Consider the following 253,030-nt stretch of genomic DNA (forward strand, 5'->3'; position numbering starts at 1 on the left):
TCACAGTTAGAATTTGAAATAAGAGTAGGCCGCGGTGCTGTTGTTCGGGCAAAATTTTACTCATAGCACACTTATGGCATATGCCCGTCTTCATAAGCCCAGTCGATGCAGAACAATAGGACGTTAAACCCCATCTCATTTCATCACCATTCTCAGAATGGAATAGGGGTTTAATTAGATAACAAACCTAATCACTCAACCCTCGGTGTTTCGACACAATAGATGGTACAATTAGTATTACTACAATATAGATCCAACTGGCAAACCCCAATGCTAATTACATAGGGATTCAAATAAGCAAAATTAACAATTTTTTCTTCAAAACAACGATTGATTATTGTTATTTATAACATTTCCGCCACAACCAACTACAGTTAAGCATATAATCCTACCTGACACGGGTACGGTCCCTTCTTTTAAATCGAAGCGATAATAGACATCTTTACCTTATGAAGGCAGGGTCTCGTGTACAACAGCCAATCAAAGTACTATCCTAATCTGAGTGGCGCAGGACTGATAGCCTACACCGTAATTACCAATTTTGATAAAAACAACGCTTGACAATATTTGCTGATAAACGAAAGTTGTTTCACTAGATTGGGCTGCGTACAAATAACGGGGGAAAAAAACACTCTACCCAATATATGATGTAAAATTTTGGCAACCTTCAAAAAAACTTAAATATTGTACATCAGCATGGAAGTCCCTTCTTTGGGAAAATATTTTGACAAGGTTATTATTCAAAATAAAATCTGAAGGCCTATATAATATATATAAATTATGTGTTCAAAATGTCCATTCCGTTAGATGGTAAAACTATATAAAACTTCTCATTCTCTCAACTGCTTTTAAAATTGAAAGGTCAGTAAAAATTACAATGCTTTTCAATTAGCCATCCAATAGAGCTGAATAAAATGTCCTATAAAGTAAAGAAAAAATAGAAATCAAATATTGTTTCTGTCAAAATTTTGAGAACAATTTGTCTTTTCAGTTAATGCTTCGTTAGCAAGTTAATCATATGCCCCATTATCAAGTATGTCACTATTAAATCAATTCAAAGACAGGGTTATGGTCAAGCAGGAAAATCCCACTATAATAGAAAGAAACACAAGGTACAATTTTATGGATACACAATTACTGAGGTTAATACTAAACGACGTTTCGACGAGGATACTCTCGTCTTTATCAAGCAAATGATACAGGTATGTGAATAGTAGGCAAATATATACAGAATATGCAACAAAGATTAGAATCAAATACAATTAAAGCTTAACACCTTTGATTATCAGCGTCGAAACGTCGCTTAGTATTAAACTCAGTAATTGAGTATCCATAAAATTGTACCTTGTGTTACTATGTTCAATTACTAAATGCCAATCAAAGAAGATAGAAAGGGACAGTTTATAGAAAGGAAAATCCAAACAATTAAGTTGACCACACATATGGTTGTCGCACTGTCCTGATGGAGAGGTTTTCACTCAGAAAACCAGGGAATAAGGTTCTCAAAGCACTATGTTAATATCATGCAATGTGAATGACTTCAAACAGTCAATTTGTTTTGTTTTTATAAAGTTCTGCCCCATGCTAACGTTTTGTATAAAACTTTTAATATCATGGATTTAGCTGTTCAAGACATAAAAATTCATTGAAAATCAATATACTTGTTCGTCTCAAGATCTTAAACTCTGTGTATCAATCTGAAGTCAATCGGATGATAACTTTAGCCTTTAGTGCGTCACAAAGTGATCAAGGGACATAACTTTGGCAGTAATTATCGGAAATTGTTGAAAATCAATAGGATTCTTCGTCTCGTGACCTTAAACACCGTGTATAAATATAAAGTCAATCGGATATTAACTTTGGCCTCTAGAGCGTCCACAAGATTTTTCAAAGTGATCAAGGGCCATAACTCTGGTAATAATTATCGGAAATCGCTGAAAATCAATAGGCTTCTTTTTCTTCTCAAGACCTTAAACACTGTGTATAAATTTAAAGTCAATATACGACCACATTTCAATGTGGGCGTATAACAAAAGGTATTTTGTTCAAATTATAATCCGTCATTGCTTTTTTTATATTCTTTCTAATGGTATTCAAACATTTATTTCGACAACTGGAGTCAAATTAATGATTTGAATTTTTGTATTTTCCGTTATGTCCTTACTGTTTACATGGTCTTTTACATGGTAATACCGGTAACTGAAAAGACATTTTTACAAATTTGATTTTGTTACATTAAATTTTTTGTTATTTGTGAGAGTCCACCTTGGCTATTGCATATACTTCCTCTTGAGTAATAAACCTAAAGAATACAGTGAAACTTTCCTACAAAAAATTCATGATTACTTTTCAAAATTTGTCTTTACCATTATTTGTACGTTTTTTTTTTTGTAGAAATGGCCCATATACCAATATGCCATAGAGTTGTTGTTTAGGTTATTTCAGTGTCAGGCAAAAAGAGAAAATGAAATGAAATGAAATGGGGTTTAAGGTCCTACTCTTCTGCACCTAACCTGGGCTAATTGAAGACGGGCATACGCCATACAGTGTGCTATGAGGGAAATTTTGCCCGGGCAGCGGCGCTACGGCCTACTCTTATATCGAATTCCAACTGCCAAGGGATCTTTTACGTGCACGCCAATGTGTACACGGGACCTCGGTTTTTCGTCCCATCCGAACGACTAGACAGCTGTCCTTGTCAGGCCCTCCGTTCTGCATCACTGACAAGGGGAAACCACGCCGGAAAATCGAGATGAACTTTCTCGGCCAATGCAGGGATCGAACAGGCAAAAAGAGAGTGAATTATCATTTCATTAGTAAGTAAGATGTTATAAGTAAAATAGTGATCTAATAGATATAGTATAAACATGATAATAGTGTAAAATAATTTAATAAACACGGCGGGAAGATGTCGAACACTCGAAGTCGAAGCTTGAGGCTGAAAACCGGGTGGATCCATTCGCTAAATTTGTATTGTATTACAGAACTACCCTTTCCATCACCTGCAATGGTGTGGTTAAAGGTGGTAGATAAAACCTGCGTTGTTCGGGGCAATAAATTTTTTGATTGAGAACAAGAGAACGAGTTTTAAATAAGTTTATATATTCCACAAATCACACGATACAGTTTTATATTATATTGAAAAGATGAATTAAACCGCGCAAATGCGGAATATGATGCTGGTTAATCTATACCATAATATCTACCATAACCATTAAACAACACTTAAGGCATTACACATAACTATAAACACAAAACATATTTTATGCTTGGCCCTGAAAATACAAAGTTGTCATTCATATTATGTTCTTAACCAGTCCAATAGTTCTATTAGCTATACATCTTACAATTTTACATTACAGTATTACATCTATAATCATATTTCAAACACATGTAAAAATATTCTCACACTCCGCTTTCAAAGTCAGCCTTATCTATTAAATGAAGTATAAAATGTTTAGCTTACCCATTTGTGGAAAAGAGCCGATGTATGACCTTATCTGCTAATCTGTAACATGTGGTAAAGATGCATGCATAAATAAAATAAAACCAAGTACGAACAATCCAAACCATTAGACAAAATTCGAAGTCCTAAAAAAAGGTTTTAGTTTTATCCCAGCTACACCTACGAATAACCAACCTGGACAAATAATCTCAGATCACCTCTTAAACAACATTTTCAGAAAGAGACCAACTTCCGAACTGAAAGATTCCAAAAAGTTATCCTTTCAACTATATCAAAAATATTAAAACTAAACCCATATAAAAAAACTAAAACAGTTCAACCACTAAAATAAAACACCATAATCCGGAAAATACAATGATGTCTTACGTCTTGCTCCAGCTACAGTTAGTGGATCGTTCTAAGGACTTCCTTTGAGCTCGTTTTGAAGTCATTTAACTACAAAACCATGGCTATAACTCCCTTAAATGGGGCATTATGGGAGATTAGATAAAGAGCTGGCAGTTCTCGCTATAATAGTTAAATACTAGATAATGTAAAGGGAATTTTGATGAAAATTTCAGTCAAATTGATCCACTCTGAACCGGGGCCTTAACTTTTGAATTTTGGGCCTAGCCTCGATCATCATTGCTAAAGTCGGTACGATAAAGAAAAAAACCACCCTAAAAAACATGGTCATGATTATCTTATAGGCAGACTAAGCTCTTGCATAATGTATATTTAATTTCCAATTGTAGCCTACTAAACCCCTAGTCATTCGACTACAAAAAGGTTAGCTATGGCCTATAATTCTCTTAAATGCGGCATTATGGGAGATTAGATCGAACTGGCAGTTCTCACTATATAATAGTTAAAAACTAGATAATGTAAAGGGAATTTTGCTGAAAATTTCAGTCAAATTGATCCACTCTGAACCGAGGTCTTAGCTTTTGAATTTTAGGTCTAGCCTCGATCATCATTGCTAAAGTCGGTACGATAAAAAAAACCCAAACAAAACGTGGTCTTGATTATGCAATGCCTATTGCCAATAGGCAAATTTAGCTCTTGCATAATGTATGTTTAATTTCCAATTGCACTGACCCCTAAACTGTACCGCACATAACTTAACATTTAATAAACCAATTCTTATTGAAATAAAGGTGAAATTTTACCACATAATTTCATAAATTTAATCAAACCCAACGGCTCGTGATATTTCTGTTGTTTTTAAAATGGCCGCCGAACCAGAATTAGAACACGCGCGTGATTTAACGTCACCTCGAAAATATAGAAAACCTGTTCGGTAAGATAATATTAAGATTTCAGAGTTTCATTACTCTTCACTATCTGTAACACAATTACTTATTTCCATGTAAACTGTACAATTATTGTGATTAATGTGGCCAAGATAGAACCGCTACAAATTATATTGCAGCTATATTGTATTAAATTTCAGCGATCTTGAAAAAAAAACGGCCATCTCGTGGCTAACGGAAGCCACCCGTGGAATCAGGGCCGGATGGAGCTTGCATGAGGCCCTTGCACCAACAGTGAAAAATGGACATATTCTGTAGGTTGGGCGCGATTGGTTTTTAGTATCTCTGAATTTTGTTGAAACTATATAGAGAAGGGCAGTACAAAAAGAGGACACAATGTTGTCATTAGGGCATTTCCTTTGGCTGTTTGAGGCAACTCTATCGAAATTCGAGTACACTTTTTCAGAAGAAGATTCGGGCGTTATCAACCATTTCCAGTTTCTTTTGTTTTTGACTTTCCGCCCAGCATGTCTCTGATTGTTTACACCCTCACCCCCCCCCCCCCCGCTCCAACCTTTACTAAAAGTCAATTTTGATTTACGGAGTTACTGGTTAATTAAATAGACAGAATTTTGAGATGAAAAAAGGTATCGAAATAAACTATATTACCGGTATAATTATTATTATTCGGTTTTCCAGATAAATAAGTGGTAATTGCAAAACAAAGTAGACCTACGGCCATATACAATGAATAATATTGCACCTACATTATACAAGCAGCTTGTATCCACAAAATATGGGGTAGCTGCAATATTTGTAGCGGTGATAATATGGTCTTATTCACCTCTACTTGATACACTCTTTGTCGAGGCTTTGCTCAAGTAAAAATAGCTTCAATTGCAAAATTTTCAACACATATCACAGTTTGCATGGAAATTAGGTAAGATAAGATAAGATTTTATTGTATCATAACACCCATTTCAGGCCACACACAATTCATATACATGACATAAGGAACATAAGATGAATAGCAATATACATATATATTTAGAAGAATACGAAACATAAAATACACAGGTTCATGTTAAAAGTGAAAATATATATCAGAAACATTATTTCAAAAATGTATACAGGGGCGGATCTAGGAATTCTGAAAAGTGGGGGGGGGGGGGCCTCAAAATGAGGGCACTGACCGCGGAGACGGGGCACGCCCCAAGAAAATTATCCGTCATTTCCTTGCATCTGTAGCCATTCCAAGAGCTATTTGGCTGATATTTTCGTCTAAGTAAACGTTCGGAAATCGTTCAAAAAGAGCCTTAAAATCGAGCAAAAAAGCAAGTTGAACATGCGACTCGAAAATTGTCAAGGCGAGCGAGGCATTATGATGGGAAAAAAGACGAATCTATTCCCTAGCCACTTCACTATTTAAGCCTTGTAACTTGTACTTTGTACTGTTCACACATGAAACAATGCTACATCAAGTTGCACTCATGCGCGTCGGTGATGGACATTAGTGTTACGCCGCCTATTCCACAAGATGTCTGTCTATACTCACTCTATAGGAGATCAAAAGGTGAAATTTACCGTTTTTGCACTAGGAAGATTTAAAGCAATAAAATGTCAACGTAAAATATAAAAACTAAAGCGAAACCTGTTCTAATTAATAATAGAAAAATTTAAAATTTATCTTAAGGGGGTCTTTGCACCGAACTTTTACTTTGGAACGTCGAAAATGATCTTGCATAACAGAACCAACACACTTTGAAACCAGTTTCAAAAAGACGTAAAAACTGTCAAATCGAAATCTCTCCGATTTATTTTCACAACGATTGTTATACATAATGATACTTGTTATCTGAAAAACAATTGAATAGTTTCAGAGTTGGACTCCAGTCTGAAGGCCTCGTGGATTTCCGAGAATCCCAGTCTAGGAAAAGCGACGTTAATCTGTGACGGGAAAACACGTATGAGTTTTTATGAATTCGCCGGAACATGGACGCAGATAAAACCGACGAATGCATTATACATAGTAGTTCACAGGTATGTCGTATTGGTAAATGTTAGCGGGGAAAATTTTGGCAGGCTTTGTGACGCGGCCTGCAGGCTGGAGTCCAGCCATGAAACTATTCAATTGTTTTTTTTTTCACACAACTAGTATCATTATGTAGCATAGCATTCGTTGTAAAACTAATTCGGAGAGATTTTGATTTAACAGTTTTTACGTATTTTTGAAACAGGTTCCGAGGCGTTTTTGGTCTGTTATGCAAGATCATTTTCGACGTTCCAAAGTAAAAGTTCGGTGCTAAGACCACCTAAAGATACATTTTAAATGTTCCTAGTATTAATTAGAACAGGTTTCGCTTTAGTTTTATTACTTTAAATCTTCCAAGTGCTAAAACGGAAAAATGTGACCTTTTGACATCTGGGGTCACAAAGAACAAAGGTGAATTTAGTAAGTTTACATTTTTATTGAAAGTGTGATTACTTTCGATCATTTTCAGCTTATTTTCATGATACAAGAATGACTTCGCATTCACTTTCAGTGCCAATGAACCCATTTGACCTTTGACCCCGAATATCTCGAAAACGCCCCAACGGCGGACTGATTAGCCTACCACTCGGCATCGTATTCTACGCAAAATTTTACTCTAGAAAAGATGGGTCTGGTTTTGTGCCCATTTTATCCCCCCCCCCCCCGCACTGATCGAGCCCCCAGACTAGTAATTATGTTACAAATAGTGAAGAGTGGAACACTAAAATCTTAATCGTATCTTACCAAACAGTTTTTCTATATTTTCGAGATGACGTGAAATCACGTGCGTGTTCGAATTCTGGTTCGGCGGCCGTTTTAAAAATGGAACTAAAAATTTCGTGTAGCAGTTTGGCTAAATCAAATCATATAATTGTGCCTTAAGGTTACCTTTATTTCAATGGAAATATAAGTTTATTATATGTTAAGCTATGTTCAGCGCAGTTTGCTGTCGGTTTAATTGGAAATTAAGGGAGTTATAATTAAGCCAGTAACTTTTTCGTCATCGTATGACCAAACCTGCTCAAAGGAACTCCTTAGACGATCCACTACTGTGGCTGGAGCAAGACGAAAGAAATCAGCAGTGGAACGATTTCTAGGGTATGGGGGTGAAAGATTCGAGCGCCAACGTATAACCTAGACTTATGTTGTGATGTAAATCCCCTGGAAATATATACCGGTACTAATAATAAATAGTCTTTCTTTAAATATAGGCCTAGAGGTGGAAGTTGGGAGAAACGTCCAATAAAAATGCATGAACTTCATTATAAACTTTATAAGTTATCGAATCTAGGCCTATGATAAACAACTAAATTTAACCAATTTACTCCATCGATCCACATTATTTCTATCCTATTCCTATCGATTTCTAGTGCACGTTACCGTTGTACATCGATGGTCGGTCGGGTTTAGTCTGGATAACCTGGCCCAAGGGGTGTAGACTAGCTTATCCAGAATACAGCATGCGTGATGAAATGTGCTACGCATGCGTCATCGGAGAGCCCCGCCCCAAATCACTTAGTCCAAATTTCTAGTCGGAAATAGTGCGAAACGCATTTATTAAAAGTAAAATGTTTGTAACCTTTATTTGCCGACAACAATGCTTTTGTTTGTAAAACTATGAAGTAAATTATTTTATATGATCCAGATAAGTTTATTACGACCGTTATCAAATGTGTGGGTTTTTTTTATTCTTTTCAATTCGTTTTAGATTATACTTCAGTTCCGTAAAAAAAGCAACCTGGATATATTTAGGACTCAATTGAATCTTGTAAAGATTGGCCACCTCACAAAATAAAGTAGCTTTTATTTTTTTTATTGGAGCTGGGGTACACATTACAACATGAACTTTGAATATGTATCTGAAGTGGACAGGAAATTCCTTGCAAATAATCTGCTCACGAAGGAAGACTGGGGTGAGTTGTTGGCGTCTGCGACCAAAAAGATTTGCATGACATGCTTATTAATATCATTATTGTGGACGGACTAGGGCCTAGTCTTCATTTTATGTCCGGGATTTAGATCAGTGATTGAAATTTGAAAATACACAAGAAATGTTTTCATTTTCCTGTGGTCTCCCATAGTTCTAGGCCTTATTGTTACCTACAACAATCTCACCAACAATCCCGTGTCCTATCCTATTCCTAACCTTATTTACGTCTTATTTACATACTATTTAGTATTTATTATAAAAAAATATATATTATACTATCGCCATCGGTGAACACTGGAATAATCAGACAGTAAAGATTCTGGCATATTTCGCCGAATATAACTGATTCAAAATTAGAGTAAAAACGGAAAGGATTGAATGTAAATCAGTTTATATACATTCATATTACATTATTATATGCTTTGCGACCCATTTGTGTCAATTTCTATGCCCTAAATATTAGCGATTTAGCTCGTTTAAATATTGAATTGTGTGAATGAATGACATCCTGGACTTGGTGTGGACTCTCCAAAGACCAATCGGACCAAGAGCAGTCGGACCAGTTGATAGAACACTCAGTCCGATTGGTCTTCTAATCTTTGTCCGAGTGTTCTTCTAGCTGTCTTGGCCGAATTTGTCTTCTGTTGGTCCACGTGGTATTTTTTGGTTTGAGTTGTCTGTTTACCAATTGTGTGAACTGCTGCTGTGATTCAGCTGGTATTGGTAGTAGTTGAACTGATCTTTTTTGATTTCTGAACTCCACAGAGAAAAACATTTTCCAGTCTCAGTTTGCATCAACACCTGTGATATGATATGTCTTTGTTGTACCTGCTTGACTTCATGTTCACATATAAACTCTACATTTTTTCCATATACCTGCATAGGTAGTATAGTTACTGTACTGGTACTCAAAAAGAGAACACAGCCTTTATTTTCAACATGTATGCCAGTTTGTAATCATGCTGTGTAGATATCACAGTTATACATTGTACATAAAATCCATTACACAAACATATTTTCTTGTAAATGTAAAATATTATCTTTTCAAAAACCAAAACAGGAGCCATGCTGGTAATGGTAATGCAATGTACTTATCACAATGCAGGCTGTCATGCCTCAAATCATTTATTTCACAAACGTAACAAAAAACAATAAAGTTGGAGTTCAATACATCAATGTTAGTAAAACTAGGAATTTTCAGAATCTGTGAAATTTGTAGAATTTTTTAGGTTTGTCAAATATAACGATAGTATGTATTGGCAGTGTATATATCATGTTTGCACTGTGGAGGCATACTTGTCACTTGTGTAAAAGTTGTTGATGAGAATGTGGTCTTGTGTTGCCTTAATAAAGTGGGTTGGTTATTTATTTGGGTTTCAGAATTTGACTGATTTAAGTGTGCTACAAGAAAAAAGCGGTATGCATTGGTTACAGGGGGGTTGGATGGCCGAATCATACGGTCTGTCATTGAGTCAACTGGCGGGGTTTCGTTTCCCCGGTTGTACGTGACAAGGAGTAGGGTCGCCTGTCCAACCTCGTGGGTTTTCTCCGGGTCCTCCGGTTTCCTCCCACTGCTAAAGACCCTTACGTGCATGCGAATTATTGAAATAAAAAAATTAAACCACGTTAGTCCCGAAATGACCTAGTTGGTGTCGAGTGGACGTTAAACCCCATTTCTCTCTTTCTCTCGCATTGGTTACATGAGTTTGGTGAATGAACTTCTTACCCAACTGAGAACAGTGATTATAATGAAAAGATTTAGTGTTGACTTTTGGAAAACCTCTTCCACCAGTAGCTTAAGTGACAAGACTGTGGAGCTTGCTATTATTCATCTATGCCGAGACTCTGTATAATATTTTTATAATTTTTTTCTAGAGCCAGAAATGGATGCTGTAGGAGATCTTTCTGATTTTCTTGACATACAGAATGAAATGAGATCACTAACTGATGAATTACCCGATGAATTGGTTAGTTTTATTACCAGTAGCCTATTGAATGTATTGCTTTGTTAGTTTCTAATATTAAAGATGTCCATAAAACTCAGTATAGAAATTTAAGACAAAAATATTCTCTACTACATGTTTATAGAAGTGAACTATTTTCTTTGATGTCTCAGATGACAACAGTAGTTCTGTTTCGTAGATATATTGTTTGGAAGCATATTGATACATGGTTTTGGGAAGACCATTTGCCTGAATGTTTTTGTGACAATCTATCAGGATTGATCAATCATGCCCAGAAGTATTACATGTATCTCAGATGGGCCCATTGTATACATTATAATTATTTATTTATTTATTTTTTTTTTTTTGCAAATTAACCATACTTCATCTATACTATGATTTTTTTAGATAGCGTTCCAAGATAATTCCCCACCATTGGCAGATGCTATATTAGATGATTATTGGAAGGAATTAAGTGATAGTGCAGACAGTGCTGACAGTGGACTTTTTGGTAAGCATTGATTTCTGTAAAAACAAAGAATCGATTTTATTATATCTATATGTGGTTGTTTGAGTGGGCGAATGGTCTAACATGCATACTTTAGATCATAAGGTCTGTCATCAAGTCATGTAGAGGGACAAGGAGTAGAGTCGCTTGGCCAACCTAGTAGATTTTCTCTTGATATTCTGGTTTCCTCCCACTTTTGAAGACTCGTACGAGCAATCAAAAGCTTAAAATAAAATTGTACCGAAATGACCTAGTTTTGGATCTAAATGGAAATACCAATGCTAGCTGGGTCATGGTCAATTTATTAAATGAGTACAGACATTTAAATTAATAATTTTTAAATAAGGATGCCAGTGTATGAATGTAATGAGATAAAATTTTACTACTTGTAATTCTTCAAGGAATGGCTGATGCATTAAAGAAGGAAGAAATCCTTAAATGGCATGCTACTTACTTATTTTCCATCTCTTAGCTTAAAAATGATTATTCCGTCTATCTAAAAACACTGATAATGGAGATATTTTCAATTTATTTTTCAGGTGTTGAAGTTAAAAAAGAACCACTTTCACCCCTGTCTTCAAACTGTTCTGAAACAGGATCTGAAGGATATGGCTCTGTAGGTTTATATTTATTTCATTCAATCAGACACATTTTAAATCTCCCTCGAGATTTCCATTTTAATAATCCATCCTATTGTTTGGATTAAAAAGTATGTCCTTAATCAAATAAAATATTGTCCTGTTTCCATTTGTAGTAACGTAAGCAATGAATTTCTGTCTGAATTGTTGAAAAGACAATTCCATCGATCATTATGTGGACGAATGTACATGCATTCGAGGTGATGTGTTCAATATGTTTGTTAATTTTACAAATTTTTAAATTTCTTCAATTAGAAATGCTGAAATATTATGATCTCACAATCTTTTTTTTTGGGGGGGGGGGGGGGCGGGGGGGGTCAATCCTCCTTAAGATCTAAAGGAGAGCATTCTAAACAGTCCCCCTAAACTTGACTAGGTGAGTGATTTTTGAACCACCTGCATTTTTATCAAACGTCATTCCCTGGAATATCATAAACAAGTAGTAATATTATTTTATTATAAATTGTTTTAGGCGTCTGACATGAGTTCCTGTGTTCAACAGACGATTACAGAATTTAAGATGGAAGACACATTGACGAATGTTCTATCACCATCATGTCCACCTGTCTCATCAAATAACAGTATCTTTCAAATCCTGCCTAAACAAGAAGATAACACCCAAACCCTTATTTTAAACAATATTAATGGAAATTCAGTAGGTGTGTTGACTCCAGTAACTGGTGGAGCTATTAAATTAAATAACATTATGAATTCCAAGATAAAAATACAGCCTAAACCATCTGATGGTACACCCATTAAAATATCACCACCCACCACACAAACAGGTACTGTAGGATATATTTTACAGATCTTGAGAATCATTTAATACACCTGTTTGAAACTTTGTATGTTCCATAATATAACATAAGTTGTGCATGTTTTAGGAAAAGAATATTGAATTTTTGGTAAATGTTTATGTCTCTCTAGTAGTACAAATGGTGGAGATGCCTAGCTGAAATAGTATTTGTCAATTAAAGTGTGGGCCTCTATTTAAAAATTAAAAATAGTGTTCAACATGTATTACTCCTGTACATACATACAGTGGCCTCTTGTCACTTCCGAAATCGTACGGGATCGATACAATATGCCAGATTATAACAGAATACCAGAAGTATTATTGTACCTCAAATCCCGGAAGTATTATTTTAATGCATCTTCGAATACCAAGAACTTAAAATATGATACACCTTTCCATACATTCAAAATTTTATTACATGAAATTATTACATTTTTTTACTATATGCGAGTACAAACAACTTGTGCATCTTTCTGTTGATGTCTTCAAAATTAGAGTTCGAGTAAAATTGTTTCTTACTGTTTCTTATATCACGATATTCATATGATGCAAAATAAAGATAAAATCAAGTTAACAGTGTTGTGTACCCGTGCATAATGTTTGACGTGGATAATTAAGAGTGACAGGTTGAAGTAAGAAATGGTGCCATTTTGTAATTTAGTACACCAGATATAATTGGAGTGACAAATAAGACGTATGTTTCAGCCATTGAAAAAATTGATTCCTAGAGGGTACAGTGCGATAGGCCCTGCCTATTATGATATGGTTTCTTATATTTTTTTAGAGGTTTTGAACAAGTTTTTGTTTTGCTTTTAAAAGGTAATAAAGTGCTATATAAATTGAACAATAATAATTTGTGTTGTATGGTGCTGCACTAATACAGAGACAGTGTACATAGTTACCGCAAGTTGCCATACAAAGTGGTGATTGCGCAAAGAAATATGGGTATTTCCTGTCTACATGGAACCAGCTATTGGTTCTGTATAGGTCGTGGAACTTTCTCAAAATGTGCTTTTTGACGTCCAATGTCAAATCCGTACGGCACATTTTGAAGGACAATAACACATTATGAACACAATATTATAATGAGAAACTCAAATGAAATAACCACATGCTCTCTTACAAGATCGACACATGTTTTAAGCTCACCGATAATTAATCGGTGATTGCTTGTCAGTAAACAACCACTGATTACTGATTAAAGGCCAGATTATTCAGTGTTAATTCAATGCAAATTGTGTGACAGGACAGCTGATTGATGTCGTAATTCAGAATATTCAGAATACTGATTTTTTAAAACTTTTTTTTTTGAAGTAATAAGAAAATAAATCGGGACATGAAAATGATGACGGATTTCACAGAATGCCTTAGTATTCAGATGTCGGAAGTGACAGAGTGCACTGTACATATGTAATTCCATATATTTTTCCTTAAACATTATTTGATTAATTTTTTTCTCATCATTCTTAAAGGAACTCAACCCAAACCACTAGTCCTCACACCTGAAGAATTTTCCAAATTAACTTCATCAGGATCTCTATGTTTTCAACCACCCCAAAATACTACTGTTGCCATGGATACTAGTGAAATGGCTGTGTCTATAAGTTCACCAGCTTTAATGGAGTCAGCTGATGTAAGTTATTCATTTTTTACATGTTTATTCTTGTTTTCTGGGTATGTTTGGATGAGTATTTAGATTTTAAAGGACAACAAGTGTAACACTATCTTATTCTCAGTGATAACAGAGATCGGTTTAGTAAATATATTATTTATTTACATCAGGAACAGGAACGTACATACACAGGAACATAACTCAAACAGGAAATAATATTAAACAGAAACTAAACTACATCAAGAACATAAACAATAACATCAACATGGTACATTAATATAGTGTATGACTATATTTCAACCATTTCTGCCTCGGCAGCGGCTGAACTCGCATGAGCCCATTCACCGGTCTCCGCTCTCCTCTGCTGCTCTCTGCTCATCTCCTGCCCCTCTTCTAACTATAGGAAGAACAGGGTCTTATATATCTTTGTATAGCTAACTGTGCAAATTCTATCAAGAAAATTGTCACTACATGTGGGAATTATTACGTCCGTAAATAAATATGTATATGTAGTGGACAGTATATCGTATATTGTAGATCAATAACGTATGAGGTTCAATGAGTTCGCACATGTGGAGTTCAGATTGGTTCTATGCATTTAAATAAATACTTTACATGTATACAATATAATCTTAATATGATACCAACCCATGTTGAATTGCAATGAATAATAGGATGAAATGCCTCAATCCGGATAAACCCTTTTCCATTAGCTTTGTGGATGTTTCAACTGCTGTTCAAAGCATATTATGATAAAAAAAAAATAGAATCAAAAAGTGTATACGGCTTTTGAGATTATGATGGTGATTGGTGATGTATAATCTAAATCATTTCAAGCATTCAAATAATGATCATCTGTTTTACTTGCAGATGAAAAATGTCAAGCGTCAGCAACGAATGATTAAAAATAGAGAATCAGCAAGTTTATCAAGAAAACGTAAAAAAGAGGTAATTTTCTCGACTATAAAATCGGTCAAAATCTATTCTGAACAGATTTGAATAAGAAAGGTTCGGGTAGATTATTTTGTAATTTTTATATATCTTATATCATCCAGTTGATTTTTCATACAGCAAATACTTGGCCTTTAATAGATTTTAGAATAGTCATAGCTAAATGATGTGTCCAATCACTTGTATTAAAGTCTTAGTTTCACATTACCTAGTCTGCGTAATTGTACTGTATATTAGTAATGTATCATTTTAATTTAAAGTTATTAGATAAACATTGCCATACTAACAACTGAAAAATTTGTGCAATATTACATTTTATAGAATTGACCAGAATTTGATTTCTACTGCTCTGATCCATTCTATGAAATCAATATAAAAACAGATTCACTTCATCGATAGATTGGAACCAAGTCTAATTGGTACCACATGATTATTTATTATTGTATATATTTTTAGTATCTAACAACACTTGAAGCTCAAATCAATGGTTATAATACTGAAAACAAAAAGCTCAAACAAGAAAATGATAGCCTTAAAAAGAAAGTGTGTGCCTTACAAAATGAGGTAGGTTATAGTAAAGGTATCAAATCTTTGTCAATAAATAAATTGACAACTGGATCAACATTAAATATAATAGTTATTGTATAATTAAACATGCATGTTTTGATGCAAAATTTCCTGCTTTCTCTAACAATGGTGATGGCTTGTCACAGATCAACAAGAGCATGTCAGATTTAACTTTTACAAAGTCAAAGAGGTGCACCACTAGATTTATTTCGTAAGTAGTTAGTCTTTCTAGGATTGACTATTGACTTTACATGAAATTTAAACATTATTTTGTAGAATGAGAGATTAAAACGACTAAATGGAATAACATCTAATAAAAAAACAACCACCTGTTTATTAGCTATTCTTGTAATGCTGAGTGTCAATTTGGCACCGTGGAGGTAAGCTTAGTCCATGTACATATACCTAGCTTTATAGAGACAAAATAATAAGAAAACTTTTCCATATACAAATTAAAAACTAAGGTCTTAAAATTGTTATTTAGATGGTAATTTAGAAGATTTAAACCAAAATGTAAGTTTATCTTGACGTGGAGGTTGACATTGTTGAAATATATTCCAAAACATTAAAGTCAAATCAAGTTTGAAGTGAAAAATAAATCGAAACCATGCTAAACTTCATATAACCTTAACTCATGCTTGAGGTTTTCAATTTGAATTATTTTTGGACAAATATTTTTTTTTTTGGTAGGAGTACATAATCATTATTGACCTTCAGTTCATATTGTTACCATTTCAATTATTAATGCAGTGACTCAGTAAGGGCCTCGCCAGCTAACCAGGAGGTCTCGGGTTTGTTGCCGTGTTGGCTGAGTAAGTTCCTCAATATTTTCTGGTGTGGTTTCCCCTTGTCATTTGTACCTGACAGAGGTCTTGACAAGGACAGTGTCTAGTCTTCCGTATAGGATGAAAAAACGAGGTCCTGTGTACACATTGGCATGCGCATAAAAGAACCATTGACACTGACAGTTGGAATTTGTAATAATTGAAGGCCGAAGCGCTGCTGTTGGAGCCAAATTTCCCCCATAGCAACCTGCATGGAGTATTGTAGTACTATCCAACTACACATCTTAGTTTTTGGCCTGATCTAATGGGGGGTTGGTTGGCTCTGGACTGCTACTGTTATATCTTTCTTCTTTAAGGACTTCACCATTGTGTTTTCTCACGATACCGACTCAAATAAGTAACAGGAACAACGATAGTGTTTTTACTAAACATTTTATGTCACAACACTTACACAGTAGTCTACATTACAATATTTAAAATTAACATCTCTTTCTCTCCAACCCCAGTCCTGTAAAAATCTAGCCAGCATGGCTAGACCCAGGGAAACACTACCGCATGAATAGTTGTCTAAAGAATCCACATGATCTCTCCCAATTATTCTAGCCCCGCTCTTTTATATAGGTGCATATTCTTTTGTCTCTGTTTATTCTTTTGTCTCTTGTTATTTACGTAAACAACTGATAACAGCTAAATTCCAAATATGGAATGGACATTCACCCCAAACCTGTATATCGACAGGGATAGTTTCCTAATTTAGTCAACAAATGTGATATATGTTTTATAACAAAGAAAAATGTAAACGACCAACATGTTCATTAATCTATAGCTTAGTTAACGTATCAAAATAACCAGCATATGCTTTCTATATTTATGGTTATGAAGTTAGAATCAATAATATGAAAGATAACGTTATTGTTCCAGCCATCATATTTCCACATTCTTGTCTTTAGACCCCATGTCTTGTTATTGTCACAATATTCATAAACATTTTTAATTTGCGTTTCAGAATTAACTTATACCATAGCTAATATTTTGCCAATGGAGAATAATTAATCAAAACTCTAATATTATTTTACATAGATGTTTCAAAGCACAAATTCTTTCCCTCCATATTACTACAGTATGCCCATCTTCATTAGCCTGGTCAGTGTAGAAAAGTAGGATGTCCCATTTCATTTCTCTACAACTGTTAATTGTTGTATTGATTTATTATCTGAAGTACACTGTTTGATTTAAACAAAATCTAAATTATGGATTATCGTGGATACCTTATTAAACTTGAAACAAAACAAAAATTCTTCAAAGCAGCAGTTTCATTAAAATGTCTTTTGACAAAATTGATGTACTTATTTTCTTGATTGTAGTCTGTTTGGAGAAGACAGATTCGCCATGAGAAATGTGATTTCAGTTCACAAAGGAAGACAACTGTTATCTTTATCAGAGAAACAGGCAGAGAAAGTTGAATATAAGAAGGCAGAGGATTGGTCACAACCAGCTGATAGATTAATGAGGCAATTACACAGATTAACTGAGGAAATGAATAGTGGAGGAATAGGTGTCAATCAATCAGATACTAATCCTCTCATGTGTCCTTCCTATTTTAATAAAACTGAATCTATCTTGTAAGTAACATATTTTTTTTATTGACCACATATTTAATCAGTTTTGTGTCACTGGATTTGGAAATCAAAATATACTGTATGTCCTTTTATTCTTATCCTGTGGCGAACAAAATTAAGGGAATGATATTAAAATGGAGTCTGTTTGTCCTGTCTAGGTTTTGTTTCCAGAGCTTATGGGGAACCACTCAGAATATATTTATATTTACAAAACTTTGTATATCTTCCATAACATGACTGAATCATTATTTGTTTCTGTGCTTTCCAAATAAGCCCAACATGTAGATTTCTTATGTTTGTTTCATTATTTCACTAGGATGGCTGAGCAATTAGCTGGCTGGATGATTAGACACGAAGAACAGAAACAGAAAACAGAACAAAAAAAGAAAGATAGAGTAAAAAAGAAAGTAAAAACATTGCAAGCTGCATTGAGGGGAGATGTTTCTTCATTTCAGCTTAGTAACAGGAGGTTTGTTATTTCTTACATAATTATTTTAAAACTGGTTTGAATATCATTAGAGATATAACTTTAAAACTATAGCAATAACACTTGTTTCAATTTAACTGTAACTATAACAATAACACTATTTTTAATTTAAATAATAACTTTCCATTTTAAAGTAGCTAAGTCTCTAGTGTGATCTTACTGGCAAAATATGGGCTTCTGATATCCAATATTTAAGACAAAATAGACATTTTACTATTGGTACGCGAATCGTAACAAGGGACTCAAAGAAGGAGGCTAGACATATTCCACAAGTCATGTCAAACACTGACACCATATTATTATCTGGAGAGCATATGCAATAAATACTATCGGTGTAGACTTGGATAACTGGACACTAGAGATTGCCATTCGATTGAGACTTATGGCGTATTTCGCCTTACATAACTGATTAGAAATTACAGTAAAAACAGAAAAGATTGAATGTAAATCAGTTCATATACATTTATATTACATTATTATATGATTTGCGACCTATTTGTGTCAATTTCTAGGTCCTAAATATTAGCGATTTAGCTCCTTTAAATAGAACTTCACTATAATACAATAATAGTATACACTTTTTATCTATATGTTTGTAAAGATGAGATTATTTTGTATTATATTATAGAGTTGAAGAAAGTGGTTATCATGTTCGGGTATTTAATGGAGCTGATGATAATGAAGATTTTCTTAATGCCATACATCGTAGAAATGATACTTTTTATGTACTGTCATTCCATCAGGTCAGTAATATAAACATATTGATAACTATATCTAGGTCTAATGTCGGTACATTTAGTACAATCTTAAGTCATATTTCAAAGTTTCTTAAATAATGAATTAATTATCAACCAACTAAGGATACATGAATTTGGAATTTGGGAAGGAGGGTGGTTGTGGCTTTAGATCTGGGGGTGCAATACATTAAAAAAAAAAAAAGTTCAGTACTAAACAAAGTTATTTTTATATGTCCACATTCATAATGTGGATATATTATATGCCTCGCTCCTGTCTGTGTGAGTGTGTGTCTGTGGGTAGCATACAGGGCGCAATTCTTAATGGATTGTCCTGAAACTCTGCATACTTATTCCTTATAGCCTAAGGATGATGTCTAGTGTTTTTGGTGCATTTCCTACCCCCAGGGGCAGAGCCACACCTATTTTTGTATTTGTTTGTCATCTACACTACGCATTTCTTAATGGATCATCTTGAAACTGTGCATACTTATTCCTTATGCCTTAAGGATTGCCCCCAGGGGCAGTCACACCCATTTTCTCTTTGTGTGTCGCCTACAATTCTTAATGGATCATCTTAAAAATTTTCACACTGATTCCTTATACCCTAAGGATGACCTCTATTATTTTTGGTGCATGCCCGACCCCCTGGGACAGAGCCACGCCTAATTTTGTGTGTCTTTGTGTCGGCTAAATATAGGCCACAATTCTTAACAGCTTGGTGCATGTCTCAGTCTGTAAATACTCTACAGGGTGCAAATTCAACCAGCATACCAATCATTTCAATAACAGGGTGGTACCTATTTATATTGTTTCATATCCAACCCCCAGGGGCAGAGCCATGCCCAATTTTTGTATTTATCGTCTATAGGCTGCTATTCTGAATGGATCATCTTGGAACTTTGCATATTTATTCCTTATACCGTAAAGACAGCAATTATTTATTTTGGTGCATGCTCCGACCCCCTGGGGTGGTGTCACACCCACTTTTTTGTTAATATTTAGTCTTTAAATTAGGCAAAAACAAACCCAACGCCTAGCCTGCTTTGCCTCTTGTCATATTACAGTCATTGCAGCCATTTCATATTTCATTCTCTTCATTTTAAGAAGTACCATATCAATCAAAGCAGGAACGTGGTCGTATATTGCAGTAGTCGTATATTGCAGCGTTAGCGATGCTCTTGTTGCTTTTGATCATGTGATCTTGTTTCAATACTAATAGAAATATATTCTGATTTTTATTTTACTGTTAATTGTTTTCTATATGTTATTCAGGATTATTTTCTTGTTCCTGCTACAGCACATAATAAAACTATGAGACCAAGAATGTCACTAGTTATGCCAGCTATGGCCTTAAATGGTAAGGGTTTTTTTTATAGAACAACAGATTTTGAAAGCTAAATATCTCCTACAGATAGATTTATTTCAGGCAGTTTGTTTGGTAGTATACTTGCCATTGGTTTAGATCCTATTATTGTAACCTATATATATATATTTGAATTGTTTATGTTACAGGAACTATGCAGCCACCAGCTGGTAGTATTGGTATGATGCAGATTGATTGTGAAGTTGTTAATACACAGTTAATACATGTACAGAAATCAGTTATACCACCAAATCTGAAACGTAACTCAACATACCACAAACATCCAAATCACAGAGATTTCACTTAGTTGTATATACATATATACATAATATTATAAGATCTCTTGATAAACTATTCAATATATTAAATCTTATTTACACATGTAACATCAAAAATAATGGGCTTTTCTTGAAGTGCCAATATCTGCCTTTTTTTTAATTAAGGAGAAAATATATTGAATGGTTTTCTACCAACGAAGATACTTCTTTAAGAAGTAAATAGAATCTGATATTTTTTCATTTCTAATTCTCAATGTCTCAAGGTTTAGATTTTCTTAAAACCATAAGAAATTGTTATTTTTATCATCATTGGAATAGTTGTACAAGAATTGTTCTGGAACCCAATTCATTTATTGCAATTTTTTTCTGTGTTCTTTCATTTTTGTCTCAAGTACATTTTGAAACAAGTAACAGTTATGGATTTTTTTTTTCTATATATGGCATCAATAATCAAAAAATCACTATGGTAATAAACAGAACAAAAATTTGAAATAATATCAAAGAGTCTTTACAAAATTTTTTAATTTACATCTATTATTGATTATTCTTGCCTAATTTTATTGAAATTCTTTTTAATGTTATTAATATATTCCATGGTTGTTATTGTTAGAGCATATTCACTCCCAAACCCAATCTGCTTTATTGCATAATACTTGATCTCTGGTCCTGCATTTTTTCTACAAATGCAATTGTGTGTCTTGCATTTTATGATATGGTCAATCAAGTCAAGAATTTATTTGGAATTCAATATGAATGGCCTAAAGACAATGTTTTGTAGTATTTGTAGTGATTTTGGTATCTTCACAGAAGCAAGGAATGGGTGAATTTCTGGGTAGAGAGTATATTGTGGTTGTATTAGGTTATGGGAATTGTAATGTAATATATGTGAAATCTGAAGGATTGTTTATTAACAATTTTTCTTCTTCTTTAACTTCTCATAGACCCAATTCACCTTAAGTTTTCAACAGGCTCATGGTTTACCTTACAGTATTATTCAACAAATGATATTGACTCTTTGTCTTAGAATATCGTATATATTGACTCTTTGTCTTAGAATATGGTATATACTAAACCCAAATCATTTTTATACGCCCATATTGAAATGTGGTTGTATGTTGTCGTCGCCCCCGTCTGTCCGTCTGGCGTCCACAATTGCTTGTGGAGGCTCTAGAGGCTAATGTTAATATTCGATTGACTTTCAATTTATACACAGTGTTTAAGGTCATGAGACGAAGAAGCCTAGTGATTTTCAAGGATTGCCGATAATTACTGCCAGAGTTATGGCTCTAGATCACTTTGAAATATCTTGTGGGTAAAGGCTAAAGTTAATATCCGATTGACTTTAAATTAATACACAGTGTTTGAGGTCATGAGACGAAGAATCCTATTGATTTTCAACGATTTCCGATAATTACTGCCAAAGTTATGGCCCTTGATCACTTTGAAAAATCTTGTGACACTCTAGAGGCTAAAGTTATCATCCGATTGACTTCAGATTGATACACAGAGTTTAAGGTCTTGAGACGAACAAGTATATTGATTTTTAATGAATTTTTATAACTTGAACAGCTAAATCCATGATATTTAAAAGTCTGTATCCTAAACGTTAGCATGGGGCAGAACTTTATAAAAACCAAACGAATTCTAATGGTTTTCTGATAATTACTTAATGAGTTGTTACTCTTAATCAGATTGTAGTGTATTATAAATGTTTCATTACCGCACCTCTTGTTGACTAATCAGACGATATAGCTGCTGTGGGCGTATGCTTCGTTGCCTGGCAACCTATCTTTTCAATGTTCATGAATTCATTTTTACATTCCAGTTAAAATATACTATTTTGAATTGAATGAGATGTAGTGGTAGTCTTTTATTCAAAGAGTCTTTACATTCTCTAAAATTAGTGCTTTATTTTTTATTGAGCTTTATATTGACAATCTGTAAGATAACTAAAAGGATTTGACTGTTTGATGCAGATATTGTGTTTACTTTACTATGACAATGCATTTTAATACATTTCCCTACACAAACTGTTGCAGGACTCTCGTTTCTGTCAAATTGGCTGACTAGAGAACTTACCTGTCAGTCAATGTAAAATTAAAAATTCAAGTTAAATTTAGAGTTTTTATGTGTAAAAACATTAAAAATGGGAATAATGCTAAACTTTTCATATTCTTTACGAAGAAATAACTTGTTAATTTAAAGTACACAAAATACGTCTAAATTGATTGTCTGGAAAAATCTTGGCAAAACACTTAACAGATACCATTTTCCAGCAATGATTTCACATCACATTATTGTAGTGTATATATTGTATAAATGCATTCCTTTATTTTGACATTTATTATATGTTAACAGAGATGTTTGTTGACTTTATTTAATGAATTATGTGCAATGTTATAGATCTACAGTCTACACACAGGAGATCGGTAGAAAACTACTGATTTTATTGACTGAATTAAGCATTTGTTAATTTAAATTTCAATCTTAAGTCAATTATTTTAGCCAAGATTTCTTGTGTAGAAAGCTGTAGAAATTTTTGTGACTAGCAACTAGGAATTTTTTTTAGGGGGGGTCCTTTTTTTATTGTTAATTTTTTATTAACAATATTTCGTTCAGGGTAACTGAATGGGAAAAGGGAAGAGGCTTAGCCTATGTCAATTTGTATGTTTCATCGAATATCATTAGTATGACAATGTTAGATTAGTGCTATAGTTTTGTTAATGTAGTTAGTGATGTTTCTCTTGTTTTTCATTCATTCATTGACTTCATTTGATGTATTTTACAGCAGTAATATCCTTGGTCCCCGAAGTCCAAACTGAGAAAATTTTCTTATCTGCAAAAATGTAATATAGCAACTTTGAAATATTAGTTCCCCCCTCCCCCCCAGTTTTGTCTATGTCTTTGACTACTTCAAAACTCAAATTAAACATGCATTATGCAAGAGCAAAATCTGCTTATTACAAGTCTTTCTTTAGGCCTGAAATGTTATCTAAATTATCAATTATACATTAATTAACCTATCCAGACCATAATCAACTCAAGATGGCATCGCTAGCCTTCGATCTTAAGTGGATTGTGAGCAGATTTACTGCATGACTTTCCTTCTCCATTAAATGATTAAATGGATAATCGAGACTATGCTGTTTATCGTACTGACTATAGTAATGATGACCAAGGCTAGGCAGAAATTTGATTCGCTTAGTTCTCGGTTCATAGTGGATCAATTTGAATGAAATTTTCAGCAAATTGCCTTTTTATTATCTAGTTTTAAATTATTATAGTGAGAACTGCCAACTCGTTATCAAATCTCCCATAATGTATCTTTAAGTTTTATCATGATTAGCAAATCTTTTTAATGGTTTTAGGCATATACTTTTCTAAAAGTAATGAAAAGCACATTTATTTTAAAGATTCTTTGGTGAACTTTATGTCTGCAGAAAGGTATAATTTATAATGTTTCACTTCACTATTCCCCCATCACATACATGTCTTGGTGATATTTCATTCTCTAAAACAACAGTTCTATTTTACTTAACACATCCAGGGATTGTTTGTAAAGCTCTATTTTTTATGTGGTCATTTGTCATTGTGTCATTGGTGTTATTGCATTGTCATTGTTTAAATTTAGTCATAATATAACACCACATCCATCTGTATCACAACCAAAACGGTGATTTAACTTAAAAATCTTGTTAGTGCTTTATTTACTTAGTTTATTTGCCAAAGTAATTCACAAGATATGGCCTATTTTGCTGGAAGCTGCACCATTAAACTAAATCTATCTAATTATGTAAGAAAGGGGAATCTTAAAAGATCTATTTACATTATTGAAAGTATATTTTTTGTTTGAGCTTCATTTTAATAGCCATAGTCCTGTTTTACAATATTTGAGTATAGTATAATTGCAGTACTTACTATTGACATAATACACTTGAGAGCTAGAAGCTAAAATATTATTGAATAATCTTTTTTACAAATTAAAAGGCTTGGATGATTTTTATACGCCCACATTTTCGTGTGGGCATATTATGCCGTCACCCCTGTCCGTCCGTCCATAATTTGTTTGTGGACTCTCAAAATATAGGTCTATCTCCCAAAGATCTTGGTTCCTTTCGATATTGGCATGTATCGGACCATAACTCCATGGATTATGGCCCCTGATTGTACGAAAAATCAAGTTTTTAGCTTGTTGACACTCTTAAGAGGTCACAATTTTAATGAAACTTGAAATGCATGTTTATATCCCAAAGATCTTGGTTCCTTTTGGTCTTCATGCAGATCAGATTGTAACTTCCTGAATTATGGCCCATGATTGTACGAAAAATCACGTTTTTAGCTTGTGGTCCCTCTAGAGGTCACAATTATTATCCAATTTAAAAAAATGTTTGAATATATCACTGTTACACCATAATGTCGGTTGAATTCGAATTTCGTGAATATCAGACAAAAACTGCAGGACAAAATGACCAACCCCCTCCTACGCAAATAGTGTAAATATATGGTATCAATTTTTATCCCATTTAGATGAAACTTTAAATTTATGTTTATCACAATGATCTTGGTTCTTTTTGATAATCGTGCATCTCCGAATGTACCTTTCTGGATTATGGTCCCTGATTGTTCGATAATCGCAATTTTGGCTTTTGGACGCTAGAAATCACAATTTGTATTTAATTTTAAAAACCATTTAAATATATCACCGTTACACATCAATGAAGGTTGAGTTTGAATCTGACCGAAACTGCCAGAGAAAATGGCTGCTCCTTGTACGCAAATAGTGTAAAAGTATGTAATACCAGGGTTGTGGACACTCTAGAAGTCACAATTTTTATCAGATTTTGATGAAACTTAAAATGTATGTTTTTAATCCAAAGATCGTGGTTTCTTGTGATATTTGCACATATCGGACCGTAACTTCCTGGATTAAGGCCCCTGATTGTACGAAAAATCAGGTTTTGTTTTTAGTTTGTTCTCTATCCATCCCTTGCAAAATGTGTGTGTATCTTGCCTGGCAACCACTGGTTTTAAACAGATGCATTTCAAATGTTATTATTGTCTTAATAGTCCGATCCCAGCACCTTCAGCAATTTTCTACGCACTCAGTTAAAAATTGATAGTTTGGTTTTTGGCATTTGGAACGGAAAACAGATTCCAATTTCAGTTGATCAACATTATATTAGTTGATAGAGATGAAAAGTGACATGTAATTTAATATATAATTATATTCTTATCAATTTCTTTTATATAGTTTATGTAGATTTGTTCCTTTTTTTTTTAGTAGATACATTCAATTATTGTATATTGTATTTTGTGTAGATTAATTTATATATTTAAAATAATATATTATCATGCATAAATTCATAGTTGTTTCACAGATAAATATTTTTATTGCTATTCATTTCTAACTAATATAAAAGATTATTTATTTTCAAGTCATTTCTATCTTATGCAATTTGAAATGTAATTGTGCCTTTAGTATTTTTATTATTGATAAAACAGTTGGTTTATGATTGATTATAGTGTATGGATTAACTAGAGTGAATGTACAGTAGAATGATCTATTAGGACGTAAAAATCTCCTGCTAAATATCATCATCTATAAAAATAATATTAACAAGGCAAGACCTTTTAAAATTACAGCGATTCTTTAGTCTTAATGACCTTAAATTAAAAAGGCATTATGGAGATATGATCAAAATTTGTTGCTTCTATCCAAATGAAATCCTCAAATTTTATATATAAAAAAAGAAAATATTAAAAATAGTTTAGTTTGTCCCATATTTTCTTTTTAAGGATGTTCTTCAAATTTTAAATCTGTTTCTCTTTGAGAATTAAATATGATGCAAAAAACATAAATTTAAAAAATAATAATCTATTGTTCATTATTTACTGTTTTATGTATTTGTGAAAGTGAATGTTTTTAATCATTGTTTGATATACTTTATATCTATGGTACGGTACCTATTGTTGTTAGTTTTATTACATGGGAACTGATAAATAAATATAAAAAATAAACATGTATTTGAAGATTTTTTTTAATATCCACTGCAGGTATACTCATCCCTTGTTCAGATTCATTGATAAATGTAGAAAGAGGGGACTATGCAATATTGATAACACTAAATATTACTTTATTTTAAAGTTATGTATTGTTCTGCTTTTTGAATTGTTTTGGGGGGCAACAGTAGTTGTTTTAAGATAGGTACCTAAAATCCAATATCACAAAATCATAATAATTTCTCTGGAGAAATCTCCATATTATTTGTCTGTTCTTAGGGTCATGCCACATTATTACCTACATTTGCATAGGTACCAAAAATCAATAAGAATCGTCTAAAATCTACAAAATTTGGTTGGAATCCATCGAGGACAAAAAAGCAAAAAGTAACTGTCTAAATTTGCCCCTTAAAGGTGTCCATCTTGAAAGCACATAGGCTTTATGGGGATGGGCAAATTTATTTACCTATTGTACTAGTCAATTTACATGCCAAAAAATTAGGTATTTAAATTTTGATCCTTTGCAAATTTATTTACCTATTGTACTAGTCAATTTACATGCCAAAAAATTAGGTATTTAAATTTTAATCCTTTGTTAATGTTAATGCCATGTTCGATCCCTGTTTTGGCTGAGAAAGTTTCTCCGGTTCTCCTGGCGTGGTTCCCCGTTTTCAGTGATGCAAGATGGGGGCCCCGGCAAGGGATAACGTATAGTCGTTTGGTGTGCCGATGCCCTGGAAAAATTTCCTCAGAGCTAACCGTATGGTGTATGCCCGTCTTCATTAGCCAAATGGGAGCAGAACAGTAGGATGTTAAACCCCATTGCATTTCTTTTTTAAAAAATCATTGTTTGGTTTGGTCAAGAAGGACAATTAGGGGGTGGGGGGGCTGCTCCAATAATTATATTTCAACACTTACATATACCTCATCAAATATATACTTCTCCAACACATTATTTGATATTTCACTTCTTATGTTGCATCGCCCGTTCCCATAATAGTGTTGTCCCCCACCTTTCGAAGAAAGCAGGGGACTATTAAAATGGGTTCCTCTGTCTGTCGGTAACACTTTTTGGGACACAATAATTGAGCTAGAATGTTCAAACTTGGTGTAGGTTTTTATTAGGTCAATGCCTTGATGGAGTTCGAAGATGAGCATTTTCTGCGTAAGGTAAGCAGAGATAAGCAATTTGACTGGTTGATGCCTTGGGACACGATAACCTTGGTTTTAATTAAGTGAGAGTGATAAAATTTGGTGTATAGTTTTATTACATCAATACCTTGACTAAGTTTGATAATGCGCATGGTCTGCTCAGGGTAAGCAGAGCGATAAGCAATTTGATTGGTCGAGACTGGAACACAATAACTCTCATTCTAATTGAGCTAGAATGTTCACGCATGGTGTAGGTGTTTAAAAGATGAATGCCTTGTTGGAGTTGGAAGATAAGAATTTTCTGCTTAGGGTAAGCAGAGATAAGCAATTTGATTAGTTGATGCTTTGGGACACGATAACTTTAGTTCTAATTTAGTGAGAGTGAGAACACTTGGTGTATAGTTTTATCACATACCTTGGCTGTTCGATAATGAGCACCTTCTGCTCAAACTTGGTGATCTAGTTCGATGATAAACATTGCTTACGGTAAACAGAGATAAGCAACCTGATTGGTTGATGCTTTGGGGCACGATAACTTTGGTTATAATTATGTGAGAGTGATGAAACTCCGAGTCGCCTATAGATTCATTATATCATTACCTTGATTAAATTCGATGATGAGAATTTTCTGCTTAGGCTAAGGAGAAATAAGCAATTTGATTGGACGAGACTTTAGAACATAAAAACACTGCTTTTAATTGAGGTAGAATGTTTAAATTTGATGGAGATGTTCATTAGGTGAATGTCTTGACTGAGTTCAATGATTAACATTTCGAGGCGGAGCTAAGCGATTTCATTGGTCAGTGCTTTAGGACAAGATTACTTTGATTCTATCTGATAGAGAGTGATGAAACTTAGTGTATAGTTGAAAATCACTTTGATTGCTTGATACTTTTGAAAAAAATCAATGTGCGATAAATTAAAATGTGTCATCTGTTTATTTTGGGATTTCGGCGGGGGACACCCACCTCACCGTTGGCTTGTTTTAACAGTAGTGGATTCAAATGGCAATATTCAAGAGACTAAAATTGCCAACACACCCACTGCTCCCTCCACTCCCAAGAGCTTCGGGAAGAAACACGCACGTTTTTATACGTCTACATTGCAGTTTGGGCGTATTATGTCAGGTTTCCTGAAGGCGTCAATATTTAAGTTTTCCTTTAGAGAGAGAAATGGGGTTTAACTTCCACTCGACACTAACTAGGTCATTTTGGGACTAACATGGTTCAATTTAATTTCAATAATTCCTTTGCGCATAGAAGTGGGAGGAAACATGAGGACCGGAGAAAGCCCATGAGGTTGGACAGGCGACCCTAATCCTTGTCACGTACAACTAGGGACTCGAAACCACGCCAGATGACTCATTGACAGACTTTGTGATACAACGCGCACGCGCTAACCATTCGGCCATCCAACCCCCCAAGTTTTCCTTTAGGATAAGCTGATGTCTTTTTTTTTTTTAATGCAGTATGGTATGAAAGAAATTTTGCGCGGCCGCAGCGTTTCACCTTCTATAGTGTCTTCTTCGAATTCATTGTGTACACGGAACCATGCTTTCTATCCCATCAGAAAGGCTATACGCTGTGCTTTGTCGTGACCCTGAACCCTGTATCACTCACACGGGAGAGAGAGAGAAATGGGGTTTAACGTCCACTCGACACAAACTAGGTCATTTCGGGACAAACATGGTTTAATTTTATTTCAATAATTCGCTTGCGCGTAGGGGTCTTTAGCAGTGGGAGGAAACCGGAGGACTCGGAGAAAACCCACGAAGTTGGACAGGCGACCCTACTCCTTGTCACGTACAAACCGGGGGTTCGAAACCACGCCAGTCTACTCAATGACAGGCCTTATGATACAGCACGCACGTGCTAACCATTCGGCCATCCCCCCCCCCCCCCAAACTCACACGGGGAAACCACACGTGAAAATCCCGAGACCGGGTTTGAGTCAGCGCCGAGTAAAAAAGCGTCACACTGTTTGATTTATTTGACGCAAGTCCAACATCTGTATAAAAATCATGCCCTGATCTCCAATTGAAATGTTTTATTGTGATTAAGTATCTGCTCTGTAATGATAAGTCATATAAATTTTCTGTAGTATGAATTAATAACAATCAATCAATCAGCAAACAAACTACCTGAGATCATATTGGAAAAAGTGCAGAAAACAATACCCTTGTTTTAATAATAAATAAGGTATCTTCTCAAAACATAAAAGAAATGGATATTTGGTTGTTATAATATCAATAGTTATAATATTTAATTTCTTTTGCCCTTTTTAGCTTTTCGTTTTTTGGGTTTGATCTTTGTTCGTAATATATCTTGACCCTTTTTTTTACAATCTTCTCTAGAAATATATTCATCATTATCTTGATCAGGATCAAAATGAAAGTCCTCACTCTCACTTATATTCTCCACATCTAATTTAACTCGCATATTTTGAGCTGGTAATTTTGTCTCGAGAAACTCTTGAAGCTGTCAATAGAAATCGTTTATAAACCTTAATAAACAATTAAAGAGGCATTACGTCACGGCTAAACTTGCCTATTGCTGGATGTGTTTCTGGCTTCAAATCTTATATACGTTATTATTTAGATATTTATTGACATGACAAGTCCGTAATCAACTCTCTTGGCCATCGGATGGCTTAGATATTTAGTGGATTAGACAATGTCCGCAATATCTGCTAAACGCTAATATGGCTGGGGACTGTCTATGAAAGGACTGACAATCGAGCCTTCGTTGATTATCATGCGGAGTTTCCATCGTAAGGCCATTTCTTGTCAAAACTTTAATTATTCACCCAGAATAAAGTTATTTCAATATATTCATATTTCATTATCTATTTTTTAAAACTAATATAACAAGAACGGCCAGCTCTTTCTCTAAGTCTCGCCTAATGTATCTTTAATAATAACCCCATAATTTAGCGTGTTTTAATAATGTCATTTAATTTAATATAAATATCTCGTGGTATTATTGAAATAGAGCTAAAGTATTTTAGTATTTACCTTCTTGTTATTGGCGTTTTTCAATGTTACACCGACACTCTTCTCAAAATTAATCTGTTCAGTAAGGCACTCTAACTTTCTTTCACAGTTGCTTAAATCATTCACTAGATCTCCAGTACTAAAATTATGATACGGCTGAAATGGAAACAAATTGCATAATAACAATAACGAAGATAGCTTGAAAATAAATTGATTATAATTAACTCATCACAATACCCACCGGTTTTAATTTGATTTCTTTCAATTTATCAAATAATGTTGATATTCCATTCCGTAAATCTACTACTAACTTTTCCTGTTTTGACATTTCGGATAATGCAATATCGAGTTGTTTTTCTTCCGTAAGGGCCAATTCCTCCATATTATCAACTAACTGACGAGATCTGGAATAAACGCAACATGTGTAATTTGAATCATCCGTATAAAACATCTCAAAATAAGTAAGCTTTGCCAACGGTTTGCCTAGTGTTGTATACATATTGTGTACAAGAAAGACAAAAAGTGCCCAAGACCTGCATTCTCTAAACATAGCAGAGGGTTGCCACACCTGCTAGCTATAAAATGAATGTCAACAAATTCCTCTGGGCTCCTAGTGACACACTGCCCATGCATCTGACACATTCTGGGGGACGAAATAAGTAGACTTTTAAAAAAATATCCTTCACAAAGGCGGAAGAGAGTTAGGTTTATAAATTGGTTTATTTGTCTTTCAGACGACAAAGTTAAACTGGTTTAACAACCGCCAGCGTTTTAAAACTGATTTATTTGCCTTTCAGGCGACAAATGTAAGCTGGTTTAATAACCGCCGGCGTTTTTTAAACTGATTTAACTTAAGCGTCTGAACAACATATTAGTATGGACCAAGAAATAGCGTGACGACGTCACGACAGTGCATCATTCATGGCAGGGAGATTAAACTGTTAAAATATTTATACTTCACAGCTTGTCTTTGGCTTGTAAATTTGAGTTCCTCAAAATTTTTTTTCAATTTATCCAACTCCTCTTCAAGTTTAGCTCTTTGGGCGAGTTTATCGTCCTTCTGCTGTATTAACCTGTCTGTTGTATTGTCCTGATTACTGACTCTGAAAACGACATCCTGTAATAAATAGATAGAATTATTCAAATAAACAAATAAAATATATAAAGTCTTTATTTAAGTTAAGCCTTCTTCAAGGATACGATCGATTTCTTAACATTAGCTTAATATTTAACTTACTATAATATTCAATATTTACAGAAATCAATAAAAACAACATTAATGTTTAGCCCGTGAGAAAATTGTTACACACGTTTATATCAGACACGTTGATGGCTTGTTTTATCTTCTCAAAGGCATTCTCTAAGGTTAATATCTTTTCAAGTTTAGCTGCCTTCATGGCTTGCTGTTTACCAGTTCGAACTGTCAATAGAAACTACTTGTTATTTACCCGATATATTGATGTCAATAGAAAGAACTTACCATTAAAAACAGTATCTAAGGTTACCAAGTAAGTATTATGTCTTATAAAATATATCTACTTTCTAAACGTTCCTATATGTAAGGGGCTAATATCAAATATGAAATTTATTAACAGCTTGTAAAAAATGCATAAATTAACAACCTACCATTGCTTTCAGAGAGAGTCGTCACCTTAGACTGAAATATAAATTTGGTTCATTGTAAGGTAGTAAAGTATTATTTAATACAACCAGCGGTTGCCAGGCAAGATACGCCCACATTTGCAAGAGTTAGGACCTGTTGCGGTTGATTTTTATATTGTATAGTTTAATAACTTAATGTATGGTTTAATAACTTAATGTATAATTTAATAACTTGATGTATTAATTAATAACTTATTGCATAATTTAATAACTTACTCTTTTTTCTGGTCTTTCTACTAGTTCTTTGCGCCTTTCCACTTCCCTCTTTGTTTCATTTAGTTGTTGATCACGAGCCCTTCTGGCTTGATACATTTCTCTTTCCATGTTCATGAGATCTTTCTACAAATATAATGTAAATTAAAGCTGATATTATCTGGCGTTGAACATTTATTCTATTCAAATATTCTACTTATGAGTTATTGCAAATGGTGCTTTCTACAGTATATCCTCACATTTCTAGTTTAAGCAAAATTTTAGCTGTGGCAATCTTACCAGTTTATCAAAAAAAGAAAAGAAAAGACGTATAAATTCAAGAATAAAAAAGGCCCCCAAACTACGTTAGAACATTAACTTCTTTAGGGGGCCTCTGAACCATTCTCACAGGCAGCCTCCCTCTCAGTCCACCCCTAATAATAATAATATACACATTTCAAAACTTATAGTGGAGTAACTGGAGTTATAGTTTGATTGTTGATATTTACAATGAATCATTTATTGACGTGACCTGTTGATTCAAGCCAGTCACAAAAAAGTATTTTTTTTTATCAGCAACGACTTGCAATAGCAACAGTGGGTCGCATCCTGTCATGAACAATACAAATCAATCAATGGAACAATGTCGACCCATCACTACACGGAAGGCATGGTCCTTGTCGTAGAACCATAAAAGAAAGGAAAACTGATATAATCCAACTTAAAGACTCAAAGAGAACAATAGGGGGCATTGTATCTGTAGAATCGTGAAGCATAGATTCAATTCCTATAGAAAATCAACAACTTTACTGGCACGTAACTAGCGCGGGGGTTCGAGTGGGGCAAGCTTTCCATTGGACGCAATACGAAGCCAACGACCAACTTGCCCATATCAGATTGGCGGAGCGCCCAACCAATTTCACTTGGTTTTATGTGCACCTCGCCGATCATGGCGTTATATATGAGCCCCCACCCCCCTCCCCCGCAAATGGCGAGGCGCATCATAATGAATCTACGATTCACACCACAACTTGATTGATGGGGCGCCCAAAACGGCGTGCCTTATCCCGGAGGGGCGCCTATAATGACATGATTAATGGGGCGTCAGATCTACGCACCTTTGATTCTTCATTGCTTGCTGTCGCTTTTTTGTTCATTCTTCTTAATTCGGCATGTTCCTTTCTAGCATCAACGGCCATCTGTTCCATAAGATCAAGCTTACTTGGATAAAGGTGACATTCCTGAAAATGATACATGCTTTTCATGAAAATCAACATACAATTTTCTCATTGTTTTGTTTACAAATGGGATTTTTTGTTTGTTTTACTTTCAACGACATGGAACCGTGCAACATACTATCTGTGGTATCGGAGGTTGGATGACCGAATGCTTAACGCGTGTGCGTTGGATCATACAGTCTGTCATTGAGTCAATAGGATCGCCTGTCCAACCTCGTGGGTTTTCTCCAGGTATTCCAGTTTCCTCTCACTTCTAAAGACCCCTACGCACAGGCTAATTATTGAAATAAAGTTGAGCCATGTATTAGTCCTGAAATAACCTAGTATGTGTCAAGTAGACGTTAACCCCCCCCCCCTCTCTCTCTCTATTTGTGGTATCACGTTTCATACCTCCAACATAAACTGTAAAACCTCTTCATATCTTCTGGTAATATTTTTAGCTGCATCATATTTAATTCTAGATTTATCCTGATCATTCTGTAGGCGCCTAAACTCCTGAAAACAACATACACGTATATATTAAAAGTAACGTAATGATCGACGATAATAATTCATACATTTCATGCTGAGGTAGGGGGTTTATTAGAAATGGAGTGTAAGTTACATTATGTTCGCAGTTCGTGGTTTCAAATACGATATTGTGTCGTATTCCTCGCCAATTTTGTTGCCGAGAGAAATTGGTCGTGAATACTGAGTATTTCCAGTTCCCTGAAGCGTAATTTGCGACCTGTCCCAATACGACTGGTCATAACTTATGATAATATATAGGCTATACTTTTAGGAAACTACAATCAGAAGAATACTATTTGCCGTTTCAAAAAGTGCTGGATTCAACATGATAACGATAGAAGTTTGTTTATCATTTTATAATGCTGCTAGTTTATTATATAGAACTTACTCTTTCATGTGCCAAGTCCACATCGCCAGTATTATTTTGTAACATTTCTCCAAGTATCATTTGTTGTTGTTCCAGATAACTCTCTTTCTGTGATCGTTGATACTTTAACTCATTCAATACTTTAATAGCTTCACATGTTTTCTGATCCATTTCCGTTATAGCTTTCTGGATGAATATAAAACAACCAATATGAATAGTCTTCCACATAGCATTAGACAATACACATACAATTATACTTGCTCTATAGTGATATACAAAGAGCATAATTAGGGACGAAAGTCGGCCCCGTCATTATATGAGGATTACACATTGCTCTATATTTGCCCCTAAAGAAAAAACATAAAATGTGAGGTCATATTTTATTTATTTCTGATACCCAAGTAGTGTTTTTTGCAGAGTTACGCGCGAAACCCTAATTAGAAAACCTGGGCCCCGTTTCTCGAAATCTTAACTAAAGATAAAATCCAAATTTTAGTAGATACTTCAGTTTTGATTGGCAAAGCACTTAAATCAATCTAATATTATCCAATCAAATAACTAAAATTTGGATTTTATCTTAGTTAAAATTTCGTGAAACAGGCCCCAGACCCTACCGGATGCCGTCACTCCTCCGCGCATTTTGGTTGGTTTTTATTGGCATATAATTGTGGTTGAATAAACTTACCTCAGCTGTGCAACGTTGCATTGATAACAGTTCTTCTTTTCTACTTTGAAATACTGACTTAATCACATGTTTGTCTGCCTGGTTAAATAATATAGTTTTGTTAATTTGATCAGTTATATTACAAGCGCCTTGAGGGTCACATTTCAATTTGGATTAGGGATAACGTGGCTAAGTGGGTAAGACGCTGGCTCGCTAGCCTGGAGGTCGGGTGTTCGATCTCTGCATTGGCCGAGAAAGATCATCCAGATTTTCCGGCGTTGTTCCCTCTTGTCAGTGATGCAGGACGGAGGGCCTGACAAGGACAGCTGTCTAGTCGTTCGGGTGGGACGAAAAACCGAGGTCCCGTGTACACATTGGCGTGCATGTAAAAGATCCCTTGACAATTGGAATTCGATATAAGAGTAGGCCGTAGTGCCACTGTCCGGGCAAAAATTTCCCCCATAGCACACTGTATGGCGTATGCCCGTCTTCATTAGCCCAGTTCGGAGCAGAACAGTAGGACGTTAAACCCCATTTCATTTTATTTCCATTTTGCATTCAACTGGGTCTAATACTTCTTCAGAATAAAATGATATGTTTGCTGAATAAATTTGAAAAGTATCAACGAAAACTAGAAATTAAAGGGGCAATATTCCAGTATGAAAGTTAAATAGAAAGACTGAGGCCGCTAACGAATGCCTTGTTGGAAGACATATATAGGCCTACTCAAAACGTTATTTAAATCTATCAATTTAAACATATGTTATGATCATTTGAAGTTTACATTAATTTCATGCAGACAATGAAATTATGGTAATTACTACCTGAATGCTATGTGTCATCGCCAATCTTTTATATTTGTTTTCAGCTCGTAATTTAACAATAAGAGCTTCGTTGGAAGTTTTCAAGGCTTCAGAACCTTCATAATATGCTTTGCCGTCTCTTTCTGTTGAAACAATCGAAGATAAAATTTACAATGAGAAATGAGAACCTATTGTATATAATATAAACAAAATAACCACTAATATCTATAATGAGAATATCAGAGGCAGATCCAGAGGTGGGGGTGGGGTCGGGGTCATAGGTTGGTGGGTGTATCTCAGCAACCTGGCAAACCCCCTCCTGCAAAAATGCCTGGATCCACCTCTAATATACTATTATCATCATTCTATTTTTATATAGAAAAGAAATAACCAATAATATTTTCAGTGTAAATATAATATAATACATGACAAAATTCTACAGTGGACTAGGGATAAATAGTGAATAATTCATTTTGGTCAGTGATTTTTATATAACTATTATTACACTATTGAGCTATAGATGTAGGCTAATTTCGTACTGAAATAGCTCTAACTAACTCGGTCTAACATTACGTTGGATTAAAATACCAACCTTTAAGATGTAGTTTTCCCCGCAATTCATCCACTTGATCCGATACGTTTGATGCGAGGTCATTCGCTATTCCTGTGTTTAATTTGTTGACAGGCATATTGACTAGAATGGAAAATAACAGGAACTATGACAGGCACAAAAACTTGGTCACCAACCAAGGTATTGAAATAAATACAACACAGGTCTCGGTGAACAATAAACCTTAATAGAAATTGTTCAGAATTTTGATAGATTTAACTACTTTCGTAACTTTGAAGGACGAAAAATTGAAGCGAAAAACTTGACTTTATTAAGTTTATTAACTAAGTTAAATTAGCGGCAAAAACTGTGTGCATAAGTGTTTATAATGAAATATACCTTTTTTTTCGTTTACGCTTCTACAGTAAGTTCTTTTGAAAGTCTCCTAATGCCGTCACCAATGACAATAAACGATATAAACCAACGTCATAGTATATTTAAATGCTGATGTCATAGTATATTTTTTTTTATCATTCTCAGCATCTTGGCATTGTTGTCGCGGATTGAACCGTTGCCCGTTTTAAGCTACATTAGCCTTGACATGATAGGCAAACAAAATTTACAAAATAGTATTCAATGAAAAAAAAAAAATATATATATATATATATACCGTTACTAATAATAAAGGGGTGGGTTGTAGGCCTATTAGAGCTCTATGTCAGAATGTTTTATAAAGACTGTTATATTTCTTATAAAAAAAACATTTATTATTACCTGAAGTAATGTTATTGTAGGCCTACGCGCTGGAAAAAAAAATAACAACTAAATTCACTTTTCTCATTGGAATTTGACTGATAAACTAATCGTAAAACAAATTTAACAACTAAATTCACTTTTCTCTTTGGAATTTGACTGATAAACTAATTGTAAAACAAAACAGATAAAATTTATGGTAACACAATTAAAATTAAAAAATCATTGGCGTAGGCCTATGTCACAATTAAATTCTATAATTTTAATCGATTTATACAGATATTATTTATTATTATTATTACAGCAAATTTAGAGTGCGCCCTTTCATAGGGGCACTTTACAAAGTGACAATGTTAATATTATAATAATAAAAAAACCCAAGATTATGGACGTTAACAGCTGTTGTAGACTATACGGAGTCATTTAAAGCTTGTTTTTTTTAAGTTTATTACAGTGAATAGGACGTTGGCCCGCTAACCTGGGGCCTGTTTCACGAAATTTTAACTAAGATAAAATCCAAATTTTAGTAATTTGATTGGATAATATTAGATTGATTTTAGTGCTTGGCCAATCAAAATTGAAGTATCTACTAAAATTTGGATTTTATCTTTAGTTAAAATTTCGTGAAACAGGGCCCTGGAGGTCCCGTGTTCGATTTCTGCGTTGGCCGAGAAAGTTCATCGAGATATTCAGACGTGGCTCCCCCTTGTCGGTGGTGTAGGGCGGAGGGGTCTGGCAAGGGACAATGTATAGTCGTTTGGATGGGGCGGAAAACCGAGGTCCCGTGTACACATTGGCATGCACATAAAAGAACCATTGACAGTTGGAATTCGAGATAAGAGTAGGTCGAAACTCGAAGCAGGCAAAATTTCCCTCATAAGACACTGCATGGCGTATGCCCGTCTTCATTAGCCCAGTCGGAGCAGAACTGTAGGACGTTAAATCCCATTTCATTTAAGTTTAAATGAAAACTAAAAGAGCGCTGACCATAAGAGACTAGTTGAACAGTTTCGGGCTTTAATATAATCTAGGGTGAAATAAATAAAGTCACTCGTGGGAATGTCGCAATTAAAGGACATTTCGTAAACCTGACCGTATGATAATAATTATGCACAATACTGGATCTTCAATGAGTTACTTTCTATTTTTCACTCGGCAACCGGCTGCAGATTTCACTCGGCCAACTTCGGTTACTCCTCTACACCAAACCATGTTTCCAAACAGAGTTATCTTTCCGTGACCCGCAAATTATATTTTTAACAATGAGTTGAATTCTATAGGAGGTGTTGGAACTCCCGCAAACAGTGCCGGTGGTGCAAGTAAGTTATAAAAATAAATACAACTGACAAAAGGTTAAGGACCACCTTAAAGTAAAACAAGACAGGAATATTTGGTCATTTAAGTAATAGATATTTTTTAATTGACCATTTCGAAAAATATAGGAGTCCATTAGATGATCTGGTCAGGAAAAGGATGAGGATTACAGACAAGAGTAGTGATAACCATCGTCATGTGGATCCCTCTCTCACTTGGAGAGAGATAGAGAAATGGGGTTTAACGTCCACTCGACTAACATATGGTTCAATTTTATTTCCATAAATCGCTTGCGCGTAGGGATCTTTAGCTGTGGGAGGAAACCGGAGGACCCGGAGGAAACCCACAAGGTTGGACAGGCGACCCTACTCCTTGTCACGTACAACCGATGATTCGAAACCACGCCAGTTGACTCAATGACAGACTTTATGATACAGCTAACCATTCAGCCATCCAACCCCCCCCCCCCTCTCTCACTTGGATCACGTCCTCAACACCTACCAAAGGAACCTGACACTATTCTTCTTGGAGTGGCAAGACTTATGCTGGAAGTATTTTGTGATGGATATTACATGGTTCCAAATAAAAACCATCTGAATTTATTGTTGATGGTTAAATATCAAACAGACCTCATTTTAAACGGTGGTGCTTATCTTTTTGACACACATAATTTTTACCGTACTACTGCTCAAAAGCTTTTAATTTTGTTTTAAAATTCTGTTAATTCGTTGATAAATCACGTTATTCTATTCTCTAGTCATGGTAGTCAGTTAAACTTGAAACCTGTATGTTTAAGTTGTAACCACTGTAAAAAGGATGGCTGTAGAAGAATCATGTTCGTTCTGAATCTAAATGTAAAACCTATTCCCCCCCCCCCCCCTCCCCAGCCGCTGATCAACAGAAATGAGCAAAGTGAACCTGGGCGCTAAACAATATTCAGAATACAAGTTATTTAGAAGTTTATTTTGTTTGTGGCTTGATAAATACAAGAGAACACTTTTCAAGACGTCGTCAGAAATGAACTGTGAAAAAACTTGTATTTAATACACCGGTATATTAGTCATGGTTTATTCAATACAGTTACTAAATGCAGCTTTAACAAACTACATTTTTTAATGGTTTATTTACAGAGAAGAAATGGGAAACATTACCAGGCTGCCAGACACGCCCCATTGATAACAAAGGTCTGCCTGCTGCCGCTGTACACAAAACACCCAACCCAGAACCAATCGATGCCACAAAATTGCCGCTAGCAGAAAAAATTCGACGACTTTCAATGTTTTTACGAAGTGAAAAAAAAGTAATCAATGAAATTATGGTGAGGTTTTATTTATTAAAGATACATTATGGGAGATGGAGATAAGATAACGAGTTAGCAGTTCTCACTATAATAGTTAAAAACTACATAATGTAAAGGGAATTTGCTGAAAATGTCAGTCAAATTGGTCCACTATGAACCGAAAACTAAGCGGATGAAAGTTTCGCCTAGCCTCGAAACTAATAGTCTCGATTGTCTATTGTTGTGATTTAATTATCAATGAGCGATAGCAGCATATAGAATTGTAATCCAGTCGACATCGAAGGCTAGCCTTGACATCGGGAGTTTATTATGGTCTGGATAAGTTAATTAATGTCTAATTAATAATTTAGATAAGATTTCAGGCCTAAAGAAAGACCTGAAATTGACAGGTTTAGCTCTTGCATAATGCATGTTTAATATTTTTCACAATAATCTCATTAAAAACACAGATTCTGCTTTATTTTTATTTTTATTTTTATTCAAGCATGTATTACGTATAAAATTCTTTTATTTGCCCATCTACATAAGACCAGTTGGGCGAGTTTGGGTGGTCGAAGCGTTAATGCGTCATTACCCGCTTGTACGTGACAAGGAGTAGGGTCGTCTGTTCAACCTCGTGCGTTTTCTCCATGTCCTCAGGGTTTCCTTCCACTGCTAAAGACCCCTAATGAAATAAAATGAACTATATGTTAGTCCCGAAATGACCTAGTGTCGAGTGAACAATAAAGCCCATTTTCCTCTCTTTCCCATTAAATCCTATTTTATTTCATTTTAGTTGTTTGAGAATTCTCTGATGAGTTGTAAAGTTGGAATTTGACCAGATTTTTTGATCGATGGCATGGTACAAGGAAAGAACGGATCCTTTTTCACTGGACGACTTAATCTGGGTGGTGTGTTCCTAGCCAGAGCTATCGGCATCAACAAGAAAGAAATCAAACTGTCATGTTTCAAGAAGGCGGTGGAACTTTATCGTACCCTTCCTGTCACTGAAATTTTGAACCAGGATGATATGACCCCAAAAGTTATCAAGGAGAAACTGGAGAATTTTAACTCGACCGTTGCTAAGATGGAGAAAGAAACAATTGCAGAGTTACCCCCACCATCTATTTTGAAACAGATCCAAGATATTCTAACCAATCCTAAATATGCTTCAACCAATTCAGTCAGCAAAATGGAGTTGGCGGCCTCTGTGGCTAAATGTCGAGTCCGTTGTCGATATGATGTAGAGAGTTGTAAAGCTGAATCAGGGAAAGTTTATCATAAGGGAATGTACTTTATTGACAACATACTACAAGGTGCAGGTGTTTCAGTTTCCAAAAAAACTGCTAAGTCATTGTGTTATAATATGGTGGTTGAACGACTGACCACCATGAATGTTGAACATGGCAACATCTTAGATGGTGTCGAACAGTCTGTCATAACAGAAGCAGAAGCACAGGTTCAGAGCACTTTGGTAAAGGCAGCACCAAATCCTAGGGCATTTGATCTCCGTGAACAGTTTGTCAAAATGAACGAACTTAGCAGTGCCACGCATCCTGCATCCATCATTACTGTCTTGGATGGAATTTTCAACGATGTAAAATTGACGCCCATTTGTCTATACCGTCGTAGCATGAACACAGAAATAGAAAAGGAGAAAATTTTCTGTAACCTCTATCTAGCTGGTCATCTCATCATGATTGGTGAAGCAGAGAACCGAACAGATACCCAAGCAGACGCTTACTCTAAAGCCCGATAGGTTTCACGAACTGTGACCCCGAGTTCATCCTCCCCCAACACAGTAAACTTCAACCACACGACCAAGCAGCAACAGATGTTATCGACTTTCGTGTCAAGGGCAACTGCATTTTGGAAGATAACTGTTCGAATCTTCATCGCTTACAATGGACCCGAAAACCTATATCAACACTACCAGCCAAGGATATCGCTGTCTTTGAGGACGTCAGTTGGATAGTAGATCGTAAAGTTCAAGGTTTCTATATTTTACAACATTCATGTTTTGTCAACAATATGTTGTTGGAATGGGAGTTTTTTGACAATGATGATCGTGTATTCAGGTAAGTTGCCTTAAGGCCTAGTCTGGTCTCCCGGCCATAATCTTAAGGCCTAGTCTTGTGTCTTCCGGTCTCAACTGTAAGGCTTAGTCTTGTATCTTCTGGCCTCAACTGTAAGGCCTAGTCTTGTGTCTCTTAAGACCTAGTCTTGAATCTCTTAAGACCTACTGTAGTCTTGCGTCTTCCGGCCTTAACTGTAAGACTTAGGCTGTGTTTCCTGGCCTTAGCCTTCAAGCCAGAATTTCATATTTTCTATGAAAGTCAAAACATAATTATTTCTATGTCTTTTGCTCAATAGGTTATCAACTCACTATTATACGACTATGGGCATTATTTCCCACCCTTAAAAATCATTGACACAGGAAATAATAACACAATTACCTCCCTTGTTTTCCTATTGCCTCCATGCATTAGCTATCTTCAAATGTTGGAATTCGAAAATGATAATTTTGCCAATTTGGCAGCTGGCAATAGTGAATTATAGGATTAATAGGATTATTCTTTAACAAGGTAGGACTGTGTATGGATACCATCTATTTTAAGGCTTTATTTTAATAAATTTTAAAAATATAACTTAACAAATATGAAATTGTAGCTTTAAGATCTAGTCTTGTCCCATTGATCAAAATTTTGAAATGTTCAGTTTGCTTGTTACTCTTCTTTTGTTTTTAGGGGTGGTTGAGTGGTCCAAGCTCATAAGATCGTTCATTGAGTCAAACCTCCTGGGTGTCAGTCCAAAAATGTTGGTTTGTTTTGTGTGAGTGTTAATCCCCATTTCTCTCTTTTTTTACTTTAAGATGTCAGATGAAGATACAGAAGGAAGATGTTGGAACCGAACCTGCAGTGTCTCTTAGTAAGATAGGCTCTAGAAATTTTGCAGCAGCTGATATCTTGTTTAAGCTCTACGAAACACAACCAGTCATAGAGGTAAGTTATTCTATTGAATACTTGAATTAGCTTTAGGGCTATGGATTCCTGAGCTAAATAGGGCCTACATTATATAAAGATAGGTTGCCAGGCAACTAAACATACGCCCACAGCAGCTAAATCGTCCGAGCGGTCGACAAGAGTTGTCGTATATTTGTTCTTTTGTAGGTAATTAGGGGGCATTTAATAGACAACTTCATACAGATGACATTATAATTTTCGTCGTTTGAGGGTTCACAAGGTTCTAAAAACTAAAATAAGGGCTGTAACTCAGGAAGTAATCTACAGAAATTATTGAAATTCGACAGACTTTTTCGTTTTACTAATTCAAATAATACATATCAATTTCATACAGATCGGATGATAACTTTTGTCGTTCGAACGTTCACAAGATTCAACAAAGTAGAACAAGGGCCATAACTCTAGAAGTAATTGACAGAAATTGCTGACATTCAATAGGCTTCTTCATTTCACTAATTTAAATGATGCATATGAATTTCATACAGATTGGGTGATAACTTTTGTCGTTCAAGCGTTCACAAGATTCAACAATGTGAAACAAGGGCCATAACTCTAGATGTAATTAACGGAAATTTGCTGAAACTCAATAGGCTTGTTCGTTTTACTAATTTAAACGATACCTTTAAATTTCATACAGATCGTATAATAACTTTTGTCGTTAAAGCAACCACAAGGTACAACAAAGTGAAACAAGGGCATTAACTCATGGCGTAATTAAAGGAAATTGCTGAACTTCAATAGGATTCTTCGTTTCACTAATTTAAATCATGCATATCAATTTCAAACAGATCGGATGATAACTGTTGTCATTAGAGCATTCACAAGATTCAACAAAGTGAAACAAGGGCCATAACTCTAGATGATTAACGGAAATTGCTGAAATTCAATAGGCTTCTTTGTTTTACTAATTTAAATGATGCATATAAATTTCATACAGATCGGTTGATAACTTTTCTCGTTTGAGCGTTCACAAGGTTCAATAACATGAAACAAGGGCCATAACTCTAGACGTAATAAACGGAAATTGCTGAAATTCAATAGGCGTCTTCGTTTCACTAATTTAAATAATGCATGTAAATTTCAGAAAGATCGGATGATAACTTTTGGAGTTAGAGCGTTCACAAGGTTCAATAAAGTGAAACAAGGGCCATAACTCTAGACGTAATAAACAGAAATTGTTGAAATTCAATAGGCTTCTTCGTTTCACTAACATAAATATTGCATATAAATTTCACAAAGATCGTATGTTAACTTTTGGCATTAGAGCGTTCACAAGGTTCAACAAAGTGAAACAAGGGCCATAACTCTAGACGTAATAAACAGAAGTTATTGAAATTAAATAGGCTTCTTCATCTCACTAATGAAAACAACATATATCAATTTTAAAACAATTGGATGATAACTTTTGGCGTTAGAGCGTTCACAAGAAATTGTGGACGATGGACGGACGGACCGACGGACGTACCGACAGACGGACGGACGGGGGCGACGGCAATATACGTCCACATTTCAGTGTGGGCGTATAAAAACCAATTTAGCCAAGCATTGCATTTCTACACCCTTTCACTGAAGCAACGTTCCTGTCCCTTGAGCAGGGTTATCCTGTGACAACACCAGAAGATTGATATATGGGTGGGCTGGTCTAGTGGTCTAATGCATGCCCTTTAGATCATAAGATATGTCCTTGAATCAATTTGAGCCAAGCTTGTATGTGACAAGGAGTAGAATCTCATGTCCAGTATCGTGCATTTTTTTCCCGTTCCGTCAACATGCTGCCAATGGCTATACAAGGGACCTTTTTTCTTGTCCAGTCCATCTTGCCCTTGCAACAAGACGAAAAAAGGCTGGAAAAACCTGAGGAACTTCATTGGCCAGATTAAAAACAGATTCTTATCAATGAGCCAGTGTCCTACACACCGAGTCAGAACCCACCGAGCCAGCGGTTTACCCACAGAGGTGGGTCTTTACCCACTGAGACATTGTCTTACCAACTGAGCTGGTGGCTTAACCCCTGAGCCGATGGCTTATCCACAGAGCTGGCACCTCATGTACTGAGCCACCTTGGTTTTCGTTCTGCTCTTGTATTGCACATAAAAATGCCTTCCTGGCTAGGCACAGATTTGACCTTTAATTGATGAATGCCATTATTTAAAGTTAACCTAGATATCATGTCTTAGTAAATCGTTTTTCATTCCAGGTTTCTGCTTACACTAAACCTGATCAAGCGATAGAATCTGTCAGTTTTGATACGTTGCTTAAAGAAGCGGAGGTGTTGAAGAAAGCTGCCGAGGATGCAGGAGAAAACGTTACAGCTACTACAGCTGAGGGAACTGATTCAGAAACTGAGACCAGTGACACAGATGTTGAAATGAAGGAAGAAGTAACAGATTCACAGGCTAAGAAGAAATATCCTAGAAAACCACATTACCGTCATGCTGATAGATTTATTTTAAAAGCTGCCCAGGCACGACTAGACGAATTCATAAAAGTTAAAATGCTAAAAGATCTACTGTTTGGACCTGCTTTCCCTCATCATATCACACGCCAGATTAACGGCTTACTGTATAACCTCCCCGTTCCAGTTCGCTTTATAAATCATTCCACTAGAAATCAGATGTACACCATTGTAACGCAAAGTATGTCACCGATCAAAATTGTCGCATTTCTCAAAGCCAACGGTGGACAGTCTGGTCGCTTTCGTTTAGTCGACAAATCAGAACTTCCGACACATAAGGACATTTTACCAGAACTTAAAAGTAGGGAAATTTTAACTAAGATCAAATCCAAATTTTAGTAGAAATTTCAATTTTGATTGGCTAAGCACTAAAACCAATCAAATTGTTGGCTTTTTTTTGCTAATAAATATAAGTGCTAGTCTAATGTCTTGTCTCAATTACATCTTCAACAGTATGGTTTTGTTTCTAATTTAAAATCCAAATATTTGTCTAAAGTCTTTACCAGTTGTGTGGTTGAGTGGTCTGATGTATGCTTTAGATCATAAGGTCTGTCATTGATTCAAGTGCCATGGTTTGTTTTGAAGGTACTTCCAACCTTATTTGTCTTATTTTCGCCAGTCATGTTTGGCCGTTTTGACTGACTTGCAGTGAAATTGACCAACTGGAGAATACTAGTAGATCATAAGGTCTGTCTAAAGTTTAGACAAATATTTGGATTTTAAACTAGATTTATAAGGGGCATTTTAAAGGGGCATTGGCGCCATTGGGTAAGATTAGATAAGAGCTGACAGTTCTCGCTATAATAGTTCAACAATAAATAATAGAAACAGAAAATGCTGAAATTTCAGTCAGATTGCTTTGCTCTGAACCGAGATATAGGTGATTCAGTTTTAGGCTACAGAGCCAATTTTCTGAAAGGTAACCTTTTCTGTGGTTCAAGTATCTGATGTGAGAATCTGGGCCCTGTTTCTCGAAATCTTAACAGTGGGAATGCAGTCGACCCTACTCTTGGAAACGAAGCTAAGCCTCTTCACTAAATGACAGACCTTATTATCCAACACGAATGCATTATCATTTGACTCCACCCCCTCCCCTGCAGTGACACATGAATGTTGTGACCAATAACCACTTTCCTGTCTTAAGGCCTTTGAAAACAGTATTCCTCATTATTAATTTGTCCCAACTAATCATGGTTCATGAATGCGTGTTCTCGATATGTTGACACTTCTACGATGGTGGGTGACTACGAGTCATGAGTGAAATAATCTTATTTCGTTTAATCTGTTATACTAATATAGAGAAAATACAATTTACATTTTATGGATATAACTTTTATGGATATAACTGTTACAACAAATAACACATCTACACAAATTTTTAAGTTGACCTCATTTCAATCAAAGTAAATACATGTACCCGTAAGTATTGTTTATATTCGCGTTACGTTTGGTAGTGGAACAGTGACACTGACATATTGTACATCGTTGACTTCAGGGTTAGGCTTGTTGTCTACCAAAGTTAGGTTAACATCTTCCACTACACTGCAAAGTCAGTAACATCATCAAGCTAACCTTTGCTAAAAGGTTAATGTTAATAACATCCACCAATTAGTCTATACACTAAACACAAGACCTGCAGCATTCAATCTCTGTGATCTGTAAATAATTAATAAAAAAACATATGAACTTACTTCAAATTTACACACTATAACTTATTACATAAACTTTATGTAGATAGAAAGTGAATTTTGAGATGCACTCCAATGACAAGTAGTTGATTTACATAAAAATTTACAAAAATAAGAACTGTTAATGAAAATAATAAACTGATTTACCTCAAGATAGATAATTGGAAATATTTTCTATACTTTTCTTCTGAAAAATGAAAGGGCGTAGTTTTATTATAAAACAAGGAACATGTACTACAAAAACATATAATTATTAATGTACCCCCTCGCCAACACGTACATTTGGAATTCATTTAATATAGTTAACTAAAAAAAATGTTAAAATCACAATTAATTATGATACCACAATTACAGGCTGGTAAAATCAACACAAAGTTCATACATTAGATTATAATAACCAGAATCGACTTTAAACTGATGTCTCTCACATATCAATGCCATAACTCTTGCAGTAATCATCAGATCTCGCTGAAAATCAATAGGCGTCTTGTCTCATGACCTTAAACACTGTGTATAAATTTAAAGTCAATTGGATTTTAACTTTAGCCTCTAGAGTGTTCACAAGATTTTTCAAAGTGATCAAGGGCCATAACTCTGGTAGTAATTATCGGATATCGCTGAAAATCATTAGGCTTCTTCGTCTCATGACCTTACACACTGTGTAACAATTTGGAGTCCATTGGATATTAACTTTAGCCTCTAGAGCGTTCACAAGATTTATCAAAGTGATCAAGGGCTATAACTCTGGCAGTAAATATCAGATATTAACTTTAGTCTCTAGAGCGTTCACAAGAAATTGTGGACGACGGACGTATAAAAATAAAAACAAAGTTTACAAGAATCAACTTAATTAACAAAAACAATAATTAAACAATCAAAAACTAAACAGATAAATCAAATTCAAACGGAACAAATAAAGCAAAGAAAAGGAAAAAAGCAGTTCATTACCATTCTACATTAAAAAAATAAAGGAAATCAACTTGCGAAAAAAACTTTCATAAAATAAGAGTAAAGTAACACTAATGTTAATACTTTTTTAACGACACTACTTGGGCTCCCGGCACCCCTACACCCAAGCCTATCCACACCACAACAAAGGTCCATTTCATTGATTTTTTTCAATTTAATGGTCAAAGCCATCAAAAAAAAACCCCAACCCATTTAAAACACTGAGAAAATAATTTCAAATTCTACCTTTATAATCAAGAAATATAAACTTTAAATATGTAATATGTAATTCAGATCTAATTTTCCATCAAAATCAATGTAAATGGACCTTTGTTGACCAGATAAGCAAATTACATTGATACTAACTTCAGACTTTACAATTTTGTATAGAATTCGAACATTAAATGATCATGCGACCGAACCTCCAGCATGAGGTCCCTAACAATATCTATTTAAGAATAACAGAAACCATAAATTAAAGGCGTTTTTAGGACCTGAGCTTCGACCATATTAGATAGTAAAAGCTTAATTGATTCTATTAGTTAAGTATAATATTTGAAATTAGATCTATAATATATAATTATGATTTTAATAAATCTTAGCTGACAATAACGTGCGGATTTCATTCAGTTTTAAAATTGGTACTATATAGAGCCTAGCCAGTATAGCGATTCTGAAGGGAAAATACCGCTTATGACTCATGACGTCACTCAAATATGACAGAAAAGCACTTATTTTGGTGCCATCCCACGCATTGACTGGTATATAGAGCGTTTTGATCATTTGAAACTTTGAGTTTGACCTGAAACCCTATTAATTAATAAATAGGTAATATTAATAAAACAATACTACTAGGCCTATTTATTAGTATTTAGAATATATATCATATGTAGGCCTACATACACTGTCATACAGTGCCTTTATTTACAAGTTACATCTGATTTATTAACTGATTATCAGACTTATCTATTTGTGTGTATCTCATTGATCATTCTCAGGCTCAAGTTATACTCCTGACAAGTCCACGAGTCACGATACTGTGACCCCCTGTTGGTTGCTGTTGTACTTACTTGTAGTTAAACTGTCACTACTACAACTTAAGGGGTATAAATAAAATGCTTGAAATGAAGTCGGACTAGGTAGATATCTAGGCCTAATTATAATGTAGACTTGTTTTCATATCGATTACCCGACGCCAAGACCACTTCTACTGTACTAGCACTAATTTCAATGTAGGCTACTTAGTAGTCTTACCCCAAAAGTTAGAAAAGACTTCGTCAGCAAAAAAAATTATTTACAATCGGTACATCTATGATTAAGATTTGATTTATGCAGTTTTAGTCAAATACTAGCCTACTATAAAGTAACAAACTTCATTTACATTACCCAGGTCAGAAAATCTCCTCAGAAAATAAAAGACAACTGTTTAGTGTTTGTAGCCCAATAAATATAAGAAGCTGACGCCGTTAAAAACAGTGTTAGCCTAAACATCAGAATATTGCGCCAAAAGCAAACCAGTTAAAAATATAATTTGCGGGTCACGGAAAGATAATTCTGTTTGGAAACATGGTTTGGTGTAGAGGAGTAACCGAAGTTGGCCGAGTGAAATCTGCAGCCGGTTGCCGAGTGAAAAATAGAAAGTAACTCATTGAAGATCCAGTATTGTGCAATAATTATAGTGCTGAGCCGGATTGGTCATCATTTCGATTCATGGTGCACGATAGCGGAGACAAACTTAGAGGTTTTAATCAAGAGTGTCTGGCAATCAAAAGCTACTCTAAAAATGGGAGAGTTACGTCCCCTTTGAATCCATTTCGCAATAATCATAACAATATTTATGTTATAAGAAGAAGACTGCGAAAGATCTATTATTGATTGCATACACTTGTTATAAAACAGAATTAAATAAAGTGTGAGTATAGAATTATTCCTATAACGTCATACTTATCTATTACCATACCTGTCAGTGTTTGAAATATATAATAAGTACGGTTTTACACTTTCTTACTCTTACTCTTAGTCTGACTTAGTCAGTAAAATAGAAAAACTGATGAGTGATGATGTGATACTAGCCTAGGCCTAGATAAGAAACCTCATCTTTTGACCCTACGTGTCTCGAGATAAGAGATGGTACTATATAGTTCCATCTGGCAAAGTATGACAAAATGCAAAAGTGAAAATTGTTTCTTAAAAACAACGATTGATTATTGTTATTTATTTATTACATTTCTGCCACATCCAACTACAATTATTAAGTACCGTATATACTATATAATCGTATCAGAAATGGGTACAAATCATCTCTTTCAAATCGAGGGGTTAAAAGCTGGGTTTGCCACACATTTTAAAACGGGACAGGTTTGACGTCTGAATGTCATGGAGGCAGGGCTAAACATAGGTCATGTACCAGCCAATCAATCGATGCGGGACATAAAACCACTAACTCCAAATATTCGCGTTTAAATTAATGAAGCGTTGTTTTTATCCGACATACACAGCCATACATCTCCCGTTTAAAAATATCGTCCCTAATAACGACTTAAATATGATTTTAAATATGATTTATACCCGTTTCATGTAGGATTATATGCTTAATTGTAGTTGGATGTGGCAGAAATATTATAAATAACAATAATCAATCTGTGTTTTGATGAAAAATATTGTCAATTTTGCTTACTGAGGCCTGATGTGATATGTGTTGTGATTTGCTACGTGGAACTATATAGCACCATCTCTTATCTCGAAACATGGAGGGTTGAGAGATGAGGTTTGTTATCTATAAAACCACAAGCAGAGAACCTTTATTCACGCATGACTAATGCACCAATGACCTATCTGATTTTGTTAAAAACTCCGCTTGATTAACTTTACTGACAATATTTGCATGTAAACGAAAGTTGTGGAAATCTTGAGTTGAAATTTCTGAAGATTTCAGTATCTGTTTGCTCAGTGCATTCAGTTATCTGTTGCTATGGTATATTTATCAAACCAGTGTAGAATCTATGATTTCTGGAAGGGTTAATACTATAGGAGGCCGATAGTAGGAGAGCAGTTTTAAAATGAAAGAAGATATAATTTGAAAGCCCATTCTGTGGGTTAAAAATATCATGTAATTCTAATGTAGTTGCGAGAGGTAAAAAAAAATCCTGTGTATTCCAAATTGCCAAAATGCTTTTTCACACCTCTGTTGAAAATCATGTTGAGTTCGTCCATGACGTAGCCTACATAATCACTAATTGGTTTATATTGCCTTTCACAGATTTCAGTGTGAGAAGCAGCCACATTCCTAAGACAGATCATCTTATTTAGATTTAGATTTTCTTTTATGAAAAAGATTTATGACACATAATTTGTTGTTAACATTATGTTACAAATATCAATCAAAGTGTACAGGTATTGATCATAGCCAAGCAAGACTAGTCTAATAGGGTTAGACTAGTCTAATAGGGTTAGACTAGAGATCACCAATCATCATGAACTCCTCCTGTCCTGGGAACTCAAAATTTCAGGACTAGCCCATAATCGATAAATGATATTTATTTTAGGTTTTAAGACATAGTACAGTATGATGTTGGTTCTGTCTTGTAAAACAGCGAGATGCCATTCAGTTTAAAGAAAAAGAAAGACGGTACAAAGAGTAAGACGACAATGCATCTCTTCAGATCACAAAGTGATGAAGCCAAAAAGAGATTACAGCACCAACTATATTTGGTAGGAAAACAAATATATTTGTTTAGTTCCAAAAATTAAGATATTTGATGATAATTGCTTTTTGGAATTTATTTTGGTCAGAAAAGATAATCTGGGTCAAATTTGAAGAGCAAAATTTTTTTGACTTTGTCATTAACCAATAAAAATTGTTTTGAATCTGTTGATTATTGAAATCACGTGAAATGAACTTTACGTTCTGAAAAACTGTTACAGTAAGTTCGTTTAGAGAAAAACTTCTCTGCAAATGTTATTATCATTAATAGTTTTCAGGATGTTCTCTCTTTTTTTTTAAAAGCAAACGTACTGTACAACTGTGTACGAAATCATCATTATTATTTCGTTTTTTCAGGCACAAGAGAACCCTGAACCATATATTGATATATCAGCATGTCAGATATCATCGGTAAATAATATCTTTTTATGTCAAAATTCACAATCTCTACCTACCTAAAAGATTTTAATTTCATGAAAATGTAAAGAACTCTACTGAACCCAAGGTTAATGCTGCTAGTTAAGTTATTATGGTTTGTGTAGAGTTTCGTTCTTGGTTTAGTTGGGTTTGTTTCTGTTGCTAAGGGTTAATGATGTCACAAGAAAACAACATTAAACAGGCATTTTGAAAGAGATAAGTCTGCCTATTGCAGATCTTTCTTTGTACCTTAAGTGTTATCTAAATTATTAATTAGACATTTATTAACATGACGATCATAATAAAGTCTTGATACCATCGGATGGCTCTGATTTTAAGTAGATTAGAATGGTTCGACCATTTAATGATTTAACTTAAAGTTAAAAATGGAGAAGTAAGGCTAAGACTCAATTGACCTGTACGGTGGTTACTATCATCAATACACACATCTATTCAAAACTACAACCATTGATAAATTCGCTCAAAATAAAGTAATTTAAATGAAATTTTCAATATATTCATTTTGCATTATCTATTTTGAAATATTGTTGCAAGAATGGCCAGTTCTTTATCTAAATATTACATAATGCCCATTTAAATTTGAATGAAGTTAGATGTGCTCGACCTAATGTCAAGTAATTTGGACTTCTTGGGTTAAATCAGGACAGAGATAAGTGTAGGAAAGTCTGCACAGTTTGCCTTTGTGGAATGAACCTTAGTGTTTATTTGACTAGGCCTGATATTTAGTGATATACTTGTTTGTAATATATAATCATATTATGGTCATTGATGATAAATGCTTTTCAAATGGAGGAGTTTAGCCGTTACCGCCATTGTTATTATGACCATAATAACTTATAGTAATTATAAATAATTTCCTATTTTGAATACCGGTAAATTAAATGAAGATAATTAGATTTACATTAAAACATATGTAATTTAGTATTTTTTCATTGATAAATTGATATTATAAAATATATGTAATTTGATATTATTATATTTCAGATTCCATCAACTGTTTATTCAACTTGTCGAGTATTAAACAAAGAGGTAATAATTTCAAACATGGACTCAATTCATTTCTTCTCAAACTATCCAAATCAACGTAAATTTGATCACCTTGATCAAACTTAAAATCGATGGATTAATAAACTGAAAGATTACAGAGTTTTCAAGTTCTTGCTAAAAAACAAAATAAAACAAAATTATGCGAAACAAAATGAGATTGCAATGTGTTTTAACGTCCTACTTTCCTGCACCGACTGAACTAATGAAGATGGGGATAATAAACAAAGAAATAGTGAGAGGTTTATATAATATGTATGATTATAATTATATCTTTTATTAGGTATTACTTCTACATGATAACTGGATATCAACATTAGAGGAAACAGGAAAACTCACAGATCTCATCTCACTACGAGTATGTACATTTACCTGATTTTAAACTCATTTTCAATGGAAAATTTAACAAATAGGTTTCTGACTAAGAATAAGATATCTGACTAGGCCACAGATATTTGAAGTGGGTGGGTCCCTCTGTATCTGTAATGTATGAAATAGGCCAATCATCCATTGGTTTCAGCCTTGTGGTTATCATTTTTAAATGTTAAATAATTTTAAAATCCTTTAGTACATGGACCTCCTGAAATGACTAGTAACTAGCACTCTTAAGACAGCCCCAAACCACCCAAATCAAGAAACTGTGGTAATCAATATTTACATTTACCATGGACCTTATAATACAGTGTTATAAAAGTTTAATTTTGAAATTTTAAAAATATTAGTGGTAGATTATCTCTCAGCATGGATTCAGTCCGATTAAATGGAGGCTGTTCCAAATATTTTATCTAACACTATCTTTTATCTAATGCATGCAGAACATGCTGAATTTTGTGAGATTTTCAATTCATCTTATCATTGTTAATACTGAAATAAATTGCACCATCTTTGGACTGATATTCTTTTTAGATATTCAACTTGGATGATAATGTAGTTTGCATGTGATTCAAAAACCCTCAGTGACTTTAATATAGGGTTTTTCACATCTTTTGAAATCTTTATAGACTTAAAACATACAAATGTTCCATGTTGCTGGTACACATAATATTAGGGCTTTATAAGCACCTATGCCAGATAAATATCGCTTAGACAGAAAGCTGAATGGTTTAGATAAATTTCATGATATATATGATGAATTGTGTTTATTTAAAGGTATTGGATCTGCACAATAATGACATAAAAAGTTTACCAGAAAATATTAAACATCTGGAGAATCTACAGGTAAAATGTTCCTTTCTTTTAAAGTAGAACAATTCATCAGCCATGATGATTGGTTGAGATGCATTGTCTCCTGATATCTTCCTGTTCAAGGGATGAGGAGAATTAAATTCTAGAACATTTAATAAAGTATCACCAATACTATAATTCTGTTATCCCTTATGAACATTTCTTTTTATAGGTTTTAAATCTTGAAGGGAACAAACTGAAAAAATTACCAGAAGAAATTGGTGATCTTCACAATCTGCAAACCCTCAATGTTAAAAGTAAGATTGTTATTATTTCCTCTTCTTTCTTTATATCTGTATATTTATGTAAATTGATATATTTTATAAATACACATTGTATTAATTGAATGAATTTTTTCAATGTCTGTTTTTGGGGTATACCACTGTTATGTAAGATATTTATACCCCTGCTAGGATGTAGTCAGGGAAGTAAATATCAGTTGATTTGTCTGTCTGTCACAATGTGTTTTTAGGGCGTAACTTGGTTTCCTTTTGATATAATTGCATGGAAAATTGTACATACATTAAACAACTACCGAGTTGTAATTTTTGCTATTTCAGAATTCTTTTCTGGAAATTTTTCCTTTTTTTTAAACTGTGGGTATTTGAGATAATTATGTGAAACTTTGTACTGGAGTTGTGCCTTTTGCTATTATTTGATTATGTGAGCTTTGCATTACATGTTTATCTTTGAAACATTATTCTTTCCAGATAATAAAATACAAGAATTACCTAAATGTATTAGTGGTTTATGTCGATTAAGAACCTTAGATATTTCCAATAATGAAATCTCCAAGTTACCGGTTGACCTGTGTATGATTCGTACATTAGAAACATTGACCCTTGATAGTGATCACATGAAACATCCATCTACAAGTGAGTTTATCATGTAATGTAATAATTTAACCATTGTCTTCTTGGGAATTGAGTGGCTATTTGTATATCAAGACCCAAGTACCTCCTGTAACCCAAAAATTAAATTGTTCGGTCATTAATGAAGTCCAGTATAGAAATTTTTATGTACACCAGACCACACTGACAAAGTTGTATAGACAAGTGAATTCATGATACCATACCATAGATATAAACATGAAAAATGAATGTAATTTGCAAGGTTTCTGTTTATTATCAAAAATGACCGATAGTCAAAATTTTGAAGAGAAAGCCCTGCATTATAGATATCCTTTCCAAATTCTATAGTTAAAGAAATTTATAGATATTGATTTTTTTTATATGTATATTATATATTGGTATTCATTTTCTATTCAGCTGTGTTAAAATTCCATTTTCATTTAGAAAATTATAGGTAAAATAGTCTGTACATTCTTTCATATAAACAGTCCAACATTAATTATTTTACCCAAGATTACTTTTATATATATTATTTAATACTTTATTTCCAGATATTTGTGAAAAGGGAACTGAAGAAATAATGAAAACTTTATGTAACGGTAATTATATGTCTATGATAAGATTTGTCACTTTGAAATATAAATTTATAGCAGAAATGTTTTCTTGTGTTTGGAAAACGCTCTTATGTTGATGATATTCGATACCCATGATCAGTTGACTCAGAAAATGACAAACTCAGAAATTTGTCAATTATGCTGGTTTAATCACTGGTTAAGAAAAAAGATATCTCGGGTGGAAATGAATGTATTTTGATTCGAGGACTCTGATGTTGTACACTAATTATAATTTGTACTATTTCAGAATATGGTATAGAATATCAAGCGCCATCTAATTTTCTACTCAATGTATTAGATACACCTAAACCTATGAGTAGTTCTTGGAGTAATAACTCTTTTAAAGTTCGAAAAGAAGAAGTTAAACTATTGGTATGTAATATCCATCTGTAAAACATTACATTGTCATTTAAAATTGTTTTTGCATGGATAATATGCACAATAAAGAGGTGCTTATTAAAGATTTTGTGTTTTTCTGTGATTACAAGAGTAGAGATATTGTTTTATTGTTTTATTTCGTGTTCCAAATGTCATCTTATGCAAATAGTTGAGTCTTTTCATTGATATCATGAACTCTGTGTTAACAATACTTAATTATCAAGAAAGAAGCGGTTTTTTTATAAGTTATGAGTAATCAGGATTTATATGTAACCTTTTTTCTACCTTGTTGTCACTTTAATTTTATGTGATATATGAAATGATAAATTTTGTAGGAAACAGTTGAACAGTATCAGAATTTAGCGGTAAGCATTAACAGAGTTTTTACTGTTTAAACTGAATAGTAGTTATTAATTAAAACCTCAGTACACCAGATGGCCAATTCTTATTAAATTTGAACAAAAATAATGTCTTAAAAGTGTTCTTTAGATAGTAATATAAACCATTAAAACAAAAAACCTGGTTTAGATGCCACCTTGAGCTTGATGTTTGTGGATAGAAATAGAATATCATTCAAGCGTTGGCTAACAATTTAAGAAGAAAACAAGATGGTGTCATAAAATTGTTAAAAACAATAGCTGCTCATAACTTCAGTTAGGATTAATCGATTTGAATAATTTTTGAACCAATATACTTTTTAGCTGCTGTATATTGTCTTTTAAGACATATTTGTTCATCAATCTGGAATATTGTATCTTTAATACCGAAAACATGTAATATGTTGTAGGCTTCAGTCAGTGATATATTAAATACATGTACCGCAAAAGTATTCTCACCTGATGCCAATTCCTGTTTATAACTTTAATGGAATTATTAATTTCTTTGGCAAAGTCATATATCCTAAATATTTGTTATTCATTTATGTATATGTTCTGGTTTTGTAAATAACAAACCATTGTAAAGAAAAATCAAATTATGCACAATCAACATGATTCTGTACAGCTTTTGTTTTTATTTATTAGGATCAAAAACATAAGGAGAGAGTTGAGTTAGAGAAACAGATGTGTGATGAACAAATTGCTCAAGCTAACTTAGCTAATGCTGTAGGACATAATAAACAACATTTAGTTGACAGTATTACTAAGGTATGATGTAATAAACCACATTTAGTTGACATTATTACTAAGGTATGATGTAATAAATAACCTATAGTTGACAGTATTACTAAGGTATGATGTAATAAACAGCATTTAATTGACAGTATTACTAAGGTATGATGTAATAAACCACATTTAGTTGACATTATTACTAAGGTATGATGTAATAAATAACCTATAGTTGACAGTATTACTAAGGTGTGATGTAATAAACAACAATTAGTTGACAGTGTTACTAAGGTATGATGTAATAAACCACATTTAGTTGACATTATTACTAAGGTATGATGTAATAAATAACCTTTAGTTGACAGTATTACTAAGGTATGATGTAATAAACAACAATTAGTTGACAGTGTTACTAAGAATTACTAAGATATGATATAATAAATAACATTTACCTGACAGTAATACTAAGGTGTGATTTAGTGAATAACGATTAGTTGACAGTATTGCAAAGGTATGCTATAGTAAACAACAATTAGTTGACAGCACTACTAAGGTATGATGCAATAAACAACAATTAGTTGACAGTATTACTAAGTTATGATGCAATAAACAACATTTAGTTGGCAGTATTAGTACTAAGGTGTGATGGAATGAAACTGAAATGTCAGTTTAATGTTCTACTTTTCTGCACAGACTTGGCTAATGAAGATATGCATACACCATTCAGTGTGCTATGAGGTAAAATTTGTCTGGACAGTGGCTCTACGGTATACTCTTATTTCACATTCCATATAGAAAGGGTTCTTTCAGGTGCACACCAATGTGTAAATGGGATTTCAGTTTTTCGCACCATCTGAAAAACTGTGCATTGTCCCTTGCCAGGCCCTCCCTCAAACACCACTGACAAGGGGGAATCACACCCTTTGGTTTGATATAACGTTTAGTTGACAGATTATATGTATAATTTAAAGTATCATTCAAATGTGATATTCTGAATAGTATTTCAATGAAGTTTCACATTTGTATGATACAACGAACAAAACTTATTTTGTAGAGTAAACTTCTGATGTTTGACTAAATTACTGATGTTTGATGTAGTTGACTTATCAAATAGAATCTGAATTGTTGTAGTGATGAATAAATTGTTGTATTTATATTTAGGATCAAGAGAAAATAGAACAGGAGTTATCCGAGATATCAACTCGTAAAGAAGCAGATAGGCTGAAATTATTTGCTGAACTTGTAGCAGGTATTTTGATTTAACATATTTCAAGGTGGATTTACATCCTTTATTGTGATTGACAGCTAGGAAAAAAACACCACTAGATTTGAAATATTCTTTGTGGAAAAGCTCTTCTTTAAATGTTAAAAAGTGCTTTTCTGTATTTCATTTGTTGGTGTTTACCTTTTAAACTGAATACCCAAAATATTTTTATAATAATGAATGTAAACCTAGTAACCACCAATTTATATAAACAGCAAACTTTTCAAACTTTTATCAAACACAGTACTTTGACAGGACTCGCATTTCGGATTGGTTATCTTCACCTGTGTTATGTTCCATATTTGACTTTGTCCAGAAATGAAATGAAATGGGGTTTAACATCCTACTGTTCTGTTCCTATACGGGACTAATTAAGACAGGCATATGCCATAGAGTGTGCTATGAGGGAAATTTGTCCATGCAGCGGCACTATGGTCTAATCTTATATCAAATTCCAACTGCCAAGGGATCTTTTACGTGCATGCCAATGTATACATGGGACCTCGGTTTTTTGTCCCATCTGAATGACTAGACAGATGTCATTGTCAGGCCCTCCGTTCTGCACCACTGACAAGGGGAAACCACGTCGGAAAATCCTGATGAACTTTCTCAGCCAGTACAGAGATCAAACACCCAACCTCCAGACTAGCGAGCCAGCGTCTTACCCACTTAGCCACCATGGTTCCTGTCTAGAAATGAGTTACAGGGTTATATTCACTGCATATGTAGAATCACCTTGTAATTTCTCACTAATGCAGCTTGAATATGAGTGAACTAGCATTAGTAAAAGTAAAACCATTAGGTTTAACATTAGTAATTAACACTAGAGGATGTATTGTCTATTCTCATTAGTTCTCACGTAGATAAATTAGAACATTACGTGATGAGGTGACATGGTGATGTAGTTTCATATATCAGCTACCAATAGAGGTCGCAAGTAAAAATACTAAATTTAACAGGAAGAAACCAAAGGGCAGGGGGTATTAGGTTTAATTGACAGTGTCCTTACTGCCTCATCCCAGTTGATTTGTGGCTCTATTATAGATAATAAAACAAGTCATCTTTCCATGCCTCATTTCTTTCCATGTTACACGAGGCAACACCAAACAAACCAACACTTGGTGTCATATGCTTATGGACGTGACATGGATTTGTTCCTTTCATGCACCTAAACAAGCAGTTCTAGTTTATATTTGCTTTCTGATATGGCAATCATCTGATCAATGTATTTAATTTTGGCATTTGCAATAGTTAACGATCTGATCAGTGTATTTAATTTTATCATTTACAGTGGAGAAAAGTGCTGATCTATTAATAAGCCAATTACTAGATATCAATGAAAAAGCTAAGAAAACGGAACATATGTTGGAGATTGTTGAAAAAGAAAGGTATGTTGTCAAACTTTAATCGATTTATTTCATGGTATCATTTCATTTTGTTTTTTGTAAGTTATAGTTAATTTATGATCAAAGATCAAATCCTTCTAAAACAGATCTGTAATTTACGTTATACTATATAATCTGTTCTAATATAGGAGAGAAAAAGATGATTGGTTTGTTGTTCGCTGGGAAGAAGTACAAAATCTTCGTAAAAGAGATGTTTTAGGTAAGATGTTTTCATATGTACTTATCTTGTTTTCTCATCAAAAATGAATGATTTGTTTCATGACTCACTAATACTTTGTTTTGAGTAAGAAACTTCATAGTAAAGTTTGAACATGCATTTTGGGCAGCTCTTAGAAATAAAATAAAATCATAATAATAATTTTCTAGTCAAATAAATTTTGCAATTGAAGATGAATCTTTTGTTAGAAGTGTAGGTATTCAAAAAAGATATTAATTATTTGTTTCATTAGAATTGTATTCTGTGATTGTTATTTGTTAATGAAAGTTAAACATTTGTCTCACTATTAGTTGCCATGGAAAAAATGTTAAAAGAATCTGATGAATCAGAAATATTACGACAGACGTTTACATCAGATAGAGAATACAATGCTAGAAGATATTTAGCCGAGTAAGTATATATATATCTACCTGTTTATATATGGGGAGCTGTAGAGGCTCAGTGTGTAAGATGCTGGCTCTCCTACCTCAAGGTCTCAGGTTTTCTCTTGTGTAATACAATTTGGTAAATTTATGCGGGATTGCATTAGTCGAATATAAGTGCACCAGAGGATATGATTCATAATTTGATAAATACATATTAAGGTCTAAGACCAAGGATAAATTCTATTGTCTATTACACTCATGTGAGGAATATCCCATTCCATATTTGGCTTAGTCATGTGGTCATTCGTAACCAATCATCATAATTAATTAAGTAATATTTGACCAATTAAATAATAGATAACAAAAGTTAAGGCATATAAAAACACTTGAGATGTGCACGATATTAGACATAATGTAGATTTGAGAGGGCACACATCATGTTGTTAGCTCTTTGTTCCTCCTGTAACATTTTGTTGATTGGACTTAACAAGGTTTTAGAATGACACCGACGATATGCTGTGGGCCTTCCGAGAGTTCCGTCTGACCACTGAATTCTTGTCAACCCGCCAGTCTGCTGGGATCACTTTGGTCAGTGGCTGTGGTGTGTTGGCACCATTACCACCCCGATCTCATTAGCCCTGACGTAATGTGAATCAGCTGATCGAAGTGTGTCACTATTATACTGTCATGTTTTATCTACCTGTAATTTAAATGCTGCCGTATATTATGCTTATCCATGAAAAAAAAATGTTTATTTGATGATCAATGATTTTTAAATGATCATGCATATAACATGAAGCATTACCCAAACTGTCATATGAAAATAGACAATTGAAGATCTGTGCTTCAGCACAAAGATCTATGCTTCAGAATGTTAACACAAATACTTCCTCAATTTTCTATTCTTAATAATACATGAAAAATAATTCAGTGAAAAAGAGAGGGTGGATTTAATGCATATGTTTATAGAATGATTACTGGTATGTTAAAAGAGTGTATTATATATTTATAGAGAACAATCAACATCAGATAAACAGTTAAAAGATATTTTACATTCTAGAGATGTTGGTCAAAAAGTACTTATTCATACACTAGCTCAACAAGTAAGTTAATTATATCTTAGATCAGATCTTGTTTTTTTAACTCTGCTAAAATTCCAGTACAGTATCGAACATGTCTTGATCAGGTGCTGTCATATACCTGAAGCAGTGGCCCGAGAAATCCCTCTCTAGCCATTGTAATACTTAGACTGAAAACTTGAGTTTTTGGCTGAGTGTGTCCAATCAAATCTCTCTCGAGTACAGTAAAGTAAAGGGAATTTTCATAACTGCCGCTTAATGGGGGTGACCTCTTAAAAAATGAAAAAAATCCCAGTGTTTGTAAGTGCTGATTTCAAGAAAATTTTTACCCTGGTCTTGGATGCACCAGAAGCAAACATCGATACTCGCTTCAGTAAATTTGGCCGTCGTTAAAACTCACTATTGGAATGAAAATTCTTTGACTCTAAAAAGGGCCTGTCTGTATATTACTGCCTACCTTTAATATTTATCCATTTTTGTGAAGAAAGTCCATGAATTATTTATTTTATCAAAAATGCACATGTGGTATTTCTATCCAGTTTGGTGGAACACAATACGTAACATGACAGCCCTTCTCTTTGACAGTTGAAAAAATGTATTAAAAGATGGTGAAAATATTGTTTGTCTTGTGTGCTCCAAGAGATGATAAAAAGTTCCCAGGTGCGCGGTGATTACCAACTGTTTACATTGTAGCTATTTTGGATAGCCTTGTTTATCACACAATATTCTGTTATACACTAGTTAATTGAGCGTGATTCATTTCGTGCGTTATGACGTAATGTAGCCACGATTGTCACCAGACACTTTACGGTAACATATTTAGAGTTGGTTAATCCCGATTGATTTTGTTTTGTACCAATATATTGGTTGTTGACCGGACTGTTGAACCAATCATTATTTGGGACAGAAATTTGCGGCGAGTATGGCAGTGCTCGAGTGGCATTAGATCTAATCAACCGATACACTGCGAGGAGTATGAAGTCCAGTATACATTGGAATTTTAAACTCTAGTCACTATTTTACACCATGTTGAGATAATTTGTATGTAATGTATAATAATGGGCTTTTCAGAACATTAGTATTATATTATCATTATTTGTTTCCATAGAAACACAAAAAAATGATAAAATCTGAGGAATTACTGATTAGCAAAAGACACAACTACTGTAACAGGTTAATTTGTTCCCCAAGTTTATGATAAATGCTCTGGAAACAAAACAGAGGTGAAACGATTCAGTATGGGACGCTAAAAAAAACCACTAGGATAATAACTTGTACCGGTAATTAAATCCAATATATTTTGTAATAATAGGATGAATTACAGAAACAAGCCTTTGAAGTTTTACAACTACAGAAAGATGCTAAACATCAGCGTATTACCAGTGAAATAGAACTTATAGAACATGAATTAGCAGAACTTTCTAGAATAGAAAGAGACAGAAGAGACTTACGTGCTGAAACTGAAATGGTAAATATATCGTATTCACTTATACCATATAATGCACCACTCATACATATTTTCTGAATGATATTTTATCTTCTTAAGCCTCATCTTGAGTTATTAAGGAGCGTTTAAGACGATTTATATGGGTGACTTTTAAAGCATCAGTACATCAGGGTTTAGTGAGATATGATGGGTTTCTTAAAATCTCACATACCTTACACTATTTTATTTTTTTACATTATATCTGAGTTTTTGAGATTTATAGTGATAGGATAGCTCATTTATGCAAATCAACTGATGACAGATGAATAATTCATCTATACATTTAGTGAATCTCAAAGAAATTATATTTTTTATGCAGAGAGAGATGATTCCCCCTTTAATGTTTTTTTTACACAATAAGGCTTTAACTGTTCCTGTAACCTTTTTTGGTGATATTTGTAGAATTTATTATGTGAAAAGAGAATTGCCTTATGCTCTATGTTGAGTCAACTTATGAGTGAACAAGAAAAACGCCAGAAAGAACTTAGTAAAAGACTGGTAAGCTCATATTATTTTTGATTCATATTGATTAATGTCATATACATACATACATACATACATACATACATATATATATATATATATTTTCTTCCAATAACATACCTTGATTAATAGGTTAAGTTTTGAAGTTTTGGGTATAGGTAGAAAGATTTGTAATTAATTTGTATCATAAGGCCTGTCATTGAGTCAACTGGCGTGGTTTCGAATCCCCGGTTGTACGTGACAAGGAGTAGGATTGCCTGTCCAACCTCGTGGATTTTCTCCAGGTCCTCCGGTTTCCTCCCACTGCTAAAGACCCCTATGCGCAAGCGAATTATTGAAATAAAATTGAAACCATATGTTAGTCCTGAAATGACCTAGTCTGTGTCGACTGGACGTTAAACTCCATTTCTCTCTCTCTCTTTGTAATTAATTCTATAACCAGTCTTATGTACTGTTGTCAAAATATGATTCCCATGTATATCCATCCAACCTCGATTTAAAGAGCTAAACTAACAAGAGCTTTGAACATACATGCTTCAAAATCAACAGCCCTTAGCACTGTAGGCAAATTTCTATTTTGATCATGTGTACTGTATGTAACCCTGAAACATGTAAATATTAACTATCCCAGTTTACTGAACAAGTTAGAGAAAAAGTGATCATTTTTCCATTGAGTTGTGCAGCTCATTTTTGAAACTGACCAAAACTACTGCTCTCTAGACTGCATAAAACTACCTCTGTCCCAGTACAAATACCGGTATACAGTCCTTAAATAGTTAACAGCTATTTATGTGACTCATTAAGTTAAATTATTATGATCTTCTTTATAAATTTCTATGTTTCATATTACAGTTAGAAATGGAAGAACAGAGATTAGATGGTCAGACTGATTATTGGATGGTTCAATATCAACGTTTAATGGACTCGAAACCACAACAACTTATAGATCAGGTATATGCAGCAAATATTCTCATGGTTAAATAAATACAGGATAAGGTTTCAGTTTATATTCTACATATTTAGATCATAAATTTCTTGATAACTTAATCAAGATTACTTAATAAGAAAATAATAATCTAATTGTCAGTTCTGTGATCACTTTTACATCGGCAAACTTCCTAAAATATTGTTCATTGTTAAACTAAAGAAATGATCTGATTGTAATGTCCTTTATTGCCGTAAACCGTGTTGGACAGCCATCCTCAGTTCTCTGTGGAAACTAAAGACTTATTTGAAATACATGTTACATTGGTAAGAAGAAAATTCCTATTTCTGATAATTGCTTTCGGGTTTATTGCCCTTGATCATTTTGAAGAATCTTGTGAAATTTAAATACATTTATTAGATCGAGAGAAAATGTAGGCCGTTGACTTCATTTGCATTGTTTACATTTTTAAGGTGGAAGAGTGGCTGTATTTCAACTATTTGTTGATTTTGAATTAAAGCACTTTTAGTCAGCTGGTTATAGTCAGCTGGTTAAGAATGAGATTTTTAAAAAAAAACTTTTACAATGGTTTTATAAAATCATTAGGGCTTGCCATAGCCTGTCAACCTATCATTGTGCTTTATTCTAGGAACGAAATCTCGAAATAGCAGTGGTTAAAATTCTACAGAAATCTGCAGCAGAAGATTATATACCGGTTTTTGCTCGACATCGTATGACCATTGAAACAATGTTACAATTATCAGAAGATGATATGAAACAGGTAAAATATATTAGTGTGGAGCTTCACTTGACATGAAGTCAGGCTTAACGACCACTTTCACCTAGACTGATATCAATTGATATTGATTGATATTTACTATTGTAATGTTTGGATTAAGAATTTGTGTTTCCATGGAGATACATGTCTGTACATGGTAGATATGCACAAGAAATGTGAACTGTCTTAACATTAATTATGCATCTCTTTGTGTAAAATCAATAATTCTACTATACTCATTTTATATATATGAGGGCATGAGGCTTTGGTAACCAAACTATGCATAAAAACAAAAACAACACCAGGGAATTATCAGCATTAAAGAATTAATATTGTGATACATTTTAAACTATTATTCTTAGTTTGCTATTTAGATTTTACTAGAAGATATATTCTATTATTTTCTAGATTGGTGTATTTAAATTCAAATAAGTGCAAACATATCTTTTAATTTATGAGTTAGCTGTAAGAAGATCTATTAATTATTAAGTTATTTTTTGAGATAGGTGTATTTGAATATAAGCGGTGATTATGTATAAAAAAAAAGATGTATTATTTTAGATATGTATGTATGAGCCAGCTGTAAAAAGATCTATTAATTTATTTGTTTGAATATATAGATAGAACTCAATGACCATTGAATACCGCTCGGGTTATTCAATGGTTCAAGAGAGTGTATCCCTGCGCAAGTATTCCACGAGCGATAGCGATATTCTATAACTACATGCAAATCTTAAAATACACTGTACTATCTAGATTATCATAAAAAATCATCACCACTAACGTTAAAATTCATCATAGGTTCCGCCCTTTTTTCTTTCTTTTTTACAAAAATTGTGGTTGCCTAGTTGTGACGTCATTACAGTTTGACGTAGTTCTGTAAGTGATGTCATTATGGACAAAAGTAGAACGTTTTCAAGCCATTGAAAACAACTATAGGTTATTTAATGGCCATTGAATACAACTATAGGTTATTCAATAGCCGTATTCAATGATATTTGCTTGTATTTGCATGTAGTTATAGAATAAAAATAGGTATAAAAGATGTATTATTTATTTTTTAGATGGGTATATATGAGTTAGGTGTAAGAAGATCTATATTAAATAATATTGATGATTATAGAAGACACAATAAAACAACAGATAAAGAGCAACAGGTATGCCTACTACTTGAATCGTATAAAAAAATCTCATTCTACTACAATTTTAATAAAAAAGGGAAATTGTGTTAAAAAAATACAAATAAACTTTCAGGGAATCTTGAACCTCCCCAAATGTTAATTGTAAATTGATAACTCATTTGTTATAGCTCATTCATGTCCCAGGATTGAATCGCAACTTGAGACAATAATGATGTCCACACAAAGATGTCTTACTTTGTTCACAATGAACCTCTTTTCATATATGTTATATTCTTTGTAGTTTGCCAGCTCTTCCGATCATACACCTTCTGCTCCTCCAGCAACACCTAAGAATGTTAGTCCTGATGAAGGTTTGTCGGCCTTACGTAGACAGAAATCAGTCACTGCTCGAGGTCTACATTCAGAATGTGCCATATGTTTAGATCAAGAGGTAATTAGTTTTTATAGATAATTCTTAAATTCAAATGGATTAAGAAGAGTCCCATCCAAAGATTTTATGAAACAGTTGTAGTTGATGCTGTCTGTGTTTATATTGTCTGCAGGTAATGCTAAATGTTAACAAGTTTTCAGTTCATCATGTCTTTATGAATACTGTATTACTATATAATGTTCATTGTTCCCTAAGTGTAGTGACTGTAGTCTCTGTTAAAACATGAAAGGTAAAAATTTCTATTTTCTGTTTCAGTCACAAGTGTTATTCCTGAATTGTGGTCATGTTTGTTGTTGCTCAGAGTGTTCTACTCCATTAACAGAGTGTCCATTGTGTCGAGCAGCCATTGTGCAAAGAATAAGACTCAATCTTGTCTAAACATAACTTACACAAATCAACAATTATTCTCCATGTATGTTAAACTCAGTTGAAATATTCCAAATCAAACTACTTAATTCTCGGTGATTTGAAACAAATGTGTTGTCGTTATCTAATGATAACAAAAAACAAGATGAGGTAATATAACAAAGAGGAAAAAAAATAAAGTGCAGATCACTAGGCATTGATGCTACTTGCTCAGCAATATTCAACCATGGAGAAAAAAAAAACAGTAAAAAAGTTAGCATATATGTTTCGTATCATCTTGACTTTCTTAAAATGTGAATATATATATGTAAATACTGATCAATATACTCATCTGTTATTAGCATTATATGTCAACTTGTTACAGATATTCTAATTACTGGTAATACATCAGATTCACTGATTGTTAAATGTAATGTGGCAATATAAAGATGTTACTAGATTAGTTCAGGCCTAATAGTTTATATCATATAATAAGTGTTCCCAGCTAGATTAAATATTTAAAAACACTAGTAAAATATTAGTATTTATCTATGATGCATGCTCAGTTGGTATATATAAGTGTCAAATGAGAAACCCCTTGGATAATAAAATAATGGGAAAATGTTGTTTTTGATTCAACTGTATTTCAAGTAAAACATCTGATCGAATCAAACCTGTTCATCTTCATGCATTTAAATTTAATTGAATCTTCCCCTTGATATATTATTTGGGTCTCCAATTTCCCAGTATGAATTTTTTATAAACCCACAAGGAAATGTGGGTGAATATTGTTGTCACCACTGTCTGTCTGAATGACATCCACAAATGCTTGTAGACGGTCTAGAGGCTTAAATTATCATCTGAAAAATCCAATGGTTTTCAATGCTGTTGGAGTTATCACCCTTAATCAATATGACAAATCTTGTGGACGCTGTAGAAGCTAAAGTTATCATGTGATTGATTTGAAATTTATCCTCCAGTGTTTATATTCATAAGATGAAGAAGTCTATGGATTTATTAAAGTTATTATCTGATTACTGGTACATGTTTCGTATAATAAATGTTAGCACTAGGAAGAACTAGAAGGCAATCAAATTTTAATTATTTTTGATAATTACTTTTTGGATTGTTACTCTTGATCAGTTTTTAGCTGCTTTGGGTATGTTTTATTGGCTGGCAACGTATTTTCAATTTAGCAGAAGACACAAAATGACATTGTAGCAGACTAAAATTCAGGGTCAGTAATTGAACACCAATTTTGTTATCCTAGGGGGCGACCTTAGAACAATTTGTAGCATTAATATTTGTATAATAAAGTAACTGTCTATATCTTGATTACTATATATGGTATTATAATTAAGAAATTACTATAAACGGTTGTTATTTAGTAGATATTATTTATTTTTAAGAAATTACTATATAAGCCATTAATTGTTATTTTAGTAATTATTTCCTATATTAAGAAATGACAATACTAAAACAATGATTGTTATTTTGTACCTATTAGTTCTTTTATTTTAGAGTCTCATACTTGATTGTGATTATATACACGTTCTTTATATTGTAAATACATTTTTATGATTTGTTTTTTTAATTTAATGTCTGTTGTTATATATATAAAACTTTTATAATAAGGTATCCATGCTTCAGTGGACACATTAGCCGAATCATTCGGCGCCAAATTTTATTTTGTCAGAATGGGTGGACACAGGCGAATGCATCACCTCACAAATCACATAATTTAACATGGCGGCGTCTATATCTTCAAACAATCACGTGACTTCTCGATAGGAATGAATGGTGATTGGCTAATGGTTATAAAGCAGTGGACACATTAGGTGAATATAATTTGGCTGAATATTATATCAAACAATTTTTATTCGGGTGAATCATTCGGCGGAATGACAGTGAACACACTAGGCTGATTTTGGCCGAATCATTCGGCTAGGGTGTTCACTGCTTTAGATATTATAGTCCCTACATTTGTTATAATATAATCTCTACTGTTGTTACTTCTATACTTGTCGGTGAGCTCTGTACATTTCAAATTGAAGAGATGTTCCCCACTGAGTAATAGTATTTCATGTATTCACAAAACAAACACAATTTGTATTGTTCAGGTTAATACTGGTAGTCATGGTCACTATAGTTATAGATGAGATTCATTTAGTTCGGCATTAAACTAATATCTATCTACCCAATGTGGAAATATTGTTAGAATATAGCAAAACAATTATATGTGACCAATGCAATTAAAAACAAGAGGCATTATCACTTTGACAAAAAAAACATGCTTATCGAAGTATTGAAAATACCATTACCGACATCCTTATGGCTGTTTTCCATGTAAGCATTTCCGTCAGTTACATGTAAATAGTCCCATTACATTTGCATTAGACCAACTTTTTGTTAGAGAAAATGTGTACCTGGAAAACAAGCCTTAAATTAAGTCTGTGAACACCACAATAAATTATGTACGATTTAAAAGTTATCTTGGCAGTGGTTTTGCAGATTTGTCCTTAATCTGATTACCGAAGTGACAGTGCCTCTTTACACTTAGTCTTCCCGCTTGATGTGTATTAAATACTTGCCTACATTGTTACAAGTATTATAATGTATCTTTGTTGATTGTAACTTGTAAGGCTTAGTTATTTTTATACGCCCACATTTTCATGTGGACGTATATTGTCGTCGCCCCTGTCTGTCCGGATGTCCGTCCACAAATGTTTGTGAACACTCTACAGTTCACAATTTTTATCCGATTTCAATAAAACTTGAAATATAGGTTTATCACCCTAAGATTTTGGTTCCTTTCGATATTGGCATGTATTGGACTGTAACTTCATGGATTATGGCCCCTGATTGTACGAAAAATCACGTGTTTAGCTTGTGAACACTTTTATCCGATTTGGTTTAAACTTGAAATGTATGTTTTGTAACCCACAGATCTCGGTTCCTTTCGATATTCATGCATATCGGACCATAACTTCCTGAATTATGGCCCCTGATTGTACGAAAAATCTTCTATTTAGCTTGTGGACCCCATATAGGTCACAATTTTTATCCGATTTAAAAAAAATGTGTATATTTATTTATTTTACACCCTAAGGATGGTTGAGTTTGAATTTCGTAAAAATCGGACCGAAACTGACGGACAAAATGGCCACCCCTCGTTCGCAAATAGTGTCAAAATATTGCTTATCAGGGTTGTGGACCCTCTGGAGGTCACAATTTTCATCTGATTTTGATGAAACTTGAAATGCATGTTTATAACCCACAGATCTCGGTTCCTTTCGATTTTCGCGCATATAGGACCATAACTTCGTGAATTATGGTCCCTGATTGTACGAAAAATCGCATTTTTAGCCTGTGGACCCCATAGAGGTCACAATTTTTATCCTGATTATTACCCCTGATTGTACAAAAAAATCGCTTTTGTTTTTAGCTTGTTCTCTATCGATCTATTGCAAAATGTGGGCGTATCCTACCTGGCAGTCGCTGGTTTAAACAGAAACCACTATTTGATAGTATTATTTTAAAAAAAAAAACAAAAAAAAACGGGTTCAGTTGCATTTAATCTTATGGACATTGAAGGATTTTTAATGTGATTCAGTGTGCAAAATTAAACACTAAGAAATGGTCTACTACTGACAAGAACCTAGTACACAGAATTAATCAGTTTTATTTACTGAAATATATACGAAAATTCATCATTAATAATAATATTTAGGTAATCCACACTTCAACTTGTAGGTGAAACACATCTTATTGTAGTTAATGAAATACAGGGAAATATATTTACATACAGATATTACCACAAACAGGTAATTAAGCGTGGTGGATTTATTAAAAACAGACTAAAAGACTAAAAATCACAATCTCTATGCTTCTTCTTTTTAGCAGTTAAAAAGAATTCATACATAAATAGTAATTATTGTTTTTAAAGTCTGTAAATTTCTAATATAACAGTATGATAATTCAAATGGAATCTCACAGCACATAAAATCAGGTTAGTCGCAGATGATGAAGATTGATTTATTGGGAGATCTGAAAAATATATCCACTTCAATCCCAATTGAAGATATGGATTAAAGATGCATTATGTAAGATTTAGATACAGAAGATATATTTTGAAAATTTCAGTCAAATTTCTTTATTCTGAGCGAAGTTATGAATGTTTGAAGCTTTGACAGGTAAATAGTCTTGATTATGTCATTGTAAAAAAAAAATGTCTTAAATAATAATTTATATAACATTTGAAGTCAAAATAAAAACCTGCTCTAAGCAGATTTATATCTTACATAATGCATCTTTAATGATCTATTTGTAAAGGTTTAAAAGAGAAATAGCGCTCAATATGATTTCAAGTGTCTGTGATATTAAATTTCAAGGGTTATTGCTGGTTTCTTTTCTACTGTGTTTAATGTAAATATTCATGTATTGTTAATTTATATATAAACTTGCCATTAATGTTAGTCCTATTACATTTCATTTCTGTGATTTTCTAAAAATAAACTCTGCTAAAATAAATATTGATTGGAAAATATGTTATATGTTACTTCAGGCTAGGCACAGTTTAATAATACATATTTGATGTACAAATAGGTTAAAACAATATGTAAATAACTTGTTTAACTTTTTGTGGGTTTATTATGTATTTTGAGCCTTTAATTCTATTTTTACTGGTCATTTGAGACTGACAACACCATTTTGGGGCAAAATAGGTCATTTGGGGACTAACATAGAGTATGTCTTTACAGACAACCCTAATCCTGGTAACATACAAAGCTGAGAATCTTGAATTGATGACAGACCTTATGATCTAAAGTACATGTATGCTTTATTCCAACCCATCATAAAGTACAGCCCTACATACCAATACAAACAACTTGATTAATCAGCAAGATCAAGGTCTTGATAGAAAGTACCAAACGTGAATGTAATATAACAAAAACAGATCACAATTGAGATTTATCTAATTTTAATCACATTGTCATATTTCCTTGATATATTATTTTATGTAATTTCACAATCTCTCAAATGATATCACATGATTTTCAATCCTTTAAATATAAGTAACAGTGCACAATATACTGTATTGAAAAAAATAAACTTTCTTTTAGATTCAAACAAGCCAACAGTGAGGCTGATGTCCCCCGCCGAAATCCATAAATATATAGATAACACATATTGATTAATGGGGGGTTGGATGGCCGAATGGTTAGCACGTGTACCCTGTATCATAAGGTCTGTCATCGAGTCAACTGATGTGGTTTCGATTCCCCACCTGTCCAACCTCATGGGTTTTCTCCGGGTCCTCCGGTAGCCTCCCACTGCTAAAGATCCCCACGTGCAAGCGAATTATTGAAATAAAATTTGACCATATGTTAGTCCTGAAATGACCTAGTTTGTATGGAGTGGACATTAAACCCCCTCTCTCGCTCTCTCTCTCTCATTGAACTCAGTCAAGACATTCACTTAATGAACATCTACATCAAGTTTAAAGATACATTATGGGAGATTAGATAACAAGTTGGCAATTCTCACTATAATAGTTACAAACTATATAATGTAAAGGCAATTTGCTGAAAATTTCAGTCAAATTGATCCACTATAAACCGAGAATTAAGCGATTGAAATTTCCACCTAGCCTCGATCATCATTACTAAAGTCAGTACAATAAAAAGCATAGTCTCGATTATACATTTATTGATTTAATCGTGAAGGGAAGTTATGCAGTAAATCGGGTCATAATCCACTCAAGATCGCAGGCTAGGGATGCCATCGAGAGTTGATTATGGTACGGATAAGTTAATTAATGTCTAATTGATAACTTAGATAACATTTCAAACCTAAAGATATACCTGCAATAGGCAGATTTAGCTCTTGCAAAATGTATGTTTAATCATTCTACCTCAATTAAAAGCAGTGTTGTTATTTAAGTTCCAAAGTCTTGACCAATCAAATTGCTTATTGCTACATAGCATAAGCAGGAAATGTTCAGTATCGAACTTAGTCAAGGTATTGATGTAATGAAACTATACAAGTTTCATCACTCTCACTTAATTAGTACTAAAGTTATCTTGTACCAAAGCATCAACCAATCAAATGGCTTATCTCTGCTTACCCTAAGCAGAAAATGCTCATCTTCAAACTCCATCAAGGCATTGACCTAATAAACACCTACACCAAGTTTGAACATTCTGGCTCAATTAGAAGGAAAGTTATTGTGTCCCAAAAAGTGTGACTGACGGACAGACCCATTTTAATAGTCCCCTGCTTTCTTCAAAAGGTGGGGGACAATAATATCAGTTACATATAACAACAAACTTAACAATATGTGGTCAAACACTAACATCACATTGATGACTTCCATTGTCTGAGTATTTTGGATGCTTTTTCTAATGTTTCATCTTCCTGTAAAATATAACATATATTGGGGTTAGGATGTTATAATGAAGTAGTATGAATATGAAAGCTTACAGTCACTGAAATAGTAATTGCATTGTATTTATTTTAATATATAAATTGAATGTACCATAACAGTTATTGCTAATACAAAAAATTAAACAGCGGCTGCCAGGCAAGATATACCCACATTTTGCAAGAGATGGATAGAGAACAAGTTAATAAAAGCCCTGTGAATTTTTGTACAATCACTTGAATCAGGGCCCATAATCCAGGAATTCATGTGAATATCAAAAGTGACAAGATCTTTAGGATATAAAGATATATTTTAGGTTTCATCAAATCGGACAAAAATTGTGACCTCTAGCGTGTCCACAACCTTCATATTACATACATTTATACTATTTGCGTTAAAGGAGCAGTCATTTTGTCAGGCACTTTTGGTTCGATTTTTACAAAATTCAAGCTCAGTCATCATCAGTGTGTAATGGTAATATATGGAAACAATTTTTAAAATCGGATAAAAATTGTGACTTCTAGAGGGTCCACAAGCTAAAAACGTGATTTTTCGTACAATCAGGGGCCATAATCCAGGAAGTTACTGCACGAATATCGAAAGAAACTGAGATTGTTGAGTTATAAGCATTTATTTCAAGTTTCATCAAAATCGGATAACAATTATGACCTCTAGAGTGTCCACAAACTAAAAACGTGATTTTTCGTACAATCAGGGGCCATCATACTATCAAACTAACGTTTGAAATATGGTGAAAAAAACATACAACCAAACTCCACATCCCCCCAAAAATTGGTTAATTTTACTACGATTTTATTCTTCAGTGGTTGTCATGTTTGTACAAATCTGTGTTCTTACCTTTATAAAACATAATCTAACATAGTTCTCTCCAACAGATTGGTGTTCTTTACAATAAAATGCTGATGGTGGAATAGCTGTTAGTTTCTGTAAGAGAATAAGTCTATTTGAATCAAGGTATCTCTTCTATCAGTTTGGATGTTGAAAAAGAAATTTTGTACTTTTCAGTCCGGAATCTCCCGAATTCACAGAACTGCAATCAAGTGATCTAGAATTAATTTTTGTCACAGTTCTGCCGCAGAGGTGTTGGGAGTAGAATCATAACTTGGAGATACATTCTTATGCAGTCAGTGCATGCATTGTAGCCGAAACAAAATCCCCCTTTTCACTCGACTGCCATTTTGAACACAGCAGAGGGCAAAGTCCTCCATACAATTTTTTATAATCTAGTTGTTCATTAAACTATATAGGAAACCTCTGTGATACAGGACATAAAGGATTTTCTTAACAATTAAGGGGTCTGACAAGTTATTATAATTTTTCCAAAGGATATATGTATACTCAATTTGTAAATACTAATCAAACATACATACCTTATTTTTAGTCATCCACTTTACAAACTGGAAATCTTTAGGTTCATCTGCTGCCTCTTGAGATAGATCTATATCTAATATAACAAGACAATATTTTAACTTTATATAAGCAGAAGGCAATATGACTCAAATTGAGTAGAGAGAGAGAGAGAGAGAGAGAAATGGGGTTTAACGTCCACTCGACACAAACTAGGTCATTTCGGGACTAACATATGGTTTAATTTTTTATTTATTTCAATAAGTCGCTTGCGCGTAGAAGTCTTTAGCCGTTGGGGGAAATCGGAGGACCCAGAGAAAACCCACGAGGTTGGACAGGCGACCTTACTCCTTGTCACGTACAACCGGAGATTCGAAATCACGCCAGTTGACTCAATGATAGGCCTTATGATACAGTGCGCATGTGCTAACCATTCGGCCATCCAACCCCCCGATTCAAATTGAGTGAATATAGTGAAAATGAAAATTAATTTGGAAATCCCAAATAAATCGTATTTTGATTTACAGATGTGAAAAATCAATTTATAGTTTGTATTTAGAGTGAAAACAAGCTTTAAAGATACGTCAACATATTACAAGAGTTGGTCGGAAAACATTTTGACCTCTAGAGGGTCCACACGCTTTTCGTACAATCAGGGGCAATAATCCTGGAGATATGGTCTGATATGTTCCGAATTCAAACCGATTCTAGATCTTTGGGATATAAACATATGTTTTAAATTGTGATCCACAGAGTGTCCACAAATGTGAACAGCATAATCCGTCTGCATAAGAATGGGGGTGTATAAAAAGCATAGAAAGTTTGGTACACTTACTTAATCCTGTTATATCAGCTAGTAAAAAATATCCTCCTTGTGGTATTACAGGCCACATTCCCATCTCTGTCATTAAATTAATTAATTTATCTCGTTTTGGTTCTAACTCTTTCGGTAACTGTGAGAAATAACATTCTGGTGTTCCCATTCTCTTTAACTCGTGTTCAAATCCTACTGCTGTAGCTTCCTACAAAATTTACAGAGAGTTCTTTACTTTGCTTCTAGTATTTAGAAGATGCATGTGGGAGGAATTTTGTTTTTTTGCCACAAGGAATAATATCTATAACATGATCACCTATAGATATTGGATTTCAAAGACAAATTTGTTTACTCTTTATCAATCAGTGTCACACTCATACATGTTGATTTTTACCCCCAAATCTTTGTTTCTGTCGCCAATAACAAAACAATTATTGATACATGTACATCATATTTATTTGTAAATGGCTTCACCATTCACATCATATTGACCTCAAGTTAACTAAATGCCATTGAGCTTGATAGATGTAGGTTACTTGTCAAAATATTGTGCTTGTGTAATAAACCAGTGATAATTTACCATAAAAACTGTGTTTTGTTAATCGTTTCTTAATTACCTAATGTCACTTTAAAGATTACAAAGTTACAATAATATTAGCATGTATTATTTTACCTGTAGTATTGTTGGACATGTATAATTACAGTTCTGATGCATAGTTTTAGCACCAACTAATATATCACTTGGTCCTATAGTCCATCCTAACTTCCAACCAGTAGCACTAAATGTTTTACCAGCACTGCCTATTGTTAATGTTCTCTCCCACATACCAGGTAATGTAGCTAGAGATAATATAAACAATAGCCAAGACATTAATTTCACCAACTTCATGTTTTACTTTATCTTGATGTATACATGATTTAATTATTTAGTAGATGTTCAAGTTAAATAGATTTAAATCTGGTTATTGAGATAATCATGATACCTGATCTAATCAAATGAGACTGATGTCACTCGTCTCAATCCTAACATACATACAGTACAATCATTAATTACTTGCAGATTTATCTGTTTTTATAAACCTATAATGGTAAATCTCTTTGATCTTTAGGGTATATTCTATGTCCGGAATAACTTGCGGTCTGAAAGTCGGGGTGACTTTGAATATATACAGGGGAATTTGGGGTTATTCTTCTGAAAGTTTTTCTTTAAACCTGCAACAGGTTATTCTTCTAGGGTAGGGTTTTTTTTCATAAGAAACGATATAAGGTTTTTCTGGGATATTCTCATTTTATGTACATAAAGTCCTTGACTTCGGTTATGCTAGAGAAGAAAGACTTCAGAAAAAACCCTTGAAAGAAAAACCTCAGCCTGTCGGCCTCGGTTTTTCTTTTTGTCTGGTTATTTTCTTCAGTCTTTCTTTCCCCAGCATAACCTTAGTCTCATGCTTTATTATACACATAAAGCATGAAGGAACCAAATTGCTTACCACCCACCTTAACCAGAGAACAAAATGCTTATCATCAAACTTAGTCAAGGTAATTGATGTAAGAAACTATGAACCAAGTTTTAAAACTCTTAAAATCAGAGTCATAGTTTTCCAAAGCATCGACAAATCAAACTGCTTTTTGCTGCTAAGTTTAAGCAGAAAATGTTCACCATCAATTTCAGTCACCCTAAAGAACATCAACAACATGTGTGAAAATTCTAGCTCAATTAGAAGCACAGACCACCATCAAACTCAGTCAACCTAATGAATATAAACAACAAGAGTGAGCATTCCAGCTCAATTAGAAGCACAGACAGCAGGAAGAGTTAATAGTTCTTTGAAAGCTGGGGGTAAAAAAAACCATTATACAACAACTATTTACTCCCTGTCTTACCTATTTTAATATGTTTATTATCGTCAAAAACCAACCATTCGTAAACTTCATCAGATATACATATAACATCATATTTAATACATAATCTTGCTATTACATCTAATTCTTCTCTTGAAAATACCTATAATATACATAAAATACAGGTAAAGCCATACTAAAATGTAACAATTTCTGTAGGAAATAAGACCATTTTTTAAAAATATATCACAAATTTAAGTTGCCTCATAATATACAGTAGCAAGTGTTAAGGGTATGTGGTTAAAAAATATATGAAGTACCGATTTACTTTGGACATTCTCCACTGACATTGTAACAGTGCAAGTTTTAAAAAAAAAATCAACTAAAAATCCTGTTCCAAGCTTCAATAATAAAAATATGAACAGAAAGACAACGCTACAAAATATTAAAGATATTTTTTTAAAATTTCAATTGGTTCTTCCTTATGCTGCAATGAATAACCACACCCAGTTTCTTGTATTACGTTCACTAGTGAAGTGGGAGATTACTCCAGGGTTTACAATCAAATACTTTTGAATTTCGATATTCAAATGACCAAATCAATAATCCCAAGAAAAATGTCAAAAATCTTCCAGAGCTTTGACCTGCATAATGTTTACAACAAATTGTTGACATATTACGGATGAAGACAGAGACAATATATCTCCAAATAAAGTGCATCAAAATTGAATACCTAAGCTTTATTCATTTGGACGGACGTAAGTGTTGAAATTTTGTGCTGGTCCCTAAAATACCTTATTGCCCAGGTTGTACACCTAGGTTCAAACTCCAGGAGAGTCTAGTGCCCCTCTCGCCCACCCTTGTCTAATTAGAAACATTACAAACACTACATATGGGTAACAGGAATACTTCTTATTGTTTACCTTGCCTAGAGGATTATTTGGTGTATTAATAATAATTGCTTTTGTCTTTTCATTAAATTTACTTTCAAGCTCTTTTTCATCCAATTTCCAATCAGCACTAGATGTAGCCATGGATACACCAGTTTTAGTCTGAAATTATGGTATGGTATAATAATTGTTATTGATTTAAGCCTGAAATAAATATGTTTTATGATTATTACCTATCATTCAGTGAACTTGTACAAGAATGGCTAATCATCACAGGGTGAATGACGCCTTAAATATGCAACAAGAATAACCTCCAACCCATCATCTATCAGGTATATGCAAAAGAATCCGATTTAGTTAAAACTCAAATGATTTAACAGTGTAAACAAAGTTTATGGAACACACTTAATATTACTAATAATAGCAGTCCCCCTCGCCCCATTTTCCTAGATATATATATACAGTAATAATTACTTACTGGACGTAATGGAACAAATACTGGTACACCACCTGCTACTTTCACCATTGGGTCATAACAGTCAAAAAATGGTTCTATTATAATCACCTGTAAATATAACATCCATTAAAGCAGGAAATTTCCACATACGCATATATCAAATGAAGAAATTAGTTTTATTCAGGGAAATATATGTTAAAGAGGCATTATGTAAGAATTGGATAAAGAGCTGACCATTCTTGCTATAATAGTTAAAATAGATAATGAAAAATAAATATATTGAAAATTTCCGTCGCATTACTTTATTCTGATCAAAGTTATGAATGTTAGAAATTTTGACAAGAAATATACTAAATAGTCTTGATTGACAAGTACCATTACTACAATAATAATCAAAGTCTCAATTTTCCTGAGGTCTACAGAGTTGATTTTGAGCTTGTCAGGTGAATAAATGTCTAAATAATAATTTATTTAATATTTGAAGCTAGAAAAAAGACTTGTGATTGGCAGATTTAGCTTTTGCATAATACATCTTTATTAAATATAACTTTAAAAACATGGGAATTATAAATTATTTAATACATTAAACTTAAACTTTAGAAACATTACCTCATCTCCATCATTAATCATTCCTTGTAACGAACAAAACAAGGAACCATAAGCACCAACCGATATCAATATTTCTGACATAGGGTCTATCTTTCTTTCCATAATTGGAGAATATACATCGGCTATTGCATTCACTAATCGAGGATGTCCCTATAATTAATTAACAAATATACATTGATTCAACTAATTAATTTAATAGTCCATTATCTTTCACTAATCAAGAGTGTTGCTATAATCCATCAATATACACATCAAATCAATTAAAGCTACGTTCCCAGGAAAGTATTTATCAGGTGGTTATTTCCAATAAAAGTATGGTAATTTTGGTATATATGGAAAGTAGAAATATCCAATCTTACTAGAAAAATACTGGATTCGGCGAAAAACACTCCTGGAGCGCATATAGGACAAAAATGTAAGGGTTTCCCTAATCCTCAGCCGGACAATTAGGAGTGTCTGCACGCGGAGATTGAACGCTTGATGTACATTTTGATAAACTTTATGAAGAATTAGACTACAACACTTTCTAAGATAAAAATAATGGAAAAGACGCAGGCAGTGGATAATTCGAAAATTTAATTAGGCTTCGATATTTGTAATAAATAGTCAGCGATTAAAGACAACATCGTCTTGTGTATGCAATGAATTTTCCTCTGACTTGCTTGCGTTGCTAGGTACCGAGAGAGGTAAGTCACGTGACACAAACATGACCTCTTTTGATCGATTTTTTATTCACCGACAATTGCAATGTATTGAGAAGGATTTGAAGCAAAATTATGATAAATTAATTAGTTTGAATATGTTTTGAGTACAAATATATCATCAAATCACCCAATTTGTACCCGGGAATGTTTCTTTAATTAAATATTCCATTATCTTTCGATGTCCCAATGATTAATCAACATATTCTTCAAATCAATTAATTAATTAATTATTTAAATGTTCCATTTTCATTCACTAACCGAGGATGTCTCTGTACACCAAACCAATTTTAATATTCTATTATCTTCCACTAATCAAGAACGTCAATATATATAATCAACAAAAACATCAAATCAATTAATATTCCACTATCCTTTATTTCTCAAATGCTTCTGAAGTATATCTGGTAAGATATCTAACAACTATGACAAGAGCATCGCTAACGCTGCAATATACGTCCACATTCCAGCTTTGATTGATATGGTACTTTTTAAAATGAAGAGAATGAAATATGAAATGGCTGTAATATGATCAGAGGCAAAGAAGGCTAGGCGTCTGGTTTGTTTTGCCAAATTTACAGAAATGAAATGAAATGGGGTTTAACGTCCTACTGTTCTGCTCCTATACTGGGCTAATGAAGACGGGCATACGCCATACAGTGTGCTATGAGGGAAATTTTGCCCGGGCAGCGGCACTATCGCCTACTCTTATATCGAATTCCAACTGCCAAGGGATCTTTTACGTGCATTCTAATGTATACACGGGACCTCGGTTTTTCGTCTCATCCGAAGGACTGGACAGCTGTCCTTGTCAGGCCCTCCGTTCTGCACCACTGACAAGGGGAAACCACGTCGGAAAATCCAGATGAACTTTCTCGGCCAATGCAGGGATCGAACACCCGACCTCCAGGCTAGCGAGCCAGCGTCTTAACCACCCAGCCACCCCAAATTTACAGACAAAATACTAACAATAAAGTGGGTGTGACACTGCCCCAAGAGGTCGGGGCAAGTATCAAAATAAATAGTTGCTGTCTTTATGGTATAAGGAATAAATATGCAAAGTTCCAAGATGATCCATTCAGAATTGCAGCCTGTAGACGATAAATACAAAAATTGGGCATGGCTCTGCCCATGGGGGTTGGATATGGAAACAATATAAATAGTTGCCGTCCTTAGGGTATAAGGAATAAGTACTCCAAGTTCCAAGATAATCCATTCAGAATTGTGGCCTTTGGGCGTTAAAGGGAAAATTGGGCGTTGCTCTGCCCCTGGGCATTGGGGCATTCACCAAAATCAATAGTTGATGCCCTTAGGCTATAAGGAATACATATGCCAAATACCAAGTTGATCCATCCAGAATTTGGGCCTGTAAACGATAAACATAAAAATTGGGCATGGCTCTGCCCCTGGGGGTCGTGACATGCAGTTGTCGTCCTTAGGCTATAAGGAAAACATATCCCAAGTTCAAAGAAATCCATTAAGAATCGTGGCCTGTAGGCAACTCACAGAGACACAAAGAAAAAATGGGTGTGGCTCTGCCCCTGGGGGTTGGGCAATCACCAAAAAAATAGAGGTCAGCCTTAGGGTATAACGTATAAGTATAAAAAAGTTTTCAAGATGATCGATTAAGCATTGCAGGCTGTAAGTGACATACAGACACACAAAAAGAAAATGGGTGTGGCTCTGTCCCTGGGCATTCACCACAAACAATAGGGATGTTCCTTAGGATAGAAGGAGTATGCATGCAAAGTTTCAAGGTGATACGTTATGAAATGTGGTCTGTAGATAACAAACAATGAATACAAGAAATGGGCGTGGCTCTGCCACTGGGGGTCGGGCATGCACCAAAAACAATAGGATCATCCTTAGGGTATAAGGAATTCATATGAAATTTTTTCAAGACGATCGATTAAGAATTGTGGCCTGTAGGCGACAGACACACAAAAAGAAAATGGGCTTGGCTCTGCCCCTGGGGGTTGGGCATGCACCCCAAACGATAGGGGTGTTCCTTAGGGTACAAAGAATAAGTATGCAAAGTTTCAATATGATGCGTTAAGAAATGCGGCCTGTAGACGACAAACAAACAAATACAAGAAATGGGCGTGGCTCTGCCCCTGGGGATCGGGCATGCACCAAAAACAATAGGGATCATCCTTAGGGTATAAGGAATAAGTATGTAAAGATTCAAGATGATAACTTAAGAATTGTGGCCTGTAGGCGACACACAGACACACAAAAAGAAAATGGGCGTGGCTCTGCCCCTGGGGGTTGGGCATGTACCCCAAACGATAGGGATGTTCCTTAGGGTACAAAGAATGTGTATGCAAGATTATAAGTTAAGAAATGTGGCCTGTAGACGACAAACAAACAAATACTAGAAATGGGCGTGGCTCTGCCCCTGGGGGTCGGGCATGCACCAAAAACAATAGGGATCTTCCTTGGGGTATAAGGAATAAGTATACCAAGTTTGAAGAAAATCCAGTAAGAATTGCGCCCTGTAGGCGACACAAAGACACACGAAAAGAAAATGGGCGTGGCTCTGCCCCTGGGGGTTGGGCATGCACCCCAAACGATAGGGATGTTCCTTAGGGTACAAAGAATGTGTATGCAAAGTTTCAAGATTATTAGTTAAGAAATGTGGCCTGTAGACGACAAACAAACAAATACTAGAAATGGGCGTGGCTCTGCCCCGGGGGGTCGGGCATGCACCAAAAACAATAGGGATCTTCCTTGGGGTATAAGGAATAAGTATACCAAGTTTGAAGAAAATCCATGAAGAATTGCGCCCTGTAGGCGAACCACAGACACACACACACACACACACACACACATACATACATACACACACACACACACACAGACAGGGGCGACGGCATAATACGTTCACATTATGAATGTGGACGTATAAAAATCAATCAATTCCACAAGAAAACCTATCTACCGTAATAACCAAAACCGTATGGGTTCTTGTTTTTTTCCAGAATGAGACTAATTGTGTTATATTAAAATACAATTCTAACGCATAAGTTGATGGTGGCAATCTGTGTTTATATATTCACAGCATTTGAAATATGTGGATTTAAAGTATGTTTTAAAAACAATCCTGTTTTAGTTAAAGCAAGTAAATATCTTTGCTTATAACAAGTTACTAAAGCAACTTGTGACTATTCCGAACAGTTTTCATAATCATAACTGAAGGAGCAGTAATTCACCAGTTCAGAGAATTTAAAATTTATGTCGGGTTTCCGGGTTTTACCCAATAAATCTATTAAATATAAAGTATACTTACATAACCTCTAGTATACTGATTCATCAGATAATTGCCATTCGCTGCAGCATCTTTTAGGGCATCTAATAAAAACTGAGGAGGCTGAAAGTCTGGAAAGCCCTGCAAATCAAAAATAGAAAGAACTGAAGACTGGTCAAAATGTAATCGGGTTAAAACACCAGTGCAATCAAAACAGCAAGCAACATTAAACAAGCCCTGACATGGAATCCCCAAAACAAGGAAAGCTGAGGCCATCGGCAGAATGCCGTGCATGAGGATCTGACATCAGAGAGACAGAAAGTAATTGAAGAATAAGACCCAGGATGGAATAATTACATATTTCGGACACCTAATTGTATAAAAGCATTCCATATTTATGTTTCATAATGTGCAAAATTTAGAAACACGTTAAAAATTACCTGTCCCAAGTTTAAGGCATTATGTTCAAGAGCCAATTTAGAAAACTCCACCCTTAAACAGAAACAATTGAAATCATTACTACATATAGATGTAAGTGCATTGCAGTATAATACATAATACAATAACATATTACCAGTATTTTCACAAGTTCAAAACAAATGATTGCTGGTCATCAGTACCATATGCAATAATTGAGGAAGTTTCATAATGGATGTTTCAAAACACATACTCGAATCATTTGAATATAGGCATATGAGGTTGTTTGACTTTGAGGGGGCACAGGTTTGGCTAGTTACTTTAGTATCGGTGTCTGATAGAGGCTAGCCTCTAACCTCTATCAGAAAAAGAGAGAGGGAGAGAGAAATGGGGTTTAACGTCCGCTCGACACAAACTAGGGCATTTCTGGACTAACATATGGTTTATTTTTATTTCAATAATTTGCTTGTGCATAGGGGTCTTTAGCAGTGAGAGGAAACCGGAGGACCCGGAGAAAACCCACGAGGTTGGACAGGCAACCCTACTCCTTGTCACGTACAACCTGGAATTCGAAACCACGCCAGTTGACTCAATGACAGGCCTTATGATACAGCACGCACGTGATAACCATTCAGTCATCCAACCCCCCAACCTTCATCAGACATTGTTACTAAAGTAACCTTACTTACAGTGTTTCGTTTGATTAGACATAATCCCACTCAAAGAGGGATTTCTCGGGCCATTGCTTCAGGAATATGCATGTTTGGGTGTCTGAATTTCTTTATTTTTGCCCGAATACATCAATAAGTTTCATTGAAAGAGATAATTATTGATAATTTTAGTGAGAGTCTTTTTTATTACCATAGATAGGAATATTAGTCTTAAACTGAATTTGACATGACCCCGCCCCCAACGTTCAAAAAGAGTGGAATAGACAAAGGGCAATGATACTGCCCCCTTCACCCCTCCAGTCCAGAATTTTAAACATTATAATGATGCTAATTACCATAAACTCTTTTGTGATTCTAATAAACGCCTAGATATACCATGTTTACTGGATGCCATTCTCTAAAATCAACAATAAACAAAATTATGTCATAATAAACATTTCAACCTCATTAACATACAAATAATGGTAGCTTTTTCTGTCTATTTTCAGATTTCAGAAATTGATTATCTTCAAAGCAGTACCATATATAATGTTCCTTTATTTACGAATTTTAGTCTATTTCAATAGCTAATATTATTGATTTCCTTGAGACAAAATTACATTTGTTTTAATTAACATAATAATGCACCAAAATATCTGTTAAAATATCCATGAAGAATTATTTGAATTTGAATACTTATGAAAGTACTATTAGAGACAGATACTCAGACTAAATTATCTTTTATAAGACTCAAGGACAGACACTGATGTAAACTAATGACAATAACACAAAATTATTGTGTGGGCAGATTTTAAAAAGTATTGAAAACACAAAATATGAAAATAACTGCCTTCAGATATAACGATACATTAGTTAAGAATTTAATAAAGAGTTAGCCATTCTTGCTATAACAGTTCAAAAATAGATGATGAAAAAAGAAAATATTGAAAATTTCAGTCAAATTACTTTATTCTGAAGAACGTTATTACTATTGGTAGTTTTGACTAGAAATAGGCATCAACTGTCTCTGCACTTTCTCCGAGAATTGCCGATCGTTTGATTGACAGACGATAACTCAACCCACATATTATCGATTATCAAGTAACATTTTCAATGGTTACAGTACCCTCGATTGTCGGTCCTTTTCTTCGGCAGTCTCCACGAATGAGTGACATCAGTGATTAACAGTAAATGTTAGTTTTGTTAGCCATTCATTGATTTAATTATTAAATGGACAACTGTTCAAATCCAAATTATAATCTGTATCCAAGACGTCCGAGGGTCTGCAGCATTGATTTTGAGCTTGTCATGTAAATAAAGGTCTAATAAATAATTTCTGTAACATTTGAAGCCTAAAGTAAGATTTGCAAGAGGCAGATTTAGCTATCAACTAATGTATCTTTAAGATTTCGTTTTGAAGCAAAATTCTGACATTTGGCTAATATATCGGTGTACTTATATTATATTAAACAAGTATATAGTTAGTCTATAACAAAAAATTGAATATTTATTAAACAGTTTTAATAATTAATTAGAATTAGTTAGAGAAAGGAAAGACGTTACGTTTTTTATTACTCAGTTATACACATCTCTCTGTATAAATACCAATGTTCATGTATACTCATTTTCTAGTAATTTTGAACAGATCAAAATCTGTTCAAAATTACTAGAAAATGAGTTTAATAAAAGTTCTTGACCCAAATTTGATCAAATTTATATTGTTGCATCATGCCTGATGATGTGTCACATGTAATATTTGGATTTTGGCTTTACAACAAAAAAGTCAAGTTCTCTGCCAGTTGCTAACTGTTCTTGCTCATCTTATAACAGCTGATTTTAAATAACAATATTTTTTAAAAGGATTTATGTATTTTTTAAATGGAAGCTATTTAGATTCATTAAAGTCTCTGAAAATCATTTGAGGGATTCTCAGTCCATTTTGAAAGTTTTAACTCTAAAGGAACATCAAAAAATCCCTTTTGCTATTTACAAAGACATGATGAATTGAAAATTTTGTAACACGCGGCATCCTGTACAGACAATATAATCTGGATATGATCAAAACAGACATATCGGTAACCAAAACAGTCAAAATTCACATCAGTCAAAACAACCTACAATGTGGTATGTCCAATTTCACACAATTATTGACCTGCTATGGTCTAACACATATCACAGACCTTATAATAGCCTATATAAAGAAGTCACCACCATCTGTAAGTTTTGGTGAGCCTCTTTTTAATTTGATTCAATCCATGCCCGGGAAATATCTTCTACTGCCGATATTTTGTTTTTGATGCCTTAATTAAATGTTACATAATCAATGAGTACATTTTAGCATTCAGTTGTCGAATATTTGATATTTCCCAAAAATTGCAAATCATGGCTTAAAAAATGTCTTGTTACTTACAATAACCTTTACACAAGATTACCACAACCAAGCTAATTCCAGTCTTATATGAAATGGACACTAATCAACATAAAGTATATATTCACCAACAAGATCTGGCCTACTTAAAATATTGCAAACCATCTGTTGCAATCATAGATGGAGTCAATTTTAAATATGATTTAAAACATCAATAAACTTTAAACAAACATAGTTTGCCAGTTAAAAGGTATAATGACAATTACCTATTCCAAGAATAGTCATGGTAATACTGGGAAGGTAAAGATGTATAATTCCTTGTTCATGAATTGTTCTATGATTATTAAAAACTTGAAAACCTGTAAGCTTTCCATTATGCATTACTTTGAAATTTGATATTGAGTTCTACCTGTGTAAGGGTTTGAATATTGCTCTACGTGTAATTAATACAAAATACTGATTACAATTTACATGAGATAAACTTTATCATATACTGGTATAGTAATGTAAACTAAGATGACCAACAGTTTCTTACTGTACTAATACTACCAAATATTTTGTAAGGCTTTATAAAAAAACAACCTAATATATTTGTCATATTGAGACTAACATAAAGTGTATTTCTATGGTTATGTGCGAGGAGATTTTGACTGGACAGCAGCATTTTTCCTATTCTTCTTTGAATATTTAATACCAATTTGTAATGTACATGGAATCTTGTTTTTTTACCATCTGGCATGACTAAGACACACTATTGAACCATTGACATTCTAGCAGGGAGTCTATTGACTCTGTTATCCCAATCTGCCTAGTAATATTTCAATCCCCATCTGTCCTATTCAATATATTTTGTACTTATTACTTAGGAAGGCATCTAGGTGAAGTTATAATAACAAGAACATAAATGAACAATTTTACAGGTTATAATTATTTAGAAAAATACCTTTAAAACTAGAACTACAATACCAAATGGAATCAATATGTTAATATTTGAAATCCTTTGGTCATATACCTCCAAGACAAGAACCTATGTAGAGCATACAGTCTTCAAGATGAGATACTGTATGTAGTATAATTTACTATAAGTATGAAGTAACATGTACTACCTATGATAAATTGTATGATAAAAATAGATTAAACTTTAAACTGTTATTCTGATTAAGAGACAAGTTTATATTAATTTAAAGTAATTTCTTGTATAGTTATTCGGCACTACATAAGGTAATGAATCAGCTATGATGTCACATTCATGTTTGAACCAATGTTATGAAATTTTTATAATGAAAAGAATTTGGTGCTGTAAGATAAATTGTGCAATTATTATAGTAATTAATGAACTGAAAATCGAACCATATATTATATATATATATTCAAAAGTTTGTCACCATCTGTGTCCATCCACCCAAACAAATTATAATCCTATTTTAATGAAACCTAGCATGTAGCTTTGTATCCGCAGGCCAAGTTGGTGCAGAAAAGTAATATGTTAAACCTAATGTTATTTCTATCCACGAGCTATCTGATAAGTGAAAAGTTCAACAAGATTTGTTAATTTTCTGCGGAATTATTTCCCATAACTAAGTCAAAAATTTTGAGTCAACATTTTTGATGAGATTTTAATAAAAATTGATGAATGGCTACAAGACTTCCATTTGAGAAGATTCTGTAAAGTTAGAATCTGGGGTAATTGGTCAATTATATGCCTGAACTTGAAAATTGAAGAATGGAAAAGTCTGATTTCTCAATTTTGTCCTTGAAAATACTGGAAATGAAATCGATATGATGACACAACACAATCTACAGTTATTATCCCATTTTGATTAAATTGCAATTTTTGTGTTAACAGATGTGCCTTCAATAAGAAATGGAATGTTATGGAGTTTAACATATCATCACAATATTTCAGTCATTTTGAGAGTAACAGATGTTTATTTTGTGCCAAGGGGGGCATCAAATGGACACAAAACCAGAACCAACTTTTCTATAGTATAATTTTGCATAGAATGCGATGCTGAGGGGAGTCCAGCCATGAAACTATTCAATTGTTTTTTTGCACAACTAGTTTCATTATGTATAGCAAACGTTAAAACTAAATTGGAGAGATTTTGATTTGACAGTTTTTCCATATTTTTGAAATAGGTTTCAAAGTGTTTTGGTTCTGTTATGCAAGATCTTTTTCGATGTTCCAAAGTAAAGATCGGTGCTAAGACCACCTAAAGATAAATTTTAAATATTCCTATTATTAATTAGAACAGGTTTCGCTTTAGTTTTTATATTTTACGTTGACATTTTATTGTTTCAAATCTTCCTAGTGCAAAAACGGAAAACTTGACCTTTTGACACCCCCCGCTGCACTGAGCCAGACTAATAGGAAATAGTCCTATAAATCGTAAACTGTACATGGATTAAATTATTATAATTAACACACACTAGATTATCCCATTCCTATTAGATAAGACTACTTATTAAGAGAACTATGCTCCAAGATGTCATATCAATATTATGGTAAACCATAATTAATTAAACCATAGAAAGGTAATAAGATCTTGACAGACCATAGTGACAATCCAATGCCCAGAATGTCTTTACCTCCACTACTGAAGTCCCACTGGCATTTTCATCAGATAAGTAAGCTTATGTTAAATTAGGAACACACAAAGCAAAGATAGGTTGCCAGGCAACGAAACATACGCCCACAGCAGCTAAATCGTCCGGGCAGTCAACAAGTGTTGTCGCATATTTTTACTTCTTTCGGTAATGAAACATTTATAATACACTAAAATCTGATTAAGAGTAACAACTCATGAAGTAATTATCAGAAAACCATTAGAATTTGTTTGGTTTTTATAAAGTTCTGCCCCATGCTAACGTTTAGTATACAAAAACTTTTAATATCATGGATTTAGCTGTTTAAGTCATAAAAATTCATTGAAAATCATATACTTGTTCGTCTCAAGCTCTTAAACTCTGTGTATCAATCTGAAGTCAACTCTGGCAGTAATTATCGGAAATCGCTGAAAATCAATAGGCTTCTTCATTTCATGACCTTAAACACTGTGTATAAATTTAAAGTCCATCGGATATTAACTTTGGCCTTTAGAGCGTCCACAAGATTTTTTGAAGTGATCAAGGGCCATAACTCTGGCAGTAATTAACGAAAATCGCTGAAAATGAATAGACTTCTTTTGTCTCATGACCTTAAACACTGTGTATAAATTTAAAGTCAATCGGATATTAACTTTAGCCTCTAGAGTGTCCACAAGATTTTTCAAAGTGATCAAGGGCCATAACTCTGGCAGTAATTATCGGACATCGCTGAAAATCAATAGGCTTCTTCGTTTCATGGCCTTAAACACTGTATATAAATTTAAAGTCAATCTGATATTAACTTTAGCCTCTAGAGCGTCCACAAGCAATAAATTGTGGACGCCAGATCGCCGGACGGGGGCGATGACAACATACAACCACATTTCAATGTGGGCGTATAAAAACCATGTAACTAAAACCACAAAACTTCCCACTATTCAAATTAACCCTTTTCTAAAGAACATTAAACTATCTTTCATGCAATAGACTGATTAATCAATCAGCGAAAATAAAGATAAAAGCAAAAACTACTAGACACAAATCAAATTTTAATGGTTTAAACTTACTTTTTGACAAATCTGTGGTTTACATGAAATTATGACAGAAGCAGAAACAGGCAAGATTGTTGTTTGGAGGCTTGAAAGATTTTTGTTTGTTTGTAACAAAATTCTTCTAAACATTCTGTCAAACTACAATTTTATAATAAAATATAAATCTTAGTATTAATGCAGAATAACAAAAGAAAATACTGCAGAGAGAAATGGATTGTTTCATCCACTAGGTCATTTTGGGACTAACATATGGTTTTAATCGCTTGCACGTAGGGTCTCGCGGTGGGAGGAAACCTAATCACCTATGAGGTTGAACAGGTGACCCTACTCTTCCTCACGTATAAGTGGAGAATCGAAACAGCGCCACTTAATTCAATGACAGGCCTTAACCCTTGCCGGTGCACGTGGGGTCTCTGTGGACCCCATGCACATGTTTTATAGTGTTTTGTAATAACTACTGGGCATTGCTTTCTGAAATTTAGTGACTTTGTCTCCTATACATTTTTACACGTAGCGAAGAGTTCGGTATTCATCTGCTTCCCACATGCAGAGTTCTGTTAGAGAGAAATGGGGTTGGTCACTTCAAGACAAAATATGGTTCAATTTTATTTCCAAAATTTGCTTGCACATAGCAGTCTTTAGCAGTGGGGGAAACTGGAGTACCTGGAGAAAATCTGCAGGGTTGGACAGGCGACCCTCTCCTTGTCACGTAGCCTACAAGCTGGAGTGGAATCGAAATCACACCACTTGACTTTATGACAGAAATTAAACACTAGACCATCCAACCGATTCCACCACCCTTCCCCAACTATTCTTTTAGTCAGTCAATTATTCTACTTAATTAATTTGGACAATGAATGTCATATCATATGTCCTTGTACTTAAAGTTTAAGTTGCATCAAGTTACTTAACACATGTAGGTCTACATGTTTCATGCACCTATTTCTTGTGACCCATTCAGTATCTAAATACTATCCATAAATTGACAACCTCCATGATTTTGGTTGCTGATCATGGACTAAGAATACGATATTTGTTGGTTTATACTCTGAACTCCAAGGAATCGCGGAGTAGGTAAGATTACTTTAAAGGAGCTAAAAAAAAAAAATAATCGCTAGTATTTGGGAACTAGAAATTGACAGAAAAGGGTCGCACACATATATAATAATGTACTGTAATATGAATGTATATAAACTGATTTACATTCAATCGTTTCTGTTTTTACTGTAATTTCTAATCAGTTATGTTCGGCAAAATCCACCAGAAGTCTCAATCGAATGGTAATCTCTGACGTCTACACCGATAGTATTTATTGTGCATGCTCTCCAGATAAAAATATGGCGTCATAGTTTGACATGACTTGTGGAATATGTCTAGCCTCGTTCTTTGAGTTCCTTGTTACAAATGGCGCTGAAACGCATTATGATTAACATGATGCCTTTATCATGTACACGATTTGTGTAGGCACTGTAGGCCCTACAAGTAGCCTACCAATGGTAAAATGTTTATTTTGTTTTAAATATTGATATCAGAAGCCCATCTTTTCCCATCACAACATCAATGTTGATTTAAATTGACAAATAATTCGTGTTTTCAATGTCGAAGACTTTGGATGATACTGAGTTAGAGACTTAGCTACTTTAAATTTAGGCTACAGTAAAGTTGGCAACTGAGTTGGGCAACAGAACAGGCACTGGTCCAATCTGTTACACATAGAATTACGAGTAGTAATATCTCTGTCAAAGATGACTGCCTTAACACGTGCCGTCACAGCACGCAGGGTCAATCATTGGCTGAATGGCATGTGCATTGTTTACATAAGACGTTACTGCTTCGGGCGGAATGCTGCCTTTTAGTCATTTTAATACCCATTTACACTAAATAGGAAATAATTTTTACCTACAAATACGTCAAACGCCTTTATTTATTTTCCCAATACATAAAAAAAATGTTTTAGAATTTAATTTGTCGCAGGAAAAAAGTTAATATTTCTGGCTCATTAATTAACACGCATCTTTTTCTGTACTATAGGGGCAATGTGAATATGGTACCCTAATAAAAACAAGTCCACAAAAAATTAGTATGGACTGACTTTTTTTTTTCAAATTAGTGCTGAGGTGGAAGTTGACCACCCACTTTATCAGACAGGGTCAAAATTAGAAGGTTGCTATTAAACCATAGAATGCAATCTGTGCTTAAAAAGGGTGATAAAATAATACGTGAAAACCACAATTTCACCCATAAAATGACTATTTCCAGTACAGTCCTTTTTAGCGACATCAGTTTGTAACCACTTCAGCGTGTCACTTCTTGCCCCTAGGGGGTGTCATACCATAAGTTTGATCAAAAACTTCTGTCCGCCCCTCGCCCTCCCATCATCTTACTCTTAGTACTTTTTGCGATTTTTGCCTGGTCTTCTTGGGGATACACTCTTAACACAAAGTTTGTATACCATTACGAAACGTTGTACACCCTGCCATTTGTTATTTCTAAGACTTTTTTGGGCGTTTGTTTATGTTTAAAGGAGCTAAGTCGCTAATATTTGGGAGCTAGAAATTGACACAAATGGGTCGCAACGCACACAATAATGTAATATGAATGTATATAAATTGATTTACATTCAATCGTTTTTGTTTTTACTGTAATTTCTAATCAGTTAGGTTCGGCGAAATACGCCAGTATTCTCAATCGAATTTCAATCTCTAGCGTCTGGTTTTTCCAGTCTACGCCGATAGTATTTATTGGGCATGCTCTCCAGATAAGAATATAGCGTCACCGTTTGACATGACTTGTGGAATATGCCCAGCCTCGTTTTTTGAGTCTCTTATTACAAATAGCGCAATACCAATTGTAAAATGTTTATTTTGTCTTAAATATTGGATATCAGAAGGCCATCTTTTCCCGGTAAGATTACAACATCAATGTTGAATTAAAGCGAGAAATATTTCTGGCTCATTAAGTCGCATCGATGTCATCCTTATCGATCGATCAGTGATTGTAGTGGCCTAGCGAAAATTCACTGCTGATCGGTGTGCACGCAACAGTTTTGACAATAATAATAATATTTATAAGAATTTTAGCATGTTTTGTAAATATACCGTGCGCTGGGAACAAGCTATAATTCGTATCGAAATGTCTGATAGTATTTACCTTACTGTTGACCTATTCTTTTTCTGTAATTTAAAAAGTTTAATAATGGAATGTAATTTTAAAGACGTGTATCCTAAAATGACCTTTGACCTTGACCTTCATCAAACAACATCGTAGACTCGTCGTAACAGGGTACAGATCACAATTTCACTATATCATCTCCTCGTCCGGTTTTGCCTTCATCCCAAAATTTAGGTTTAATGCTTTCTACCACAGATGGAGCAAACGGGCAAGTCTTCCACAAAAAAAACACATACACGATTCACCACGGTTATGTCGTTGAGATAGCTTACGCAAACTGAAAGTAGCAGGCTTATTTTTAAACGTGATACTGATAGAAGGTACTACCATCAGATAATTCATTCAATCATCGATAGATAACTCAATTCAATAATAGCAAGGAAACCCCATATTATTACTTTGCTCTGTTCGCCCCCCCCCCCTCCACCATATCTATTTATTTGTTTTGTTCTTTTCTATAAACATTATTTTATTTAATTTTAGAATTGGGAACAGGCAAATAAATACTTGATAGTTCTTAATATCTTCACCAGAAACAACGCCTAACTCGTGATTAAACGAAGTCTAATTTATGCATGGTTGAATCGGAAGATAATAATAATAATAGAGTCAAATATTTCTAAAATAGTAAAAGCTACTGGTGCGGCTCTGGAGATCTGCTCCGAACATCACACTTCTCACAGATTAAAACCGCTCTTATTTTAAAGTAGCTAAGTCTCTAACTCAATATCATCCAAAATCTTCGACATTGAAAACACGATTTATTTCTCGCTTTAATTCAACATTGATGTTGTGATCTTACCGGGAAAAGATGGCCTTCTGATATCCAATATTTAAGACAAAATAAACATTTTACAATTGATATTGCGCTATTTGTAATAAGAGACTCGAAAAACGAGGCTGGGCATATCCACAAGTCATGTCAAACGGTGACGCTATATTCTTATCTGGAGAGCATGCCCAATAAATACTATCGGCGTAGACTGGAAAAACCAGACGCTAGAGATTGAAATTCGATTGAGAATACTGGCGTATTTCGCCGAACCTAACTGATTAGAAATTACAGTAAAAACAAAAACGATTGAATGTAAATCAATTTATATACATTCATTTTACATTATTGTGTGCGTTGCGACCCATTTGTGTCAATTTCTAGCTCCCAAATATTAGCGACTTAGCTCCTTTAAACATAAACAAACGCCCAAAAAAGTCTTAGAAATAACAAATGGCAGCATGGGTGTACAACGTTTCGTAATCGTATACAAACTTTGTGTTAAGAGTGTATCCCCGAGAAGACCAGGCAAAAATCGCAAAAAGTACTAAGAGTAAGATGATGGGAGGGCGAGGGGCGGACGGAAGTTTTTGATCAAACTTATGGTATGACACCCCCTAGGGGCAAGAAGTGACACGCTGCAAGTGGTTACAAACTGATGTCGCTAAAAAGGACTGTACTGGAAATAGTCATTTTATGGGTGAAATTGTGGTTTTCACGTATTATTTTATCACCCTTTTTAAGCACAGATTGCATTCTATGGTTTAATAGCAACCTTCTAATTTTGACCCTGTCTGATAAAGCGGGTGGTCAACTTCCACCTCAGCACTAATTTGAAAAAAAAAAGTCAGTCCATACTAATTTTTTGTGGACTTGTTTTAGGGTACCATATTCACATTGCCCCTATAGCACAGAAAAAGATGCGTGTTAATGAGCCATAAATATTAACTTTTTTCCTGCGACAAATTAAATTCTAAAACATTTTTTTTATGAATTGGAAAAATAAATAAAGGCGTTTGACGTATTTGTAGGTAAAAATTATTTCCTATTTAGTGTAAATGGGTATTAAAATGACTAAAAGGCAGCACTCTGGCCGAAGCAGTAACGTCTTATGTAAACAATGCACGCGCCATTCAGCCATTCAGCTGTGACGGCACGTGTTAAGGCAGTCATCTTTGACAGAGATATTACTAGACTCGTAATTCTCTGTGAAACAGATTGACTTAAAATATACAGCTTATTTACAAGTCCTACTGTTCTGCTCCGACTGGGCTAATGAAGACGGGCATGCATACAGTGTTCTATGAGAGGAATTTTGCCCGGGCAGTGGCACTATGGCCTACTCTTATATCGAATTCCAACTGCCAAGGGATCTTTTACGTGTATGCCAATGTATACACGGAAGCTCCTTTTTTTGTCCCATCCGAACGACGGCAGCTGTCCTTGCCAGACCCTCCGTCCTGCACCACTGATAAGGGGAAAGCACGTCGGAAAATTCCGATGAACTTTCTCGGCCATAAGCGATCTCCAGGCTAGCGAGCCAGCGTCTTACCCACCTAAGGCTTCAGGACCTGATAATATTAGTGGTAAACTTTTAAAAACAATTTCAGCACCGATTTCTAATCCACTCTATTATATTTCCAGTCTATATCTCAAAAGCCTTAAATTTCCCTCAATATTGAAAATTGCAAATGTTTCAGAGATTCACAAAAAAAGGAAATAAGGAAATAAATCTGAATGTTGTAATTATCGACCTATTTCGTGGCTATGTAGTTTATCAAAAATCTTTCGGGAAAACGCAAACTAACAAAGTTTCAAAGCGGCTTTATGCGTGGAGATTCAACTATCCATCAACTGATTGACATCACTTCTTTCTTTCAGCAATTGATAAAGGCGGCCATACAAGAATGCTGTTCTGTGACATCAGTACAGTTTTTGACAGAGTCTGGCACGCTGGACTATGTCAGAAGCTTGGCGCCTCTGGTTTCAGAGGTGACCTACTCCACTGGTTTTTTAGAAGCTATCTATATGCAACAGACAACAAATGGTGGTACTGAGTAGTGTTCACAGGGCTTCGTTCTTGGACCTTTACTCTTTTTAATATACATAAACGATATTATCAAAAACATAGTCAATTAATATAAAACTATTTGATGACGATACGTCACTTTATATATCAATCGAAGATCCAACCGAATGCGCGAGTATTTTAAATTCAGATATTGAGAGAATAAATGAATGGTCAAAGAAATGGTTGGTATCTTTTTATCCCCTTAAAACGGAAACTCTCACAATTAACCTCACCATGTTATAGTGTCGGTACAAATTAAAGAAGTAAACGAACATAAACATCTTGGTCTTTTCTTCCAGTCTAACGGCAAATGGGATTCGCATGTAAATTCAATCAGTAAAAAAGTATATAAACTATTGCCGAACTTCTCTCTTCTATTATTCGTTCTTTCCCTCTGCAGTCAGGCTCTGAAATTATTTATCCGATGTTGTTAAACATGTACCTTCTCTTAGTTTTTTCAAAAAACATCTTTCTAAATCTGATACTTTACTTCCAACCTTTTGAACTCTAGAAAACATCAAATAATTCATTCAAAACTCCGCCTTAATAAGAGCGATTTAAACGGTCACAAATTTCTCAGACTCATCAAAATCCTTCTTGTAATTGTGGGCATCCATTTGAAGACAGATATCATACTTGTTAATTTGCCCCTTGTATTTGGATGAATGGCGGATAACAATTAATACTCTGGATCTTCCGAACTTAGGCTACTAATGCTACCAACTACTCAATATTTTCAATAATTCATAGTTTCATAGAAATTACAAAACGATTTTAATTGGTTTAAATTATTATTTTATTTATTTATCCCCCCCCCCCTTAAATTTCACTATTATTATTATTGCTATTATTATTAGCCCACTTTGAATGCATGTGCAATTGATTGATTGATTGAATGTACATGTAGTTGTATTATATTGTAAATATACAAATGTACATATTTCTGTGTACATGTGAAAAGGGATTATATAGGCTTTGCCCGTTCCCAAATCCTAAAACTGAATAGTCCGATTGGCTGACTAAACAATGGGGGGGGGATTATCTAGTGGTTTTACGCTTGCGCGTGAAATCACAATTTCTATCATTGAGTCAATTATCGTGATTTCGATTTCCAGCTTGTACGTGACAAGGAAAGGGTAGTCTAACCAACCCCGTGGGTTTTCTCCGGGTACTCTGGTTTCGACCCCACTGCTAAAGACCCTTTCGCGCAAGCGAATTTTTGAAGTAAACTTGAACCATATGCCTTTCGCGGCTGTAAGCTTAATTCACTGGTAACATGTGTAATTTCAATGGACATCACTAGGCATTTCCCCTCCCCCCCCCCCCCCCCGCTGGCTACGCCTGGGCGGGGGCGCCAGATATCGACATTTTGGAGGTTCAATGGACAACTTGAACATGAAACAAAATGAGTTAAACTGTACCAGGCAGTTGTTTGGACTTGGTTTCACCCATTTTAACTTTACGGAATCGCATTAAATCCCTTACCTAAATTTCAGTTTTTGTCTTTCTTGGCTGGTTCCGCGAAGTCAGTTCAGGAAGATGGAATACCTTCCAGGGCGTATAATGGCTAATATATCTGGTCAATGCACTAGCAACAAAATCAAATTGGATTGTTGCGATACTTTTTTCTCTGCAAATATAGCTACCACGGGTTTCCCATTTTCAATTATATTTTTAACTTCCAAAATGTCATTATATAAACGATATTGGTCATATTTAACTTCCAAAATGTCAATTAAGAACGCATCCACGAGGGGACTAGAAATTGTTGTTTTGGGGCAAAATTTGACATATTTCGACCAATTTTTTTAACCCAATTTCAACACGCTCCTATACCCGAAATGTTGTGTCTCTAAATTTTTATACGACCACATTTTCATGTGGACGTATATTGTCGTCGCCCACAATTGTTTGTGGACACTCTACAGGTCACAATTCTTATCCGATTTCAACAAAACTTGAAATATAGGTTTATCTCCCTACGAATTCGGTTCCTTTCAATATCCGCACATATCGGACCGTAACTTCCTAAATTATGGCCCCTGATTGAACGGAAAATCACGTTTTAAGGTTGTGGACCCTATAGAGGTTATAATTTTTATCCGATTTCAAAAACAGTTTGAATATATCACCGTTACACCCTAGGGATGATTGAATTCGAATTTCGTAAAAATCGGACCAAAACTGACAGACAAAATGGCCGCCCATCGTACTCAAATAGCGTAAAAATATGATATATGAAGGTTGTGGACTCTCTAGAGGTCACAATTTTCTTCTGATTTTGATGAAACTTGAAATGTAAGTTTATAACCCAAAGATCTTGGTTCCTTTCGATATTTGGGCATACGGATCGTAACTTCCTGAATTATGGCCCCTGATTGTATGAAAAATCGCGTTTTTAGCTTGAGGTCCCTCTAGAGGTCACAATTATTATCCGATTTAAGAAAACGTTTGAATCACCTTTACACCCTAAGGATGGTTGAGTTCGAATTTCGTAAAAATCAGACCAAAACTGACAGACCAAATTGCCGCCCTTCGTACTCAAATAGCGTAAAAATATGGTATTTGAATGTTGTGGACCCTCTAGAGGTCACAATTTTCTTATGATCTTGATGAAACTTGAAATGTAAGTTTAAAACCCAAAGATCTTGGTTCCTTTCGATATTCGCTCATATCGGATCGTAACTTCCTGACCTGATTGTACAAAAAATCGCGTTTTTAGCTTCAGTTCTCTCTAGAGGTCACAATTTTATTCCGATTTAAAAAAAACCGTTTGAATATATCACCGTTAGGCCTACATCTTAATGACGGTTGAGTTTGAATTTCGTGAAAATCGGACCAAAACTGCAGGAAAAAATGGCCGCCCCTCAAGCGCAAACAGTATAAAAATATGGTATATCAAGGTTGTGAACCCTCTAGAGCTCACAATTTTGATCCAATTTTGATGAAACTTGAAGTTCATTTTTATAAGCCAAAGATCTTGGTTGCTGTTGATATTGGGGCATATCGGATCATAACTTCCTGAATTATGGCCCCTGATAGTACAAAAAATCGCTTTTTGTTTAGCTTGTTCTCTATATATCTCTTGAAAATGTGGTCGTATCCTGCCTGGTAGCTGCTGGCTAATATTGGTAGGGTATGGTAGGTCTAGTTGTCGTCTTAAAATCCTGCAGTCGTGTACAGTTTTAAAAACTATGAAATCCTAAAACGTATGTAAATCTGCTTCTTTGCAGTGGTTGTGGAGGGCATTTCTCAAAGTAAATGGCAGAAGTAAAAAAACAAGAACAAAAAAAACCAGACCGTAACGCAACCCACTAAAGCACTGCAATATTCTGAAAATGTGTAAATTCCTCTTTTCACGGATAACCGACTACTACCTTCAAGAGTTCAAATGACCGTTGATTATCAACATTAGTATCATATTTTGTTACCTGGATGTTGTGCCAAATATGCTATCTTGGTTAAAAATCATGAAGTTTTTGTGACAAAATCGGACGTTAGCCGTCATCGTAGGAAGGAGCGTAACTGGTATATAATTTTGCCGGATCAAGCAACGATTATTCTCATCTGTGTTCAGTAGTTAGTAGCACGGAAGTGCATAAATGTATGAGTTGGCATTGCAAGCATTTATATTAGTACAATTTAACCAAAGCAGCGCCTTTTCAGCACATAAATGTCTGGGCTGGCATGGCAAGCTTTCATATTAGCACAATGTAACCAAAGCAGCGCCTTTTCAGCAGTGACCAATGATTATCTTCAAAAGACTATTGATCATCACCATTACTTCTAATATTTCGTTATTTGAACGTGCCTCGTGTCAAATAGATCATTTTTTTTAAAATCATAATATTTTGTGACAAAAGTGACTTTCACGCTCGCTTGATAGCCATGGGGAAGGGTCATAAGTCATGTATAATTTTGCAGGTATCAGACCACGGTTATTACGACCTTTATTCAGGAGCAGATCATCGTATAGATTTATTAAGTGTTCAAGTAGGGACATTTAATGTCTGGTATTGAAATCTCTGAAGGGGAAGATGACATAGATCACAACAGGATTTATGGCACTCCAGGATAATGTTGACCGCATCTGCCAACCTCCTATGCATATACCTACGTTCGAGCAGAAGTGCGTAGCCTACTTAGATTCCTATGTTCGAGTGTAAATGCTCTCCGGCATTCCTTCAAGTTTTTGGACCCCAGAGTACTGTTTTATTTTGTAATACTGTTTTTGGCCTATGCCCTCTTCTCCTTCTGGGATTGAAATATTAAATTATCATAGCCTCCCGATTACCAAAGCCTCTCCATGAAAACTTCCAAATGTTTCTATATTAAATGATCGGCTTCTTAATACAGATGGGAATAAGCTAGTCTAATTCCTAAAATATTTTTGATCTAAATAACCTATTTGGCACCAGTAACGGTGGTAGAAAAGGTGTTACCCAGCGGGTGACTGGGGACATGAACCCACTAATCCTATATATGCTTCTTGTGTAGTCATCTTGCTGTTCGTGTGACTATGACTTGATGGCATTGGATCATCTACAATCACCTCGTCCTTAAAACCTGTTACAAGAGCGAACATGTACATCCCTCAGAAACACTTCAAGTCTTCAAGCCACGGGCGACTAACAGTTTGTGATCACGGACTTAGCTGATATGGTTCTCTACCACAATCGTGTATCATATTTCACCTTTGATTTATTCTGTGTAAATTGCATTAGACATTCATTCACTTGTCCCTGGTCTAACACATATGCTTTAGATCATAAGGTATGTCATTGAGTTAATTAGTGGTGTGATAGCATGCAGGTGACATGGTGTGGTGTTGTTTGTCCAACCTCATGGATTTTCTCTTTTCGCACAAGCGTATTATTGAAGTAAAATTGTACCCATTTCCCTCTCTTAATTCAAAATCACCCTAGTTATAAAAATATAACGACTGAATGGAATATATTAACTTTGTAATGATTTCCAAAGATATGCATTACCATAATTATGTTAGTCTCAAAATGACCTAGTTTGTGCCCAGTCGACTCTAAATCTCATTTTACTCTGTTCCTCTCATGTCTAAATCATCCTTGCTAATTATTAAATGGAATATATTAAATTTGTAAAGATGTCCCTACATATACTTCATCAGGGGTATTGATAAACGGAACATTTTATCCTACTTTTTGGTGTTTTTAATTTATTTCTCCTGTTTTATTATGCCTGTTCCGGTCATTTTTATTTTTTATTTTGTTAGTAGGAAGGTTGCTGGTTGTGGTAACATTCAACTTTGGTCCCTGCAAAGAACGAGCTATAACATCTCAAACATTGGTTTTCATTAAATTCAATTTTTAGAGAGAGTTAATACGGCCAGTACCAAAGTGCAATTAGCAGTAGAAACTTTAAACTCGGTGTGTAGGAGGAACCTGGGTGGCCCTATTAATGCCCAAAATTTTGTCTGTCCAAATCAATTATTGCCGAGTAGCAGATCATGCAAATTTGGTTCCAAAATTGCCTATTTTTCTATTTAAAAATATTTTTCCAATTTTCCGGGTCAATCTTATATTTTGTGGGGATGTATCTGGGTACTAACCCATCTCACAGAAAAAATTTGGTCCAAATCCCTGAAGTGAGCCATGGGTTAAAAAATCACCCCCGTATGGTGCTCTCGCAGGAAACGTACTATTATTAAGTCGGAATCTGACTGAACAAAGCTACAAATCATCTATAAAATATACTTCTCATTGCAATCAATGCAGAAAAGTTTGTTTGACAAGAGAAATGGATCAAAGGGGACCAGTCCACTTTCTTAACAACAACAGTGTTCAGCTATAAGGACGAATCCATTAGATGGGTAGCATTCATCGATTAACTGGGTTACAACTTCACCTTCTTAGCGTAGTATATTCGCTTCACTGTTGTAGCCCCGTAATGCTAATTTTGGCAACAAACAAATTCAACCAATAGCTAGTTGGTGACGCTTTTGGCATTCCCTGGGTTGATTTTATAAGGCGGGTGTCCATTGGTCATATGCAAGGATATATTTATTAGCAGCGTTGTGATTGGATAGTTTTGTGCGACGTACATGTAATTTATTTACCGCTATTTGGTATCGCGTCGGTTAGCGTCCTTTATCGTACAAAGTTGCTGATCTGCAAAGAAAGGAGAAACACAGGGTGAGTTGTAGTATTACGTAACTCCTCTTTGTTTACTTTACTTAGTTTAAATCACCTGTATGGACATGCGTTCCTTCAAAAATTTGCATTCACCTGGATACATATTTTGATTTGTGGATAAAAAAAAAAATAAATTTCGGGTTGTTCACAATGAACTCCACTTGCGCCCGCCATTTTCTTCACTGTTACACGATTTTGGAATTAACATAAACTGCACAAACTTGAGATTATTCCAACCCTTCCAATATGCAATTAATTACAGTACTTAGTAGCGCATAATGTTACGTAATTGTTGACTGATATTACGCGGAATTGGTGGTCAGTCAGTGTACATAGCAGGGATATAATTTCGCAAACGGACTATATAATCAATCTGTCACAAGCACTATCGTAATCTAAATTTCCTGTTGTCAAATTGGTAAACTAAATGTTCAAAATTCCCGGTATATATATATTAACACATATTTTACATGAAGTATCCGTATATTCTGTAGATGAATACGTTATCTATGTAACGATATAAACCATGGTTATTAGATGATACATACACACCCAGTGACTATAGCTAATATGTCGTGTATGTCATACGACTCACTCATAGACATTCCCGATTTGATATACAACACCGTTACATTTTAGAGCGTGTTATTTCAATAAAGTTGCCAATAATTCACACTTTTTAAAACTGTATGTCTGTAGTTGACTTTCTTTTTAAAATATTAATGTTTTTGAAGATGTCTGTTGAAAACAACCTAAGGTTACATACATGTATTTGATTCATTAACACATTGAGTCATTGAGATGCCCTCTTATTAAATTATAAAGCTATAACAATAAATACTGTGCACACACTTTCTTTGTAAACAATAATCATAACTACCTCCAATAAGATTAAGTAAGGTCTTCCAATTGCCACCATATACTACCTTATTATGATAACAAAAAATAATGACAGAATATCTGACTAAAGTATAAATTAAAATGTGGAATTCTGTCTCTTTTTTGTTGTTTGAGGGGTATTTAGGTGGAATGTATAGACATTCAGTGCTCAATACACTAGACATTTTACGCAGGGTATTGGTGTTTATTTTTTCACCTGTATGTGCTTGAACAGGGAATAGCAAATTAATAAAAAAAAAATTTTTTCAGATTTATTTTCATTATGGCAGCTAAACGAAAGACCAAGACAGAGAAGCCCTCAGCTGATAGTGCTGATGCTGCTGCTGCCCCTGCCCCTTCAGCAAGTAAGTTATCAATAATCTTAAAATACCACTAACCCTATATATTTTCCTTCTATCTTCATATGGATGTAATTAACTGGCATAACAACAATTTCCCAGAGGTGCTGAACAGATATATTTAGTAATGATGGTTATTATTTTTTAAAAGTCTAATAAATTATTCACAAATAAAAGCTAAGTGCACAGGATTCTATGGTTATGATTGAATTTCAAGGAACAAATCTCCCATAAATTGTAGTTGTGTAAACAATGTTTAGTACTTCCATGTAATGTGAACCTTTTAAAGAGTCTTTACAAACTGTTTTACTTTGCTAGGCAAACCCAAAGCCAAAAAGGCTCCCAAAAGGAAAGGTGTTAAAAAAGGTAAGTAGTATATACATGTAATTAGTGTTTTGGAGGGGGTAACCAAAAAGATTTCTAGGGTGATTAAAACTACTCTATTTATTTTTTGTTGTGTCTGATAATATACATGTTATATAGGTACGTTGTATTTAACAGATACAGGTCCACTATTGCTGCATATATTGTAGTCTTTAACCCACATTGGCAGTGCTTGACTACCACAGTTATTGTTCTGGATGAAATATCTCAAATTTTGTTCATGTATAAGCACCGACAGTGTGGTTGTTCTGTAAAAATGCACATATTATGAATAATGAACAATATTGTCTTGATCCATCAGTTCACAATCCATTATTAACCCTCCGATGCTAGATGATGGTCATTTTTTGTTTGTTCTTACAACCATTCTTGAGACTGATAAGGCATTCCCTTTCTTGTGTATATGGTACTGTACACGATTACTGCTTTTCTGTATTGGATAATTATTCACTGTAAAATATGAATTTTTTGTAAATACACCAAAATAGTTTACAATCTATTGATTTATCAAAAATTCTTTGTTTCTATTTTTAGGAGGAGTTAAAAAAGCCAAGAAAGGAGGTGCTAAAAAAAAGAAATAGACTTAATAGGTTTTAACTCGGGGAGCAATACGCAACTCAGGCCGTATGGAATCTCTACCATATATAGTGTTAATTATAGAGACAATTTAAATATTTACTCATCAATGTGGTTTTTTTTAAAAATCTGATCTATATTTTAAGTCACCACGAACATCATTTGTATTTTATTTATTGAACATCTTTTAAATGATTTAAATACATCATGTTTACTTATTTATTTTAATATTAAACTATCATATTACTGATGTTCATTGCACCCTCTTTTCTTCTAGAATATAGATTATATGTTTTATATTTATCGTGTAGAAAAAAAAATCACAATCATTTTTTTTGTACTAAAAAATAAAACAGCTCTAAAAAAATAATTTCTTTTTAACTTTTACCTTAATATGGATGTATATTGCAACCTATGTCTGTCAATCTGTCCAAATTTTCTTGTGAAATGAAATGGCGTTGAACAGTCAAATTTTCTATTGAAGATGCCCCAAAGTCATTGTGTCCGAAGCAGGCCCCTTTTGGAATTTAGAATATATGGTTCAAAATACTCTTTTCTAAAATAATTATCACATTACATGTAATTAACAACACTGATTAGCCTACAGTATAATTACATACACTGTTTATTTCAAGTCCAACAAAACCATTGATTTATGTGGTAAAGATGATGCAGTACTTTATTTTGTTATATTGAAATTAATATGACTGGTAACATTTTGCATCTTGTTGATTTATTGGATATTGTGAAAACCCTGAAATTCTGTTATAAATGTATAAGGTTTTGCTGCATGCGACTGAAGCTGCAGACGTTTTACCTTTTCAGCCTTTGGTCTTATTTACTGTTACCAGAGATAGGGCTGTGTATTGCTATCAGCCCCATCCATCGTTGTTGACAGTTTCATGTAAAACTCCACATTTATCATGTGATATTTTTAATGTATACTGTAGTGAGTAGCCTTTTGAATTTCAACAATTTGTTAATTTGGGGTGGTCGAAAATGAAATGAAATGGGGGTTAATGTCCTCCTGTTCTTCACCGACTGACATTTTAGGGAACAAGGAATAGTCAATATTATGTACTCAGTGCTAAAATAACAAGACAACAGTGACGATTGATGTCCCCCGCCGAAATCCCAAAATAAACAGATGACACATTAATTAATTGCACATTTATTTTCTTCAAAAGTATCGAGCAATCAAACTGGTTATCTATGCTTAGTCTAAGCATAAAATGTTCATGATCAAACTCAGTCAAGGTTTTGAAGTACCTGGTAGTGAAACTATACACTAAGTTTCATCTTTCTCCATCTGTTGGAATCAAAGTTATCTTGTCCCAAAGCATCGACCAATAAAAATTGCTTAGATTTAGAGGGAAATAGTAATCATTGAACTTGGTCAAGACATTCGCCTAATGAACATCTATCTATACCTCAGTTGTTATGTTCCAAAGTCTTGACCATCAAATTGCTAATCGCTACTTAGCCTAAGCAGAAATTTCTCATCACCGAACTTAGTAAATATATCGATATAATGAATGTATACTCAGAGTTTCATCAGTCTCAGCCAATTAGAACCATATGTTATCGTGTTCAAAAATCTCAACCAATCGAAATGCTTATCAATGCTTCGCCTTTGTGAAAAATGTGCATGATCAAGGCATTCATCTAACAGACACCTACACCAATTTTGAACATTCTACCTCATTTAGTAGAGTTTTTGTGTTCCAAAGTTTCAACCAATGAGATTGAAGTCTTTACTTTGCCTAAGCAGAAAATGCTTAGCATCAAACTTTATGGTATTGATGTAATGAATTAGAACTAAAGTTACTGCATAAACATTGTGACGTCTCGAGTGTCCACAAGCTAAAAACGTGGTTTTACATACAATCCAAAAAGTTACGGTCTGGTACATGCCAGTATTGAAAGGAACCAAGATCTTTGGGATATAAACCCATATTTCAAGCTTCATCAAAATGCCTATGGGATAAAAATATTGATTGGACGGACAGGGGCGACAACAATATACATCCACATGAAAATGTTGGCTATAAAAAATTAGTGCATACATCTCAATAATAACCTAATTGACTTAAATGTATAGTCTCCATTTGTTTATATAATTTTAAGCAACATAATCAAAGGGCTGGGAGTATGCAGTCTATGCATTCTTTTATTAGAAATTTTCTAGCCGATAATCTGTTTGCATTTTACGGAATAATCGACTTCAGTGATACAGAAATGAAATGAAATGGGGTTTAACGTCCTACTCCGACTGGGCTAATGAAGACGGGCATACACCATACAGTTTTCTATGAGGAAAATTTTGCCCGGGACCTCGGTTTTTCGTACCATCTGAACAACTAGACAGCTGTCCTTTTCATACCCTCTGTCCTGCATCACGGACAAGGGGAAACCACGCCGGAAAATCTGGACAACTTTCTCGGCCAATGCAGGGATCAAACACCCTGACAAGGGGAAACCACGTCGGAAAATCATGATGAACTTTCTTGGCCAATGCAGGGAATGAACATGTGACTTCCAGACTAGTGAGTCAGCATCTTACCTACTTAGCCACCGTGCTCCCCCCGGTGATACATAAAGACTTCGGTCCATCTGTGACTTCACAATCCGGTCCCCACCGACTATATATAGGCTACAGCCTACTCTTATATCGAATTCCAATGTCAGAAAATCTGGATGAAGTTTCTCGGCCAATGCAGGGATCGAACACCCGACCTCCAGGCTAGCGAGCCAGCGTCTTACCCACAACCATATTCTGAATTAGATTGAATAAGAACAAAACTAGTAGCTTACTGGAAGGGAGGAATCTGGGAAGGTTGTTCGCAACTGTTGAAAATAAGAAAGGTATGAAATTTATTTTAAAATGTATCTGTGTTCCACCCTTAGCGACAACTTTTGTGGACTGCACAGGGACTAAACTGATGTGGGCTAATGTTTTGTTGCATAGCAAGTTGCCATTGGCAACCTATATTTGGTATAAATTGCAAATGTTTTGCATCAAAAACCCATTAATATTTAATACAATTCAACATACTGCTCTGTTAGTAAGTTACAATGTTAATATCTAGTAATAATGTAATCTTTCCATTCAGTTTTGATCCTCAAAGTCACACACAGATTTTCAATCTACCAGATCCAAATCATATTTTTCATAAAGATCCTGGCACCTTACTCCTTCTAGATTGGCTGTAAACAGAAAATATTAATATTCTAGATAAATCTTCAAAGTTGAACTAGATCTATATATGTTCCTACTGGTCAGTGGTTCCCAACCTTTGTTGGATGCAACCCTATTCCAGAAACCATCATCTGATGACAACCCCTCCAAGAACTAAGTCCCTATTTACTATGAAACATCATTATTACTTACAGATCAAAATGATGCAATGAATGACTTTAGAAAACAAATTGTGGGCATGAGAGAGGAAAGACGATTCGCAATGTGACAAGAGGTGTATAGACGGGACCTTAGTATTTCATCCCATACGGACAACTAGATGCTGTTTCTTGCTAGGCCCTCCATCCTGCACAACTGACCAGGTGAAACCACTCTAGAAAATCATGAGGATCAAACCCAGGAACTCCATTTTAGCAAGTCACCACCTTACCCACTGAGCCCCTGTGGCTCCCCTCAAATAAATGGTCAGCCATTATTTAGAACAAAATGTCTTTAATATTATTTACATGTCATGAAAACCTAAACGATCATAAGCAGGCACAGATTTAAGGTGGGAGGGAGTTTGGGATTGTGAATGGCACCCTAGATTTGGAACAGCCCCCCCCCCCCCTATTCACAGCATCTAGATCTGTTACTCATATGATAAGCTTACCTATTCTTCCTAATATCATCTGTCCTACATCTTTAATCTCATTGTATTCATGTAATTTATCTATGTGAAGTTTTAATTCTTCTTCACTACATCCTCTAAAATATAGATTGAAATAAAATTATTCAAGATTTATATCTGATATCATTTAAAACTTGAATAAATAAATTATGGCGATCTTTTTTCAGCAATTATAACAATACTTACAAATTGTTCTGTTGTATGATTGTATACTGATAATTAGTACTGGACAATGGGTAACTCCTTAAATGAGTATTGTGACTAGGGCTGGCAATCGATACCTATTTTGAATATCGATATCGGCAACCATTTCGGCGATATCGATATCTATAAATTGAAGTTGAAAGAAATAACTGTTTGCATGCTAATAATGCATTTAAATGTGTTATTGATCAAATAAAAAAACAAACTATGATCCTCAAACTATGTTTTCTTAATGTTTGTTTCGTTGACAGCTTATCAGAAGTATTATGAACAAAATAGTAATCGGGCCACTAAGAAAATACGAAAAACCATGTGATCCCAATTGAGTATTCACAGGTGTCTACTAAGAAGTTTATAGCTGTGTATTTCCTTATTTAGTTCGAGTCATTCGATGTGTCTATGACTAGTCTCTGTCTATGGCTGTATGCCGTCTGACTTACCATGTTTTTATACTGCAAAATTCAAATATTTTTCATATATATTTAGCCAGGTGTGCCGCTATTTTTTCTTGTGTTCCAAGGTGTGCCGTTGGCAAAAAAGGTTGAGAACCACTGGTCTAGTGTGCCTGTTTTTAGTTTTAGCGTGTTTTGAATGATGATATGACGGCGATTATTTGACACAAAACATTCTGTTATTTCATTTTATTGAAGCTCCTTTATTTTTTATACGAGTATCGATATCAAGAACTAAATATCGATATCGATATTTTTCCGTAGTCGCCAACGATTATCGGCTATATCGATATTTTTCACAAGCCCTAATTGTGAACTTGTTAGGCAAATGTAGCGAGCACTTCCAAATGGCTCAATATACAGAACTGATAGTTCTGTATATTTGGGCTATATTTCATCAAAGGGTACTTTTTGAAATGTGATACTGTACCATTAACATTCAGGATGTCACAATAATTTGCCATTTTATGCTGACATCTGTTAGATTAGGTGTATATTTTGTGCTTTTTTTGATAAAGATGGACTATCATCCGAAAATAATATAAACCTAATTGCTACTTACTCAGCTTTGTGTAAGTTTATTTGATGATTGACCCCTGTCAATTTCTCTTTTAATTCTTTTATATTTTCTGTGATATTTTCTGCTGATGACGCTGACTTTTTGTCACATTTTCCCTGTGTATAGAAGAGATCGAGAATATAAATAAATTGGAGTGGATCAAATAACACACTATTTATGGATAACAATTACTGTGGTTTATTTCACTGCGACGTTTCAACAAGATTTCACAAGTCGTTATCAAGCATATAACACAAATAAATAAAATGAAAACAAAATAGCTATATATATATACACGAGCAGTGCGAACCCTCCAATGGGATGCAAAATCAGCAAGCATGAAATGAGGTCACTGTCCCTACATCTCATTAAAAAGGTAACACTGTTGCATGTACGTATATACTTATCTTCACACTTACATATTTGGTTAATAAGGTTGACAGCCACATCTCCATATTGATGTCTAATATATTCTTTAAATGGCATTTAGTAATTGGAACATAATCAAATAACACACTATTTATGGATAACAATTACTGTGGTTTATTTCACTGCGACGTTTCAACAAGATTTCACAAGTCGTTAAAGAATAAATTGGAGTGGAATCGTCTGTGATGTAATACCTTGTTGAGACATTTCTTAGGTAATTTTGAGACTAACAAAAAGCAATATCTTGGTTTTCAGTGGTGCAATGCAAGGGCAGCATTTCAGGTACTATTTTTCAATTTGAATCTGTCAAAATTTTGGGTGCTAAATTTCCAGAATAAACATGGTTATTGTCACAAAATCGTATACACATGTGTCACCAGACCCCGAACCAAGCAAAATGTGGTAGCCCTCAATTAAATGCCTTTAAAATACTGACCTGTACTGGGGATTTAAAATTCCCACAAGGTGATTTAAAATTGTTCATGTCTTCATACCAAAAGGTCTCAATTCTATTTTACAGGCTGTCTGTAATATAATAAAAGAAGTTATAGAAAACAAAATTGGACTTCATGACATACTAAATATATATGTCAACTATGATTTTATAATGTATATTACAACTAATAAATAGCACATTCCATAAATATGATTATTCTGTCTAATGATATTTATAAGTTTGTGTGATCAAATAACTACATGTATTTAATAAACAGAACAGTCACCATGACACACTGAGCAGCAGTGAATATTCACTAGGTGACTACAATCACTGATCGAGAGGGATAACATCATGGTGGGTTAATTAGCTCGCCATAATATTAACTTTTTTCCATCTGCAAATTAAATTCTAGAACATTTTTTTTTAACTTTTAAGTATTAATAAAATAAATAAAGGTGTTTGAAGTATATTGAGAGAGAGAGAGAGAGAGAGAGAGAGAAATTGGGTTTAACGTTCACTCGACACAAACTAGGTCATTTCGGGACTAACACATGGTTCAATTTTATTTCAATAATTCGCTTGCGCGTAGGGGTCTTAATACTCTTTAGCAGTGGGAGGAAACAGGAGGACCCAGGGGAAAAACCATAAGGTTGGACAGACAACCCTACCGGGGAATCAAAACCACGCCAGTTGACTCAATGACAGACAGTATGATACAGCGCGCACGTTCTAACCATTCGGACATTCAATCCCCCGTATATCTAAATAAACAAACCAACAGTGAGGCTGATGTCCCCCATTGAAATCCTAAAATAAATAGATGACACATTAATTAATTGCACATTTATTTTTTTTCCAAAAGTATAAGCAATCAAACTGATGATCAACTATACACTAAGTTTCATCGACCAATGAAATTGCTTATCTCTGCTTAGCTTTAGCTCTAAATGTTAATTATTGAACTCAGTCATGCAATTCACCTAATGAACAACTACATCAAGTTTAAACGTTCTACCGGTACCTCAATTAAAAGCAGAGTTGTTATGTTCCAAGGTCTTGACCAATCAAATTGCTTATAGCTCCTTAGCCTAAGCAGAAAATTCTCATCATCGAACTTAGTCAAGGTAATGATATAATGAATCTATACTCGGTAGTTTCATCACTCTCAATTAGAACTAAAGTTATCGTGTCCCAAGGCATCAACCAATCAAATTGCTTATCTCGCCTTACCCTAAGCAGAAAATGTTCATCTTCGAACTCCATCAAGGCATTGACCTAATAAACACCTATTCCAAGTTTGAACATTCTAGCTCAATTAGAAGGAGAGTTATTGTGTCCCAAAAAGTGTGTCGGACAGACAGGTGGACGGACAGACACACGGACGAACCCATTTTAATAGTCCCCCCAATAATACAAATATTAATTTGATTAGCAGAAAGTTATCAAATTTAAGGGAATCTGCGAATCAAGTTTCCTGTCCTAAATTAAATATACAAGCTTGATAATTATTCACAAAACAATAATTTTTATCTGTAACCATTTCCCTTGTAAGAATTGACCACGTGTTCCCCTCTGCCAACCTATTTGCCATCACACAACATTTTAATCATTTTCCATTCACTGAACAATAATACGAAAAATGTATCCAGTCGAATCCCGCACTGTTATTAGCTATACACATCAGTTTAATTTGTATTCGTTTTAACAAACTACTATTATTAATATTATTAATGTTATCATATTCTGTAAATTTCATGGATATCGGTTGATAATTGCGGTCTGCAGTCGTGCCACATAAAATATGTGGTAACGGTAACCTGATATCTCAAAAATTGCTAACCAGAAATGACCGAAAGTTTGCCTACTCTGAGATATTATAAATGTTATTATAATCTGCAAGTTTCATCGAAATCAGTTGGTAATTGCTGCCTGCAGTCGTGCCATATGTAATGTGTGGCAATCAGATGTCTCGGAAACTGCAATCCCGGAAGTGGTCGAAATTTTGGCTTCTCTGAGATATTATTAATGTTATCGTGATTTGTAAGTTTCATTGAAATTGATTGATAATTGCGGTACAGAGACTTACCACATGTGGCAAATAGTCCCTGAATGTGGCAAATCCCAGCCTATAAAAAAAAACGAACGTAATTTCTAAAGTTAAATATTACTGCTATTCAGAATCGTCAACAATAGATTTTTTTACGGCTGTAATGGGCTATTTAAAAGATGTGTTGGGAATTTCACCAGACCCGCCCAGTTTGCTGGCTGCGGAGGGGCAGTGAAGTTTTTAGGTAGGGGACAGTCTGTATACAGTAGGTATTTTAGAGCTATGGTCGGCAATTACTATTAGAATTTATACTTATAGACTCATAGTCATAGAATCTTGCCAGAAATCACTTCGAAGACAAGTCACTGAAGCGTGCACATTCGCCGTGTGGAGCTCAACTTTAATTTCAGTAGGGAAATCTTAGCAAAATTAACGGTAGAAAAAAGGCGGGAAAGTCATAGATAATTCCTGCAACTTACACTTACAGTAGCCTACACACTAGTTATGTTATGAGGATGGCTATGACTTCAAACCCAACCTCAACAATTATTATCAGTGGTTTTTGTATATCATATTTCTGGTTAGTTTGCCTTGACCCGACTAATTTGAACCTGGTTCAAGATAAAACAACTGATATTGATATTTTATCCGGCATCTTCTTTCGCCACTTCGAAAAGAGTGCGGAGGTATCAAATACCAAGGGAGACAACATGAATTTACTAAAACTTCAGACTCGTTGATCGAGATGTTGGCTGTGTTGGGATCATACTATTTATAACTCTATGGTTGGGTTCAAAGGGTAAACTTTTTTTTTTGTTGTCACATGACAATTAAGACTAACGTTATATAATTAATGATATTATATATCATAATATAGTATACAGTCCTCTGGCTACATAACAATAAGATGGTTGACGGTCGAATGAAGTAGAATATCTTGTTCTTTGGTAACATTATAACAAAACCACATCAGATTTCTTTCTACGTACTTAGTACTTAGTAGTTATACTTCTATTTTTATAACTAAGAAGGTACTACTACACTAGGCTGCAGATTTTCGCACAGCTTCCTGGAATCTTGGAAGAGCATAGATGATAGAGAGAGACGGAAACTGTATGTAAAGATCCGAGATAAGAAAACTATTAAAATCGTTTTAGGTAGGTTAAATTATTTTCCGCTTACATAAATTTAGATAAGTGATATATCTATAGCCCCAACCATTTAACTGGAAATTAGATTCAGAATAGTAGATTGTTTTGTGGCCCAGAAAAATATTGAAATTGGTTAAGACAGTGGTTATAATACCTTTTTTGTCAAGAAAAACAATTAAAAGCTATTATAAATTGTATGATCATATTATATTCGTGTCTGATACATGTTTTTAAGAAAAACAAAATAAAATATGTGCATTTTACCTGATAACGCTTGATCAACAAAGCTGTAGACGAAATGACATTCACTTCTAATTAACACAATCATAATCAAATTATAAATACAAGTTATAATCAATACACAATAATTTTTTCAATACAAAGAAATACAAATTACAATATTATACAATAATTGTGAATACAAAGAAATTGAAATTAAATTGTTTATAATGATCCTATAGAAAGAGTTTTAAACCTAGTGTAACCTACAAAAAGTACTTCTTATCTGAAAGAGAAGCCTAATATTTTGTGGCAGTACTCCTTTTTTGCCAAGTATATTGCAAATCAATGTATTCTGCATTCCCATCGGAGTGAAATTCATACTGAGGACACTGTCAGCATAGCGTACCAAAACGGACACAATTTTTAACTAATGAAATTTGTATGTTCCTTCTAACAGTGCTCATTCGGTTTTATTTTGGGTAGGGGGTTGGATGGCTGAATGGTTAGCATGCGCGTGCGCTGTATCATAAAGTCTGTCATTGAGTCGACTGGCGTGGTTTCGAATCCCCGGTTGTACGTGACAAGGAGTAGGGTCGCCTGTCCAACCTCGTGGGTTTACTCCGGGTCCTCCGGTTTCCTCCCACTGCTAAAGACCCCTACGTGCAAGCGAATTATTGATATAAAATTAAACCATATGTTAGTCCCGAAATGACCTAGTTTGTGTCAAGTGGACGTTAAACCCCATTTCTCTCTCTCTCTCTTTATTTTGGGTTAGATTGTAGGTCTGTCTGTGACTTTTGGAGATTGATGAAACATGGTGTATATAGTTTAATTACATCAATATCTGGACTAAAGTAAATTCGATAATGTGAATTTTCTGTTTAAAGTGATAAACGATTCAATTGCTAGATGCAATATAAAAAAATAAATGTGCAAGAAGGTAATGAGTGTCATCTATTTGTTATTATGGTTGGCAGTGGAGGGGGGGGGGGCATCAGTTGCACTGTTTGGCTTGTTTTGTAATGGAAATGTTATCTGATGGTCTTCTTCTTCTATTAGTGTTTAACATCCGTTACCACCAAGGATGATATCACAGACAAGTTTTCTTTTCTGTGGGAGGAAATCTGAGTAACCTGAGAACCTGGAGTTAACCCACAAGGTTGAGAAGGCTCGAAGTGAACACGCTTGACAACCAGGCCATCCCAACGCCCCATCTGACGGTCAGAGCAATGGTCAATTTATGTAGAGTATATTTTATGCTATGCAATACACATATCGTCGCTGCGCTTCCAAAACCTCGTATTTCGGATTTAGCCAAAAACCTTTTTGGGGCTTATTACATTCACATTTCATTTATACATGTCCTTTCAAAACCTCGGACCTCTAAACCAATTAGAAATGCTTATTTTTAGCTTGTGACTAATTGTCGTATTTCGATTGGACAAAAAATATTTTCGTCAAAACCTGGTATCTCAAGACCACGTTGAAACGACGTCAATAGAAGCCTGCATTTGTTTAATACGGTAAGTTTTTGTGATATTTAAACTCTATAAATCAACATCAAGAAATAACATTAATATTTTATATATAATTAAGTTACCTAGATGTGATTTAGTAGCAATTGGAGTTAATTTTAGGTATGTAATGTAGATATTTTGTCAGCTCAGCTAATATTGCCTAGAAAATTAGTCATTTTATTCCCACATTGACAAATAAACAACAACGTAGTACATTAAGGCCTTTTATATTTTAATTAAACTATTACAGTGTCTATTGTATTCGCCAACACTTCCAAATTTGAGATACGACATTTTGGAATAAAACATTTGGAAAAATATTTTACGACATACAATATTTTTACGTAATTTAATATTTACATTTAAGAATAAAAAGAAGATTTTAGAGATGTCTCAACGGCCTTTACTACCATTTTCTCGGGGGAAAATGATTCTTAAACTTGCTAATGCCAATTCCAACAACATAGGTTCGTCTTTAGAAAGACCACGAATAGCTAATAAATCACATGCAGGTAATATAAACAGAAATGGTAAACAACAGAACATAATCAACAACCACAACAAACCAGCCCATTTACTAAGTTCAAATTTAGATGAAAATTCTGGATCAAACATTATTGAAAATTCTTTCAAAACATCACCTCTGGTAACCGATGATAATGCTCAAACCATTGTTAGTTTAGAAGATATTGAGGTCGAAGAGGATATTGGTGAAATTAGTATATCTGATATAGGAGATATTGGTATAGACTCAATTATAACCAGCATAATTGAAGCACCGCCTGAAAACGTAACCGCAACCATAGAGTTAGATTATTCTGCAAATGATAAAGTTGTCTCCAAACCGAGTACTAGTACATGTAGTACACAAAATATTAAACAATGCCACAAGAGCAATCCTGCAACTGATCTTACTGATGTGTATATTGAGCCGGATATAATTATTAAACAACCAATGGTAAACAGGGGTGGACTAATAGAAGAAATGGATCTTGATGACTCCGTGAAAGATCCGGATTGGCAACCTAACTCTGGCACAGAAGAGGATGAAGATGGAAACAGTGATGATATACATGTAAGAACTGGCGAGAAGTGACGTACTTCAGATGATAAGAGTTTTTACTGGAAGAAAAAGGTTAACAAGCGTTTAAGGATGGAAGAAAGAAGTATAAAGGATAAACTGAAGTAGATGGGCGAGAAACTTGGACGGAAAGGTAATGAAATAAGTGAAGAATTAAGAGAGGGGTTTTTCAAGGGTTTTTGGAATGATATGAATTGGGAAGAGAAAAGGGTCTATGTATGTGGATTGGTTGAAAGGGGAGAGGTAAAGGAAAGAAAGACCGAGGGGGAGAGCCGACGACAAAGTTCATTTAAATATTATTTGAAATATAATAATCAACGATATCAAGTGTGCAAATCCATGTTTTTGAGCACACTCTGTCTTGGAGAAAAGACTGTTTACCAGTGGAAGGCGGACTGTAATGAGTATGGAATACCAGCCAAATTTCCAGACAACGCAATTTCAAAACCAGCACGTTCTACACTAAAGCCAAAGGGTGATACTGCCAGAGATTTTCTCAAGGACATCCCTAAACTACCGTCCCATTACTGTAGATCAACAAGCACCAAACTTTATTTGGAACCCACATTTTCAACAAGAGCCGATATATATAAGGTGTATAGAACCTATTGTGAATCCAATAACAAAACAGTTTGTGGCCGTAAATTATTCTTTCAGGTTTTTGACGAAATGAATTTGTCATTATATGTACCCAAGAAAGATCAGTGTGATACATGTATTGCTTATCAAACCAAGAACATAAGCGAAGAGGAGTATAATTTGCACATTGAGAAGAAAGAAGCTGCTAGAGAGGAAAAGGGTTGAGATAAAGAAAGAGCCTTAGAAGATAAATCGTTATTAATGTTAACATTGGATTTACAGGCTTTACTCATGTGTCCAAAGTTAGAGGCTAGTACACTCTACTATAAAACTAAGTTAGGGTGTCACAATTACACTATTTTCAATGTAGCCACTCGTCAAGTTAAATGTTACTTCTGGTTTGAGTCAGAGGAAACCCTTACTGCCAACTCATTCACTTCCTTTTTGTCTGATTATCTAGAAGTGGCCATTGATGATTCAATCACGGAAGTTATTATATACACAGATGGCTGCACATATCAAAACAAAAATCTAATTGTATCTCAGGCTCTTCTACTGCTTTCTTGAAAAAAAAAAATTGTTATTACTCAGAAGATTCTTGAAAGGGGTCACACACAAATGGAATGTGACACCATTCACAGTGTCATTGAAAGAGCAATAAAACGAAAGCTGATCTATTCACCTCAGAACTGTGTGACTAAAATCTGCGAAGCTAGACCCAAACAGCCCTATGAAGTGGAATTTCTCACTCACAAGTTTTTTAAGGAGTACTCCAAGCTAAAATACTATAACTCAATAAGGCCAGGAACAAGGACAGGAGAACCAGTAGTCACTGATTTACGAGTTATCTATACTAATATTTGTGACTGTCATTTGTCTGTCTGTTCGGGGTTGGCGCCTACACTAGGTCTGCCCCGAGTCTGAAATTTGGGGTATAGGGGTAGCTTGGACCGGGGAGTAACATAGGCCAGGTGGCGTTAGTCTACCACTTATGATCCCCGAGCGAATCCGGGCATTCTTCTAATAAGATATAATCCAGATGGAGTTATTGAGTATAAATTAAATTATGGTTATGAGTTTTCCCCCTTACGGAGGAGAGCCAAGATAGGAGAACCCTCGCCACTTGATGAGTACCTCAACTTCACGAAGATTCTCTACCAATCAATAAGAAAAAGTATGGCCACTTGCAGGAACTTAAGCTTGTCATCCCCAAAGACTACCATACATTTTATGATAATTTACCACATGAAAACTGATTTGGTTTAATTACATGTTTAACAATAACACAATTGTGTTACAAGTTTTAGTTTGTGTTGGTTTTAATGTATTATTATAATAATAAATATATTAAACAACATACTCTCCGTTTTTTTTCTGTCTGAATTAAAAACCAACAGAGACTGGGGAAACAATAAGGTTTGTGTTCTATTAATGGAAACGTAAATTTTGACTTAATACCCACTTTGATACCTGCCTTGTATCCCTAAATATGCACTCATGTACACACTCATTCGCTGACCCACCGACATCCCAAATTACTTATAACTAACCTATATCAATAAACTCACCCATGAACTCACCCATCCGCTCAGAAACTCATCCATTCGCTTTGTAACTCACAAACCCACTCATAAACTCACTAACCTGCTTTGTAACTCACCCACCCACTCATAAACTCACTAACCCACTTTGTAACTCACCCACCCACTCAGAAACTCACTAACCCACTGTGTAACTCATCCACCCACTCAGAAACTCACTAACCCGCTTTGTAACACACCCACCCTCTCAGAAACTCACTAAATCACTTTGTAACTCACCCACCCATCCACCCACTAACTCACCGCGCAGTATTTGATCAATTTATCCAGTATCACGCCCATCAGTTCACAAATCCACCCACTCAGTAACTCATCCACTCTCCCAGATTCGTGATTGTGCTTTATTAAAATAATCTTTTATTGGCCTAACAACTTTCAGAAACTCATATCTTGTAATAGAGTAGAGATACGAATATCGTATCTCATTCATTTTGGAGGAAAAAAATTCTTTAAAATATCGTATCTCGTTTTTTTAATTTGGTGTTATAGGTACATGCTACACACTCATACACCCTTGAAGGTAGTCTTATTTAGCATGTATTATATCGAAGGAACCATTCAATCCGCCAGTAATTATTAGATCTGTAAAGATTTTTGTGTCTCCTGAAAAGTAGCAAAATTCATGATACGAGATTTTGGAAGAGCAGCGACGATATAACCACAGCTTGCAGTATACAATGTTTAGAGGTAACAAGTATAAAACCAAAATATTGATACTTCTACAGAATAGTTCAAGTAATATACAACATAACAACAACTCAAAGTGAATATACATAATAACCCTTAATATATGATACTCAGTGAATATACATATTAATCACACCCTGTAATAAATAATAACACTCGGTGAATATACATATACTGGTAAATCACACCCTGTGATAAACAATAACACTCAGTGAATATACATATACTGTAAATCACACCTTGTAATAAAATAATAACACTCAGTGAATATACATATTCCAGTAAATCACAACTTGTAATAAACAATAACACCCAGTGTATATACATGGAACATGGTTTAAAATACACAGTGTTTAAGTTAAGTTTAGTGGGTTCCCGAAGGGCTGCTACTTACATATTAAATAACAGTACAATACATAAAATATAACAGCATGGACTCTCGAGCATGCCTCATTATCTATTAAATGACTTGAGTAAAGGGTCTTCATAGTTTAAAATACTCAGGTTGTCAATTAAATACCAGCTGGCTTCAGACTTTGTCCAGGGGGGGTGGGATGGCCTGGTGGTCTATAGTGCCGCGCTTCGACCTCTAGCTGGTCGGTCACCTCTGGCTTGCGGCTGTGGTTTCGATCCCTGGTGTGAGCGTATGTGGCTTGGAGATAGGGGTGCCTTCTCATCCTCGTGGGTTTACTTCGGGTACTCTGGTTTCCTCCCACAGGAAAGACCGTTGCGCGTGCGCTAAGATAATAAAAATAAAAAAAAAAGACTTGTCTGCGATAACACCTTCGGTGGATGCGGACGTTAAACACTAAGAACAACAACACAGACTTTGCCCTTTAATGTAGTTTTGTAGACGTCTTGTCTTTTATGCTGCTGTGATGTGAATTGTGTTGTGAATCACTGTAACATTCTGTATTGTTTGTATTCTGTATTTTTGTTTGGCTGTTAGGGCTGTAATATACTGCAATATCTATTATCAACCTGAAAAGGAAATATGACCTGTATTCTGACATTTTTCATACAGAAAAGATTTCACTATATTTAAAATACAGATGTGACGTCATCTTTTGATGTTGACGTACCATTATTTCCAATAATGTACGGGCAACTTGCCAATCGTACATTATCTATACTAGATGAAATATTGGACTCGCGTGACGTATTTCATTGATAGTGTCTGTATTTTAAGTCGTTTAATGGTCTAGAGCTAAAGACATTGTGTAATATATTGAAACAACACTCAGCTAACGCCTCGTGTAGTATCAATATATTACTTAATGTCTCGCTCTCGACCGTTAAACCATACATAATACTCATAGAATTATTTTATTTTAGCAACAAACATGGATAACTAGAGTTGTATGAGCTGAAAGACTCTACTTTCTGCAATCTCATGGTGATTGGATTTATATAAAGGAGAACAGATTAGCATTGTATTTGTAGTATATTTATTAAATAAGGAGACAAATTAATATAGGCCTTTGGCTTGTTTTTGAATCCATACCTTTTGACAGTGTATGTATACAACATCTATCTTATTTGAATAAATGTTTCTGGTGTTATTTAATTTCATTGATTTTAATTTGAGAGAATTGGAATCCCTTGCAAACTACAGCATTGTATTATGAAAGCTGAATTTCTTGAAGGTATATCAGTGTTTACAAAGATAGCATAAATTGAAAATTGTACAGTATTTGGGGCATCCTCTGCCGATGACATACATCTGATTGAATCCAAAACAGGAGATTATTTTATGTAGATATCTTAGTTTTGTTTTCTTAATTAAATGTTAGATAATCTGAGTATGGATTGAGCAGTGAAAATATAAATATTGTCTAAATAATGCATATTTGCGATCGAAAACTGTAAGTTTCAAGTAAATAATAGATGGTAATGAATGCATAATGTTGATTTTTTTTGTTTAGGAATACACAGCTGTTGTTAACTATTTTGCATAAAAAAATGTTAATATAAGAGATAAGGTGGCAAAAAATATGTTAGTTTTTGTTTCATCAATTTGTAACAATGAATAATTATGTATGGTTTGATACTGCACGAGGCGTTATTTATTATTACATTATGACAGGTTTGGTGGTTTTAATAGCTTTTGTCTGCTTAACATCCACAGCTTCCAGTTAATAATACATTATAAATAATTTGATACATTAAAAACTTTTTTCAAAAAAGTGATAAAATACATGACATGTTGGGGTGTGTGCATGTTGGGGGGTGTGTGTGTGTGTTTTGGTGGGGGGGGGGACAGACAATTTTCTATGAAAATATTAAAGACAAGTTTACTAACTTCACACCAATTCAGCTTTACTAACATCCCATCCATACATCTTTACTGACATCACATCAATACAGCTTTACTGACATCTCATCAATCCATCTTTACTGACATCACATCAATCCAGCTTTACTTACATCAATACATCTTTACTGACATCACATCAATTTACTGACATGATGTCAGTGACATCACATCAGTACATCTTTACTGACATCACATCAGTACATCTTTACTGACATCCCATCAGTACATCTTTACTGACATCCCATCAGTACATCTTTACAGACATCACTTCAATCCACCTTTACTGACATCACATCCATCCACCTTTACTAACATCACATCAGTACATCTTATTTTATCAATTATAATACATTTTTACTAACTTCACATCAATACATGGTTATTAACACATCACATCACTGTTGCATTACTAACATAAGATATACAGTTGTTATAAAATAGTCACTGCCATCCTGTCTTTCAGGTCATCGAGGGACTTAAAATCCCTGTAACTATAAGCCCCAAAACTTCATTTGTCTACAGCCATTTAGTTTATACAATATTGTAAAAGAGTTGCAAAAAACATGTTGGTGTGTCTTAGATGGCAGAGGTCAGCAACTGAGCACAGATTAACTTGAGAATATAGTCATTGTTTAGTTGTTAAGATAACAGTTATATAAACCATGTTAAGTTTAATGTGATATTAAACTCTTATTATCTGTTTGAATAAAGCTGTGTCATATGTTTGATGTAGGTTCATCACTGAACATTGACCCCGATTAACCACATGCCTATCATACTAAAATCACAAGATTTTTTTATTATTTTTTTGCACATGTCTGGGTGAACTTTTAAACATTCACCATTTGTTAAGTTTAAGCTAAAGTTATAAGCTTAAAGTTTTAAAGTAGGCATTTTGTGGTAAGATACATATATAAGCCTTCTGTCTTTTAGTCCTTTGTTGTTGCTTTTGTTTTGCTATTGTTTGAAATAGGCATCATTTTGAGCTATTATATAAAAAATACACTGGTTTTAATTTGATTTTTCTCAAATTTGGATTGAACCTCACTTGAATGTTTATCTAAAAACTGGTCAAACAATATTTTGACATTTCAAAAACTTGTCTGAGGTGTAAGATATTACTGATTTTTTGTTTGTTTTTGTCAATTCAAAATTTCTTTTGAACACTATATGGGTTTGTATTCTTGACACATTTTCTTTCAAATTTGTAGTGATTGTTCGTTTGGTCCCTTGTCTATGTTTGAATGACAGCGGAAGCCCAAACATTTTATGATAGTTCCAATCTTATTTGATCAAGCTTGCAGGAAAATATTTGTATCATCACGATGATTTGTCAAAATTTTGGCCTATTTGATGTTTTTGATTAAATACCGATTCTTATTTACTATCATAATTCATCGTTATCTTCCAATATACATGTAAATTGTACATAACAGTATTGCTTGGTTACATTGTCTATAGTAATTTATATCAGTTAGATAAAAATCTATTTGATTAGAACTATAAAGACCTTTAGTCTTCAATCATCTTATTAGTTTAACTGGACGTACGACTCAATAGAAAGTAGGTCTGAATTGAAAAACTCACCATGTCCAGGTATGTTCTCTTATATTGTTAACTGATCCATTGGTATTCAGATTGATTGACTGAGAACTTTATCTAACGATCGATTTACTTATCATATATAACTCCATGAATATCATTAAATAAGCTGAGTAGTGATGAAATATGCTGCTCAAACTCAGATTATTTTGTTTCTCAAACGGTTTGTGTAGAGCAAAGAATGGTAATCAAAGAAAAAGATTAGATTTACAATAAGCATTTTTTTCTTATTGAATATGGTAAAAATTTCTGAAACTGCTAATCAAAATTCCTCTCAAAGAGAAGTCACAGTCTTCACTGGTTTAAATAAAAGAAAGTTCGTTTAGGTAATGAAATCAGACGGCAAAATATGAAAAGACAGTTTATTTAACTTGTCCCAGTGAGACATGAGGACAACTTTTATACTTTATCGGCATTAAATGACTCTTTTTGAGAGCTGTGCTCCAATTTTACATTGATTGGTCTGATAAACTTGTAAATAAATTAATGACATTGGTAAACTTTGACAACAGGTAATAAAATATCCAATAATTATATATCAGATTTCTCATTTAAATTTCGCCCAAAAGTTTCTTCTGAATCTGTATGTATAACAAAAAAAAAAATGGGTTTTTACATTTTCTTAAAAAAAAATACCTCATCTGTTGGATGTTCACAGAGTGATGTACGCAAAAAACTGATTTAAAAAATATTTTAAATTTAAAGCCATTTAGTGATTCACACACATCAAATATCTCTTTTCCAAGGCAGTTAGATTTTGATCCATTCATATGAATCAAGTGCTCGATTGTTTTGATGACTGTGGAGACCCTAATCAAAACCATAAAATCAAACTAAGTCTTAGTTGTTTGGCTGGATAAGGGTTTAATTGTAAAAGGGAATCAAAAATCTTGTTTTATTTGGGTTAAATTTTTCTTGCCATTTTGTTTGCTCACATTGATATTGAATTAGCATTGTTTATAGGTGTTAAGTTAATTTCTACAGTTATAAATGAATGAGTGCTATTATATGGTGTAATACTGCATATTTAGAAATAAGATTCCTTTTTATTTGTAATAAATAGACCTATGCATTTACGCTGCTGTTTAAAGCTTAACTTATTATATCATAAAATGAGTCCCAAAAAGAAATTGACATATTTGGTGAATGATATAGACTTGGAATTACTAATATTTCTAATCATTTTGGCACATCATTTCTTATGGGAAAATAAACGTTACATTTTATGAATATTATTATGCCACCATAAGTGTACATAAGTGTGCTAACCTGGTGAGGAGACTCTAGTATCAGAAATAGAATGATCCAGGTGTGACACAATTATACATATAATATCATAATTACTTAAGTCGATTGTTGCTAATTTGGTAGTATACTACATACATTGTTATAAACGATTGATATTTTTAATTTTTTTTATTGTCTGGTCCTGGGTTTAATTCAATACATTCCCATAATAATAATGTCTTAATTGGAAGTAATGATATATCACATCCACATGTTAATATGTTTACCGGGTATACTATGGCATGTGTCAGATTGTCCTGTTGATTTAATTGTATGTAGCAGAGACTATGCGACAGGATACTTGGACACATTACATAGTTTATATAATTTATAATTAATAACATTTCCACACATATAGTAATTATTCGAGCATAAATGCATGAGCTGATTAACAGCAAAAAGATATTTACATTGGTTTGCAGCATTAACATGACACATGGAGTGTCGGAATTGAGGATGGAATCCCCAGAGAGGTTTTAATTCCATTTTGATTTGTATATTTGGTTTTTATAACAAGGAGTCAACTGATTTGAATGAAAGCTCAATTTGCATATCACTTGATTTGATATTTGTTGATTATTTCTTGTAATGTCTATCAGCAGGATTGTCTTGTTGGCTTTGTTTTGTGTGTAGTGCGGTCCCCCTGCGCTTGCTATACACCATTATAATATTAAAGTATAAATATCTTGGACTGTGTGTTTAATTAACCAAGAGCCAGTCACATACATTAAATCAATCTGATTAAAACACAGATCCTATTTCGTTTCGTTTTTATAGTTCAAAATTTCGTTTTACTTGTCTTTACTACACGAGGATGAAACGGTCTGTTATGGCGAGTTTTGGGCGTGAATTGCATAGAACTGTGGGTAACCCACGCTGATTGGTTAATCAAATGTCTAATGTCTTAGGGTCAAAAGCCACTTGTATGACCTCTGACGCTACCTCCTAGTACAACCAGTCTGATCTTCATGTAGAAGCGGCAAACGAAAGTATAATGTATAGATTTGTATTTCATTCAGATTGACATTAAATTTAACTGGTTATATCAGAGAAACTGTTTTTATTTTATAGTACACAAAAGCCAGTGGTACTGGTATCTATTGTAACTGGTGATACTATACCTAATGACCTAAAACCTGACAAGATGACTTTAGAAGAAGAAGAACCTATTATACCACCCAAACGTAAGTATTGAGTAATATTAACATTGTGAATACGATTTCGCTAGACTACAAATTGAACATCTGAAACCAATTTTGATCATTAATAAAGCCACACCAATTTTAATTTCTATTCTTAGAGAACACCTTTTAAAAATTCTGCCTCCAATTTCTTCAGCAAGTTGGCTAATCTAAAAACAAAAAGTTCTTAGCTATCTTTTCAAAAGCTTAATGTTCCAAATATTTAAGTATTGAAATTCTAAGACAACGTCACACACAGTAATTGAATAGGTTGTTTATTGATCAACCCAGGAATGGGCACTCCGCATGGAGCCATGTTCAGAGGTTGCTGCCCTCTTTTCCATGGGCGTGGATTTAGGTGGGGGACGGGGGAGGCGTCCCCCCCTTAGTATCTGAAGGGAGGGGGGACGAAAAGGTCTGTCCCCCCCCATGATTTTGATCGCCAGGACAGATTTTCAGTTTTATATCCACATGATGGTGAGCTTGTTTCTACGTATCTGGAACTGAATCAGGACTTGGAACAAGAATTGACATTCTTCAAACGCCAGTTTTCGGCCAAATCTATTTCACTTGTGCATGAAGCGTTCCTCTTTATGCCACCTGGAGTGAGGCAGATGTTCCCTTCTGTCGAAGTTCTTCTCTACTCACACTGCTGAACCCTGCTAGTTCCTGCCCAGCCGAGCAATCCTTCAGCACTATGCGCCATATCAAAACTAACTCCATGACGCAAAACCGACTGAACCACTTGAGGGCGTGTGTGATGCATAATGCCCCCCTTCATGTCACCAGTCCAGATCGTACAAACACTCATTATTTTCAAAGTCACCATTGATCTTTATGTTGATTAATACTTGTTTTATTATAGAAAATATACCATGGTACAAAGAAGTAAAATGTTACAGTGTGTATGTATTACTGATATTATTACTGACATACCTACTCAATCAACTAGATCGTTATATGTTAGCTATAACAGTTAAACCTATGGCACAGGAAATTCATTTTGGAGATCTGGGCTGCATGGTGAACGAGACATATCCATCAGATGTTACCAAAGGAGCAAGTTGTAAAGCTAATACTACTGAAAAGTAAGTGGCATCAATAACAATCTTATGAATAACAGGCACTTACTTGTTATACTAACCATCAACAATATCATTATAATGACCTTGAATATCCCGTGATGCAGGATGGAGGGCCTGACCAGAACAGCTATCTATGCGTTTGGATGGGACGAAAAAACGAGGTCCCATGTACACATTGGCATGCACATAAAAGATCCCTTGACAGATGGAATTCGATATAAGAGTAGGCGTAGTGCTGCTGTCCGGGCAAAATTTCCCTCATAGCACACTGTATTGCGTATGCCTGTCGTCGTTAGCCCAATCGGACGTTAAACCCCATTTTATTTCATTTCATTCTTAAATATCCCTTTGTCAGCAATGTCCATGGCCTAGTTTCTCATGGCTAGGAATTCTCATTTGAATAATTTTTGTGTTTATAACATTTGAATATTTTTTGTGTTTATAACATTTGACTTAGTTTTTGCTATGCAATTATTATTCTGGAGCAGATATCAGTAACCATTTAAGATTATCTTTATGAAATTTTGTTTTCAAACTTGCATCATTCTTACATTTAGAACTGAATATGTAACTTTACAGCCTTTTGATACTTTGTGTAATTCTAAAAAATAAATCTGGTGGAAATTTGTATTTAATCTCAATTTATGTCCACTATAACTTTACAGCCTTTTAAAATACTTTGTGTAATTTGTGTAATTCTATAAAAGAAAACATTGGGGTAGTTTATAATTGAATTCATTTCTGTCTTCTATAACCAGGTAGCATATACTATTTGTTAAATAGCATGTAAACTACAGTATTTGCTTGTTGATTACCAAGAACATCGAGATTGTCTATGTTCAATGGCATGTTGATGACCGAGTTCTCTTGTTTTAACGGCCTCAATGTTAAAGTTTTACATGGAGGAGAATTCAAGGTATCAAAGTAAACAATGGAATAGATTTTGTTATTATGTGGAATAGAGAAAGTGAGAAAAGCTTTAATTTTGAGTATTTTATATTTTCAGTTGTGCTCTTATCACTAATAATGGTAGTATAGAACATGTATGTAAATGGGATTATTTGGGATCAGGTTTCCAGTATCAACTTGTAGCAGGACCAATATTCATTGTTATTTATACATTTATGGGAATATTTATTGGATTTTTAGCAGACAGATATAACCGTAAAGTGTTGTTGGCGATATGTCTCATGTTTTGGTCAGCCATGACACTTCTGACTGGTTTTATTGGTGACTATTGGCAGTTGGTAGTCTTACGACTTGGACTTGGAGCTGGGTACGTCTTTATAGCTGTATTAAAATATGATCAATTTTTGTTCAGATGCAGAATGATACTCCTGTAGTTTGTTTGATTTGATTGTTTAATCAAAAATAAAAAGAAAGGCTATCTTCTATAATTTATGGTGTGGAACTAGACCTTCTGAAATAGAGTCTTATATAAATGATCATGAACTGTTTGTTATATTCATATTAATCATATTGAAAATTCAGAAGGTCTAATTTATTGGCTGTAGTCTTGAACTCATTATCAAAATGAGTAAATAATTGACATAGTCAGATCATAAGATCTGTCAAGTGGTGTTGTTTTTATCCCAAACTTGAAGATTACAATAAGTATAGTTGTCCATCAACACTTCCTCTGGCTCCTCCCACTGCCCAAGACCTCTACACACAAGCGAATTATTGAAATAAAGTTAGTTCAAAAGTGACCTGGATTGTGTTGAGTGAATGATAAATCCTGTTTCTCTTTGTATAATTTTCAAATTACTGTACACAAGAAGTTAGCAAAAACATTTTGTAGCCCTGTCTGTCATTAATAGCCCGATCTATATGAAGATAATTCAAGCAACCGATTATCATTTGAGGTATTTTAAATGTCTTACAAACTACAATTGAGAAATTTGAATCACAAAAAGGAACAGCAGTCTAAAAATGATGCAGTTCCATTCTGTTGAAATTTTTCTACCATTGATTTTTTTTAATTCTGAATTGAATGGTAAATATTCAAATTCAGAATATCTTATGTACGTGAAGTAAGTTGTGAAAAATTATATATTGTCTGAAAAATGCATGTGCATCTTGCTTAAGATTTGAAGTTGAAATTTGTATGTTGTATTTTTACAGAGAAGCTGGTTGTACACCATTTGCTGCATCTATCATATCCGATTATTTTTCTGAGAATTTACGTGGATCAGCTTTAGGTATTTATAACTGGGGTATATATACTGGATATAGTATGTCATATGCTATAGGTAACTTTATTACCTTAGCCAACATTAATAATCAGGTTAGTTCTATATAGATAATAATCATAAAATATGTCCAAACATCATTCTTTGCTCTTGCACAGATATTTACCATAGTTTTTAGAGTTGCTTTAAAAGCATTGAATGTTCCATTTTCCGAATGTGTCTATGAAAACAATTCCTGATTTTTGAACCATGAACTAGTAGTAAATGTTTCCCATTGTGTTTAGTTTGTTATATTTTAAGATATCTTTAATATAATGACAAGACTTCTTTAGCCAGATATCTTTAGTCAGATATTTCCTGATATATTAAATTGTTATTGTGGTGACAGTGAGGTTGATTTGTATTAACATGCTGTTAAAGAATACATATATGTGATCTATTGATAATTACATTACATGTACTAGTAATTTTTTACATCTCTCTGTTCTAAAACAAAATGAAAAGTATTGAAGCTGTAAATGATAAATCAGTTGTATGGTTTTAATATGATTCAATTTAAGACAATAGAATATTCGAAGATGATGTAATTAGATTGACTGATAATAATGTATCTTATATAGTCTCGGTTTTCTCTGGGTCTAGAAAAAAAAGTTCATTTAAGTACCAGGGGTATGTAACCCTATTAGAGTACTCCCTCCAGTTTTTCATGTGACCCAATAAATATGAGTGGACAGGTTTATCCTGGCAAAATCAAGCACACTGGTATTTCTTTGAAAAAGTGTTACAGATAGTTGTTTGAGTCTAAATTAAAGGGTTATAAGATCCTTCCACAGAGAATTACTGGTAACGATATAATTAATGTTGTATTGGGCATATTATTTTATTTTAGGGATGGCGATGGACATTTTATATAGCTGGTATTCCTGGCTTAGTGCTTGGTATTGTAATGTTAATAACTGTAAAAGAACCAGTTCGAGGTAACATGCGAGCTACAGCATCAGATAAACAGACAGCTGTCACAGAAAATGTATCGACTGGTACTAAAATATTAAATGTAGCTAGACCCTTCTTCAGACCATCATTATTGTTATTATGTATAGCTGGTTCAGTCAGAAATTCAGGTAATTTGATATTATTAACCCTTAGCCTCAAACTGCCTTAGTCACGAAAATAGCTGTGAACTATTTAATGACTGTAACTTAGTTGTTTGACTCAGATGTTTTGATGTGGATCAGAGAGCAGTATGTTGGGTAGTTTGAAATAAGAACTGGTAATCTCACTGTTAAACACATGACTTTTCTCCCCAAAAAATTCTGGAAAATGAGGTAGCCAATTTTTGCAAAAGGATAACAAATGTTTTCAGACACAACTTTTTGGATTGCAGAATATTTAACGTTCCCCACACATATCATTCATTCATAGTTGTAGTAAACATTCTACATTTGTTTTTCATGCACAATTTTTGCCTTTGCCTTTGTCTTTTAAACTTAAAATAAAATAAAGACAAAAGTTTTTATCTTAACATAATGCTTCTGTCACTTACATCATTTAATGCTTCTGCTTCCCTTCAGCTACCTTTTATTTCATGAACAACATAACAAGCAAGACTGTTACTGATAGTAAGGTATAATGTAATAATGGTTACCAATGATTTCATTGATTATGTTTGTTTATTTCAGGGGGTTATGTATGGGCCTATAATACACAACCATATTTTAATGCGTTGGGTACTTCTCTGGGTAAAACTAGTGATGAAACAAGTGAAATGGTAGGATCCTATATGTCCTGGATACCGCTAGTAGGAGGTAGTATAGGTGTATTTGTTGGTGGTTTTATATCAGATAGAGTTGTTAAAAAGAGAGGACTATATGCACGTATAATAGTATTAGTTGCCAGTCAGGTATGTATATCAATTATACAGTTTACACGCAACATTCAGCTTTCATTCAGAACAAGTATCTATATATATTTGTGACTGTCCTTTGTTTGGTTGGCTTTGATGTCTTCAATAGGGCTGAAATTTAGCATAGAAGGCAAGTTCTTGCCAGAGAATGATGTAAACTTTGTGGCAGAACACTACTACTTCAGTTTTTCACAAAACTTCTTCAGTTTTTCACAAAACTTCTTCAGTTTTTCACAAAACTTCTATAAGGAGTCATCACAGTTAGGCTCTATATATATAAACAACAGATCAATTATTACACACGTCTTGTCCGCAGGTTTATTTTGTAGATTTTGTTTTGCATGTAGTACGGTCCTCCTGCACTTACCATTAAGTACATGGTATAGAGTTTCCTGTTTTTCATAAATGCCAAAAATAACTCTTTTTATTTATTTTTTTATTATATATATTATTTTCTAAAAGTTCTCTTTTTACGCAAATGGAAAGAATTATTTGTTTTATTTTTTTAAGAAATTATTGTTTACTCTACATGGAAAATGTGTTAGTTGTGTTATTAATCTTGTTTTTGTTGTTTTCAGGTTTTAGCTGCTCCTTTTGCAGCTGGTACATTATATTTTAATCCACCATGGGCCTTTATTTGTCAAATACCTACTTATATCATAGGTAATATATCATGTCTGTTTAATTATTTACCCATTTATATTTTCCTTACCTGTATGCATTGTCTGGTTTCTTGTGACATTTCTTATCAGGAGCATGTGGAAAAAATGATTGGGGTTGGGGGGGGGGGGAGAGCTTGAAATCCATTGAAATGATTAAAATCCCGAAGAATCAATCACTCGGACATTGTTTTGTAAATGACCCCCAAAATTACCTTCAAAAAATTAAATATGCGACAACCCTTGTTGACCGACCAGAGGATTTAGCTGCTGTAGGTGTATGTTTCGTTGCCTTGCAACCTATCTATGAAATCTTGTGACATATACTCAAGGAGTGTCTTCCCTATTTAATAAATGAAGTAAAGCTAGTTATATCAATTTTTATTTTTTGACGAATGTATCTTATAGACAGACTACTTTTTGCACAGTTTTTACCAAACAAACAAACACAAATATGCATTTAAAGGAGATGTCTCAAGTATTAATATGTATTTTAGTGAATAAAATATATTTAAATTGTGTGTGGACTCTAACAAAACTTGGTGCCAATTCTTCTTCATGTAGAGTTAGACTCTGCCTATTAAAGAACATCTCATGTTTACTATCTAGTATGTTCTTTTATTTCAGGTGAAATGTGGGTTGGAGTCACATTAGCAGTAGTTATTGAATTAGTACCTATCAATGCTCGAACAACAGCTGTAGCAGTTTATCTATTTATTATTAGTAATGTGGGAGGAAATGTGCCATTAATAGTACCACCATTAAAACAAGCATTTTCTGATCTTGGTTATAGTAGTATCGCTTCACTTCGAGGTAATAATAATTACATTTTATTGCATGTCTTGTCCATATTTGTTTATGTATGTTGGGAACTATAATGCTGTGGTCTTCCAATTTCCTCCTGCTGTTAAAGACCCCTATGGGCAAGTGAATTATTGAAATGAAATTGAACCATATTGACATGGTCGACACAACTTCCAGTGCGAGTCAATGTTTATTGTCCCTCACCTTTACAAGAAAGCAGGGGACTATTAAAATTGGCATGTCTGTCTGTCCATCCATCACATAGTCCCAAAATTAACCAGTTGTTGTTGAGCACATGTTAAACGCCATCTATCTCTCTTCAATTGTGAATTGAAATTAATTTGAAATGATTTTATCTAGGTAGCCTATTATAGACTCCCTATTATAATATACTTTTATTCTATTTTTCAGCTGCGTTATATATATTATATCCAGGTACATATGTAGGTGGCTCAGCTTTATTTTTACTAACTATGTTTGTTGTCAAGTGGGATCAGGAAAATGCCCAGAAATATAACGCCATGGATCAAACAGGTAGCGTAAACAAAGCAAAATAATTCAACGTTTGGCAACTTAATACTGGCTTCATTTGTGTTATTTAATGGTTTAACCAACTTTTTTTTACTTAATTTTATACACAGCAAGTTGTTTTCACAATTTGATTTTGATGGTAACACATGGAACCAATTATCAAGACATGTATAAATTAAGTTGAAAACTAGAAATGTTATGTACATTACTCATTAATCAATACATTGCAAAATGTTATGTACATTACTCATTAATCAATACATTGCAAAATATTATGTACATTACTAATTAATCAATACAGTGCATTACTAACACAGTGCATTACTAATTAATCAATACATTGCAAAATGTCATGTGTATTACTAATTAATCAATACATTGCAAAATAGGTACATTACTAATTAACCAATACATTACTAATTAATCAATACATTGCAAAATATTATGTACATTACTAATTAATCAATACAGTGCATTACTAACACAGTGCATTACTAATTAATCAATACATTGCAAAATGTCATGTGCATTACTAATTAATCAATACATTGCAAAATAGGTACATTACTAATTAACCAATACATTGTACATTACTAATTAATTAATGAATTGCAAAATGTCATGTTTATTACTAATTGATCAATGCATTGCAAAATGTTATGTACATTACTAATTAGTGCATTTCAAAATGTTATGTATATTACTAATTAATAAGTGCAGTGCAAAGTGTTATGTACATTACTAGTTAATCAGTGTGTTTCAAAATATTTATAAACTAACATTTATTCTTGACTAAAGAAAATGGACATATTATGAATTAATGTTGTAGATATTTTAATGTGAAATGAACATACTGGGTAAATTTGTATTCTTTTATTGCATTATATCTTTAACCAGTAAATCATCTATTTGATAATATCATTGCAAAACATTATTTGGACATCCTCAACAGGTACATTGGTACAGTAACATCAAACATTGTTAAAGTTGCAATTTCATATTTTTAAGTTATATTTTTAAAATTTATTAATATAAAGCCTTAAAATAGATGGAATCTATAAACAGTTCTACCTTGTTAAAGAATAATCCTATTAATCCTATAATTCACTATTGCCAGTTGAGAAATTGGTAAAAATATCATTTTCAACTTAAAATTCAAACATTTGAAGATAGCTATTCCATGGGGGGGAATAGAAAAACAAGGGAGGTAATTGTGTTATTATTTCCGGGGTCAAAGGATTTTTAAGTGGGAGAATAATACCTATGATCGTATAATAGTGAGTCGACAACCTATTGAGCAAAAGACAGAAATAATTATGTTTTAACTTTCTTAGAAAATATGAAATTATCGCTTTAAGAAAATATTTAGACAGGGCTGTATTACGAAACCCGGGCGGGTTCTCTCAACTGGCCTTGAAACTTTTGAGAAATACGTGGTCTCCATGATCATTTTGGTGTATATCTGGGGTGACCAGAGGTCACTTTGACAAAACACAGTAACTGGGATTTTACATAAAAAATACTAAATACATATACATACTACGCAACGTTTTAGTTTTATTGATATGCAATAAAATCAGTTATTCACAATTTTGACACAACACTTTAAGCACGCAAAATAGAAAAACAAAAACCGACCGTGACTGTGTCAAACACCAAAATATCAATAAAATTCATCACATAAACTATTCGTTTGTTTTTTTCTAATACGCCGGCGCACATATAACTGGACAAGAGCCTAAAATAGAGTTTTGCACAATTATTAGAACTCCAAATATAATGGAGAGAATAAGCGGTGTGGATGTTTTTTGATGAACCGTTCTATAATGTCATCAAAATCTAGCTTGTCAGAGAACCATCCGTCATAGTAGAACCATCTGGTGATAAAGCACACGACTGTATTACTTTTCTCATAAAAAGTGTTGTTTTACAATTTTTTTATGTGGAGGGGGAGGGGGGTTGTTCCCACTGTGTATTTTATTTAGTAGAAGCCAAGGCTAAATAAAATCTGTTGATTCAAATCCTCATAAACAAAATACTGTTTATACAAAATACTGTTCATACAATGGGTACCTCATAATTTGAATTCTTTTAGCACAGATTTTAAAGATTTCATTTTAGTAGACCGGTGTAAATAACATATTTCATTGTATAGCAACTAGAAATTCTTTTTAATTAGGAGAAAATGTTTGTACATACATCGATAAATACATGTGATATTATTTAAAAAGTATCATAGTTATTTATAATAATTTGATATACTGTATATTTTTTAATATTTCTTTTTAATAAAAACATTTATATTATTGGACTTAATTGTGTTGATTTATTAAATTGACTATAGATCAAGTATTTTACAAAATTATGTTCACTCAAGTTCAATAAAGCTGAACAGTTCGGTGTTAGGTTTTTTTTGGCTCGCATAGAAATTTATGTGCAATGTTTCGGTAGTGTATTTTGCGGGGCGTCCATTTTATTTTCTACCAGACATGCCCAAGTAATGCTTTTTTGGGAGTATTTAACTTCCAAATCAAGCATTGATCAATTTATAGAAGAAATTTAAAAGATTTGCCACCCTACTCTAACTTTAGGTAATCATAAAAACACCACTGAAATGTGAAAAAGATTTTCATTATTGAGACGAAGAAACCTATCAAATTTTAATTGTGGATATTAAGCTGTTCAGAGTAATATTGATATATATATAGCATGTTTTTTTTTATCTTAATGATCAGTCATTACATTAACTAGTTTAGCGAGTAGTTTATTCCTTAAATATTGACTTTATGTTGTACATCTTGCAGAACACGTGACAGAGTGTTCTGATCAATATTATTGTTCTGGTCTTGATAAACTCAAGACTGGGGTCAACATAGGCATTTTCATATGTGACTTTCTCATGTGGTCAGTTCACAAGGTATCCAGACAAACACAATTATTAATTTATTATTGGTCCGAGTAGTCATATTAAAACAAACACAATTATTAATTTATTAGAACAACACTTTATTTTTGGTCCAAGTGGTCTTTTTGTATGGTTGGAGCAGTTTTTTGGATGGTCCGAGTAGTCTATCAGTTGGTCTGATTGGTCTTGGTGCAAGTAGTTATGGATTATTCATTCACAAGATGTGGTCGATTTTTTTTACAGAAACAGACTGCAGATTTTTGATGCCCAAAAGAAATATATATGTATTTTGTCATGTCTACACTTTGGATTAAAATGGGGATTAACACCTTACATTTCTAAACCAACTGGGCTAATGAGGAAAATTTTGCCTTGACAGTCACACTACAGCCTACTCTTTATTTCAATTTCCGATGGTCAGAGGATCCATAATGTGCTACCAATAGTATACAATGGACCTCAGGTTTTTTTAGTCGTCCAAAAGACTAGTTGCTTATCTTTGCCAGGCCTTTCGATAGTTGCTGCCAGGTCTATGAAGAAGCAGTATGGAAGTTACTGCACATTAATAAATTTTTTACTATGTAAGTCAAATATATGGTAGGTAGTCAAAAGTATATTGTCTCGATAAAAATATGTCTCAATAAGCATGGAAAATAAAATTTAACATACTAATACATAATTCTGGGTCAATTATTGACTGTTTCTAAAGTCAAATCTTTCATATAAATACCAGAATAATCACATTTGGGAGAATACAATTAATAATTGGTATCGCCCTTGACACAGTATTTGGTGTGACTAAGTTCATGGTGAACAGTGAAACTGCATATTAATAGATATGCCTAAATAGTTCATCAGGTTTATGCAGCATGCTTCCCCATTGTTAGTGGTGCAGTACAGAGTATCTGGCAAGGGACAACATATAGTGGTTTGGATAGAACAAAAAAAACTGAGGTCCTGTGTACACATTGGAGTGCATGTAAAAGAACCCATAACAGTAGGAATTCGATATAGCACACTGTATGGCATATGCCTGCCTCCCTTAGTTCAGTTGGTGCCGAACAGTAAGAAGTTAACCCTATTTCATTTAATTTCTATTAGCTTACATGGAAAATGTCTAGGGAAAGGTTCCAATTTTAAAACTGAAAACTAAGGTACCGAGCCAAACCACAACATCGATATCCAGAATGTAATAACCAAGACAAATGATTACTGGTAGTCCAGGTAAAGAAATAAGTATACTCTAGAAAACTCTTTACTTAAAAAATCTTTTAATTCAGAATCTATACATAACAAATATTCATGTAGGTCATTTATATTCTGTTATAAGAATACAATCTTCTACAAGCTCTATATCTAGACAGTCAATGCTATATTTAAGATCTTCCGAACTATATTTTTTCCTCATCCATAATTGCTTTCAACAGAGCGTCATACTTTGTATTCTTTGTGTTATATCACACAAGTTCTCTTAAATATAGTAATTTGGTAACAAGCACAGCTCTTATACCCATAGGCGTACGGGGAATTTTTTGACTGGGGGGGGGGGGGGGCCGGTGGTGGTTGGTGCCCCAAAAATGTTGTTAGGTTCTTAGTATGTTACATAATAATCATAATATCTCTTTTGCGATGAATAAGTTCTTAATTTCTAAATCATCAATAAAAGAGAACTAAATTTTATTTACTTGTAATATACACAACTAAAAACAGTTGTTTATGTAACTGTAATTCGTGGCTTACTGTACTCAAAACAATAGAGGGTTTGAGTCTTAAGATTTCTATTTAATTGCCTAACTATAGACACTCTGAATTTAAATTCGCTGTTAAATTGGATGCATTCAAGAACACAATATTTTTTTATACAACTTTTACAAAGTACAATTGTGTGCCCAAATTTTCCCAGCATTTGGTGCCCAAAATGGGGGGGGGGGGCAGCCCCCCCCCCCCCCCAGATAGTACGCCTATGCTTATACCTATACTGATATATTATTAAATAACTGACTGACAGACTATATGTTGTTTAACATCGGCTTCTACAGATATGAATCAAGTTAAATAGTGGCATATAATTGGTTAAGCCCTCAAAAATCTGTTAATGCAGTCATGGTATTGGACAAATGTCAGCGCTTTGAACATGCTTATGGACATTTATTATTATTATTATTAATACACTGACATTGTGAGATTAACTGAATTATGTTAAATGCTGAGTAAACATTTGATTCCCAACCTTACATTACCAAAATAGTGTAAAACATTATTAATAAACTAATAAAATAATGACAATAATGTACAAATTTACATACAATATATAAAACAAACAACCCAACAGTAAGGCTGATGTCCCCCGCCGAAATTCCAAAATATTTAGGAGAGTTATTATGTCCCCAAATGTGTGACAGACCCATTTTAATAGTCCCATGCTTTCTTCAAAAGGCAGGGAATAATAAATAATCCCTCTTGTTCTAACTCTTAAATTAACTATTATTTATGGTTTAAGATCCTCTTCAACACAAGGTGATATCACAGACAAATCAGTTTTCCAAAACAAGTTCCAAATCAGTAAAAACATGATTATCTATAATTCTATTTCAAAAACAGATTATTCATGATTCCATATTTAATTTATGATTCTATCAAACTAGTAAAAGAATGATTATTCATTATTCTATATCAACAGTAAAAGAATGATTATTCATGATTCTATAACATAACATTAAACTAAGAGTTTGTAACTCATTCAATAAATAATTGAGATCTGTGATGTTTATATAAAATCAATATTCCACAGTTAAACAAAATACATTAAATTACAAACAAAACATTCACACAAACTATTAGTTAATTTATTTATAATTCTACACTAAAACTATCTATTTCAATTTGTGTGTGTTGATTCGAGTACTCTTTCATGTGATTAAACTCTAACAAATACATAAACTTTTTTTTTCTGCACCAAACAGGTTCTCTAAAATTATTACTTTTTTCTCTTGAATATACAGGGTTATATGCAATTTAAATTAATTTCATTTGATTTTAATTCATTGATGATATAAAACTTTTTAAACAAAACAACAGTCATTAGATAGAAACTTATTTTTTAAAATGAAAACACCTGTGGAATATAATCATAGTAATTATAATTGGCTATGTGTCCATGGTGTACGGAAGTATAATGGTGGCAATGGTGTGCAATGTGTTGAATCAAAATCCTGCATGTATTTTGATGCCTGTAACAAAACAAATACAAAAATAAAAATCTACTCCTTTAACAAAAACATGTATAACACATCAAACTGTAAAGACAAGTTTAAAATTAGAAATTATATATAACAACTCTTAATCGTAGATTTTATATTAGTTAAAAGTCACAAAATACAAGACCCCGCTGCATTCTGTTACCCTAGTGTGACAGATGTATAGTGTGAAATACAGTCAGTGCCCACTGGCCTGTACAATTTCGGAAAGTGCATGGAATCCAGAAAATATGGACATACGATCAGGGGCGTACATAACGATTTTGTTTGGGGGGGTGTTTAGCCAAAATGCGAATGACTGATGCCCATACCCCTAGTACGAGTAACACAGTCAGGAGCCGAGCACCACAGGTGCGAGTTTTGTAGGGGCCATGTGCAGTAGCGGATCTAGATAGGGGTGGGGGGTGGGGTCCAAATCTAGGGCGCCACCCCAGCCACAATTCCACCCCACAATGAATGTCAACAAAATACTGGCTATAACATTAAACGTCCCGGTAGAACATAGGTGGTATTGTATAATTATATAGTTGTTTGCCGATCGTTGTCTCGCTGGGAAGCAGTTTTATTTAAGTTGACATAAAGTTTATGTCATATATGATTGTGCCTATAACACTGAGCAACCTGAGAAAATTTTGAAAAATTGAGTCAATATCTTGGCATTTGAGGTCATTGCTGGGAGAAATTCTTGTGGACGAGAGGACCAGAAATGTGAGTCAATTAGACAAAATCTCGAGATCTGCCCCTGTCAATTCCGCCTGTTTTGCAATAGTTGACAGAACTTTTGTATAGTCTGACGCCCCACGACCCACACAACAGTGCCAGTGGTACTACTAACATAACTAGGCAATTCAGTACAACCGTGAATATGATAGTGCTGAGACAGTATAAGACAACAGAGGAGTGAAAGAATGATGTTATAATGGAATCGAGCGCCGCAGGGGCGAAAAAATTTCAGATGTGTAACCGAGCCTTTAATTTTTGGGACTGGGCCTGACAATTTTATTCAATGTCATGGCAAATGGGTCCAAATTCTCGTTAACGAGAGGATAAGAAATGGGACAGAATCTTGAGGCCTATCTGTCAATGTCGCCTGTTTTGTGAGAGTAGAACTAACAATTCTACAGTCTTTTGACCCAAGACTCACTCACTAGTGGTACTACTAACTGGGCGATTCACTGTAACTGTGAATATGATAGTGATGAGATAGTATAAGACAGAGAAGGAGTTCAAGAATGACGGCATAATGGAATTAAGCGCCAATATGTAACTGAGCTTTTAATTTTTGAGGATGGGCCTGAGGGCACTTTACCTCAATGGGGCGGTTACTTGGTCTCTGAAATGCCCTGGACTTTGTGGAGAGATTTTGCAGAATTCTGATGGTCAGAAAACACCCCATTAATTCATTTAGTCTGAGACCGACTGGGTTGAGCACTTTTTTTGAGACCGACTATTTTTTTGCCATGGGGTGAAAAACATTTTTTTCAAACATAAGTTGACAAGGTTATTTTATACTAAAGTTTTGCGTGAGTAGAGTGATGTGTGCAGTGAGCACTTATTTTGATACCGACTGCTCATATCTTACGACCGACTGCACTGATTTTGCGACCGACTAGTATTTGGGATCTATTCTGGCATTATTTGTTTACCTCATTAATTCATTAAGACGGCGATGCATTATATTGAGACCGACTGCAGTGACTGCACTTATTTTGAGACCGACTATTTTTCTCCCTGGCGGAAATTTTGTTCTTAGACCTACATACTCACAACAGAATAAGAGTGAAACACATCATTTTTTCAAACATGATAAGTTGACAAGGTTATTTTATACTAAAGTTTTGCGTGAGTAGCGTGACGTGTGCAGTGAGCACTTATTTTGACACCGACTGCTCTTATTTTGCGACCGACTGCACTGACTTTGCGACCGACCCCCACCCCACATTTACGCCCCTGCATACGATGAAAAATTTACCAACAACAATAAGGGAATGCTATCCCAAAGAAAATTTTGGAACTTCACTTACCAGATACAACACTAACTGGTTTTTCTGATCTTGATTTAAATTCTCTCCTAAATAAATAATTATATCATTATTCTTACTATTCAATTTAGAAATATCTCAATAAGTATTTTAAATGTTGGAACTAGTCACTACCACCATAGCATAGTTAAAGATACATTATGTAAGATTTAGATAAAGAACTAGCCATTCTTGCTATAATAGTTCGAAAGCAGATGATGTAAAATGAATAATTTGAAAATTTCATTCAAATTACTCTATTGCAAGCGACGATATTAGCCTTTGAAGGTTTGACAGACGTGTGCAATAATTTCAACCACCGTACTGGTTGATCGAAGCTAAGTCTCGGTGCTCCATATTTGATTAAATCAAAGTATTGCTGAACCTTTCTAATCTATTTAATATCGGAGAAATCTGATGCCATCGAGAGTTGATTAAGGCCTGGATCAGTAAATTAATGTCTAATTAATATATTAGAAAACATTTCAGGCCTAAAGAAAGACCTGCAATAGGCAGATTTAGCTCTTGCATAATGCATGTTTAATAAAGGCAGAACTTGTGACAGAAGCAGAAACATATTGTATTGTTAAATTTCACTTTTTTTATTATTATTATTTGCACAAAACGATCTTCTAAAAAGCTTTTCAACAACCCAACAGTTTATTATAAGTATAAATATGTGACTTAGCATTGCATTTCTTTTATTTATCCACATTTTTTTTTCACCTATTATTAATATTTATTTAGCTTTTTTCAATGGTGCATTGTTATTCAACTTGCATTATGCAAGAGCTAATTTTGCCTATAGCAGGTCTTTCTTTAGGCATGAAATGTTATCTTAAATTATTAACTTATTTAGACCATAATTAACTCTCGATGCCATTGTTAGCCTTCACAATATTAAATGGATTTGAATACATTTTGGGATGGATAATTTTACGTAAAAATAGATAATCGAGACTTTGTTTGTAATCGTACCAACCTCAATAATGATGATCGAGGTTAGCGTAAAATTGAATCGCTAATATCTCGGTTCGGATGGGACGAAAAAACGAGGTCCCATCAACGTAAGAGTAGACCGTAGTGCCACTGTTCGGGCAAAATTTCCCTTATAGCACACTGTATTGCATATGCCGATCTTCAATAGCCCATTATATTTCATTTTATAAGTTCAGATGAATGTCCGCTTTACAGGGAAAGAGATAAAATTGTTTATTATTGCATGAAATAAAATTTTCTGCATGTGAATTTACTTCCTGTTATTCCAGTTGTAACAGATATAAATACCTAAACAATTCAAAATCACCAGTGTCCTTTCCTGAGAGTTTGACTAGAATTTCCCATAGGATGATAAAGGAGGTTAACTAAAAAGACTTACCTATATTAATAGGATAGGTAGACGAATACTGTTCTAAAACACTTTTACAATAATTACTATCAACCTTATGTGTCATAAACATTATCTCTGTAATATAAAATATACACAGATAGTACTACACCTTTACTTACATAAACCAATTCTAATAATTGATAGGCATCAGCTCTTGCTTTGTGTTGTAACTACTTACTCACACACTACCCCGAATAATCATTCAGTACTCATGTAAATTTGCTTCTTGTAAACTTTTTTCAGATCCTGCTTTTATGGACAAGGTGGCCTAGATGTAACTTTGGCATGATTACGGTTCTTATGAACTGAAGTTCTACATATGTAACAATTTATGAAACAGGAACTGATTTCATACATTGTAAACGTGTTCTTTAGCAATCCTCTTTAAATAAAAGTGTTAGCTTCCACCAATTTGAGTACAATCCACATGAAACTGGGCATCCTTGTTCTTTGGACAATAGTGAACTGACTGAAGGAAGTCAATATTCCAAGATAGCTGGTTCCTGGTTCATAGAATGCTCGTATTTACTTAGAATGACACGACAGATGGACATGCTAATGGGTGTATAAAAATATCAAACCTTGATGGGAACTTTCTCCAGCCAGCCATTCATCTAATAAAGTTGATGCTGCTTCATTTACCAAATTAGGATATCTGGTGAGAAAAACACATACATCGATTACTAAAACACAGTCCCTTGTAACATGCTTAAAACAATTATTTTTATTATTTCTATTTGTATAACAACTATTCTTACCGTTTTTTCAACAAGTTCTGTAACAAGAAGTTTCCTCTGTTAGTACTAATATTTGGTGGATATCCTGGTGTAACACTGAAATACACAAATATTAGTTTACTCAATTTAATACAATTGCAACACATTATGCTATATTTTATATATAAACAGTTTAAATACCTTAAAACAAAATGATTCATATAAAGAATTAAACTAAGATTTTACTTACTCTGTAGTTATGATTTCATCTTTAGATCTACGTATTATCAGTATTGGTCCAAGATACCTATAAGTATATTAATTTTATGTACCCTGGTATATATATATAGCAACGATTACATACACAGACAATATATTTTCACATTCTGGCATAACATTTCTATTTTAATAGGTCAACAGTGGGGCTGATAACAACTGACTAAATTACTTACACATTTTATCATTTATCAAGAATTCAAATGACTTATCTCTGTTTACTCAAAGTCTAAACAGAAAATGTTCATCATCAAGAAATTCCTATTATTGAACATTCTACCTCAAATAGAAGCAAGAGTTATTGTGTTCCATAAAGTGTGACAGATAGAGAGAAAGATTAGAGCATATCAATAGTTTCCAGCTATATTACATATGAAAACTTCTGTAGGAGGGGGTGGAGATCAATAAGTCCAATATAAAAAACAATAAGTCCAATATAAAAAAACAATGTCAAATATTAAAGTAATCAGTATTAAAATGATGGTAAAGGTAAAATTAATCTGAGGATGTAACTCTAATATGTACTCGACCTTACTAAAAATCTCATTAAACATATTTCATTTTAAAAGCAATCATTAAAGTAAGTGCAGGAGGACCGCACTACACGCACAACAAAACCAACAAGATAAACCAGCGGACAAGACAAACTACATAGACGTTGCAAGAAATAAACAACAAATATCAAATCAAATGAATTTATCCGGGGGCCAGTCGTAAGAATATTGTATACATCAAAACATACTTACTCATTTAACAGTTCTGAAACATTTAGATTCATATACTTTCGTAATGTGAAGCTCACCAAATTCTCTGGAACAGAAATATTTTTACCAAGATTATTCACTGCATAATCTTATAATCTGTATTCTACTTATGAGATTTCACTTCAAAATTTTACATGACGGTCAATTCTTGACATACCAGTAGTTCATTCACTTTTTTTTCGAATTAGCAAGATATTTTTTTCAAAGAGAATGGAATATTTTAGTAATATCCCAGTTATCAAAATCATTTTGCTAAATTCATTACCAAAATTTTCAGCATTACGCTAGCTCTCCTCCTTGGGCCCTACTCAAAAACTCCTCAATAGATTTAAAAGACATTAAAAGTTGATAGTTAACCAGAAAGATAACTCTGTAAAATGCATTTTGAAATTTACAATTCGAAAGTAGTGAAATATGATAGGGTTCTTATAAACAATCTCAACAAGTTTTACAAAATTTTCAGTTGGATTCTTCCTGACAACACAATGAACAATCACTGCAAATTTGTAAAACATCTTAAGAACTCAGACCTTTAGGAGCGTTCACAAAAAATGTTGCCCTTACAATAATACAAGTAAATATTAAATGTGGTGTCTAAAAACTCACTCCATGCCCCTGGCATCTTGGATGTTGCTAATGGAACTATATCATCAAAGGTAGCATCTAAAATCTACAACATCATAATATATTTGAAGTATTAGGCTCAAAGAAAAAACATTTTTTTAAACTAAAATAACCGACAATCACTGTATATAAAAAAAAATCTTCAAACAAAAACAAATGAACTATTTGAACTAATGTCTTGTATACATTGTTGATTTAAAATAAATGTTTATTTTTTTTTTAGTAAATGTATCAATCAAAGAAAGAACTTACTACTTGTTTGACATCTGGATATTGCATTGCTGCCCAGGATGCACTGTAGCCTCCAATAGACCAGGCAAATAAACAGATGTTTTCTGGTATAAATCCTAGTTTGTGTATAGCATATTGCATAACTGTGTCAACAGCATTTTGTTCTTGATCTGGAAATGGTACTCCCTGTAAATTCAATTAGGTTACAATATAAATGTATTTGTTTTAAAGATACATTAGTTAAGACCTAATTATGCCTATTGCAAGTCTTTCTATAGGCTTCAAATTATTAATCAGACATTTATTTACATAAGCCCAAAATCAACTTTGTAGACCAGTGGTTCTCAACCTTTTTTTGGCAACGGCCCCCCTTAGAACACATGAAAAAATAGTGGCACACCTGGTAAATATATATGAAAAATATTTGAATTTTGCAAAATAAACACTCGGCAAGTCATAGATGGCATACAACTGTTGACACAGACTAGTCATAGACACATTGAATGACTCAAACTAAATAAAGAAAAACACAGCTATGAACGTACCAGTAGACACCAGTGAATACTCAATTGGGATTACATAGTTTTTCGCATTTTCTTAGTGTGCTGTTCATTTAATAATTAAATCATTAAATGGCTGACCAAACTAACGTTTACCGTTAATCACTAATGCAGGGTTCCCGCGGCTTCGTCAAACATTTTTTCAAGGATAATCAAGGATAAATATACGTCAAATTCAAGGATTTTCAAGGACATTTTTTAGCCTAAAGTTACAATTTTTCATCTTAAAAATAACCAAAACATTACCAACTATCGTTATAATCTCATATTTAAAAGGAATTGAAGACATTTGAAACAAAATTAAGGATCTCAACTGAAATTCAAGGATATTTTCCTATTTCCGCGAAATTCAAGGATATTCAAGACCTTGAAAATGAAATTTTAAATTTAAGGATATTCAAGGATTTTCAAGGACCGCGGGAACCCTGTAATGTCACTACCGGAGACTGTCGATGAAAGAACTGACCGTCTAGGGTACCATAGGCATTGAGGATGTTACTTCATAATCGAGAATGTGTGGGTGGAGTTATTGTCTGTCAATCAAATGATCGGCAATTCTCAGAGGCGGTACAAAGACAGTTGATGCCTATTTCTAGTCCAAATTTCCAACAATGGTAATTTCGTTCAGAATAAAGCAATTTGACTGAAATTTTCAATATTTTCTTTTTTTATCATCTATTTTTGAATTGACCAACTCTTTATCAAAAGCTTAACTAATGTATCTTTAATATTTGTACTTTTTCTATAAATTTCATAATAATGAGAAATTTGTGAATTTTATTCTAAATTCTAAGCCAACAAAATCTAATGGTGACTTTACACCAGGTCAAGCTCTTGTTCTATTTTCAAATTCTTCGGGATTGGTAATGAGTAAATGCATGTATTTTTTTTAAAATGCATGTCATGAATTTCTGATAAAACAAATTTGAACCATCTCAAAGCAAAATCTGGTGATTTTATTCAAGTATTTGCATGAATATACATGTTGATTAAAGTGTATTGCCATGATATGATAACAAGCCAACAGTGAGGCTGATGTCCCCTGCCAAAATTCCGAAATAAATAGATATTAATTAATTGCATGTTTATGTTTTTCAAAAGTATCGAGCAATCAAACTGATTATCAACTTTACACCAAGTTTCATCACAATCTGTCAGAATCAAAGTGAAATAAATTGCTTAGCTCTGCTTGGCTTTAGCTGGAAATGTTAATCATTGAACTCAAGTCATGACATTCACCTAATGAACATCAACATCAAGTTTAAACATTCTACCTCAATTAAAAGCAGAGTTGTTATGTTCCAAAGTCTTGACCAATCAAATTGCTTATCACTCCTTAGCTAAGCAGAAAATTCTCATCAAACTTAGTCAAGGTAATGATATAATGAATCTATACTCAGAGTTTCATAGCTCTCGCTTAATTATAACCAAAGTTATCGTGCCCAAAAGCATCAACCAATCAAGTTGCTTATCTCTGCTTACTGTAAGCAGACAATGTTCATCATAGAACTCCATTGAGGCATGGACCCAATAAACACCTACACCAAGGTCGAACATTCTAGCTCAATTAGGAGAGTTATGGTGTCCCACAAAGTGTGACGGATGGACAGACAGACAGGCATTCACCTAGTGAACACCTACACCAAGTTTGAACATTCTACCTCAGGAGAGTAATGGTGTTTCAAAGTCTCAACCAATCAAATTGCTTATTGCTCAGCAGACAATGTTCATTATCGAAATTAGTCAAGGTACTGATGTAATGAAACTATTCACCAAGTTTGATGACTCTCACTTAACCAGAACTAAAGTTATTGTGTCGCAAAGCATCAACCAATCAAATTGCTTATCTCGGCTTACCCTAAGCAGAAAATGCTCAACTTCAAACTCCATCAAGGCATGGACCTAATAAACACCTACACCAAATTTGAACATTTGATTTCAATTAGAAGGAGAGTTAACGTGTCCCAAAAAGTGTGACGGACAGACAGACAGAAAGACGAACCCATTTTAATAGTCCCCTGCTTTCTTCAAAAGGTGGGGGACAAGTATATTTGCATCCATATCAAGGCTCAATTAACAGTAAGGATAACCTACCGTACTTTCCCCATAGCCAGGATGATTCCAACCTAATACAGAAAAGCCTAATTCTGTGGGTGTACCAATACAACCTATTTCATAAAAACCAGCATTTCCTTCAAAACAAACTACCTGTAAAATAAAATACAGCCATCTTATTGTTTATACTTAATACTCATTACATAAAACTTATAGTAAGTACAGTAAATATTATTATGATCTGTTTTGTACCATAAAACCTGTTGACAGACAATGTAATACATAGAAAACAGTGTTCATTTGAAATGGAATGTGGTTTGAAACCTCTGTCACACACTACCTCGATCACTAATGAACTAAAAATGACATAATTCTTATTTATTAATACTGTGCTAATTTTTACAAAACAGGGTAGAAGAATTTGACATTTCTATATCTCTAATACATGTAAAATATTGTAATAGTTAAAAGATGTATTATTACTTACCAATGTTTTACCATTGCCACCATTTTGTCTTCTATCTAGAAACATACTATCAATAATATTATCATCTTCTGTTAGTAGCTTAGCTCTTTCACCATTTTTCTGATAATGTCAATACAAACATATTAAATTATATTAATAACCATTTGTCAATTTACAAGAGCTTTTGTGTTTCTGGTTAGTAATCTTCCACTGGATCAAGGCCTATCTATATCTCTAAGAACAGTGTCAAAGTACACTGAAAATGTACGACTTGATACACATGCATCAATATTTCAGCTCACAATTTCTCTGATACTACGGCACAGATAAGAATGATTTATACATTTCTAGATTCTATATAACCACCTATACTCTTCATATAGTTCTCCTCTCCCTGGTAAGTATTAACTAGGCATTAAAATACCCAAGGTGTTTTCCCTTTTGCTATATTCTAGTCATGTGTCCAATTCTATATCCACAACTACCATGACACTTTAATAATATGACAGCTTGTTACTAATATTTTACTTACTTCTTCTACTAATTTAGCTCTAGCTTGTTTTATGGTATCACCTATAAAATATATGATAATAGACAACTATACATTTGATGAAAATAAGTCAGTTCAATGAATGTATTTAGCTTGATTATGTTGGGAGAATTCTCTTTGAAACATAGCCCAAATAAATGAGTAGCTGTTTTTCCATAAGTACGTATTAGAGTTTATTTAGTTTCTATTATCTGGATGATTTTATTCAAATACTACTAAACCAATACCCTGTTTTCAAAAATCTATTACAGCATAAACTTCAGTTGGTTGTGAGACTAAATTCCATAAACAACGACTCTGTGTGCCTTAAAATATCTGTTCCTAATAAATTATTTTATTCCACTCAATGAGTTTTATGTCATGTAGAAAGAATCCAACTGGCCTGGTTTGATGTCTAAATTTAGATTAAACCACCTTTAAAGTCATTCATCAATTTTATTAGGTTCACATAAGACAGAGAGAGAGACATGGGGTTTAACAACTGCTCAAATCAAACTAGGTCATTTTGGGACTAACATGGTTTAATCTTATTTCAGGAATTCGCTTGGGGAGGACCCATGCAGCTGGATAGACGACCATACTCCTTGTCACGTACAAGTGGGGAATCGAAACCATGCCACTTGACTCAATGACAGACTATATGATCTAACGTGCATACTCCTTGTCACGTACAAGTGGGGAATCGAAAAGGCACCACTTGACTCAATGACAGACCATATGATCTACCATGCACACGTTACACCATTTGGCCACCAAACTCCTTTACATAAGACAGATGAGGGGTAATGATTAACTGAGACTATATATGTATAAACAAACATGCAATGAATTATCTTACCAACTAATGTCGACATAAGTGCTGTAGTTCCAGGATAAACCATTCTTCTACCAAATGTATGAATGGCAATGTAACTGAAAAATAAAAGAAAATATGATTTAATCAGAAGACAATATTTTTCAGCAATAATACATTTACTTTAGCTTTTGATTATAATTATAGGTTATCCCTATAGCTATGATCACTAGAATGTAATTAGGATGGGGTATACATATGAATATTCATAATTGAACCAGCTTTTAATGATAGGATGTTTCTGACAACAAATATAACAATTTCAACTGCACAGGCACATGTCATTCGGATAAAAGCTGAAATTCTGACATGTGGCAGTGTCAGTAGTTATGTGTCAGAAGACAAAAAGTGAAACGAAATGGGTTTAACGTTCTACTGTTCTGCTCCGACTGGGCTAATGAAGATGGACATACACCACACGGTCTGCTATGAGAGAAATTTTGCCTGGACAGTGGTGCTATGATCTGCTTTTGTATTGAATTCCAAATGCCAAGGGATACGTCAATGTGTAAACGGGACCCTCAGTTTTTTGTTCCATCCAAACGATTAGACAGCTGTCCTTGTCAGGCCCTCCGTCCTGCACCACTGACATGGGGAAACCACGCCAGAAAATTCTGATGAACATTCTCGGCCAACACTGGGAGCGAACCCGCGACCTCCACGCTACCGCATCCTGGCTCCCCTTGTCAGAAGACAATGTGGAGAAGTTTGTGAAATAAAGCCTACCTGAGTATGTGATAAGGTATGGTTTTAAAGGTAAATGGAGTGTGTGGAACTTGTATTTTACTTCCAGTAGTTTTCTTCTTTTCATCTCTATAACAGAACAATATTCATTAACAATCTCACATGACACATTTTATAGTCTATATCACAAGTCAAATCTACACATTAAAAACGGGTTCATTTATATAAATATCAACAAAATACATCAGTCATTTTGAGACTAACATAAAAACTATTTCCTTTTCCGATCATGTTTCTATAAACGCGAAGTTTGATCAAACAGCCAAATTTCCACAAATAGTTCATTGAATTTCAGGTGGATCTGGCTTTCCATACCATTCCCGACAACTTCACAACTAGGTGCAATCATCACTGACAAGTTGGACCCAAGCTTTAAAAATCCCAATGTTTTTCCCCATTCATTTAACTGCTGAATTTAGTAGCAGTGATAATAAAGGATAAGATATTTTACTCAAAATGAATTTACCTTGAACTGCCATCATCCCATCTAAAATCAACTGGCCAAGCTGACAATTCACAATCATATCTACGTAATAACTTCTGTTAAAAAAAACCACAAATATTTATAGAATTAATATTGAAAATTGGTCTACATGTATAAAATAAGACTACAGTAAGTCATCATTTTAGGCCATTTTGAGATTTATTGTAATAATAAGCAGCAAGAATTCTGTCTGAATCTTGAAATCAAAAAGAGGTCTGACGAAGAATTTTATTGTTAAGTGTTTTAAACAGAACCTGGCTCTATGAATCATCCAAACAATTGTATATATTTTCTCCCTAGCGCTGTATGACCTAACCTAATTGATTCTTAGTTCTTTGAGGTCTTGATTTGTTTATTAATATGCCAAAGAACTGAAAATAATTTTTTTTGCTAGTTACGCAAGTCCAAACCAAATTAAGTCCCTGACTAACTGTGAACAATTCTTTTGTTTTTGAATTATTTTTTCCTCAAGAAATAAGAAGCAAATTTTAATAGATGTTCCTGAAGAACAATTGTTCAAACTGGTGTGACCCAAGTGTTAACCGGTGTTTAATATTGCTCTCCCTGACAATATTGCTTGATACAAAACTGAAAATATCAGACAAATTAAATAGCTAATAGACAATGAATAGGGTGACCACAAATTGTACTGAAAGGTATGCAATTGCATATAAATTTATATCAACTGATCAATGTTTACAACTGAATAAATATAAGCAAAATATTAATTAGATTAAAAACATACCTTATTTTCTTGTGATAATGATCTTTGAGCTTCAGTTAGAATACTTATAAACCTGGCATAATCACCATTAGTAAATCTACCAATACCTATTGACAAACAACACAATCAAATTCATAGAAAACATTTAAAAATTAAAATCAAATGTTTCTTCTATCCTCAATGGTTCTTTACTTTGTAGAAAATATGCTTAATTTCTTGTCTTTTGTAAGTTCTCTAGGACAATGTGGCTAATATTCTTCAAATGTTTACATTTGTAAAGACAGAATTACCTCTAACAAAATATGCGGTAACATAAAACAGTGACAATGACAGCATAAACTTAGATGCTGTTGTTAATCCAACCACGGTAAATAAACCTGAAATGATAAGTATTATTTTCTTCATTATAAACTGTATGTGACAACTTTGAAATTAACGGAAACTTTTCATTTCATTGCTTGTGGCAAAATTTGAAATATTGAAAAGTAATAACAGAAAAAGTAAGCTCATGATATTTATAGACACCAACCTAATAGCGGTTAGCTTACCTTTTCTGTAGAGGATTGGAAGAAGTATTGGAGAAAACCAGCAAGACAATGAAGAGCAAAACTGTAGCTAAAATTAGAAAACATGAGTTACCAGACAATGAAACAAGCATATATATAAGCAGCTAAGTCACCAGAGTAGTTTAAAGAGCTTTTAAAAAGACTACCTGGTAGTCATAATTGAAGCTTCCATTGGGACATACATGTATTAGATTCCTAATAAAGGGAATAACTCTCGAACTTATTAAGAAGCGGTTGCCATGCTTTTCTTAAAGGGACTATCCCGATTAAAACAGAGTCTCAAAAACTAAAGTCCGAGTACATATGAAATTTAAGCACCAAAATATATAGGAATGGTGTATTGACCTTGTCTCAAAATTTCAGCTCAAAATATTGAGTCGTTTGGACATGAACGTCAAAACTGCTTATCCGGACAGGTAACCCTTTTAAGATTTCAGGTCAATTTTTTTTGTTGGGTGACCTTATAATCGATTCCCGTTTCTTGAGAGGTATATGCAGTGAATGACCCATGTGCTGTACTTGATAACGGACGGTAAATTTCACCTACACATTATTTTTATGAAAAAAGGTCTGGTTTTATCCAGACACTGTATAATACACTTTGGGACACTAGACTCCATTTCCAGATGAAGACTGGCGGGTTTAAGTTGTTTGCAAACGTATCACAAATATTGAGTTACTTGCTCGCCAGTAGGTAGAGGGTGTTAAGACATTTTAACACAAAATTAAGCAGTTTTTTCTCCCAAAAATTATCGGGATTGGCCCTTTAAGTACAACGGACTCTGTCAATTCTACTGTTTGAATCTTCTTTTCGCTTTAAAATGTTGGATACTGTAGTATGGCCAATTGAATATTTTTAACGCTTAATAAGTTAATTCCTTCAGTGTAAGTCGTGGAACTTTCTCAAAATCTGCTATAATTTGCTGCTTGACATCCAATGTCAAATCTGTATGGGTACACTTTGCAGCACAATCACACATTATGAACACAATATTATAATGATAGTGATTCTTTATCTTGGTAATTTATGTAATGTCGCTGTATTTGACGTGAAAAACTCAAATCAAATACCAAGAGATTATGAAATTATCAAGGTCATCAACAAAGACTGACACGTTTTATGCTCACAGATAATTGATTGATTATTGTTTGTTGGTTAACACCCACTGATTAAAGGCTGGATGATCCTATGTTAATTGTACGCAAATCGTGTGACGGGATAACCGATTGATGTTGTAATTCAGAATATTCAGAATCAGGATTACCCAAACCTTTTTTGGTTGAAGTAATAAGGAAATAAATCGGGACATGAAAATGATGGCAGATTGCACAGAATACCGTAGTGTTCAGATATTGGAAGTGACAGAGTCCATTGTAGTCATTAGTTTTCAGTAATCACAATTTGATATTTGTTATTTGTAATTGTTATCTATTCCACATTCAAAGAAAAATCAATTTGTTACTTACCACTTTTAGACATCGATCAGACCCTGATTCTATCACATTAGCTATATACTGCTGTCCCTTTAAACAAAAATTATATTACCGTTACATTACAAATAATGCATGTACTTTTACAGGTTTTTTTTCAAACTACATAAAAGTTACAGTCACCTAAAAATAATCAGTTTGGAAAATAATTTCAAAATACTTATTTATTACTATCAAGGCCACATGATATCAGTTGAATGATTGTACATGTAGCTACAAGAAATAGATTTATTAAGTACGTTTCAACTTGACTGGCATTCAATTTGACTTAATCAAAACTTATTTGTTTGTTCACATTTGATAACAACTTTGTTCTATTTCTAAAAAATTCTTTCATTTTCATGGCAGATCAAACTTGATCAAATATAGCTTGGTACGGTAGGTGATGGGCTCTTTTTTCCCCCCACATTTGGCGGCCTTTCCTAGTGTTGTGGCAACTGTTTTTGGTGAAGATATTTTGGTCCAATCTGATATCCTCCTTTCATGGTGGCCTAATTTTACTAATCCTTGTATTCTGTTCAAGATTTATAATAAGAGAGTTGAAAGTCAACTGTACATGCAAACCTATTAACATTTGCTACGTATTTGTGTCACTGCATCTGGAAGGAACTTTACTTTCATTTTAATCTTGGATTTTTAACAGGACTGGGGCCATTACATTGCCATTGTAATTTTTATTACGTTACCATTACTTTTTTTAAATGTATTGATTAAAATTACTTTCTCATTTTTAGCAATGTAATTAATTACCATTACATGTACATTGAAAGTAATTAATCACCATTACCCATCATCACTTTATGACTATATAAATAAAAAACATTTTTCATAGAAATTAAAACGACAACTATATTAAGTAACCATAAAATGATGAGATACAAGAACTCTTGAAAGCTACTGTTTAAAGATTAAAGTGTAGAAGTTAAGACTATTGTCTTTTAATCTAACTGATTATTGATTGACAGGGTGACTGCCTGTAAATTAGCACTAATCTTTGATTACAATATACATCTTTTCGGTGTATTCCCATGACGGCGCCGTTACAGAGCGTGACCAAAATTAATCCTTCCCACGAAGGCGCAGATATTGACTTTTCGGCTTTCGATTGAAGAGATTTTATGAATTTATGTTCACTCTGAATTTTAATCACCAATTGTCAACTAATGATGAATATCATCATATCATCCAAGTAGTGTTCACTACTGAATTGGCCGACAACGTAACAAACCAATGTGCGAGGGTGAATATGCTACTCATCAGTGGAACCACTACCACACAAGGGAACACAGAACCAACAACATTCTGGAAGGATGGCATTCAAGGATCAAGAAGCTAGTTGTTAAAGCTCATCCGTTTTTTATTTCTTAAAGTCATATGCTAAACATGTTAAAATGTTAGTTAATTAGTTACATTGGGGATTATAAAAGTGTAAATTCTTATCATAACAATCTATAACTCCATTGTTACATTTTTAATCCATTTTAATCCCCGAAAGCTGGATTCCCACGAAGGCGTCGAAAAAGACCTTTTTTAATCCGTTACAGTCAATAACTGCGCCTTCGTGGGAATAAACAATCTTTTCAGAAATCCACTTTTTAGGTTACATGTCTAAAAAAGGGTCTTATAATAAGTTATATAAAAAGTAATAAAAGAAAATGTTTAATGCCTTCTTATTCTTATTATAATTGTTAAAATTAGATTTAAATCTTATTTTCAAAATTATCATGAATTGGATTTGTGTCAGATATACTTAATTTACTTCTTTGGCGCTTGAGGGGTTGGATGGCAGAATGGTTAGCGTGTGCGCACTGTATCGTAAGGTCTGTCATTTAGTCAACTGGCGTGATTTCGATTCCCCAGTAGTAAATGACAAGGAGTAGGGTCGCCTGTCCAACTTCGTGGGTTTTCTCTGGGTCCTCTGGTTTCCTCCTACTGCTAAAGACCCCTATGTCACACTATGTGCAAGCGAAATTATTGAAATAAAATTGAACATATATTAGTCCAGAAATGACCTAGTTTGTGTTGAGTGGATGTTAAACACCATTTCTCTCTCTCCCTCTCTCTCTTTGGTGCTATAACATTTTAGCTTGTTATATTGGAAATATTTATATGTGCCATAAAATGTAATTGAAAAGTAATTGAAATGCAATTGACCATTATATGATTTTTGGAATGTAATTAATTACATTTCCACTACTCATAAAATGTAATTAATTACATTTCCATTACTCATTACCAGGTACTTTTGAAATCTTCCATTACTCATTACATGGCCATTACGTTACTTAAAAAATACTGATTACATTCCATTACCATTACCCCAGCCTTGATTTTGGAATCTGTTAACCTTTTCTATTAGATACATAAAATTGGTGGATGACATTGAAGAGATGTCAATATTCCTGCTAGAACTAACGAGAAGGTTATTAATGCACATTGCATGTAAGACGTTTTCGTTGACATAAATTGCTTAAAAAAAAAACGGGAGTGTTATCATAGTCTATTACTCTCTTGATGTAGAGTCTATGTCAAAAAAAACCCCAACAAAACAAAATGGTCCCATAATATCAATTAATATAAAATAATCAATTGGTAAAGCTAGGAAAAACTTGAATAATATACATGTATCAAAGTTTTATTTTGTAAACATTAATATAAACACCCCAAAAACCAAACCCTATAAAAACAATACCGATACCTGTACAATACTGGAATAAAAAGTACTGTCGTGATGGCAAAGTTTAGTTGATCCCAACTATATATAACAGGTACAAAGTCCCCCTTTAATAAGTTTTAATAGCCTTGACTTCTGACATGCTAAATTGTTATATAAATGTATATCCATGATTATCAGCCATTTTGATTGTTTCGATGTTTGGTTCGCTTTCAATACCATTAAGTTTACGGTATTTCTTTAGTTAAATCTAGAACAAAATGTTATATCGGTAGCCCGTAGAAGGATTTGAAATTAAAATGCTTGCAACAAAAAACAGTTACCTCAACTCCATCCTGTCTATGGATACGATAGAGACGAGGTCCTACTAAACACCGGTAAGCGTTCTCCATGTTGGATCAACAAACAAATCCAATAAGTAGACTTGGATCATAGAGAATAGAAAATCTATACAAAATGTGGATGTGGAGCACACACAGGGGTTTCGCCGTAAAAACGAAAATATTTTAAATTGACCTACAATGAAGTGTTGTTATACATATTATAATGTTTGGATATTGATATTTGGTCTTTTTGAATTAACACTTTACATCCCTTAACAAATATCACAGCTAGAAACAAGATGACTAAGTCATCAACATTTCGGCGCCCAGTTTGTAATGTAATGTGCAGGGGCCTAGCTGTTTCACGAAATTTTAACTAAGATATAAAATCCAAATTTTAGTAATTTGATTGATTTTAGTACTTAGCCAAACAAAATTGAAGTATTTACTAAGATTTGGATTTTATCTTTAGTTAAGATTTCGAGAAACAGGGCCAGGGCCACGACGGCCTCCGGATTACTGATAAATGGAAATCAACACCATGGCATATATAAGACACCACGCTTCCGGGTTTTTAGTAGACATAAATTACCAACTACTACCGTCTACTCAAGTTTTTTTTTTAAGAATTACACTTTCATTCGCACAACTTGTTTCATTATGTATAGCAATCGTTGTGAAACTAAATCCGAGAGATTTCGATTTTACAGTTTTTGCGTAGTTTTGAAATAGGTTTCAAAGTGTTTTGGTTCTGTTATGCAAGATCTATTTCGACGTTCCAAAGTAAACGTACGGTGCTTAGACCACCTAAAGATAAATTTTAAATGTTCCTATTATTAATTAGAACAGGTTTGGCTTTAGTTTTTATATTTTACGCTGACATTTATTGCTTTAAATCTGCCTGGTGCAAAAACTAAAAATTTGACCTTATGACCTCCGGGGTCTCAAAGAACAACCGTGAAATTAGGAAGTTTAAATTTTTATTGAAAGAGTGATTACATTCGATCATTTTCAGCATGTTTTGTGATACAAGAATGGCGGCGCCTTAACTTTCAGTGTAAATGACCTCATTTGACCTTTGAACCCGAATAGCTCGAAAACGCCCCACCCCGCACTGAGCCCCCGGTCTATTCATATCTAAAAGGAGTGAACTCGGCGATAAAATTATCTCGAAATCTGATTTTGGTTGAAGACTGTAAATAATAATTATTTCATCAGCGTTGATTAAACATGCATTGTGCAAGGACTAAATCTGCCTATTATTAATTGCAGGTCTTTCTTTAGGCCTGAAATATTATCTAAATTATTTAGACATTATTCAGACCATAATCAACTCTCAATGTCAACGCTAGCCTGCGATATTTACTGGATTATGATCCGATTTGCTGCTCAACTTTCATTCATGATTTAATCATGAAATGAATAATCGAGACTGTTTTTTTTTTTAATCGTACCTACTTTAGTAATGATGATCGAGGCTAATATAAGTCGAAAATTCAATCGCTAAAATCTCGGTTCAGAGGATCAATTGGACTGAAATTTTCAGCATATTCCCTTGACATTATCTAGCTTTTAACTATTATAGTGAGAACTGACATAAAAGCGAATATTCTGAATTCAACGAATTAAGTGAATGAAAGACCTGTCAGCACAATAGCACATGGCATTTCTTTGTTTCGTAGTGAATTTTCCAGTAGTTCTAATTTTTACAGCAGAATAAAAAGTACGCGGGATATAAAGGAATTCTGATTAAGTCACATTATAGGGGGTTGGGATGGCCTAGTGGTCTAGAGTGCCGCGGTTCGACCTCTAGCTGGCCGGTCACCTCTGGCTTGCGGCTGTGGTTTCGATCCCTGGTGGGAGTGTATGTGGCTCGGGGATAGGGGCGCCTTCTCAACCTTGTGGGTTTACTCCGGTTTCCACCCACAGGAAAGACCCCTGCGCTAAGATAATGAAAAATAAGATTTGTCTGCGATATCACCTTAAACACTGAGAATAACATAGTCGCATTATCTCTTTATATTTTGGTGTTCGCCACTCGCCGTTATGGGAGAATCATGACACCGTAAATGAAATGGTGTTTATAAAGTCCTACTTTTACAATTTATAAAACCCACAGGTAAGACCTTTGCGCTAAGATAATGAAAAATAAGATTTGTCTGCAATATCACCTTTGGTGGAAGCGGACGTTAAACATAGTCGCATATATTATCTCTTTAATTTTTGGTGTTCGCCACTCGCCGTTTCAGGAGAATCATGACACCGTAAATGAAATGGGGTTTATAAAGTCTTACTTTTACAATTTATAAAACCCACTGGCAAGAATTAATGTGTGATAAATAGATGTCATGTAATTCATGAAAAAAAAACCTATCAGTTCAACTGAGTGAAAATGAAAGATACACGGGTAAACAAGGACCAAGATACGAAATAAATTTAAAGACAAAAATAAATAAATGAGAGATCTGTATATGCTACTTGTCATATTACGTTTGGATAAATATTTAAATGCAGATATTTCGAATTAAAAACTGCTCGCACTATGAAATCTATGCAGCCGTCTTGATTCCAAGATTTTTGTGTATTAAGGTCAGTGGCGTGAAATGTTGGAAATGTATCGTAGTCATTTTTGGCGGGAATATACCCACTAGATATCTACTCATGATATTTACATGGCTGTGCAAGTTATATGCGTTCATTGCTGCAGACAACTCACATAGCTCTTTTTTGAAGAATGCAAAATTAACTATAAACCCCCAGAAAAGGGGGCGATATAGGCTATCCCTGTTCACCCATTTAAAAAAAAAATATATAGTTTACACCCCCACCTCCACCACAAACATAACATACCCTATGTCGTCGACCTATAAAAAATCCAACTAGGTTTCCGCACCATTGAGTAATTAGACGGGTGTTGGTGACCTACTGGTGTATTCCCGCGAAGGCGCAGTTACAGAACGTGACCAAAATTAATCCTTCCCGCGAAGGCGCAGATATCGACGTGTCGGCTTTCGTTTGAAGAGAGACATGTTGTTATTAGGACCTAATTAACGGTGTTAAAAGATTTTATGAATTTATGTTCACTCTGAATTTTATTCACCAATTGACAACTAATATGAATATCATCAAATCAACCAAGTAGTGTTCACCTATTCGCTCACTCACACAATCAGTGTCATTTTTAAAGATATAAAATCCCGTTACACTATCCGAAATTCAAATAATATTCTACAATGGCAAACGCACAACTTGAATTCAGCTTTGTACCTACAAATCGCGGAGGGTCAAGAAGCTAGTTGGAAAAGCCCACCCTAATCTTTTTGAATTGATCACATTTTTGCAACAAGAACAAAATATTAATGAGATAAGAATCCTCCAATATGCTGGGGGACAGGAACCACCAAAGAAAAGATATAAATATGCTCAAATTCAAAGCCAGCTCGAAGAATTGAAACGAAGACACCAGCAAAATGAATTGACATTAGTCGAGTATTTAGACAGGGTGTCTTATTTAGCGAAATTGAACTAATTTTTGTTATATTATAGTTGTTTTTATTGGCGAAGTTAAATTAATTTTTGTTATAGTATAGTTATGTTTTTTTATTTATTTGACGAAATTAAATTAATTTTTGTAATATTATAGTATAGTTATGTTTTTTATTTCTTATCTGATGCTAAAATGTTGGTTAATTAGTTACAGTGGGGATTATGAAAGTGTAAATTCTTATCATAACAATCTATAACACCATTGTTACGTTTTTAATCCATTTTAATCCTTAGGGCTGGATTCCCGCGAAGTCGTCGAAAACGACCTTTTTTAATCCGTTACGGTCAATAACTGCGCCTTCGCGGGAACAAACCGACCTACTAAATGACACATGTAGTGCCAATATATCACACATCGAATGATCTGGGTAATAATAATAATATAATTAATTTATATAGCGCGGACAATTCAACGAGCTACTCTCAGGCGCTTTACCTAAGTAATGGGTAACCATTAAAAGGATTAATTTAAACTTCTAAATCAATCTAATTACAATTAACCGTGGGTATTATAAATACTTTATCCAGTGTAAGCTAAAGTTCCTGATTGTTGATATTACGTGGTTGTGGTCAACATTTCAATTATCCACAATTTTGTCAATTTCTTTAGGAAATCATTTAAATTCTGGATATGTTATATATGAATAATCAAACTTAGTTGACACAACTTCCGATTTTGAGTTGATGTATATTTCCCCTCACCTGTTGAAGAAAGCAGGGGACTATTAAAATGTGTTCATTTGTCTGTCTCCCCATCACAGTGCCAAAATGATCTAGGTTCTTATTCTAATTAAAGTAAGCTGTTCATTAGGTGAATACAAGTTCGAGAAGGAGCATTTTCTGCTTCCTCTAAGCTGATAAGCAATTTCATTTTTCCAGACTTTGGGACATTATGGACCTGATTATTATTGAGCTTTGGGGGTGGGGTTGGGGTGGTGGTAGTTGAGTGGTCTAATGGTCTGAGTCAAGTGGCCTGATTTTTAATGTAAGTTTGTACATGACAAGGAGTATAGTGTTGCTTGCCCCAAATCATAGGTTTTCACCAGTTTCCGCAGTTGAATGTTCTCCCACTTATAAAGACCCATATACCCACCAATTAAAATATGTCATTCACAACTAATGACATAAGAATCATTCTTGATATTATTATGCAGCTCTTTTTATTATCAGCAGATGAATTCCATATTTTGTATTTTATTTAATTAACTACACATGATTAATAATCCTTTGAGAACATTCATAAAGTTGTTTTATTTGCTTTATACACAATTCTATGGATAACATCTACAAGACTTTAGCGACCATTCCATTGCAATGATCCATTATTTAGATAAAATGTACACTTGACATATCTCATAACGACTTCCTATAAATGTCTTTCATGGGATTGTGACTTAAAAAGGCTAATAGTAGGCCTACAAACAATTATGTGTTTGTAATAATAAGAAAATAAATTATACAGAGATTTTCACAATAACCAACTTTATTCAAGAGCAAACCTGAGATCTTCTGGTTGGCGAGCCGGTGCCTTTCTCACTGAGTAATATAACGCTTATATGCGAAGATATTTGAAGTAAGTAATTCGACCAAGCACAGAACATGAGGTACAGAGAATGACATGGAATAGTTTCCACAAAACAGACTATTCAAGATACTTATACAGTGCAATGTTTTCTCTCAGTTAATTGTCTTGAATTAGAAGCACTAACATGGCACAGAAGTAGAGTCCACCTAAAGATACTGGCCTAACAAAATGTTGGTAATTTCACCTTGGAACATTAGTCACATTGTCTAAAGGAATCTTTGCATTTGAATAGCCTGAAAGTATAAAATCCATAATTCAATATAAAAGCCACAATGTTCCAGAAGTGAAATAAATATTATCCTTATTTATATTTAACAAAATAATGACTTACATTTAGATAGTAATTTAAACAAAAAACCTAAAACCTTCTTGAGAAAGATGTCCATGGATAGAATACGGCTGACGAGTCATTGACAATAAAGATTGCATCATGAGATCAAAAGACAATAATGTAAACTTTAGATGGTTGTAACTTTCGTTTGGATGACAGTACATTAGTATGGTATACTAACACTATGCCAGTAGTCTCCTGTCACCCATCTTGAGTGATGTTATTGTAGCACTTGCAACTTATGGCACAAAATGTTCAAAGCGTTCGAAAACATTCCTCTGTACTTGATTGTGGAATACATGTATTTTTAAAATAGCAGGAGATAATCCAAAGAGTATTTTAAAATAAAAGAAATTCGTAAACTTTACCTTTTTCACTCAGTCGACATGATTCTACAGTTTTACCATCTGTAATTTCTTTTCTCATTTTACTACAAAAGACAAAATGGAACCATGAAGGTTTATATTTAAAATGTAAGAGTAACAGTTAATGGTAATCAATGGTTGCTTTCCATAGAGGCTCATTAATTCATAAATCAAATGAATATATCATCGGTTCAAAAAAATCTACTAAGACAAGAATTTGTTGTTGTTGTGATTGTTTAAATTCTAGTTTGTGTTTTGTGTGCAAACCAATCAACAGTAATTCTATGATGAAAATGCAGATGGTCAAGGAGGTGCACAGTAGTTTGTAGATTCTGTACACCTATGGCAATGGCTGAAAAATTTATATTGATTGCAATAAAATCATGGTGTAATCATGTTTTCAGTTATTTTCCTTGGTAAATGATGTATGAAACATCAGGTTGTTATGCGCATTATTCTGTTTAATCTGTGAGATGCGGAGGTATGTGAGCCAATACACCCGGAAAACTCAAATAACAAGCCAACAGTAATGCCGACGTGACCCGCCCAAATCCCAAAATAAATAGATGACACATTAATTAATTGCAGTTTATCTTTGTCAAAAGTATTGAGCAATCAAACTGATTATCTATATTTAGTCAAGGTTTTGAAGTACCTGCTAGTGAAACTATACACTACCTTTCATTACTGTCCATCAGTTACAATCATAGTTAACTTGTCCCAAAGCATCAACCAATGAAATTGCTTAGCTCTGCTTAACTTTAGTGGGAAATGTTAATCATTGAAGTCGGTCAAGACATTCAGCTAATAAACATCTACATCTTGAAAGTTAAAACATTCTACCTCACTTAAAAGCAAAGTTGTTTATGTTCCACATTCTTGACCAATCAAATTGCTTATCGCTACATGTCCTTAGCCTAACAGAAAATTCTCAACATCGAACTTAGTCAAGGTATATTGAAATAATGAATCTATAGTTTCGTGGCTCTCACCCAATTAGAACCAAGGTTATGGAGTTCCAAAGTCTCAACCAATCAAATTGCTCATCTCTGCTTAGCCTTAGTGTAAAATGCACATGATCAAACTCTGTCAAGGCTTTCACCTGAGAGACACCTATACCAAGTTTAACCATTCTGCCTCAATAAGAAGAGTTATTGTGTTCCAAAGTATCAACCAATCAGATTGAAGTCTTTACTTTGCCTAAGCAGAAAATGCTCAGCATCAAACTTTAAGGTATTGATGTAATGAAACTATACACCAAGTTTCACCACTATCACGCAATTAGAATCAAAGTTGTTGAACACCAAAGTCTTGACCAATCAAAGTGCTTATTGCTCTACTTACCCTGAGCTGAAAAGGCTCATTATCGAACTTAGTCAAGGTATCAATGTGATGAAACTATACACCAAGTTTCATCATTCTCATTTAATCTGAACCAAAATTATCCTGTCCCAAAGCATCAACCAATCAAATTGCTTATCTAAATCAGAAAATGCTCATCTTCAAACTCAATTAAGGCATTCACCTAATGCACGCCTACACCTACATTCTAGCTCAATTAGGAGAGTTATTGTGTCCCAAAATGTCTGATGGACAGTCAGACAGACTGATGGACAGACAGATCCATTTTAATAGTCCTCTGCTTTCTTCAAAAGGAGGGGGACAATAACACCATAAAATCCCTTATATCAACTTACATATTAATTGGTCTTTCTTTATAAGATATAGGTTCTTTAGTTCTTCTTGATCTTTTAAATCTAAAAAAAATCAAATAATGCAAATGTTGATCAGCAGCTTTACGATTTTCTTAATTATAACTTTAAATAATCAATTTAGTTACATTTTAGCCTGAATTATGCTGCGAAAAATTAGATATTGTGCCCCAAAAAGGTAAGATTGGTGATTAATGGCTCTAATGAAAAATATTCTTGTAATAAAAATATATATTAATGTATTAGTACATGTATTACATACTGATGGTCACTATCATCTTGATCAACATCTTCTTCATTTCTAGCTGGTGAATCAATAGATTTCTTAGACTTTTTACAAGAGTCTGGAATACACAATATCTCATCATCTCCATTTGTAGATATTTTCCTTGTAGGTATGATTTCTTTAATGCCCTCATTACTATATCTTACAGAAGTTCTTTTACCGAGTATGGGTGATTCTTCATTACTACTACTATCAGAAACCAATTTATGTGATTCATGTTTCAGATTAGATGATTTTTTCGATTTGGATTTTAGAGAAAGTTTTTTGACCTCGTCCAAAACGTCCTCAGAATTTCCATCACTGAAACAGAACTTTCTCCTACTTTTTTCTCCATGCGATACTGGTTTAGGAAACAGTTTCTCATCAGGTAAGTGAGTATCAAGATTGTTAACTGGAGTATTGGGTACAATCGTAGCAGTATCTGATTTCTTCTCATCTCCAGATCTACGACTTTTCTTACTTCTTGTATTTCCTCTTACAGGAAGTGTGTTATCTTTAGATATAATGTCAACATTAGAATTGCACGCTGTAGGACTTGGTACAGCTGTTGTAACTGCAGTGGTATCTGCTTTCTTCACATTATCAGATCTACATCTTGTCTTACTCCTTGAATTTCCTTTACTTTTATTTTCTACTGGTGATTTATTTTTATCCTCCTTTGATTCACCTACTATTATATCTATATCTTTTGTATTTACTTTACTATTTGTCAAATGAACATCAACATTTATACATGGTTCAGACACCTCTTCTTCAAGTTCATCATTTCCTACCACAGTTATTGTTTTTTTTTTGTGTTTAGATCTTCCTGTTTTTGATCTGGGTTTAGGCAGGGGACTTTCCCGTTTTAGTGGTATATTAAATATCTCACAAGGCTCGTCACTGAATAAACTGGGCTCCATATCAACAGAGTCTTCTGTCTTTTTACTCTTTGATCGACATCTACTTTTTGAGCGTGAAAGAGTTTTACTCTCAGAGTTATCTCCCCTCAGAATATCTTCCTCTGATTCTACCACCAATCTATCATATTTATCCTGTTTAGAGATAACTTTTGTATCAGGATGTTTGAAACTTGATTTTACTTTATTATCTGGAGTCTGGAACTCAAATCCAAATAAATTTTCAGGTCCAAATTTGTCTTTTTGCTTTGGTCTAAGTGAAACAAGGAAATCTTCTGTCGACGCTTTTGATTCTGGTTTCTTGAAAGTGGAGTTTGAATTGTTTTTATTCTCTAAATTTATGGGGCCTTCAATAACTGCTGTCATTTCCATATCGGTATTTAAATATATAGTTTCATCAACAACTATTTCTTCATCTTCCGATGGCTTCTGTAGTTTCAATCTTGAAACTTGTTGTTGTGGGGATAATGGTTGTTTGGTTGTTTTATCTTCTACAGTGACGTCTGCTTCTTGTGCATTAGCAACAGGTGAAACATCTTCAGTTTTACTCAACTCATAATCTTCTTCCATCTCACTAAAAACAAGATTTCGATTTTGAAAAGTATCTGAAAGTATTTCTGGTGTGTCTTTCGAATCACATGGAATTCTCTGAGGTAAACCAACATCACAAGGATTATGATTGAATCTATTACTTGCTTTCATTTCTTCATCTTAAAAAAAACCAAAAACATGATGGTTTATTAGAATACCCTAAAATTACAGATTAATAAAACATAATTGTTAAATATAGACAATCAGAACCTGTCAATCAGATTTATTGTGAGGGTTCAAGATATGCTTTCAGTAAATACCAAGATATAATTTTTGAAGATAATTAGCTGCATTTAAATAACAATGTCTCATTAATGCATTCATCATAATTTGGCTACGTTTTTAAAGGAACAGAAAGAGGGAGAGAAATGGGGTTTAAATCAGCATTCCCAGAAATATTTTAGTGGTTAACATTGATAAATTTTTCTCCATAAGTTGAAATGTGAATACGTTATTACGTACAATCTCAATATATAATCAGATCTTTTTCTCAATATAAGTGAACATGAGATGAGAGTAATTGAATACTTACCAACAGATGTATCACCACAAACATTATCATCTATTATCTCTTCATCAGCTGATTTAATCATATGATTTAATGCTGTTTCTAATCTAAAACATATAATCATATTATTTAATATCGTTTCTAATAATCTAAAACATATAATCATATTCTATATCATTTTGTAGGGTTCAAATACATTCATGTTTTCCTATACAACACTGATAGATACAATTCAATAACAACAGAGAGAGAGAGAAATAGGGTTTAATGTCCACTGAACACAAACTAGGTCATTTTGGGACTAACATATGGTTTAATTTTATTTCAAATATTTGCTTGCACATAGGGGTCTTTAGCGGGGGCACGGGACTGGATGGTCCAGAGAAATGTCACGAGGTTGGACAGGTGACCCTACTCTTTGTCACGTAGGACTGGGGAATCGAAACCACACCAGATGACTCAATGACTGACCTTACAATGCCATCCAACTCCCCGATTATGCATACAAATATAAAAGTATTTTGATTGGCCAAACAATAGTGAAGCAGTTTCAGACTTCATATTTGATAATCAAAACTTTAAGTATGGCAATAAAGGGAATCACCATTTTGATAATCATGTGATGGATTTGGCATTCACATAGATCATAAAATGTTGAGTATATGAGTGCTCTGATAAGGTACCGTAGCACAGTCCATGCTATCATTGTGCACCATTTAGTTCCAGTCCTGTTCAATTTCAGTATTGTTTAATTGACATGAATGTTGTGCCTTCTTCCAATTTTAATTAGAATGGCAGTATTTTTTGACTACCAAATAAGGTCAGGATATTACCTGTCTGTATAAGATAAGTGATCTTCAATATTAACGTCATCTGTATTAACATTGTCTGTAGGGATGTCCATCACCTTTTCTGCATCATTTAATATAAACCTTAGAAATTTGTAGGATTTCAGAGCATTATTAACATCTTTCATTGTTTCCAACACTAAATTGGTTAATCCAGTCACATGAACCTGAAAATAAATCGGAGTATATGTAAGGATGGTTTAGGGTATTCTTACTTTTAGAACATTAAAAACAATCTGACTATTGTGACTTATTTCTACATCAATTTGACCCCAAAATTCACTTAGTTCAACCATCGAATGTACTTTTTTTTTTTTTATCTTTGGCCAACATATAATAATGGACATGAAACCCAGGTTTCCATATTGGATGAAATTTTTTACAACCCGAGCTTGGCTTTTTTCATTAATTAGATATAAGACTCAAAAACTCAGATATTCACCAGAGAAATTGTCACAGTATTTAACTTTATTATTAGATACGAACACTTTATTTCTCAGTAAACAAAGTAAATAAACATATAAATACAGACATCAATTTCAAAATGTTATTTATAGCAATTTCATAAACACTCATATTTAAAAACTAAATGATTGGTATGTTGATCAAAGATAGGTTGCCAGGCAATGAAACATACGCCCAAAGTAGCTTAATCATCTGATTATAATTTTCGTTGTTTGCGGATTCACACGGTTCTACAAAATGAAACAAGGGTCTCTTAACTCTGGAAGCAATGTACAGAAACTGTTAAAATTCGACTGGCTTTTTCATTTGACTAAAACTGCTGAAATTTAATAAGCTTCTTCGTTTCACTAATTTAAATGAAGCATATAAATTTCATACAGATTGGATGATAACTTTTGTCTTTAGAGTGTTCACAAAGTGCAACAAAGTGAAACAAGGGCCATATCTACTGTAAAAATTAATGGAAATCATTGAAATTAAATAGGCTTCTTCATCTCAGCGATATATAAGAATCAGATGATAATTTAGTATGGATGGGAGCGACGGCAATATATGATCACATTTCCATGTAGGAATATAATAATCGATATAACATTGAAAATTATATATTCAGCGGATAACGTCTGTGTAAATAGGCTATACAAATACAGACTTCTGATTGGCCAGTCTTTATTCCAGGGTATTATAGTGTCTGTGCTCTTCAAGGCTATAATATTCCAAATTATCCAGTGTAGTCTTGATTATCAAAATGACAAAAATTATCTTTGCATGAATGTAAATCCTTTAAAGAATTGTTTTATCAACATCAAACCTATAATTACAAATTAGAAAGTTAATGAGCAGCCAGAACCTGAATATTTTTTTAACCCACCTTTTCTTTTACTTCTATAACAGCTTGACATTTTTCTTCTGTATTTGTTAAGCTAGCCACTCGAACTAACATTTCAATTTCTGAATCAAGATTATCATTTTCTTCCTTTAAAAGATGACACTTTGTCTTCATAATTTGAATCTCATTTTGAATTTTTAACTGTTCTGTTGAAAGAGCTCTATTGTTTAAATTGAGAGCCTCTCGAACAATCTTGGTACTATTGACTGAAAAACAAAAGATATAATTTTATCCTAAAGATTGTTCCCTGGCTATAGTATGAAAAAATTTCAGCAATTATTCGCTGACAGCATTATGGCCCTTGAATCTAAAATCTGGTGGGTAGACTTTCATTGATAAGAAATTCTCTTTCCCAACAAAAGTTGAAAATCAGGAGTACCCAGAGTTTTTCTACTCCTACTATTAGCAACCAGAAAATCAGGATCTGCTCAAAACAATGAAAAATCAATTGAATGCGTGGAAAATGAAGCCTTATGTTGCCATATATTGTGTTTTTTGACAAGTACTCAGGACGAATTATAATAATACATCTGTTACGTTTCCGGTACATAAAATCTCATTATATAACTTACGACTGGTATTAAGTTTATTGTAAAGTGTTCTACTCCTTTTTTTCCCACTAGCTTTTCCTTTCATTTGACTTCTCTTTAGTCTCAAAATACCAGAAGAGATTCCTGGTGTTGACATCATCTTTTTTCTGTTTTCCTTATTCTCTTGTGGTTGATATACTGAAAAATAAATCATTTCTTACTGTTAGTTAAACATGCTTTATGCAAGAACTAAATCTGCCTATTGCAGGTATTTCTTTAGGCCTTAAATTATTAAGCTTTCATATTTTATATGAGAAAGCTTATTGCATTTGTTTTTGTTATTATTATTTTTTTGGTAGGTGTTTTTCCTGCCAAGCTTATATCTCACAATCTAACAATAGGATCTTTCTGAAACTTTTAACTACCCCACCCCCAGGAATGGGTGTTGGAATATACTTTCAAAACGTTTTACGAATCCAAAATCATCGAATTTAACAATGAAAAACTTGACCAACATAGCTGTAACTGTAACTATTTGACCTATTTTACTAATTCTTTTTTCTTTGGGTACCTTGAAAAAAACCCAAACCCATTTTCACCTGCCATTTCCGATTTTCGAAAATTCGTCGCTGTGATTTCGTCCTTAAAGTTGAGAGGAATTTGACAACTTCTTTAATATTTGGACCATTTTCATGAAATTTGTAATTTAAGTAAATCTGACTAATGCGACTTGAACGATATGATCATTAGAAATTTTCTAACTTATCTCCCCTTGGAAAAATTAAGGATCAAAGTTTTAAAAAAACAACGTAAAGATAGGTTGCCAGGCAACAAAACATACACCCACAGCAGCTAAATTGTCCGAACGGTTGACAAGAGTTGTCGTATATTTATTCTTTTGTAGGTAATTAGGGGCATTTAATAGACAATTTCATACAGATGACATTATAATTTTCATCGTTTGAGGGTTCACAAGGCTCTAAAAACTAGAACAAGGGCTGTAACTCTGGAAGTAATCTACAGAAATTGTTACAATTCGACAGGCTTTTTCGTTTTACTAATTCAAATAATGCATATCAATTTCATACAGATCGGATGATAACTTTTGTTGTACGATAAAGTAAAATAAGGGCCATAACTCTAGAAATAATTAACGGAAATTGCTGAAATTCAATAGGATTCTTCTTTTCACTAATTTAAAGGATGCATATCAATTTCAAACAGATTGAATGATAACTGTTGTCATTAGAGCGTTCACAAGATTCAACAAAGTGAAACAAGGGCCATAACTCATGATGTAATTAACAGAAATTGCTGAAATTCAATAGGCTTCTTTGTTTTACTAGTTTAAATAATGCATATAAATTTCATACAGATTGGATAATAACTTTTGTCGTTAGAGCATTCACAAGGTACAACAAAGTGAAACAAGGGCCATAACTCACTGTGTAATTAACGGAAATTGTTGAAATTCAATAAGCTTCTCATTTCACAAATTTAAATGATGCATATCCATTTCAAACAGATCGGATGTTAACTGTTGTCATTAGAGCGTTCACAACATTCAACAAAGTGAAACAAGGGCCTAACTCTAGATGTTATTAACGGAAATTGATGAAATTCAACAGGCTTCTTTGTTTTACTGATTTAAATGAGGCATATAAATTTCATACAGATCGGTTGATAACTTTTGTCGTTAGAGCCTGCACAAGGTGCAACAAAGTGAAACAAGGGCCATAACTCCAGAAGAAATTAACGAAAGTTATTGAAATTAAATAGGCTTCTTCATCTCACTAATGCAAACAACATATATCAATTTCAAAACAATCAGATGATAAATGTAGTCTGTAGAGTGTTCACAAGAAATTGTGATTGATGGACGGACCGACAGACAGATGCACGGGGGCAACGGCAATATACGACCACATTTCCATGTGGGAGAATAAAAAAGTAGGTCAGATTGCCTTGATTTATTTTTTTCTGTACTACTAGCGAGGAAACTACTGATGAGTACACAAAATATAGAGTTTGTAGATCGAACCGGAAGTGCCAGCATCTTGAATTGTGAAAAATCCCTAAGAGAGAGAGAGAGAGAGAGAGAGAAATGTGGTTTAACATCCACTCACCACAAACTAGGTCATTTCGGGACTAACACATGGTTCAGTTTTATTTTAATAATTTGCTTGTGCGTAGAGTTCTTTAGCAGTGGGGGAAACTGGAGAAAACCCACGAGGTTGGACGGGCGACCCTACTCCTTGTTACGTACGACCGGAAATTGAACCAGTACGCAATGACAGACCTTATGATTCAACGCACACTTGCAAACCATTCTGCCATCCAATTCCAACCCCGCGAAAAATCCCTAAGGCTTTTGCGATATTTTTCTTACACTTAAGACATGGGAGTTATATTTTCTGAATCCTTTAATGAATTCCTAAAACACTATCGGAGCAGAATTTTGATTTTGGTCAACTGCTTGTCACCATTTTGAATTGAATATGAAAAATAGTGAAAAATAAACACAATAGGCCCTAGTTTGAAGAATTCATCTCCTATTTCCGAAATGAATACATTTCTGGATAGCCTGGATCAGTGTTGAATTTTTGGTATTTGAAAATTTCACAATTTTGAATTTGACCCTTTTTTGTTCCAACAAAGATGTTTACAAGACAATTTATTTCTTTAATTTTTAAAATTTACAAATTTGACCTAAATATTCGATAAGCAGAGGTCAATCCAATTCCAAAAATATAAGTTCCATTCAAAGTTATCTTGTTTTATTTTTTCGATATTTTCTCGATATTTTTTAGTTCTTTCCCGCCATTTTCATTTGAACATTTTCTGAAACTTCTCGAACGTCATTGACATCTCATTCCGGAAGTAAAAACCAGCTTGACGACTTCTTTAATTTTAGTATGATTTTCAATAATTTTCATGAAATTTGGAATGTAAGTAGATCTCATTGATTCAACTTCAATGATATCATTAGAAATTTCCTAACTTATATAAATCTCCCCTTGGAGAAATTAAGGAACAAAATTTTTAAAGATAGATTGCCAGGCAACGAAACATGCACCCACAGTAGCTAAGTCGTCCGGGCATTCAACAAGTCTTGTCGAATATTTTTTTCTTTTGTCAGTGACTCAGTAATGAGAACATTTACAACACATGAAAATCTGATTACCAGTAATTACCACTACCAGTGATAACTCTGGCAGTCATTATCGAAAATCGTTGAAAATCAATAGGTTTCTGCGTCTCATGACCTTAACAGTGTGTATAAATCTAAAGTCAATCAGATATTAACTTTAGCTTCTACAAGATTTTTCTAAGAGGTCAAGGGCCATAACTCTGGCAGTATTAATTGGAAATAGTTGAAAATCAATAGGATTCTTCGTCTCATGACCTGAAACAGTGTGTATAAAATTAAAGGCAACCGGATATTAACTTAAGCCTCTAGAGTGTTCACAAGATATTTCAAAGCGATCAAGGGCCATAACTCTGGCAGTAATTATCGAAAATCGTTGAAAATCAAAAGGCTTCTACGTCTCATGACCTTGAACAATGTGTATAAATTTAAAGTCAATCGGATATTGACTTTTCCCTCCAGAGCATCCACAAGATATTTCAAAGTGATTAAGGGCCATTTTAACTCTGGCAGTAATAATCGGAAATCGTTGAAAATCAGTAGGCTTCTTCATCTCATGACCTTAATTAAACACTGTGTATATTAACATTAGCCTGTAGAGCGTCCACAAGATTTTTCAACGTGATCAAGGGCCATAACAGTGTGTATAAATTTAAAGTCATTTGGATATTAACTTTAGGTTCTAGAGCGTCCATGAGCAATTGGGGATACACGACCGACAGATGGGGATGACGACAATATACGACAACTTTTCAATGTGGCCATATAAAAATGGATAACTGAGACTTTGTTTATTATAGTAACAATGGTAGCAATGAAAATCAAGACTACCTGTTCTTCTATCATCAGCAATAATTTTGCTCTGAATAAAGTAATTTGACTGAAATTTTCAACATATTCCCTTTTCATTATCCTTTTTAAAATATTATTAGCAAGAACTTACATAATGCACCTTTAAAGCAACTGTTCTTCATTTGAGGGGATATTGAATGACATCAATATTGTGGAAGTTGAATGGTTAATTTCCATTCTGTATTTACACAGGAAAAATTAACTAAAATAAAAAATATAGCAACATTTAGCATCCTGAGAACGAGATATTACCAAGTCAGTAAGAGTTGGGTAAATCTTTTAATTTAATTTCAAAGAGCTAAATCGCTAATATTTGGGACCTAGAAATTGACACAAGTGGGTCGCAACTCATATAATACTGTAATATGAATGTATATAAACTGATTTACATTCAATCGTTTCCGTTTTTACTCTAATTTCAAATCAGTTATGTTCCTTGAAATAAGCCAGCAGTCTCAATCGAATGCAAATTCCTAGCGTCTGGTTATTCCAGTCTACATACGCCGTTTGGTTTGGTGCAATATGTCTAGCCTCGTTCCTCTAGTCTCTTGCTAGAACTAGGGCTGAAACACATTATGGTACACGATTCGTGTACCAATGGTAAAATATTTATTTTGTCTTAAATATTGGATATCAGAAGACCACCTTTTTCTGGTTAGATCACAGCATCAATGTTGTTTTAAATTGACAAATAATTTGTGTTTTAAATGTTGAAGATTTTGGATGATATTGAGTTAGAGACTTAGCTCCTTTAATATGATTGAAAACACAAATTATTTGTCAATTTAAATAAACATTGGTATTGTGATCTTGCCAGAAAAAGATGGGCTTCTGATATCCAATATTTAAGACAAAATAAACAACCATTGGTAGTGGAATCATGTACCATGTCATAATGCGTTTCAGCACCATTTCTAACAAAACAAGGGACTCGAAGAACGAGGCTAGACATATTCCACAAGTCATGTCAAACAGTGACGACATATTCTTATCTGGAGAGCATGCGCAACAAATACTATCGGTGTAGACTGGAAAAACCAGACGCTAGCGGTTACCATTTGATTGAGAATTCTGGCACATTTTGTCGAACATTGATAACTCAACTGATTTGAAATTAATAGTAAAAATGGAAATGATTGAATGTAAATCAGTTTATATGCATCCAATATCACATTATTATATGCGTTGCAACCAATTAGTGTCCATTTCTAGGTCCCAAATATCGATTCAGCTCCTCCTTATATTGATATGGATTAGGATCCGATTTTCTAAATTCTAGGTCACTATATTACAATATTATTATATACTATTCAAAAAAAGTAGGGGATATTTGATTTTTAAGTGTTATTAAAGTCACCTAATGAAACTGACGAAGAAACAAATGACAAAATGAAATGAAGTTCACATTCATCGATTTATTCCAAATGATCGTTAGACTAAGTAAGGCACAGACTGACCATTATAAGGGTAAAATGATACCCGGGGTCAAACAGCAAAGTTACCACAGCATCACAACCAAGTCAGTAACGGGTAAATCCTCCTCTGTTTGCCAAACAAGCATTGATCCGACGTGGCATACTCCTAATGAGACGTCTAAGGTCATTTTGGTCCAGATTGTCCCATTCCTGTTGCAACGCAGCAGCAAGTTCTTGGACATTGGCAGACGTTGTTGACGTTGACGTAACCTCTGTCCAAGCATGTCCCAGACATGCTCGATGGGGGAGAGGTCGGGACTCAGTGCTGGCCAAGGTAATGTGGTGATGTTCTGTTGTTGGAGGTAACCTGTAACGATCCTGGCCCTGTGACATCTTGCGTTGTCATCCTGGAAGATGAAACGGCGGCCATGACGTCGTGCGAACGGCACAACATGGACTGCCAAGATGTTGTCCCGGTAGTACTGGCCTGTAACACGCCCTGCAACAACATGTAAAGCCGTTCTTCCAGCAACAGTGATGCCTCCCCACACCATAACAGAACCACCCCCAAATCGATCATGTCTGATGACGTTAACGTCTTGGGAGCGCTCGTTTCGACGACGCCACACCCTCCTACGTCTGTCCAAAAAATCAACAGTGAACCTTGACTCATCTGAAAACATCACATTGCTCCAGCGTCGATTATCCCAGTGTTGACGATCCCTACACCAACGACGTCTTGCCTGAATGTGATGATCTCTCAAACAAGGGATCACGCGAGGACGTCGGGCGCGAAGGTGACCCCTATGCAGTCGATTCCGAATCGTCTGGCCACTCACTCTCACAACAGTGTCTGTTTGAAGACGAGCGCTGATCTGATTTGCTGTGATGACACGATTTCTCAAGGCCAAGGTACGGATAAATCGATCCTGGGCTTGAGTTGTCGCCCTTGGTCGACCTGAGCGTGGTCTGTCCTGTACAGATTGTGTATCACGGTATCTGGACCATAGCCTGCTTATGACAGACTGAGAAACATTCATCGTCCGCACCACAACCGCCTGTGTTGTGCCGATCTGTAGCATGCCGAGGGCACGTAACCTTTCATTTTGGGTAAGCCGACGCATATCAAAATTTGTTTTCTGGTCACTAAAACAATTAAACTGATGTTTCCACCCTGGAATTCAATGCCACAATGACTGTAACATTCAAAGTCAGAGTCGTGCAAATCTTGGGTTGGACCCCCATGATGACCCCAAGCATCACCTGCATTCCATGCGGTAGCTATTGGTGCGTTTGGGCGTCACATGTAACTGGAAATGTTTCTTCTGTTAGGTTCTATAGTGACTTTTTTCGTAGTCATTTGCATATTTTAGTATTATGCCCCCAAAATCAAATATCCCCTACTTTTTTTGAATAGTATAATATATAGAACCAATATCTATTTGTAATTCGTGTTTTTAATTATGGACAATATTGAAATATTAAAGAATACTATTTAGTTAAAGAGGTTTATAGCTCAATAATAAGTAGGCCTATCGCAGAACATCATTCATTTGACAGAACAACCATTTCATATGACACAATACAACAATGACAATGTCAATTGTTTACAATTGTGTAAATACTACTACTAGGCCTAATTAGTAATATTTAACAACAATAGCCACAGACAGTTTGCCCCTTCAATGATACAGGAAGACATTAAATGTAATTATTTATGTTTGCAATAATGATACTAACAGCTGTATCGTTTGGATGTAGATCAAAATCCGTATCACCGATATCATTTTCAGCCATTTTCAAAAAGCCCGCTCATCAGGAATGGAGTTGCGTAGTCTCTTTCGACCAGGCAGAAGCCATCACTACGTAACTGGGCACTTCGGCCTTACTAAAGTCAATTCGGCCAAACATTGCAGGCGACAACGTTCATTTCCACACGATCCGATAAAGACTATTTAATCGATGATAATTAATACCCTATTTTATTGGGATTGTTCTTTTTTGTTCTTTTTAAGAAGTAACTAGCATTGTCTTGTAGGATATGTTTTCTTTGTTCGTTGCAAATGGCGCCGGGAACTATCTTATCTATGGAATATATATACGACTCGTGTACTAATTATGTATTGTTTAATGGTCTAGAGCGAGACATTAAGTAATATATTGTAACAACTAGAGGGCCGCGAGGCCCGAGTGTTTTTACAATAATATATTACGCAATGTCTTAAGCTGGAGACCATTAAACAACTTAAAATACAGAAACTTGCACGTGCTTTGCAATGAAATACGTCATTCCTCACTCGGGTTCAATATTTTAACTAGTTACACTTGGCACATTGCCCATACGATTATTTGAAATAATGGTACGCCAACATCAAAGGATGACGTCACATCTGTATTTTAAAAAATGTTAATTGCGTTAAACATCAGATATTAGGATCCCATTATATTATGTTCATCGCAAGATAACAAGATCAATATTGATTGAAGTGGACCAATACTGAATTCTAATTCGTGTTTTTAATTTTGAATATTATGGAAAATGATGAGGTTTTGATTTCTCCCAAACAAATAAACCAGGAAGAATTAGTTGGTGGTTTCGGCGATTCTAGCGACGTGCGAATGTGAGTTGCTGAAGAACGTTGTCCACTGTCATTGATGTGCGTTTTTATTACTGATTACCGTTAAAACTTGCCCTTTTCCCTACTTTTCACTAATTTATTGTTCCGCGAGGAAGGAATGTTCTCAGTGTCTTACTTCTGAAATGTATATGTCACAGTTACGTTACATTGGGTGTGTTTTTTGTTTTAGTTGTATCAGTTAGACATTATATTTTTTAACCAATCAGGTTTGCAGAGTTGTGTTTTGTGGTGAATAATTGGAAACAGATTTCGATAAGGTCCCCCCGCCCCCACCCACCTCTGTAAGCTTGTAATAAAAACTATGACCCGTAGAGATGGTTTACAAGGCAGTAAAACTGTGGAAATTAATGTGCAACCCTGAATTTCAAAAGGGTCCCACCTTATGCCTAGACCAACAATCCATACCCATTTGAAAAGTTTTTATAGGGTTTTGGTGACAAGGGCACTAACTCTAAAAAATCAATGCATAATCTGATAAGAGTTCCTCCTTAGTACTAATTGGACCAATCCCCGCAAAATTGAAAACAAATCTCAACAAGCGTTGCCGTGCAAGATACGCCCACATTTTACAAGAGATGGACAGAGAATAAGCTAAAACGCGTTTTTTTCGTACAACCAGGGGCCATAATCCAGGAAGTTATGGTCGAAATAAACCGAGATCTTTTGGATATAAACATATATTTTAAGTTTCATCATTATCGGATAAAAATTGTGACTTCTAGAGGGTTCACAAACTTGGTATTACAGACTTTTACACTATTTGAGTACAAGTAGAAGCCATTATGTCGGGCAGTTTCGGTCTGATTTTCATGAAATTCGAACTCAGACATCATTAGGGTGTAACGGTGATATATTATTTAAACGGTTTTTTAAATCTGATAAATTTTGGGATCTCTAGAGGTTCCACAAGCTAAAAAATGCGATTTTTCGTACAATCAGGGGCCATAATCCAGGAAGTTACAGTCCCATTAGCTACGAGAACGTAGCTAAAAACGTTGAGATATATTGATGTGTTTCTTTTTAGCTACGATTGGATGCCTTTAGTTCCAAGTGGCAAACTCAATTTCTTTATTAATGCATGTAACATCTTTAAAATAAGATAAGTTTAGGCTATTATGATTAATTAAACTTACAGAGGCCAATGTAGTGGCACAACTGTCGCCTAACTCCAAATATTCGCGTTTAAATTAATGAAGCGTTGTTTTTGTCTGACATTTCACCGCCATCGAAATCCATTCATCGTTACTGTGCTTTAGATTGCCCTTATAAAAGCCTTTAGCCCCGCCTTCATGGTGACAGCGTATCGTTTAAAAAGATGGCGGTCTTAGTAACGGATTAACGCCTCGATTTTAAAAACGACGATTTGTACCCGTTTCAGGTAGGATTATATGCTTAATTGTAGTTGTGTGTGGTAGAAATATTATAAATAATAATAATCAATCGTTCTTTTGATTAAAACTATTGTCAATTTTGTTTAAAAATGCCGGGTGCGAATCGCTCCCGCATGTGCTACGTTGAAGGCAATGGCCTCATCTCTTATCTCGAAACACGGAGGGTTGAGAGATTAAGGTTTGTTATCTACAGTCCCATATGCGCGAATATCGAAAGGGACCGATATTGTTATAAACATGCATTTCAAGTTTCATTAAAATCGAACAAAAATTGTGACTTCTAGAGGTCCACAACCTTGGTATTACATACTTTTACACTATTTTGTCCGGCAGTTTCAGTCGGGTGTAACGGTGATATATTGATACGGTTTTTAAAATTGAATACAAATTGTGACTTCTAGAGGGTCAATGTACTTTGACTTGAGTCGGCATTAAAAAAATACATGTGCTTTATGGCGGAGTATCGAGTTCAAATTGCAATCCAGAGTAAACAGTAGGAAGTCAAAAGTAAAAAGTAGAAAATTTGAAGTAAACGGGAAACTTCTTATCTTAAAAAGTATTTTTATGGTAAAAACCTATAACTTAATCTGCAAAAAACATCAAGCGTTTCAACTTTTAATCGTCATAATTCTACTTTCATGGACAGAATTTCTACTTTCTACAATCAACTTTTGACTTTCTGCTTTTTACTTTCTACTGTCAAGTCTTGACTTTCGACTTGCTACTTCAGATTTTCTCCAATACTATGGTGGCCATGTAATTTTCGCCATTTTCATAGCCTGACCTGCCATAACAACAGTATTAGTGAGAGCATCAGTGGCGGCGCCAGGGGGGGGGGGGGGGGGGGGCAAGGGGGGCATTTGCCCCCCCCCCCCCATTAATCTGGTCTGCCCTCTGTTTGCCCCCTCAATAATTTTAGAAAATAAAAAAAAGTATTTGTGATACGTTTCGGTAATCAATACCTTCTACGGTGAATAAACCCCACATCCCCACTCAGTCATAAACTTGCATGTTGTAGAGCATTTCCGACAGTCTATTTTTCAAAATTTTCTTGGCGAGGTCCCAAATGGACTCGCTACTTTGGCGCTCACAAGGGGAATTCGTTGAGGTTCGCAAGTCAGTTCGTTTGACATTTTGTTCTCTAGTCGGATAAACTAGTGATCAGGCGACGGACGGTATCTGGTCAGATCTATTATCTCGACGATCGGTGCCTGACAATACTGTAAGACAGCATTTTTCCGGTAGTCTGTTTTTCAAAATTTTCTGGGGGAGGACTCCCTACTTTGACGCTCTTGAGTGGGATTCGTCGTGATTCGCAAGTACGTTCGTTTGACACTTTACCTCATCGATCAGTGCCTGAAATACTGCCAGGCTACATTTCCGGCAACCTGTTTTTCAAAATTTTCTGGGGGAGGCCCCCTACCCCTAGTTAAAGCTCGTGCCTTTGCCCCTCCATCACCGACGGCTGGCGCCGCCACTGGAGAGCATACAACAAAGTAGACTTGGATGTTGGATTGTTGTGCAACATGGTGTTATTATCGCCTTATCACCATAGTATCTTTCAGTAAGACATAAAAATACATAATTTTGCTAGCACTATGGTAGGTCTCATTAAAGATTTAACGTCCACTCGACACAAACTAGGTCATTTCGGGACTAACATGGTTCAATTTTATTTCAATAATCTGCTTTCGCGTAGGGGTCTATAAAACCTTATCTAACATATGTGTGCATTTTTTTTTTCGTAAATACTTTAGTATATAATAAATCACACTGTTTTGGATTTGGTATAATTTGACTCTTTTTTTTTGAGTGAAGAAAATGCAGCGAATGTCCTTCTATGTTTAAATCACTGGGCTAGTGACTTTGACAAAGTGGTCATGTTATCTTCTACCCAGGAGTTTTAGCTTCTAAAATCCAGGTATAAACTACAGCTCCAGTTATCTAAAATAAAATGATGGGTATACAGAGCGAAACAGACTATGCCAACTAGTTCGGAACACCTGATGTTAAATGGTCTAAAGCAGAGACAGAGAGAGAGAGAGAGAGAGAGAGATGGGGATTCAAATAAAATGACCTGATTAAAACTCTCATTTCTGATTAAAATTCTCATTTCTCATTCTCATCAGTCAATAAAAATACAACACAGTACAATTATTTATGACAAATTTATCTTAACAATATAAAACCATTTTACAACAATACACAATTTATGGAATGAACAAATATAGTATGGAGACAATATTATGAAGTTAATTTATAGATTACCATTTACAACATACAGTAGTGATAATGAGAAGACCTTGAACATCTTCTTATTTATATGTTCAAGTAAACAACTTTGTACAGACCATTCTAAACCAATCTATTATTAGGGATGTGTGAAGTTGTATTCCAATATAAAATAACCGGTATATATTTTACAAGTATATTTAACAGACTGAGATAAAGTGAAAACAAATACTACTCTCAGTTATAATCTTATTTACAAAAATAATGTAACTAATAATTTTGTTTATTAAATATTAAATTGAGGTAAATTTTTTAAGCCAATGTTAAGTTTTTTAAGCCAAGGGTAAGGTCCAAATTCCAATCAAGTCTTTGATTATTTCTCTAGCCTGAACAAGTCCTTCTGGATCTTCTGGTCTTGGTGGATACATGTTTGCACAATGGGCTGTACCTGGAAACAACCATAAATTTCACAGTGATTAAATATTTCACAGAATTTTAAATTTCAAATAATGTGCTGGTTGAATAATGAAATGACTTCAAAATAAAAATAATCTGTTTTTATGCTGATCATTTTTTGATTTTATGAATACCAAATATTTCTTGATAGCAGGTAGAATCTTCTGCATGTACTGGAAAACTGTTCCAGATGACTAGGTAGGTCTTCCGAATCCTCGAACCTATGGTCCTCTGAAAGCATGTTATCAGTTTTTTTGCTCTGAAGGGATATCTCCCTGAAGTGAAGGAATAGGATGCCTACTTAAGATGAATTTGGAGGTGTACATATACGACAGATACAGGTATGTTCTCATTACAGGTATGTTTTCATTAAAGTGAATGGAAGTCTCTACCTAGACTTTGTGCTGTTTTAGCTGAATAAATGGATGTTCTTGATTGTTAATATGCACAATGAATGTGTTAAGGGATAATTTGGATAGATATTTACAACATTCTAAATAAATGGATGTTCTTGATTTGTTAATATGCACAATGAATGTGTTAAAGGATAATTTGGATAGATATTTACAATATTCTAAATAAATGAAATAAGAATGTGTGTTTAGAAGAATTGTTGATGCATGCAAAGACTATAAAATAGCATACCGTTTATAAAAATAGCCACACTTCCATCTGGTAAATCTACAAGTTTACCTAAGGCATGCCACTGATCTATTGAGCCATTAGGAAATACAATTCTTGATGCTTTGATATTCTGTGCTCCATAGTTGGTGTTAGTTCTATTTATTCCTTTAGTTATCAGATCGGCATTAAACTGAGAACCATAAATATCCATACACTGTTGAACTGAAAAACTATTGAAGTAAAACAAAAATTAAAAATAAAATAATAAAATTACACATGTGTTTCAAAAAGTTAAAAAGGCCAATCTAGTTCCAATTATTTACATACTTTAGAATAAATGAAAAAGTTGGTTCTTCCTTCAACAAGCTAGATTATTCACATTTATCTGAAGTCAAGTGTGAATTGCTTTTGTAAATAATTCAAATTAAACCAGGATCAGTAATGTAGAGTTTGGATTGTTCTTGTAAATAATTCAAATCAAATGAGTATCAGTAATGTAGAGTTTAAGATTCTGCTAACGAATCAATCAAAATTAGTAAGTAAGTAATTAATCAACAGTAACATTTTACTTAGTAGTAAGAAATCCATTTTTATTGCAATCTTTGACTCTCCAATCTTGCTGCCTCGTCACCATCTCCTAAAGGGACTTATTTTTTTGGTTTATTACCAATTTCATAAAATAAAATAACTGTTCCTAATACTGAACATAGAAGTTATTAATATAGGATGTATTTATTTTCTGATGAACAATGTAAGAGTACACAGTTCTATCTACACATTATACTATAAGTGTGAATAACAATCAACCATTTTACTCTCTTTCACCAAGCACCCACTTCCCCCTTTCTCTTGCAGGCAGCTAAAATTGTCGCATTGAGTGATATCAACATTTATCAGATAAAAAAAAACTCTGTGATGGACATTCATTCTAAACAATAACTGTATTTAGTATTTATATAATATTATTTGTAGATATCTCAACTTGTTATGTATACCCGTAGGTAATATCACAATTTACTGATTTAACTATATTTCACACCCTTAATATTTCCAATTATTGCAGGTATTATTCATTCTGAACAACAGGATACAAAAATTAAATATATAATTATTGATCAACAAATACAAAGTGAAAAATAGCTTAACATTGCCTAAACTTTGGGTAAATATATTTCAATTAATTATGATGAATGGATTTAGATGAAATCTGTTTTTGGTGTATCAAAACACAAGACCTTCATGCACATTCCATTTTTATGCATGTTCTTTATGTTGCCTTTAAGTTGTGTTCTTTATGGTTACCTCTGCCACCAGTTTTATATAAATATAGTCTTAATAAAGTCATAAAAGCAATATCTTACTTGAGTGGAAAGCCGTGTCCAAATGGCTGGTCTTCTAAATCGGACGTCTGAAAGAATCCAAATTCTGTACAAGTTTGATACAACCACTGTCGACCTGGCAATAAAAGAATATTTCTATAAGATTAGTTCAAATATACTAGTACTTAATAAAATGTCTTCAGACACAAATCCAGAAACGACCGGAGACTTTAAGTTATATTTGAAATATGAATATTTTGTGTAAAGTATTTATCCTCCATTAGTCATGATGAAAATAAACGTCAATACTATATACCGGAAAACACCATTTTATACTGAATACCGGAAAACACCGGAAAAACACTAAATACCGGAAAACACACTAAATACCGGAAAACACACTAAATACCGGAAAATACCCTAAACAGGTAACCCGGAGATTGGCACCCTAAATAGGTAACCGGGAGCCTGGTCCTCTGTGTTAGGGTTAGTTTCCAGTTTATAGTATAGCCCTTCTCCGGGTTACCTATTTAGGGTGGTTTATGGTATTTAGTGTGTTTTCCGGTATTTAGTGTGTTTTCCGGTGTTTTCTGGTATTCAGTATAACATGGTGTTTTCTGGTATTCAGTATAACATGGTGTTTTCTGGTAGTTTTCCGGTGTTTTCCAGTTGTTTTCCGGTGTTTTCCGGTATATAGTATAGCCCAAAATAAACTCATCACACTACAATATATGACACTATACCATGGACCTTATAATAAGGTCCATGACTATACCAACTTCCATCAATAACTTCCTGTACAGTATCCAAGAAGGGTGGGTCAAATGAGAAAAGATTAACACCAGAGATTGGTTTCTGTAAAAGTGACCTTGTATGCAAATAAGCTAATGCGTGTATGGTAATGATAATAAAACATTTTTATAAATTATGTGGAGAAATTATAACAAATATCTATTTTTACATGTTACTAACCTCCCTCAGCAGCACTGCTATTCCAGTCAGTTTTCTTTAAATCATCAATCATACTGTTATAGTTAATATCTAAACATTTTTCATCATATGTTGATAACATCATACTGTTTATTACTGCATACCTCTCAATAGCACTGCCTCTAGAAGTATCATTCATCACACCACATAGAGTATCTATTGTAATATTACCACCAACACCACCCTGTAATAAATATATATCAAGGATTGACAACTATCATTACCAGTATATGAAATATTTTATTTAACATTACCACCTACACCACCCTCTAATAAATATATATCAAGGGTTGATGACTATATCATTGCTAGTATATGAAATATTATAATTAACATTACCACAGTAATACCACCTACACCACCCTCTAATGAATATGTATTAAGAGTTGGCGACCATGCTTTTCAGTATATAAACTAAATATTGTAACCACTTACACCACTGTGTAATAAATATATTATAAGAGTTAAAGGCTATCATCACTATCAGTATATAAAATATATATTGTATGCCACCTGCACCACCCTGTAAATTATTCAAGTTCAGATAGAGATTAATAGAAAGTAATGGCTTTCAAACTTGCTGATTCCACAACAAGACAGTGATATTATCCATTTCAAATGTGGTGATACAAGGAAAATACAGAAGTTTGGCAACTTTTTGAGACAATGGTTAAAATTGTTCCACTGTCATTGATTCTTGCAGTTTCACCCAATTAGTTTGGCAACTTTAACCTGTGTCATTTATTAGGTCAATGCATACTTGCAATTTGCCTCTGTTTTAACTATGCAATAGTTATCAGCTCTAATATTATAAAGGCAGGGCTTTGATAAATACCTCGAAATCTCTATTGTCTCTATTATACTGTACAACACCTTCAAAATTACCAGCTAATAGAGAATAAAAGTTAGCTACATCATATATATTGGCAGGATTTATGTCTTCACACAAACTAAAAATATAAATCATAATGAAATCAAATTAATGAAATCAAATAGAGTTAACATGCTACTTTTCTGCACCTACTGAGTTATGAAGACGGCTCTCCATCCTGCAGCAATGACAAAGGGAGAGAGAGAGAGAAATGGGGTTTAACATCCACTCGACACAAACTAGGTCATTTTGGGACTAACATGGTTTAATTTTATTTCAATAATTCGCTTGCACGTATGGGTCTTTAGCAGTGGGGGGAAACCGGAGGGCCGGAGAAAACCTATGAGGTTGAACAGGCGACCCTACTCCTTGTCACGTACAACCGGGGATTCGAAACTACGCCAGTTGACTCAATGACAGGCTTTCTGATACAGCGCGCACGTGCTAACCATTCGGCCATCCAACCCTAATGACAAAAGGAAACCAGGTTGGAAAATCAAAGATACATATCAATACAAAATAAAATGTCTGATTCAATCCTTAAATAACATCTTTCATAGTATTTAAATTCCAGCCTTTAAGAAACTTACTTGAACATAGTTTTTAGTTTCATTCTACCACTGTCTGTTGTTATTAGACTTTCTACAGCAGTTGTAGCTTTACTAATTTCTGTATTACAAGCTGGTCCTGTTGTTCCTAGTGATGCCTCTGTTACACCAAGATAAGCTAACAAAATTGAGAAAACATGTGCTGTGAACATTTATGTTCAATAGATGAACGCTGGAGTACTGGGCAGCTGTATCACCAACCATGATAGCACAACTTTGGTCTGCTGTCACACACTCATCCAGACAGCTAGTGCTTTGCCACTGTGATTGACAATTCAAACAAAAAGACTTTGTCATCAACATCTTGTACATTGGTATACAAAGTTAAAATTGTTTCCATGGAAACATAATATTCATTAATTTTATTTCAATAATTCGCTTGCATGTAGGGGTCTTTAGCAGTGGGAGGAAACCGGAGAAAACCCACGAGGTTGGAAGGCGACCCTGTACTCCTTGTCACGTACATCTGGGGATTCAAAACCACGCCAGTAGACTCAATGACAGGCCTTAACAGTGTAAACATACCTTTAAAATCAATCAATGCTAGTAATGGGGCACTTGTAGCCACTGCACCATATATTAAATGTGGGTATTTTAATCTTAACCATGCTGATAAAGAACCTGAAAGAATATTATTAAACATTGTTAACATATTAAATATAGATTCCAAGACTGTGATGAATTAACTCCTTACTGAAACTACTGCCGATGGGTAAAAGAATCCCTGTAAAGTGAAGCATAGTTTTACATATAATACTTTAATCTTTTCCATACCTTTTCCAAATTTTTCAACATCTAGCTTCTTTTCATAGCTATAATTTATGGGAAAGATAAAACTTGAGTTGAATACTCTGAAAGTACCTAAAGTATCTTGCAATTTAGCTTAATTTTGCTTTCCTGTAATGTCAATGTAAAGCCCATGAGTTCTGTGAGTTGTAAAGCAGTTGGACTGCATTGTCTATCAAAAACAGTAAATCCATAGAACGATAAATAAATGTAAATGGATAATTTGAATGACCTGTCCTGCTAGATCCTTCTAAAAAAGGTTCTTATAAAATGTAATTAAAATACATGTATTGAATATAAGACACACTAATAATATATATACCAGAATAAGATCCACCAAAAGATATCCATTTATTATCATACAGACCATATTTCTGTTTAGCATATTGTATAAAATTACCAGTATCTGCTAATGCTTGTTCACTACTCAAGTATTGAAGATTTTCTGTACTCATATCCCTTTAAATAATATAATTATTTCAACAATTATTTGCAAGTAGCAAGTATATCTCCTATGTATTTAAAACTACTGATCTTCTTTGGTATTAGTTAGTCAATATATTATTTTTTGGACAATATATAAATTGATTGATATATATTTCACTAGCAGGAAAAATTGAGGTGGAACAGCAACACTCCCTTAAAAGAGTAGCAGAGGCTGGCCGGTAGATATAAGAAATATTTTACTAAGAAAACAAAACCCAAATATCAACTGCAGATAATCTGACATGGATTTAATCAGAATATTTTACCCAACACCTATATGTGATGCTGGCTTGTTTGCATTTCGTCACATCTCTTGTAAATATGGAAAAAAAACTGGATAATTTATGGACTGATATTCTTTAGAGATTCAACTTTCACTATTTTGTGATACACAATTTTGTGATTCAAAATCCATGAAATGACAACCAGAAGCAAACTTATGATTCAAACATTTGTATATTCAATAAATTCTTCTTAATGCCCCGATGAAAATTTTTGCTAAGTTTTAAAGATACTTTCCACTAAAACTATGGCAATTTTGTATGGAAAGTAGAAACATCCAATCTTATTAGAAAGATACTGGATACCCTGAAAAACACCCATGGAGCGTCTGCAGGACAAAAATGTAAGGGTTTCCGTAACGGCAACCGGACGATTAGGGATGTCTACTCGAGTGATATCAAAGGTTGCATGTGAAGATGGTATGATCTCCCAGCGCTAGTGAGTGCTTGATGTATATGTTGATAAACTTGATGGTGAGCTGAAACGTACAGCAGTTTCTGAGATAAAAAAAATTGAAAAAGATGTGGGCAATGGATAATAGAAGAATTTAATTAGGCAATGATATTATGATAAATAGACAGCTAATACAATGTTTTGAGAAGGATTTGAAGCAAAATTTTGATAAATTGATTAATTTGAATATGTTTTTAGTCCAAATATATCATCAAATCACCCAGTTTGTATGTGGGAATGTATCTTTGATAAACTGTGTCTATTTGCGATAAAAAAAATCCTAATTTCATCTTTGGCCCAAATGAACAGTCCCACCAATTTTCATTAAATTTTAGCCTAGCTGTATCGTATTTGAATGTATAGTATAGCTAGGGCTGAAAATTAGTGTTAAAATGGAGCCCATAGATACTTACATAGTAGGGTGTGACTTGCCATAAAAACGATGTTCTATAGAAAACAACATAGCATTAAATGTTTTAGCATAATTAATCCATGCTCCTTCTACCATCCATATAGGGGCTAATGGTCCCTCGCCTCCTAACATAATAAATATTGGACCTCCCTCTTTATAGAACTGGTCATTTACAAAATATCTCTGGAAAAAATAAAATTATATCTTTTCATGTTTTATTAACAATATTATTTTCAGATGTCGATAGCATTAATGTACAATTTAATCCTTTAAAAACGAAGTATTGGTTTCATTAGTTGATGGTCTTATTGAGATCATTTGAAGGATTATGAAGACAAAGGAAGCATTGTTTTCCTTTATTCTACATCCCTGTGCATGATTAGTAAATAAAAGGTTTTTTTTTCAGGTTTTCCAGGATATTGAGGAGTATGGTGTGGGGGGCGGGCAAATATTCAGATCTTCATATTGAAGTGTTGTAGTGACAGTTTGTGATCGCAGAAGTTGTGAAATGTACATATCTGGGGAGAGATAACGAAGATGTCATTTCTGACTATTTTGGGCCCCGGACCACCCACCCCTCGCGTGTCATAAGGTACGGTACTGCAGAATAGTTCAGAGCTCTTGTGTTCCCTTTTAGATTATGCATTGTGTCAGCTAGAACAAATACAATATTCAGAAGAAAAAACACTTTATACTGTACCTGTTGCCAAGTCTTTGTGTTGGCATCATTAAAATTGTCAACTTTTTGTTCAAACCATTGATCCTGTGGCAGTGGTGCAGTCGTGTCTCTTGCTTTTGGTTTTCCCAACATACCATTTTTGGGACGACCGTGTAAAAAATGTGGAATTGTAGCTGTACATTTTGCTACTAATAAAACAGTTACAAAAACTGCTGTGTCAATCTTCGTTAACAACATGTTTGCCTGATTTAATTGAGTCAGTTTATCAGCAGTCAGCCGGTAAAAATTACACAAATGATAGTCATATGATTGTCACGTGACTGTTTAAACTCGTTCACGTGAAAGAAATTATTTTGCCGAAAACCCGTCTGGGTGGCCAAGACTTTAACATGTAGACAAATCGGTACACTAAAAAACGAAGTGTCGATTTAATGAGACAATTCGGCCAAAGTCATTCAACGTGTTTATGTCTGGCAAAACCGCAGTCGATGGCAGGAATATATGAGGAGACCATCTATTTCAAAATAATCACTTATTGGTATTTCTTGTAGAGTAAATTTATATTTTAATACCCATACACAGAATACACTGTTTCTGACGCTGTTCTTGTGCAACAACCGTTCTTGGCTTTAATCGTATTCCAGCGTTAAGGGAACTGGGCTTTCGACTACAGTGTTCCAGCTTGAAGAATCTCGGGGGTTTTCCGAGCCCATTTCCCGTGCCCAGCGGACAGCTAAAGTGTTGAGTAGTCGCCCGGATGGGACGAAAACCGATACATTCTCATGTACTTGTCAAAATGCATGTAAAAGATCCCATAACAGTCAGAATTTGATAAAGAGTAAGCGGAAACGGCACTGTCTGGGCAAAATGCTCTTCACAAGCTTTACGCACGTGACCATATGAAAATAACGATGTCAGTATTAATCGATAAACACCACCCCTTTACTTTCCTTTCTCAGCTTTAAGATACGTATTTCACTCTAGACAAACTAGCAATAGTGACGTAAACGCAGAATTTGTACATGGCCATGAGAGTGACCAGAAGATTCTGAGCTGCCAATATACTAATAATATAGTTATAAATAAATTGAGCTATAACGTCTGACTTCCACTAACATGGTTGATTTTCTGTCAAAAATTGAAATAGAATAGGCTTATTTTATACAACGTTATCCATCAAGAATCAACACAAATTGAAATGACAAAATATTATGTGTTTTACGTTCATGTTGCGTCAGATTTGGCTCAAATTTAAAAACAGAGAGAAATGAAAAATGTAGGTGACGTCATGTCAATGTCATGGAGTTTTAGCCGCATTAAATTTATCAATAATGTTTTAGTACTTAAACTTAAAGGGGTATCGTAAATTTTCATCAAGAAAATAAATATATTGAATTTCGCTCTGGTTATTATCGATTAATCCAAGCTCTGGTATATTAAAAAGATATACGAATATATTTTTGTTTTCAAAAATTAAGCGCAGGTCGATTAAAATTTGTTTACTAATTTCAGTTAATTTTTGCTAAGTAGACAGTGGGACACAAAATTGGCAATAAGTTAACGCTGTCTTTATCTATATATTATAGATGATGCAGACGAAAGTAACAGACCCGTAGCTGGTTGACCCATATTTTAATTCCTAAATCCATTAACTATGCTTTGAGAATTTTGAGAAGTATTTACAATGTTTCCATTTGATACAATTAATAATATGTATTTAGTCTTTGTGTGTATGAAGGGTGTAAAATCGATTACAACCGCATTACAAAATAGTATACTAATTTTTGAATATATGGCGGCCAAACAGGGCAGTAATCTATTTTCAAAGTATATAGTTCTCCGAGTGCATATTGTGTGTATGCGAGTACTTAAAAGATTGTAGGACTCATAAATTGAAAGTTATAATGTCTATATTCAGTGATGGTCGATAGACATGTCTAAAATACAATCTGATGAATCCCTCGATTTAACTTCGTATTCGAAATGGGTCGAATCGAGTATTAAATTACATATACCAACTGGAAAAGATCTCCAAATATAAAAGAGCAAAATGCCGCTTTAAAAATATCTTTTGGCCAATTACGTTGAAGGTATATCATTGATATTTTTAGAAATCTGGTTCATTACACTAGTTTACATGCAACTTTCACCCCAAACAATCGAATAAACTTACAATATACCCAAACATGGCGTGATTCTCTCCTAAAAAAAAAATAAAAGAAAAAAAGTGGTTTAAAATATAAACTTATACCGTTGTCATAGACGTTGATGATTTATTTACAAGATATAATTTTGAGATCGGTAGTGCGGATACAGTAGAGAGTAGAATGTTAACTTGTCAAATTACGCATCTTTTATTGGGATTTATTGTCTTATTAGGGGTTTTAGTGACACCAGAATGCGCAAGAAAATGTAAGTGAACTCCATTTCTTCTAAGCTATATGTATGTAGTCAGTGGGATATCCACGATATGACAGGTACAATACGTGCAATGGATGTCACTCAGAGTTACTGGCAGAAAGACCCTTTCTACTGCGTAAGCCTCCTTGTGTCAAGGCAGACTCTGTGATCTTGCTCAGCTGAGTGTAGAACGATAAGAAACTGAAATCAGGGAAGGTGCAGTTGTAATTTTCATTTAGTGCCATAATCTGTTACTTAAAAGAAATTGACCTGTAATTTTGAGCTGATTTCATGGTAAAGCTACCTAAAAAAATACATTGGGTGTTAGATGTTAAGATAGAGTTTGTCATAGGCGCCATTTTTCGTAGATACGTCACTGTACGATTACCGAAAGTATTCTTTCGAATCTGTAAGTCGCGGGCTGAATGGCCTATGTCAAAGGTAGCCAACCTATGGAACAGATGGCACATTTCACATGATAATGATGATCTGATTTGACTCCCAACTTTTAACAGCTTGGCGAAATCAAAATAGAATCATTGTGGTAAATAATGTTTCTAAATCTGTTAACATGTTTTCTTAATTTAATCTTTGGAGGTATGTCGTACGTACATCTTATGTCGTACTGAAAATATTTTTGCACATGGAACGTAAAAGGTTGGTCCCCCCCCCCCCTCGTCTTGAATCTAGAATCACCAAGATCTACCACTAATAGTATACACTACAGATCGTGATAATATATTCTGTTGTGTATAGCGCTATGTATACCATTGTACATAAAACTGTGTATAACGCTGTGTATACCATTGTACATAAAACTGTGTATAACGCTGTGTATACCATTGTGTACTGGGTATACCTATGTGCATAGCGCTGTGCACACTGTTGTGAATAGCGCTGTATATAGCACTGTGCATACCGTTGTCTATAGCATTGTGCATAATATAGTTGTCGAATTCTTATAAAACCCATCTTCAAACCGTGGTCCGAGAGAATCTGTCACATATTTTACCCCACTAAATACCAGAAAATGCCTCATGGCGGCCATCTTAAATTTCCCCATGGGTGTCAGGGTGGCATCATCCGGATTCAGAATCTACACATACTGAAGATATATAATCCATCAAAAAACATTAGGTGGACTATATTTCCAGGTTTGTCGACCTGCTGTCGGACTATTACCACTGTATATAATGAACTAAATAAATAGATGAACGGTTTAACCAGTTCTAGAAATAGGATCTGCCCGTCACTCTCAGTAGTCAGTACATTATTTTTACTAGCCCTGGTATCAAGCTTTCGCAGTTTATTATTTATATTTATATTATTATGTAGTGTCATGTGAAGGAAATGTTTTTCATTGTGGAAGCAATGGACAGTGTGTACCCATGGAATGGAAGTGTGATGGCGATGAAGACTGTAGAAATGGTGCAGACGAAAGGAATTGTCCCGTCAGTGAGTGTTTGGTATAAAAATTTTCCCAACAAGTAGTCAAGAAAGAAAATACAGTGGACGATCTGAAGAAACTAATTGTTTTTTAATATGGAAGAGAGGCGGCATAACCGCTGTTTTTCTGATAAAATTCACAATGTGCTGTCCGGATAATGTCTTAAAGTAACAGTTATTCCCCGTTTGTATCCGTTTTTACATCAACTAGAGAGAGAGAGAGAGAGAGAGAGAGAGAGAGAGAGAGAGAAAAATGGGGTTTAACGTCCACTCGACACAAACTAGGTCATTTCGGGACTAACATATGGTTTAAGTTTATTTCAATAATTCGCTTGCGCATAGGGGTCTTTAGCAGTGGGAGGAAACCGGAGGACCCGGAGAAAACCCACGAGGTTGGACAGGCGACCCTACTCCTTGTCACGTACAACCGGGGATTCGAAACCACGCCAGTCGACTCAATGACAGACTTTATGATACAGCGCGCTCACGCTAACCATTCAGCCATCCACCCCCACCTCCCCACATTAACTAGAGATCCCGAGATTATTTTCATAGGCGTACGGGCTCGCTGACTGTTAGGGGGCAGAACTCGAAATGCCCGAAAAAATTCGGGTTAGGACCCCCCGAAAAGTCAGATTGCCCGAAAGTTAGGGGGGCAGCTGCCCCCCCCCCCTCCCCCTGCCCCCTGGCTCGTACGCCTATGATTATTTTTGTCTACACATTGCAACCTTTTCCCAGAAATTTTGCTTGACCAGTAGGAAATGAAATAGGGTTTTAAAACGCCCTACTTTTCGGTTTCATCCTGTCTAATGAAGATGTGTATACGCCATGCAGTGTGCTATGATGGAAGTACGGCCTACTCATTTCGAATTCCAACTATCAGGGGTTCTTTCACGTGCATGTCAATGTCTACGCGGGACCCCGGTCTTTATTTCCACCAGAACGACTAGGCACTGTTCCTGGATCGCTGACCTCATCGGAAAATCCCGAGGAACTTTCGGGGCCAACAGAGGGATCGAACCCAGGACCCCCATGTTAGCTAGCCAGCAGCGCTCTTTCACATGTTACTAATTGATTGGTTCTCGATGACCTGGAAATTGTCATTATTTACGGAACATCGTCACTAAAATTCGAACTATAAAATGGCCAGGATTGGGTATTGGTGATTTAGATTTTTACGACCCCCTCTCACCCACTTCTACACAAGAAACAAATGAAATCATTTACTTACGCAGTATTATATTTTATTTTAATTATTCACAATATTTATTCTTCAGGTACTTGCCCTGGTCATAAATTTGCCTGTCAGTCAGCTGACCACTTGGATTGTATACCTCAAAGCTGGAGATGTGATGGTGATGGCGATTGTCCCGATAATTCCGATGAAATCAACTGTGACTCGACATAAATTCATTTCATATTTTACTAGTGTTGGCCTCGTTTTTAACTTTCGACTTTTGGCTCTGTGTAGGGACCTGACAAACTTAGAGTAAATTGCCAAATTTAATGTAGATTATCAGCTATTGAGTTCACCATAGATTTGCTTGGGATTGTAATTTAGAATAGGTGTGACTAATCAAAACCATCACCAACAGTGAGAGTACCCTCATTAAAAACGTGTTACTACAGGGGCTAAATTTTAATTCTATTATATAAAAATATTTTTGTTATAAGTATTTAGTGTCAATAAAACGTTAAGAAACTGAATAATGAATTATATGTTTGTAGTTGTTTGTAGTTAGTATACTAGGAGTTGCATATAGAATAATTTTACAGACCAGTGTATTCGAGGAAAATTGCCAGTAAGGTCCAGTCAAATTGCAGGAAAGTGAACGCGAGAAACAAATTGACCATCTACATACGGGAATACCCGATTAGGTGTGAGTTATGGTGCAGTCTTACCAGAATAATGACACCCGTTACATTGTCAGGGCCACCGGGAAATAGGTAGATAGCTGCTGACCAGCCCACGCTAAGCATGAGCTTCAGGGGCTGGGTAAATTGTTTGTTCATTAATGTCACAACAAGCTTCCTGTGCTGAAAAGAGAAGGGTCATTGCAGCGACAATCCAGTGAAGCGACCGGAAGTTTAATTCGTCGGTCTAAAAATTTTGTTTTGCAACAGAAGTGTAAATGGACATCTCACACTAAATACACTATTTGACAGTTTACCCTCAAAATATTTTTGACCTAAAACTGATCCTAATAATAAGGTGGGTGAAAACTCCCAGAGAGCTCAGACGAGTGCATGTCTATCATTTTAGTTAGATAGATGACATTATCCCAATGGTCTGTTGTCGATGAACGGGTTGCAAAATGCAGACGTTATTTTTCTCCTTGTCATGCCGCTATTATTGGTGGGCTATGCTTATTCTCTTTCTTAACGGTAAGATGTTTTAAATTCTAATATTTGTTCAATGAGTATCGGTGAAAATGCTTTTCTCTTTCTATGGATGCAATCGCAGTGTAGTTAAAAAATTAGAAATTTGAAATTAAAGTCAGGTCAAAATGGATGTTATTTCTTGCGTACAAAAGTGTACAATCATATACCGATATCTTGCAATCTTTGTAGAACCACGGTGGCTCAGTAGTAAGGCTGGCTAGCTAACCAGGTCGGGGCCACTGATTAAATCCTGGTATTAAACCGGTCTGGTTTCCCTTTGTCAGTGGTGCAGAACGGAGGGCGTAGAAAGAAAGGGGACTAGCGTTTTAGGTGAAACGTAAAAAAAAACCCATTTGACAGTTGGAATTCGATAAATTCCCACCATAGCACACTGCATGCATGCAAGTGTTCATTAGCCCGATTGATGAGCAAAAGTAGACATTAACCCCCATTTCATTACATTTAACTTGTGTTTATGTTTTTGTTACCTAATTTAAGACATGTCCTAGAAACGACTGTAAATATAAAAGGGATAAATTGGTTGATTTTATTTAGAATTTGTCCGATATGATAGACATGTGGCAGAAGATCTGTGATCAAAACACCGAAATTTGTCCTTCAACATTCTAAGCACATCAAGTTTAAAAAAACATTCGATACTTAACCTAAGTATAAAACTAATTAGATTTGATATCCTACATAAACGTTACATAACGTTGCAAATTTAGAGATTGGTTTAATCGTCTGTAAACCCCATTTCCGATATATTCATATAAGAAAAGATGTGTCTTCAACACATAAAGCATGGACATATCCCACCCAATTTCTTTCAGACTGGACACAAGTGCAAGTTTCGGGAACTCTTATTTGTTAAAGATTCGATCCCTGTTTAATACAAGGAAACAGTAAAATATTGTATTATATTGACAAACATAATGAATTAGCAAGAGTTCCATCACACGTTATGACCTACATACCTACATATTAGTCACAATTATTTGGTTATAATTAATTTGAGCAAAAGGGAAAAAAAACCTTATTTATATGGAACGGAATATTTAATATTAAAAGATTATTGACGAGGGACATTTGGGGGAAATATTTTGGTTTTATCTCAACTACCAACAAGCCTGGGGTGATCTATTTTTTTTTTTTTTTTTAAATTTTTCAACCTATTTAATTTATATTGAATTTGTGATAGTGATGATGGGTTGTCAACTGCAAGTGTTGAAATATTACACATTTGACGTCTAGAGAGAAACAGATAGTGCTATTTTGTTATACACCTTGTATGTCGTCTGTTAACGCTTTTCTTAAGGGGGCATTATGTAAGATTTAATTAAAGAACTGGCCGTTCTCGCTATAATATTTGAAAAATAGATAATGCTAAATGAATATATTGAAAATTTCATTCAAATTACTTTATTTTGAGCGAAGTTATCAATTGTTGTAGTATTGACAAGATATGTGCATTGGTCGTAACCACCGTACTGGCCATTCGAGTCTTAGCCCGGTTTCTCAATTTTTGAATTAAATAATTAAATAGCCGAGCCGTTCTAATTTACTTAAAATCGGAGCCATCCGATGGCACCAAGAGTTAATTATGGTCTTGTCATGTTAATAAATGTCTAATTAATAATTCAAACAACATTTAAGGCCCAAAGAAAGGGTTACATCTCACTGTGCCCACTTTTGATTAATCCAATTAAGGTCTAATTAGGATTAGTGTATTAAGCGGATTAGGATTAGGTGTTATAGGTAATTAGATGGAAAAAAACAAATATTGAAAGTGACTAAATATTCAGTCTTATAATTGGTGAGATGAACTCACTGTAATCGTTAAAGTGATGAATTTTATTCAAAAAATGACACTTGAATATAATATGAATTATGTTCAGTAAGCCTACACATTACACGGTCTTTATAAGGACACACAGAAGTCAGTCTGTCATATTTCATCATGGCAAACGTTCAAGTAAACATCCAGTACATCCCCAATGCTCAAGGTGGAGAAAACTTAGTCCATGAAGAATACAAATTCCGAGTGAAGAATAGGAAGGCAGAACGAGTATACTGGAGATGTTGTATAAAAGGTTGTCCAGCAACCCTGAACACCCACCAAGGTTTTATTACCAAATATTCCAGAAACCACAACCATGTTGCTAACCCACACAAGGTGGCAGTCGACAAATTTCTCGTTGCCATGAAAACCAAGGTGCAAGAGGAAACCAAACCAGTCTGTGCCATCTATTAAGAAGAAGTATCAGGTATGTATTTATCTCTAATGTTGTGTGCCGTTGATTTAAATGATTCAACGTTAAAGCATACTGAACATGTTCTTCCGTAACAAACCAAGCGAGTGTCTGGTCGAGTATTATTGATATAATATGTATAATAAATATTTTCTTTTTGTTTGTTTACAGCCCTTCGATCTGACCGTGACTCAGGTGAGATGATCAGAGAGATTCCAACATTCTATAGTTGCTGTGCTTCCCTGTATAGAGCCCGAGCAAAGATCCTCCCAGCACTTCCTCAGACCCGCAACGATATCCAGCTTCCAGATTCTTACACCAAGACCACATCCGGAGACGACTTCCTTCTCCACGCAGCAGCCGACAACAGGTTTCTAGTGTTTTCCACACAAGAAAATCTTTACCATCTCGCCAATGCAGACACTATATACTGTGATGAAACATTATTCACCCAGATCTACACTATACATGCTTTTGTACACAATAAAATGTTCCCTTTGGTGTATGCACTATTACCCGATAAGAAGGAGGCAACATGTGTTGAGTTCCTCAGATGTGTTAGAGACAAAATATTGGCACTTGTCAATGTTAATCTTAACCCAGGCCATGTGTTTACAGATTTCGAAGTTAGTATGCAAAATGCTGTGAGAACTGTGCTGCCGAGGTCAGAACTAAAAGGTTGTTTTTTTCACTTTGGTCAGTGTATTTGGCGCAATGCGCAGAAATATGGACTACAAGCAGATTTTTCTCGGGTGCCAGAAATCAATAAAATCGTCAAGCAAGCAGCAGCATTACCATTAATTCCAATACAGCAGGTTGAAGATGTATGGCTGAATGCCCTTGATGATGCACCACTCCAAGATGCCAGAGTGTTGCAATTTGCAGATTACGTAACTGAGTTCTGGGTGGAGGGGCAGCATGACAGAATGATGTGGAACCATTTCCACACTGAAGGTTCACGCACAACGAACCATGTTGAAGGATGGCATTCCAAGATAACATCCATTATTGCCACCCCTCACCCAAATATTTTCAAGTTGGTGGCTTTTTTTAAGAATGAACAAGCTTACTCCGAAGTAACCATTCTCCAGTTAGGTGCCAACGGAAAATTACGACCTAAGAGAAGAAAGTACAGGCAACTAGAAACCCGACTCCAAACTCTGAAAACAGATCTTCAGAACGGTATAAAGACTGTATTCGAGTATGCCGATGGCGTAGCCCGTTTAACTACATTGTAAATTTTCATTGTTTATCTTGTTTTTGTGTGATGTATGATATACCCATGTATGTTATACTTTTATTACATATTTTATATATAAAACATCGAAAATTGTTATATTTTCATTAAATTATAAAGTGCTAATGTGATGTATGATATATCCATGTATGTTATATTTTTATTACATATTTTATATATAAAACATCGAAAATTGTTATATTTTCATTAAATTATAAAGTGCTAATGTGATGTATGATATATCCATGTATGTTATATTTTTATTAAATATTTTATATATAAAACATCGAAAATTGTTATATTTTCATTAAATTATAAAGTGCTAATGTGATGTATGATATATCCATGTATGTTATATTTTTATTAAATATATATAAAACATCGAAAAATAAAAAAAAAATTACATAAAATATTTGGGTTTTTTTTCCATCTAATTACCTATAACACCTAATCCTAATCCGCTTAATCCACTAATCCTAATTAGACCTTAATTGGATTAATCAAAAGTGGGCACAGTGAGGACACACCAAAGAAAGACCTGCAATTGGCAGATTTAGCTCTTGCTTAATGCCTGTTTAAAGGAGCTACACCCCTAACCCAATCTTTTTCATAATATTCTTAATTAAAAATACGAATTAGAATTCAGCATTGGTCCACTGCCATCAATATTGATGTTGCCATCTTGCCGTGAAAATATGGGGTCCTATAAACTTTTTAAAATCAGTACATGAGACGTGTACTTCGTGTTTTCGGGCGCCACTTGTATTAAACAATGGAAAACATATCCTACAAGACAATGAAGAAATAATTAGTGACGACTGATTTACAAATAACAAAATAATAATAATGTAGAATAGATTGAGAAGGCGAAAACGACAGGCTTTCAATTTGGTCTGGGTGCGGATTTCACCGAACATAACTGATTAGAAATTTCAATGATTTTACTTGAAAATTGAATATAAATCACTTTACATACATTTATATTACATTAATATGTGCTTTTAGGCTCATTTAAGGTTCGAAAGAATAGAGTCTTGCACCCTTTAATGCTTGCGCCGTTTTGTCCAGAATCGCTTGAGATATATTAATGGTGCGTTGGTGCTGGTGCTCATTCAGATTTGTTGCAATAATTGCGTGGACCCCTAAGAGCGACTTAGTCTGATAAATTCAGAAATTTTCAAACTATTTTATTTTCTGTTAAACAACCTGTGAGATTTCAACCAAATTGGGCAGCTATGTTTCTGATTAAATTTTCTTGAAAAAAAAACCCCCAAATGTTAAATGTGTGGTTTTCGACTCCTTGATTATGCCCCAAGATTCAATATGGGCCTAGAACTTCAAAGGGTAGCTTGTACAAAAACGTTTACAGCGATAATGTGCGCGCAAGATATTTCCCTAATTTGATTTAATGTTTACGAGATATTTTTGAATTTGAGTAAAGTAAGAAAGGACCAAAATCTGAAATGTATGTATGCAAGGCAAGTCCTATACTCACGTTCAGACCCACTTTCAACATTATATTTAGAGGGCCCGAGGCGTTCTATTGATTTGTCTATGTTCAAACCTCAAACCCTGCAAGCATAATTTAGGGTAATGAATACAGATGACTGAAAGAAGATTACATTTAATACACAATGAGCACAATTAATTTGTACTTTATGTTTAATTCCCAGGAATACTGTTCTCCATGCTGGTGGTGTACTGCTGGTGTGCTATGAATATACTATTATCATAAGACACTAAAATAATTTGGCCTCTGTAAATGACAATCTTGGATGTGTCTCTATTTTCCATATTTATATTGCAATAAATGTAGAGATTAATGAAAATATTACCGTGTCATCCGCAAAGGGAAGAGAATCACCAACACGCTAGGCGAAATCTCTTTAAAATCGTTAATGAATAACCAGAGAAGCAAAGGGGATAAAAGCTCGCCTTGATTAACACCGATATAACTTGTGTGCTTTTGAATCTAACTACTTTGGTTAGATATGGAAAATATCACTTTAAATGAATTGAGACCAATGAAATCAAGTTTGAATTTTAATGTCCGCAAGGGATAAAAAAAATTGATTGACAGTAGTAGATGGCCCACGAACGAACAAAGGAGCGAACGAACTACCGAACGTACCCATTACCCTTTCTAAAGCCAAATTAAGTCGCAGCTATTTCAGTAGTTTCGCGCCAGCTATATCTCATTGATTTAGAATAGTTGGAAATAATTTTGAAAATATATGCATACTTGATTTCCCTCTATAATTATTACCGGATTAGCTCAAATCACCCTTTTCTGAAAAATGCTGTAAAATAATTATTTTGAATTTTACTATAAAGATAAATTTTAATAAAAATCCGTAAATTGGCTAATAATAGACAGTTTTATTTTGTTCACTCATTACGCCAAAAAGATAACATTATTGTACTCGTTCTGGCCTTGTTGTTTACTATGACTGAAATAAACGTTAGGGAAATTTTCACTACTGTCTCAAGGTCGCGCCAACTGTGAATCTAAAAACAATTTATTAAATCTGGTCAAAAAGTACTGGCTGTTGCCTGATTGTTGTGTCCTCTATCTCGTTTAGTATCAAGGTTTAAAGGACAATATTGGTGTCAGCCATTATCACATTGCAACGATAGATGCGTAACGAAGATTTGGAGAAACGGAAGTGGCGCAAAAAATAGAAAACAAGAGTTATCCGTCTATATAACTGACCGAAGTAACGGGCGATAACAGATACACGGGCGAATTTCTGCTCACGGATGATTCCTTCGAAGACAAAAAAGTTGTTATATGAGACTGTGAAAGGATATCTGACAATCCAAAACAATAGTTGAATGCCACTAGATAAGAGAAAACGAGAAAAATAAAAATGGCCCGTACATTCAATTATTTTGTTTATTTATTCTATGCTTAATAAAAACATGGTAATGCACGGGTTTTTTCTACAATTGCAGCTATCCTCTCACAGTCTCATATAACAACTTTTCGTCTTCGAAGGAATTATCAGTGAGCAGAATTCGGACATGTATCTGTAATCGCTCGTTACACATCTATCGTAGCAATGATCTCTGTGATATTTGAAATGTTGTCCTTTAAATTGGAACACCATAATTATTATTCAGAGTGATATGACAATAAACGCATTAGTGTTTTGAAATGGTAAAATGATGGTTTTAGTAACTTGAATTCACAATCTATTTAATCACTGGTGAGAGAGAGAGAGAGAGAGAGAGAGAGAGGGAGGGAGAGAGAGAAATGAGGTTTTACGTCCACCCGACACAAACTTGGTCATTTCGGGACTAACACATGGTTCAATTTTATTTCAATAATTCGCTTTCGCGTAGGGTTCTTTAGCAGTGGGAGGAAACCGGAGCACCCGGAGAAAATCCACATTAAGGTTGGACAGGCGACCGTACTATTGTCACGTACAACCGGGGATTCGAAACCACGCCAGTTGACTCAATGACAGACCTTATGATACAGCGCGCACGTGCTAACCATTCGACCATCCAATCCCCCCTAGTCACTGGTATTAACAAAGGGGTTCAGCAAGGTTCCGTTGCCTGGTTGGTTCTTTGTATGTGATAATGCCTGGTAAAATAGCAAATAAACTGATTTCACTGATGAACTTTTACATTCTTGAAAAAAGTAATGTTAGTTCTTCTTTCCTTGTGGAAGTGCTATATTGTTTATCAAAGTTTAATTTATTTATTAATTTTAAAATGTATTCCTAAATAAACCCGGCATTATATTCAACCGAACTGCTCGAAATTTAGGGGAAAAAAAGGATAATTAGTTTGTATTTTTGTGACGTGCAGGTAATATTTGGATTAATGGATGTACACAGGATGAGTTTACTTGTAATAATGGTAGATGTATTCCAACAAGATATGTTTGTGATAGACAGAGAGATTGTTCAGCAAATGAAGATGAACTGGAATGTCACTGTAAATATTTTTTTTTTAGATTTAACCATTATATTAGCTCGATTCGGTAATGAGGGGCACTAAAATATGACCTTATTAAAGTAGCATTAACCCCAAAAGCTGTTAACACACTTGTGTTTAGTTATTCTATTTTCATCTATCGTATGTCTGCTTATGAGAAAAATTATGCACAGGGGGACAAGTTCAAGACTAAAGTTAATATCCGATTGACTATAAATTTATAGAAGAAGCCTATTGATTTTCAACAGTTTCCGATAATTACTGACAGATTAATTTATTTAAGGCCCTTGATCACCTTGAAAAATCTTGTGGACGCTCTAGAGGCTAAAATTAATATCCGATTGAAAATTACACAGCGTTTAAGGTTATGAGACGAAGGAGTCTATTGCTTATCAGCGATTTTCGATATTTACTGCCAGATTTATGGCCCTTGATCACTTGAGAAATCTTGTGGGCGCGCTATAGAGGTTAAAGTTAAAATAAATTTATACACAGTGTTTAAGGTCATGAAACAAATAATTGAAACAGGTCCTAATGATTTCTGATAATTACTTAATGGGTTGTTAGTCGTAATCAGTTTTTAGTGTCTTACTGACAAAAGAAACAATATGCGAAAACGCTTATTGACTGCTCGGACGACTTAGCTGATGTGGGCGTATGTTTTGTTGTCTGGCAACCTATCTTTTGAAAATAAAATTGGAAAGCATGCAAGTAGGGCATACTGTGAAATTATCCGCTAACTAAATATATTTTCCCTTTCTTTTTTGTCGCCACTGCAACACATGCGAAACCGCAACCCCTTCACGTTACAATGACTGTATTCACGAAAGCGTACACCCAAATATTGTAGATATTGAGCGACATTAATCTTATCGTAGTATTATTGTAAGGCCAAATTAACATAACAAAAAATATATAATTTTGAATAAATGTGCTCTTTCGATACTCGAAAAGTCCAGATTAAGTATTACCTCGCATATCAATATGTTATAGTAATGTGTTATAACGATGTGTCATATTAATATTATATAGTAATGTGTTATAACGATGTGTCATATCAATATTATACAGTAATGTGTCATATCAGTATTATATAGTAATGTGTCATATCAATATTTTATAGTAATTGTATAAATATGATATCTTATCGTAATATGTTATAACAATAGTATTATATATATTTTTATTCTATATTAAAGTTGCTTGTCCCGATAATACCTGGCAGTGTCAAAATAAGGATTGTATTCCAAATATATGGCGATGTGACGGTATTGCTGATTGTCCGGATGAAACTGATGAAGTGGAATGTTCCACTGCCTCAAGTGTATGTCAAATTTATTAATGCGTATAAGATACAGCTCCAGTAACATAAAGAACTGTGCACACCAACGGAATAGATTCTGTGGAATCAGATTTTATTAATCTCATGGACAATCTGGCGGGATGCATTATGTATCGCAGACTAATGATCAAATGATGAAAAATCACAACGCATAACCTTTGGTGTGAGCAGGCCTTTAAAGTTGACTTTACTGGCGGCCTATGTCACGAATTATTCAGTAATTTTAGTATATAAAATCCTTACCCAAAGTTAAGCATTCTGCACACAGAGATCCATCTACTTCATTCCTCTAGATCTCTGCCCTAAATGGCCGCCATATCCAAAAAATCTATAAAACGTTTATACTCCGTTTCAAATTTGTCATACACACAAAGACTAAATAAAATTTTTTATTCAATTTTTTTTAAATGGAAGCAGAATAAATCCTCAACACAATTCTTGAAGTATACTTAGTGTTTTCGACTAAAATCGCCGATGTAGGACTGAAAATATCGGTCAACTAGATAATTGTAGACAGACAGTTTAGTATGCAGGATAAATAGTAACGAATATGATGGTCCTCTAGAGCATTTATTACAACTACTAACTTGTTGTTTAAGTTCAGGTGACTAGCCGTAAGTAGTGAGAGGTGTACTGATAGTAATGTCAAAATCATATAATGGTACCCAATACACATAATTTTTATGATTGTGACACTGTCTCTCCTGGTGTCGCTTGTGCCATTTGAGCTTCGGGACAGCGACCGTAAAAGTTTCATTAAGTCACAAGTTTTACATCATATAAACTATTAAAAATTATGTATTACTGAGCTATTGATCAACACTAAATTTATAAGTAAATTGTGTGGTTTCTCTACTTGCTAAATGTTTCAGCTCCTTATCGGCTCAAGTTTAATGCTGCTTGGAGCTCCCGTGGTCATATGGGTTTTTACGGAGATGATGTTTTGACCCTGGTGGAGCACAGGGAAACAGTATCTAGTGCTCCGGATAAAAATTTAATAAACAAGGTCACGTATACAAATTTTACATCGCATGTCGAAATCTGGGCAAATGCAAATTCGTCATCGCTGATGCATTGGAGAAATTCTCCGATTTTCATTTGTAACGATATGTTAGTCCCATGGTGAGCCATCCGGATTTGATAGAATATATCAATTCACTTATTTTTATACATGTTCGTCATAATAAATGTGTTTTGAAAAAGTGGATTTAGAATTAACCACGAGTAATCTTTTGAGACGAAGTCCCCAAACTAAACTGATTTAGGATGCGAGATTTGTCATGAACTGTTTATATGTGTTAATGTGGTCGTATAATGACGTCGTTCATTTCCGTTAGTCGGTCCATGGTCCGTAGTTCTTGTTAGCAATGTAGAGACCACCGGTATTGTTCATGTGTTCGACCTTTTAAAAACATAACGTTGAGAATTTCAGCTTTTGAACGATTTTAGGCAATCTTTTACTGGGTTAAATCCCTCTGGGTTAAATCCCTTAAATCGATTTCCTCGATATTTTTAGAGTTATATTTCTTGAAGACGGGGTTCACCATAACTAATCTGAATGGTAGTCAGATTCTAAAGTCTTGTCTCAAATTCTATCCAGGACAAAGTATTTAATACCAATATACTGAACATGGTTGAACATCATGTTGTTAGCATATATACAAGCTACAACTGATTTGTCTATAGCCTATATGTGAACCATCTACCTTATTTACGAGATGAAACATGATGAATTTTTTTTACCAATTTTAGCTCTTTTGTTCTGTAAATCTTTTATTGTACACTTTAAACGAAGCTGGTGGTGGGAGTATGTTTCATTGCCTGATAATCTTTGTTTTAATTGATTGTTTTCATTATGTATTTATGTTTGTGTATGAATGATCATCGGTCGGTGGTAGGTTTGTAACTTTGACCCGGCATTCATATAACCTCTGCCCATCCCGGAGCAAATCTGTTTGCGTGCTCGATATGTTGATGACAAGTTGTTCACAAACATGTATTATTTTTCAAGGACAACGAACTCCGTTTGCAAATTGTACCCAGACAAGTAATTCTCCCCCACTATGATTAATCTTAATCTAAATAACCACAAAATGTCCAAAATATCACTATCATCTCATCCTTTTCTACGCCAAGTCAATTAAATCGCCAGTGATAAGATATGATTACTTTTTGGAACACCGGATGCCATTTCTCATTAGTAGAGTTCATAAAACAAACAGATTTTTGTTCTACGTGTGTATCTAGTTGGGAAAGTGATGTTTCTATCCCTGATACAATACTATATCTTCAAGAAACCATATGGTTTAAATATTTTCTAAATTCTTTTATTTTACAGTCAGAATTTGTGAATTTACCTGTTTCTACTGGTGATAGTGATGTCATTATAAACAATAATAATGGTTAACATGCCTAAACTCTGTGTATACAAACGTAAAGTGTTTATAAACAGACATAGGTCATAACCTATATTGTTTTATTTATATACAAGAGGCAACTTCACGCCGGGTATTTTTGTTCACCAAGAAGACTTTAAACGGAACCAAAATCTAATTGTTCGTATATTGTTATCGTCTGTGGTGCGTGATGTAAAGGGAGAGAGACTAGATAAGGTGTTGTGTTTTTGGTTTTAAAGCAAGGATTGTGAATTTTATTCATATTATTAATGAGAGTGAAAGGACCGCACAGCTGGAATTATTGTTGTTTTAAAATGTGAATATCTTTCTTCGTAAACTTTTAGAATGACAAAAACAAAACCTCATAATTGTTTGACATGTTCCTGTATATCATAGATAATGTAGACCATATGCTGCAACAAACAGTGTATAAGTTATATATATTTTCTATTGATACAACTATATGCGCACACATAACTATTTATGTCAGCCGCCCCAGACAAGGTTTGTCAAGAGGTCACCGAATGCTCACATTGCGCGAACAAGTGCATTCAGCACAATCCAGTCACAATTGTGTGAATTGTTCGCAAAAAAATAATTCGGTTACATTCAAAATTTTAAAAAAAAACTTTACAATTTGTTAAAAGTTTTATTGCTATTTCCAATTCCTCAAACACACAAAACAATATGCTAAATAGGTTATTTGGAGATTCAGAATTGAATGAGCTATGAAAGATAGGTTTGGAAGGTATATGGTGTTATTGTCCCCCGCCTTTCGAAGAAAGCAGGGGACTATTAAAATGGGTCAATCTGTCTGTCACACGTTTTTGGGACACGAGAAGTCTCCTTCTAATTGAGCTAGGTGTAGGCGTTTATTAGGCATTTTTTTTCTTAGGCTAAGCACAGATACGCAGTTTGATTGGTTTATGCTTTGGGACACGATAACTTTGATTCTAATTAAGTAAGAGTGATGAAATTTGGTGTATAGTTACATTACATCAATACCTTGACTAAGTTCGATAATGAGCATTTTCTGCTGAGGGTAAACAAAGCGATAAGCAATTTGATTGGTCGATACTTTGGAGCTCGATAACCTTGATTTTAATTGAGTGAGAGTGGTGAAACTTCGTATATAGTTTCATTACATCAATACCTTAGTCCAAGTAGAGACTTCAATCTGAATGATCGATACTTTGGAACACAATAACTCCCCTTCTAATTGAGGTAAATTGTCCAAACCTGGTGTAGGTGTTGACTAGGTGAATGTCTTGACAGGGTAAGACCATGCATATTTTCCACTAAGGCTTAGAAGTGATAGGCAACTTGATTGGTCGAGACTTTGGTTTGGAACACAATAACTTTGATTCTATTTGTGTGAGAGTTATGGAACTCAGAATATACATTCATTATATTAATACCTTGACGAAGTTCGATGATGGGAAGTTTCTGCTTAGGCTAAGTAGCGATAAGCAATTTGATCGGTCAAGAACAACTCTGCTTTTAATTGAGGTAGAATGTTTAAAGATGGGTTCCCAGAAAAGTATTTATCGGGTGGTTATTTCCAACTAGTTTCCAATAAAAGTATGGTAGTTTTGGTATATATGGAAAGTAGAGATATCCAATCGTACTAGAAAAATACTGGATTCCCCTAAAAAACATTCATGGAGCGTATACAGGACAAAAATGTAAGGGTTTCCCTAATCGACAGCCCGACGATTAGGAATTTCTGCACGCGTGATGTCAAAGGTCACACGCGAACATTGAGCGCTTGATGTACAAGTTGATAAACTTTATGAAGAGTTAGACGTACAACACTTTCTGAGATAAAAATGACGGAAAAAGACGCGGGTAGTGGATAATCCGAGAATATAATTAGGATTCGATATTTGTAAACATCGTCTTATGCATGCAATGAATTCTCCTCTGACTTACAAGAGAGTTAAGTCACGTGACGTAAACATGGCCTGGTTTGATCGAATTTTTATAGCAGGACATTCCTTCGCAATTACAATGTTTGAGAAGAATTTGAAGCAAAATTCTAACAAATTAATTAGTTTGAATATGTTTTTAGTCCATATATACCATTAAATCACCCAGTTTGTACGCGGGAACCCATCTTTAAACTTGGTGTAGATCAATCTGATTAAAATACAGATCTATATTTCGTTTCGTTTTTTATACTTTCGATGTCCTACACTACATGAAGATCTGACCAGTCGTTTTGGGAGGTTGCGTCAGAGGGCATACGAGGGGTTTTGACCTATGACGACACACATTTCATTAACCAATCAGCATTGATGTTTCTAGTGGATTACCCACAGTTCCGTGCACCTCACACCAAAAACTCGCCGTAACAGACCGTTTCATTGGCTAATCCCTCACATCATCCAGCACTCGGCAAACCTCGGCAGATTCCGTTACACCACATCTAGCCTCGACATGGCGGTAAGTGATATGTACCTACGCCTATACAATTTCGATGCGGCACCGGTTTACTTATTAGGAAACTTGCCGCTTTTAAAAAGAAGTTATCAAAATTGCGTCGTTAAGAAAATCTGATAAATTTGAAAGAAAAATACCTTCAGACTTTGAAATATTTGTATGATAAAACATTCTTCAAAGGCGTCGTTATGGGCAACGCTGTTGGTAATCCGGGAACTTGAAAGTAGTTCCAATGGCGGACTTCGTCATACAGCCGTGGCTAGATGTAAGGTACTTGAATCTGCCGAGGTTTGCCGAGTGATCATCCAGAACACGTCAATGACAACAACTCTTCCAGATCCTGGCGTAGTAATGACAAGTAAAAACGAAATTTTGAACTATAAAAAATGTAGATGTTCATTAGGTGGATGTCTTGACTGAGTTCAACGATTAACATTTCCGCTAAAACTAAGCAGGGCTAAGCAAGTTCATTGATCGATGCTTTGGGACAAGATAACGTTGATTCTAACTTACGGAGAGTGATGAAACTTTATACTATAGATCAATTTGATTCCTCGGAGCTTTTCATAAAGATACATGTGCATTGACTAACATTTATCCATATATTTATTTTGGGATTGCCGCGGGGGGCATCAGCCTCACTGTTGACTTGTTAATAGACTTTTTGTATTACATTTTAAAAACAAATTTAATACAACGTGTTTGTCTACCAGGCTCCGAAACAAAACGTGGCCTAACATTATCGAAACAAAAATATTATCCTGAACTTAAAACTTTATTTCCGTCAAACATTTTGGGAGTGTAAATAAGTGCTTATTAATGATCTATTCGGTCTATCAAAAGATACTACCATGTTCGAGGTCCTCACAGATTGACTGGACTGGTCTTCCATTATATGCACCAACCTAATGTAACCTAACTACCCAGACAAAACATTTCTCAAATTTCACAGCATACTATTTCTAATTACACAATTCACGCATGTATATTTTATTCATCTGTATAATAAAATTCATTTAATTTTTATTCTTGAAATGAGTTCGTGTATTTCATAAAAAGTAGCAAGGTAAAAGATAACCACGCTTAAAGATTTGTTTTTGTCCTTACTCACTTTGTAGAAGTTGTCTGTTTTATAGGCACCTTTAAGTATGAAGCATATTGAAAGAAACTGATTCTGTATGAAGCTCTTCAGATATAACATTCTTTAAATCATAAAAATCCACAGTAATAGGATAAAATGTGTTGAATTTTAGAACTTGGGAATAAATACCCAGAAACGTCCATGAGCCTATAAGTTATATAGCTTTAATAGTGGATATGACCACAGTAAGTTGTAATACAATAATTTTTTTTAAAATCAGAAATTAAAGATACTTTATGGAGGATTAGATAAAGATCTGGCAGTTCTCACTATAATAGTTAAAAACTAGATAATGTAAAGGGAATATGCTGAAAATTTCAGTCAAACTGTTTTACTCTAAGGAGAGAAACCCTTATTTTAAAAACCACTGTAGCCTTGCTGGTAATGTCACGATCATTAACAAAGTCTCAATCCTATGAAATCGGACACATAAGATGACATCGAGAGTTCATCGTGGTCTTTTCATGTTCATAATTAATGTCTAATTAATAAAGCCCGGCCCATACCGCTACGACTACACACAACCCGACAGGACTCAGCGTCTTGGGTAGTTGTAAAAAAAAATCGGGTCGCGTCTTTACTTCACAGGCCCGACTCTCACAGATTGTGCGTCGTGAGTTACGGCACTTCCCTCTCTTCTGTCCAAAAATCTGCCATCTTGAATTTTCCCGGGGAAAACAAGAGCACGTGACCTGCACAGTCACGTGACTAAATGCTACTCTCTGATTGGCTAAACAACAGTAAGACAATTGATCGTGTCGTGTGAGTGTCCACACAAACACGATGGGTTACGACTGCATCCAACTGCATCCGACTACGACTGAACATGCTCAGTCAGGCCGACGGGCCACGATACAACGGAAATCGATTGAATCGTGGTCGTGGGACTGTCCACACTGCACTGATTATCTGAGACAAGACTTTGCGTTGGGTAGAGTCTGGGCAAGTCGTGGCGATGTGGGCCGGACTTAATTTAGATAACATTTCAGACCTAAAGAAAAGACCTGCAATAAGCAGATTTATCCCTTCCATAATGCCTGTTTAAGTTTGTTTAGTGCTCGGAAAAATAGACAAAATACAGATATTTTAGCCAAAACGGATTTACTTCCCTTGAATGTAAACACTCTTTGATAATTCTACAACAAAGGGTCTAAAGCCTCCTGTAAACTAGACAGAACCGGGTTAAGACCTAAATAGGCCCTGAGTACTTAAAAGATTTTGGTGCTCCCATAATTCAAAATATAAACAATAATAAATCACAAACAACCGCCAAACACGTGATTAGAGTTTTTCTGGGATTTTATACACTTCATTATTAATTGCGCCAAAAGAAGTAAAAGTATGAAAAGACAAAAACGATGAAAAACTAATTGAAAGTTCTTAATTAGTTTTTAATTTAAATATTTTAAATTTAGCATCTAACAAAGCAGACATTCTATGGTGGCCCCATTACCATATTGCTCTAAGCACGTGCGTATTTTGCTTAATGGTTAATCCAGCACTGAAACTAGGTACGAAAAATGAAAAGTGAAACAATGGGTATTCTGTTCTCATCTGTCGTAACATACAACCTGGATTTAAGGTAATTGTCTTTGTCTAGTTACTTTTAGTCGTCACTTCTTTCTATCACTATATAGAAAAGTATATCTAAATATTAATTGAATAAAAGATATATCACAGAAGTTTGTTCCGTTGTATATCACCCCAAATAACAATTTTTTTAATGGCATATCTTATAAAAAAAAATTACAGTGCATTTATATGGAAGCCTATAACTACCATTCATAATTTCTACTTTTCGCCTCTTCAGAACACGAAAGTCGAAAAGTCGAAAAGTAGAAGTTACGACAAAATGTGAGGCGACAAGACGGTATACAAGCCAAAATCAACTCGAAAATAGGAAAGATTGTAAGTTTTATAATATTATTACTGACGGCTGCATAAAATTGTCCGTAACATAGGGATCGAGATATTAATAAATAATCGCCATCATTACTAGACTATCACACCAACATTTTTGTTAACGGGAATTGCACGTATTCAAATGTGACCTGCAAGGCAGAGACTACAACAACTTCCTAGTAGAAAAGTCGACAGTACGACAGATCATAGGTCGCTAATAGCGCAGTGTGTTAATTTCCTAATTTCTACTTTTCGAGTTGCATTTTGGCTTGTATAGCGTGTTGGCGCCTTCTTACTGACATCAATAAATACAAAAATATGACTAAGTCGAAAGTCGACAAGACGGTATACAAGCCAAAATGCAAGTCGAAAAGTAGAAATTAAGAAAAAACGGGGGGCGCTATTATCGCGGTGTGTTATTTCTTAATTTCCTATTTTCGAGTTGATTTTGGCTTGTATACCGTCTTGTCGACTCACATTTTGTCGTAACTTCTACTTTTCGACTTTCGTGTTCTGAAGAGGCGAAAAGTAGAAATTATGAATGGTAGTTATAGGCTTCCATACATTTAAGACTGCTCAACGCCTTTAAGTTAGTCACATACCTTTCAGGTGGCCAAAAATAGTAAATAAATATCGTGTAATCACTTATTGCGGCGAATATCACAATCTCACCATTATTTGTTGAGTATAAACATGGATGTAAATGAAATGGAATGTGGTTTAACGTCTTACGTTTCTTCACCGACTGGGCTAATGAAGACGGGTATACGCCATTCAGTGTGCAATGAGGAAATAATAAAGACGGGCATACGCAACACAGTGTGCGATAAAAGACATTTTGTCCGGACAGCGGGGCTACTCCCTATTCTTATTTCGAATTCCAACTGTCAAGGGTTCTTTAACGTGCACCCCAAGATCGGGCATGTGTAATGTTTTACCGAAAGGTCATCGAATGGTCGCTGATAATTCGCCGAGGATTCAAATATCCTCGAAGGTCCCCATGATACTTCGGCAAGACATTGCTGGTGCTTCGGGGACAAAAATATTTCGCAGAAGGGAAGCATCCGCGGAGCTTCTCCGTGGATCTGGAAAGCACCGGGGATGCTTTCCCGGACTGTTTTCCCAATGGTTCCACATGGCTCGTGACGTTCCCGAAACTTCCCCGGGACATATTGAGGCACATCGGTAGTACATCCCCAAGGCACAAAAATATCCAGTGGGACCTAGGCAATAAGAAAATTCGGTGGTGTCGGCCCTAAGTTTGCCCTAAACACAGTAGCCTTCAGCCAAGTAGTGACGAATATCATGAACGAGACAAAGTATTCTTAAAGGGGCATTAAGGGAGATTAGATCAAGAGTTGACAGTTCTCGCTATAATAGTTAAAAATAGATAACGTAAATAGAATATGCTGAAAATTCCAGTCAAATTGCTCTAGTCTGAACCGAGATATTAGCTTTTGAATTTTAGGCTAGCCTCGATCATCATTACTGAAGTCGGTACGATAAAAAAACAAAGTCTCGATTATCATTATCCACTTTACGTTTAATTATTTTTCAAAAAAGGTATTCCAATCCGCTAAATATCACAGGCTAGCGATGGCATCGAGGGTTGATTATGGTCTGAATAAGTTCAGGCCTAAAGAAAGACCTGCAAATAGGCAGATTTAGCTCTTGCATAATGTATGTTTAATCTCACCCGTTACATTGCTAATAAATGTCTGTTGTACTTCTGCGTTACGATATCAACATTTGCTTATTTTCGGTGCAGTAAAGCAGAATGTTTAACCCTAATTCATTACACACAGTATTCCGACGATAAACAAGAGTTACACCTACTATCATAATAATAACATACACATAGTTTAATTATTGAATTGATTTTCAAAAATACAAATGTACAGATATATAAATATTTCCACGATAAGCTAAACAATAAAAATTGTCAGATGCAGTTGCTTAATCTGTTTGTTTTTTTATGGTCTATATAGTGTGCACTTATCGAACATGTTTTAGCCTCCCAACTCTATGAAGATCAATTAATGTTCTCTTTTTTAATTGGCCCCATTCCCTACATCAATTTACTTGATGGTTGCTTATGCCCACGCTTCTTCCTTATCCGTGTTGATCAGTCTACGTGAAGTTCAACTGGTTGTTCGGATTTAGATGGACGATGTCGAGCACTTTTCTGATGAGCTCTTAATCCAGCCAGTTGAGAATAACTACTTCTACATATATTACATTTATATGGCTTTTCACCTGAAATAATAATGCATTTAAAGTGTACTTAGTTGTGTTAGATATATCATTCTCGACAAAATAACAGAGATTCTTAAAAAAAGCGATGTCTCTTAGGCGCGTGGTTCCGGAGGAGGATCGCAGAATTGGGAATATAGAACAGAATCGTTTATTTTGCCGAATACTCCAACTGTCAAGCTACAAACATAACGACAAGTTCGTACTATCAATTACAATATCGGTAAAATTTCTAAAAGAAAGCTGTCCCGGTTGGGAATTCATTTGGGAACTGGTAAATGTAGCTCGATGTATCGAAACTGGGATGGTGCTTTGTCGCCGGTATCTGTCGTGGTTCATAGGGCCTGATAGGCGACGGGAATGTCCCGCGAGAAGAGTATATTTATATAATACTCGTTCTAACTTAATATTTATATTGAAACGAATATTTACCTGTGTGAAGTCTAACATGGTTTCGTAATGTTGAAGATTGGCTAAATTTTCTATCACAGAATTTACAAACAAATGGTTTCTCCAGGGTGTGAATTCTCATGTGAGATCTTAAATTACTTCTTGAATTAAAACCTCTACGACATAAAACACAGTTTAATTTGCTTGTTGGTTTTGATGATGTGCTGTCTTGTAGGATATTTACCGGAGATTCTGAAAGAAAATGTATTATATTCTGAAAAGGCCCATATACCGGCGTACATAATAAACTATAACAGACGGTTCCTCATTTTTGTAATTCAGTTTGCATTATGCTGAGTGTATTGGCCTATTCGTTTACATTATAAAAAAAGTTGGGACGGCAACAATGGAAAACTTGAATTTTCTCAGTGAACACAAGGATCTGTCATTGAATCAACTGGCGTGGTTTCAATTCCCCAGCTGTACGTGACATGGAGTAGGTCGCCTGTCCTACGCGCAAGCGAATTATTGAAATAAAATTGAACCATAATATAATATGTTAGTCCCGAAATGACGTAGTTTGTGTCGAGTGGACGTTAAACCCACCATTAATATTTTTAATTCAACCACGTGGAATTTATTCACCGCCGTGATTTATCTTTGTAAAATATGGATTACAAATATATTAATTATCTTTTATTTTTCCAAACATCCAAATAATTTAAATTGACTCAACATTTTTTGGGGGTATATATACCTGCTTTAAATGATAACTTTCTACTCATAATTTTACACCAGGAGTTATTGTTTTACACCAGGAGTTATTATTTTACACCAGGAGTTATTTTGCACTACACGTTATAAATGTGCAGCCCCCCCTCCCGTTTTTGTATTATTTAATTATATTGTAATTGATATCAATAAATGTACCTTCAGTTATTGGACTAGATGGTAAAGTAATTGGTGTTGGTAATCCTAGATATAACGATAATGACCGACCATACCAGACAAGAAGTTCTTGACGAGGTGCAATATCCTGTAAAACAAAACTGAAATTAGCAAATTGCTGATATCTCAACCAAACTTGGAAGACAATTTCAATTTTAGGTCGTTTCAAATATATTCAAAAGTAAAAACATTTATACTATTGTAATATAAGGACAGTTTTATAATGTAAATAAACGCATCTGGGTTTTAAAAGACATTCATGACGAATAGTCCGGTATGTACGGACAAAATGGGCTAATGAAGACGGGCATACGCCATACAGTGTGCTATGGGGGAAATTTCGCTACAGCCTACTCTTATATCGAATTCCAACTGCCGAAGGATCTTTTACGTGCACACCAATATATACACGGGACCTCGGTTTTTCGTTCCATCCGAACGACTAGACAGCTGTCCTTGTCAGGCCCTCCGTCCTGCATCACTGACAAGGGGAAACCACGCCGGAAAATCTGGATGAACTTTCTCGGCTAATGCAGGGATCGAACACCCGACCTCCAGGCTAGCGAGCCAGCGTCTTACCCACTTAGCCACGTGATTCCCCCCCCCCCCAATGTACGAACAAAGACTGTATTACCACTATAAAGCGTTAAAGATGACCGTGTAAAATCAATGTAAACTCAAAATGGCCATAACTTTAGCTAGATATTTTTAAAACCTGTATTATGACATGCTACCGTTTTAATGAAATTAATAATGGCAGTAGTCTGCTGACCACGCACTGGGCCCAGAGTTTTAATTTAATTAGATTTAAAGTTGATATTAATACCTTTATAGCTCTGTAGAATATACTGTGTCCAACTTGAAAGATCTCTAGATTCTGTTCTTGTTCATTTCTTGCACAGTTTACATACGATAACCAGCTAGCTCTAGGGAAGTTAGTGCCCCCATCAATAAAATATAATACGTCTCCTTTATCATCAAATATCTGATAATAAATAATAGACGTGTTATTGTTCGAGATTTTTAAGGAAAGAAATTTAAATAAAACTTAATTAATCTCGGTCATCCGATGGTTTAGAGACTTAATTATAGAGATGGCATGTGAATAAATGTCCAAATAATAGTTTATAGAACAAGAAGCCAAAATAAAAAAACCCCATGTAATAGGCAGATTTAGCTCTTACAGAATGCATCTTACATAATGCATCTTTAAAGAAGATGGATTTCTTTAGCGTCGTATTGAAATATATTAAATAGGAATCACAGTTGTAGCCTTATCGAAACGTTGAGTCGTGTTGTTACAAAATAAATAAGAATTGCTCTTGTTTGTGAAATTTAAAGGAGGCAAGTCTTTAACTCAATATCGTCCACAGTCTTCGACATTGTCAACACGACTTATTAGTCAATTTAAATCAACATTGATGTTATTATCTTACCGTGAAAACATTGGCTTCTGATATCTAGTATTTAATGCAAAATGATAATAACTGATTAAAAATTACAGTAAAAACAGAAACGATTTGAATGTGAATCAGTTTATATACATCCATATTACATTATTATATGCGTTGCGATCCATGTGTGTCCATTTCGCGGTGCCAAAGAATAGGGATTTAGCTCCTTTAAAACGTGTTGTCATATTTATATGACACCACAGATCTGCTTCTGGTCCATTAATGTGTGCCCTGGAAGATGCCTTACAACATTCCACATTTCCTCACAAACAACCTATATTGATAATATCTTATATTATTACTATATATACAATACATACCTCCCACATATTATCATTATCATTATTAGTATCTATATCTGTTAATTGTAAAACACGACCTATAAATGGCCCCATCTCAGTTCCATTTTTTATCCACGTGGTAGATGTAACACCAACATTACAACCTGGTATATTAGATATACTAATTTCTACTTGTTTAGGTCTAGCAATACTTGATATATCTGTAAAAAGAAATACAAAATTTATCGTATACTAGTTATATTAACGTCTAACAATACTTGATATATCTATAACAAATACAAACATACTTACAGTTATATTGACCAATCTCAACTTAAACTGTTTCAATGGCATTTAGTAATTGAACTAGAGTATACAGGTCACAATTCTATGGAATACAATTACTGCTTTTTACTGAGCGACGTTTCGACTAGGCTTCTCTAGTCATTATCAAGCTAGAGAAGCCTAGTCGAAACGTCGCTCAGTAAAAAGCAGTAATTGTATTCCATAGAATTGTGACCTGTATACAATCTCAACTTGTTTAGGTCTAGTAACACTTGATATAAACAAATACAAACATTTTTAGCATTGTGTTGAACATTAAATATTGGATATTATAAAAGACGAAATGGGGCAATATTCATGATTTGTGTTTCTACATTTCAGTTTCAACATTTTATATACCAAAGCAATATTTTAAACTGATGATTGCTGTTTTTACATTTTTATGTCAACATTGAGCTGGCCTTAACGAATAAATTAAGCCATAAACGTGGGTGACTATAGTGGCAGTACACACTGTTTATTACATTGAATTTAAATATTTTATCCATTTGTCAATTTTAAAAAATTGCATTTCCCAAAAAATTGATGACACAATAATGATTGATGCCCGTATTTATAGTGATGTACATAAAAGATAACAAAATTATACGTATGTTAATTCTAGTATTTGGGTACCTAATGGCGGTATAGTTTATTAGAGGTCTTCACAATAAAAGCACAGATATTTATATACTTCTAATCGTTGTTACGACATTCAATGAAGTGCGAGGATAAGCCTCCTTAAGGTGGCGGTGAATCAAAAACAACACTCGTTTCGACAAGCCCTATTGGACAATAAACATGTTCATTCGGGCCACTTGATCATTGAGAATGGGGGTGTAAAAATACTTTCAGTTTGCGACATATGTTCAATTATAACAGCCCAGACCTCGGCCCAGAACCATCTCGGTTCGTATGTTAAAATGAAAGAACCTGTAATTCAAGATGACAATTATTACCCTTACCCGTATTGTATTCTCTCATATTAAATCTCAATTCCCAAGTTCTAGTAAAATTATTTTGTTTAAAAAAAAGGAACCAAACTCCTCTCGAGTTAAGCTTGTTGGACCGGTTGTGTTTGAGACGAACAGAGGTTTGCTTTTTTGTTCAATCAGTACCCGCATTATTAGAGCTGAGCCTGTCAATAAAATGGTTGCTGTAATTATTTCCATGTACGAATAATTCTCTAAAGAATTTAATTCAACCCGCCATCATGTTCTTATAGTGTTATAATATTTTCATGTGTCTGAACTGTGACACGAAGTCTTCAATTTTCTTCGGTTTTTCAGTTTTAATATCACTTAGTTTTCAGGGACAGACAACTGTCACCCGTATTAGTATCACGCGCGTGATTGGTTGTCACGTGTGATGCAAGGGTCGTTCTCTTTTATTTAATGAGAAAATATGGCAGCAATGAATACGTATGCCATCATAATAATTGAGTATGAAAATGTATTACATTTAATTAGAAGGAGAGTTCCTAAAGGGCACATTCTATAAATGCGTTATGAATAATTGTCTAAATAAGGATTACACATTACCACAAAATAAAAAAAAATCGTCAATGACCTATAACAAATAGTTGATATGGGTGGATCATTATATTCGGTTATAAATAAATCAGTCCATTTGTCAACATAATTTCAGATAACGTTCGACGGAAAGCTAAGAAAAAAAATAGAATTAATTTGAGCAAAGCTTGTCAGTGGGTGACTTATTCATCTGAAAAATAAACCAAATTGGAATTTGTATACTATTTGTACAGAATGTAATAATACATGTGGAAAAGTTCTATATGGTTACGTGTACAATGCCAAGATGAGAATCTTTCCCTGGCAGTGTTGTTTTCACCTCCCCTTCCTTCAAATTCCAACCAACTTTTAATGGTTCTTTTACGTGTACGCCCATGTGTACACAGTTGTACCTCGCAGTATCGCCCCATCCGATCGTCCGATATATTGATAACCGAAAAAATCTTGATAGGCTCTTTACGTGCACGCCACCGGGGTCTAGATTTTTGACACTATCCGAACGCTGTTACTTGCGAGGCTCTCCGTCCTGCACCACTGATAAGGAGAAGAACCCTGATTAGCTTTCTCGGCAAACACCGGTGTCGAACTCGCTCATTCCAGTCGAGAGGCCACTCCGTACTACTCGACGACCTCGGATACGTTGAATAAAGACGCCATCTCTTTGCTTTATTGGAGTAATTACACGTACTATAAAAATATGAATGTTAGAGAATAGAATAATGAAACAGAAAAGATTCCGCGAAAATATATAAACGAGTCTTTTTTTTTTTTAGTGGGTGGTGGGGGGGGGGGTATTCATTAAAGTCTCTGGACGTCATTTGAGGGTTTGATTATAGCGAAAGCTGAATCTCTAAAAAAAAATGTCAGTATTTATACATAGATGAATTGAAAATATGTCAACATTTATCATCCTCTACAGACGGAATAAACGATATATTATGGTCAAAAACTAGCACCACCTGTAATATTCGCACAAATCTTTTGATGGACATCTTTATAATCCGATTGAATCAATTCCGGGAGATTATTTATCGTCAATATCTTGTTATCTTAATTAAATGTTAAATAATCAATTTGTGCACAGTTTAGAGCGGATTAAGCAGCGGAAATCTGATTTTTTTCTCTCGAAAACTGCAAATGACGCACATAGGTTTTAATATTTAAAAATATATTATAAGCTTACATTTGTTATATATAACATAATTGTCCAAATGTGTTAATAGTGTGTCTATAGCAGGAAAATTGATACGCTAAGGATTGCAAATAAATGTCGATGATTAATACTTATCGATGTGTATATTAAACGTTCGATTTAAAAAAAAAGAAAACACAAAACACGCGATTATTAATTGAAACCATTGGTTTAATATAATGTCTCTTTTAAAACATCTGATTTTAAATATTTATTGAAATTATTTTTTATTAGAAAACTGTTATATTATATTATAATCCCAAGACACGCCCTACTTGAAATATGAATGTTCATGCATTCTCTACATTTTATTTATAATATATACTTTTGATACATGGGTAGTCAAATAACGATAACATAAACTTTATCTGGGGAACTAAAAAAAAATAAATAAAATAAGAAAAATGTTATTAAAAATATGTGTTTGTTACAATATTCCATATCATCACATGATTTTAACGTCATTATTGATATTAAAAAAAGCATATACAATTTGCGCACGTGTCTTATACTATATACCTTTTGGCTTAAATATAATTGAAATGATATATAACTACCTTGTTCTGTTGTTGTAGGTACCTTAGATCTATATACATGACCAAATAAACTCATTCTTAATATATCCACTGTAATCGACATCGTAAATAATGATGATCGGGTCGAAAATTATTTCTGATTCCTCAGATTCACGCACACAGGGTTTTTTTTTTTATTATTTCAAATACACGTCGTCTGTATTAAAACTAATTCAGCTGATTTAAAATTTGACATTTATGAGCTGGGTTTAATCTCCAGTAGCCAATGAAATGAAAGAATATTGGATACGGCTGATTTAATTACGTAGCGACAACCAACCAAGTTGCAGGTTTTAGCCAGGTTTAATGCCAATAAACAATGCTACTACCCGCTTAAAGCTCTCTCATAACACGAGGCTCCTCTTCGCTCCGGACCTAGCCTACAACGATGCTAAGAAAAAAAACTTGCCGAAATGACCCGCATAAGCCTTAATTTGATATTGTGTAGTTGAACAGGCTTCGATTCGAGAGCAGTCGAAAAACTTACGATGAGGGTTCATTATTTGAAGTTTTTAAAGTGTCTTTTGGTAAGCCTACACGTATGTCTTTATTAAAGTTAAGATGTGGAGTCATAATTATTACAAAATAAAAAGACGTCCGTAATGTGTAAACTGTAGGGTATAAAATAAGGAGTTCTTATAATACCAGTAAACAAAGTTTGTACTGCTTGTCCGGTTGTATTAACAAAATATAGTTGTAATATAAACAGTATTAATACGTACCGCATAAACAATAATTTTACATATATTATAACATAAATAGCAAAGTGTTTAAACAGTTTTTATCATATTGCAAACATAAAAATATTACCTAGTGCATAAACAGTTTTACTATAATATAATAATATAAATTTAACATAAATATCAAAGTGTATGAACAGTTCTTATCATACACGTATAAAAAACCCCTTAGAAGTGTTTGCTAAAAGAGTATAAATACCTTTTATCATATGAATAAAAATAAACTGTGTATGTAGTTTATAAACATTGTTTATATTTGAAGGTACGGACGCTTCCGTATGAAGGTTTTAGGTTTGTAGTTTATAAACAGTTCTTGTCAAGAAAATAACGCTTTAGTAGTTATCTGATCACAAATCAATGGAATCTCAAATACTTGAGCGCGGGTTGAAATGGAATTTCGAAGCAAAATCTCGCCCAACACTAATTTCTACCAGCAAATTACAATGCTTTATAATACTCATACTAATCAAGCATAATAATATTATTTTTAATTGTGAAAAGTAAATAAATATATAATAGCACGAAATCAAAGTATTGCATAGAGTGTAAATCAGTATATATAATTTTAAACGAATGATACACCTGTAATTCACACATAATGCAGTTTTAGTCAATTAACTACTGAACATAATTAAGTGCTGTTGCTGTGATTATATATACTGATTTATTCACTGCTTTTATTGGTTACTCGTGTAGTCGATTAATATATACATTTAATCATTTCGGTTCATGTAATGCATGTAAAAATTTGGAAATGACAATCCGTTACATATCACTTCCTCTTTATATTCATTGTAATGGTCACTGATGACATGTCACATATGGTCAACCTGACATGTGAGACCAATCAACCGCGGTCATAACTTACCAAATCTGTTTTAACGCAAATATATTATCAAAGATATTTTACTGATCGCTTTATGTAATACCGTTATGAAATGTTTTAACTTATTATTTTATACAAATATGACTAGGTTACACATAAATGAAATTAAATGTGGTTTAAAACTCCTACTTTTCTGTTCCAACCAGGGCTAAAGAAGAAAGAATACACCATGCAGTGTGCTACGAAGGAAATTTTTTGCGCGTTTACTAATACTCTAATCTGTAAAGGTTTCTTTTTCGAGCGTACATGCGCGGGACCTTGGCTTCGTGTACTATTCGAACGACTAGACGCTGTTGCTCAACCAGACCCGCTGTCCTGCACAAATGACAAGGAGAAGCCCTGCTGGAAAATCTGGAAGACTAAGTTACACACAAACATGTTCTTATATATTATAATAACATAAAGCTTTATGGATAACATTCACTAGGTTTATTAACTGCAACGTTTCAATGAGGACACTCTCACCGTTATCAAATGCCCTTTAAAGATTGCTTATTGAATACCACATCAGTCTACTTTTAATTTTTAAAATTCCGTTTATATGTGTTGGCTATCTATATAGATATAATTTAACTATATCTCAGCCGTGTAATATAGCTATATTTTTTACGCATTTGTGTACTATATATCTATATATAGCTAAATTATGTTTATGTGTTTTGTCTATTATATTTATATATCTATAATTTATCTACATCTCACCAATTTAAAACAGCTAAATAATGTTTATGTGTTTTATCTATTTATAATTTATCTATACGGTACCTCATCCATTTGATATAACGGGACTTACATATGGTTCAATTTTCTTTCAAATTCACTTGCGCGTAGGGGTCTTTAGCAATGGGGGGGATCTGGAGGACCCGGAGAAAACCCTCGAGATTGGACAGGCGACCCTACTCCTTACCACGTACAAGTGGAGAATCGAAACCATGCCACTTGACTCAATGACAGACCTTATGATACAACGCGCACTCGTTAACCATTCGGCCTCCCAAACCCCCATTTAATTTAATATACATGTAGCTCTAACCTGTTTTATTTGTTTTGTCTATTAGATATCTATGATTTAACCTGATTTCTATATGGAGATATAGATACTGACTTAATTACGCAATAGGCTCTTAACCCTATTTTAGAGATACCAAATATCAATCTACCACCCTTCAACAATAAGACATTCAAAACGTGTAAAAATGAGACACCCGAACTTTTGACTATTTTTAGCAAATGTTATTAAATTCAATTCAAAAGCCAAAGTACCTAAATGTGGAAGCAATTGATGTCATCCGTTTTTTTGGGGGGTTCTAATTAGTACAAAAAATCCAAATGAAATTTATATAATGCCAGGTTATGTTACAGATTAAAACTTATATACTAATATCTATAACAAACGAATACAACAGATCCTGTAAAAACTTATATACTTTCTAAATGAAATGAATGACACGCTTTTGACACGAATAATATTCAATAGAGTTTTTTTTTGATATGTTTTAATTGTTGCTTTTTAATGAACATATTGTGAAAATTAATCATGTTAACATATTGTATGAAACGACATCTGTCATACCCCTATATTTTGATTTCACAAACAATGACTATCTCTTGAGATTTCTCATATAATAAATCGTGACGTCATTAATATAGGGATCTATTTCTGGGCATCTATTTTATTAACATTTTTAAAGTATTTTTCAGTTATACGTAATGGTGATAGGCTGGATAGTGATTGCCGCCAATGTTTCAAACCATAATACCTGAAATAGAAATCCGTTAAAAACTGTAACTCTGGAACGGAAGGTGATGGAGGGGGGGGGGGGGGTCACTTGTCACAAAAACTGCCCTGTAGTCCAAAGTATCCTAAATTTCGTGCAAAAAAATATTTTACTACACGTTAAACGTTCATCATTAATAAGCATTATAGTCCAGACATTTTAACTCAATTCCGCACCATTCCGGACAGTTGCTACAATAGACATGCCGATATAACAGTTCAAAGTATCCTAAATTTCGTGCAAAAAAATATTTCACTACACGTTAAACGTTCATCATTAATAAGCATTATGGTCCAGACATTTTAACTCAATTTCGCACCATTCGGGACAGTTGCTGCAATAGATATGCCGATAACGGTTTACGGTTGGTGTAGACGTATATTATCACCCAAAAATCCATTTCCACACACGCTTTGGTGTTTAGTTATACCGCGGAGTCAATATTGGGAAATAATTCCAGATGAAGGTCAGTTTTGGCTGGAAAATTCAAATTTTACAATTTAACCACATTTGGTGTCAAAATATACGTTTTGGAGGCAGCTGAATCCATTTTCCACATATTTTCTCATTTTGGTAATTACCTAGTTCCCCTGGGTTAAAATATGTGGAAATCCCATTGGAAATTTGGGGATTAAGACTAGTCGAGTCTGTCTCAGATCTAATTGGAGGCCGACAATAATGAGCCGATTAAGATCCCTAGCCTAAGTTCAATAATAAGCGGAGATAACAATTTCAATGGCAGAAAATTTAGAACTGAATAAAACTTGGTGTAAAGTCATGACTAAGTTCGACAATGAGCCAAGGGTGTACCAGGGCCTCTGAATGAGGGTAGGCAGACTTTAGGGGGGAGGGGCAGGATCGGGAAAATTTGAGTTCTGTGGCTCATGGTAGAATCGATTTGACGTCTATGTGAGCCATGACATACCATACATTGACACTTGGTTAAAGGATTATGATTAAATCCTAACAATTTAAACGTGAACACAGCTGCAACCAAGACCTAAACAACCTGTGAGTAAAGAAAATCAAGCATCAAAAGGGACTGGTATTCCTTATAAAGGGTACCTTTCAAGTTTCATTCAATTCTGTTCCCTAATGAGGGGAGGGGTTGGGGTAGAATTGGAAGTAGACTGACAACCCCAAGAACGAGAAGACGACCAAGATACACTTTACGCCAGGCCAAGGAAGTTACTGGTGACAGATTAAATGTCGTGGTGACGGTTAACGTATTGGCCTTGAGTATGCTAACCGGCAAAAGCATTCACGGCGACCGTGTTGCAATTTTCCTAAATCCATTTAGATAAATAAAACTAAGACAAATTAATTAATTCTGAATATTATGGAAATATTAATCCGGATGTGAAATCTATTCTGGAAGTCAACCGTGGAAATCAGGGTCTGATTGAGCTTGTTTGAATTTTGGCACACTTTTGATAGATAAACTATAGTATTAATATGTTTTCAGTCCACAGATATCATCAAATCCACAGTACCCCCCCCCCCCTTTCGCCCGCCCTCTCCCCGGTTGGGGTAGTTTCCTGTATTGCGCATATCGGACCGTAACTTTCTGGATTATGCCCCTGATTGCACGAAATTTAAAAAAAAAACGTTTAAATGTATCACCGTTACACCCTAATGACGCTTGGGTTCGAATTTCGTGAAAATCGGACCAAAACTGCCTGACCGCTCCTTGTACGCAAATAGTGTAAAACTGTGTAATACCAAGGTTGTGGACCCTCTAAAACTGTGTAATACCAAGGTTGTGGACCCTCTAAAACTGTGTAATACCAAGGTTGTGGACCCTCTAAAACTCACAATTTTTATCAGATTGTGATGAAACTTAAAATATATGTTTATGCCCAAAGATCTAGGCTACTTTCGCTGTTTGCGCATATCAGACCGTAACTTCCTGGATTATGGCCCCCGTTTGTACGAAAAATCGCGTGTTTATTTTAGCATGTGGACACTCTGAGGTCACAATTTTATCCGATTTTAAAAACCGTTTAAATATATCATAACGAAGAGGGGATGTAAATACCCTGAAAGAATAATATAATAGCAATTCGGCAATTTCACTTATGTTCCGTGGAAATGCTTCTGGAAACGTTTAGAACCCTATGGTGTCTACAAAGTTGAATCCTTTTGGATCACATGGATAGAAGGGGGTCCTGTTGGCACCAGATACAATCGGAGTAAATCCGGTTGGTTCGATGCCTTTGATTTGGGGACTTGTTTATTTCTTGCCCTCAAAAAACAAAATGGCCATAAGACTGTTTTAAGTGACAATCTTCTCAGTCATCTGAATGCTAACATAATCAATTAAGATATGTGAAAAACATCAAATTCGACTTATACTTATAGCCCTACCAACGAACTCAACACATCTGACACAGCCATTAGATGTACACTACTTCAGGCCGATGAAAATAGCATGGCGGAATTTTTTTAGCAGATTGGAAGGAGGGTAGGGCTGGAAGAGCAGCAACTTCCACTGAAAAATCATCTTTCCCAAGGCTCTTAAAGCATCCCATGACTGATCTGCATGAAAATGGTGCTAATAATTTAAAATCGGGCTTCAAAAAAGCCGGAATTAATCCTCCTTTCAACCCAGAGTGTCTCGTCTACCACAGGATAACAGTAATTTATCAGATCAGGCTGTAAGCGATAGTTTCACTGAGGTTATTGAAAATAAAAGAAAAGAAGATACACCTGTTCCCAGAAAAAAAGATGAAAATTAATGTCCCTTCTGGAAAAAAGCTACTCTTCTGGTGATCTGAAAGACGAGGAACCTTCAACAAGTACTGGTTATCAAGCATCAACAAATACACATTCTAAAAGAAAAGTTATATATGATTATGATACACCCAATTTCAATTTGTCAGATAAAGATCCTTCTGATTCGTCTGAAAACTTGGAGTCTGAACATGAAAGATACACAAATTATATAAATTTGGTAGTAGGTGAATATGTCATCGTCAATTATGACGGTACCCATTTCCTTAGAAGAATTCTGTCAGCATCTGAAACTTCTGCTGAAGTATCAGCAACGGAAAGATCAAAAACAAACTGGAAATGGCCTACTAAAGAAGACATACTTACCCAAAATCGCAAATCTTAAAAAAAAATCAATGTTCCTTGTTTGATATCAGCTAGGGGTATTTACCATGTTGAAGAGTTGTCTTAAGTTCTTATGTTAATAACACAAACAAATGATAGTTTTATCTGTTGTTAACTTTCCAAAGTATACTCAACCAAATTTTAAAAACTTGACACTGATGAATTTCAACAAAATTTTTTTTCTGGTAAGTCAAATAAATTTTAAAGTGTTTCTAACGATAGTAAGTAGTAAGAAGCCTTTAATTTCATAAAATTGTAAAGTCACGTGAATCACGTGACTTTTGAGCATATAAAGATGAAAAACCTGAAAAAACACGTGCAAACACAAACTCGTAAGGTCAATCGATGCAAGTTTGCTTAAACTGAACACGCACACGTAACTTGAACTGGAAAAACAAATTAAAATAGTTATTTTCATCTTTGTTAGAAAATGCCGCGCCTTTCAAATGTAGAACGTCTACGTGCTATAGGTAGGCTCTATGCTGGTCAGTCTGTGGTCACTGTTGCAAGAGCCTTTAATTGTTCATGCCAGACAATAATTAATTTTAGAATGAGAGTGCTTCAAACTGGAACTATTGCCGACCGCCCAAGGGCGGGAGCGCCACGTGTGACGTCACTCCAGGAAGATCAAGCAATACGATTACGTCATCTTAGAAACAGATTTGTCACTGCAACAATTTTGCAACCTGTTCTTCTTCCGTTTATGCAGAGACATGGACCTGGACTAACGTTTCAACAAGACAATGCTCGACCCCATACAGCAATTGCTACCCAGAATTTTTTAAGAAATGCCGGTGTCCAAGTCCTGGATTGGCCGTCGCTTAGCCCCGACCTTAATCCTATTGAACACATCTGGGACGAACTGGGTCGATGTGTTCGTCAGCAAGTGAATCCACCACTGACGTTGCAGGACCTTCAACATGCTCTTGCTGAGCAGTGGCGACATCGTCCTCGGGTAGTGTTTACTAATGTTCTGAGATCCATGAGAAGAGGTTGTGTGGCAGTAGGAGACGCTAGAGGAGGCCACAACCGTTACTAAACACTTTATTCCGATTGTTCTCCAAGTCTGTGAATTTCATTTTGGGGGGTACTGTGACATCACGAACGTTATCAATGTCAAGGACTTTCGGCAAGACTTATTCTTGCTTTCTGTTCAGTATATTAGTTTAGTTTCAAATACCAGTTTTAAAGAACTGTACATGTAACAGTTTTCTGGGTTTTTTTAAAATCGTTCTCTAAAATTTCATTTACATGTAAATCAAGGTTTGACGAACATTTTTAAAGAAAACTTATATTTTGTTCTTGGAATGTTTTTGTACATTTGGTTCCATTTTTTAAAAACATTCTAAAATATTGGTATTATTTTGCTCTCTCAGGCAATTGGGTATAAGCGTCTAAAGTTAGACCATCCCATGGGGTAACTTTAGCCCTCCATTTATCCCCATCTCCACACCAGGACACTACATATAACATAACATTTAAGGACAATATTGATGTTAGTCATTATCACATTTGTGACAGAACTGATTAAACACGTTCTTAATATAATTTTAACACAGAGATCATTGCTACGATAGATGCGTTATGAAGGTTTCAACAATCGGAAGTGACGAACGCAAAAGGAAAACACGAGTTATCCCTCTATATAACTGACTGAAGTGACGAGTGATAACAGATTGGCCTACACGGGCGAATTTCTGCTCACTAATAATTCCTTCCTAAATGTTGTTAATTGATTACCGAAACGTATCACAAATACTTTTTTTTATTTTCTAAAATTATTGGTGGGGGGGGGGGCAAACAGAGGACAGATCAGATTAATGGGGGGGGGGCAAACAGAGGACAGATCAGATTAATGGGGGGGCAAATGCCCCCCTGCCCATCACCCCCCCCCCCCCTGGCGCCGCCACTGCATATAATCCGACTGAATCTTTATATTTTATGTAATTATTTATTGAATAGATATTGTTAGAAAAAAAATTACATACCATACTCTAAAACTGCTCGTTTTAGTCAACAGAATTGCGAAATCGTTGTGCATTATTGAGTGCTATCCTGTGCAGGGAGAAGGCTGTTCCTATTCATTGATTCTGTCGCACTATTTTCACCAAAGTGAATTTTAGCTGTTTTGGTTTATGGTCATCACGGCCACATCCTAAAAATAAATATCAGGACTATTTATTACCAGACTAGGCTACAGCGGCGTATTGATGTTTTCAATATTTACATTCATGAATGGCACTGGTTTGCCGAAGATGTGCAAACAAAGAAATCGTCCCCTGAGAGGGAAAAGGTCGTAAGTGACATTTTTCACTTTTCGAGAAAATCGAGTTTAAAGGTTTGAAAATGGTCCTGTAAAATTGTTTATTTATTGTTTTTTCTAATATTTTGTACAGTATGTTATGATTGGGAATAGCTAGAAATGCAATATAAAGTTTTCAGTTATCAGGTGTGGTAACTCGGAAAAGTCACTTACGACCTTTTTCTACTCTCTACCTATAACCAAAGATACATACTTATTGCTGTTTACGACCTTATGTGATTTTGCCATGGGGTGGAAGTTATATTGGTCTTACGGGTACGCTTTGGATCTTAAGGTCTGTATTGAGTTAAGTGGCATGGTTAACAGTATGGTAGCCTGCTCAACCTCGTTGGGTTTTCTCCGACTTTCTATCATTGACACAGACCCCTACGCGCAAGCAAATTATTGAAGTAAAATTATGGCCTAGATTGTGTTCAGTGGATGTTATACCCCTCTCTAACCCCAGGCCCCTCTTCCCTCTATCCCTCACGCTATCTTGATACCTTTCTCTGGCTCTCGCGCGCACCCTCCCTGTCAAGCCTCACGGTATCGTACAACCTTCTCTCTATCTCACTCTCTTCACCTCTCTATCTCGCCCACTTGTTATCTCGCTCTAGTCCCCACTCTCCCTTGCTGTGCCCCCCCCCCCCCTCCTGCTCTCCATTCTCTATCGCTACTCCCTACCCTTGCTAGCTCCCTCCCTACCACCCTCAGCCTTTAGCTCATTCTCTCTCTCGATCTCTTCTATCCTTCTCACAGTAGATTGATAGTATCATCACATCGCAGGCTTATCACTATCTCTAACCCCCCACCCCCTCCGCCCCTCACCCACTAGATTGCTCTCCTCATATCGATAGTTCTCTTTAGACCCCGCCCCATCTCTCCATCTCTAGCTCTCGCCTTCTATCTCGCTATCTTCCTAGGTCTCTATCTCACGCGCTCTAGCTTTCTCTCTAGCTCACGCCCTCTCTCCCGATCTTTCTTGCTCTTTCTCTAGTTCTTTATCTTGTGGATTCTCTCTCTTTCTATCTCTCTCTAATAGTCTAAGCTTACTCTCTAGCTCTCGCCCTTCTCTCTAGCTTGTTCTCCCTCGAGGTCAAGCTCTCCCTCACCTCTTTCTTTTGCGAGCTAACTCCCTACCCCCCACCCCCGCCCTTCTCTCTCTCTCTCTTCTCGAGGGACAAGTCTCATCCCTTGGCAGCCAACTCTCTAGCGCTTTTTGACCTCCCCACTCGCCCTCTAGCTATCTCTCTCCCTCTAGCCCCCTCCCCCCCTTACCGATAACTCTCTTAAGTCCCTCCCTCACTAGCCCATTCTTTAGCTGTCACTTTCCGTGTAGCTATCTCTCTAGGTCTCTCTCTATCTTACGCTCTCTAGCTCTCACCATCTCTCTCTTTCTCTAGCTCTTTCCATTTTGTTTCTTATCTTTCTCAGGGTGTGTGTGTGTGGGGGGGGGGGGGGGTGGATGGCCGAACGGTTAGCATGTGCGCGCTGTATCATAAGGGCTGTCACTGAAACAACTGGCGTAATTTCGATTCCCCGGTTGTACGTGACAAGGAGTATGATTGTCTGTCCAACCTCGTGGGTTTTCCCCGGGTCCTCCGGTTTCCCCACTGATAAAAGACCCCTACGCGCAAGCGAATTATTGAAGTAAAATTGAACCAAGTGGACGTTAATCCCCATCTCTCTCTCTCTCTACTCTTAAGCTCGCTCTCTAGCTCTTGTCCTCTCACTATAGCCCTCGTCCTCTCTAGTTCGCTCTCTCTAGCCTTCGCTCCCGCTAGCTCTCTGTCCCTAGCCCGCTTCTCTAGCTACCCCCCCATCTCCCTCTCTATAGCCCTGTCTCTCTAAGTTACAATGTGGATCTCTCTTTCTCGCTCTCAGCCCCCACCCCCTCTCTCTCTCTCTACTCCACTCTTAAGCTCGCTCTCTAGCCCTCGTCCTCTCTAGTTCGCTCTCTCTAGCCCTCACTCCCGCTAGTTCTCTGTCCCTAGCCCACCTCTTTAACTACCCCCCCCCCCCCTCTCTAGCTCTCTATAGCCCTATCTTTAAGTTACAATGTGGATCTCTCTTACTCTCTTTCAGACCCCCCACCCATCGCTCCTTCTCTCTCTCTCTCTCTCTCTCTCAAGGGGCGTCTCATTGCATCACAACCCTCTCTCTATCCCTCTCTAGTTCCCATTCGCTCTAGTGTGTACGCATACCGCATACCGTACTACAGTCCATTGAAACGGCGAACGTGGGGTATTAAAAGCGTCTCTTACATGCAGTATCGCAAAAAGGCCCCCCTACAGCCCCGTTCTTTGTGTAGTCTACTGTGAAAAAAAAAACACAACACAATTTATATCGAAAAAACAATCACTGTTTTGTAGACATATAGCACGACGTTTCGACAAGTATCCCCTTATTGTTATCAAGCACAAAACGACAACAATAAGAGGATACTTGTCGAAACGTCGTGCTATGTGTGTACAGACCAGTGATTATTTTTTCCATATAAATTGTATTGTGTTTTTTAATGTGCCCAATCCCTAAATGTCACTCAAGGATTAAAGTCTACTGCGGGTTGATCAATTTTAAACACTACTATCGCAAAATGAAATGTACACAGGCTTTTGTGGGAAAGCCAGAAAGAAGTTTGCCAGAAAGAAGTTGCTACTGCACATATTTAAATGTCACTTACGACCTTGTTACACTGCCATCAGTGTACTTACTACCTTTCTCCGGTGACATCTTGGTAAAGTTTTCCACTTACTACCTAATATTAATTACCCATATTGTAGTTTGTATCATTGCAATTGTCACCATTGTTTGTTATAACCTGGAGGGGTCAATTTATAAAGTTTTGGTGCAAAAATATCAAATTTGCCTGTTTTGTCACTTGCGACCTTTTACCTCTCAGGGGACGAAATACGCGGCCGCATTTATTATGTAATTTTGGAATGTTGGTCCGTGTCTTTAGTGTGACTTTTTTTTTTTAAAAAAAAAGAACATTTTAACTTAAAAGATTGAAATATATTTGTGCCTGTGCAATAGGCTAGTATTTCGTGCTTCTCGAAAACTCCATGTATTTATGTTTAGCCTTTGGTCTTTTCTGGCTTCCGTATATTTTCATTGACCTCTTTACGATTCGCCATAAGATGTCGCTGTGAGACCATTTCAACCAATCATTTGTCAAAGTGAGCACGAGGCTTTTGCGTCTCTTCCCTTACAAGCCGCCATTTTGTTCTCGATGGATCAAGCAGGAGGTGCAGGAAACGCTTACGCTGATGCCCTTGCACGTGCACGACAGGTATAATTTTATTAACCAATCACAATTTAAGTTGCGGAAACATATATGTGCCTTCTTAGTCGATTTATTGTTGCTCGAAAGGCCTTTGTAAAGAATTGCTGCTTAAAAACCACGCGGTCGGTGCACAGTCCGAACAAAATTTAATTTGTGGCTATTTTTCATGCAGAACAAAAACCAACCTTGTCTTGTCTGAGTAAAATTTGCTAGAAGAAAGTGTATGTCATTCTTTATGTTTTGCAAGGGGAGTAGCTTTTAAAATAAGTTATTTGGCGAAGAAAATCGATTCTTCAGCTTGAGAGTAAGACTGTTCTCGTTCATGTCGGCTATCTTAATCTACCTAGACATGTTGATGTTCTGGCCATGCTGGCTGGTCTCCGTGCACGTGTCCGTGTGATATAGAACTCGATTATCAGGACTTCCCAATTAGCCAGGTTTTATTGTTGAAATGTTCGATTCCGGAATGTTTTGCTTGGTATTCACAATTATATCTTGGTGCATGTAGCATTACAAATCAAGCCTTTGTTCAGTTGTTGTCGGCCCCCCCCCCCAGCAGTTGTACACTTGACTTACAGGAAGTAGGTTCACCCATTCAACCTGGGGTTTTCTCCATGTTCTCCAGTTTTCTCCCACTGCCAAAGACTCTTACACTCAAGTGAGTTATTGAAATAAAAAAGTAGGCCTACCATTTTAGTCCCAAAATGAATCCCACTGTTCTCTCTTTCCAGTATTTTTCCTTGTCAATAATAGGCTAGTGTGGCCCGGACACATCAAAATTGACATTATTTTATATCAAAGTTCAACTAGAGGTGTGTATATGGTATGAGGGGCATATTCCTCAAGCAATGGCCCGAGAGAATGCATGACCACTCTGGCCAAAGACCACTTGGACCAATTGATAGACCACTCGGACCAATTGATAGACCACTCGGACCATTTGATAGACCACTCGGACCAAACAAAAAGACTACTCAGACCATACAAAAAGACCACTCGGACCATACAAAAAGACCACTCGGACCAATAATAAAGTTTTGTTTTAATAAATTTTGTTTTAATATGACTACTAATAAATTGTTTTTTAAATAAAATGAAAATTATAAGTGTTATGTACTTACCCGTGGTATTTGATCATAATGAATCACATCAAAGAAGATTAATAAACACAACAACGATAAATGAGTAGTGGTTAAGACATTAGTATGTATTGATAAGGTACTCACCCATGTTACAAAGTAATAAAGTAGATGACGCACATGAAAGAAAATTGATTCATTTTTAATTGGTGTGATTGGAGTAAGGTCCAAGTGCTTCAATTGTATCATTTAAAATTAAACGATTTTAAAACCATTGTTGTTGGTGTAATAAATATGAATATGCTACTTACCTGTACCATATGTCACGGGCATATTAAAAATAAAAAATTATTTTATAAATTGTTGATGTAATAAATATGAATATTTGCTCTTATGTAAGGAAGGACATTTTTAAATTATGTATAGATACACCTATAAATTATTCGCTTTGTATTGTTATTTTTTAATAAATAATATTTAATTTAAAATCTGTATTTGATTTCTTAAGTGAATAATTGGATCGAGAAGCGATCCTTTGGGTTGGCTCAAGAGGCAACATAAATATTGGTCCGAGTGGTCTTCCAACATAAATTGATTGGTCCGAGAGGCAAGTATTGGTCCGAGTGGTCTTCCAACATAAATTGATTGGTCCGAGAGGCAAATATTGGTCCGAGTGGTCTTCCAACATAAATTGATAGGTCCGAGAGGCAACATAAATATTGTTCCGGGTGGTCTTTTAGGTTGGTCCGAGTGGTCTCCGTTTTGGTCCGAGTGGTCTTTGGCGCGGGTACCGCCCGAGAATCCCTATTTGGCCAATGCTGGATTGGCTTCTGATAGAATACTGGTAGCCTACATTAGTCATATTTCTACTTGCTTTTACTAAGTTTTTTAATCATTTATCGAGATTACAGGCCCTGCAACCTACTTATTTGATAATCCAGATCCAGATGAGCATCAAGAGTTTCTAAATGAGTTGTTTAATGCACTTGAAATGGTCATAATTATAACTTAATGAATGCAACATGTCCAATTATGATAAATCAAACTTTTCCAATTATAACTGGGGTAAACTGAGATAAATCTTGTTATATTGTTGAACAATCAAATACATTTGGAGGTATTTTGTATAGCGGGTTGGACCCACAGCCAGTGGCACCAACTCTGTTGAGATGAGGAATTGGTGTAACTTAAAAAATTTAAATTCCTTTTTATTTTAGATAGCAGCTAAAATAAATCAACCTGGTGCTGGTGACGCTCAGCCACAAGGAATAAAGCGACCCTTTGAGGATGGTCCAGGGTTTGGTAATTATTTACTTATTGAAATTCTCAGCCACTGACCTTGTTGGTTATTTAAAAATTAACAAAAAAAAAAAAAAAAAAAAAATATGCAGCAAGCTTGTATCTTCATTTAGACACTGTCATATGTGTTGATATACAAAATTTATGTGAAGCTTTTAATTTATTTTTGTAGAAAAAGGTAAGGTAAATTTTTCTTCTAGATGTGAAGTTAAGTGTGTTCTATTCATACATACATAGTGACTCCATTTCATTATTGTGCGTGCAGTGTTTTTTTTTTTTTTTTGGCTTGTCTTACCTCCCTTAGAAATATGGATTGAGTCAGTGGTTTTCCTATTTTCTGTAGAACACGCATTGTGTTTATACTTCCCACTTTGACGCTTTTATCTCATGCAGCCCTGTAAACCTGGTTGGCTAAGGAGATCAGCCCAAAACTCTTCCTTTTCTTTCTGTTTGCAGGTGAGCCAGATACAAAGAAATCGACCGCTGCACTAAACGATCGTGAGTGAATTTCTAAATTGTTCCCTACAAGCATAGTGCACACGTAATCATTGGCAAACACTTCTTCATATTTGAAACCAAATTCTATCTACCACTGCCTCATTACCATTCTGTGACAATTGTCTACTATACCCTATACATATTGTTTTCTAGTCCACCTTGCCCTGCAGTATTAATCATGTTTGTTTCCTCTATAATGTTTTTTTTCTACTAGAAGTGTTGTATTTGATTGTGCACTTTGTCTTTTAATGGACCCAACTGACACTATATTTAATGCTTATTTTTTTCAGCAATTGGAGCTCAATTAAGAGCTATTCAAGACCAACAGAGGTAAATATTATAGACACCACTGTTAATAAATCTAAAAAATACAGTGAAATTTTCCTTAAAAATTCATTACTTTCCAAAATTTGTTTTTCCATTATTTGTATGTTTTTGTGAAAATAGCCCATAGATGTAGTAATGTAAAAGCTTGCTAGGGTCGCCACTGTTACTATTTTTATCAATGAAAAAAAAATGATCGTAAAATGTCTTTGTTCTGCGACTTCGGGAAGTTGTATGAACACCAATATCAACGACTTTGTGCTTCTTGTGTTCAGACGAAAACAGAGTTTATGTCGAGCGTGGTTTGGGCATTTAGAAAAACATTTACGACTTATTTCTTAATTTTGAAAAAATAAAATTATCAGGAAAAGGCAAAAACGGCACTATTCACTGAAAGTAAACATATTTTCTCATAGAAAGACCCCTATATCTAAGGAAATAATTTATATAGCCCAAATTCAAAAATTGCAACAAATAGTTAATGGTTGGATGTATGTTTCCTGAAAATTTGATGCCTATATCTTCAATGGTTGCTGAGAAATTGTCTTCGGTCACTTTTTTTGCAAATTTAAAAAAAAAGTGTATACTGACATCGATCAATTTTGGGTCATAAAGTGCAATAACATTCTTATTTCCTAATCGATTTTGAAATTTTTTTTGTTTCTTAAATGGGAGAGGGGTTGGAAAAATAGTAAATATTCAATTTTAGTCAGATTTAAAAAAAAGCTTTTGCTTTGCTAATATATGGATCTTTACCACATGAGCAATTTGTAAGAAATATGTATTACATTAAGACTTATATTTTTAGGGGAAGTTCAGCTGCACAGGCTGCGCAGGAGGCAGCAGCTAGAATAAATCAGCAACTAGGAGTGGGACCAGCAACTGCTCCCCCTGTAATTGGAAACCCGTCTCCTCACGCACAACTTGGCGCAGTCATGGAAGAAACTTACATGGTACCCGACAAGATGGTTGGGTTAGGTAAGTACGATAGTTTCGGACATTTTGTGTCCTGCACCTTTCAAGGAAGTTCCGGACTGTTAAAATGGGTTCGTCTGTGGGTTCATCTGTTTGTCAAACTAACACATCAACTCAGCTTCAGTTAAAGGTATAATGTTTAAACTGGTATGGTGTTCATTAAGTGAATGTCTTTAAAGAGTTTGATAAGTATCCTTAATTTGATTTGTTGATATTTTGGAACACAGCTTTCATTCTTATTTGTGAATAGTTTCATTACATCAATATCATAGCTAAGCTTCTACAATGAGTGATTTCTGTTCCAATAATGCAGAGTATAAAGTTGTTAGTCCTGTTGATATACCAGTCTGATTAAAACACAGATCATATTTCGTTTCGTTTTTTATAGTTCAAAATTTCTATACTTGTCTCCACAACACTAGGACCCGGAAGAGTTATTTAACAGGCGTTCTAGCTGATGTGAGGAATTAGCCAATGAAACCATCTGTTACAGCGAGTTCTTGGCATGCTCTGCACGAAACTGTGGGTAAACCACTAGAAATGTAAATGCTGATTGATTATTCAATGTCTGAAGTCATAGGTGAAAAGCCGATTGTATGACCCCCCTGACGCCACCTCCCAATACAGCTAGTCAGATCTTCATGTAGTAGAGGCCATCGAAAGTATAAAAAAAAAACAGAAACGAAATATAGGTCTTGTTTATGTACAGATCATACACCAATACGTTCAAGCTATGTCAATTCAAGGCTTGCAAGCATAATATTTTTACAGAAAGACAATGAAACTTATTGATGTCTTAGAATATTAAGAGGCCGTTCATCTTGATACCATAATAATAGACATTTAAAAACGATAGGTACTGTTTGAGTTTGATTTAAAAAAAACGGTTTAAAATTGTATTTTTGAAAATTCAGCAAAGTCTGAGTATAATTTGGACATAAATCTTGATGTCTTGTATTGTCTTGCCATATTGACAAAACGTTGCAAAGATGTGTTTGCTCATACTTTATAGATGTGCAAGTAATTATTGAGTGTCATCTATATATTTTGGGATTGGGGGGGAAAGGGGCATCATCCTCTCTGTTGGTATTGATATGCCTCTTCAATTAACAGTTATTGGTAAAGGTGGTGAACAAATCACACGATTACAGATGGAAACTGGTTGTAAAGTTCAGATAGCACCTGGTATGTTCAAACTTACATAGTTTTTATACATTTATTTACAGGTTTGCAATGTGCCCTTCTTCTGTGCATGACTGAGAAACAAATCTTGAAAGATTGAACTTTGAAGTGATAACAAAAGAATGATTCTTATGAACTATAGATATACAATGTTCTTTGACAAAAGTGTATTAAAATTATTCAGTGTTTACTTGATTATTTATAGATAGTGGTGGTTTACCTGATCGAGCTTGTAGACTTACTGGTACACCTCAAGCCATTGCGTAAGTAGAAAGTTGCTCAATGAATCATGATTCTTGATTTTCCAAGCTGTGGTCTTGAGTATATTGTTATATTCAAATGACCCTGGGTATTTTTTTTTTTTGTGTAATGTTTTCTTGATATCGGTAGCTTAATTTATTAAATACAATACAAACTTGTGAAAGAAATTGCCAGTTACCCAAATTATTTTATTTCTAGGGGTTAAAGTAGCTGTAATTTAGCATGCTTTGTATATTTCAGGCAATGTAAACAAGTTATAAATGGTATAATAGATAGAGCACAGAATAATAACATGGATCCTATGAATATTGGTGAAGGACAGACAGTAATTGAAATGTTTATTCCGGGAAATAAAGTTGGTTTAATTATAGGAAAAGGTGGAGAAACTATCCGAAATTTACAGGTAATTTGTTAAGTATACTTTGGAAATTTTGTTTTTCACTCTAGAAAAGAATTAAGATGTAGTAAAAGTTCCAGGTGTTTGTATGATTAAGCAACGATATATGCAGGGTGCCATAGTTTAATATTGATTTTATGAAGATATTGGCACAGAATCCACATTCAAAGATTGATATCTGCGAGTGTTTCTTTATGTGCAAGATAAAAGTTCAAGGAATTCGCTAACACCATTTACTATAAATGGAGTTTGATAGTAGACCTTGTTACAAAAGACGGATCAAAAAGAAAAAGTATGTGATGTTCATCCTAAGTAAAGTAAATTTAATTTTAAGCTTTTGTAGAGTTTGTTGGTCTGATTAAATTTGTTACTATAGCCGTTAAGATTACTGCCGTAAACTGCACAAGCTTAGGACTCTCATAACTTGTGTCGTGTACACCTAATTTCGAATGATAACATGGCAAACAGCATTTTGAACAGGATTATTTCCTCAAACCTACTTTATCTTAAGAAAATATTATTGTATATTTGCAGGAACAAAATGGTGTTAAAATGGTTATGATCCAAGACAGTAATGCACCTACATCACAGGAAAAACCTCTAAGAATAAGCGGACCAATGGACAAATGTCAGGTTAGTCTTGTAAAAAAAAAATTTATACGGCCCCACCCACATTTTCATGTGGACGTATTATGCCGTTGCCCTTGTCTGAACGTCCTCAGTTTGTTTGTGGGAACTCTACAGGTCTCAATTTTTATCCGATTTTGATGAAACTTGAAATATAGGTCTATCTTCCAAAGATCTCGGTTCCTTTTGATAATGGCATGTATCACACTACAACTTCATGGAATATGGTCAGCATTTTTAGCTTGTGGACACTCTAGAGATCAGTTTTCATCTGATCATAACTTCCTGAGTTATGGTCCCTGATTTTATGAAAAGGTCACAATTATTATACGATTTAAAAAAATGTTTGAAAACACCACCGTGAAATTTCGTGAAAATCGGACTAAAATTCCTGAAGAAAATGGCGGCTCTTTGTACGCAAATAGTACGCCATCCAATTTTGATAAAACATGTTTATAACTCAAAGATTTTGGTTCCTTTCGATATTCACGCATAATGGATCGTAACCTCCTGAATTATGGCCCTTGATTGATTACACCCTGATGATGGTTATGTTCGAATTTTCTGAAAATCGGTCCAAAACTGCTTGACAAAATGGCCTCCCCCTCATATGCAAATGGTGTAAATTTATGTTTCCATCACAAAGATCTTGGTTCGCGCATATCCGAATGTAACTTCCAGGATCATGGCCCTTGATGGTTCGTAAAATCACATTTTTAGAGCTCGTGGAACAGGCTAGAAGTCACAATTGGTATTCAATTTTAAAAAGAGTTTAAATATATCATTGTTACACATGAATGAAGGTTGAGTTCGAATTTCAGAAAATCGAAACAGAACTGCCTGTCAGAATGTAATACGAAAGTTATGGACCCTCTAGAGATCCGATTTTGATGAAACTTAAAATATATATTGATATCCCACAGATTGTATATTAGATGTGATCAAGGGGATACTCTGTGATAAGAACAGTAGTTCGGTGACCACTTTATGATTTTTGGAATTGAACAAAACATTTTCTATATCATTGATAGGGTTTGCTCTGTGACATTGACATGTAGTAACATAATAAATTTCATCTCTCTAAATGTATCGGTACTATGATTTACACAAATAATGACATCTTTGATGTGGGTCAAATTTGAAAATACTGTCATTTTATACTACTGAAAAACTAAGTTCCCATGTATACATTGGCTTGCAAGTAAAAGAACCCTTGACGGTTGGAATTCGCTATAGAGTGGTCCTAGGCAAAATTTCCCTCATAGCACACTGCATTGCAAATGCCCGTCGCCATTAGCTGAGTAGGACGTTAAACCCCATTTCATTTTATATTGTCTATTAAATGTTTTATTTATAGTTTGAAGAGGATAACTTAGTAGTTCCATATTCCCTCTTGTCTCTATTAAAACACAATCGCACTACTTATCTCCTGTAATATCTTCATTTCAGAAAGCGAAAGAAACTATTATACAGTTATTGGCAGATAAAGACATGGATGGAGTAAGTTATTTTTGATTAATATTTGATTAAAGTTTATAAATGGATACTCTAGTAATGTAACAGTGTAACAACCTGTGTAAGCAAAAAAATGGGTCAGACTGCAATTAGCAAGCAAGACATATCAACATAAAGTTTGTTCGTCACTAATGAATATATTTATTTTGATCACATATAAAAGAGCCGTTGGCTTAAAATCTAAATAATTGATTGATTTTTATATCTTGTAGCCTGGTGGTTTTGGTGATTTTGGATCTGGCGGCGGCGGAGGAGGTGGTGGTGGTGGAATGGGTAGAGGTGTTGAGGTAAGTTGATAATAAAACAACGCATAGTAAAACTAATCCAGACTGTTAACTTTATACACATGGAGCTACTGATTTAAGTTAGTTCTGTTGCTAGGCTGGCAAAAACCCTATTGAAAGCATGTACAACTTCAAACCAGACCCACCAAATTCAGTGAACATTTCTTTTATTCTTGACATTCAAGCTGCCAAATAGTTCCCTCCATAAAGATACTACAGTAAATCTATTTTATGTTTGTTACAGATGCCAGTACCCAGAGAAGCTGTAGGTTTAGTTATTGGTAAAGGTGGGGAAATGATTAAGAAAATTCAACAAGACACAGGTGCTAAAGTTCAGTTTCGACCAGGTAAGTTTAATTTTAGTCTATTAAATAGGTGTTGGCACAGAATCCACATTCAAAGATTAATGTCTGCGAGTGTTTCTTTATGTGCCAGATTCAAGTTCAAGGAATTCGCTAACACCATTTACTATAAATGGAGTTTGATAGTAGACCTTGTTACAGATGATATAAACTGTAAATGTTAATTGTAAAATACACTATTAATCTTAATTTCAAGTAATATTGCGATTGTAGTAGCATTTGTATGATACAGAGAATTCCACTACAGATACCACTTGCTGATTGGACAAGGATTGGTGTGTGGTGTTTTGATAAGACTACATTTAGTATTGAAAGTATTTAGTTGTTTTGAGCTAGAAATTCTGATCCCATGCATTGAAAACATAACCGTAGAAAATGTCCAACAATAATTTTCACGACTGAAGTACTGTTGATATCCCTGTAATACTTATAGTATTGTTTATATTATAGATGATGGACAAACACCAGAAAGAATATGTTCTATATCTGGTCCTCCAGAAAAGGTTCAACCAGCAGTACAGTTTATAAATGAATTACTAGAGAATGCTCAGGTTAGTACTCGTTGTCTAGCACATGAAGATAAAACATAAAAGTACACCAGATTGCTCTATAGTCCAATCTGATATAGTTGAGGAATGTGGTGAATTTATCCAAAAATAAACTAATATAGTTTGTCAACATAATGAGTTTTTATATTGCACACATTCCATCAAAGTTAATGCTCCAGATCAATTTAGACCTCCACTAAAAATACACAGTTGATGTTGAGAAACGTGTTTGAGTTTTTAACTACCCATTCAATTAAGTAATGTAACGACAGCATAATTTAATTTTGAATACAAACTGAATATTTCCTCATGGTATTTTATTTCAGATGGGCCGAGGTGGTGGAGGAGTATTTGGTGGAGGTGGACGCGGTGGTGGAAGAGGTGGTGGTGGTGGACGTGGCGGAGGACGAGGAGGTTTTAATGGAGCAGGAAGAGGTCGAGGATTTGATAACTATGATAATTTTGATGAAACTACCTTCCCTGTACCTGCTGATAAGTGCGGTCTAGTCATTGGTAAAGGTAAGTGTAGAAGGCTTGTACTGCTGTGACAGAAAGTTCAAAATTGTCCTCTTAAATCCCAGTAATATAAAGTCTTCCCATAGGTTTTCAAAGAGCATTTGCTGTCAACCAAAATAGAACAAAATGTCACCAGTCTTCATTAGCCGAGTGCGGAGCAGAACAGTAGAACGTTAACCCCCATTTCATTTACAAAATGTCACTTTATGGTTATCAATATTTCGCGAATCCATTGATGCCTCATCATTTATTTATGAAGTTCACATACCGAATCTTCTGAAATTACAAGAGTTTATTTTATACTTAGTCACAACCGAAGACCTATAATCTAGGCAAGTTTTGTTGAGGAATTTGTTTGATTGATTAATCAAATTTATATTGTAGGAGGTGAAACAATCCGAGAAATAAACAAAATGTCTGGTGCTCATGTAGAATTAGATAGAAATCCACCTCCCAATCCTATGGAAAAAATCTTTATTATTCGAGGTAGTCCACAACAAATAGATCATGCAGTGCAAATGATTAGTGAAAAGGCTGGCATTCAGGTAATTAACTTAATATTGATAAAAACTTATGACTTTCAATAAATCATTTTCAAAGAACATTGTTAAAAAGATGCCAATATGTATTTAACAGTGATGTGAAATTAATCAAAGGGGTGAATATTCATCCAGGAAGAAAGTGGACATGGCCAAATTCTGAAAACATTTAGCAAGAATATGTACTCGCCTTAAAAAAAATGTTAGGTATATTTCTTGACTGTTATCCTTCAGAGCAGTGATCTTTATTTTTTACCTACCAACATCTATTTATTTTTGTACCTTTCTAAGAAATAGATGCAAGAAGAATGTGCACACAAAAGATACACATTTGCATTTTTACTTGGAAGTGAACTTTGGAAAATCTATAGCTACAAAAACATGTATGGTGAGGTGTTCAATCTTTACATTTTGTTTCAGGGTGGACCTGGACCAATGGGTGGAACTCCTGGAGGAGGACCAGGACCTGGAGGTCCTAATCAAGGTGGCCCTCAAGGCCCAGGTGGTTTTGAGCAGTACGGTGGTCAATATGGTCAACAAAAGTAAGTCACTCTTGTTCATATATATACAGGAAGAACATTAAATACAAGATGAACACAACTATACCAGTTGACAAAGTACAAACCTGAATCAAACAAAAGCATACAAAAAAAGTTGTAACGTTGTTCCAAAAGGATAAGGATATTCCAGGGACTTTTTTAAAAAAATTTAAAAACTGGGTTAAAAATCAAATATGAGGCTAGCTTTGGCCCTATTAAATTAACACATGAAAATAAAACGGGCATTAGGTTTTAATAAATTTATTTTGAATTTATGTTATATAATCAAGGGTGGGAATGAGTCAAGTCTGGTATATATATCATGCAATATATTCAATTGAATTAAAAGTTGATCTTTATCTAGTACATTTATGAAGTGATATAATGGTATTTATTTAAATTTAATTTATTAGTCAACCACCACAACAATATGGTGGAGGTCCACAGGGATGGAATAACTATGGAGGTGGTCAACAATTCCCACCTCAACAGGGTGGTGATCCCAGTAAGTATAAATTTACATTCCAAGCCTCTTGACACTGCTAGTATAAGTTAATGTTAATTGAATTAATGTTGGAAAAAAAAACACTGTACATTATTTGCATTTGTGAAAATATCAAACTTTCAACAGCTTTATCTATGCTAAAATTATGCTAATAAAAATATCTCTGCAATGGTAATTCTTCAGAAGTCAGTTTTCCAAGATGTTTGAAGTTTGCGGATTTCTTTATTTTAGATGCACCAGACAAGCAGGCACAGGATGCAAATGCAGCTGCATGGGCAAATTACTATGCTCAGTATTATGCCCAGTATGGTCAATATGCTCAGTATGCCCAACAGCAGGGACAGCAACCTCCAACCCAAAGTCAACCGGGACAGGCGCCATCACAACCAGCTCAGCCAAGTGCTGGGGCACAACCAGGTATGTACTAAACTTAAAGGACAATATTGGTATCAGTCATTATAAAATATGTGATAGAGCTCGTTAAATACATCCCAAATGTAATTTTAACAGATCATTGCTACAGGAGATGTGTAATAAGCACGTGAAGAAACGGGAAGTGACGTCAAACATGACAAACACGAGTTGTCCTATATAACTGACTGAAATAACGAGCGATAACAAACGATCGAATTTCATTTCACTGATAATTCAGTTGAAGATGAAAAGTTGTTATACGAGACGATGAGGGGATATCTGACAATTCAAAAAAAGAATTGGCTGTCAGTAGATAAAAAAGATAACGAACAAATTAGAAAAAGTCTGTGCATTACCATGTTTTTATTCAGAACAGAATGAATAAAAACGGGGGAATGCACAGGTTTTTTCTATTTTTCTCGTGTCCCATATCAAGTAACAGCCAATTATATTTTTGAATTGTGAGATACCCTCTCACCGTCCCATATAATAACTTTTCAACTTCAACAGAATTATCAGTGAAATGAAATTTGATCGTTTGTCTGTTACCACGCGTTACTTCAGTCTGTTATATAGAAGGACAACTCGTGTTTGTCATGTTTGGCGTCACTTCCTGTTTCTTCACATGTTTGTTACACATCTCCTGTAGCAATGACTGTGTTAAAATAATATTTGGAATGTATTTAACCAGTTCTATCGCATATGTAATAATGACTGACACCAATGTTGTCCTTTAATAATGAAAGATTACATATACTTTGTCATGATTCTCCCCCTCCCCCCATCTCTCCCCCCAACAAACAAAAACAACTCAATCCAAATTATTTCAAAAGGAAGGTATTGAGGTTATGGAATTGGGTTTAAATTACATCAACAGAATGCTTACGTGTTGAAAGATAGTTGGACCAAACATGTTTTGATGCAGTGATCTGACCGCAGTGTTTTGTATTGGACATTTCTATTTTGCAGCTATAAACCCCCAAACAGGTCAACCTGATTATAGTGCTGCATGGGCTGAATATTATAGACAACAGGGCTTACATTATCAAGCAAACATGATCCTACAGAATTCTGGTGGTGCGGGAACTCAGCCCCCACAACAGTAGAAGAGGAGATAAAACATGTAGCAGGTATTACATAATATAATAAACTCTTTAACTAACAAAAGCCATTTCTTTCAGATGCTGGCTGTTACTACTAGTCAGTGATCTGATACTGTTGCCTAGTATGGTAAGTGTTGGTAAATAGACATATAAATGTTTAAATATGATTTAACAGGTTGGAAGCAGCAAGCCTGGTGGTAAGAGTTTAGTATAACAAGTGTGGTTAGGGAGATTGAATCATATTGCTTACCTTATTCTATTTATCCAGGTACCTTGTCCATTGATGTTATTGATGCTGTTAGATTGATCTTATGATAAACCAGTTGATGCACTCAAATCTTCATTTTATGCTGTTGATGTCTTCACATACAATGAAAAAGTACATATTTTGTTTTGCCTCATTTTATAGAGAACTTTGACTTGATCATCCATTCATCATGTAATAAAGCCACATTCCAAGGTTCTCAAATTTGTTACTAAAAGTGCTGACTGGAAGTAGATTTCCTGTTAATTAATGAGGCTGTATGAAGAATCGTATTTTATTTTCTATGTACCCTGGGGTTTTATTTAGTGTGGCCTATAAATGGCTGTATTTATTGTATATTAGATAATGATGCCCTTATAACTCAGTGTGAGACTGTCTCTTTTTTTTAAAACAAAGAATTAAGTTAAAAAAAAAAAGTATTATTTTACATGGTTTGCAAACTCATTTTATTTTCCTAACTTGTACATAGCTTCCCCTGCCCCTAATTGATCTGACGACAGCCATCTTGCAAACATATATGCTTTTGTGTTCCGTTGAAATTTTAGTCATACAGTAATTGAATAAATGTTAACATGTCATAATTTTATCTTTGTTATTTTATGTGTGAATTCTTATGATGAATTGAAAATGAACATGACCGCATGCATTGTACAAACATTTTGTTGCATCATAACATTAGTAGGGGTGTAAAAATCTTTGGCCTTTTTGTATCACATCATGAACAACTTGCTAACGATTCCAATGTTGATTCACATTTTGAGTATTTGTATATACAGAGTTCCCTGATGATTTACATATGAATTTTACACCCCTAGCATTCTACACAAAACATGCATTACATGTATATATTACACTGTTAAACCTGTTTTCAGTGGCTGGACCAGAAGGTAAGGTTATTGTTGAAATGATGTTCTTGTTGTATGCATTGAATTATTGAGCTACGGTTGACATACTTTGATGATTGTTTTTAAAATGAAATGGTTGATGAGATATAAATAGTGCCATATAAACATAATTAATACTTCTTATTCATCTCTAGGCGTAGGAGTTCAAGGACCAACCAGTAGTGAAATTTCCACATATAAATTCTGTGTTTATAATATATAGAAATGACTACTTTATTCAATATGAAAATTGTTGATGGATGATTCATTGATTTAGTTGATGTGAATATTTTTGCGTATTTTGATCTTAAATATATATTGCTTTTTGCGTATTCCAAAGACTTTGAGTATATTGCTATCATATAAAAGAGGTTTTAATACTTTTGTTCAAACTTGAATGATTTTTTTTTTTTTTTTTTTTTTTTGAAATGAACATAATTGTTGCTCATATACTCCATCTATGCACTATAAAATATTTTATATTTTTTTTTTTTTGATTTGATTTTAAAAAGATAACATTCTTGATTTACATTGATGTATAATGCATGATATGATCATATTCAAACAGTATTTTTAAAGTCTTGACAGTTTGCCGTGTCCTTTAGTCTTGAGGGTTTGGAAGAGGTCTCTACCTTACTCCATCAAGTTCTACTCTACTACACCTGTAGCCGAACACATCCTACTGGGGGTAATGGAAAATTTGATTTTTTTTTCATTTATATTTGTTGATTTTTAAAATATTTAAAATGCAGTATTGAGAATTTTTGAAGTTGACATAAAGTATATTTTTGCCCTGCTTTACGTAATATAAATACATTTCTATAGTGAATTATATAAAATGCATTATTTGATGGAGTTAATATGAACTTAAATTGATTGATTTTTAATGCTCAAATTGTTATAGGCAATGTCAATGAAAACATTCCTTTGAATATTCAATGCTCACAATATGAATTGGCTTTCACTTGAACTTTACATTTTGGAAATTTTGAAAGGTCCGAATTAATCAAGTTATTCATGAAATTTTATGATCGAACAATAACCCTGTTGAAAAAGGTGCTTGTCTTGTATGATTTCTAGAATATGAAATTTTGCAATGTTTTTTATTTGCAATAATATACAAGAAATAAAGTAGTTAAAAGAGTTGAAATGGTTGGATTCAATGTATTGTTTTGGTAATTCTTGCATACAAACATGAACGTCATGAAGGAGTTAAAAACACCAGTCAAATTATATTATAAAACACTGGACACAATTTCAAACAGCTGACAATATACAAGTGGCAAAAGATCGCAAGCTTCCTGTCCACCTATAAAGCCCCTGTCACACCATTTCGAATTTTCTGTACGATTCGCTGCAATATGAACATTTTGGATATTCGTATTTATATTCGTAGTGCTTCTTAATCGTTTTTATGTGGACATCGTTGATCGCAATGCGCCTAGGGTGACCTGCTGAAGTTTTGAAGTGTTCGAAATCCTCGTACTTTACAATTTTCCTGTAGTACGGCGTCGAGCTGTGCAATAGAACCGTACTAACAGGACCATTCGTTCTTGATTTAGTTACAGTGCACACATTCCCACCAATCCCACACATCCGCTTTCGTTTTGTTTTTTATAGTTCAAAATTTCGTTTTACTTGTCTTCACTTGGGTTTTGAAGAGTTGTTATATAACCAGAATTGGCCAATGAAATGGTCTGTTACGGCGAGCTCTTGGCGTGCTATGCACGGAACTGTGTATAAACCACTAGAAACGTCAACGCTGATTGATTAATCAATGTCTGACTTAATAGGGTCTAAAGCCGCTCGTATCGCTCCTGGCGCGACCACCCACTACAATTGGTCAGATCTTCATGTTGAATAGGTCATCGAAAGTATAAAAAACGAAATCTAGATCTGCATTTCAATCAGAATGCATTCCCACTATACTGAGATGCCTGTCACACCTTGCGATATCGCTAAACAGGTGACTAACGTCGTCCTCATCGTAATGTACTCGTAACTAACCGTTCAGTAATATTGCAATTTGTAGCAGTTTTCGGGGAATCGGCTTGACTAGTCCTGTTCTGTCTCAAGAAAACCGGTCAGCACGTTTCTGATAACTTTTCATCGTAGACATTCGTGCACAAAATTCGCCATGGCGTGACAGGGCCTTGAGTAAACCTCACATCATTTCGAAGGTTTATAACAAACGCCCTTTTCTTCAGAAAATAGTTTATGTAGTTGAAGCCTGTCTCACATCTTGGCTAGAACAGCAGTCTTCTTACTATATATAACTTTATACGGTGGGGCTGAATGCAGTTATGAGAAATTGAAGGGAATCTTTGGTTTTAACCATTATTACATTTGATTTGGTGTTTAAAATAAAAGCCCAAACTGAAACTTGAAATACGGAAAATTTCCCAATGGACAAAAAAACTTTTTATAAATGTCCTAATTTCCATTGGGATGGTATTGGGGGGTCTTTTTAGATGTATTGATGTGCCTTATACAGAAGAAACTGAAAAGAGAAAGACGATGACAAAAATAAATGTGCAAAATTTTTGTAAGATATTGCACCGCGAATCCTATACGCTTAAGGTGAGTGCTGAGAAAATTGTCACCAGTGTTTGATATCCGCCCGTCGGCACTACAAGTTAGAATTTTTGATTTTCCCATATTGGCTACCTGATAGTTTTTAGATTGGTCCCTCTAGAGGTCACAATTTTGATCCGATTTTAAAAGTCGTTCAAATATAAGTTTGAATTCGTGAAAATTGGAACGAAACTGCCGCTCGTCGTATGCAAATAGTGTAAAAGAAAGTAGACCCTAGGTCACAATTTTTATTCGATTTTGATGAAACTTAAAATGTATGCTTATATCCTAAAGATCTCGGTTCCTGACGCATGTCGACCGTATCAACCAGGATTATGACTCCTTATTGCACGAAAATCGCTTTTTAGCTTGTTTTCTATCTATCTCTCACAAATCCTGCGCGTATCTTGTATGGCAACCTCTGTTATATCTTAATGTTTTCGAATATTGCAATCATCCGCCCACACCTTGTCGGTGCTCTAGAGGCTACAGTTTTTATCTAATTTTTCAGAAACTTGCAGGAAACAAGTGATTAGACGAAGATCCCAATTTCTTTTCGTCAAAATCGGAATTTAACTTTTGTAATTTAGCCAGAAAATTCTTTTTGCTTAGTAACGCAATTTCACATCTTGCATCTTAAACTATAGCCTACATTTCTGGAAAGCTTATAACACCGGAAACACAAATCCGAGGTTTCCTTGAAAAATGTTGGATCAAACTCGATTTAGGGCCCGAGGAAAATGGTCATGATTGTCAAGTAAATGCTCTAGTTATACCAACAATTCTAAAGTTGGTATGAAATTTAAACATTGGCGAAGACGCACATTGTCTTCATCCCTGGCAAAGAAAAATATATTGGGCATTTTTGTTTAAATCAAAATTTAACCAAGACATAGATGAAAAAGAAATTTGGAAATACATTAATTGCTAAATGCTATGCAATTGATACGGGAGATGCTAATTGTTGGAAGTTTCGGGTATTTCCGGAGTCCAAAATGGCCGGTTTATGTAAATGCATATTTCTAAAATACTCGCTTATTTCAAGCGGCCATTTTAGACTGCGGAAATACCCGAACCTCCCCAACCGGCCTACAATTAGCATCTCACAATTGATGACTTGTGGGCACAAAGTCCAATATTTATATCGTTACGGGGTCCTGCGAGGGTTGGATGACGGCTTTTGCCCAGAAATTATGGGATAGTCCGAATCGCAGGATATGTTTAACATTGGTTGGGCAATATGGTTATGAAAGAATGGAAATTGGCCCAGGTTTTACCATGTTCCTGAAGCAACGACCGCAAGTTTTACATCTTGACGTTGCTAGATAGCTTTGCAATTGCAATTCCCGAACTTATAGCTACGTTATCCCCTCTACCATGGACATTCAAATCAAACATGACGACTTCCACTGAAACCTTGACATTGAACTAAACAACTCAGTTATTCCAGGTAGACAATTTAGCTGGAAAGCGCGAGACTTGGTATTCGCGTTGTTTGAATCGGTACCCAGCCGAAGGGCTTGATAAAATTTACGGAGTTAAAGCGTGATCAATCCTACATTGAAGATGGGGTTTCACAAAACATTCTCGGGCTTAAGTTAAAGGACAGTGCCTTGTCGGTCGGATGGCACGAAAACAATAGTTTAAACAATATTTGATTCCACAAACTGAATCGGATTTAAAAAAAGACAAGGACCTATATAAGTTCTCACAAAACAAAAACGTCAGTGCGATTTCAAAATCTGAGAGGCACTTAAATCATTTTAGAAAAAATGATCAAAGCAATTTGTTTTGTGAACAGTATGTTGACACATTAATGATTAACGCAAGTCTGTACGCAGTCTATACATCAGAATCTGGTGTGTCCACCGTGATTGTCAATAACAGCAGCGCAGCGTCTGTACATGGAGTGGACCATATTTAGGGCTGCAACGATTCATCGATGAATCGATGAACCGCGATAGTTTAAAAATCCACGATGCACGATACAATCAATGTCCGTATCGCGATTCGTTATCCAAAATTTAAAAAAAATAGACTGACATTCTGTCGTTTAAATATCCTAACGAGGAATGCCTAAATAAGTCTGAGTAAAATAACTTTTTTTTACTTTCAGCTTTCGGCACGTGAATAATTCGAGACTTTCAGCTATTTCGTCAAGAAAAAAATAAAATATCAGTCTGGATAAGCAAGTCAGGCATGAAATTAGGTTACTTGCAAATTACACACTTGAATAATATGCGGAAAAAGCATACTATTATATTATTATAAATACGTCAGTAATATGCGATTTGTAATAAGACTACTGTGCAAGAATGGTGATAGGTGCATACAATGATCAGCACAATTATCTTTTCTATATTTTCAATGTATAATAATATTTTGACATTCAAATTTCGTATTGTTATTTTCTTTGCCATTCTCTCATCTACGACTGACCTGACAACGAGAAAGCTTTCCATTGGCTGAAATTGTTGTAGCAATACGAGCCAGCCATTGAATTGATTCAGC

At 34.6% G+C, this 253,030-nt stretch overlaps 12 protein-coding genes and 5 long non-coding RNA genes across 24 annotated transcripts; 8 read left to right on the forward strand and 9 right to left on the reverse strand.

Moving 5' to 3' along the window:
* Positions 1-8,494: 8,494 nt before the first annotated feature.
* LOC126829148 (cyclic AMP-dependent transcription factor ATF-6 alpha) lies at positions 8,495-26,976 on the forward strand. Its single transcript, XM_050558995.1, has 14 exons — positions 8,495-8,643; positions 10,536-10,627; positions 11,012-11,114; positions 11,651-11,727; positions 12,222-12,534; positions 14,018-14,178; positions 15,028-15,105; positions 15,565-15,672; positions 15,952-16,055; positions 17,825-18,082; positions 18,396-18,548; positions 19,195-19,309; positions 20,576-20,660; positions 20,816-26,976. Exons 1-14 carry the CDS (start codon positions 8,571-8,573, stop codon positions 20,971-20,973), a joined length of 1,878 nt encoding a protein of 625 aa, XP_050414952.1. The 5' UTR covers positions 8,495-8,570; the 3' UTR covers positions 20,974-26,976.
* A 3,377-nt stretch (positions 26,977-30,353) lies between these two features.
* LOC126811342 (coiled-coil domain-containing protein 183) lies at positions 30,354-37,213 on the reverse strand. Its single transcript, XM_050536859.2, has 13 exons — positions 37,117-37,213; positions 36,546-36,667; positions 35,743-35,820; positions 35,079-35,243; positions 34,571-34,675; positions 34,061-34,183; positions 32,967-33,089; positions 32,715-32,745; positions 32,399-32,508; positions 32,045-32,205; positions 31,330-31,492; positions 31,110-31,244; positions 30,354-30,573 (listed from the first exon to the last, which is right to left on the reverse strand). Exons 1-13 carry the CDS (start codon positions 37,211-37,213, stop codon positions 30,358-30,360), a joined length of 1,629 nt encoding a protein of 542 aa, XP_050392816.1. The 3' UTR covers positions 30,354-30,357.
* A 1,728-nt stretch (positions 37,214-38,941) lies between these two features.
* Positions 38,942-46,323, forward strand: LOC126829248 (uncharacterized). 4 transcript variants are annotated; one of them, XR_007683324.2, is made up of 5 exons: positions 38,942-39,146; positions 40,272-40,459; positions 41,217-42,498; positions 43,293-43,422; positions 45,641-46,323. XR_007683324.2 is itself a non-coding variant. In XM_050559006.2 (3 exons), exons 1-3 carry the CDS (start codon positions 42,452-42,454, stop codon positions 46,235-46,237), a joined length of 774 nt encoding a protein of 257 aa, XP_050414963.1. In that variant the 5' UTR covers positions 42,173-42,451; the 3' UTR covers positions 46,238-46,323. The 4 variants fall into 4 exon arrangements, 1 of the variants encoding a protein (XP_050414963.1); XR_008786017.1 differs by lacking the exon at positions 38,942-39,146 and adding an exon at positions 39,369-39,406; XR_007683325.2 differs by lacking the exon at positions 38,942-39,146 and adding an exon at positions 39,678-39,786.
* An 885-nt stretch (positions 46,324-47,208) lies between these two features.
* Positions 47,209-50,204, reverse strand: LOC126829284 (uncharacterized). Of its 2 annotated transcripts, XR_007683330.2 has the most exons (3): positions 49,921-50,204; positions 47,734-47,773; positions 47,209-47,554 (listed from the first exon to the last, which is right to left on the reverse strand). It is a non-coding gene; the product is annotated as an uncharacterized LOC126829284 (long non-coding RNA). The 2 variants fall into 2 exon arrangements; XR_007683331.2 differs by lacking the exon at positions 49,921-50,204 and having other exon boundaries at positions 47,734-49,782.
* Positions 50,205-50,345: 141 nt separating this feature from the next.
* On the forward strand, positions 50,346-72,659 carry LOC126829132 (E3 ubiquitin-protein ligase LRSAM1). Its single transcript, XM_050558994.2, has 24 exons — positions 50,346-50,446; positions 52,080-52,245; positions 52,595-52,648; positions 53,660-53,704; positions 54,003-54,077; positions 54,869-54,937; positions 55,116-55,200; positions 55,654-55,818; positions 56,346-56,393; positions 56,656-56,780; positions 57,122-57,151; positions 57,809-57,931; positions 59,054-59,141; positions 60,448-60,544; positions 60,691-60,761; positions 61,070-61,169; positions 62,157-62,247; positions 63,536-63,691; positions 64,112-64,207; positions 65,045-65,143; positions 65,767-65,898; positions 66,960-67,052; positions 67,318-67,467; positions 67,723-72,659. The coding sequence occupies exons 2-24, from the start codon at positions 52,132-52,134 to the stop codon at positions 67,843-67,845; spliced, it is 2,229 nt and encodes a 742-aa protein (XP_050414951.1). The 5' UTR covers positions 50,346-50,446; positions 52,080-52,131; the 3' UTR covers positions 67,846-72,659.
* Positions 72,660-72,776: 117 nt separating this feature from the next.
* Positions 72,777-94,484, reverse strand: LOC126829212 (kynurenine aminotransferase). 3 transcript variants are annotated; one of them, XM_050559000.2, is made up of 14 exons: positions 94,385-94,475; positions 91,250-91,372; positions 85,585-85,646; positions 84,602-84,653; positions 84,204-84,302; positions 80,214-80,363; positions 79,626-79,712; positions 79,181-79,309; positions 78,300-78,420; positions 77,092-77,258; positions 76,440-76,626; positions 75,628-75,701; positions 75,095-75,181; positions 72,777-74,229 (listed from the first exon to the last, which is right to left on the reverse strand). In XM_050559000.2, exons 2-14 carry the CDS (start codon positions 91,361-91,363, stop codon positions 74,170-74,172), a joined length of 1,389 nt encoding a protein of 462 aa, XP_050414957.1. In that variant the 5' UTR covers positions 91,364-91,372; positions 94,385-94,475; the 3' UTR covers positions 72,777-74,169. The 3 variants fall into 3 exon arrangements, with proteins under 3 accessions (XP_050414957.1, XP_050414958.1, XP_050414959.1); XM_050559001.2 differs by lacking the exon at positions 91,250-91,372 and having other exon boundaries at positions 94,385-94,484; XM_050559002.2 differs by lacking the exons at positions 91,250-91,372; positions 94,385-94,475 and adding an exon at positions 87,639-87,729.
* An 8,798-nt stretch (positions 94,485-103,282) lies between these two features.
* LOC126829274 (uncharacterized) lies at positions 103,283-105,983 on the forward strand. The gene is made up of 4 exons (XR_007683327.2): positions 103,283-103,415; positions 104,565-104,659; positions 104,972-105,019; positions 105,572-105,983. It is a non-coding gene; the product is annotated as an uncharacterized LOC126829274 (long non-coding RNA).
* LOC126829290 (uncharacterized) lies at positions 104,687-108,389 on the reverse strand. Its single transcript, XR_007683332.1, has 2 exons — positions 108,177-108,389; positions 104,687-105,487 (listed from the first exon to the last, which is right to left on the reverse strand). It is a non-coding gene; the product is annotated as an uncharacterized LOC126829290 (long non-coding RNA).
* A 235-nt stretch (positions 108,390-108,624) lies between these two features.
* LOC126829261 (DNA repair protein SWI5 homolog) lies at positions 108,625-114,304 on the reverse strand. 2 transcript variants are annotated; one of them, XM_050559034.2, is made up of 5 exons: positions 114,098-114,304; positions 111,563-111,651; positions 110,701-110,813; positions 109,465-109,559; positions 108,625-108,820 (listed from the first exon to the last, which is right to left on the reverse strand). In XM_050559034.2, exons 2-5 carry the CDS (start codon positions 111,608-111,610, stop codon positions 108,756-108,758), a joined length of 321 nt encoding a protein of 106 aa, XP_050414991.1. In that variant the 5' UTR covers positions 111,611-111,651; positions 114,098-114,304; the 3' UTR covers positions 108,625-108,755. The 2 variants fall into 2 exon arrangements, with proteins under 2 accessions (XP_050414991.1, XP_050414981.1); XM_050559024.2 differs by having other exon boundaries at positions 114,092-114,304.
* A 90-nt stretch (positions 114,305-114,394) lies between these two features.
* LOC126829180 (protein spinster homolog 1) lies at positions 114,395-144,420 on the forward strand. The gene is made up of 12 exons (XM_050558997.2): positions 114,395-114,411; positions 114,641-114,769; positions 126,728-126,840; positions 127,703-127,925; positions 128,929-129,198; positions 130,047-130,209; positions 131,004-131,235; positions 131,794-132,014; positions 132,596-132,680; positions 133,304-133,489; positions 133,892-134,014; positions 143,828-144,420. Exons 3-12 carry the CDS (start codon positions 126,801-126,803, stop codon positions 143,854-143,856), a joined length of 1,572 nt encoding a protein of 523 aa, XP_050414954.1. The 5' UTR covers positions 114,395-114,411; positions 114,641-114,769; positions 126,728-126,800; the 3' UTR covers positions 143,857-144,420.
* LOC126829164 (phosphatidylserine lipase ABHD16A) lies at positions 138,166-157,774 on the reverse strand. The gene is made up of 20 exons (XM_050558996.2): positions 157,686-157,774; positions 154,665-154,721; positions 153,180-153,246; positions 152,922-153,008; positions 152,653-152,738; positions 151,890-151,963; positions 151,406-151,492; positions 150,665-150,738; positions 149,809-149,849; positions 149,298-149,396; positions 148,850-148,963; positions 146,217-146,381; positions 145,947-146,010; positions 145,323-145,386; positions 144,551-144,607; positions 144,343-144,417; positions 144,166-144,239; positions 143,573-143,659; positions 142,198-142,244; positions 138,166-140,146 (listed from the first exon to the last, which is right to left on the reverse strand). Exons 1-20 carry the CDS (start codon positions 157,752-157,754, stop codon positions 140,054-140,056), a joined length of 1,581 nt encoding a protein of 526 aa, XP_050414953.1. The 5' UTR covers positions 157,755-157,774; the 3' UTR covers positions 138,166-140,053.
* A 4,689-nt stretch (positions 157,775-162,463) lies between these two features.
* Positions 162,464-177,487, reverse strand: LOC126829116 (uncharacterized). Its single transcript, XM_050558993.1, has 10 exons — positions 177,396-177,487; positions 174,332-174,442; positions 170,283-170,438; positions 169,693-169,916; positions 168,342-168,523; positions 167,533-167,615; positions 165,487-167,119; positions 165,210-165,269; positions 163,516-163,577; positions 162,464-163,049 (listed from the first exon to the last, which is right to left on the reverse strand). Exons 2-10 carry the CDS (start codon positions 174,360-174,362, stop codon positions 162,997-162,999), a joined length of 2,484 nt encoding a protein of 827 aa, XP_050414950.1. The 5' UTR covers positions 174,363-174,442; positions 177,396-177,487; the 3' UTR covers positions 162,464-162,996.
* Positions 177,488-181,838: 4,351 nt separating this feature from the next.
* On the reverse strand, positions 181,839-190,190 carry LOC126829196 (putative serine protease K12H4.7). Its single transcript, XM_050558998.1, has 10 exons — positions 189,905-190,190; positions 189,206-189,387; positions 187,894-188,030; positions 187,311-187,406; positions 186,768-186,903; positions 186,142-186,256; positions 185,289-185,490; positions 184,359-184,452; positions 183,019-183,227; positions 181,839-182,365 (listed from the first exon to the last, which is right to left on the reverse strand). The coding sequence occupies exons 1-10, from the start codon at positions 190,118-190,120 to the stop codon at positions 182,250-182,252; spliced, it is 1,503 nt and encodes a 500-aa protein (XP_050414955.1). The 5' UTR covers positions 190,121-190,190; the 3' UTR covers positions 181,839-182,249.
* Positions 190,191-192,152: 1,962 nt separating this feature from the next.
* On the forward strand, positions 192,153-195,439 carry LOC126829280 (uncharacterized). The gene is made up of 3 exons (XR_007683328.1): positions 192,153-192,295; positions 193,619-193,738; positions 195,007-195,439. It is a non-coding gene; the product is annotated as an uncharacterized LOC126829280 (long non-coding RNA).
* Positions 195,440-204,747: 9,308 nt separating this feature from the next.
* On the forward strand, positions 204,748-210,699 carry LOC126827317 (uncharacterized). The gene is made up of 3 exons (XR_007682652.2): positions 204,748-204,872; positions 205,763-205,896; positions 207,229-210,699. It is a non-coding gene; the product is annotated as an uncharacterized LOC126827317 (long non-coding RNA).
* A 3,653-nt stretch (positions 210,700-214,352) lies between these two features.
* LOC126829513 (PR domain zinc finger protein 12) lies at positions 214,353-219,405 on the reverse strand. The gene is made up of 6 exons (XM_056098546.1): positions 219,387-219,405; positions 218,137-218,318; positions 217,189-217,347; positions 216,345-216,450; positions 215,457-215,666; positions 214,353-215,027 (listed from the first exon to the last, which is right to left on the reverse strand). The coding sequence occupies exons 1-6, from the start codon at positions 219,403-219,405 to the stop codon at positions 214,897-214,899; spliced, it is 807 nt and encodes a 268-aa protein (XP_055954521.1). The 3' UTR covers positions 214,353-214,896.
* A 14,292-nt stretch (positions 219,406-233,697) lies between these two features.
* On the forward strand, positions 233,698-239,862 carry LOC126811334 (far upstream element-binding protein 1). The gene is made up of 8 exons (XM_050536846.1): positions 233,698-233,835; positions 236,126-236,210; positions 236,664-236,705; positions 236,996-237,035; positions 237,838-238,007; positions 239,118-239,189; positions 239,392-239,449; positions 239,688-239,862. The coding sequence occupies exons 1-8, from the start codon at positions 233,776-233,778 to the stop codon at positions 239,860-239,862; spliced, it is 702 nt and encodes a 233-aa protein (XP_050392803.1). The 5' UTR covers positions 233,698-233,775.
* The last annotated feature ends 13,168 nt before the right edge of the window (positions 239,863-253,030 follow it).

Source organism: Patella vulgata, chromosome 1 (assembly GCF_932274485.2).
Source record: "Patella vulgata chromosome 1, xgPatVulg1.2, whole genome shotgun sequence".
In the NCBI taxonomy this organism is placed as follows: Eukaryota; Metazoa; Mollusca; class Gastropoda; family Patellidae; genus Patella; species Patella vulgata.

What these genes read in the sequence shown, in the direction of transcription:
- LOC126829148 (XM_050558995.1), top strand. Translation starts at nt 8,571, where the DNA reads ATGAACTTTGAATATGTATCTGAAGTGGACAGGAAATTCCTTGCAAAT. An exon ending in CAAGAAAACGTAAAAAAGAG is followed by an intron (nt 15,106 to 15,564) that starts GTAATTTTCTCG and finishes ATATATTTTTAG; the next exon opens with TATCTAACAACACTTGAAGC. An exon ending in ATGTACTGTCATTCCATCAG is followed by an intron (nt 19,310 to 20,575) that starts GTCAGTAATATA and finishes TATGTTATTCAG; the next exon opens with GATTATTTTCTTGTTCCTGC.
- LOC126811342 (XM_050536859.2), bottom strand. Translation starts at nt 37,213, where the DNA reads ATGCCTGTCAACAAATTAAACACAGGAATAGCGAATGACCTCGCATCA. An exon ending in TGCAACGTTGCACAGCTGAG is followed by an intron (nt 35,244 to 35,742) that starts GTAAGTTTATTC and finishes ATATTCATCCAG; the next exon opens with AAAGCTATAACGGAAATGGA. An exon ending in TAGAAAGACCAGAAAAAAGA is followed by an intron (nt 32,746 to 32,966) that starts GTAAGTTATTAA and finishes TTTATATTTCAG; the next exon opens with TCTAAGGTGACGACTCTCTC.
- LOC126829248 (XM_050559006.2), top strand. Translation starts at nt 42,452, where the DNA reads ATGTTGTTGGAATGGGAGTTTTTTGACAATGATGATCGTGTATTCAG. An exon ending in AATGATGATCGTGTATTCAG is followed by an intron (nt 42,499 to 43,292) that starts GTAAGTTGCCTT and finishes TTTTACTTTAAG; the next exon opens with ATGTCAGATGAAGATACAGA. An exon ending in AAACACAACCAGTCATAGAG is followed by an intron (nt 43,423 to 45,640) that starts GTAAGTTATTCT and finishes TTTTCATTCCAG; the next exon opens with GTTTCTGCTTACACTAAACC.
- LOC126829132 (XM_050558994.2), top strand. Translation starts at nt 52,132, where the DNA reads ATGCCATTCAGTTTAAAGAAAAAGAAAGACGGTACAAAGAGTAAGACG. An exon ending in TACGTGCTGAAACTGAAATG is followed by an intron (nt 63,692 to 64,111) that starts GTAAATATATCG and finishes TGATATTTGTAG; the next exon opens with AATTTATTATGTGAAAAGAG. An exon ending in CAGAAGATGATATGAAACAG is followed by an intron (nt 65,899 to 66,959) that starts GTAAAATATATT and finishes TTTATTTTTTAG; the next exon opens with ATGGGTATATATGAGTTAGG.
- LOC126829212 (XM_050559000.2), bottom strand. Translation starts at nt 91,363, where the DNA reads ATGTTTAGAAGAATTTTGTTACAAACAAACAAAAATCTTTCAAGCCTC. An exon ending in AACCACAGATTTGTCAAAAA is followed by an intron (nt 85,647 to 91,249) that starts GTAAGTTTAAAC and finishes TGTTGATTTTAG; the next exon opens with AGAATGGCATCCAGTAAACA. An exon ending in ATCAGTATACTAGAGGTTAT is followed by an intron (nt 80,364 to 84,203) that starts GTAAGTATACTT and finishes AATTAATTATAG; the next exon opens with GGACATCCTCGATTAGTGAA.
- LOC126829261 (XM_050559034.2), bottom strand. Translation starts at nt 111,610, where the DNA reads ATGAACAATTTTAAATCACCTTGTGGGAATTTTAAATCCCCAGTACAG. An exon ending in ATAAACTTACACAAAGCTGA is followed by an intron (nt 109,560 to 110,700) that starts GTAAGTAGCAAT and finishes TCTATATTTTAG; the next exon opens with AGGATGTAGTGAAGAAGAAT. An exon ending in GATGATATTAGGAAGAATAG is followed by an intron (nt 108,821 to 109,464) that starts GTAAGCTTATCA and finishes TTCTGTTTACAG; the next exon opens with CCAATCTAGAAGGAGTAAGG.
- LOC126829180 (XM_050558997.2), top strand. Translation starts at nt 126,801, where the DNA reads ATGACTTTAGAAGAAGAAGAACCTATTATACCACCCAAAC. An exon ending in TGGTTCAGTCAGAAATTCAG is followed by an intron (nt 131,236 to 131,793) that starts GTAATTTGATAT and finishes TGTTTATTTCAG; the next exon opens with GGGGTTATGTATGGGCCTAT. An exon ending in TAGTATCGCTTCACTTCGAG is followed by an intron (nt 133,490 to 133,891) that starts GTAATAATAATT and finishes TCTATTTTTCAG; the next exon opens with CTGCGTTATATATATTATAT.
- LOC126829164 (XM_050558996.2), bottom strand. Translation starts at nt 157,754, where the DNA reads ATGGAGAACGCTTACCGGTGTTTAGTAGGACCTCGTCTCTATCGTATC. An exon ending in ATACCTTATCACATACTCAG is followed by an intron (nt 150,739 to 151,405) that starts GTAGGCTTTATT and finishes TTTATTTTTCAG; the next exon opens with TTACATTGCCATTCATACAT. An exon ending in CTGGCTATGGGGAAAGTACG is followed by an intron (nt 146,382 to 148,849) that starts GTAGGTTATCCT and finishes TTGAATTTACAG; the next exon opens with GGAGTACCATTTCCAGATCA.
- LOC126829116 (XM_050558993.1), bottom strand. Translation starts at nt 174,362, where the DNA reads ATGAAGAACAGTTGCTTTAAAGGTGCATTAT. An exon ending in TTGCTTTAAAGGTGCATTAT is followed by an intron (nt 170,439 to 174,331) that starts GTAAGTTCTTGC and finishes TTTATTTTTCAG; the next exon opens with TATATCAACCACAAGAGAAT. An exon ending in TTATAGAAGTAAAAGAAAAG is followed by an intron (nt 168,524 to 169,692) that starts GTGGGTTAAAAA and finishes ATTTATTTTCAG; the next exon opens with GTTCATGTGACTGGATTAAC.
- LOC126829196 (XM_050558998.1), bottom strand. Translation starts at nt 190,120, where the DNA reads ATGTTGTTAACGAAGATTGACACAGCAGTTTTTGTAACTGTTTTATTA. An exon ending in ACACAAAGACTTGGCAACAG is followed by an intron (nt 189,388 to 189,904) that starts GTACAGTATAAA and finishes TATTTTTTCCAG; the next exon opens with AGATATTTTGTAAATGACCA. An exon ending in GGACACGGCTTTCCACTCAA is followed by an intron (nt 183,228 to 184,358) that starts GTAAGATATTGC and finishes TTACTTCAATAG; the next exon opens with TTTTTCAGTTCAACAGTGTA.
- LOC126829513 (XM_056098546.1), bottom strand. An exon ending in TATTCTACAGAGCTATAAAG is followed by an intron (nt 216,451 to 217,188) that starts GTATTAATATCA and finishes TTTGTTTTACAG; the next exon opens with GATATTGCACCTCGTCAAGA. An exon ending in CCATGTTAGACTTCACACAG is followed by an intron (nt 215,028 to 215,456) that starts GTAAATATTCGT and finishes TTATTATTTCAG; the next exon opens with GTGAAAAGCCATATAAATGT.
- LOC126811334 (XM_050536846.1), top strand. Translation starts at nt 233,776, where the DNA reads ATGGATCAAGCAGGAGGTGCAGGAAACGCTTACGCTGATGCCCTTGCA. An exon ending in CCCTTGCACGTGCACGACAG is followed by an intron (nt 233,836 to 236,125) that starts GTATAATTTTAT and finishes TTTTTATTTTAG; the next exon opens with ATAGCAGCTAAAATAAATCA. An exon ending in GCTATTCAAGACCAACAGAG is followed by an intron (nt 237,036 to 237,837) that starts GTAAATATTATA and finishes TTATATTTTTAG; the next exon opens with GGGAAGTTCAGCTGCACAGG.